Source organism: Podarcis liolepis (genome assembly GCF_965112155.1).
Source record: "Podarcis liolepis genome assembly, chromosome: 3".
Taxonomy (NCBI): domain Eukaryota; kingdom Metazoa; phylum Chordata; class Lepidosauria; order Squamata; family Lacertidae; genus Podarcis; species Podarcis liolepis.
This window is the reverse complement of record NC_139557.1, coordinates 44705474-44963832: the sequence shown is the minus strand read 5'-3', so window position 1 is coordinate 44963832 and position 258359 is coordinate 44705474. Positions and strand designations below refer to the sequence as shown.

At 41.3% G+C, this 258359-nt stretch overlaps 6 protein-coding genes across 16 annotated transcripts; 4 read left to right on the top strand and 2 right to left on the bottom strand.

The window, feature by feature from the left end:
- Positions 1-18649: 18649 nt before the first annotated feature.
- Positions 18650-55388, top strand: GABRR1 (gamma-aminobutyric acid type A receptor subunit rho1). 9 transcript variants are annotated; one of them, XM_083497568.1, is made up of 10 exons: positions 18650-18859; positions 34437-34490; positions 36728-36834; positions 40659-40726; positions 41546-41769; positions 42968-43050; positions 44000-44140; positions 44754-44906; positions 46489-46685; positions 47742-55388. In XM_083497568.1, the coding sequence occupies exons 1-10, from the start codon at positions 18738-18740 to the stop codon at positions 48030-48032; spliced, it is 1440 nt and encodes a 479-aa protein (XP_083353694.1). In that variant the 5' UTR covers positions 18650-18737; the 3' UTR covers positions 48033-55388. The 9 variants fall into 9 exon arrangements, with proteins under 9 accessions (XP_083353694.1, XP_083353695.1, XP_083353699.1 ...); XM_083497569.1 differs by lacking the exons at positions 18650-18859; positions 34437-34490 and adding an exon at positions 35806-35822; XM_083497573.1 differs by lacking the exons at positions 18650-18859; positions 34437-34490 and adding an exon at positions 35883-35981.
- Positions 51407-73685, bottom strand: PM20D2 (peptidase M20 domain containing 2). Its single transcript, XM_083497577.1, has 7 exons — positions 72544-73685; positions 72071-72219; positions 66000-66142; positions 61578-61732; positions 60147-60279; positions 58531-58638; positions 51407-57196 (listed from the first exon to the last, which is right to left on the bottom strand). Exons 1-7 carry the CDS (start codon positions 73069-73071, stop codon positions 56991-56993), a joined length of 1422 nt encoding a protein of 473 aa, XP_083353703.1. The 5' UTR covers positions 73072-73685; the 3' UTR covers positions 51407-56990.
- A 4439-nt stretch (positions 73686-78124) lies between these two features.
- On the top strand, positions 78125-88252 carry SRSF12 (serine and arginine rich splicing factor 12). Of its 2 annotated transcripts, none has more exons than XM_083497591.1 (5): positions 78125-78471; positions 82739-82843; positions 84551-84654; positions 84849-84990; positions 85748-88252. In XM_083497591.1, the coding sequence occupies exons 1-5, from the start codon at positions 78407-78409 to the stop codon at positions 86100-86102; spliced, it is 771 nt and encodes a 256-aa protein (XP_083353717.1). In that variant the 5' UTR covers positions 78125-78406; the 3' UTR covers positions 86103-88252. The 2 variants fall into 2 exon arrangements, with proteins under 2 accessions (XP_083353717.1, XP_083353718.1); XM_083497592.1 differs by having other exon boundaries at positions 78257-78471; positions 85808-88252.
- Positions 88253-97434: 9182 nt separating this feature from the next.
- PNRC1 (proline rich nuclear receptor coactivator 1) lies at positions 97435-100226 on the bottom strand (the record flags this gene model as incomplete). Its single annotated transcript, XM_083496199.1, has 2 exons — positions 97435-98474; positions 99801-100226. 2 exons carry the CDS (start codon positions 100224-100226, stop codon positions 98040-98042), a joined length of 861 nt encoding a protein of 286 aa, XP_083352325.1. The 3' UTR covers positions 97435-98039.
- A 739-nt stretch (positions 100227-100965) lies between these two features.
- LOC310703704 (BLOC-1-related complex subunit 6-like) lies at positions 100966-102184 on the top strand (the record flags this gene model as incomplete). Its single annotated transcript, XM_083496200.1, has 1 exon — positions 100966-102184. One exon carries the CDS (start codon positions 100966-100968, stop codon positions 101467-101469), a length of 504 nt encoding a protein of 167 aa, XP_083352326.1. The 3' UTR covers positions 101470-102184.
- Positions 102185-115513: 13329 nt separating this feature from the next.
- RNGTT (RNA guanylyltransferase and 5'-phosphatase) lies at positions 115514-232727 on the top strand. 2 transcript variants are annotated; one of them, XM_083497560.1, is made up of 16 exons: positions 115514-115782; positions 116560-116669; positions 118277-118380; positions 118460-118548; positions 125705-125780; positions 131653-131905; positions 136821-136930; positions 137630-137731; positions 154102-154237; positions 157343-157414; positions 168504-168668; positions 189764-189832; positions 212202-212302; positions 218932-218998; positions 228205-228328; positions 230997-232727. In XM_083497560.1, the coding sequence occupies exons 1-16, from the start codon at positions 115719-115721 to the stop codon at positions 231152-231154; spliced, it is 1800 nt and encodes a 599-aa protein (XP_083353686.1). In that variant the 5' UTR covers positions 115514-115718; the 3' UTR covers positions 231155-232727. The 2 variants fall into 2 exon arrangements, with proteins under 2 accessions (XP_083353686.1, XP_083353685.1); XM_083497559.1 differs by lacking the exon at positions 189764-189832 and having other exon boundaries at positions 115559-115782.
- Positions 232728-258359: the final 25632 nt, after the last annotated feature.

Here is a 258359-nt window from a genome sequence, read left to right as displayed (position 1 = left end):
TGCCACTACCCATGTCAAAACACTGTCCTAAAGGAGCACAAAAGGTGTCCATGCCTCTGAAATTTATCATACTTTTCTGTTCTAAAAACCAGAAGACTTTCTGTGTTCAAAGAAAAGATGCAAGAACCACAGAGAACATACAGGACTGGATGATTTTTCTTGTGGACGCCACATATAAACCTAGAAAACGTAGCATCACAATTCAGCACCCTCAGCCTCAAAGAGGCATGAGAGACTTGAGTTCAAATCTTGCCTCAGTCAAGGATTCACCTTGACACCTAAGCAGAGTTCACTGACTTTCTGGTCAGTAAAATAAGGGTAAAATATGAGGATGAGGAAATGTCATTTGTGTCTTCATGCTTTCACCTTGAACTTATCCTGCAAAAAGAAGCACACTATTGCATTGTTGATCAAATTGAGCGGTTCCATTTATTATTCTGCAGTGTCTCTGAAACGGAAGTGTCTGGTCCAGGAAAACGGCAGGCACAGCAGTCCTACTGAACAGCTTGTGACATCTCCTGCTAATCTGCTTGCACTTCGCACTCATATGCCCGTCTCACGTGACTCAGCTATAAGCTGACAATCACAAGGGCAGAGCTGCGACCCTGCTGAGGCCACATTACTATCCACGAAAGTAAGTCAAAGATGACTTTGCTCCTGCTCTGTGCACAACAGACCCCGCCATGTCATTGAGAGTCATAGCAGCCTTAAGCTGCCTGTTTCCTTTGGAAGAGTCTTTCTCTCTTTTTTTGAGAAAGATAGATATAACCAATGAGAAAGAGCCTACAGAAATACTATTAAGGCATGTTAAAAGCAGCATAAGGTTGGACATTATCACTGAATTCGTTGTTTCAAAACAGGTTTGTGGGGGGAAATGGGTATTCTTGTAACGTTTCGGAATTTATTATATTTCCATCCCAGTTTCCAATCAGCAATCAGCTCCTAATGTAGCTCATAATTAAAATCCAGTACAGTGGTACCTCGGGTTACAAACACTACGGGTTACAAACACTTCGGGTTACAGACTCTTCTAACCCGGAAGTAGTACCTCGGGTTAAGAACTTTACCTCAGGATGAGAACAGAAATCGCGCAGCGGCACCATGGCGGCAGCGGGAGGCCCCATTAGCTAAAGTGGTACCTCAGATTAAGAATGGTTTCAGGTTAAGAACGGACCTTCAAAATGAATTAAGTTCGTAGTCAGAAGTACCACTGTATAAAATGTAGCTAAAGACCTTGATCCACACTCCTCTGAAAATATCCAGCTCTTGATAGCTCTCTTCCATTCAAAACACTCAAGAAATGTCCAGCTATTTCCTGCCTGTTGGAGAAGAGGTCACCCTGACCATTCTGGGCCATTAGCCAATAGTCTGCTTAACAAAAGGCATGACCAGGCAAGCATCCATTGCAATGCAATGAAAGACAGAATAAAACACTGTTTTGTAGCATAACCTTAAAAAGTTATGCTTGTTACTTTTTATTTTAAAGAAATCACTTTTTGATACAATAAACAGCTTGGTTTTTATCTACACATCCAAAAGAATGAGATAGTAGAATCCTGAGGTGGTAGAGCAGACTGTAATACTTCAGACTACTGGTGGGGTGTGTGACTTTTTTTAAAAAAATACTAATCTATGTTCAAGCTTTCTGCAAGTTAAAAAAAAAGCCCCTCACAGAAAGAGTCTGTATCCAAACTCACTCCTTGCTGTTGCTAGTTTTCTAATTTCAGATTTATTTACTTTTTTTAAAAAAACAACCTTATAGGGGCACTGAAAAATGTGACACACACATACACCCTACACACAGTCTGAAATGATAAAGTGCATTCTATCATGTATGGACCCTTTCTTTCCATTACCTCCTCTTCTACTGCATGTGTAGACCAGACCGTTGTGGGATTACGTTAACAAGACTGGGGAATGGCATAATTCTTGTGCACACAGAAACTCATCTAAACTGAAGTTGAAACATTTCTAGGATGCATCCACAAAAGCCATTTAGTGTGGAACTGTCACACTTTGTTCACTCAACTTTTTCTTCTACGTGATGTCATAATCAATCAATCAATCAATCAATCAATCAATCAATATTTATTGTGGTCCAAAGACCCACAAAACAATTCCAAAACTAGATACAGTTAAAACGACCAGACAGACAGATGGAATAAACCAAGGCAGTCATTTATTTATTTTTTACCTAGGGCATAATGATCTTTGTTTCTTATAACCTCCAAAAGAAACTTTGCCATGGCCAGTGTAATATCATTTGACCTGTCTTCCAAAAGATATTTAATATGGGAGGCTTCGGATTTTCCCAGCAAATTTGCCAGTAAGGGTTTGATCAGTTGATGTCATAATCTGAATGTTGCCCTCCTGTATTTTCTCTGCTGTTCTTCTGTCTTTTCCCAGAGCACTGAGCATTCTATTTTTGTCTGTATGGAAATACAGTGGTACCTCAGTTTAAGAACAGCCCTGTTTACAAACTATTCAGTTTACGAACTCTGCAAAACTGGAAGTAGTCTCCCAGTTTGCAAATTTTACCTCGGTCTAAGAACGGAAGCCAAACAGTGCAAGGGCACCGACAGCGGGAGGCCTCATTAGGGAAAGCGCACCTTGGTTTAAGAACGGTTTTGGTTTAAGAACGGACTTCCAGAATGAATTAAGTTTGTAAACTGAGGTACCACTGTAGGTCATCACAGATGCAGATGCTTTTTGGTATGTAGACAGTGAGACAGAAAAAGAAAGCAGGCCTAGATAGCAACATCAACTTATTTCCAGATAGTTAGCAAAATACACTCATAAAATGGTACATTTGTGGGCATCCATGATGGATAGCTGATTTTAAAATATGTAGGTATGTGTGTTTCTACTTTTCATATCTAGCTCAATAGATAAATTAAGTATGTCCTGTTGCCTTGTTAAGGGAAGGCAATAAACTGTCATCACCAACTGACAGTTGGTTAGTACAGATTAATTCCTAATGAAGACAAAAACTCTTTATGTAATGTAATGCTTTTGGCTGTGGATCAAGGGTTGCAATCATTCACCACTGCAAACCTTTAAATCCGGCTTTGTTCCACGGGGGGGGGGGAGCCCCCTAAAATATCTTCCCATATCTAAAGTTACTCTTCAACCAAGAAGAGTGGGAGATTCAAATTTGACCTGTAAATAAATAGGCTACATTTTGCCAGAGAAGTGATGCTATTTTATACTCAGAGATATTTGGAGTAATCAAGTGAGGTAGACAATGGTGCAATTAGGTTACTTCAGACTCTGCACTTAATAGTCTTATGGGGTCTTTAAATGGTGATGTGTTATCATTTCACTTCAAAATGTTGTAATGCAACCTGGCTGCATTTGGGGACCCTCCTGCTTATTCTGCTAAGAATCATAGAATTGTGGAGTTGGAAGGTATCCCAAGGGTCATCGAGTCTTGCCCTGCAATGCCAGAATCTCAACTATATCATACATGACAGATGGCCATTCAACCTCTGCTTAAAAATATCCAAAGAAGGCACATCTACCCCCTCTCATGGGAGTCTGTTCCACTGTCAAACACCTCTTACTGTCAGAAAGCTCTTCCTGATATTTAGTGATAATCTCATTTCTTGTAACTTGAATTCATTGGTTCAGGTCTTAGCCTCTGGAGCAGGAGCAAACAAGCAAGCTCTATCTGCCATGTGACAATCCTTTAGATATTTGAAGATGGCTATCCTATTTCCTCTCAGTCTAAACATACCCAATTCCCTCAACCGTTCCTCATAAGGCTTGGTTTCCAGACCCTTTATCATGTTGGTTGCCTTCATCTGCACACCTCCCAACTCTTTACAGAGAAAAATGCCAATTCTTTTAACAACTACAGTAGTTCACCGATAACGCCAGAGAGCAAACAAATATCCACCCCCCAAAATGCTGAAACTCGACAGGAGAGAACCAAATCACTTACTAAAAGACACTGCCTTTCCCCATATACATTCCCATTAAGTGATGCCTGTGGGATGGCAGGTTTGCACTAAGTGAAAACTGATGAACAGGTTTCCTTGTAAAATAATCGTCCTAGCTGGCCGGGCTAAGTTCTAACATCAGCATCTTAAAGGGTGAACCATGTTGCCAAAGTGACAACTAAGTAACAGTTCTTTCCAGGAAGGGGTAGGAATTTCCACACCAACTTACCTGACTGAGAAGACGTCATCTTGTAAGTTAGAAGAACAATAGCCATAGTCTGTGTGTGAGTTGGGTGATGCTAGGAGCTCAAGAGACACAGAGAGGGCTGCCCTGCCCTGTGCTGAATTCAAAACCACTGCTAAGATTCCCTTAAGAACCTAATGGGGAAACAAGACCTGTTGTGGTTGTGAGGCCTTCCACTTCCTATGCTCAGGTTGTATATATGTGTAAATAAACCATATATCCTAAAGACATCACAGTCTCAACTGACCTTTCCAAGTAAACTGAACTCTGGGTAAGCATTGGAACCTCTGGAGTTTGTAGCCACTCAGAGACTGGGATGTGTGCAACATCATTCTCCTCAGGCTTGGACACAGAGGGTTGTAATACATAGTAATACAGGGAACCAGGCAGAGGGCCTTCTCAGTAGTGGCACCCGCCCTGTGGAACCCCCTCCCACCAGATGTCAAAGAGAACAACAACTACCAGACTTTTAGAAGACATCTGAAGACAGCCCTGTTTAGGGAAGCTTTTAATGTTTGGTGCATTACTGTATTTTAATATTTTGTTAGAGGCCGCCCAGAGTGGCGGGGTATAAATAAATTATTATTATTATTATTATTATTATTATTATTATTATTATTATTATGAACAGCAAAAATCAGGTGTCTTAAGTAAGAAGTAGTATTTCTGCTGGCACAAAACCATTATTGGGCACGAGCATTGTTTATTGGACCATTTAATAATATGAACTGTTTTCAAATAATGAGCAGCGTGTCAGCCTGACAAAAATGATCAAGAGTTTGAAGATAAGCACTGACAATCTCTTCTTATGGTACAAGATGAGAACTGTTGCAAATTCTTAAGGTGTCACTGAGGAAAAGAAACTGAAATACACACACACAAAGGAAATGAAACAAAATGAATAAAAGGGCATATAGGATGTGCTGGAGGGGTTGCGCCCCATTTGCATGCATTTACAATTAGAAACTATAGGAGCTTCAGATCAGCGAAAGAAAGAGGAGTAGAGCTTATCCCTTGCATTTTTAGAGTAAGGACAAAGGCCATAAAACACATGTGGAACAGAACTGATGGTGGCTAATCACCTAACAGTTAAGAACCGGACGTTAGCACAAACTCTGAATACCAAACGTGATACATTTTAAAATGTGGGGAGTACACTGGAAAAATCAGATAAGAGCAGCCCAGTTTATATCAAAATCAATTACAAAAGCATTGTGCTTTACCACTGAGGGAAGAGGGCATGTACTTGCTTTTATTGACATTAGCAGCAAGGATACTAGTGGCAAAGCAAAATGTATTCACTTTGAAAACCTTGTATTGGAACAATAAACACTAGGGCAGTGAATGTACCCCCTGATCTGGTTTTGGGCCTTATTTGGCACCTCAGATTAGGCCCAGGATGACAAAGCCCAGGTCTGATTTGGGCCATAAACTGAATCAGGCTCCTATACCACACAGGACAGAATAATAAAGAACAATATTTGTAATTTTTTAAAAAGTTGCCAAGTTTGAAAGGATCTTAATTTCTGCTATGGGCAAAATAGCCTGGCCAGCAGCAACATGAACTGTGTGGCACACTTTAAAATAGACTGTATGAAGGCAACCTATAATGTACAAGCCCACTGGTCTTAGGAAATGTGTTTGTGTGTGGAGGGAATATAAGTCTTGGAACAGCAGTGTCCGTTTGAAGGAGCAGCAGGAACTCAATGATAAGAGCAGCCTTCAGAATATGTAAACAAAGCAGATCAACCTTCAGAATATGTAAACAAAGCAGCATTCCCAGGCACATCCCCACTATGCAAATGCAAGGAGCACAAGGCACGGCCACCATTTTTTTGTTAAGCCTGCGGCAATCTCTGTCCAAGGCTATCTCACTATGTCTACAAAAATGGGAAAGGAGAACTGGATCAAATCCAAAACACAATTCACATTGCAATTATAAGAAACAGAATGACCTAATTCTCTGTGTTGCAGCAAATTAATTTGTAACAAGGGAGAATGACCTAGCCCATGGAGGCAGGGCAGGGGTGCTTCCATGGTTCAGCATAAGGCCTCCACACAAGTTACAACTGTCCTGATTTATCAAGCACGACCCTAATTTTTCACGCTTGACCCTGGTAAATCGCCATTTGTATTTTTGCCTTTTGGGGAAGGCTTGCTGACATTTTTGTTAGTGTTAATTGCTAGCAATGGCATTCTTCAAGACTACGCTCCCTCACCAAAATCTCAGAATGAGACAACAAGAATCTCTGGTGTAAAAGCATGTCTGAATGTGTTTCAAATGTGCATACATGAAAATTCATGAACATAAATGATAAAGCTTGACATTTCTTTCTCTCTCTCTCTCTCTCTCTCTCTCTCTCTCACACACACACACACACACACACACACACACACACACACACACACTGCAGCTGCTGTGGTATGTTTGATAATATGTGGTATATTTGACAATCAAATGTGGGTCAAATATATTTAGCCTGAAGAACAAACACCCACAAGGCGTCAAGACAAGTTACTGCACAGCACAAGTCAGCGTCAGACAAGTTACTGCAGAGAAAATTAATAGAGCATATAGAAGGAAGCCCTGTCAATGCCCTCTATCCCATCTATCATCTCCTACTAATCCCCACTTCCTTATTTTGCTTAACTCTCCCCAATTCCTTCATTTTTGGGCTCATCTTTTTTTCTTCCAAACTCACAACAGCTTCCCTGCCTACTTGTTCTCCCCAGTAAACAGCCTCTATCTTTCTTATGGCCACAATCCCCTCTCTCTCTTTTTGACAAGGAAATATGAGGCATAAAGAAAGGAAAACTGTGTGTGCAAATATAATGTGTTAGATCTTCTAGACTAAGAGAGCAATCCTATGGACCAGAAGCTGGCATAAAACAAGCTCCTGCAATTTAAGCTGGCACAAAGTTATACCAGATCCAAACTCTGTTTAACTGTGGCAAACCATTAAAATAGCATTTTATGTTGGGTTGCCAGGTTACGTGACCAAACTGCCAGAGTTTAGGATCCCCCTCTTTGGTTCTGCTCCAGCCATGTCCCCAGAGCACCCACTTTGGGGGATTTACATCGGCCTTGGCTCAGCAAGTCCTGGTTGAATCAGGATGAGTAAGTTATGGAAGTGTATCTTTGACTGAGCAGGGGTTGGGGACTTAAAACTAGTTGAGCCTGACTGAATTAGAGATCTAGTGTATCCCATGCATTTCATCCCAGGAGACTTTGCCATAGAATTCCCCTCTGTGAAGGAATCCTATGGCACTGCTGTATAGGGATGGAGGGATTTGGTTCAGCTCACATTTAAAGGTGAATTCACTCTTTCTAAAATAAGATGTGCACCAAACCATAGCCATCCTTCAAAATCTGCAAATGTGCATTAAAAAAAATCTATGTTTTAGTGAAGACATCTGAAGGTATCTGAAGAAGTGTGCATGCACACGAAAGCTCATACCAAGAACTAACTTAGTTGGTCTTTAAGGTGCTACTGGAAGGAATTTTTTTATTAGTGAAGACAGCGTGCCAAAACGCATTATATATGGGGAAACTCCTTTGCAAAGATGTATGTATGTTAAGGGAAGTTGCACTAAAATGCTGGTGCATTTTCATGAGGGTTATTTAAAAAATGATGTGGAAATGTTGAAAACCAAATTTAAGATTAGAAAAATGAGAAACAGATAAAAACTGAAATGGGCAAATTCACTCATTCGTATGCCTCACTAGAAATGTATAGGATTGTGTCATTAATAAAACTTAGGTCCCATTGAAATCAAAGGGACTTTGGGGATGGCTTAAATTTCAGTGAGTGCAATGGTAATTAGGAGCAGCCAGCTAAGTTTGAATCTAGCCCAATGTCTCTAAAAATAATTATTAATCTGCTTTATGTTTCCCCTCCCCTCCCTCAAGTTTAAATCATTTTTGCATGCCACTGTCACAGCACAGGAATATTTTAAAATAATTTAGGGGATAGAATTTGCAGTTTTACATTTGCTCCACCAGGGGGGAATAAATACACACACATTTTTTCACCAGACTAAACAGCCCACTTCTGTTGGATATGCATTTAATATCTTCTAGCAAGGCTCAAGAGTTCATTTCTCCCCCCACCTTTCATAACTCTGCATAGTTGGGGGGGGGAGTAAGCGATTCAAAAGATTTTCCCTACCCCAGTCTGAATTTTTAAAACTAAAATCCGATATGGCCTCTGGGAGGGCATCTCCGGGGGCATAGGACAGACCAAATCTGCCTCTCCACAGCTGGAGCTATAGGTTTTAGGCGTTTAGTTCTAAACCACTGGAGACTATTGATTACTTTCAATAGTTATTGTCACAGTACAGCATCATTTTATAGGTTCATCTTTTCCATAAGCAGTTGCTTGCCAACATTTTCAGCTACTGATGAAATAGAACACGGTCAAAGCAGTATTTCCTCTTCGATCTTCTCTTTAATTCCTGGCTTGTATGTATCCCCTGCCTCTGCAGTTAGCATTCTGCCCTGCTCATCACTACAGAAGCAATTGCCTTGGGCTGCCCCGGGGTCCTCCTAGTTCATCTCCAAGATGGAATTAACAACTTGCATTGGGGATTCCATGGAGCATGAAATTAACAATTCCCCCTAGCAAAGGCTGCAATGCAAGGCACACCACTGGTCTGAAAGATGGCCAGCTGCTCAGGTCTGCTGCTTCTTCAGGCAGCTTTGCCTGAAGGCCATGTTTCTTCTATTCCCAGGGTTTATTGGCAGTTTATTAGAATTTCCTCAGAGAGGTCAGGTTATGTTAAAACCACTGCCTTCGTGGGCTGTTGGCTATCCCAGCAACCTACTTTTCCCCTCTTCTTATTTCCTGACTATTCTGACACAGACACAGACACACACACAGAAACACACACAGAACACATTTTTCCATAAGAAAATTAAGCTATCATTCCGAATTATCTCTGCTAGCAAAATCTGATCATTGTACAATGAACCCAAGCAGGTTCACAGATCCTCAGCCTGACCTTCTTTGGCAGGAGAAAATAAGAACAGATGAAATCATGCAGAATATGAATGCTGCCTTTCCTATAGCACGAATCACCTCCCATGTTACAGTTGTGCAGCAGCAATCCCTTTCTTATCGACATCTGGCAGTTGCATTCCCCTTTCTGATCTTTCTATTTTTAATATCGTCTCTCTCTCCCTCCACCTCCTCTCCCTCCGAAGATTAAAAAATCTCTCAGACATTGCTGAGTTGTCCACCTTCTGCTGAATCATCAGTTCATGAAAGCACTGCTCTGCCTCACGCATCGTAGGAGACCATGTCTGCTCTGCAAGCAATATGGAGTATAATGGTGAATCTTTACAGACTAAACTTAGAAGTCAAGGATCAAGCAGAAAGATTCTTCAACCTGCTTGAAAACAAGCTTGATCAGCAGACTCTCATAGGGGTTGGAAAAGGCTCCTTTCCTAGATGCTAAAGGAGACCTCCCTCCCAGTGCTTGTGGCAGATTTTCATTGGCACCATGGCATGAAAGGGTTAAACTCTCCCTCCTCAGCTTCTCAGGTCCAGGAAGCTGTCTCCTACATCACTCAACTGCTATTTACATTAAAAAAAAAACAACCACATGCATGTTAATTCAATCAGTGACATACTTAATTTTAAAAGAAGAAGGTTACTCCAAGCAACAAGTAGTCCATGCTTTATGGGTGCATTCAGACATGGGGACTATTGTGTTAGAGCTTCTGCCTCATTTTCTAATATTCCCAGTACCTCTATAGAACTGTGGCTTTTTGACCAATATGTCAGCATGTCATGCTAAATTTCATTCACAAGGCAACCAACATCATTGAGGCAACATTACTCCCCTGAGCTTTCTGGTTCTGCTCCCCCATGAAAACAGCTGGAAAGAATTGTATGCCAGTATACCTCCCCAAATTCCGTCAATTTACTATCATGGTTTTCCAGGTGAAGGGGGCTGCAAAAGCATTTTTCTGGAATCAAATAACTTGGAAATAAGTGCTAAACATGCATTACATTGCATTAATTCTCTGGGAGTGGTTTTTATGTTACCTTTATGTGGAAGGTCAAATATAATGCGAAAATTAACAGTCAGTGAAATGTCAGGGATATGTGACCATATGGAGGCTGCTCAGAAAGCAAATTCTCCTGTGTGCAGCCATGCTACTACAAAGCTTGGACCTCACTCAGGCTGTACACACACTTCTGTTTACTCTGTGTCCAGTGCACTCCCACTGTTGGTTTGGGAAGCAGTGTACACACATTATCTGCAACAATCCATCTCTCTCCTATCATTTCTTATGAAATACTGTGTTTTGAAATTGTTTCCCCTGCAAACCAGCTTTGATCCAAAACGAACAACCTTGCTGTGTAATGTGTACACAACCATAGTTGCTTGTCACTGAAACTCACCTTTCTTTTGCATTCATCAGTCTGCAGTGTAGCTGTGGCTCTTACTTCTCCAGCTAGAGACAGACAGTGCTTTTTTTTTCTTGAACTCTATGTGCCATTTAGAATATAGGATACTGGCTCAATACTGTCTTCAGTTATGGCAGAGGTTCACTTTATGCATTTTAATTAATTAATTTTAAAATAGTCCATTTTCCACCATGTATGTCTCAAAGTGGCTTACAACAGTAAAACATACAACGCACAACATTCAAAGTTCAAGAATTTAAAATTGCAAAAAAGAAATGAGAATGAGAGATGGGGGGAACACACCTGAGAAGCATATACCAAGATTGCAATTTCCACTCACTTCTTCATTCACCTGGGACATGTGTAGGGAGAAAAAGTCTGGAAAACCTAATCAAGGGAAGAGTTTTCAAATGCACATCAAGTAGCCACACCCACCTCTGTGGATGGCAGGATCTAGAACCAATCTAGATTAACAGAAACATGTTGAGGATGAGCAGGAATTATGTAGCCTACAATATCTGTACACTTGCTTATGGTTTCAAGCCTTCTCTCAGAAACTGGCTAACCCCGTTATATTATTTAAAGTAATCAAATATTCTAAGTTCAGCAGCAGAAGATTCAGACAAGGAATGCTGAAAATCAGTGAAGCTGAAAGATAATTTTGGCTGTGAGTGAATATTTATAGAGTGTCTAAGGTGAGGTGATGCAGAAACTCCCAGATCCATCCCCTGGCAGCTTCTAGTAGGGCTGGGAATGTTCCCTCTCTGAAACCCTAGAGGACCCTGGAGTGCAGAATGAAGCAACTAGACTGGTGATGGGTACAGACTACCATCATCAACACATGACACTGGTGTTTAAAGACCTGCACTGGTTTCCCATCTGCTCCCAGGCCAAGTTCAAGGTTCATATACTACTGTACATAGCCTTGACTAACTTAGGCCCAGGACATCTTAAGGACCACCCTACCCAGTAAACTCAAGTCGGTCACTGAGATCATTAGGGGAAGGCCTATTGGTGGCTCTATATGGGCCAGAAGGACAATGCAAGCCAACAAGGGTGGGCCAAACTCTATGGAACTCCCTTCCACAAGAAGTTAGGCAGGCACTGTCCCTGCTGAGTTTCAGGTGCCTGGTCAAAGTGTATCCTATATCAAGAGGGTTAAGTACAGTAGCTTGTTTTACCTGAGTTTTTTTTAAATCAGTTTTTAGTAAAAAAAATTATTGTGTTACAAAACAACAAAACAAACAAATAAACAAGGAAAAGTACATATAGTGTCTCCACTTTCAATTCATAGAGTCTTACAGTTTGTTTACATTTGGTATGAGACACTATTGTCATAGACATTGTGCAAATGGGGGGAAAGTGAGAGGGGAGAGAGAGAGGAAGGGAGGGAGAGAGAGAGGGAGGTGAATATAATAATATTTTGTTCTATTGCATAGCGTTTAATTACCCTGTCCGCTTTCCACACAGAAACCGTTAAGTTGTGGGTGAACATATCAGACGACACAGCGATTCTTCAAACAGCTCTTGTTTATTCACAGGCCAGAACAGAACTGAACTGAAGGGTTCAGCTAGCCTGCTTATATAGAGCTCCACTACAATGCAACAGTAACCATTTTCTGTAACTATCCAATCACTGAACGTCACTTTCAATCCCTTATTTGCATATGTGGACCTGTGTGAAAACTATCTACAGTATCCCCCTGCTGGCCCAGGGTGAAAATTTCAGTACATAACAGAAACAGTACTGTCAGTATTCAGTGACTATGACTTTAACTTTGCAGTAAAGGGCATACCCACACTTAACTTTCCTCTGCTCTTTCCAAGCATATCCTGCGATTTAAAGTTATGTGTCCTTCTCTTTTTGCTCTGGAGCTTTCCCCATGAAAATTTGCACTTTAATGACAATCTGCAGAAAACTTGAATTAATGTTTGCTCCAATTCAGCTTTAGATTGGACACAGAACATTTAAGCATGGACCTCTGCATGGAAAGAGCAGACAATAGGCAAGTGTGGATAAGCCCAAATTTATTAAAAGTACCATATTGTATCACTGGCCTGTTATCTTAAATCTTAATCTTAAATTTACCATTCTCCCGCGTGAATGATCAGAGGAAGCACTTTCTGAGGCTGAAGTTGAGAACTTAGACTCATGAAGGAAAATTTATTCAGAGAAGAACTCAAAAGCGGGGTGGGGGACTTCCAAACGCTCAGATTTGACGGCACTCTTGATGCCAGCCTTAGGTATCACATATAATACCTTGAACACATCTCCCAACACAGCAAGGACTTGTATTAGCCAGTACGGTTACCGTACATTCACTTGCCAGGTTCCTTCAGAGAGTAATTCCTGGACTCTATTGCCCAAGTGGAGAGTTCCTAGCACAGTCTGATAGAAGACGGAGAAACTGAAGAACTGACAGATGGCATGAAAAGGAAAGCTGCTGGTGAGAAAGAGCAGCCTGGAGCTGAGAGATTTAGAAAGGGAGTGAGAATGAGAGAGCTGGTAAGAGACAGAAGGAATGCAGCATGATAGAGACAGCATCTTAAGGGGGAGATGGGGCATTCTGGAAGGGGTGGTCCTTACTGGCGGGAGAGCATGAATGAAACAGGGCTGAAGAGAAAAGGGAGTTTGGGTATTGAGGTGCAGAACAGGGTCTGTGGGAGTTGAGAGACAAAAGTGAAATTGAGAGGGAAAGGAGGAAGGGAGGGGAGTGTGAGGGAGGAACATAAGGGAGAAAACAGAGGGCCTGCTGTTGTTTGTGAGGGTGCAAATAAAGCCAGCTAAATATTTGTGAGGGTGCAGAAGGTTACAGTGACAAAAGCAAGATGGGCAACAGCTGCAGTGCAAGGGCAATGTTGTCGGTGTTTTGTGTGGAGATGTAAATGAAGTACGTATCTTGGTTTGAATTCTGTTGTTCTTTTAAACAGAGCAGATCTGAGAAACATCCGGCCGCATTAGCTCATGTTGGCATGTGGCCAATTTTCAGGAGCAGCATTTGAGATTTCTGCTTCTTGACTGCATTCTGCCTTGCTTATTCCCCTTTCTTTATACAGTATACAATCCATTTAGGGATTTACACAGGCTTAGATGCACATGAACTATATTCTGCCTGTGTTTTTATTTTTGCTCTGGTTTCAGGAGACCTGGGGTCATGAGTGTTGTGGCATTTTATTTTCTCCTATAATAACTGCTAGGAGAATTATAAGAGAAGATAAACTGCTCCAACCACTCATATATTGAGAGATTCCCCTGGTTTCACTCTATTTTAATGTAGCCTCTGACTATCCCCATTTACCATTGGAAAGACCCTCAAACACCCAACAATGGTTTTGAATCTGCTTGCAGCTGTGCAGATACCATTATGGCATCCCTCACCCAATAACGGGGGGGGGGGGGCTTTAAATGAAGGTCAGGATACAGGTGTCAGCAGTAAAAAAACAAACAAACCAAAATCATGACCACACAAATCTGGTAAAACTGTATCAGACAGGCTGGGGATGTGGAAGGTACAGTGGTGCCTCGCAAGACATTCTTCTTGCAGGGCACCACTGTATTTCCATGTGGGACAACAAATGAATCAGCTCTGTTATAGCATCCCTCATTTCAAGCGCTTTGATTGTTCCTGACCTTGTAAGCTTTTGTCCCTATAATATTATTCTGTCCAGGGCTGGGAGCTAAGGTTGAGTACAGAACGAGACAATACCACAGCATTTTCAAAATGATAGCTTGCATCATATTCTTATCCTAGGTTAAGACTCTCAGCCATTTTCTTTCTACAAAAATGCCATCTGCTGGTTGTTTTACTGAATTTATTTATTTCTAGGGCTATAAAATATGTATCGCTTTTCACCTGAGCATCCCATGGCATTTCACTCAAGATGTGGAGCCAATAATGCCGTTTTTCTCCTTCAGCAACTTAGATTAATTAGAACCAGGTAGCTGAAGTGATGTGAAATATAACAGGAAAGAGTTTTATCACTGTACTACTGTATCAAACAAACAAACAAACAAACAAACAAACAAACAAACAAACAAACAAGCTGCACTACTGTACAGTATTATTACAGGGATATATGGAAGTCCTAGCACAGAGGTGGGGAATCTGTGGCCCTCTGGAGGTTGTTGGACTCCAGCTTCCATCCACCCCAGCTAGCATGGCCAGTGCATCAGGGATGATGCAAACAGGTGTCCAAAAGCAACCTGTGAAGTGTAGGAGATTCCCCATCCCTGACATAGGTAGTAAGGCACAAATAGAATGAATCTAGAGACTGCTGATTCCAATTAAATTTTCCTGGAGCCTAGAAATGGAAGAATAGTAACTTATGTAAAATGTGGACTATTTCAACAGTGACATGTTAAAATATATTGTCCATTTCAGGGAAAGGAGATAGAGCCTTATGAGGGGGGTTTTCCCAGGAGGTACCCAGCTTGGGGACTTAATACTGTGGGGCTGAAATAGATGTTCAGGTAGTAGAAGCATTTTCATTGTGAAATTTATAACAATCTGGTTGTGATTCTTATGGTATAAGAAGTACTTGACATTGGATTTCCTTCCTCTTCTGTTATGGCTTGTCTGTATGGAAGTTCTTGCCTTTATGTATAAAATAAAGGCAGGAGGGGAGAGGAATATTTCATGCCAAGTACACATCAGCCATGCATGCCTTTAAGATTACGAGACTCAATGTACTGTAATTCCCTCGTAGGAGGGCTTACTACTGGGCTTCTCTCTCACTTGCAGCTTGTTCAGAAGGCTGCTTTTCAGTAAATCCAGGCCCCAATGGGGTTCAACTGCACATCTGCCAATGCCCACAGAATACCCCTCTCTCTTCCTGCCTGCATGAGGTCTGTCTCGAGACCTTAATTACGGTAGTTCTTTTATAACTAAACTGCTCTTCAAATTGCTAACATGTGGGGGACAGAGCAATATAGTACATGTCTAAAGAACCGGAGGGAATTAACAATCTATGCAAGAAAGAAAACAAGGGAGTGACTCATAGAATTGTCGAGTTGGAAGGGACCATGAGGGTCCTTTCTTCCAATCCCCTGCAATATGGGAATCTTTTTGCACAACGTGGGGATCGAGCCCACGACCCTGAGTCTCATGCTCTGCTGAGTGAGTCAGCTTGTCATGAGAACATAAGAAGAGCCCTGCTGGATCAGACCATAGGCCCATCTAGTCCAGCATCCCATTGGTCAACCAGATGCCTATGGGAAGCCTGCAAACAGGACCTGAGCACAACAGCACTCTCTCCATCTGTAATTCACAGAGACTGGTATTCAGAGGTATACTGCCTCCAACAGTGGAGTGTTAAGAAGTGTGCAGTTTGCACACAAGCCTGCAATTCTCACAGGCTAACCTGACACTCGGCATGAAACCTGGAAGCACTCCAGAGTTCATGTGAGAATTGCAGGCTACACACTTTATAACATGAGATAGAACAATGTCATCATAACTAGCAGTCTTTCCCTTCATGAATTTGTATAAGTCCCTTTAAAAACCATTCAAGTCCCATTATTTCTTTTTGGAGCAAATTCGATTGTTTAAATATGAACTTTGTGAAAAAGTGTTTTCTTTTATCTGTACTGAATCTCCCATTCAGCTTCACCATATGTCCATAAGTTTTAGTATTATGTCAAGAGTGGGAGAAAATCTCTCTTTCTCTTTACCTACATCATGTATAATCTTATTCATTTCTGTCATTTTTTTTTAAATTTCATTTATGAATCACTTTCCACGAGCCATTTGAAACATCACATGCACATATATACACACACACAAGGCTCCAGTTAAGGTTGAACACTTGAGCATCCCCGGGGCTGTGGACCTGCTCCTTACAGGGAAGTGCAAGCCCACCCAGGGCAGGACATTTCCTCACTTCTTGGACTCAATAACTTGGGACCCATGACACCTCTGTCTTTTCAGGATTCAGCTTCAATTTATTGTCCCACATCCAGTCCATCAGTGCCTCTGGGTACCAGCCTATCACCTCAATTGCCTCTCCTGGTCCAGATGGAACAGAGAGAGAGTTGGGTGTCATCTGCATATTGGTGCAACAATCATCAGATGCAGCAGCAGTACCTGGAAATTCAATATCACCAATTGAAACTATGGTACCAAAGCCAAGGTGAAAGACTGGCAGTGATATCAGTAATCAGATGGTTGTGTTCATTCAGAAACCACCATGAAAATGGATGACTGATCCACTGAACTGTTGCACAAATACATAGATTTAAAAAATAATAATAATAAATATCAGAAATAAATAGATGAAACGTCGTCTTCCTCTAGGGTAACTGCCACCTGTTATCTGATGGTAGGGCTAAACACTCCATATCTTATTATATTGTGTCGAGGTGCAATGCAATTGTTCTTCTTAACAATCTGATCTGGAAGACCAGGGTTCAAATCCCCACTCAACTATGAAGCTCATTAGGTAACCTTGGGCCAGTCACTGGCTCTCAGCTGAACCTACCTTCCAGGTTGTTGTGGGGATTAAATGAAGAAGGAATAATCGTGTATGGCACCTTGGGTTTCTTGGAGGAAAGGGTAGGATATAAATGCAAGCAACAACAACAAAAGAGGGGGGAAGGTGTGTAATGAAGTCAAATTACATTGCTGCATAGTTGTTTGTATTTGTAAGACCATGCAAACTGTGATGTTTGAGGCTCAGTTTCTCTAATAACACAATGTGTCAGCCTTTGCAATACTAATATGATATTGTTGGCCCTTTAAAGTCTTTCCAAAATCTGGCACCTTGAAGGCAAGCTGCTACTGACCTGGGCCCTTCAACTGCGACAGTCTGGAGTTGCTGCAAACACCCTTTTCCACCATGGCAAATGCAACCAGTAAGGTTTGGGATGCTGATCTCCGCTCCACTGCGTATTCCATCTCCGGGGTTTGGAATTTTCTGTGACTTATTGGGAAGGGAACAACGGGTTCAGCTATCTTGGGGTTAGCATCAGAGGTCAGCATTGTTGGGCATGGGCCAAGGTTCACACCCCAGGAGGAGGCCCATTCCCAACCCCTGGATCCCACTGCCTCTGCTGATGCTCCTCCTTACTGTTATTGTCTGTTCACCTGTCCCCTTTAACAAAGTGAGCAGCAGCAGGAACAAGGAAATGCAGCAGCACCATCTTCTTGCCATGCCTGTTTCCTCTGGACAGTGCATGAACTGGGCTCAAATGGAGAGGGGCAAGTGAATGGGCAGCACTGACAGCAGGGAGGGAATCCCCACCCAAATAGTGCTGAGTTTTCTAAATCCTTTGTTAGCATCCATACCCTTTTCATGAACTGCCAAATACTGGCAACAATACTACCCGAGCCTGTGAAAACTCTTTATCACTTTCTTTTCCTATTAGATTTCCTACTTTGTTGAGATGAGAATAATAAGCTACGATTAGCTTATAAATATCCAGCTCTGGAGATGATTTGAAATTCACTCTGTGCAGACCTTTTATCACCTTATAATTGGATGCTTCCTATATCCAGGCACCCTGGCACACAGTCAGCAATAACGCATAAGCCACAAGCCCTGCACGTTCCTTGAAGCACATCAATAATGGCATCTCCATACACAACAAGGACGGAGTGCTACCAGAGCAAAATAGTATATTTCATGCATACAGTAAAGCAGCGAAAATGAAGTGCTGGTATATGATGCACCCCAGAATGGCTGCTAGTTAAAATCAGTACACAAAGACATCTCAACAGGTGCTCCTGTTACCCTCCCTTCTGTTTAAACTGCTATGCTAGACAGCCTCTGAACAGCCGGACAATCCTGGCTTTCCAAGAGGGGAATGACAAATATCATTTTCTAAAATACCTGAAATGCTTCACTTTAAACCAATTTGTACAATAGCCTGTTTCAAGCGAAAAAGAATAATTGTTCTGTGCAGATCCATGAATTCTACACTGTTTGAAAATCCCTGCCATCTGACGTAGAGGGATTTATAGGTTTAGTGGAAATTGCTTTCCCCACTGTCCAGATTAAATACTGTGGGATGATTTTTCGTATGAGTAAACATCCTTTCAATAATGAACAGACTGATAATGTCTTAAAAAGAGAAAAAGGATCTTCATTTTGGTTTTCTTCTTTTGTGGACTATTTCCGGACATAAGACCAGAGGATATCATGTTGACTGTTCATAAAATGCAGTTTAGCATTTTCTTGCTGTTTTGGGCATGGGTTTTGTCCACAGAATGCAGAGCTCACTGGCAAGGGAAAGAAATTCATGAAGTCTACAAGAAAGGCAGGTGAGTTGAATTGTCAATCTTCAGGGTGAGAGATGATGCAGTATTTCAGATGAACAAAGCGGCCTTAATGGGTCAAACTAGCTGCCTCACATTTGTACAAGAGATCTTCTGTTCTTTGCTTTTAATGCTTTGTGTTGCTCCCTTTTCATTTAGTGTTGTGCATTTTTACAACTCAACATACCAGATGAACAAATGAAAATTCAATTTACTATGGCTTTCTAGCTTTATGGAGGAGAAGCAGGAGGAGTTTAACTGGCATTTATTAATCAATATTTTAATCAACGTATTGATGCTACTGAAGGACTGTGACTAGATATATAGATATTTTACAAGATATTACAGACAGATTCTAATGTTTTTCAGTTTCAAATTTTGAATACATACCCAACACATAAAGAGGTATGTTGTTTAAAACTGCCATGATAATCTTCTTTGAGTGTCATGCATTCAACTTTATATGTATATGCCCATTATAATTATTAATATTTACTTATATTGTATTAGTGTTTTGAAGGGGAAATCAGTCAAATCAGATGGCAAACTGTTGTGGAAAAATAGGGAAAGTTATAAAATTCCCTCTAGATTCCTGATCTGCTTATTTCTACAATGAAGATGCGTTATTTTTCTTGGGCTGATATAATAAGTAGAAAACATACAATTGTTGGAAATCGGAAGGGATACTGATGGTCCATATATTTTTATCTGTTCAGTATTTCTAATATTAACTGCCAGTTGCCCAGTTCAACATTTTACTGTGGGCGAGCAGGGTAAGTGCTTGTGCAGATTAGATCAGAGACTGTGACATTGTAGTTTTCATTACAAAAACTGTTATCTAAGACATATGCTAAGTAAGATAGCCATAAGTCTCTTAATTTTAAAAACCAGTTTTACATATTATTTCAGCATAAGCTGTGAAAATGATTGTAATTAATAGAGTTGAGCGTGTTGTTGGTGGGGAGAATCTAACATTTTTAAAGCAATGTAACCCCACTGATTTAGGAAGGCCAAGAGGTTCAGTTTCAAAACTATTACTGCAGTATCAGTATTTGTGTTAATAGTTTATATCCTAAGATAAGTTAATTTAAGGAAGTTTGTGGAAGGAAAGTCCCCTCTGCATCCCATGGAAAGCCTCTCCAGAAGGCCAGGGGGGCACAACCTGAACAGTGTGGGGTGGGCTAGAGGGTTTTGTGGTAGAGGGAATTGACCTATATGAAGAACTCTGCCTGATGTCAGGGTCAATAGCCCCCTCCCGTAGCAACCTCTTGAACATGTGATCACACAAGAAGAGCCTGCTGTTTCAGGCCAATGGGCCATCTAGTCCAGCATCCTGTTGTCACAATGGCCAGCCAGATGCCTGTGGAAAACTGGCAAGCAAGGTCTGAGCAGGAGAGCATTCTCACCTCCTGTGGCTTCTAGCAACTGGTATTCAGAAGCAGTAACACCTCTGGCTTTGGGGACAGGCCATAGCCATCATCTCGCAGTGGAAGGACCCCTGACACTCCGAAGAGGCTTTTCAGGGGCCTACACAGCGGAATAACTTTTCTTCTATTAACTCCCATAAATTATATTCAGATCCAAGCCTATGAAATGCTTTCAGGGCTGGTATCTAAATAGGTAAAGGAGATACCATTCGCAGCTGAATGATTAAATTGATAAATTGCCACAGATACTAAAGAAAAGTGACATTTGCTAATTTTTACTGCCAAATAGATTAATACAGTGTAAGCGAGTGGAGCAAAGCCTTCAGAAACGTGTGTGGCAAAGACACTTAGGGTGCAGTTCTAATGCTGCTTACCTGGAAGTAGCCTCATTGAATTCAACAGGACTTACTTCTGGGTAGGCAGGTTTAATATTGCACTGTCAGGCAGTGATCTATGATGTCAAAAGGGTGTGTATTATAATTTAGTGATTATTTGCTTAATATTTGCTTTTCAAACACATACACCACAACCACCTGGCCTAGGACAGGCCTTCAAGGACATAAATCGCTGTCCTTATGTTCTCTTCTGAAATGTTGGAAGATATATTGATGCTTAAATTGCCTGATCCGGTTCATGCTTTCCAATAATCATACTTTTGTGTATGCTTCAGCTGACATCGATCTCAATCACGCTAATTTCCATTTCAAATTGTTTTCCATGGCATGTGGGAGCACAGAAAAGAAATGGAAAGCTACAGAAGTCTGTGAAAGAAAGCAGTAATTGTTGGCCCAACAGCCAATTGGCAAGACATAAAGGACTCATCAGGTGCCCTGTGTTTATTCCAGGAGTTCTGAAAGATTCTATTAACTGGTTGCATATTGGAATGACATGCACCTGATATAGTCTGGGCAGAGAAACTAGACACAGGAGGGGACAGCTTGTACTTTCTCCCATGCTCTGCAGGAGGCTGGGCAAACTGGACCTAAGAGCACATCAAAAATTACAGATAGGTTGTCTAGTAACAGTCCAGAGCAAGAAAACAAATAAAAACAGAGAGATGAGAATCTTATATATTCCACAGAATAAAGTACTGGTTAAAACAATTCTAGCAGACTTGTTTCACACCCACACCCATACCTCATGTATGGGACTTGCTAAATATGCCTGGCCCGTCAAAAGAAAATTAGGAAGCTTACATTTGTAAATCATCAACCAAATATGTACATCGTAATATGATGCATGAAGACTAAGGGTAGATCAGGATTTGGCTTCCAGCGGGGAGGCTGTTTTTACTGATAAGAAGAAGCATTCCTTCATGAAATGGGAATGTTTTGTTGGAGTGGGCGGGGGGTGGGCAAGACCCAATGTGGTGCTGATACTGATGTATTGAAATCAGGACATTGCTTTTGGAAAGTTCTCGCAGACCCTGGAAAAGGGATTGTTCACACTGGATCAGGTAATGGGTGGAGACAGGGTACCTACTTTCCAATTCCTAATATAATAAAGCTACTTTTATTTTCTTAGGGCAGGGATGGGAAACCTGTGGCCCTCCAAGTGTTGTTGGCGCAAGCCTGTCCCGCCCTTCCCCTTTTCTGGTGCCAAACACTGTGCGCACATGCACAATTGTAGATACATTGAACGTGCACAAAATGGGAGCTGCCTGTACAATACTTCCTAATTTTGCTTTTGGTTTCCTTTCAATATTGAGTTTGAAACAAATTATACTGACAACAATGTATCATGACTGTGGCCTTGCCTTTTTCTTTCCTGATAGTGACATATTAAAAAACATCACCACCCAACACAATTTTGCCCTGAAAGATTTTTATTTTGCAGCTGTTTTCAACTTTGTCTCTGGTTTCTAGAAAAACCATGAGTTCCATGGATGGCCCCACCATAAGGATGCTTTTCTTCAGTTAATTCTAATTTGATGTACTTAAATTGTCCCATTCCAGCTAGTGTTCCCATGAGAAGACGCCAAAACTATTCAACTATTATTTACAGCTTTTGCCAACCTGGTACCCTCTAGATGTTTCAGCCCATTCCAGCAAAAAACAACAACATGGAAAATCCAGCATAGAGATAACAACTAAAACCAATATAAAGCCATCAGTGGGATAAGGTTGGCCTTTAAGTAGGGGTAGGGAAGCACCTCAGCAACAGGCTGTCTCTGACTTATGGCTATTTGTTTCAACATCTGAAACAAGTGTATGCCTACAAGTGTAAATGAGTAGGAAGCTCACCGTGCAGTAAGGAAACATGCAAAGGCAAGGTTCCTGAGTGCGCAGAGGTGCCTGCCATCATCATCTAGATGGCCAGCACCAACGTGGACACTGATTTTGAGGGGGGATAAATCAGGAGGGTCAGAAGAGGCAGTAGCACAACCCACAGGTGCTAGACCAAGTCCAGTAAGCAGAGACCTTCAGAATCAGACATGCTTGGACTGGAGACCCCTGAGCTAGGACCACCAGTCACTGCAGCTTCCAAGCTGGACCCCATCATGAAGCCAGAACCATTGCCTTTAAGGGCCTCAAATGCCACTGAGAATGTTCACCACAAAAGGTAGTGTGCTCAATTAAAAGGAATGGAGAGACGGCAGTGTATCAGACTCCAGGACAGAGGGCTGAACCTGTAGGAGTCCTGGGAAAGGTAGTCAGGGCCAATAGAACAGCTCAGTTCCTACACAGCACATGTTGGAGTTGTCTTATCTCAGGGTCCTGTCCAGGGTCCTGAAATATATATATCTCTGGTCACCATTACTTCCTGATTACTATTATTGACCTTTTGAATTACACTGCCTTTGCTTGTCAGTCTCTTGCTCTTGATACTTGCTCAGGATTACTGCTAGACCTGCTTCTTCCAGACTCCACTGTGGGCTCAGTCTTGAAGTTGATCCTTCTGCCTGTGCTCCTATGGGAATCTAATCTGCCCTGTCCCAGTTTTGTTGGAGTTTGTATGTTCCCAGCACTGAGAAATAAGGCAATACATATTTCTAGGGCCTTAAATATCTTATTTTCCTTGTGTGTGCACTGCCTTCTCAGAAGCAATTCCCCCTTCCCCCAAGTTCAATGGGACATACTCCTAGGTATAAGATTTTTTTGGCCTTGGATAACGTTGGTACGAATGGTACAGATGTGGTGAAATAACTAAACAATGTTACTACAAAGGCTAATGACCCTTGGCTTAAGTAAACCCCCCCCCTCACTTAAATCGCAGTATTGTCTCTCAAGTAGGTTCAGTATCATTATCCATGCCTGGCTGATGGAAAAGTGACATCAGAAGACAGGTTGTGTTGGGGCACAAAGTGGTTCAGCACCCTCTGCCCAAACACCTCTTCTGCTCTGTAAATCGTGTCCCACACACCACTGTCTGTCTCAGGAGGGGGGAACCTCTACCCTTCCAGTTCTTGTTGGACTCCAATACCCACCAACCCCAGACATCACAGCCAATGAGAGATCAATTTTTTCCCTGATCCTTAGTTCCTCCAGATGACATGTTTATTGAGCTTGCATAGCCTGATCTGCTTGCACAAAGCTTACATGGAAGTTATACCATGTACAGTCTTTATCGAGCATTTGTTCTGATTTGTGGGGAGGCTATATGCCAATGAGCATTCGTTCTGATTTTCTTGCCACTATGGTTATATGGCTCCCTGTTGATCAGTCTTCTATCCCACACTTTGCATTTCCTTGTCACTTGCTTAACTGCAAAAAGTCCTTTAAATAAAGGTGGATTTGATGTGCCAGAACACTCTGATCCACTTTATTTGCTCAAATCTAACCTTGTGGTATACAGTTGAATTCCTCCTTTTTGCAATTTGAATTGCAAAAAGTACTGATGGTCCGGAGGCAACCCAGTTATTTTTCTAATAGAGCTTCCTTAATTTCCAAAAAGGAGCAGAGTCTCCTTTTGACTGAGTTTTCTTCTTTTACTGCACCCACAAGTGGACATCTTATATAAATGACTGGGTGAGGCAGAACAGTTAATGGGTGACAACTAAGGTGTAACTGGAACAGAGCCTGCTTTGCAGTGATCATGAAAATTTTCCACCATTGCAACTTCCTGTGTACAATCTTGGCTCAAGCTAGGACAGGGATAAGGATGGGGATTTGCCTTAAAGAAGGACTAGAAGGGTTCTGAAATGAATTCTTTTACATGCACAGGCTGGAAAGACTGCCAAAGGGGAGGAAGGTGAAGTGGGGGGGAGGGGGGACTCCCACTGCCACAGAGCAGCCCCACTTCGTTCCTGTGCTGCCACTAGAATCCCACTGTGACCCAGATTTAATCTATTTTTACCTCTCTTGTTTTATCGTCTTCCTTTTTTCTGCTCTGCATTTTCCTACTGCATCATTTCTAACAGCAGTCACACCTACTAATCTTCCCTGTCCTTAGCTCTTTGCTCTACTGCTGATAGTTATTATTTCCCTTATGAGTTGGTTCTCATAGAATTACCCCAAAGCAATTCAACAGTAAAAATATGTAAAAAACAGTAAAAAAGAATTTCAAGTCTAACACAGATACAGACTGGGATTTTTATTTTTTATTTTAAGTGATCTTCACTTAAAAGTATTGTTGGGAAAGGAAGGTCTTCAACAGGTGCCAAGAAGATAATAGAAAAATACACTACGAAAGACTGGAGAAGTGATACCCATTTCCTTTTACTTTTTGTAGGTTGAGTTTATTATTAACTCCTTCTTCCCCTTGTGATTTTTTCTCTGTGATGGCACTTGGTAAACTACTTGTTCCTCCAGCCCAGAAAAGGAAACCTGCAGCCTTCAACACATTATTGTTGGACTTGAACTCCCACCAGCCCCACTCAGAATGGCAAATGGTTAGGAATGATGGAAGCTGCAGCCCAATAACAACTGAAGGGCACAGCTTTGCCATCCTTGCTCTAGCCTATGTACCACATTTTCTACTTGGTGACATTCCTGCTGAGATACAACAAGCTACCACCACCCACTTCCTGCACTTTCTGTAAACAAGTGAAGACATTTTTGTTCCAACAGGCTTTCACAGCTGGACAAGTGGGTCTTTACCATGAGTGTCCTCTTGTTAGGGTTTCAGTCTTTTTCTAAATGTACCTGTTTTGTGTTTTTAACTATCATCTATGTAAACTGCCCTGAGAAATCAAAGATGCTGATGATAATTTATTCTTTCTACCACTTGCACAACCTAAGCATCTTTCCACTGTCACCATCTTCCCGCTTCTTGAATTCACCCTAATGCATCTCTCCATCTCTACTGAGAGGACCTGTCCATCTGTCTTTCCTCCCGCCAACATTCTTTCTCTCTCTCTCTCTCTCTCTCTCTCTCTCTCTCTCTGATTGGATTTTTTTATCAACTTTTATCAGAACTGGGATGGGTGGGGGAGGAAAGTTTTATGTCATTCAGAAAGATAGTTGTCAATATTGTGTTGCTTCCAGAGATTATGAAAAAATGAAATCGATAAGATTATATGATTTGGCTTACTTTTTGCCTTCCTCTGCTGTACATCTTGCAATGCTTGACTGAGCTATTTGAAGTTATTCGCTCATCAAGCACCTTTTGCAACACCCTTTCATTGTGGTGTGCAAAACTGAAAGTTAGGCTCACAGGATAGGATCCAGAAGAAAGAAGCTTGGCAGCAGTACTGGAGTCACTGTAAAGAACTTGCAAGAGATTGTGCAGTTCCTTGTGCAAAATTGAAGCACACCTCAGAATTTCAGTTCCCTTTTCATGTGCAGCTATCCTTTGCTAATTCAGAAAAGGCCTCAAGAGCAACCCAAATATTATTTCTGATTAACAGTGGGAAAATTATTCAATAACTTCTTTTAAGGTAGTGATTTAATTAAAGTAAAATAATACCTTCACGTTCTATTTGTACCATAGTTACACTTTCGGAAGACTGAAAAAATATGTTCTCCCTGATAGGGAAGTGATGATTGCACCAGGATTTAAGAACGATTGTTTCTTAAAGTGCTTGTAACTTCCACTTTATTAAGTAACTATCACTTGTAACACAGAATCCTGGAGTTGTGGACATTTCTTTTCCTTCTCATCACCTCTTTAGACCTTTTCAGTCCTAGTATTGCCAGTGCTTAAAACCAAAAATTCTCAAAGTCGAATGCGCCCTGAGGCCAGGGTTTATGTTACAGGGGGACAAGCCTTATGTTGGGAGGAGGGCACAACTAAGCTGTCCACAATGCGACTGGTCAGTTATTTAAGTATTTTTATTTACTTTATTTTATTTACTTGGTTATGCCCATGCCCAGCATTGGGCAGAACGCAAATGAAATTTGGGGAGAGGGAATCCAACAGTTTTTGGTGGGTTGGGTTTTGGGGAGGATAACCTAATGTGGAAGTGTTTTTCCCCCACATGTATGAACAAAGCCCAGCAGTAAAGCTGTCTATTCACTTGTAAAAAAAAACCAACAAAAAAACACCTGATCCCCTTTACCTTTCCTGCAACTGGACCATGAACAAAAACCCAAGTTTTTCTTTGATTGGTTGAAATACCTACGATTGAGGGTGCTTCCAGATCATAGCTGTCAACTTACAGATTTGAAAATAAGGGACCAGCAGCCTTGAAAATAAGGGACCTGCAGCCTAACTTGTTCCAGGCACTCCAGTCTTCCTGTCCTCCTGCAGTCTGGTCAAACTCATGCTGGGTAGCTTCGAGAACACTGTCCAACCAACTTTGTAACCAGAGGTTCAACTGAATAGAATCTGAATCACATGCACCACAAGGCCTATGCAGCCTCAACTTAAGATGGCTCCCCGGCCTGGCTTTGCACTGCAAAGTTTGCAGCAGCACATGCAACAAAATGGCATCCAGCATTCAAAAACCCCCTCAGCTTGCATTAACTAGCCACACACAAGGCATGCAAGCTCCACCCCCCAGTCGTTCTTAGACTTCTTATTGGGTGAGCAACACGGCCAAGCGACACAGCTGGAGCCTCCCTCCTCCCTGGCCAGCAGGGAGGGAGAGAGAGGAGCTGCTTCCTTTGAAATTTAAGGGACATCATTTAAGGGACATTTAAGGGACATCCATCAATAAGGGACAGCAGCGGGACATGGCACTGGAATAAGGGACTGTCCCTTCAAATAAGGGACACTTGACAGCTATGTCCCAGATGGGTGTTTATTGTGGGGTAGGCACACCTCGCACATGCATATATTTTTTTACAGCATCTACATGACGTTTCTGGCATCAAAATGGCTCCCATATCTCTCCCCCCCCAACCCTTATCAGATTTGCCCACTCCAGGAAAACCCCAAAACTGAAGAAAGAAAGAAAGAAAGAAAGAAAGAAAGAAAGAAAGAAAGAAAGAAAGAAATGTTACCAACTAGCAGTTTGCAATAGCAGAACTATCCTTTTACAATAGTAACCTTGCCCCATCTAGAAGTCCCCTCAGGTTCCCCATGTTGGAACATGCAATATGATGCCACTTGTTTCAATATTGCAATGGTCCTGTTTCATAAGCAATGTATTGAGCAACTGCTCAACATAGTGGTGTTCTGCCAAGTGCATGGGGGCAGACTGTTGCTTCATAATGGCTCTAGAGAACAAACCAAAGGCTGGGCACAGCAACTGACCCCTCAGTACTTGGTGGGATAGCTGTACATGCAAATACGGTACATTGTACAAATCTGGTTTGCCTTTTGCTTCTGGCATGTCAACCTTTTCCATGTCATCTGCAATAGCTCAAGATTAATGGATAGATCTGGCCTTACTTCTCCCAGACACCAGGTCTAATGCTCCCGCACATCTTACCAGATAGACCTGGCCTCGCAGCCATTGGGCACAAGTACTGCATCACTACAACTTAAGTTGATCCCTAGACTTGAGATGCTAAACTAGTATCCTATTTACTTCTATTCACTTTCTTTGGCTGCTTCCAGGCAACTTGTTCATTAAGCATTCATCTTGATTACTTTGCACAAAGTTTGCAGGGATGTTATACACACCAACATTCATTCTGGAATGAATTCATTCAGCATTCATTCTGATTAATTTGCAAAGACGCTATTATATGATGTCACATCAATGAATTGTTATCCTACAGTCTCCAGTGCACCCTCCTGTCACTTTCCTTACAAAAAGAGAGAGTCCAATTTCTTAACTGTGCAACCTGATTTTACTGTTATGTGAGGAGAAATCAAGAACAGTTAAGAAATGCTTCTTTCAGTACATCCCTTCTCTAGGCTCCACTAATCCTTGATGAGTTCACATGGTCAGTCTTTGTTTAAATAAGTCACAATCTACCCTCTTGTCAGATGAGCAAAATACAAGATGCAAACCCCATAATAACTAAAAAGCTAGCTCACAACATTATGTCATACTCTATGCCTGAACTGTGCATATAAACACAAGTAGCCCCTGCCCCCAATGTTCCTGTCTGCTCCCCCACCCCTGACCTTCCCATATTGAACAGGGGTCCTAACTACACAGAGACTTCAAAGCATGTTCACGTGAACACGCATGAAAAATACCCTTCATACCTTTACACGCAACATGCATGGGGGAAGCATGTTGGGGACAGGGCTAGTATGTGCACCCCCCCTGCCATGCCCCATACTTGTGTTTGCATTCCCCTTTCAGGCATAACAGAGCAAGGCTTACAATGTCTAAGAAACTCAGGGAGGGTTTTTATGCTACTGCTTTCTGCAGAGCACACTATTGTGCCTCCCGAAGAACGAGTATGAAAGCTATATTAGATAGGACATGGGAGTTTCATGGCTGGAACTCCTGACCACCTGTTTCTTTGGACACCCAGACTCTGATCCAGATTTCCTTTTCTGGGAATAATTTATATTAGTGGCTGAGTGGAAAACAGACACAAATTTAATTTGCTAGTCAGGATGAGTGAGGAGTGGGAATAGACTCGGATAAGAGATGGGAGCACTAACCCTCCAACACCACTCAGACATGGCGGGTGCAGAGCTATTATAATAGCAGGGATACTGGGATGTGCAGGGGAGGGGAGGGGAAGCCCGTGAAAGGTAGTTTTTAAGGCACCTGGCAGGCCAAAATCTGACTGCAGAATTGCATTCAGCTTGGTCACAGGTTCTACAGGCACCATTGGCAGGTGTTAAGCTGCTGCTAAGCCCCTCTTTGACACTTTTTCTAAAGCTAATTGGCCGCCCAACCTCCTGCACACTGGGGCTGGGGCAGGGGGAGGAATTCTAAACAGGATCATAGCTTCGTAGGAACTGGTTACAACTCCCCTCTCTGTGCACTACAACCCTGATGAAAACTAGGAACTTCTTCACTTTGTAACAAATTCCCTGGGTGGACTAACAATCCAATCCTATTTCCAGGGAACTCTTGTAGCTCTGTGAGGGTCTCCTATCAACTCTCAACACCCTTAACAAACTACACACCCCAGGATTCTTTGGGGGAAGCAGTGACTTCCATATTTAATGTGGCATGATACTGCTTTAAATGGATAGTGCAGGTGTCACATCGAGGCGCAGGATTTCTGTGTGCAATGACAATTTTATTTTAATTTGTTTATCTGGAGAAGTGTTAAGTATGTAAGCCTCCATCTCCAATCTGAAGTGAAACATCTTGCACACAGACTTCTGACCATTGAGGCATTGTCTTTGTGTTTTTGTTTTCTCCTTCAGTTTTGTTCCTGGGAATTGTCTGATTACATTTTATGATCTAAGAAATGTAGAATGATCAAAGAATTCAGTTTCTTTCTAGTGCAGAGAATAGCAGGGAGAGCTAAATGAAGGGAAAACGTATGAGGAAGCAGTTTAGAGTTACATTTTAACATGACTGCACTGGTCCCTTCCCCTCACATTGTAAACAACCACGTAGTAAAATTTTTAATTCCTCTACAAATGTAAGAACAGAGTATTTAGATACTATGACAGCTCACTAGGTGCATAGCTTTGCTTGTCTGCTCTGAGTTGCTACATTTGCACTCAGTTGCTACATTTGCACTCAGGGTTTTGTTCCAGGGGATCTGTTGTTTGACCATTTATCATGATTTGTTCCCACAACTTTTCAGAGAGATTAGATGTTGCCTGTGTATTGAGCATTCATTCCGATTTGTTTGCATGAAGCAACTGTTCTACCACACTTTCCAGCACATTTTCCTGTCACTTTCCTTATTGCAAAAAATATCTGCTGAGGGGCAGGTTGTTGCACAAGAGTGCAACCTAAGTTTGCCGATCTGTGATTGAATCCCACCCAATTATGGTATCAATATGGACAATCCAGGATCAGTTCCAGGTTTGGGAACTCTTAGGAAAGTGCTTTCTATGAAACCCCTCCTACATGGGTCCCCCACCTCCTCCAGCCACAAGCTGACCTGCTGGTGGCAATGGCAGTCAACTGTGAGTCAAGGTTTTAAATGTCCCACAATGCCCAAAAGCAACCAATGTAGCATTTGCTCCTGGGCATTGTGGGGAATTTAAAAGACAGCTTGTTGTTGCATGCTGTCCAGGACATTTTTTGCTGCCAGTGGGCTGTCCAAGTGGGTACCCTGTCCAAGGGTATCAGGAGTCAAGAGGCAATGCTTGTTTTGGTTTATCTTACTGCTGCATTTGGAAGGTTTTCAGTTCCCCTGCAGCTTAGTTCACTTGCTTGAGTCATCTATATTTGTTCTACTGACCTCCCTTCACCTCCAAGGCATCGGTTGGCACATTACACTTTGAACCTTTTTGCTTTCTTTTTATGGTACACTATTAATCTGGATTAGATGGGTTGAACAGTTACAAATGTTTGGCAATGAAGAGCCTGGTTCAGTAAAGGAATCGGCATTGAATGATGCTTGGCTTTCAGAGCCTTACAATCCTATAGGCCAGTGGCGGCCAAACTTGGCCCTCTAGCTGTTTTGGGACTACAATTCCCATCAACCTTGACCACTGGTCCTGTTAGCTAGGGATGATGGGAGTTGTAGTTCAAAAACAGCTGAAGGACCAAATTTGGCCACCACTGCTATAGGCTCTACAGCGTAGAGAGATGTGTGCAGACATAGTTTGTGTGTATGTGTGAATTTTTTATTAAGAGATTTCTATATCACCCTCCACCAAAAATAGTCATGGGATGGTTTACAAAAATGAGATGATATAAAAACATGTCACAGAACTTAAAGCAGAAATAGTAAAACAATTCTCATAAGTTGCAGAAATAGCATGTTGTAAGCATGTTTCAGTATGTGTTTCTTGATGAGGGATAATAATGCTTCGTTAGTTTCCATAACAAAGTGACTTTAACATTTTAAAAATCTTGTTTTGTGGTTATTATAACATTCTGCACAGTTAATTCGGGGGGGGGGATGGATGTTAAAAGTTCATGTCCCAACACCTGTCTGCTTTCTGAGTCCATTTTGCTAGCCAAATTTCACGCATTAGCTCATCAAATTCCCTAAGAAAAGAATATAGACTAGCCTTCTCCTACATTTTCCAATGCTTTTAGTTGCTTTCTGTTATTACCAAAAGCTATTTTGATAATGAATTTCCTTTGTTAGTGTGTATGTGTGCTTACATAAGACAATGCAAAGTGCACCTGAATTGACAGAGACAAGAGGAGAGATTATCAAATGAGTCTGCTAACATGATGCATCATTTTTCATTCATTAAGCCTGGATTTTACATGTTTAAAAGCTTACTTTGCTTGCTTTGCCCCTCACAAGTGTGCTAATTTAGAAGATCCTCTTTTAGTAGGGGCCCAACCTGACAGTGGCGTAGCGTGGGGGGTGCAGGGGGGGGCGGGCCGCACCGGGCGCAACATCTGGGGGTTAGGGTTAGGGGGCGCAAATCCACGGGTTAGGGGGCGCAAATTACTTGCCTTGCCCCGGGTGCTGACAACCCACGCTACGCCACTGCAACCTGAAAGAAGTCGGCAACTGTCAGAGTACATCAAGTGACCTGAAGTCTCTCTCTGGGTCATATATTTCCCCAGAATGCACTGTGCATCTTTGACTCCAGGGAGTCCCTTGAATTCACTAGATTTTGATGGCAGCACCTGGCTCGACAGAGCCTACCTCAGCCACTGTGGCACAAATAGGTTGGTTTAGTGTTGTCAGGGTAATGTATTCTGAGCCTGGATGGGATGTTGCACCACTCTGAATACGCCACTTTCAACAACTCCGAGTGTGTAGACACACACAGCCATAAAGTGCATTCATTGTCTTCTGCAGACACATTTTTTTGGTCAGTGCACCCACACCGTCATCTTCATATTGTTGGTACATTGTTCTTTGGGTGTTTTGAAAGTGCCTTTCAGTAGAACAGTTAAAAGCTGTATTGCATTTTGTGACACATTCTGAAATGCATTTGCTTGTGTGGAAACAGAGAACACCTCCTATTGGGCAGGGTCTTATGACATTGTTAGTCCGCACCTGAACCATGGAGATTAACCTGAGAAAAACCTGAGCCACTTGGTGTTCTAGTCTACCTGGAAGATGAAGAAGAAGAAGAAGAGTTTGGATTTGATATCCCGCCTTTCACTCCCCTTCAGGAGTCTCAAAGCGGCTAACATTCTCCTTTCCCTTCCTCCCCCACAACAAACACTCTGTGAGGTGAGTGGGGCTGAGAGACTTCAAAGAAGTGTGACTGGCCCAAGGTCACCCAGCAGCTGCATGTGGAGGAGCGGAGACACGAACCCGGTTTCCCAGATTACGTGACTACCGCTCTTAACCACTACACCACACTGGCTCAAATTGTTTTAAAATGTGGCTTAAAATGTCTGAACAATTATTTTGTGCACTGCTGTTGTTGTTGCTACTAAAGTGTTAATATCAGTTCACTCACAATGTTATTGTCTCATGTTCTGCAGAGCTCAAATTATGGGGAGAAAGGCAGGGGGCTCTTAATAAGACCCTTTATTTAAGACCCTTATTAAAATCCATCCATTTTAGCCAGAAAAAAAATGCTCCTGTAGCCTTCTAAAAAGAGTGACTGGGGTGGAGGGAATTAGAAAACGATAGCTTCACCTGTTCTCCTTTCCCCGCAGGATTGAGTAAAGGCTATGAGAACTTGACTCTATACAGCAGATGTTTATCCTTTGTCCCATGAGCATTACCCAGGGGTTCTGTGTAATTTTACAACCTCCTGCCTCTACTTCACTCTCCCGCTTCTGCAGACCAATCATCTAAGTTTCACACTGCAAATTAAAAACTTTTTTTGGAGTGAGATTCCCCCTCAAAAAAGATTAAATAGAACATACCCCAATGTTAGTAGCTTATGCTGGAGGTGTCAGTTTAATCAAATTTTCCATATTCTCTGGTCATCTTCATAGAGCAGATCATATTGGCACCAAATATTAATGGAAATAAGTGAAACTGTGGAATATGAACTGCATCAAGATCTCTAATATAGTAATATTGTTTGGATACATCAAGGAAGTTGCATTACAGGAAGATGAATAAATTATCCTTCACCTTCTTATGTCACCCTGGCTTTAAAGCACATGATTTTCCCCCATCTCACAGGAGTACAATCCCCAGAATCCTTAACAAATTGCAGTTTCTATGTTTCTTTGGGCGAAGTTATGTGCTGTGGGATGTGCATTAAATGTAAGGTGTGGATAATGCCTATATGTCAAGCATGTGGAGTGGGGCAAGAATAAGATCCTCCAGAAAAAGAAAATTGGCTAACCAAGTTCTGAGATATGGTTCAAGTGCTCAAACTTACAAATATAATAAGGATTAGGGAAGGCCGACAGCAAGATGATTCATTGAAATGTGAGGCTTGTTTATATCATACTGTATTGGAATGTAAGGATGCAGGAGGAAACAAATGCATATAGTTTATTGAAGCAGACATAGATTTAAATATATTTGAAGTCTAGTTGCACATTAAATATGGCTGGTTAAAGTAATCTCATTTTAGAACTATGATTATTTTATAAATTAAAATAAAACATTGGGTTGTCTTATATTGAAAAATGTTGAATGTCTTTGTACAGTATGTATCCAATATTTATATAACATTTCCGTATTTGTAGACAAATTAATTTAATAATGGATTTTTGTCTTTAGTGCTTATGATAATAAAATTTATATTCATAAAAAGGAAAAAAGGAAAAGTTAATCTCAAGTGTCAATATAGTGTGTCAAGGATGAAATATGTGATTTGCACTAAGAAGATATCAATGTAACTTTCTAGAAGATTGTGAACATACGCAACCTATCATTTATTTTTTTTTTTGTTCATAGTCGGCCTCAAAGACAGAGAAGAGAAACACATGGAGAATCACACAAGCAAGGCAGGTATGCTACTAAAAACGGAACAGGCCAATGTCCTTTCCTATGCCTTCTCTCCTTTGTAACCACCCCTACCCTCAGCAGAAGTCAGTACTGATAAAGTTTTCAGATCACACCCATGCCAGTGTAACTAGAAGAGTAACACAGCAGAGCTTCAAGATCTTGGTTCTTTTCTATTGTCAGCTATTTCAGACTTGACAGTGAGGAAAACTCTTTGCCACAGAGTTACAGATAGGTAGCCGTGTTGGTCTGCCATAGTCAAAATAAAAAAATTCCTTCCAGTAGCACCTTAAAGACCAACTAAGTTAGTTCTTGGTATGAGCTTTCGTGTGCATGCACACTTCTTCAGATACCACACAGTCTTTGCCACACAGTTCAACGTGAAGTGTTTTAGAGCCTCAAGTCACAAGACAATTATTCACACTATATACATGAAGTTAGAAGATGCTGGTGCATCATAAACTATGCACTACTAATAACTAAGTATAATAACCTGGGCTTAGGAGGTTGTAGTAAACATGGCACAAGAGACTCAAAAAGGGGAGAGATTCACACAAAGCTGCTGGATGCTGCTAGCTTTACATCAGCCAACACACATACACACAGGGGAGGCAGGGAGAGAGAGACTTCTCCTTTGGGCAGGAAGTCATGCCAGAAGCCTGTCACTTTGAGCTGTTTTCAGGAGGCATGATTGTTGTCTGGGACCAATAGCAGGTGGTAGAGCACCTGCTTTGCACGCACGAAGTTCCTAGCATCTTCAGAAAGGGCTGGCATGGAGCCCTGTCTGAAACTGGAGAGCTGCTGCCAGTTAGAAGATATTAAGTTAGGTGGACCAGTGATCTGATTCAGTACAAAGCAGCTTCCTATACAAAATTAAATCCAGGGGTATGAAAGGCAACGGAAGATGCTACCTCTCCCTCCCATTCTGCTGGGTGATACTGGTAATGGTGAAAACAAGCAGCCGGCTAGCAGAGCTCTTGGTCTCAAGTCTATTTGCAATGGTTACAGTGGAGCAAAAGTATTTAGGCTCGAGTACCACTACCAAGTCACTGTCAACATATCAAGTAACCAGCGTGTTGCAAACTTGAAATCGAAGCTGTGGGCCTGAGCAGCAAATTACCTCAGCCCTGCTTTCGAGATAAACCAGGCACACATCCAGCTCAGACCGCCTAGACTGTGCAACCAAATTTGCTTCCCAAGCAGAACTAGCACAACTTTATACTCATCCAGCTAAATGCAGCCTGCACATCAGCCCTGTATGAGGCCTGTCGCATGCATGGCAGCTTCCCGATTTGACAAGCCCAGACAGACAGGAAGAACTGCTTTGCCGCATCTCCAGTGAGCTTCCCTACAATGCTGATGGGCTACATTTGGCTTCTGGGGTGTGTGTGTGGAGGTGGGCCTAAGCTGAGGTGACTGTTCTGAAGTAACTGCTTCTGTGTTTTCGCCCTCCCCTCTTTAAGGCTCTCTTTGCTTTTCCTAAGATACCTGGAGCAGGTATGGAAGAAGCCTTTTCTCTGCAAACGTGCGTCCGGCCTGGCTGGGTTCCCAACTTGCCACATTTGCACTTGGGCTGCAGCCAGTTGGCTTTTCAGCATTGTTTCTTTAATGCCTGTCACAAAACTATCTTAGACTTGCTTACAATTCACTTCTCAGTGCTTCCTGGCCCTGCCCCTATTCCTGTTTACTTAGCAATTACGGTAAAGATACATTAGATAGCGTGCTACACGCTGCACAATGTTGTGTTTGTTCAATAGGGACTGAAGAAACTGAAACGTGCTTTAGCACTCCTATCACACTAGCTGTCTAAAAATACACCAGATCATATGGGGTTGTTTTTCAAAGGTTTTGCATAGCTCCCCTACTAGTCCGTGGTTGTTGGTGGGTCCAGTTACTTTAGCAGAGCTGGAGGAGATGAAGTCAGTGACATGTCAAATGTCATTTCATCTCCTCAGTCTATAATCTTATATGCTCTTTTCTGAGAGGAGGTTCCACTGAACACCACAGAACTTACTTCTGAGAAAACAGGCATAGGATTGAACGGCCAATGAACTCGGCGAGGTTATCCACCACTCTAGGAAATATTGGGGCTGGACTATTTTTTAGGCATTTAACCAATACAATTACTTGATTTGTGTCTCCACACACCAGATTAGTGTTCTGTGAGCCCCCTGGAGAACCCACATTAAGGAATAGTGCAGTAGTACAGTTGTGTAATTGTGCTTTTCTCTTTTTCCACATAGTCCAATATTGAAACGAAGTCCTGATATCACCAAATCACCACTTACAAAGTCAGAGCAACTTCTGAGAATAGATGACCATGACTTCAGCATGCGGCCAGGTTTTGGAGGTATGACATGTAAACTTCTGTTGATAATCTCTTTTCCTCTCTGTGTTTTCTTAAAAACACATCTTAGTGATTTTCTTAAATAAAAGAAGTCTATAGGAATAGTCAATATCTACAGGTAAAGGTATTCCCTTGCTTTAACCCTGAGGTTTAGCTTTCATGCACTCCCCTCAGGAGTGGCTCGTCCTACTTTGCCGCCTGAGGCAAAACAGGAAGGTGTCATTCCGCATCACCAAAGCCTCCCTTACCTGGGTCATGTGGCAACAGCAGTGATGGCGGGTTCTGGCAAGATCACATGGAGTGCACAGGATCTTGTGAGATCTCCCTGGAAGCCAGTGCCCCTGCCTCTTCTCTGCCAGCGGTGGAGAAAGCAGGATGGGCATTCTGCCACCTGAGGTGCTGCCTCAGCCAACCTCATGAGTAGGTCGGCCCTGACTACCCTCACAGAATCACTGTGCATTTAGTTAACGCCAGGGCAGGCGGAAATATACGGTAATAAGTGCAGCTTCCTCTATTGCTGCATCCTGATGCTGAGAAGAGCTGTGTACATTGAATTCCTGCCTGCCATTAAGCTGTTAAAGCCGGGGTGGAGAACCTGTGGCTGTCCATATGTTGTCAGGTTACAGTTCCCATCACTCCCTGCTTCATTGACCATACTAGTTGGGGATGACGGGAATTGGAGTCCAATAGCACCTGGAGTACCACAGGCTCCTCCCCCTTGTGTTAAGGATGAAACCAGGTGGTCGCAGAGGCTGGGGGGGGGGGGAATGTGACAAGCAGCTGATGTGGCTTGTTTGCTTGAGTGAAGTGGTTATATTTTGATAAAACTCAAGTAATATATTTTTTTAGGAGAGTGAATCAGTGCCCTCCCCCGCTAACCCCAGATGTGGGAGGAAAAGGGTATTTTGAGGGCAATAGGGAAGAGTATTTTCTGTGGCACTTTTTCTTATTTCCGTATTGAAGGGCTCAGCTCTGGTTTTTAAAACGGGTTCAGATGCCTGACTGAAATTAAGACACAAATATGTCTGTGACCTTATTTAGCTCAGTAAACGCTCCTGTTGTGCTAAAGTGCCTTCAGTTTGGCTCTATCATATTCCTCATATAAGAACATAAGAACTGCCCTTTGCTTGAGGGTTATTACGGATGGTGGTTTAAATGTGACGTTTGTTTGGCTTTGCTTGCTAGTTCGTCTCTCTTAACTGATGGGCAGCTGCCTTTTTGAAAAGCTTAGGAACAATGAGCTTTTGTTTGTTTCTGCAGCGTATCTCTTGCAAGCTTATTGGCCTATCTGAATTGCCAGAGAATATTTTTTTAAGTACAATGTTATGTGCAGATAAGTACAGTTCCCTCATAAACTTAAATTATAAATGGAAGCCTTAGAACCCCTCCAGACTGGAATTTTATTGTGGATTTATTCTGTGGCACATGTTGGATTAAATCCACTTTCTTTGTGCTTTCTTTCCCCAATGCTATTATATTATCGCTGTCTGAAAGAGCCACAGTGCAGCAGAAACAGGACAACCCTCTACCCCACAATAACATTTGTTACACGAACACCAGGAAGCTGCAGGATAAGCATTTATTTGAAATGAAGACCAGAAACGTGACTGGCAAAATACACTTTGACTGGAGGAGTGTTTGAGGAATAGAGCAGAGTATATTGAGTATACAAAAACAGAATCCTGAGAATACAAAAAATTAGGCATGCCTGTTCTAAAAATGGACATGCCTTTGATTAAAAATAAATTTCATGGCATTAAGCTGAATCTTACTGCCTGGCTGGGTCATATTTCTCTGCAGATGGCAGTGAAATCCCAAGGCTTTATTTCACAGCGACTGTGTGTGTACGTGCACATTCGTTTATTTTAGAGGTGAGGAACCTCAGGCCTTGGGGCCAAGTGCAGCCCTGTAAGCCTTACCTATCTGGCCTTTGGGAGTTGCCTGAGGCCCCACTCCCTCCTCAGGCCCCACCTCTCACCAGCCCGGTTTTTGCCTGGCTGGAATGTGCCTTTGAAGACTGATAATGCCTCTTAGCTGCCCGGATGGAGAACTCAGAGGGACATGTGGGTGTTTGCAGAAACTAGCCTACTGTAGAAGAGTAAAATTTACATTTCTTGCTCCACCCACTTTTGTCTCCAGCCCTGTCTGCTCACCACCACCATGTGGCCCCTTGAATGCTGCCTAGAAGGGAATAAAACCATCAAATTGAAAATGGTTCCCCAGTCCTAATATATATAATATGTCATCAACTAATGCACCATTTTGCTGACCTAGCATTTTCACTACAGAAAGAATATTTTAGATTGCTCCAGGTTAATGTTTTACTTCCAGCATTGTGGTTGCGTGCTATACAAAATCCAAGCTTTTAGGACAGAGGATTAGGAAAACATGCTTTCTTATGCCCCACCAGATTAAAGAATGTTGTAATTTATCTACCCTTTCCTGGCTGACAGATGGTCATTCAAATCCAAACTACCGGTACTATTTTACCCCTTGATGAGGGAAGCTTATTGTTACTACATGCGCAATATGCACAATACAAGTTCAATTAGTTGTAAAAGGTTGAGGGTTTTTTGTTGTTGTTTTTTTTGTCCAGCACTGTTCATGGACCTTTATGCTTTTAGCAAATCTCATGTTCTGTAATTGCATTATTAACTTGTGTAGAATTTGTGTATGCATTTTACTAAGTTAATCTTTGCTGAAATAGAAATTATAATATTTATCTCCTAAGTATAAAAAGTGGAAAGTGGTACACCTATTTGGCTGAGTTCAAACAAGTGTGTCTGCAACATCATGACTGTACAAAGTGTCAAATGTCTCAAACCATGTTTTCGTATTCTCCTTGCTTCTCCTTGAACATGGAACTTATTGATGGAGGCAGACAGGTGGTTATAGCACTTGGGGAAGGACTGTAGCTCAATGGTAGAGCATCTGCTTAGGATGCAGAAGGTTCCATGTGCAATCTCCGCCATCTCCAGGTAGAGCTGGGAGATATTTTTTTGTCTAACATCCTGGAGAGCCATAGCTATGTAGACAATACTAAGCTAGATGGACCATCGGTCTGACTTGGTATAAGGCAGCTTCCTATGTTCCTAATTGAGAGCTAAGTAATGAACCTGCATGTGTGAATCGGCCATAAGTGTTTTGCGTATATATCAATATCATTTTCATTTTTGATGTCCTGGCTTTTTAGATATTGGTTTGCCCAAAGGGACCCCCCGTGCTTCTTACTTTGTGAGTAGGGGTGGCACATTCAATCTTCATCCTCTCTTGCTGGAGGAGTAAATGATAAGCCTCCTGTGTGTTGCTTTCACTGCGAGCATCAGGATCTCTGTAATTAGTTAAGGGAAAACACAATGCATGGTTTACCTGCTCCATATTAAACCAGCCTTTGCCAACCTGGTACTCTTCCGATGTTTTTGACTATGTATCCCATCAGCACCAGCCAGCATTGCAGTGTAGTCTAAAACATCTGAAGTCCTCTGGTCTGTGAAGGCCTCTAGTTTGCCTGGGAACCAGCCCAGAGGTGCAAATGGCCTGTGATCTCACCTGGCAACTGTGTGCTTCTCTTTAATGTTAATGTTTCGTTGTTAGAAGGTTCAGCTCACCCCTAAGTTAATTCTTGGCAGCTAATGACAAATAACCCAGGTATGATTTGGAGTCCTTTGCTGTGCGGTAACTGCCTGTGTCCTTAGACATGGCAGCCAGCAAACCATTTTGCATGCTTCCCTTCTTTGTGAGAGCCCTACTGCAAAATACTTCTTCATATGTTCTCTTTTAAAAACATATAAACAATTCTGATGCGTTGCATGCTGTGTTTTTTATAGGCCCTGCCATTCCTGTCGGAGTAGATGTACAAGTTGAAAGCCTGGACAGTATTTCAGAGGTTGACATGGTAAGTGTCATGCCCATGTTTGGATGGTTGTTCTTTCTGAACAAGAGGTTTTATGGAATGGGCTGCTCTGAAAAACAGACATCATGTTAGGAGTAGGAAAAGAGATTACTGAGTGGAAAACACGTAGGCTGCATTCACACCACACACTTTAACCACATTGTTTCCTCCAAAGAATCCTGGTAACTGACCTACAATTCCCAGCACACTTAACGAACTATAGTTCCCATGATTCTTGGGCGAGGGAGCACCATGTCTATTAGATTGGTTTAAGAATGTTTTAAATGTATGGTTTGGGTGTGGCCTAAGACATGGATTTGTCATTAGTTTCAAATCCAGTCCAATATTCTAATGGCAAAATGCTGTATTTATTACAGCACATCTTTAACTATGGAACGGGGGCAGCCGAACACTTGTAGGATGTCTTTGCCATTCTACCTGAATCTTACAATTGCAGTGTAAAACTTATTTCCTTTATTACATTGGTCTAAGAAATATTTATGGATTAAAAAATAGTAATGTGAATTAATCCTGCCAACCTAGCAGTTTGAAAGCACATCAAAGTGCAAGTAGATAAATAGGTACCACTTCGGTGGGAAGGTAAATGGCGTTTCCGTGCACTGCCCTGGTTTGCCAGAAGCAGCTTTGTCATGCTGGCCACATGCCCCGGAAGCTATACGCCGGCTCCCTCGGACAGTAAAGCGAGATGAGCGCCGCAACCCCAGAGTCATCCACGACTGGACCTAACTGTCAGGTGTCCTTTTCGTTTACCTTTTTAATGTGAATTAATTTTTCCCTGTCTCAATTTCTGGCTTATGCTAGGACTTCACCATGACACTTTACCTTAGACACTACTGGAAAGATGAAAGGCTATCGTTTCCAAGTACCAACAACCAAAGCATGACCTTTGATGGCAGACTAGTGAAAAAGATCTGGGTGCCGGATATGTTCTTTGTGCATTCCAAACGATCCTTTATCCACGACACCACCACAGATAACGTCATGCTCCGGGTCCAGCCAGATGGGAAGGTGCTTTACAGCTTGAGGTAAGGAGAAATCCACAAAAATGCTTGGTTGAGCTTCTGGAAGCATGCCGACCTCATCTCTTGTATGGCTGTGTGCATGAATTCTCAGTGGGTGTAACCCAGATCAAGACGTATCACAAGTTTGTGCCACTAACATTATCCAAGTTCAGAATAACAGATGACTTAGTCTATATGGAGAGTCATCTGGTGGACGGAGCCATTGTCAGCTTCAGATTTGGAGGGGCCCTTGAGAACGATGCTCTCAGTGGACCCTCTCCTTTGCCATAGCCATCACTGCTCATTCCCTTGGGTCTCTCTGTGGGCCCACTCTTCACACTGCCCAGAATGAGGTGCTGCTGTTCCTTCTCTTTTGCATTTGTCACTGTTTGCAGACTTAGCAATAGCAACAGCAAGGAGAAGCTGGGCAAGGGTGCTCCAGAGCTCAGCAGTGGACCTTATGCTGGAATGTCAGGGGTTAGATTCACTAGAGATAAGTAAGCATAATATTTGTTATCAGTCAATTTCACAACTTGTAACAAAAGTCAAGAATGGCAAAGGTCTCCTGACAGTGTTGTCCTGCTTTGGGGATTCACGTGTGCCAAGTTTGGTTTGTATAAGACAACCCTTTTTTGCTCCTAAGTCAGCATGGTACCTCCCACCACAAATCTGGTTCACTTCTTTTCAGCGCAAGCCAGAGCTGTTAATTCAGAAGTAAGACCCCCATGAGTGATTTCTTCCCTAATCAGTGCAGTCAACACAGCCTACCCTGTGCATGTTGAATGAGACGTACTTCCATTGGATCATTGGGACATCTAGGCAGAAGCACCAGCTTCTCCAGATGATTGAGGGGGCCCGACGCAACGTCTTGATGTCACACACATCGTACAATGTCCTGACGTCGTGCATAGGGCCCTTTGAATATTGAGGGGCCCCCACCCTCTTAAAAAAAAGATAGGGGTCCCCATAGTGCCTTGGTCCCAAGGAGCCGGCGCCCCTGCTCCTAGGTATGTGTGCAGAGGACTACAGCCTTAGGGAGTGAGCCTAGTTGAATGCAAAGGAATTACTTCTCCATATATAAAGAATTGTACTGCCTTGAAACATGTGAAAGTGTTACAAACTAGGCATGCATCCAACGTGCATTATTCCTGCTTTGTGTTTTCTTTTTAAAATATGTCGCTTTTTAAGGAAGACATTTTAAATATGCTTATTCTGTTTCTAGGGTTACTGTAACAGCTATGTGTAACATGGATTTTAGTCGCTTTCCCCTTGACACGCAAACGTGTTCACTGGAAATTGAAAGCTGTAAGTAAACGGGATCTCTGAAGAAGGCCCAATGCTGATGCCTCACATTTTGTTTCAAAATAGGGGTTGTGTGCTTTTATTCTGGAAGGGTGTTCCTGTGCTTTCCATAGCTGTGTGCTGGAGAAATTATGCCACCTCAGCATGAGTGCTGTGCGCACATAATTGGTACTGCTGCCCTAAGAAGAGTGAGCACAGCTCACAATGAATTGTCCCACAATTCTTGTTTTCTTTTTTTCTCACAAAGATATAGGAACAAACACCCTGCTTCTTCTCTGTGGCTACTTTAATTTCAGTTAAAGCCCTCTTGCAAAAGGCGACCGAGTACAAACTCCCTCCTCTACTGCCCCTGCAAGTCATGGCCCTTGCAGGTCTGTGACTAGATTGGATGACGAGGAGCCTAAAATAATAATTATGTGGTTTTTTAAAAAAATAAATGTTGCGGAATAGCCTACAGCTTATACTCCAGCAAACAATCTACAGACAGTACAGTGCCCCTTGTTTTCTTATCTCTTGTTGTGGCTAATTACTGGGATCATAAAGCATTGTGCAAAAAAAAGGAGTAAGTAAAATTATTAATGTAAAAATTTATAAATTAACAGCTGCCCACCTTTTGCTTCCACTTGATTAAAAAAGAAATGGATGATATTTTCAGAGGTGAAACTGGGAATTGCGAAGAAGCAGAGGCAATACATGTCCTCCACCCCCCAACATTGATGTTGAAGACTCTGCTCTCAGGTCCTTTCCTTATTCTCATATATGTCAACAGCAGCTATTCACTTAAATGAGAGAAAAGTAAATAAGAGCTCATATTAAATAGAAAATAAAATCCTGTCACTGGACTATATGGTGTATATCTGTTGACAGTAAGATAGCATTCGGTACGCGACTTAGGCCACAGTGCCAACTGGCTTCATTACAATAAATGAGTTAATATTTCCTCCCTTTCTAGATGCTTACACTGAAGATGATCTCATGCTGTACTGGAAGAATGGCAACGACTCCCTGAAAACAGATGAGAGGATATCGCTATCCCAGTTCCTCATACAAGAGTTTCACACTACCACCAAACTTGCCTTTTATAGCAGCACAGGCGAGTGAATTTTGACAATAAAGGCTGGACAAGGCTCAATTATTGTCGATTTTTATGGAAATAGGTTTGATCTCTACTTGGAGAAACTGTCTTTGGACTTGCCAGAGAGGCTGCTGTGGCATCATGTCACACTTTGTCTTCAAAGGGCTTCAAAGGGCTCAGCAGCCGATGCCAGATTGTGCTCCTGAACCCCAAATTTGGGTTTGTGCACAATGCTGTAACCCAGTATGTTTGGTACTGGGTTCATTCAGAGAGCTTATTATTAACAGGGTGATAATCTCATCCTGTAGCAACTGCGTTTTGAAAAGGCTATTTAGAAAGGAGTTGCTATGCAGTAAAAACTTCAAAGTTCTATGACCACCACCATGCAAACAACATGGTAGTCATCTTTGGGGACTGCTGTTTTGAAGTCTCTATTATTCAGGAGTACATCTAAGGTGTGCAAAACGTTTGGATAGTTGTAGTTATATGAGGTCAGCACCCTTCATAAACTACAGTTCCCAGGATTTTTTGGGAGAATGCAATGACTGTTAAAGTGGTACAGGATCACTTTAAATGTTTGGTGTGGATGTGGGCTTTTGTGATTGACTTCTACCTTCTTTGTCTCCTGTAGGCTGGTACAACCGCCTCTACATCAACTTCACTTTACGCCGGCATATCTTCTTCTTCTTACTCCAGACCTATTTCCCTGCCACTCTGATGGTCATGCTGTCCTGGGTGTCCTTTTGGATAGACCGCAGAGCTGTGCCTGCAAGAGTTCCCTTAGGTAAACAAACCAAACCTTGCTGTGTCTGACCTGCTCTTTTTATAGCATTGCCAATCCAGGAGGGTCTGTCTGAACAGCAGGTGACGTTGCAATGTCTGAGACTTTTTCTCACTCCCTTCTCCTATTTGTTGGGGGAGTATTAGCTGGCCATTGGGGGGGGGGGGGTCTGTGGCAGGTGGAGGCCTGGATGCATCCACATTCAGGGATGGCACTGTAGAAATAGGCTAAGCGTTGCTTATTTATTAGTCACTTTTCTGAGCTAAATACTCAGAAAGCAACATAAAATAGAGAAATAATATTAGTAATACATTTTGCAGAGTATGAAGCATCAAGTAGGAAATTATATTTTAACATTTCAGTGGTTCCATCAGTAGGCATAGCTGTGATTATCTTCTCTGGATTATTATTTATTAAATTTGTATTTGGATCTCCTAGTTCTCTCTTCCCTTCCCAATTCATTGCTTCTGATGTTACAGTTGTACTCTTCTCTAGCCTATGCAGAGTCCAATGAATTCATGCCTGTTAGGAAATAGGCAGGGGTTTATGGTGTAGTATCTTGAGAGAGTTTGAGTAGTGTATATTTGCAGCACTGCATGTGACATCATAGACTTCAAAGGAGACGGTATCAGCTCCTGAACCTTTTGCTCTTTCTCTCACAAGTCTTTAGTCAACGGCATAGGGCCAGTGCAAAGCAGGATTCTGTCAAAGCCCAAGCAGGGAAATCTTTTTTTGCTGATGTAAATGATGAGAGAAAAGTCTTCACTCACAGGGATAGGATATAAAGTGGTCACTGCGCTCACACTTTCAGCAGTGATTAAACTGCATATGCAAACCTATTTGGTTCTGACCAATATTAATTGATTGGTAACGAATACAGGGTTGTGGCCCCTTGCTAAGGGGTAATTATGCACTACTGTGACTTCAGATTGTCACATTTTGTGGTCATCTGCCTATTTACCTTCTTGTTGTGCATCATTGCTATTTCGATCCGTAACTTAAATATGTAGGAATGTCCTGTCCTTTAGATAATTATTTATACTTTTCAAATGGAATGTGGAAGTGGCACAGAACGTAATCATAGCTTAGATTTAAAATGTGTGAAACAAACTGGAAACAGTCAGATTTATCCATCCTTCCTTGAGAGACTGAATAGTTTACAGCACAATCTGCAGAGAACTGAGTCTAAGTTGAATGAGGCCTCTAGGTAATTGTGCTTTGGATTCCTGGTTTGCACTGCAATCCAACCCAGAAGTAAACCTCAGTGTTTTCAGTACAGCTTACTCCCTAGTGAATATGTTTAGGACTGCAGCCTTGGTCTAAATCTGTGTCCAAGGGCTATAACACCAGCCCACAGGTCATCCATGCATCAGCTCATGCAATCCAGCACACAATTTGCACCAGGCCACAACCAGAGAAAGGTGACACAATGGAAGATGATAGCACACTATTCAAAGAAGGTAGAGCAGCCCACCTCAAGCTAGCATTTCATTTCTTAATGAAACACTTGGCCCTCTGTTTAGGGTAAACAAAGCCAACTTGTCACCAAAATGACATCTCCAAACGGATTATTGTATGTCTCCAGGGATCACGACGGTGCTGACCATGTCTACCATCATCACGGGCGTCAATGCCTCCATGCCTCGGGTTTCCTACATCAAAGCTGTGGACATTTACCTCTGGGTCAGTTTTGTATTCGTCTTTCTTTCGGTGTTAGAGTACGCAGCAGTAAACTACTTGACCACAGTGCAAGAGCGAAAGGAACGGAAGCTGCGAGACAAGGTAAATGTAACGTCATTTGGTGCCGTGCAGATAAAATGGTTGTGTACGGTGCTTTTTTCCCTAGAAAAATAGGTGCTGGTACTCACCATGAAGTTATCACAGTAAGTGCCACACTTTTTAACAACAAAAAAGAGGTGTCTGTACTGTGTACCCTTGAGTACCCCCTGCTAGATCAAGTTAATAGCCAGCATCCTGTTATCACAGCAGCTGAGATGCCTATGGAAAGCCCCAAAACAGAGCCTGACTGCAACAGCACTCTCCCACTAGTGATTACCAGCAGCTGGCATTCAGAGGCATGTTGCCTCTGACAGTGGAGGTGGAACATAGCCATCGTGGCTGGTAGCTGTTTATAGAATTTGTCTAATCTTTTTTAAAACTCATTCAATTTGGTGGGCTCCCACTAGTTTTCAATTCATTTCCTAGCATGGAAATCACATTTTTCACAGCTGTCTTGGCACAGCGATGGAACACTGCACTCACTATAGGAAGGATGGTCTGGAAAAACCATCAGTTTCTTCACATGAATTTTAATGCTCATGCTATACAGCCTACACAAGCACACCGACTATCTCATATTGGACAAAATGAGCCTGAATGTGGCTTGGTGCCCTCTATTAACAGAAAAGCACTTGCAAAAGTGGGGAGGTGCTCCACTTTCCACCCTTTTCTCGGCTGCATTAGAGTATAGGGTGGTATATAAATTATTATAACAACAACAACAACAACAACAGAGGGTCCTATTCTGCGAGCATATATCTGCTCACCATTTGGAAGAGCAACTCAAACTCCTGTATTGTGTATTTTCACAAATTTACCTTTATATCAGCTATCCTGGCTGATAATGCAGGAAATCATAGCCAGATAAGAGAAACTGTGCTTAGATGAGATGAGTCCTCGCCTATGGATCTGTGACAGAAGAAAGAGCTTAAGCCTGCATTATTGCTACACTCCAATATGTCAACTGCCAGTTTTTCCCCTTCTTCAGACCTTCTACCCTATGCAGCCAGGCATCAAGATTATTCCTGAGTACAACTATCTTCCTTCTTTCCTCTACAGCTTCCTTGCACTTGTACACTACCTCAGTCAAGGCAACTGATGGGGATGGATGGCAGCTATAGTGACGGGGAGGTGAATGAACTGGGACAGTATGTGTCTGAAAATGGAGATAAACAAGACCGAATGATGGTTCAGCTGGCACTTGGCTCAGAAAGGAATTCAAGCAGGAGGAAAAACCAGAGATACAGCAGCATGAGGATTGATACACACGCCATTGACAAGTATTCCAGAATAATATTTCCAGGCGCATACATTTTATTTAATCTGATATACTGGTCCATTTTTTCATAGTTATTTCTTTAGCCAGTTTCCATGTGGGTGGGACATGTGTTAACTGTATGAAATTAATGTCCATCAAGAAAATGTGACAATAGAGACTGTTTGATACTCCCATTACATGAAATTCACACAATGTACTCTCCAATTTATTATACTGAGACCTAAGTGGAAATCTCTGCTGAACTGCCAGTTTCACCAGGCCTCAAAATGGCCATCATGGTCAATCAAAACAATAAAAAGTGGGGAGAGGGAGGAATGAAAATTTGCAAAGCGACAAATGCTTTTATTTCAAAAGACAATATGTGATAGGCATTTTTAAAGTACAGAATATTCTAACAGTGTCGCTATGATGGGAAGAGGAATTTCAGAGCACATCTGCGTTCCAATTACAGAAACGATGGACCATGTTAATATTTTTGTTTCAGTTTGTAAATATATACAATATTGTAAAATTATCTATTTAAGTGTAAATTGCAAATCTAAACAGTGTACTGTACACTTTTACCACCAAGACTCCTCTCAAGTAAAACATCTACTTTTTTGGCTTACAGGCATGTGTATGTGTTATTGCTAATCAGTCACTTGTTGATGTCACCCTCTAAGGAAAGTCAGGGACCTACAAGGTTCTTATACCATTTTCCTTATCAGGATGCCCAATGTTGGTTATATTAGGAGTAACATTGATTAAACTCACTCACTTACTGAACATTTACCCAAGCTGAATATCCTGGGTGAGACCCAAGGTTAATCTGATTAGATGCAGTGAAACCAATGGATTAACTAAATTAAAGCTGTTGGTTTCAATCGGTCTACTCAGAGTATGACTGCCATTGGATATCATGCCCTACAAGAGGTTCCACAGGAATTTTCACAGAGAGCTACCAGGGATGTTGCCTGTGCCTCTCTCATATTGAGGTATATTGACATGGAAAACAATTTCTAAAGCAGGAATGCAATTTAAACCATTGTGTTTAAAAAGTAACATTTGATGATACTCTATTAAGCAATCGAAATTAGTCTGCTAAGAGAGATCATATGCAGCATCACAGCTTAACAAGCAGGATCACAGAGGTCTTTTTAAAATTTCCCTGGCCTATGGAATTCTTCCAGTTTAAGTATATAGTCTAACAGATTTTAGTTCAGAAATGTTAGAAAACTTTACTGTGTCTCCAAGAAAGGGTTATCTAGGCACCTTTATACAATTTTTATAAAAACTATGTTAAGAGAACATAGTACAGTGTTTCTGCACATCTCAGGTGCTCAAGAGGTCCACTGTTATAAACAAACCGAGTCGTGTGTTCAAGACTGAAAATGATTTTAATACATTACAAGCTCTTGGTGGTTTTTGCTGGAATGAACATCTCACTATAAAAGCACAAGGCAAGATTGAAAATGGTTGGCGACACATCTCAAGTGGTCAATACATTGCAGAACTCAGGACTGAGCAGGTAAGATTTTCAGTTTGACCTTTAAACTTCATCTGTCAAAATGACTAAGGCAGATAAGCTTGAAGGCATCACTACACAAGAGGAAAGCTTAACTTCTTCAAGCTCATCTAGGCAACTAAGAAGCACCAGAATTTCTCTGTTACATTTAAAGGTTGAAAAAGAAGCATGCATTTATTAGTTTAGCAACATACCCAGAAAGCTTCACTGAGCTAAATTAATGGAAACACATAATTGCTAGCATCATCATCATCATCACATACATCATTGCCCTTGGAAAATGAATGCACCGTAGTTGCAGAAGAAGCCCAAGCAGAGGGTGGCAGTGGCGATTGCAGCAACAGCAGTGGGACCAGCGGCATCTCTGCTGCCGCCTCAGCTCCTTCAGGCATACCACTATCCCCTGTGGTTGGCTCACTTTGCTAAGGGTGGAACCGGGAGGGTGCATGAAGCAAACTTTGCCAGCGGCCCTTTAGCCTAACTTCCAGCTTGTACACACTCAACGTTGAACCCTGTCTTTTGCCTTTCTAAGTACCCATTTGTTATCTGGCACAGAGCTACTTCCTTTGTTACTTTGATGGCCCATACGTAGAAGGCCATAACATCACCAGGAAGGTTGAATCCATGCTGGATCCAGGAATTAGAAGGGTTTCAGGCAAGCTGTCACCCTACCTGGTTTGTGGGTCACCTGATTCTGGTGCACGTCAAATAAATGCGCTCCCACCTCCCTCGGTCTTTCAGATTCAGGTGGGTGGCTAGGGCAGCTCAGAAGGGCCCTCGCACAAACGTCTGTGTGTGCAACAGTAGAGGCCTGGCTGGAAAGCTTAAAGCCTGCTCCTGCAGCTACACAAAGGATGGATTGAAGAAATATGAATTGACCCTGCCCCGTAAGCTTGACCAATTGCGGCTGAGCTACGTGCACGGATCTAAAAAAAGTGTAGACTCACACATGCTGGCCAGCTTCCATTTTAACCTGAAATGTTTGTTTTGCACTTCTCAGAAGTGGGTAAAGGCAAGAAGCAGGCAGCACACAATGGCACCCACCTGAGAGGTGCCAGAACTGCCCTCTTGCGCATTCTGGCTACAAAAAAACACTGAGTATGTTGAGCTGCTCAGTTGAAAAATTTGTACTGTAGGCCTTACAGGATTTAGTGAAGGATGATCAGCCAAGTAGGGGTGTGTTGCTGCATTTCTAGAGATTTATACGCAGTTATTTGGCAGTTTCCAGCCTGTTTCATAATAGAGCATACCATTTATGCTTTTAAATTATTTTAAACTTTCACCCAGAGAAGTTAAATGACAAATAAATGAATGGAATAGCCTTAATGTAAGGCATAATGTGCTTCCTCAACAGAGATTTAGAAAGCTCTGGAAGTCCTCTTTTTGCAAGTTTCTGTAAACCGCTGGGAGCCTTATCTGATGTGACATCTAAATCATCACGTGGTGCTACTTCGTAGATAGACATTTACTGTTAGTTTTGTTGACAATCGCTATTCTGATGGTCTGTTTTATAAGTTCCCTTGTAAGTGGCCTCTAGCAATTATTAAGAGGGGATAAATATTCAACATTTTAAAAAGATACAGCTGCATAAATCTTCTTGCCTTTATGGGTTATTCAGCTGACAGCAGGTAACCTTTGACAATGTGGAATGCTGCTGAGTATTTAATAAATTATTGCAAATTCCTTTCTTTGGCAAGCTGCCCTGCCTGATTAAATGATGCTCTCAAACCAACATCACAGGCATAATCCCCAAAGAGTGTTATTTTATCTTACTTTTTCCGTTTTGTCCCTTAAAGTTCCTGTAGTTTTGCATTCTCTGGGACTCAATTTCTCAGCTTCAGCCAAACTATCACAATGAGCAGTCTTCGTCAACTTTAACCAGACTCTTCCTATGTTTAAGTAGTGTATTTGTTTATTAAGATATACCTGAGAAACACAATATAATGTGCAAGTCAATTTTATTCTTACAATCCAGAATGTACTTACAGACAGCATACCAAGAAAGCTGAATGTACAAAACCAAGTGATAGCATCAACAGTGGCTCACTAGAAAATCATAAAACACATTTAGCAAAAGTACTTTTATAGCAATAAGTTTATAGTGTAGCTCAAGTTTTTATTCAAACAAAACATTCTGTGTACAGATGGCACAGGAAGCTGCTTCAGCCCCTGAATGTATCTTTTCCTCAAATACCTGAATTCACTGCAAAACATTACACTTGCAAAGATAACCCTTAGAAGGTATAAAAAAAAGGAAAACCACCAACTCTTGAAATATACTTGTGTATGTTTGCTGTTACATTTGTTCAAGTAAATTCACCATCCAAGCTACATATACATTTTTACCAACCTGCTGTTGCAGGCTCTTCATTCTTCAAAACTGAGTATATAGATTCAACAGCATACAAGATTTGGTGCAGCAGCAATAGCCAAGACACTAAAAAGCAAATATGCCTTTACAACAGCTTGCAGCCTAAAAGTAATGTTGACTAAAACCTTTGTCTGGTGTCCTTGTCCTACTTAAGATCCAAGAATAACTGTTGTCTACTGTAAAGTTGCATTCTATTTAAGGAAGCAGTGAAAAAGTTGCTTTTTCTTGTTAATTCAGGTTACAGCGAAAGTGCAAAACCCTAGGATTTAGCAGTGCATTGTGTAAGAGGCCACAAATGGCACTAGTGATGAAGCGCACACTATCTAGTTTGGTACATTAGACGAAAAGCCACCTCCTAGTAAGGGGGAGCCATATACGTCCTGTGGAATATACAAAAATGGCACTCACACTTCAGACTTTACTTATGGCTTACTTGGCAAAAAGTCTGTCCAACCTGGCATACAGAATCACTGCATAACTGCTAGACAAGAATCAGAACTGTAAAGAAAGCCTCAGCGTTATTAACAGAAATAAGCAATGGCGTACTAACAAAACTAACGTTACTGGACAAGGCGTTCTGAAATTATAAACCAATGGGACTTACTGCCTTAGCAACTCACCCGCACACAAAAGAAATCAAACACCAACCCGTCTGATCTTACAAAGAAAAGACATAAAGTTCAACCATCTCAGATACAGTCTCTAACCCACAATTTCAACATGCCACATGGTCACATGGAAATCGTGTATCCCTACAGGTGCTCCATGCAGCAATGATCCGTGCAAGAGGCCTATGCAAAGCACTTCCTCTCTGATCATTGGTTGCTGGCATGGCATGGCATGCTAATGCTGTGCATGGATAGCCTCACATTCAAGAAGACCCTTTTAATATGAGTGTGCGGCTGCATAAATGGTTCCAGGTAGCCTTATGTTTATTTTATTATTGTTATTATTTTCCAGATTATTACAAATCAAACCAAATACTATAATTTAATACAATTGCATAAATCTTCTCCTTCCCCTGCCTGAACTTCCTCGCAGCCCCCGGAGGGCTATGAAGAACAACTGTCAATGATCATGGGCCTGGCCGGAAACCCAGGTAGCCTTATGCTTAGACTAGATCTTTTCCTGACACTTGAGCTTTAAAGCAACTGCTGCGCAATCCATGTGGTCTACAGCTTGATTGTTTTTTCTCACTGGATTGTGCTTTGTAAACAGAAAAAAGGTAAATTGTACTCTCCCATGATAGTAGTAAGATTCCAGCTGTTTGATCTGTCAAATAACATTTATGCATATATTTAAAAAAATAACAAATTAAAACTGTGATATTAAAAACCATGCAAGAAACACAGGAATTCACAATAAATCAATTTCCCTCTTTTCTTTCATGTTCAGATAAGGAATACAGTATGGTTGGGATGGCTTCTACCACTAAAAGTCTCAGCCAAAATCTCCTTGCAAAGTAGGCCTCTGCTAAGGAATCAAGTTTGGAATAGTAAGCAAAATATTGAAATAATGCCCATGACACTGTTTAGCGGTTGCCACCTAAGCAAGTTTTCATTACAGAACACACTCAGAGCAACAATCCAAGACCAATGGGTCCATAACAACATTAACCATGCTGTCTTGCAACCTTTGGGTTAGTTCCAGTCTGTTCATGTCAAGTGGCACGCCTGGATCCAACCTTTTTGAGTTTGCAATTTTAGCAAGTTGTGAAGCTATAACAGGAGTCTTTGCCAGGTTTTTAAAAGACTATCAGAAATATGCAGCATTCTCCAGTCAATGTATCTTGCTCACATCCTGCTTAGGCAGCAACTTGCACAGCTATATGGTTGGAGCAGAAATAACCCTGAGCTCAATAAAATATCGAGTTCACCTTTGGTACTAATGTTTTCAGAAGCAAAGCTTACACAGTTGAATGAGGAGACATAACAAGAATCTTAAGAGACACTGATCCTTTTAGTGCAAGTACTGATCAGTTCCAAATCCCACTGAGGACGACTTGCCCTTGCTTACTAGAGGGAAAAACAACCTTCCAGAGCCTCTCTCCCTCTTCTGAAAAGGTGAAGAGTTATTGCAAAAACTGTGTTTAACTGGATGAAAGAAGCTGAAATACTAAATACAGCATGGTAAGATTAAAATTTTCTTCTGATGTTGACCGAACTCTTAACAGGATCAAAGTATTGAAGCATAAGTTTGATACAGTTATGCATATTAAAATTTGCTATGCCTACTAACTAGCCCATGATTCAGCTGTGTATGATTTCTGTTCCCTAGCAAGTTAGGACAGTGCAACATTTGGGGAAACAGCTGTATGCTGGTAAAAAGAAAACCGCTTCTCTTCTTACAGCACTGGTGGTGGTGGGGAAAAATAAGTGCTGTGGTTAATAATTTCCTAACATGGTCTTCCAGTGCTTGCTAATGGATGTTAATTTGCTGCAAAACATTCCAACATTCAAATGTGCAGCTCAAAAAATTGTCTTCAGAACAGTTTCTACAGGTGATGTACAAAATATACATCTCTGTTTCTCCCTAGATTTGTGCATTTGAGCATGTGTGCGCTTCAGTCAGAAATGCATATACCTTAAGCTCTGCTAAACTTGCTGCAATTCTTTCTGTTTATGAATAAAAATAATGTCATATATTCATTTAAACCAGTAGAGCTTTTGTAACTGACTCAGCAAAATGTGAATAGCCTTTTTTACTGAACCAACTGACAGGTAAAAATTGAGAAGAAAGGCAAGACAAAAAGAATAAATAATAACATAATAATGGAAGTATTTGACCCTCAAACAGAATATTGTTTAGGCAAACAAGCGGGCATAAAGACAGCATTTATATTGTTCTAGAATACAAAATTCTGTGCAGAGTTTGCTCCCTACAACACTTACAAAGGAAATTTCACATTATGCTTAAGAGGACAGGAAATTAGTGTTTTCTTTCAGCATAAGATATGTTTATCTACTATTAGTTTAAGTAACAGGCAGTGGTGCGCTATGATACCACTAATGCAGCTTAGGCAGTGGTGTGTTACATAATTATGGTTACAATCCTGCAGCATTTTCCTGGGAGTAAACCCCATTAAACTGAATGGGAGTCACTTCTGCATAGACATGCAAAGGATTGTACTTCAAGTCAATTTTGGTGTGTAGATTAATATATGCCAAATACAAAGACCAGCTTGATTAGAAGACAGCTGATCTTAGCATAGGCAAAGAATAATCTAGACAGCCTAGTTAGAAGAAGAGGAGGAGTTTGGATTTGATATCTCGCTTTATCACTACCCGAAGGAGACTCAAAGCGGCTAACATTCTCCTTTCCCTTCCTCCCCCACAACAAACACTCTGTGAGGTGAGTGGGGCTGAGAGACTTCAGAGAAGTGTGACTGGCCCAAGGTCACTCAGCAGCTGCATGTGGAGGAGCGAAGACACGAACCCGGTTCACCAGATTATGAGTCTACTGCTCTTAACCACTACACCACACAAGTTAGTACTTATGAGTTGTCTAAAATGCCTCTGAATTTGTCAGGTCCAGCTACTCCAGTAGGAGTAGGAGTAGAACAAAGAACAATGGAAAATCCCTTCCAAGAGTTCCTGCCACTTCTCTTTTGCCATACCTTGGGCAGCTGACTGATGATCTGCAGTGGAGTTGGCAGGAAATGGAGATAGGAGATTGTCCCTGCCCCAGGTATATTCTCTAAAAAAGTTTTACTTCCTGCCAGTGGAGAGAGGGGCAGAGACAACCCATACAGAATCACATTCCTCCCCTACAGGAGAAGTACCTTTTACCTGCCAAAGGCCCCAAGAATTCACATTCTCACCATCTTTTGCTTGTTCCGCAGAAGAAAAAAGCCCATCTATTTTCTCTGCCTCGAAATACAACAATTTGAGCCCCCAAATAGTCCACTACTGCTGACGCAACTCACAATGGCAACATTTAGCCTTTGCAAATGCATTTGAGGCTCACCCAAAATACTTGGGTATCAACTTGAACATCCATAGGATTCATCACCCCTTTCCTCAACTCATCTCTGTCATCAATATACACATCTTGGGTCCTGGGGAGTAACTGGTGGCGAAACTGACAAAATTATAGACAATTCTATTTCAGAAAGGAAAATGAATGTGAAACATAACAAGTTCTACCAATCTACTTTGTTCAGCAGCTACATTAATGGACTGGAGCCATTCATTTTCAAAATGCACTATGCATAAATAAAACAGTAAAGCAGGGTTCATGTACCAGGTTTGCACAAGTATTTCTTTGATTCTGTACAGTACCCTTAAAAACAAACCAACCGCCTACCTACTGTTTTAACTTCTCCTTCAATGTGATTGCTTAATTTGTGTCAAATAGAAAGACTTTTCACAAGAAACTCAGTTTTGGGTTTCATTTTAAAACTTATTCCTGGACACTCATTTTCATACAAGTTATTTTCTTCTGGTGTATCTGTATGCTGTATAATTCTATACTATGCACAAAACTACTAAAGGATACACAGCGTTTGGAAATTGTGCAGAACAAGAGGTCAGGAGCCCACCTATAAACATCAAGTGATTACAAGGATAGTCCTTCTAGAAAAATTTAGATGGCCAAAAGAGGAAAGTGTGGTATGTTCAAGTGTTGAGATACCAAAGACCGTGAGATACTGAGTGAAAAACCATTCTAATGTGAAAGTCTAGGCACATCTTGAACAACCACCACCTAACCTTTGGTATCTTCAGTTCAAATACATATAGATTTATGAAGCATATTAAGCCTGTCCTGGTGGATTGCATTTGGTTCTGCATACAATAAGCTAAACATGCAACACCTCTCACTATTCCTTGGCAAGAGAACAGCTGCTATGAAGACAACCCAACATTCCTTTCCAACCAGAGTAAATAGCATTTAAAAAGTTTTTCCAAAAGTATGCAAAGCTGCAATATTCAGCACATTTTCAATCACTGCAGAGAAATCACTCATTTTGTCTGCCAAATTAAGACCACTACATGATATCAGACAATAGCAATATTTTAAAAGTACTCTGAGGTCGCTTAGTTGCACCACTTAAAATATCAAGCATCTTTCCAGCTATTAAACATTTCCTAGAATTCCAAGGGAAAAAAATCTTGACGTTCTTTCGTGTTTAGATTTGTAATATGCTGTACTATTTCAACGTGATGCACATGCTGCTCCGATACCAAGACCAGAGACCTTTCCATTTTCAGGGATATTCAAGTAACCTTCCTCTTTGAGTTTCACCAGTCTGAAGTCTTCCCTGACTTTTTCCAGCAGATCTGGCTTGAAAATAACATCCAAAGCAGTCATTGCCAAAGCTTTCGCCGTTCGCAAGGCATAGAACTGAGCTTCTTCCGACCCTAGGAAGAATTAAATCCACAAATGAGAAAATAAGGGATCAATAAAGAAAGAGGTGGTGGTAGGGGGCTGCATTGGGAGGGAGGGACTGGCAAAACCAATTCCCTCCTCATTCTGAACAGAAGCGCCTGCTGGATCAAAGAGAAACAACCCACCATTTTTGAAGTTAACTTAAGCTGGTCTGCTGCCTTCAGAAAGGGCCACAGGAGCAGGTCTTACCAAGAGCTAGGCAGCACATTCAAGACTGAAGGGATTTACTGTATAGCTATACCATAACTGAAGGGATTTGTAAAGGCCATTTCCCCTTCCAAAACAATTCAATTTGAATTACCCTGGGAATAAAAAGATACTGTCTTCTCCTAAGTAGCTTTATGTTTTCTTTTCCTGCATTAAAATGCACATCTTTCAATTTCAGTGCATCTAGCATATATATGTGTTTCATAGAAGGAATTCAGGCTCATTGTAAGCCTGAAGTTATTGCTTCTTGTGAATAAATCAAAGTCCCAAATGTGGACATTTATAGAGTTTCTTCACTACCCTCTCATAATTTCTGCCACAAACATACTTCTCATAGTAGGAGTATCACTGGATCTTAAGATGCATATCTGCATAAGAGATTTCAACGTTATCCGCACCTGACCACCAGGAGTTTAGGTTAGCTTATTAAAAAACAACAACAACAAAAACCCTATAAAGATTGATTTAAGTCAGCAGCACATTGAGAGACCTGTGCTTGCTCTTGCTAGTGTTAGTCAGCTAGCAAGGCATCAAGATTTCCAGTTGCTTCAGCTGCAATAAAAAAAGCCAAGACTTTTGGAATAGTGTAGCACAGACTTCAAGAGAAGTGTGAGCAAACAACCTCTGAAAATTTGACTGATTTTAACCACTGAAGTGCTGGCTAGAACAGTTTTATTTGTCATTGCAATTTTATCTTATTATATTATATTATATTATATTATATTATATTATATTATATTATATTATATTATATTATATTATATTATATTATATTATATTATATTATTATAACCCACTCAGGGACCATATGGTAAAGGACAACTTAGAATTTTTGCAAATAAGCAAATATTTATTACTGACTATTCCTAGGAACACAGTACATGGATGTCCAAGACCTAGTAAGAATAACCACAGAAACATAGGTAAGACACATTAATTCCAGTCCAGAACAATTTAATGTTCCATTCAGCTGCACTAAGCATAGGCCAGCTGGGAAAAACCTTTAACTCAATGTAATTTCCATCTTAGTGTTCTTGTATATTTTTTGGTGGGGGGGGGGCAGGAGGAATACACACACACACAAATAAAACTCACTAACCTGCAGCTGTTGTGTACTGCTCGGTATGGTTTAGTGCATCAGACCCAATATAAAAATAAGGATGAATCCCAGGAACCACAAAGGTAACATTCCCAAAATCAGTAGAACCTAGGAAAAGGTAGTTTTAAATGTATCAGATCAGGCTACCAAAAGGAATATATGTAAGTACTGCTCAGCTCTGCATGCTCTGCAGCAATATAATAATTCAGATCTCATACAAAGAAAGCCGCTTACAATTGGAACAGTGCAACTAGGCACATTTGTTCACTTTGCATTATTATACTGTTCCAAATGTCAGGATCACAAAGTTATTTATTTATTGACTGCAAAACTGTAGAATTGGACAAAGACAGTGATATGGAGGTAACCAGAGGCACTGGAAACGCAGTGAAATGAAAAAAATCTGTGCAGGAGACTCAGCTCCTGTCCCACGGCATGAGAAAGTATGGCAGAGAAAAGAGCACATAACACAGACAAAGGCAACAGGTTGTGGGGGTTTTTTAGGTGTAAAATAAATATTTTGGGATTAGCAATGAAAGTTGATAAATGATAAGATGCAGAATCAGGCCAATTTCACAATGCATTTTTCAAGTACATTAGGTAGCTCCCAAACATAAATGTTTCACTTTGCCAAGGTAAAATAAACAGAATGCAGAAATGATTCCAACAGCAGAGTGGAGGTTTTGGTTGAGAGAATTTAGTTTTCTTAAATAACAGTTCAACAATTCCTCACATAAATGGAAAAAGGCATCACTCTTAAAGGAGGGGGGAAAGACAGTTCTGGAGAAAAAGTGATATACGTAAATAGCATGCACATAAACTGGGTTTTTCCTTTCTGCAGTATCAAGATCAAGCAGTCCTGAAATAATACCATAGATTCCGGCGTACAAGGCAGCTTTTGAACCCCAGAAAATCTTCTCCAAAGTCGGGGGTCGCCTTATACACCGGGTATGGGCGGCGCGGAGCTGAGCCCGCCCCCTGTTGCTGCCCAACGTATTAGGCGACTGGGCTTATAAGACAAATCGCCAAATTGCAGCTGCCCATCTACGGTAGTTTAACTTAGAGACTACCAATCCTATCCCTTGCATGTTGATGGACAGTAGGGTATCCACTGCCTTTCAATTCTACATCCTATGTTGGTTTATGATGAAAAACAGATACCATGGAATGGCAAAACCACAGCAGCACTGTTTACTGCCCATTTAACTCAACGTGTCCTTACTTCATAGAAGTTGAACAAAATGCTAAGAGTATTACAAGAAAATAAGTATATGGTAAAAAGGTAGACATTTTTAGCAGGTTCTTCTGAACATGTGGTTACCATGCTTTAAAGAAGATGAATTTAAGTGTGTGATTGAAGTTTCAGAACAGCCCCATTACATTTTCCCTTACCAAATTCAAATTCCCTTCAAATTTGTTTCTGCATTCACCTAGCGATACATGTTCCGATACTCTAAAATATAAAAACTGATCAGACTTCCCAATTGTTGGGAAATTCTTAAAAGATTTATAAATGTATTTTCTAGTGAAACTAACCAACCAACCAGAAATGCATAGAAAAGGAGTAAAAGCCAACCTGATGAATGTAAACACGTGGATGTTTTATTATTTATTACCTGACAGCCCAGTCAAGTTATCTTCTGGGATGAACTCCATGCCAAGTTTCTTCCCATTCTCAATGTAAGCTTTTTCCAGGCTCTTGTTAGGGAGTACGTTGTAGTAATCATTTGCACCACCTTTTAATTCCATCTAGAGAAGAAAAATATTCATTTGCTTTGATACAAAAATACCAGATAAAGTCTAAACCAAAGGGCCTCCAACTCAATCCTATTTGTCTTACTCAGAGGTCAGCCCCACTGAACTCAAAGGGGCTTACTCTCAAAAATGCATAGGACTTAGTGTTAGGCTGAAATCTGAAACATACTTACCTGAGAACAAGCTGCAATTCACAGTGTGACTGACTTCAAAGTAAACATGCAAAGGATTACACTTTTAGGAACTAATTAGCTTTCTTCGGCATTTCACATCCTATTTATACGAAGCATGAATGTGGCATTATCTCCTAGAACAAGCAAGCAATTTTCTGCTTCCTGCCCTTAGACAACTGCAAGCTTCTTGCAAAACAGGATAAATTAGAAATGTGGAATGTCAGCTCCAAAGATGCCAAATGGAAAAAAACAGAGCCAAGATTGTGTAAATTCTTGGAAGGGAGTTCCAACTGAATATGGAAGTGAGCTCCAGTTGGAAATTACTTTGAAGTAGAACCTTTAGAAGCAGGGTTAATCCCCTCTGGCTCCTCACTACTTTTATGATTTAAAGAAAATACCAAAGAAGGAAAAGTACTTAGAAATTGTTCAGTGAGAAAGGAAGCTTTTTTTAAAAAAGAAAGAAAAGAAAAACAGCCCAATGCTGAGTCCTTGTGTATTTAAAAGCATGTGAAAGGTCGCTCTTACTTGGGTATGTTTGCACTTTTGAGAACCAAGACTTGACAAAGTTGAGTCCAAAATATCAGCTATGCTGAGATGTTAGTTCAATGGGATCTGGGTTTTAGTTCAGAGATGGATAAACCTTTTCAGCCTGAGGGTTGAGGCCAATCCTCTGAGGGCCACATGCCAGTTGTGGTCATGGCCAAGCACACCCTGCTCTCACCACACACAGACCACCACTTACATACAAACACATACATACATATGGAAACACATTCATTCCCATTGCAGCACTAAGCTGAAACTTTTTCTCCAAGCACTGTAATGAGAGAAAGACAGAGGTGACCAGACCATTTCAAACATCTTGACAGGCCTAATCACCCCAATCTAGCCTGCTTGGAGCCACAACTATAGGGGGAAACTGTCAGAGGGTAGGCTGACATGTAGATGTTATGCTTCTTTCAACTAAAATCACTCAACAGGTCCTGGGTGGTTTGGCCAAGAAGTCATCCAGAGTGGCTGAGGCAACAGTCAGACAGGTGGGGAACAAATAATAATATTATCATTATTAGTCAGCTCACATTGTCACTTAAAAGCAAAATAAATCTTTATGAACCTTACTTCACACCCTGTGGCCAGGGCTGCAGATTTAAAGCAGTTCTCTGCTTTTTCTGTCAGGATGGAGAGTTCTTTTAACGAAGGAGCACGCAAGTAAAATTCTAATTCAGCATAAGAAGGGATGATATTAGGTTTCACACCTCCATTCTTTATTATACCTAAAAGAAGGAAGAACTGTGTTACTGAAATCAGAACTTTGAATAGTAGGTTTCTGAGGCTTCTGGCTAAAACAGGAAAGCCACACTAGTTTCTGCACCTGAGCCAACTCTCCAGCAGATGTGGGAACAAAAACAGATTTTCTTGCTTTCTTTAAGGGGAAAAAACCTTTTGTCTTGAAATTTTATTTGATTTCAATAAAAAACCCACAAAGATTTGCATTCACGTTCTTCTCAGTTATTCATCTGTTGTCTTTCAGGATGAAATAAAACTAGATGGCATTGGAACAAGGGGGATTAAGGGAGCAGTAACATAGAGGCTGAATATATTTACTAGACCAGAAGTCAAGGCATAAAAACATCCCTTTCATATTCTAACCTCTGGAGAAAAGACTAAAGTATAAATTAAAGCTGAACAATTTAACATGTTTTTGTGGCATAATTCAACTTTGCTTAACCAAGTTAGGCATCAGTTTTGAACAGTATACCTCCTAACATCTTTTTTCTGCCTTTTTTCTTCCACATAGTGCATGGTGGAAGAATACTTAAGTAGTGGGTTATACATCACCAGCTGCCCATGAGCTGACCAAGAGAAAGGAATAAAAAATGAAAATATTTCAAACTCTTAAACAGTATCCATTTTAAGGAGCTTTTTTTGTGCAAGCATTTGAAATAGGTAAGGGGGACAAAATTCCAGAACACCATCTTTTCCACCCTGGATAATATAAACAGTGTCACCCTTTGTCTGCCCATATATGCACTTTCCTTCTTCAAATTTTGTTACAAAGCGACTAGAGCGCTATCAAGGTGCAGCGTCATCAAATGGTAGAAACAGGTTTTAGATCAGAGAAGAGAAGGTTCTGTATCAAAAGCAAGTGTGTCATTTGTTTGCTTTCCTGTTGGCCCAGATCTAACACACAATAGGCTGACATTCATCATACTCAATAGACCCATTGAAATCCATTGATTTCAATCAGTCTACTCCAAGTATAATAATTATCACTCAACAGCTCAAGTAAAGTTCCAGTTGAAACCACTTTGAATAAAGTAACTCTTGATCTGATATATATGCATGTATGAAATTTTGCCCAGCCAAATGAATCTACTGTCAATTGGGAATTTCAAACAAGAATAAAGGGGTATGATACATTTCCATCTTAAAAGTCTTGCATGAATAGAATCTTGTTTGACTGAGTTCTGAATGACTCCAGCAAGAACAGGCTCTTTGTTTTAAGACAGTTTGAATTGCTACAATATTGTTATAACTCGGTGGTGCCCAGACCTAATGCGCTTGCAATCTATGGCAATTTTTAGGCAGTAAGTTGTTTTTAGGTTTCTTCAATATACCTGGAATAGTTGCTTACCTGAATAGTTCTTTAGTTGTCTTGGGCTATTCAAAAAACTTGCCAGAATCCATCTGCTACACTACAGTAACTGAACATCGGCAGCAAAACTGAAAGCTGCATCTAATATTTATTAACCATCTAAATTTTATTAGGCCATGTACATAAAACTGGCAAGCCTCCCTGCTCCAAGAATCACTTTTACATTATGCAACAGCTATATGAAGCAAATCAAAGTGAGTGTACAGAAACAGAAAGGTTTAACTTTAAGCAAAAACTGGCTGGCTCACAGGTGAGAGGCAATACTCAAGAGAGCTCCTGAGAATGCCATCCATGTATAGCAAAACTACTTGTTGTCTTTGCTTCCACTAAGATTCAACAAAGTTCCTACAAGCACAGGTTATCCCAAAATGTATTATTCTAAGTATTATTCTAAAGAGCAAGCCCATGCTTGCACCATGCTGTGGCATCAATATGCACACTTTGACTAAGCTTCAATATGTACAAGACTTTTGAGATGCTATCTTTATATATGGTTGATAAACAGGCTATAGAAAAACAAAGTGGTACACTGCTGGTATAATCCCATTCTCATGTGTTTCTGCACAAACTAGCTAGGAAGATGTAGACAGGGCAGTGCAGTGTTTTTCTGATACTGGTGGTATAATCCAATTTGGCTTCAATAAGGTACCAATGCTCACAAGAGCAAGAAGCCCATCATACAAAAATGTGTAAGATTTAAACCATGCACATGCTAAGAGTATTTTAATGGAAAATTGTCACTTGAAAAGCAGCAAATCACTTGCCGTGCGGCCTGGGCCACAAATGCTTTAAATAATTTAATGGTTTTGTGCAAAGAAAACTAATTACTATTAGCTTTCATGACCACATAAAAAAATAAATGTTGACCAGCAAGGTAACCTTGCCTATGGGGGGGAAAAGTTAAAAAGCAGTAGAGCTACTCCAACCAGTTTAACCAGCAACTATGTGCTATGAAGGGAACATCACAAAAAAACAAAAACAAATCGGGAATGCAAGACATACCATTCCTTTCTTATCATCACTAAGAGATGAACTTTGCCTCACTCTTTTCAATTTGCTATTCTTATTTGATAGCTCTAGTACAGATAAACATTAACAAGGGCAGAAATTTGATGGGAGGAAACAAAGACGAGAAAAAGTAACAAGTCAGAAAGACCATGTTACTTTAAATTGAAAGTATTATGTATGACAAGTTGCTCAAAACCTGTTACATTTTAGTTTATATGAGGTGAGGGGGAATCTTCCACTGAGAATATTTTTTTATGCAGTATTCAGAAGTACTACAACAGTGACCCACAATTCTATCTGGAAGGTATTAACGCCATTGCTTTGGAAATCAAACAGCAACATAAATCATATGGGTGCTTCTGGATGAGAGCTTATCCAATAGGGTGGAGAGGTATCCAATGGGGAACTCCTGAGAGAAGCTGATCAAAGCTGATTGTTGGGGCTATGCTTTGAAGGCCTGATAATCAGATGACAGTCAGGGTTTCAAAGTGTCAGCCCAACACACATCAGCAGTGCCTCCAATCTCCTCTGTGGCCCAGGTGCAACTTTACCTGCCTCACACCTGACCTCATGGGTAGGACCAGAGGTGTAGGATAGGTAGCTGTGGATTGGTCAAAACTGCCTGATGGGCCTATTGGGCTTTTAGAACAATAGTTACTTTACCATGCAGATGCAAACCAAACCTTTTCACTATTAACTAACTTCAGTCAAGTTAATGAATTGCAAGTGTTTATGGCTAATTTGATCCCTTTGGTTAGCTGTCTAGATTAGTTGCCACATATCTTTAAACGACGTTGTATAAACTAGAAATCCTTCTACAGTTAGACCCATATTATTATGGTCAGGTATAGACAAACAGTAGACTACATGCTAAAACTCAAGTGTGGACCATAGCACTTCAGCCTTGCAGCTTACAAAACTGTGCCTTGTCCTCACAATAATCCCTATATATCGTTAACTAGCACTTAATAGAAAAGCTAAACTAGAACACTATTTGAGAATTCAATTATATAACCATCACCTCTTCCAGGACTCCACTAATAAATGTATCAGTTGCATGAACTGCAGAGCTTGTGTTACAGACACTTATGAGTACGTAACTCGTATGCTTTACACATCTGGATGACACAAGCCTAGCACAGCATGTGTTCTAACCTCTGACTAAGGGTGAGGGGCAGATCCTATAAGCATCCCCAAAGCATAAAAAAGATGGAAGGAAATAGAGAGCTGCACCAACTGCCAGGGTATGATAACCCACATTTGGGGGGAAACAAATGTGTGAAGACTCGCTGTTACAATACACATTATTGCAGGTGTTAGCCATCATAATACTCAACCTTAACACCAATCACCATCTGATAAACGTTCATTAACCTTGGCTAATTAAACCATACATGGATCCTGACTGCTCTCACCACCCCTGGTATGAGCAGATAAAATCAGCGTAGAACAACATCCAAACTTGGGTTCATGGTTTGTTCTCCCTAACAAGCGAGAATTTGCCAACAACAAACTAAGTAAACATAGCTTGTTAGGGTGAAACAAATCACAATCCAAACTTCAGACATCTTGCTATATGGGTTCAATTACCTATGGGCTGCATACACCAGCATGCAGCTCACACAATATGGTTTCTTAAGCAAACAACCCTGACATATTGTTTTGGGAAAACATGACCAAAGTCTATTAAGTGAACATATCCGTACCAAAGTTGTATAGCTCTTAAAGAACTTTCAACTTTGCCAACAGATTGAACATTTATCAGAAAACTAAACACATGAACAGCCATTTTCATTTTAATGTTAACATGCCAGATACATTATAAAACAGTGCCTGAAGTATTACTTGCTGGACATAAGATTTAATGAACATCTCACCATGAACTCTCCATGTTGGTTTCATTTGCTGTCTTAAAACTGACAGATTGTTGTATGCAAGAACAGCAGCATCTAATGCATTTACTCCTTCCCAAGGGTAAGCAGCAGCATGAGAAGCTTTTCCATAGTATTTCACAGTCACACTAGGAAATAAAAGCCATCACTGGTTTTTAAACACTTTTTGAAAGGAAAAATATCCCTTTGGATTCATTCAACGAGCTTAAGTTCTAATGAGATAAAGGTCTATGCTATAATATAGGGGTTTGATTTTTTTAAAAACCTCAATCCTCTATAAAGATAATTGCTGGAAAAACAGACCAACATGTTTTGAGAGTAGGAGGTATTCAATACAGAGCTTTGATACTCAAAACTGATCTTTGTCATCACAAAACCAAGTCTGACATTTATATGGACCACTTGTACTGAAATAGGTACATACAAGACAAGAACTAATTTCTGTGGAAATAAAGAATATTAGTATATTAGACAGAAATAAATTGTGTCTGGTAGAGAAATATCTTAACAAATCAACTAAGAAAACAGACATTTTCAAAAGGCGTGGAGCAAATAACAAACTACAATCAACTGGTGTGAGATTTCCTGACAACTCAGTTCACCACCTCCCCTCAATTACAATACCCAACACAGTTGTCCTCATCCAGAGATCCTTTCCAAATGGAGAACAATTCAAGCATTTCATGAGAAGGAAGTACACATAAATGTTTATACATGGTTCATCCACTGAATGGGGGGAACCATTCTCAATGGAGGAGCTCCATGCATTCTGAGCTGCCTTAGCCAGAACCATTTGGTTTGTCAGGATGAAAGAATTTACAGAACACAACAGATGCTTTACTATTAGCAATAATATTGAATAACTGCTGCAGTATTTTCTACCTTTAAAGCAAACAAACAAACAAACAAACAAACAAACAAACAAACACCACTGCATTTTCTAAATTTAAAAAGATCAGATGATGGCCAGCTCTGCCACTGAACTGCATTATACAGATTGCAGTATCCCTGACACATTTAAAAACCTTGCCTTGTTTATTTTCATGAAAAAGAACTGTCTTCAAATCAACATAATCCTAAATTAAAATTTAATCACAACTATGTAAGATCTGAATTTTGAAAAGCAATGTTAAAAAATTAGCATGAAAAATTTAGAGTTCAAGTAACTAGCACCGTTATAACTTTGGCCTATAAAACCTGCTGGGATCAAAAGATTAGTAAGTGTCCTCTTGTATTTATTTATGTATGTATTTACCACATTTATATCCCACCTGTCCTCCAATGAGCTCAAAGGGATGTAGGCGTTTCTCTCTCCAGATGACCCTCACAACAACCCTGAGTGATAGGTTATGCTGAGTTGGTGAGCTTCACAGCCAAGTGAAGATTTGGCACTCTAACCACAATACCACACTGGTTATCTATCATATTCTGGCATATATCATATTCTTCCTAAGATCTTAAGAGATCTATAAAGATATGAAACCAGCTGCAACAAATTGCAACTACTCAAGAGTCTAAATATATACATCTGATGACTTTATTCTGACCTTGGGAAACTTGAGTTACACTTAGCTAAGATGACTACCTGAGGCTTAGTAATAAAAATCATTAATTAGAAATAGGTATTAAGCACACTATGAACTGTGAGCAAACAATCCCAAACGTCCCGCATTACACAGGACCCTTGCATAGGCTTTTGCTTACATGGCTTCATTTTCAAAGCGTGATTTATCATCTAGAGTGTGTGTGTGATTCTGTTGCAAACCTATTCTTCTTTGGCTGCAGCCAAGTTTGGAGACTGTGCAGACTTTGTTCAAAAATACAGTGATACGTGTTTAAATAAAACTTGACAGAAATTATAACGAAAAGGTTAGGACAAACACAAAAGCCAAAGGTAAAGACAGCAGTTTGCAATGTCTTGTGTGAAGACAAACTTGACACATTTCCCAACCAAAAACTATGAAGAATTCAGCAAACAGTTTTCCAGAGTGCAGAATACTTGTTGCCGAGGTTTTCCTAGAATCAAGTGTTATAAAAACATTGTTAAATAAATGTGGATATGCTGTGTATCAGCACTATCCACTTCCAACTTGACCCAAACATAACCCCAGCAATACATGCTAGGTGCAACCTATAAAGCTATATCCGAAGACAGCCCAGCCTTTTAGGGTCATGCCAGGCTATGGAGTTCAGCAGCATAAGTTATATAAAGTAGGATAGAGAAGCAGCATAAATGCTATAAATAAGAGAAACAAGAGAATCATACTTCTGTCCCAACTGAATCATAGGGAATACTGTTGTTAAGCTCAGAATGCCAGTGCTCTTCCATCCCTGTGCATATATATAGTTAAAAGGTCTATACTATCAGTCTACTGAGAGCTGCTGGAAATGTTGATTTAACACTGCTGTTGAACATAGAAATGCTAATCATGAAATCCTACAGCTCCTCTCACCGAGGTATGATGTACTGGCAAAAATTGGTAGCAGAGTTTGCTTGTTTTCCTCTTCCCTCCCTATGCCTCCTCTTTTCCCTTCTGTGCTGTGAGTGATATCCAACTAAACCATACTTAAACCAGACCCATTAAAACGGGCTAAAATCCATTGCTGCCAGTGGGTCTACAGCATATTATATCACTGAATATCACTGTCTTTCAGACTGCATCCCTGTGAGCAGGTCATCTTGTTACTGATCTTATGTCATCTGCTCTGGAAGCCTTTTCAACAGAAAACTGGGTAAAAATACTTAAGGTGGCCTGGCTCAAGAACTAGGATAGAATCCATCCTAGTTCTTAGTTTTAGAATCCATTTGTCAAAGGCTTCTCTCTCTGCGTCCTGAAGTTAGGTGAGTGACTAGTGGGAGAAGTGCCTTTTCAGTGCTGTAACTCTCAACTGTTCCTTCATCATTACAATTTAGGCAAATCTCTTCTGTCTGCTTGGAATGCTAATGGCATTTGGTGGCCTGTTATGATACACACCACCCTTTTAATTGGATCACTGCTTTAAGTGTTATTTTCTGACTCAATTTTATTTGCTGCTACGTTTTAAAAATTGTGTTAGCCACTTTGAGATGGATGCGAAAGGTGGGGTATAAATTCCTAAAGTGAGTAGCATTCAAAAACTTGCTCTGTACAGTTCTCTCTTGTAAATCTCAAATGAGCTCTGAACTTCTAAGCAAGAATTCAGTACTGTACTGTAAGTTCAATACTGCCCCATGTATCAAAAATATTACTACAAGGCAATTTTGAGAAGTAAATGCGTAAAACTTTCCTACTAGTTGTTTTGGTATGTGGAGGGATATGGAAGCTAAGAATACAAAAAGCATCTGAAAGTACACATTTTCAAACAGAGCTCTGTTTTCAGTTAGTTTTCATATACTGTTGTCCACCACCTCCCTTCCCGCTAATCCTGCTATTACTGTGCAGGAGTAGAGGATCAAGCATCAGGTGTACTGTATCAAGGGAGGGAAAAAAAGATTATGTTCTGCAAATGGAGACAATTCAAAGGGCTGTGTTTTTACTTGATGAATCACCTGCAGAAGAAGACGTGAAAACATTAGAATTAGTACTGATCTAAAGTAATCTGTTACATGAGACCACGATTAATTATAAAGTTCATAGCTTCTGGCATTAGATTTTGTGCCCATTCTGTTCAATATGAAGAACAAAGGAAGATTAAGTCAAGACAAAACTGAAGAAACTGTACTAAATTTCTATGAAGGGATAACATCCCTACCACACATATTTGGGGTCGAGGGGGGAAGGAATCTCATCTTATAGTCTCTATAAAGATGTTGTGTGGTTTTCAAAAGAAGTGAGGAAGTGTTCTTCTGCCTCTAGTCACAAGAAATCATCTGTGCTGGTCAGCTCGCTTCAAAAATGGAAAGCCATCTCTAACAATGATGAGGAAAGGCACTTGAAGCTTCTAATATTTACTACTGAACCAATGAGAGCTAGGTGGTGAAATGAAGCCACACCTTTTATTTATTTAAAGCATTTTTATCCTGCTCTTCAGTCACAAAAGGTGCCCTGAGTGGCTTAAGATGAGCCTTTCTATTAAAAAAAAACCCAATTTGGGGTGAAACGACTTTTGCAAAGGATTTTTTTTTTTTACAAATATAACTTGTTTGTCATTGCAATATCTGCAACTGCTTTCCTGATACGGAAGGCTACTGAGATGTCAACATAGCCATCATATACCCTGGGTGTGAACTTCACTATGGCAGAAAGGCAGTCAAAAAACAGAATACCAAGAGGAATGGGGCACTCTGCATTTCTGGGTTGGTGTGTTAACTGCCAGAAACTTTTAAGAAAAGTACAATGTACAGTAACACCTCTGGTTACAAACCGTCCTCCTTGCGAATGCTTTGGGTTACAAGCTCTGCTATCTTGGAAGTAGGTGCTCCTGGTTGCAAACCTTGCCCCGGGATGTGAGCAGAAATCACGCTCCAGAGGCGCGCAGGAGGCCCCATTAGTGAAAGCGCACCTCAGGTTAAGAACAGTTTCAAGTTGAGAGCGGACCTCCGGAAAGAATTAAGTTCATAACCAGATGTACCACTGTATTCAAATCTATATACAATCTAAATTGTATACAGCCGAACATCAGTTCTACTTGTTCTTAATATGCCTATGTGTGGTCATCTTTGCAGAAATGTGAAAGGAAATATAAAAGTTTTTAACACTCAACTGTACAGCTTTGAGTCACAAGACATTTAGGTCTACATTGCAGGCAAACACCAGATCTAATTTCTGGAGATGTTCGGTAATGAGATCAGCTGAAACAAACTCCTTTAATAATCACATGAAGCAAGACTGTATAACCAGAATTGCTTCCAACTAAACAGAATGACTTCAAAAACACCCAGCACCCTCTCTAGTCCGAATAATGGTTCTGTCCAAATATATTAACAAATGTGTATAAACAATAAAACAAATTGTGGGTGGAAGGGTGTTTGTTAAACTGCAGCATCTCCTATTCCAATAAAGTTGGCAGTTTCATGAACGCTATCACATATCAGGAAATGAAATTTATACCTTGAACTAAATTAAAAAATCATTGTTAGGGTTACCTAGCTACCGGTCCAACTGATTTAAAAACAAAACAAAACAGAAGCTCATTAGGCAACTTGAATAAGATGATGTTGAATAAAGAAGATATGTTTCAAATAAGTAAAAGTCCCTGAAAATGAAGCCCTGCTGTAATTCACTACAAAGTGACATAATTTTGCAGGCAGTACTTTACTCGGAATGTGCATATAATTGTAAATATACAGAATAAGGTCAATAACTGAAGATCTTAGGACCAAATCTAGATAGAGGCTCTATCTGCCCGCTCCTCCCAGCAACCAGGGGAGTAAAAAACATGTAGAGAGTAGCAGTTCTGGAACTAAAACTTGCTGGCAGATCACTGGGTAGGAAATAGCTTAAGGAGGATGGGAAGTAACTCAGTGGCACAGCATCTGCTTTGCATTCAGGAAGTTGCAGGTTCAATCCCCTGCATCTTCAGGTAGTGCAAGACGAGCTAGCTAGACCAATGGACCTGTGTTCTGTGCATGGACTCCATCACCCATACCGAAGGACTGGTTACTGGGAGCAGGTTGGCTTTGGAGGTCCTCATGTCTTCCTCACGCATCACCCCAACTTTCCCCAGTGAACAGCTAAGAGGGAAAGTACGTAGGAGAATTGTGGGTGAGCTTTTTCTGGACAGCATAGTGAGAAAGAATGGGACCCTTGGCACAAGAGGCCTTGGCAGCTGTTTCATAATGCTACCCAGCCTTCCTTTCTTACTGGGGCCCTTTAGGATAATGAATTAACAGTTATGGTATAAAAACTCAAACCTCACGTAATACAAGTTAATTGAAGTAGAAACTTGTTTCACTTGGCAGCACCACACAAGCACCACGTGCTCATTAGCGGTTTATTAGAAACAGCAGCAGAATGTTACATAAATTGTTCCAAGTGCCCTTTGGAAAGCCAAACGAGTAACTCAAAAGTGGATGAAAAGTGAAAGGCTTGTTACAATGGCCAAGTAAACAATGCCTCCCATTCCAGTTTACTCACTCATGTTCTGCTACGTCGGGCAAATACGCTGCATCTTCTTGGGATGGGTGGGCCATGAAAACAACGTCCAGACCATCGAAAGCTCCGGCTTTGATCAAGTCGATTTTGCCTCCTCCATCTTCTTCAGCAGGGGTGCCCAACACGGTGACCTGAAAGCAAAGGTGACATGTGGGTCAGGAAGTGGCAGCAAAAACCAAAGCATCCCGGGATGCGGGATGTGGCACTCTCTTTACGGGAGGGTCTTTCTTTCTTTACCCATAAGTTTACAAGTTGCATATACACCTCCAGAGATCTTTCTAGGGCACTTTGCGAAAACAAGACGCAAAGAAGGGGCATGGTGAGAACTACAGCAGCGTCCCAGCCAGCCCACCCCCCCAAAAAAAGCAAAGAAAAAGAGGGGGCTCGGAAAGGTTGTGGGCTGAAGGCAGGATATGCGGGGCGCAGCTTCTCTCCCTCTCCCACCCACCCTGCACCTTGACGGCGGGGACGTGGCGGGACAGTCCGTCGGCGGCTCCGCTCGGGCAGAGGCTCTCCAGGGCGCTCTTCAGGCCCAGCGCGGCGGCGGCGCCCACTTCGGCGATGAGGTTGTGACCGCAGGCGTGGCCGATGCCCGGCAGGGCGTCGTACTCGCACAAGAAGCCCAGCCGGAGGGGCGCCTTCTGCCCGTCCTCGACGGCGGCGGCGGCGGCAGGAGCAGCCCCCGCGGCGTCTCCCTCGCCGCCCCACTGCCAGTCCGCCCGCAAGGCCGTCTCCAGCTTGTAGCTGCGCTGCACCAGCCAAGCGCCGGCCGGCGAGGACCCCGAGGCCAGGCCGGCGAAGAAGCGGGCAAGGGCGTCGTGAGCCTGGCGCTCCTCGTAAGCCAGCTCCGGCCGGCTCCAGATCTCGCGGCTCAGCTCGGCCAGCCGCTCCGACGACGCCTCGATGCACTCGGCCGCCCGACGCTTCAGCTCCTCCAGGCGCGCCGCCAAAGCGGGCGCCTCGGACGCCTCGTTCGGCCTCATCGGAAAGGAGCTCGTTCTAAGGGAGAATAAACGGGAACAACAAGGGCGCGCTGCAGCGTCAGGAAAAGAGCCACCGCCGGCTTCGCAACCACGACAGCCACCGGCAAATGTCTGAAACCCGCGCCGCCCGAAGGGCTTATATAGCCTCGGTTAGCAGCCCAGGCCGGGACTTTCTTCCGCAGAGCTTGCTGGGAAAAGTAGTCGCTTTTCTTTAACACTCCGCGAATAGTTAGTTCTAAAAGGAAAAACAGCTCCCGCCTCCGCCGCCGCGTGCTGCTTAAGCTACCGAAGTGTTGTTGCTCAGGTGTATATATAGGGTTTAACCTGAGCCGAGGATCAACACCGAAACCTAATCCTACCTCTTTCCCTAGAAGTAACTCGATACAGGGCATTGTTCAACCACCAGGGACAGAGGTTAAAAAAAGGTTATTTCTGGACTAGGCTATTGGGTCAATGTTATGTTTACTGTTGTGGTACCCGAATGAAGATAGATAAGAGACAGATAGAGTGGTTTGTGAAAATTTATGTATATCTGTGTTTATATGCAATTTTCACATCTCTCTATTCAGGTACCACAACATTAAACATAACACAAACACAGAAAAGAATCAACATTGAAAGATACCGGTGAGAATCTGTATTGTTTCAGGACTTTGAAGAAACGCTGGCAAGTGTACACTTAAGTCTGATCAGGTTTGTCTTCCAGGAGTCAAGTGTATTTTTATCAAGAGTATTGCATCAAATAAACATCTGTATGTTTATGCTGGTGGGTGTATGAAGCTCTGCAACTTTCCATTGGTCTACCAGAACCACCATCTGTTGGGGTCATAAGGGCCGGGAGATCAAGTTTAATGCAGCCCTCACAAGTCTCATTAAGTATTTAGCTGTGCATGGCTTAATCTGTTCATAGCAAAAAGCTTTTGGTGTGTGTCTGTTTAAAATAGAAGTGCCTGCTTCTGTCCCCAAGGATGTCTTGAGCCTGCTGAAGTCAAACGAAGAGTGGCTGAAATACAATTGATTGCTGATTGAAACCAACCAGTAGCAGTTTAGATCACATGTAAATACCCGTAAGAGTTTTATACCAAGGATTTGACTGATTGTGTCAAATTAATATTCATATCCCCCTCACCTCTCAGTTCTTCCTAGCCTACCTTTTGTCACATGTTCCCTTGTTGAGACCACCACCCTATTCATCCTGTTGTCTTTACAGTCTGTATGAGCTGTGGTCCCCTAGTTTCTCACTGTTCCCAGAACTTCCTGCCTACTTAACCTCACAAGTTTTGACAGTTTATGAACATTCCCTATCATCAGACAAGTTTGGTTATTAGCCAGCTACAGAAGCTATCCCAGACCAAACGTCAGCCACTGTTATCCCAGAAGTGTCATCTATCTCCCCCCCCCAGCATGTTTTGCATCTAATTTGAAAGACTATTAACATACTGGCACATTCATGCAGAAGTTGAATTTCCAGAAGGGTGTTGATGGGTTGCAGAATTCAGGTTTTTAAGGCCTAAAATGATCCTCCAGAGCCTCTGCAATGTTAGAAAGGCAGTGGCAGCCAGAGGGGACATTGGTCCTCTGCCAGCACAGACCTACTTGGACATCAGAACAGATATACCTTCAATATAAAAAGCGATAGGGCAAGCAAGCAAAGGGGACAATGGCCGAGGAAGTATCGCTGGGGCAGCGGAAGCAGAGTGTAGGGCATTTTGACATGGCAACAAATATTTTTTAGCTGCCAATGTTGTATCGTATTTATAAACATCTTATTTAGCAGAGCTCTTCTGGTAGCAAATCACCTACTAAGGCTAAACTGTTTCCACCAGGAATCAGTCAAGTTCTTACAGGCTTAATATATTTTGCCATTCATCATTCAAACAAACGAAATCAATCCTTTCTAAATCCCCATTCTAGCACGATGCTTCTTTATTGCTCAGTTTATTGCAACATGCGTTCATGACAGTGAATTTTAATGGGCTGATTGACTCACTTTAAGAAATATATATTGGCTAAAATGCGCCTATCCTGGCAATAATGGGAAGTAATAATTCTAAACATGCTTGGATTGCAGCTGTACATGTTCAGCTTTCTTTTGGCTTAAATACCAATAATATAAAACATCCTCCAAACCACAAATTAATATATATTCAGGCTCTAATTGATATCATAGACTACAATTAAGAGATTATGCTAAGATACATTTAGTATCTCAACAGTTTCCTGCTGTATCTTCTGATAGCTGGCTTACTATTTTTAACAACTGCAGCACGTGTATCACATTATTTTAATAAGAGAGAGTGCTGGAATATTCTGTTTGAAATGTTGATATATTTAAGTACGTTAGAGAAATAATTATAATGGGTCTCAAATCCAAGTAAACGTGATAAAAACTGAGCTGTTTGCTTCAGAGGTTGAACAGTGACTATACATTAACCAAAATTTATGGTATAAAAGCCGTATGAAAAGGAGAGAAAGGATTAAGTTAAGCACTGCATTGTTTACCCTGAATTTTGTGCACTCACAGCTGAATAACCTGCCTAGTTAGGATTAATGGAAAGATGAAAAGAACAGCAGAATACAGGGATGCATGCAAGTTTCAGCAATGATTTAAAAAAATTATATATATATTTAATTAAGGCGGAGCCAAGACATATAAAATAATTTAAAAGAAAACAAACATTTAGCATACCTAATTGCATCTATTTATTATTAAAATTATCCCCCTCCTTTCATCCAAGGAGCTCAACATGTCATACACAGTTCTCCCCCCTAACTCCATTTTACTTCACCACAACCCTGTGAGGCTGAGAGAGCAGAATGACTGGCAAAAGGTCACCCTGTGAGGTTCATGGCTGAGCAGGGATTTGAGCCTGAATCTCCCCAGTCCTCACCCAACATTCTAACCAATATGCAACATTTATGTTATAAATATAATCTTTATGATAATTATTAAAGCAGTAAAACCTCACTCACTAAAGCTGCAATCATACCCACATTTACTTGAGAATAAGTTCCACTAAACACAGTGGGACTGACTTCTGAATAAACATATGTAGGAGTGGGCTGGGTGTCCCTGTCCCATGTCTCAACAAGCAAAACCAGGTCCTCCCTAGGATTATATACAACTAGAATAGACATGAAAACGTGCTTCCCCTCCATTATTCAGTGAGGTTAACACTGAAGGATATGTTGATGTGCAGTTCACAGTCTCTCTGGTTTCTCCCTCCCTTTGCCAAATTTGATGAAAATTATATTTAAATCTGGCTGCTCCTTCCTGTTTGTATTCAAAGCTAGCAGGTATTTGGCATTTAAGCCTTTCTTCCCTTCTCTGGGGCTACTTAAAGACCTATGTGCCTAAGGGAAGGCAGAAGAGTATCCCAGGCCAGGAAGTCTGTAATAATTGGCTCCTGAAGGAACCATCAGTGGGCAAATGCTGAGGGCACTGTTGGAGCAGGCCCTCTTTTCCTTTGTTGTTGTTTAGTTATGTCCAACTCTTCGTGACCCCATGGACCAGAGCACGCCAGGCATTCCTGTCTTCCACTCCTTTCCTTGTTGTGGTTGTTTAGTCGTGTCCAACTCTTCGTGACCCCATGGACCAGAGCATGCCAGGCACTCCTGTCTGCCACCCCTTTCCTTGTTATTTAGGCGTTTAGTCATGTCCAACACTTCGTGTTCCCATGGACCAGAGAACGCCAGGCACTTCTGTCTGCCACTCCTTTCCTTGTTGTTTAGTCGTGTCCGACTCTTTGTGACCCCATGGACCAGAGCACGCCAGGCACTCCTTTCCAAGAGCTACCTAAAGACTTGTATGCCCTGAGGGAAGGCAGAAACCCAGACTAGACAGCTGATGCTATCAGCTCCTGAAGGGACCACTAGTTGGTCTGATGTTATTGTTCTATATTTTATACCCTTTTTTGAAGGTTAAGATTGGAAATCACCTTGAGTGCCTTGGCAGAATGTGGTAAATAAATGCAATGGATAAATAAATTTCCATTAAGCCTTGTGGTTTTCCTGCTGGCAATAATAATAATAAACAGGCTAAAGCAGTTGAGGCCAACAATGCACAGTTGGCATGATGTTCGTATGTACTTTAAATCTGGTCCTTCCACAATCAGGGCCATCTCTACCATGGCCCTGGGACCTTAGGGTGAAGGGGTGCGCAATAAATAAATAAGACTATGAAGCAGAGTGAAGCGGCCACCTTGGGCTTATGAGGTGTGTCTTTAAAGGGCAAGCAGGCTATTTCTACAACTTCTACTGCTGTCACTTCATCATTGGCTAACGCGCTCCATCCTATTTATGAGATATGAATTAATGGAAGCTATTATGGCGAATATAATGTTCTATATCTCAGATAGCCCCAAATGATGCAAAGGTATTAAAGATGGCTTGGCATTAATATTACAATGCAGTGGCATTTAAGAACGTAAGAATAGTCCTGCCTGTGGGAAGCCTTGCAAGTTGGACCTAAGCACCACAGCACCCTCCCCTCCTGCAGTTCCCAGCAATTCAGAAGCATATGTCTTTCTTAACACTTGTGTTATTGACAGTTCCCCATGCCTCTGCTCTGATACATGGTTCAAAACCAGAAGCAAAGCCGTAACTTATCTCCCGTGCATTACTAAGGTGCTCCCATCTTGGCACGGCGCTGAGCCGCATCTCGATTCCCCTACAAAGCCCAAGCTTGAGTGTGGACATAAATAAAGCTTAGGCAGAGACTCTTCAGCTCCTGAGCCCATTTCTCCAAACGCTAGAATTATTGCACTAGCTCCTTCCGTGGGTTATTGAAATGTGAGACCTGTCACTTCTCTCAGCTCAGCTGCCTTTCCTGGAAGCGTAAGCGCGTCGATTGTGTGCAGTTCTACATTTCCAGGCAGCGGAACTGGAGCGCCTCAGCAGCCCTCGCCTTTTTCCAAAAGGAAAAAAGAAAGAAAGCGAGAAAGGAGGAGCGGTCCATGATCCCGCTACCTGACACCCCTTGAAAGCAGGGAGTGAACTTGGGGCCTGTTGAAGGCGGCAAACTTTCCCGTGGCGGCGGCGGCGGCGCCCTTCCCTCGGCGAGCTCAGCGAGCCGCCTCCGCCGTGGTCCCTCGTCGAGCAGCCCGCGGGGAGAGCGCTCGCTGCTTCTGCTGCTGCTTCTTCCTCCCCTCCTCCATTGTTCCCGCCCCTTCTGGTCTCCGCCGGCTGCCGCCGTTGCAGCTCCTACCTCCGGCCCCTTCCCCTTCCGCCGCCTCCATCTCAGGCTCTCCGGCGGCTGAGCGCGGAGAGCGCCTCGCCCTGCCCAGCCCCCGTCCCCGTCTCGGTGGGGAGGAGAGTCCCCGGGCCCCCCGGCGCCATGTCCCGGTACACGCGGCCTCCCAACACCTCGCTCTTCGTCAGGAACGTGGCCGACGCCACCAGGTAAGCGGCGGCGACGAGGGAGGCGGCCTGCGCGCACCGAGGGGCGGGCGACGGGGACCTGCCCGGGGCGGAGGCCTCCTGCGAGGATGCTGGGCCTCGAGGGGGGGGGGACAAGGCCTTTCCGCTTTCCCTTTTTGGGAATAAACGCGGTTTTTTGTGTGTAAAATGGCTGAGGCCCAGCGGAGAAACAGGCAGATAAGGGGCTGGGTGTGGGTCCCTGGAAGATAGAAGGGGCGCTTTCTTCTTCGGGGGGGGCTGCGTCTCAGAAAGGTGTGCGGCGAAGATGTGCACAGCGTGGCTCCATGGGCCAAGTAAAACGCCCCCTGCTATATTTTCCTATCGACTTTTTTTCTTTTTTAAAATTAAAATTGTTTCCATTGTTATCCGCCGTCGGTCCCACTTGCCGGAAAGGCGGGTTATAAACGGAAGCAGGCCCCGGGTTGTTTTTTGAAACGTTAGTCACCCTCCTTGTTATGGAAGAAAATGAAAATTGATCTCGTTCCCAGAGGGCAACCTGCCCTGGGAAAACCAGTGCAATGATATTTATAGCAGTATCTCCCCCCCCCCCCACCGCTTGGGTACAGAGTGTCGCTTTCTGGCTAATCTGTGGGCGTGGAGGAGGAGGAGGAGGAGGAATTGGTTCCTAGGCATTTGCTAAGGGATGACATGGACCTCCATACACACTGCCCAGGGTTGTGCCCCAGGGAGGTCACTTTGGTGCTGCTAATGCAGCACTTTGATTTCACCCCCAGAAGGGCACTCCATTGTCAGAAAGGTGCCAACAAGCGATGTGGTCCTACAGGCACCCTGTGGGTTATAGTTACGTGGCTTGAAAGTTTGCCACAGACTATGTTCCATCTAGGCCAGTACAGTGGATGCTTGGGTTGCGAACGTGATCTGTGCGGGATGCACGTTTGCAACCCGCAGTGGCGCGTCTGCACATGCGTGGGTTGCAATTCGGCGCTTATGTGCAAAGCGTGACCCCCGAAACCCAGAAGTAACCCGCTCCAGTACAGTGGTACCTCGCAAGACGAATGCCTCGCAAGACGAAAAACTCGCAAGATGAGAGTTTTTCGTTTTTTGAGTTGCTTCGCAAGACGAATTTCTCTATGGGCTTGCTTCGCAAGACGAAAACGTCTTGCAAGTTTGTTTCCTTTTTCTTAAAACCGTTAATACCCAGGGTGCATTGCTTGAAGAGGTGCTTTGCAAGACGAAAAAACTCTCAGAACAAATTAATTTCGTCTTGGAGAGGCACCACTGTACTTCCAGGTTTCGGCGGGTCCGTAACCAAAAAAACCCAACCTGAAGTGTCTGTAACCCGAGGTAAGACTGTACTGTCCATTCTATCTGTCAGGGACCACAGTAGTATGAGACCTTTGCTACCACTATTCAACTAGACCAGGGGTCTGCAACCTTTAAGACAAAAAGAGCCACTTGGACCCGTTTCCGAAGAAAAAACAACTGGGAGCCGCAAAACTCGTCATTATAAAAATAACTTTTTTGTCACTTTTTTATTATTTCTTTATTTGACCCCTCAGAATTACTCCTCCTCATAGAAATAAACGTTAAATTAACAAGTTACCTTTTTGTGTGTGTGTGTTCTTCACTCCCCTTCAAAACAGTGACCAGCGTACATGCCCCCTTTCAATGCAGTGACCAGCGTACATGCCCCTTACAATGTAGCGGGCGGGCGGGTGGGCAGGTGACATCAGGACGGTGCGTGACTAACGCACCCCCATGTGACATCACAGCCAGTACAGCGCCCGCCAAAGTGGGGAGTGTCGGGGCGCACAATGCGCCTCCTCCCCTTGCTAGTATCCGCCCCGGAGCCGCGGCAAAGGTGTAAAAGAGCCACATGCGGCTCTGGAGCCACGGGTTGCAGACCCTGGAACTAGACATTTAGCCCAGACCTTTTGCATCATAAGCGTTACCCATTTATCCAGGTCTTTGTCATCTTTTGTTATATTAGTAATTATGTAAATTTATTCATGTTGGAAGCTGCCTTAAGAATGTTTTTTTAACTATGGAAAGGTGGCATACAAATAAAATGATCATAGATCATAGAAAGATAGTTGTAAGGGAGCCTGAGAATCCTCTAGTGTCTAGTCCAACCCCCTGCAATGTAGGAATATGCAGCTGTCCCATACAGCAGTGGTTCCCAATTAGCTAATTACTCAGGACACCCTATTTTTCAAAAGCCAAGCCACAGACGCCCCCTACTTTTGAAAATTTTGATAACTCTATGGTAGTTACCTCTGCAAAACAATTTTTTGAACAAAATGTGAGGTGGCCCCAAATAAGCAAAGGATTTTAGGTATACTAAAAAACAAACAGATCATAAAATTTGTGTTATTACAATGCAAAAATAACAAAAAAAATTAGTTGAGGGGGAGGCAAGGAATGGGGCTGCGGACCCCCTGGGTGCGTTCTCCAGACCTCTAATTGGGAACCACTGCCATACAGGGATCAAACCTGCAATCTTGGCATTAACAGCACCATGCTCTAACCAACTGAACTGTATGTATGTATCTATCCTGTCTAGCTATTTTTATCTGAGTACTTAAAAGCATGTTTTCAGTCAATTCTTCCCTGCCACTTTGCAACCCCAGTAATGAAATTAAATGGAACGCCACATAAGGTGACAAGATGTGAATGAAGCAGGGCATTGAATTTTGATAGTTGCAGCTAGCTATTAAAGTTATGGAGCCCTCTCCTCCATTGCATTTGCTTGCCTTATACATTTTTTGTTTTGTCTTGGACAGGCTTCAGTACTTTTGTGGGTTTTAAAAAAAATTGCTAAAAAGTCTTCCCATATACAGCTATGAGATCCCTCTCTTCAGTGTGGAGCACTTTGTAGTGAAAGTTTATTCAGATAGCAGAATACAGCTAGTACTGCAGCGTTTAAACCATTAATTAGTTAGATGAATCACTTTCATAACTCTTTAATTGAATAAAAGTGCCCCAATTAACTGGGCAGCAATATTAAAATATGGCATTCTCTTTAATATATGTACTTATAAATAGAAATGGCAAGCAGCATATTAAAAAGGTATTCCTCCTTTTTTCTCACATTAGGAATGCCTCCTCTAATATCAGACCAGCATCACACAGCAATGCATTATCTAAAAACCAAAAAAAGCAGTACTATTGTTTCCCTTATATGCAAAATTGATATTTGTCTGCTAGCAAAAAATCTTTACCCTGTGCTCCAAGCATAGTAGGGTTTCTTTTGTTCCTTTGTAGGGCGTGGAAGACTCTTTCCCGCATGAGAACCCAATATGCAAAGAATTGCAAATAATTATCCTTTCCCCCTATGATTGAAAGACCAGCCAATGAATAAGGCATATAATTAAAAAGCTAGGTATTATATTGTATAACCTGATGTTATCCATTCTAACAAGTGCCCAATAATTACTGACTTGTGTGGAGTCTTTTGATGTGTATGGAGTGACACCCCTACTTCCCAGTTATTCATTTCACAGAAAGGAGCAAATTTGTGCATGCTTTTCTCTGTGGGTTTGTGTAATCCTCACCACATCTAGTGGCAATGAATTCAGCATAATATTATTCATTGTGTAAAGTTATTTCTTTTGTTTCTCCTGATACTTCTGCCTATGTGAGGATGTTTGTCTTATGTGAGGGAAAATATATCTGAATTCATCTTCTCCATTCTGTGTGCTCTTTCATGATTTCCCCCCCATGTCTGAATCTTTAGTATATTTGTTTTAAACTGAAAACTCATTTTCTGGTGCCCCAGTCCCATGCTGAAAAAATAGTGGCATTATATTCAATCAAGTTGTTGACCTGTTTATCTCAGTACAGTACAGTGTGCTTCAGTACAGTGTGCTTCAGCTGGTGCTTGATCTCCTGAGTGATATTGTAGTCTGACAAAAAAAGCAGGGGTTCCAGAAAGAGAATTGTGCCTTTGGAGAATTTTCAGTTGCAGGATTGTTGGCATTCATTTTTGTGTCTGCCCCATTTCTGCAAATCGCTATTAAAGTAATCACAATGCGAATGATCCAATACCAGGAAAAATACATTTAAGTGAACCCTAAACATACTAATAAGTTCCTAGCTTGTTTTAGTTTCAATAATTATATATGTTCAAAATTTATGGCTATGATTCCCAATACTGATAGAATTATTGAAAGTGTGTCTTTAATAGTCTTAATACACAAGATGAGTCTGCTGCGGCTAGGTATTGCTAAAGCAGGTACAATGATAAAGAAACACTCATTCTTTTTGCCTTATTTCTAAAACACTTCAGGCCTGAGGATTTGCGTCGTGAATTTGGTCGGTATGGCCCTGTAGTAGACGTATACATTCCGCTTGACTTCTACACAAGACGCCCAAGAGGATTTGCTTATATACAATATCCTTTATGTCACTGTATTTTTTATTGAGGTGCATTGTTGTTATTGCGTCCTAACTTAATGTATTTATTTCTTTGTCTCAGAAAATGTAAAGCAGTCCACAGTGGCTGGCAAGCACCCCAAAGTTTGAATGAACCTGGTTAGATAGAGTCCAAGCAGGCAAGCCAAAAGACACCTTAAAGTTCAAGCTTCAAGGAATAAAGAGGGAGGGTGGAAAAAGATAAAAAGAAAACTGGAAGAGGGGAAGTCCTTTTTCAAGGAAAAGACAAAGCCACAACACCAAGTTAAGGCTTCGGCTTTCCGACATTTGCTCAAGTTCCAAAGTCAAAGCCAAGTCTGATTTGGTTGGTTCTCCGGCCCTTGTCAAGTCCATCTAGCAAGCCCTAAAGAGTAAAGGTCAAGATCAAGTGACGTGGAGGTAACTGCCAAAGTTTCCTTTTGTATCTTATCGCTCAAGCTCTTACGTTGCAGTCAAGAATTTGTTTGTTTATAACTGTTTTAGTTTAAAATATTGCTTCCTTAAATTGGTACGAGAGAACTGTATGCAAATATTTGTTCGCTTTTCCATGAGTCATTTTCCTAACAGAACAGATTTCATTGGAATACTGAAATATACTAGTAATTTAGATGATCTGGTGACATATTTTTGTGGCATTTACAGCTATTTGTTTTAAATATTGGGAGTAAAGGAGGAGGAAAAACAAGTCAGCTGTTTATAGATATGAACAATGTCTGCAGTAAATCAGAACAGAAGTAATGAACTGAGGCTGCTTACCTGAGAGTAATCCACATTGACTTCAGTAGGACTTCCTCCTTAGTAGATATGGTTAGGAGTATACATCTAGATAATACTATTTTCCACATCTAGGTAATATTTCCTATTAATGTGTCACGTTTAAGGGCCTTCAAATAAGGTGCACACCTTAAATATTCTTGCTTTAGTTCAGTTATGCATTACAGATGTAGGGACTCCAAAATACACAGCGAGTCCCTTCCTGCCATTCCTTTGCCATTCAGATCTGTAGAGAAACAACTCTGTGTGCCCACAGACATGACATTCAAATGGAGGGGAAACCACTGTGTGTGGGAATTTCATGTGCATTTCAGTGTACACATGAGTTTCTGAATAAGGGCACCTATATTTTAAAGGCATTTATTATTACCTTGTTTCTGCATGTCATTGAGCTGCCTCATACTTTTTGTGGCAATCCAGGTATACTGACTGGTACTTGCTGTGACACACATACAAAGTGTGAAAGAAAGATGCACATCTTGCAGAATTTTGTGGGCCTTGACACTTACTGGGTTCCCTTGGGAAAGATGGAGCTTGCAAAACAAAGCGGGGATGGCAACATGACTAGGGCAGTGGGCCCTGACAGATGCCTGAGCTTGCCATTCTCTGGAGTCAACACTGTTTTGAAATATGCATTGTACCCTGGCCGGGGAGTTGTGGCCAATCCTAGTTTCCCAGCGTGCTTGCGGTTGTGTGTCCTCCTTCCATACATACATATATGTATATACAACCAGACACACTGCTGGAGTTCTGCTGTATTTGAGTGGCAATATAAAGTATGAAGCAGCTCTCAGCTTAAGTGGCATATCAAAATAACTCTTGCTTTTTAAAGTATCTGGAGTAATTTGGTCTATGTTACATGATACAATTTTTTGCTTTGTGCATGTTTAAAGCGTCCTTAACAGACAGTCATGTTTGAAGATGTTCGTGATGCAGAAGATGCTCTTTATAACCTCAATAGAAAGTGGGTATGTGGCCGGCAAATTGAAATACAGTTTGCACAAGGTGATCGCAAAAGTAAGTGAACACCACCTTGTCACTTACTTATTCTGCAAAGCATTTCTTTAAGATAGTTGCCTTTCATATCTCTTAAGATTGGAAAATAAAACAGGCACAAGCTTATAAACTCTAGTTTTTAAAATTGCATGCGTGCTCAGTATGTAAGAAGCTGCAGTTTTCTTGCGATCTTCCAGTTCTGCTTTAAATTCTAGCACCAGGTCAGATGAAATCGAAAGAGCGCCGCCAGTGTTCTCCAATGGACTACAGAAGGTCAAGAAGCCGTAGCCGAAGGAGGACACGTAGCAGAAGTTCTTCATGGGGCTGGAGCAGGAGACATTCAGATAGTTTTAAAGAGTAAGTCTGAGGATCATGAGACAAAAATTCAATTGCATACTAATGACTGTGTGTATTATGTTCCAGGAGAATGTTTGTGAACAACAGTGATGGTAACCAGTGAGGATAAGGTAAACTTGAGCTGGTCCTGCAAAGGTTCAGTCATCCTGGCTCCTTTGTAAATAATTTGAACACTAATACTGTACAGGTAATACTGTACTTGTTTATCTGGTAATAAATCCCATTGAATGCAGTGGGGCTTACATCTGAGTAGAAATGCATAGAATTGTGCTGTGTGGCTGGCTATTCTCAGGCAGGCAGTGAGGTAGTATAGCTTCAAAATTCTGGTACTGCATTTGAAATGTTGGATTAAAATGTAAGTATTAAAATCATCTTGCTGACTGACTCCTAGTGAGCTCATTCTTGTTGCACCAGGTTTGAAAAAATAAAGTTTTGAGACAAAGTAGATTTTGTCTGAGATAGTAACAATACATAGATAATTTTTAATAGCTTGTTATTCCAGTCTGAAAGAATAGAATAGAATAGAATAGAATAGAATAGAATAGAATAGAATAGAAGCATAAACCATGGGAATCCTCAAAACTACTCTTTAAATTTTCCTTTTGAAGTTTTGGGGTACTTTTGGCATACAGTACCGTTAAAAAAACAAACAAACAGTACCTCAAACAAATTAAGCAAACTGTTTGGGTTACAATGCTCCTTAAAGAGCAGGAGAAGATCAAATATCGCTTCTAATGGAGCTTTGGATGATTTTCAGGTCAAGGCGTAGACGACATTCTTACAGCCAATCTAAGTCTCGCTCAAAATCTCTTCCAAGGCATTCCAGCTCGCCCAGACGATCCATCACCCCGCAGAGAAATTCTAGTTCTAGGGGAAGGTCACGATCCAAGTCACCCCACAGAAGTTCCAAATATGTTGAAAAGTCACCATCCAGTTCCCATCGAAGACGTTCCGGTTCGAGAACAAAGTCACGATCACATCCAAAACGTTCCGGCTCAGCTACCAGATCCCTGTCGAAATCCCCTCGGAAACATACTAATTCCAGTTCTCGCTCACACTCTCGGAGCTTCTATCAGAGAAACAGCAACCAGTCAGTATCTGAAGAAGATTAATGCCTCTATTTCTTTAACACCGTTTTTTATGAGCACAAAATAAGGAGAACAGAAATTGTCCAAAGCTTATATGATATGTAAGGTAACTGATAAATGAGAGATCTTGCTATGTGCCCTTTCAGTCCCTGCTTCAGTGTGCAGAACTCCTTTTAAGATTTTATTTTTAATTTTTAAAGAAACATTTACCTAGTCTAGATTTTATTTCCCTGGACTTGTAACCCAATAGTAGGCAATCCTGTGCCCAAGTTAAGCTCCCTGCATCCATGCAAGCTGTCGTTAGTCCTGGCAGTGATGTAACTTCAGCTGCTGAAAGACCAATCAGCTTTCCTTATCAGAACTGTAATTGCCTTTTGCTCCATGTTCTTTCAGTTGGCAGAACCTAATGTCAGTTTAAAATTGTGCTGGATAGAAGCTGTATGAGAGGTTTCCTCCTGTTTAACGTGGGGATAGAGGCAGAGCCATTCAGCCATGCCCTCCTTAGCTCTCGCATAATGCTTTTGTAGATATTGTAGTGCAAGCAAGGCTTGTACTGCATATCTACACCTGGAAAAGGGCAGAGCTGCTCAACAAGTAGCCTTTTGCTATTCGTTTTAACGTGACATGAATTAGATGAAGCTACAGGTTGTTTTACTTCATTTTGCTGTTTTCTTTGGCGTTATTTTTCTGCCTGCTTTATTGTCATACCAAGAATAACCAGTTCAAATCTGAGTCTACTGTTCTTGTATGTTCTTTGGGTAATTACGGTCTTTTGTTGAGGGTGGGGGTGCTGAGGGAGGCATTATAATGTGTGTGTTGAGTTTGAAATGCCATTTCGAATTCAGGTGGTCTAATTGTTTCAGATTAGAGAAGTACATTAGCAGGCTAGTATGGGAAATTTTGTATAACATAGGGTAGTTGGAATCTCACATCCTTCCGAGTTTATGTTTTTAAAAATATAATTTATATTTAAAAGCCTAGCAATTTATTTCCATTTGGGGGCTCCATTTTGAAAGAGAAGTGCTAACCGATCTTAATTATTGAAATCCCAATCTATAGATCTGCAAGCACATTAAAGCTTTTTGAACTCAATTTTCTTGTCAAATAGATGATGGGCAAGAGGGAGAAGGAGTACCCAGATATCCTTTTCTTTCCTTCACTAACGTACAGGCTGTGCATGCAGATTTGGCAGTGTGTTGGGATGGGGTGCATTCCAGTCTGGTCTGAATATGCAGCAGAATGAAGTATAAGTAAAGGGCTGGATTAGACTGTACTGCTTCATATGGGCAATACCACTTTTGAATGCTCTCTCTGTTTTTTTAATTCCCAAAGGCAATGAAAATAGAAAGTCTTATCAGGCAAATAGTTTGGCTACAATCTACTCCCTGTTGTACTTACCTTCTATTGGTAGGGAGTGTTTAACATAAGGGAACATTCAAAATGTGATTTATCTACAAACCGGAATTGGTACAGTTCACTCTATGAAAACATTCTGCTGTATGTGTAAGATACAGCCTTTGATCCTGTACAGTGGTCTCTCAGCATTTGGAAAGTGGATGATTATCACATTGTCAGTCACTGGATTGTGACCAATGCTTAGTAGAAAGCAGTCTAATAATATGTAATGGAAATTTAAAAAGTGATAATTGGTTATATAAAGTCATTTTGTAATACTGTAATATAAGTTGTTAAGCACATGCTTTTCATGTGTAGTCAAAACATTTTTGTGAAATCCTTAAAACAGTAATATTTGTAGTGTAAGAATCTTGCTACATTATATATTTTCGAACTGTCATTGTATTATGAGATTAATGTAGAAGACACCTTCTTCAAACATTTTAAAGTTCTGAGCCCCTGAAACTATTGAACTATTGAGTATAAAATAATTATTGGCTTGTCTAACCCAAGTAACAGAAGGTATTCTGAAAATATTTTGTATTTTATAATATGTTTCATTTGCATTGTGTAGTAATGTTTGGGAACCTATAATTTGTGTTTAAGTGTATAGTACTAGCTGTGATGTCTGTTACATGGTACAAGCATTGTATTAAGTAACTGTGGTGGCAGTAAAACCACGTTTTACTTCATGAGCAATTATACAATTTTGTGTTGGAAATAGCATTATTGTTATTTCATAACTTAAGATATTATTTTCAATAAAACACATGAAGTTCCTTGTCATTCCCTTTTTCAAACAAACAAACAAACAAACACTTCATAACAACTGTGCACACCAGCATAGCAGAGTGTTTCGCATAGGGGAAGAGTGACTTGCCCAAAGCAACAAAATTTATCTAGGATTGGGTACTTAATTTTGTTCCACACTGCAGGAACTTGCTTCCACACTGCTGCTCCTCACAGTGCCAGGTTGGATGAGAAGTTCAGAACCATACAGGAGGGCTCATTTGGCAATACTGCCCCCTGTGACATTAGCACAATGTTTGAGGGTTGAGGCTATTGTGGGGAAGAGTTGCAGCATGGACTTCTCCTCCTGTATGATCCCAGGCATGTCACACCACTGAGAAGACATGAGATCCCGGTTTTATTGTAGATCGGCACATAGGGAATAAGATAGTAAGATGCTGGGCTACTGCTGCAGTTCAGACTGTAGAGTGGATTTATTTATTTCCTTTCCCCCATTTTTTGTAAAATGCACACATTCATCCTTGCATGCAGTGGTCAGAACGCACAGAAGAAAGATTAAGTGTAGCTTTCTCTGTTTTCAGTTTACTATTGTCAGGGGTTCAGGGACAGAGGCACAGGGGTGGCAGGAGATGGAGAGCGATGGGGATGAATCGCAGGACAGCGAGGAAGAGGATGACAATGACTCAAGGCATTCCATGAGTCTTTCCAGCGAATCAGAGGATTCCCAGAAGGGGGCGCCGGTGGTCAAGGCAAGGGGAGCCCCAGGGGAGACGTGTCAGGAGCAGGGGGCCAGTGGGGGATCCCAAAGTGGCAGCTGGGCGTCTGGACCAGCCTCCCCGCCAGAGTGCAGCGAAGGGGGTGGAGGTTCCAGTGTATCAGGAGAGGCAGCTCCGGCAGCAGAAAGGGAAGGGGGGTCGGAGCAAGCCACCCTCCCGGAAGGGGAGGGGAGTAGTGAAGGGAGTAGTATAACTGTCAAAAGGAAGGTTAGAGGTTGGGCGCGCGCGCCAAGTTCAAATGTGGAGGCGCGCGGAAGAACAGGGAGCCCGGAGGAGGAGCCAAGTCCCAAAGCCCGCAGGAGGGAGGGAGAGCAGTCTGGGGGTTCCACGGCAGGGGAATCCAGGAGGGGCGAAACCCCAGCGGGCAGGAAGACCCTGCGGAAAAGGAAAGAAAGGAAGAGGTGGAGCAGCGTAAGCCTCTTAAATTGGTGCAGGGGAGGGACTGATTCAGAGGGGACTTCAACGGTCTAAGCGTAACAGACGTGGGGCTGCGCGCCTTGGTTGTGAAGCAAACAATGAACTGCAATAAACATCTTTGTATATAAGGAGAACTCGGCGTTGGTCTTTTGTGAGCTGAGACCTGAGGCAGCCTTGACAACTATATATGTAGATCTTTTATTGTTTGGAGCATTAAAAAAAGAATCTGCAAGAAACAAGAGGGAATAGCAACATAGTCTGGGAAATGCTAAGATTTGTGGATGTATTAAATAAGATTTGGGTGGGAGACTAAGAGAGGACCCCTCAAAAAAACACACAGTGAGGACTGAGCACAGTTAGTAACCACAGAATGTGTGAGAGGTGTTGGATCAATCCATCAACCTCTGATGGATGATTTAGAAGGATTGGGTCCAGCATCACTTTTGCTGTGTGTGTATCCATACTTGGCAGTTACATCTCAACGCAACTCCTTCCTTGGAAGCATCTTCAGGTTTGAAGGTACACAAGTAGGCAATAAGCACTCATGGATGTCATAAAGATTCAGTCAAGTGCAGAGGTTTACTTGACAGGCATAAAAGCATACTGGTAGCAAATATATACAGACGTTTACCACTGCTGTGGTCAAGGCATGCTTAGAGTTCAACAAGAGTCCAAGACTCACTCACTGCTTTCACCACCAGGCTCAAGCAAGAGACTGAACAAGTTACAAGAAGTTTCACTGAACCATTGTTATCATTTCTTCCTGTGCGTGTCCTTACATAGACAAAACAATCTCAGCCTTCTGCTGCTGCTTGAAACTTTTCTGTTTCTGGAACAAATTATTCTCTCACACAGAATATCCAACAAGGGGAAGAATGGAAAACTAGGAGAGAAGGAATGGAAGGAAGAATACATTGCTAACTGGCAAGAGCCAGAACAGGAGCACTCTACCCAGCAACCTTCTGTTGCAGGTACAGCTTGTTCTGTAAAGTTTGTAGATAAGTTATTAATTAGCAAAAACTAGTTCTTAGAGTCTTGGTAGAAAGTTAAGCTCACTTAAGTATACAGTAGGAAAAATGGTAAGTTCAGTGTTAAGAACTTTTTGAAAGAGATTGAACAGCAAATACCTGTTCAGCACCGAAATGACCTCCCCAGGGTGTATATACCGTACTTTTCTCTCTATAACACGCAGATTTTTCCCCCCTAAAAAGTAAGGGGAAATGTCTGTGCGTGTTATTGAGCGAATGTGTGGTCCCTGGAGCCGACTGGCCGGAGTGCAGGGGCAAAAATCTGGCAAAAATCCAATCGAGCGCGTCAGGGAGGAGGGAGCTCCGTGAGAGAGGAAACTTGCTTTCCTGCATTCTGCCTCAGGGTTTTACTGCCCACCCTGTTCTGTTTCGGTTCCTGTTTGCTCAAACGGAACAAAGAGCAGGCAAATCCCCTCCCCTCCAGGCAAGCAGAGGGGAAAGGAAAGGATCACGTCCTTCCTGCTAATTCCTCTCCGTGCTCCGGTGCTGCTGTGTCCAGGGAAGCATTTTAGGGACTCGCAGGCAACAGGAAAACATGCAGGTGGGAGAGGGGGGGCTGACTTGGGTGTGTGTGGGGGGGACTTTTGCCTTCCTTTCCTCCCTCCCGTTAAACCCCTCTCCTGCATTCTTAGCCAGCTGTTTCTCTGCACACCCCTCGTGCTCCTTGTCCCTTCTGTGTTTTTCCTTCCCTCCCCACTTAAAACGTGGTTACAAAGCATGGATCCACATGGATCCTCAGGATCTTTGCATTGGGTCACCCCAAATTCACCATCAGATCACATAGCATGTCCATGGCTACAGCCTGCACCAAAAAAAATCACGCACCCACTGTTGCCTGGGGCCGCAATGGTGCAAAAACGTGGTTACAAAGCATGGATCCACATGGATCCTCAGGATCTTTGCATTGGGTCACCCCAAATTCACCATCAGATCACATAGCATGTCCATGGCTACAGCCTGCACCAAAAAAATCACGCACCCACTGTTGCCTGGGGCTGCAATGGTGCAAAAACGTGGTTACAAAGCATGGATCCACATGGATCCTCAGGATCTTTGCACTGGGTCACCCCAAATTCATCATCAGATCACATAGCATGTCCATGGCTGCAGCCTGCACCAAAAAAATCACGCACCCACTGTTGCCTAGGGCCACAATGGTGCAAAAACGTGGTTACAAAGCACAGATCCACATGGATTCTCAGGATTTTTGCATTGGGCTACCCCAAACTCACCATCAGATCACATGTCTGTGGCCACAGCATGAGGCACAAAAATGATACACCCACTGTTTCATTCAGAATTTCCCCCCCTTGTTTTCCTCCTCTAAAAACGATTTGCGTGTTATGGTCAGGTGCGTGTTATAGAGTGAAAAATACGGTAATCTTAGCGCCATTACAGTGGTACCTCGGAAGTCGAACGGAATCCGTTCCAGAAGTCCATTCAACTTCCAAAACATTCAGAAACCAAGGTGCGGCTTCCAATTGGCTTCAGGAAGGTCCTGCAGCCAATCAGAAGCTGCGGAAGCCCTGTCAGTTGTTCAGGTTCCAAAGGGTGTTCGTGGAACACTCCCGGGTTTGCGGTATTTGGGAGCCAAAACGGACAAGTACCAAGGCATTTGGGATCCAAAGTACGACTATATACATCCATTACATGCTGACATTTGGAATATTGTGCAGTTCTGGCTTTCCTACCTCACTCAAAAGAGCCATCCTAAACCTGGAAAAGAAATAAAGCAAGACGTAAATGTCTATAACTTACTGAATTACATAACAGAAGATGTATTACAAATGAACATGTCAAGCTTCCTTAAGCTAGGGAGCCCATTGGACAATCTAGTTCAGTCTGTATGTCACCAAGTTTCCAAGGTCTTGGAGGACATCTTTCATAGGTCTGTTCCCCAAGATTCTTCAGCCTAGAGATGTACAGTAACCTGGAAGCTTTTGCACGCAAAATACCTTTTCTACCATTGAGCCATGAACGCTATGCCACTACTGATGGATACTAGCTCAGAAAGCTTTAAAGAGATAAATTAATGGAGGACTGTGCTATCGATACCTATGGCAGCTGAACAGAATCTTGCACATATTCCTCTGAGAAGATACCTGTTGCTTTCATACCCTTTTTGTGAATTTCAAGGGATAGCTGTGTGTTGCTTTTGGAAAAGGGTGGTCCCTTGTAGAAGTCTCGTGCTGCATCTCATTTCTTGATGGGAGGTGTGCCCGTAAGTGCCCTCTGCCATCCCTTCCCATTACTTACCGCAAGAGCTGCCAACTGAAATACATCTCAGCTAGTTTTACGAGCTTATGGATGGCTTATAAACTCTCACAAATGACTTATGTTGTACAGAAGAAAGTGGAAATGTTCTGAATGTTCTTAATAAGATCTTATGTTGTATGGCAGAAAATGGAAATTTTTGATATTGGAAATTTATGAATGTTCTTCATAAGATGTTTTCCCCTTTGGCTCTTACATGCTACATAATTTCATAGCTTTCAGCGCTAGCATAAATGACTTCATACCTTTCCCTCTTGTTTTTGTATCCAGTTTGAACTGTAAGTATCATTCTTTTTCTCAGTTTTTTCTCTTATGCTGGCCACCTTCAGGCATTTTTTCTTCTCCATTTACCAATTCTGCATAGAAGATACCAGGAAGATGGTCCGGTATATAGCAACAGCTCGTAAGTGAACTTTCTGTCCGGCATTTTTATTTACATTAATCTCTGGGACTTTGAATAAGAGCAATACATTTTTTAAATAAAAAAATATGGGATATATGTTATGCTTTTTTCAAACAAAAATAATTTACCATCATGGTTTTTCAGTTTAGATATATGTCAAAGTTGCTTATAACATCTATTGACAGCTAATGTAGCTTTGCATTGAGCAGTCCAACAATGATAAGAAAAGTGCCAGGCAAAGCACCTTCCACTTTAATTTCCTGAGAATGCCGCTGAGCCATACACTGGCCCAGTCTACACCCCCCCCAAAGGGATTCTGGCATCAGATCCAGGGGGCACTCTGGTCTATCATTTACTTCTCTATGGATTGGATCCAGAGACACACTTGTGGAAGAAATTATTGCACTGATGCCATTCCATTAACAGTGGTAAATGAGCTAGTGGAAGACTGACTTTCTACAGGAGATTGTGCAAGACTGTGTGTAAATGAAAGAATAGCTATCTCTAGATTTCAGATCTCTTGCATAAGGATCTTGAGCTAAGTCAGAAAGAAATCCTGCTTGCAGAAGTCAGGACGCCTATGGATCTAGTTTCTATGCCAGTCCTAAAATCCTAATTACAATGGTTCTGGTATATGTTTGTGTTAAGGGACGCGGGTGGCGCTGTGGTCTAAACCACAGAGCCTAGGGCTTGCTGATCAGAAGGTCGGCGGTTCAAATCCCTGCGACAGGGTGAGCTCCCGTTGTTCAGTCCCAGCTCCTGCCAACCTAGCAGTTTGAAAGCAAGTCAAAGTGCAAGTTAGATAAATAGGTACTGCACCAGCAGGAAGGTAAACGGTGTTTCTGTGTGCTGCTCTGGTTCGCCAGAAGTGGCTTAGTCATGCTGGCCACATGACCCGTAAAAACTGTCTGTAGACAAACGCCAGCTCCCTCAGCCAGTAAAGTGAGAAGAGCGCCGCAACCCCAGAGTCATTCGCGACTGGACTTAACTGTCAGGGATCCTTTACCTTTTTTTTTAGGATGAAGATACACTCAACAAAGTAGAATTTACCTCTGTAGAAATATGCATAATATGCAGCAAACTATCTTACCTTTTCTTCGGTGACCAAAACACACTTTTGAGTAAACATGGTATATACCCTGTTAAGACAAAGAAGAGACAATTTTTAACCTTAAAAAATTACAACCTAAAAATTATGTACTGGAGCATATGGTTCAGTGTCTGCTCTTTTAACTTGTCATGCCCTATGCGACTAATTCATGCAAGTCAAATCACTTTGCAGAAGCATGGATTGAAATTGATTGTTACGGTATGCAGTTTAACTGGGACATAGAACAGAATGCTAATCTTATCATTTGCAGTTGTTCTTGTTTAAAGATTGTTCTGAGACTTGGAATTTTGCCTGCATAATTGTTTTGAATAAAGCTGAATTTAAAAGAGATTGTTGCTGATCCCTATTTGTTAAAGCTAAGAGTTGTCTGCCAAAACAAAGTCTTTTGATCTGAAGCTTATTGTAGTACAGTATAGCTGGCAAAGGCAACAAAAATCCACTAGAGGGTGCTCCAAACTTTTTGTACATCTCAGCAGGAGACTTACTATGAACATGTCTCCCTCTTATTTACATTCCTTTTTGTTTTGAAGACACGCTAGGAACGGCAAACAAGCAGAGAAGGGCATACAGTTAGAAATGCAATGGAATATTTGCTGTATGCCAACTGGAAAAAGAATAATGTGGAGATGGGATACAGTAGACAAGAAGCATAGGAGGCAATAAGCTGCTCCTGAAATGGCAGCAGTTCCTCTTGGGAGATCTTTCTTCCCGTGCAAATTCAGCTCTATAAAATTATTTGTCTCCACACTGCTGCAAGCTGCTTCTGTAGACACTGGAATGTCTGTATTTAACATCTTTTGTTATTTTTACAAAGAATTCAAAAGTTGTCAGCCAGCAGCATTCCAGTGCTCTTTTTTTAGACCCAGTTTCTGGCAATGCATGTTTGTGTGCGTGTTTTTCTTATGTATCCACAGTACTAGTCCAATGTAGATTGACAAGAACTAGTGTTGTTGTTTTTAAGCACGGGGTAGGGTGGGGGTTGGGCAAAAAGGAAGCTACTAAATAAGGAACAATTGAAGGCTGAAGTAAAACATATTTTGTAAAGAAACATGAGCTCTCGCCTAAGGGACGGGCATTGTTAGGTTTTTGATGTGGGGAATGAAGCTGTATATTTAAGTGCCTTGTGGGAATACCATTGTGGAAAGGCAGTGCCTCGGTAGTGCTAAGGGACTGTAACATGGAAGCACCCAATGTTTAGTAGAAGGGGCTGTGGTAAACTGTAATTTATTCTTTTGTACGAAAATCAGTGGGGAAAACCCCGCCATTAGAGAGCTCTGGAATCTGGTTGGAGACTCTGAAGATAACCCAGCCTAAAAGCCAGGAGATTGGGGATTTGTACTTTGAGAAGACAACCATCTGACCATAAAAAGCACTGTCCCTACAACATTCCCAATTAGAACTGTATCTGAACTTGATGAAAAACATTGTTTACAGTATGTGCTACATGCGTTCGTCATGTGTTTTTCATAAGCCCTTAGATGTCATAGAAGAGACAGGCCAAAAGAACCAGCCTTTTGGTGTGTACATTAACATTCCCCAAAACAGCAGATTTTGGCAACCTTCAAGATTTATCTTGAGCAGACAGCTGGTTGTGTAGTATGGTATTAATGTTGCTGTCTATCATGGGTTCCATTTCAGTACTGGATACTACTTTGGACAACTTAAGATACTGGAAGACGTGTGAGCTGTTTTTCTCTCAACAGTCGTTTCACTGTGATTTCACTTGTTTCCTTAGCTTAGGCATTCCTTGGAACTATAATACAACACAGTAATAAGAAAATGTAAATACTATATTGGTTGGTCTCCCAATACAAATGTACAGGGCTGTATCATATGGTGATATGATCTCAGCTTTATCTCAGCTGATAAAGGCTTCCATCAGCAGAACTGTAATAAAAAGACCCGACTGCTGTATCCACAGGTGAGAACATAGTTTTCACCTGAAGACCTGGAAGACAGTGATTTTACAGATGAACCAAGGTACAAACTAAATAAATACAAGGTGGCACTGTTTCTAGTGTTAATATGTTATAGCTATGCTCTTACTGTGAAGGGAAACTTTGAACTGTGATACATTATTGCTGAAGGTCAGGATGTTAGGATATTTCCGTTCCACCTTAAAAGGGAGCAGGATGTTTGTGTCACAGCCTGCGTATTTCCTGTTCACAGGATGTTTATGTTTTGCTATTGCTTTCGTTTTCTCTCTCGGTCGGAGACACTGACTCAGAACGGTCATGTCTTTCTTTGTTCTGATCAACGCCAAATAAAGTCTGTAAATATGCTCTCCTGTTGTGCATCTTCTGCTGTGTGCATTATCTGCTGATAAAGAGTGTGCACGAGCCCTGGAATGTGGCAAGGTATTTCCAGGAAACTCGTGTCGCTAGAAGCTGTGTGACTACAGGGATCGATGGATCGTCCGGCAGCCGGCTTGGGGCCATGATGGACTATATCTCCCTGGCAGTATCCCAACACAGAATGCCACAGGGCAAAGTGAAGTATGCTTTGCTATGATTGAAATATGCCACAAAAGCTTTATTTGGGGCATTTAATAAATTAATCAACTTTTGAAAATATTCGAATTGTCTTTTGTACAAGGACCAAAGATGGTTTAATTTCAAATGTTTCCTTTCTGGTGATAGTATTTCATCTGGAATAGGGCTTATGTCATGCCCCCCAAAATGGGCTAATCCCGAGTCACAATAAGTAATGCCCCATTCTTTGCATATATTTAACGAAAGCCACTGTTCTACCTCCATTCTTGGGTACTGCAGTCCACTTCCTACTGAAATCAGTGGGCAGATCTGTTTGCTTCAGGGTCGCGAGTAGCATTTTGTGTTTTGCTTCTTTATAGTTTTTTAATGTACTTGTATACACCTAGCAATATGGAATCTCAGCAATGAATACTTCATAGTAGTCTGCAGAAGACTTCTTAAAACTGTTATGAAATTTTAGAGTTGCCTACCTATGTTTCCTAAAACTGAAAATAATTACCACATATTTTCCAAGGCAAATGCAAGTATCACTGGGAAGGATTGTGGAGAACTTTGTGTTGGTGCTTAAGTAATTGCAAAACCAGGGTGTAAGGAAGATCTTAAGCTAGAATAAAAAAAGGATGTCCTACCACTAACAAATCACAGCAACATTTAGTACGTGCTGCAGCTTTACTGTTTAGACAGAGCAACTCAAAAGAATGACAACCAAGTAAGGGGAGGCCAAATTGTTTTATTTAAGTTCTTTTTTAAAAATAGCCAATTATTTCTGGCAGTTTGCTCTGCTATTCTCTATTAAGAGAATCAACAGAGCTATGTTTCTGGGCTAATTAATCTAATCAAAAATTTATATTTCCAATGAGAAATTGAACTCCATATACTGTTTCAAGCTCATGATTTTATGAGCGCTTCTTATCCAATGAAGCATTGTGCCAAATTGTAAAACTTTTCAGTAGTGCATTAGCAATGTTTTCACATTTCCATCTGAACATTGAGATGAGTTCTTCTTCTTTCAGAATCTCAGCACCTTGTGCAAACGTTTTCAGGTCTTTCCATGTGTCAAGCACACATTAGAAGGTGTCCGTTATTATATACAAAAACCACTTACCACGTGGGCAGTGTAAAATTCATCCTTTCATAACAAAACTAAAATGTACTTCAAAATATGAATATACACATTACATGATATACACTATTTACACAACCATAAAAAATAGAGTAAAAGTTTGCGAATTTAAGATTTGACAGTCTTTCGCACTTCATGTTGCAACAAGGCAGGTTTCAAATTCCTGGTATGCTCTCTGTAAATACCCATAAGCTACGCTTGAACTTTTAAGAGAGTTTTTAGATGGACTGCCATCATCTTCCTGTTTTGGTCAGAATATTCAACAGGGCTTCCTACCCAATGACTGGGAGGCTTTGGAAGGACACTGGGTGAAGGAGGGTCACTAAATTTTGCCCCAGCATAGTTTTCTTTTTGGTTAGCTTCAGTCAGAAAAACAGGTTTCTTTGATTTCACATTTTCTGCATTTTTCAGAGGCTTTTTCTCCTGCTTTTTAATGAGTTCAGGTGACACGGATTGTTGCCAAAAGTTATTTTCACTTTTTTTTGAAGGTGGAATCTTGTTTAGTGGTATATTACATTTGTTCCTTGGTCTGTTAATCTTTGATTGGTCACAAAGGTGTATACTGTGAATAGGTTGACTGTAAGGAATGGTAACCTTCTCGGACTTTCCCATCCTGTTTCTGAACAACTGCAAAGATAAAAGATAATTTCATAAATATATTTAACTACATTCACAGTTATTGTTTCAAAGTTAGTTGTCCTTCACATTCACTCTTTATTGTGTTAAATGATTCTGTGATGTCGAAATACCAGACATAGAAACATGCAGATGCAACGAACATGCAATTCTTCCAGATGCCCCGTTTACTTAGCATTCATTCTGATCTGTCTGCTGAGAGATTACGATGAGCACTGTTCTGAAATCATATTGAGTTGCTAGTGCAGTGGTTATACATCTTCCCATTAATCATGTACACTTTTCAGTGCATTTCCCTACTGCTATATCCCAAACACAAAAATCAGCTTGTGGATGTGTTGCACCAGTGTGACAGATCTAATTAACCGGTTTAATTGTGCAAACCTAAATTTCTGGTATGCGTTCAAATCCCTTCCACAAACTACGGATAATCTGGAGGCAATCTAACTAGGGAGTGATTCCAATTGAAGGCACCAGGAGTTAAGTATGCACAGGATTGTAATATTTTCTATGGGGCTGTATAATTCAAATTTCAGTAAGCAACAGACAATCAGCAGAATTTTTAATTTTTTAAAAAGTTTTGAGCTCCATTAATATGGAGCAATGCTGCTTAAATTCAAAGGGATTTGGGGGAGTTTGCTCCAGAAAAAGCGACTCTTTGATCCCATAACTATACTTCAAAGTTCTCCCACAAAATGAAAAACTATCCCGATTAGGTAACTTCTATAAATCTAAAGAAGACGGAAATATTTTTTTTTAAACCCTCTCAATCTTGGTTATGCAGGAAGAACTACCAGTCAACTTGACGTCAACACTGGCTCCTCGCCCAGTACGGCTGCGCACAAAGCGTAGGCCTTCCAGGCGAATGCGGCTCCTGCTCCTCCCCCCAACTCAGTTCACTGAGAAGGCGAGTCTTAAAGAGAACCCGCATCCTCTTCCACGATGCAAACCCCGCCCCGCCCCAGCCCCTTCCCCTTCGTCCATTGGGCACGGCGTCGTCGTCACGCCTCCCCCCCCCGCGTCAACAGCCACGGACAACGGGCTAAATCGGGCTGTTGCTGGGGCGCAGCCGCCAATCCCATTGGTGGATTCCTTCAACCTATCAGCCCCGGAGGAATCTCACTTCGCCCTCTCCCACTAAAGACAACAGACGTAACGGAAACTTCCTCACACTCCCCCCCCCCCCGCGACCGTCAAATGGAAACTGCGCAGGCGCGTCCCTCTCGAGATGAGAGAAGCAGCTGGCTTCTTTTTTTCGCCTACCAGCAATAGCCCCCATCGCCCCGCCCCCCACCAGCCGCGCTTAATATTATTTACCTCTTTCCTGAGGGGTTTACTGATACTGACGGGGGCTGTTCTCGGCGAAGGTGCCGGCGGTTCTGCGCTCGGAACCGTTTCTAGCCCTGGCTCTGAGGAGGGGACGGGGACTTCGTAGGGGTTACACGTCCCCTGCGCGGTGTTCCTTCGCGTCAAGCCGGCACGGTGTTGCTGGTAGTGCTGGTAGCGGCTCTGCAGGAGGCCGGAGGGAGCGGACCGTATCTTGGCTCTTCGCCGCCGCACTCTCTTCAGCGCCGGCCGCGCGCTGCCTCCTGGTCCCACCGGGCAGCAGTTGGGCTGGTGGCTTTCCCCGCTGCAGTCTGCCCGCATGAGGCGCTGGAACAGGGATGCAGGGAACCGCCGGGGGTCCTCGGTGCCGGCCGAGATCCGGGCTAGAAACGGTGGAGGTGCCGTAGTAGTCACCATGGTCGAAAGGAGTAGGATTTCGCGCAGCAGCGCGGAGGTGGTTAAAAAAAAAAAGTTGAGTTGGTGGACAAGGGGGGGAAAAGAGCTGGGGCGCAAGGGGTGCGAGTGCGGAGCGTCCGCTCGGGGTTTTAAGTACCTGCGCTGGTTAGGCGATCAGCTCCGCTGCTAGGAGAACATGGCGGGGGAGTGAAGAGAAGTCGCCACAACGCCCCACTGTTGTTACTCGAGAAGACCGCACCCCCTTCCCGCTGCCTGCCTATCAGAACGGAAAGCTTGTATGGGAGCCCGCCTTTCCGTCGCCGTTGCCCAATCAGCCCCGAGCATGTCCTGTGAGGGCCTCCCTACTTCCCCCAATGAAGACGGACACAAATACTGTGCAGGAGGTCACGCCCCCTTTCTAGAACGAGCCGCTGTTTTCTCAGCTTCTCGCTTAGCGATGAGCGAAATGAGGAGAGGGTGCTTCACTTCCCCACTGCCAGCCCTCTTAGGAGTGCAGACCACCCACCCTTCATTTGAGAATAAGCCCCATTGAAGTCAGTGGGATTCACTTCTGAGTAAACAAGCGCAGGGTTGCGCTGTTAGGCGGCAGCCGCCAATCAAGTGCGACAAATCGCGGGAGCCACGCCTCCCCCGCCTGCGCGCCGGCTAATCCGAAGCGCGTATGGAGGCCAAGGCCCGCCTCCTTTCTGAGAGAGGGGGCGGTTGATACCTCCGGCAGTTCCGAGTAGCGCGCCGGGCAATGGCTGAGGCGGCGGCGGCGGGAGTTTCCCCGCGGGGCGGCGGCGCGGGTAGCCTGTCGGAGGAGCTGCCGAGCGGCCTGGAGCGCGAGGGCCCCGTGCGCTGGGACGGGCGCCTCACGCACTTCGTGGCCCGCGACTTCGAGCAGCAGATGCGGCGCAGCGCCCCGCCGGGCTCCGGCTGCCTCATCCCCGCCGTGGACCCCGCGGCGCTGCAGGACCTGGCGGCTCTGGCCGTGCAGGCGGCGTCGCAGGTGGACGAGCTGCTGCGCAGCGTGCACGGCGCCCTGCAGGCCCTGACGGCGCTCAGCGTGGGCTGCATCCAGACGTACCGCGACGGCGTGGAGAGCCTGGGCGAGGCGGTGGACACCAGCATCCGCTCCATGTACACCCTGATGGCGCGCTGCGAGGAGCTGGACAAGGCGATGCAGCCGGTGCCCGCCTTGGCCCGGCGCATCCGGGACATGAAGGGGGCGCTGGAGAAACTCGAGGGGCTCTGCAAATAGGCCTCGCCGGGCTCGCTTGGTGCCCGGCGCTGAAACGATGTAAGCTGGTTTCCGGACAGCAGCTCTCTCCTCGGCGCTGGTGGCTTCCCTGTCAAAACCCGCTCTGGCCTTTTACTCCGTTGATCTCAGGACAATTGCTTTCTCTTAACCAAGCTTTTTGTTCGAAACTGTGCAAAATCAATTGTGCCACGTAATAAATACTTTCTTCTCCTCTTGCAACAAACTGACACATATCGCCTTTCCAATACATGCTTATGTGGCTTTGTTGAACAGATTTTCTTAGTTTCCCTTATATTGCTATAAAAAGCCATAGAATGGACTCTTACCGATTGATCCTCTATATAATTACTCAGGAGTACGTCCTTCCTAAGTAAGGGATTCCTAAGCTTTCTGCCTGAGGCTGCAATCCTGAAGATGCTTACTAGGTAGAAAGTCCCATTTTGAATTTTCCAAATAAAACATGCAAAACACTTTGTCTACTGTACAGTATCTTAAATTTTATGTCTGCAATTGCTTATGCGGATACAGTTAAATTAAATGGAATGTAGTCATAGTTCTGGAAGGACAAGGTGGCTAATACATTCACTGGCTGAGAGACATTGTTGTGCTGCGTAAGACAGACGTTTATTACAACAAATATTCACTATCTTGCACTTAACTTGAGTATAATTCACAAACTTGTGCTTCTTCTATTTAATAAAATACTCAAAATAGATTATTAGCAGTATTGGTTTTTATAACAAACTAGAGATTAACATTCAGCTTCTAACTTGAGGTGGCAATTTCCAGCCACTTACTCTGACAGACAGTAAGCCCAAAACTTGTGTACATTTAACTTGTGTGCATTCAGGTTTAAGCATATGGCAAAACTTAAAAAAAATTAAAAGGGGGCGGGGCTCTGGGAAAATTACTTTGTCAATCTCACCCACTATTGACTCTGCATATGTAACCCCTGCATAAGTTGTAGGCCTGCTGTAATTTTATCTGTTTCATAGAGGTTTTTTGGCTCAAGTTTTAACTCTGAGCCAACCAAGCTTCTTGGATTTAAAGCTACTGAGGGAAATACGGTAATGTGAAACCAAGAGCTATTGTGCTGCAGTGAACTTGGAATTCCCAGGCTCAAACCTGGCCTCGCCCATAAAATGATTTGGCAAGGCCACATTCCCAGGGCAAGGAATGAGGGCACATGATGCAGGAAATGTGCTGAAGATAAGCAAGTCTGGATCTGCTCAGAGCTTAGATTATATATACAGTACTTAGAGTTCCATGGAAGAAGAGTAGGATGTAAACGTCATAAAATGTCCCTGACCATACTTGTAATTACCCTGACACAGTGTCATTATATGGTAACTTCAAATATTCACAAGTAATGGCACCGGTTAATGAACCCTGGCAGGGGTTTCCCCCGATTAACATCTGCCCTCTAGTAGGGGTATTTCCCAAGCCTTCTATCTGATAGGCTTTTCAATGGGAATGTCAATGGTAGAAACTGGGACCTTACATACAAGGTGTATGCTCTTACAGAGCTTTGGCTTCTCGCCACATCAAGCACATTTGAAGCCATACACTCAGAATTTCCTATTCTGGATCATATTTTTAAAACAACATAATAATGCTCTAATAACTGAAACCTGTAAATTCTGACTTCTGTAGCACAACCTTACCAACTGTATTGCCAACTATAGAAAGTGATACGGTTTTTATGGACATATACCTATGCACTTTTATGACACGAGCTATAATGTAAACTCATTAAAGCGAGAAACAATGACTTACTATTGCCTGCAAAACAATACCAATGGAGCAAATAACAATTCTGTGTTGCTCATCACTGACACTTGTTAAAGCTCCCTGGTGCTACTCACAAATAGATAAGATTTGGGCTGCACTCTTGGTATCATTAATCCCACTCTGTTGGGTTTGGGTTTTTAAAAGGCTTGAAATAATACATGTTACAATGGAATGCAACTACAAGAATAATAACTATTTGGTTTTAATCACCACTGGAGTTGCTGAAATTAAAATAACTTGAATGCAACATAGACTGAGGCAGTTCTGCCTATAATAATAAAAAGACCTGTTTAATATTAGGATGATTTTGTATAACTTTGCAATTCTGAAGAGTTAAATATCAAAGTCCTTGTTGGTTGGTATAATAAGATGTACAGTAACATTTTCTTTCAGCACCAGCACTGGGGGGAAAATGTTTGCAATTCCAGGTTGTAGTTATGCAAATGTTTCATATTTGAAAGTGCTAGCATTAGATTTCTAGTGCATATAAGCAAAAATGACATGAATTTTTTTCCAGCCCTAAGAGGAGCACTGTAGTAACAATGATAATAATATAATACAATACAACACTTTGGACTGCAATCCTAGAAGCTGGCAATATGCAATTTTTATCCTTTATTCTATAGCATATTTATAGTTTTATTTATTTAATTTGTATACCACCCTTCATCCAAAGAACACAGGGTGGATAGTGTATTTTAGGGATAGCATTTTCATTTTATGACAAGTTGCTTTTTCTCAGTTAATTCTCACAGCAAATAATTAAGTGGATTTTAAAACAAATTTAAAGTGTCATATGAGTGAGAGAGTAGTTACCCTTAAGGCCTTTTCAGGAGTGTTTAATTAAGTCAACAACTTGGTAGCAATTACTTTAATCCAGTAGACTAAAAAGTGTGCTTTTTCTTGATTTATTTGAATCTCTTTGCTGCCAGTCAGTGAGTTATGAACCGAAGGCTCTCTTGTACTTAGATTTATGAATATTATTCTCACTGGTTTAAGGTATATTAAAGACTGGGTTGTATCCAGTGCCCTTGTGAGAATATCCTCTCATTTCCCTGCATACCTCCAAATCTGCTCAAGAAGATCCCCAAACCAGAGTAAATTTTGGAAGTAATCGGGGAGAGCGAAGGGCAAATTCCATTATTTGAGCAGAAGGATGTCATTGGGTACGATCTATTGCCTCTAATACATACCTTTTTAAAAATTATTGTGATAATGAAGTATGTAACACTGTAAAGGTGAGGAAGCCCTCAGTGACTTTTGAGGCAACGATTTGTGTATCCATATCAGCTCTCAGCTTATTTTCATTTCAGATCTGGCATAAATATATATTCTTTTTCCTGTACCTGCAGGGTTTTTGTTGTTGTTTTTGCTTACTGATTTTGAAAAAAACAGCTTCCTTTTGAGACTTTCTTATTTGAAAGGGGAATATCATATTGTATGACTCCAAGATCACTTTGTTTTGTTTTGTTATAATGGATTGCACCCTAATCCTCTTTCTTTCTTTTCTTGGAGCTCTGCAAGGTGCTATTGTTGTAAATAAAAATATGCCCTTTTCCCTTATGGGGTATCCAAGAGCCCATATAGAGTCCTTACATAGGTTCCCTATTGGTAGGAGAAAATAACAGAGGCCAACCAGAGAATATTGAGAAGCAAAGCAGCTAGTAAGCCTGATCTTTACTGATCTGTTGCAACAGGGTGCTCCCCTCACACGCAGGAGAGGAAGAGGACCCCCCAAAATGCCGTGCAAGGGCTTATAAAGACTTTTGAAATTCCCATTCTCTAGATCAAGACCACCCCCAGAAACATCACAGAAGGGGTGTAACCTAAGACCACCCCTCAGATACATCCCACCTACATCACAGAAATTTAAATGTTGTTTTTCTCCTGTCACAGTTTATCTCCTGTCTGGCAAGTTACTTGATTGGATTGCCTGGGGAGCCTGGCCATTCTTTTGTAGTGGTAAAATACTTATTTCCTGGGCCAGGTCACAGGCTCACACCTTATTCATATCTTTGAGACAGGATTTGTGAGGAAAGAGACAATGGGGAGGCTTTTCCAGTTTAACCTTGCAGAGGAAGGATTTGGTCAGTTTAGGAATCAAAATGGCTCCAGGTTGGTCTTCCTGTGTTGATCTATGTATGTGCAGTTATGAACATTACCATATATCTAAGACCATAAAATTCCTATCACACTATAGAAGCCCCTTCAGTATGTGCTCCCGCCCCCCAAGACATCAAAAGCATTTACACCCCAATTGCATTTCTTGCCTCATTTCTCTTTGACATAATGCTTTCAGAATTATGCTGGTTTGGGTCAGTAGACAGAACGCTGGACTTCAACTAAGGAGACTTTGGTTCAAATCCCCCCACCTCACTCTTACTACAAAATTTGCTGGGTGATGATTCTGCAGTCACTCTTTCACATGGTGAATATAAGGAAAAAATAAGGTAAGCCTGTGTGTAGTTGGAGGTCCACAGAGGAAAAACAGAATTCAAGTATTATTCCTTGTTGTTTAGATGACTTCATTGGCTTTTCATAGGGTCCCCCCCCCCGCTACTATAAAATATCTTAATCTCTGATTTTACATTACAGTATTTCCTTAAAACGGTTCCAGTAATTATCTCATTCACATTCTCTCCCTTGTCCTTCCCCTCCTTGTTGCTGTTTGCATGGAATGCTTTTGACGCTAGAATTGTCTGTTTCTCTGAACCTTTAATTTGGGGGACAGATTTTACAAGCTGAAGTCCTTGATATATACAGCTGTAATTTTGCCAAGTGCTAAATATGACTGCATCCTTTAACAGAATATATTTTTTTTCCTTGTTACATGAAGTAATAAGAGACTCTGATGCAATTTAAATATTTGACAATCAGAAACATGTTGCAACCCTAAATTACATATGTTGAGCACTTCGAAAGTATACCGATAAGGGGGTTGTCTGCTATAAATTAAAGGCTGTTAGAAGAAAATTAAACAGCTGCTGCCTAGGCTTGCTCTTGAGGATTATATGCAAGAACACTAAATGACTCAGCCTCAGGTGATATGGAGAAAGGGGTGATGTAATTGGTATGAAATACACATGACATCCTAGGGGAACCCCCGCCCCGCAAAACTGCCTGGTTAAAGCTACTTCTATTATTCTGTGCTGATAATTTGGCTCTTGTTTTTTCCCAAGTAACAACAAAGGAAGGAAGGATTAGGTTGATAGTACAAAGTTGATTCTTCTAAGTATATATGAATGCGAAAAAACAGAGTTTGTATATCAAAAAAGATGGAGATTCATTTTAGATGGCATGGTGGGTTAAAAAAAAGAGTTACCTGGCATTCAACCATAGCCTGTTTATTTTTCGCAGCATCCCCTGGTGCAACCTGAAACCGACAAGACTCCCTTATTAATAGTGCCTCATTTAAATGTCTGCTGTCTCTTTCCCTCATTTCATCTTAAGGCTGCAGGCCTCATCCATGGCTGCAGCAACAGCCAGTGTTTCCCCCCCTGCTCTGTTTTGTTTACTATCCACCCAGCCTGAAGGTGGATGGAGAATGGAAAGCCTGCATGCTATTTTGTAGCCTTTTGTTTGGTTTAACAATGCTGGTTTTGGAATCGTATTTATAAGTGTTTGTTTGAAATGAGAGATTAGCAAAATGAGAATTTCTGGAGTAGAAAAACACTTTTTGCTCTGGAAGCTTTCAAAAATTATTGTCAACTCGCCTGTTATTACCACTGTTACAGGAATTCTAAGGTCTCATATATACTGTATAAATCATATGTTAATAGGAAGGAAATGGGAAAACCCTCCCCATTGTCTCTTTGTTCACATATTCTGTCTTAAGGGCGTATCTGCGTATGAATAGTGTGAGCCTGTGACCTGGATTCAGGAACTAAGTGTTTACCATCACAAAAGAATGGCCAGGATGCCCAGGTAAAAGCAATCAGTGACCATTATCAGGTATCTTGGCAGACAGGTTTTCTGCTGTAGACTGCCCCTTCAGTGATGTATGTATGATGTTTTGAGGAGTGGTCTTGAGCTACAGGGGAGGCAATTTTCAAATGTCTATATAAGAGCTTGCACACCATTCTGCTAGGTTCCTCTCCTTCCTCCCTGCGTGGGGTGAGCGGGGGACCCTGTTGCAACAGTTTAATAAATATCATGCTTACTAGCTGCTTAGCTTCTCAATATTCTCTGGTTGGCTTCTGTTATTTTCTCCTACCGATAGAGAACCTACTTAAGGACTCTATATGGGCTCTTAGATACCCCATAAGGGAAAGGGAGCAGTATTTTTCTTATAACACCACGTTGTGATACAGATATTCCCTCCCTAGAGGAAAGTATGGACATTATTTTATTACCTTCAGGATCTTTCTTGAAGCTCAAAGTTAGAAACAATTTAGGATTTCTTTTTTAAATAATGCCAAGCTGAAATCTTAACCGTAGCAAATGTAGATTTTTATGGGAGGTTGCCTTAGTAAATTGCATTTCATTGGAAAAGTATTTCCGTGTAGATATTTATCGGAACCTTAAACTGAGCAAGATGGGACAGAATATCCAAGTATGCTCAAGGGCTGGGTTTTCCTCTTTGTGTTCAGACAGAAGTGAAACTGCAAAGCTTGTGGATTATTGCTGGCATTTACGTAGTACTGGGAAAAGTCCCGATTGCAACATTCATGCGTCAGCCGAAGAGAGAAGCTCTATTGGCCTCACAGAATATATGCGATAGAGCAGCAGAAAATGGATTATCTGGAAACCAGCTTTGCTGGGGGGTACATCCTGCTGGTTTTTTTCATTAGGAAATATGCAGCGGGGGGGGGGAGGGGGGGAAAAAGGAAATATTTGACCCAGTTTCAGTTTTGAATGGAAGCTACATCATGCAAACGCTCCAGGAGCCTTAATTTGCTTCTGTTTTGGAAATTCCTGATTTGGAAATGAGTGAGACAGTGGCACATATTTAGTTAGGACATTTAACTATTCAGTGTACATTTATGAGATAGTTTATTTTGAGTCCTAAGATCAGACAAAATTAAGCAGTATGGAAAGACATGTTGTAAGTTTGCTCCCTTCTCATGGGCAATTTTCCTCACACACTCCCCCAGCTAGAAACTATTTACTTCCTTATTCTTTTATGCACTGATACGGAAGGGGGGGCATGTCTTCTTCACCTCCTTCTTCGCTACATTTATATCCATTTATTTCCAATTGTCAATGTCAAAAGGGACTAAAATCTATAAAATTCATAGAAAATCAAAGTGCCAATTTGCTCAATTTCTCTAGGACTCCATGACACCTCCCCTGTCCTCCATAATCCCTCAAGCAAGGTGTCAAGACCCTAATCCTGTCAAACCACTCTGCCAAGCCTTTCCTCCGGGCAAGGCCAGGTGGCAGACCATGCATACATGGACCATTGTCTTCTCATCAGGTACTCAGGATGTGCTTATCTGCGCATATCTCCAGCTCTGCATATTCCCCCCTCCCTCCTCCATATGTAATCTGTGTAACCCAACCTCTTCTTAATGTATTCATGATGTAACTGGGATGTATTTTGCACTGTATTCTGGGACATGGAGGGAAATTTCAAAAGTTCATGTCACCCCTTTCTCGCTGTTCAATCTTGTCTTGAACCTGTTGCGCAATAAACTTGGATCTTCTGCAGTTTGCTCCTGTCTCCGGCTGAGCTCATTTTCTTCCGCAGGGACCCGCGGACTTAGTCCGACGAGCTGGGTGGCAGAGTAGCCTCGCACCCAGATTTTACCGTAACATGCACTATTGTAGCAGAGTTTTTCTTTCATTTTCTTGTAATGTTTGTACATTATGCTATCAAAAGCAGTGTAATCCCATTAGTACTTCTACATGGATTGTGACAAATAGGAAAAAAGCAAGGGAAATAAACAATACAGTAAGCCCACAATTTACACAGGGATTACGTCCTGGGGATCGCACCTAAAGCCAAAATTGTGTATAACCAAAACACATCGGATGCAATGGCGGGTGGAATTGCCAAAGTCTCTTTTTTCTCGACGCCCATCTCCTTATATTTAAATTTTTAACCAAGTGTGTAAAGCTGAATGTGTGCAAGTTAAACGTGCATAAAGTTGCAGGTTTAATGTACATTGAAAGAAAATTTGATCTTAAGTACAGAATGCTGAAGCAGACATCTTGAATGTTTTTCTCACCTTGAGACAATTGGGACCACAATTCAGTTCCAATAGTCTGTACAGTCCTCAAACTAGTAAGGTGATACATGATAGACTGGGGAAGCTCCATTTGTCCACTTAAATTGTTCGTCAGCACACTTCCCTCTCACTTTCTTGAGCTGGGCCCAGGGATTTAGAGAGGAGTTGGGGATTTTCACTTGATCCTTTCTTGCCAGAGTGTATACTCCTCCACAAATTTCTCCTTTTAGTGTGGCGGCTGTAGTCTTGTTCTCACAGCTGCCTCTTAATTTTCCTAACCTTGCCTCGAAGCGTTTATTCCTGTCTTCTGTTTGCACAGTGGAAAAACTGCTGAAGACATCTGCCCCTTTATTTTGTATGTCTCAAAAGCACCTGGTATAAATGGCATCCACTCAAGATTTCTTAAAGAACTGAAATGTGAAATAGCTGATCTTCTGACAAAAATATGTAACTTATCCCTAAGATCTGCTTTTGTGCCTGAGGACTGGAAAGCGGATAATGTAACATCTGTAAGGAAAGGGATCTAGAGCAGGATCTGGGAAATTACAGGCAGGTTAGCTTCTGTTTTGAGAAAACTGATAGAAAGAGTTATTAAAGATAACATGATCAAGCATGGTTCTTTAAGAACAAAGCCAGAAGAACCAGCATGGTTTCTGTAACAGTAAGTCTGATAACCCTTTAGAGATATTCAAGAGTATCAATAAGTACGTAAATAGGGTAGTGCGGTAATCACAGTGTACTTGGACTTCCAAAAAACTTTTCATACAGTCATATTTCCAAACACTTCTGAGTAAGTTTAGTGGTCATGGATAAGGGGACAGGTCATCTTACGGATCAGTTACTGATTAAAGAACAGGAAACAGAGAGTAAGGCTAAATTGACAGTTCTCACAATGGAGAGATGAAAGAAGTAGGTTTTCCCAAAGATCTGTACTGGGACTTGTAGTTTTTAACATGTTCTTAAATGATGTAGAGTTAGGATGAGAAGTGAGGTGGCCAATTTGCTAATGACACTGAATTGTTCGGGGTAATTAAAACAAGGTTACAACATTTGGGGGCTTTTTAGTCTGGAAAATTGTGAGGGACAGGGGCATTGACAAGTATAGAAGATTGTGTATGGTGAGGAGAAAGTGGATTGGTCCTTTCTCATAGTATTAGAACATTGTTAAAGCCGAATGTGCATAAGTTAAATCCTCATAAGTTGCTAGATGCCTGTGCCTTCTAAGCAATTTCTGCAAAATGAGAGTGGTGAGGATACCTTGTGTATTTCCCCTGTTATTAGACAGCAACAGCATCTGTCTATATGTCTGCATGTGTGTGATTTCTATTATCAGGACCAGCAGGACATAGCGGACTTTCCATGGTAAGCATAAGGTTGTGGGGGTGGGATGGTGGTTTCTCTAATTTTGTTGTCTGCCATGCTTCTCCACTAGTCTGAAAAGCTTGGTGACTCCTGGGTTAGATAAATTTATGGAGGACAAGGCTATCGGTAGCTACTAGTCATGGTGGTGGTGTAAGAACTATCTCCAATATTATAGGCATCTGAATATAAGTTTCTCTGGGATACAAGGGAGCAGAATACAGTTCTGCTCATGTCCTGCTTGTGAGCTTCCCATAGGCCTCTAGTTGGCCAGTGTGAAAACAGAATGCTGGACAAAATGGACCTCTGTCAGATACAGGAGAACTGTTCTCACGGTAAAGGGAAGTGGCAGGCATTGTCCTCAATTGTTTACAGGCACACTGAGTCCACTGCAGACCCATAATGAAGTCACAATTGGTTTAGTTCTAATTCAGTCTCTGTGGATCCCTTATCTGTTAAAAGTGAAGAAACCAAGCTGATTCCCTTCTCTCTTATTGCAGGGCCGCTAATATTGGTGTTCCAACTCTTCTAACCGCCTCTCTTCTGTACAGTCATATCTCGGGTTAAAAACGCTGCGAGTTGCGCATTTTCGGGTTGCGGACTGTGCCAAACCCGGAAGTACTCACACTCACACATGCACTCACACATGCACAGAAGCACAAAATGACACCATGTGCATGTGCAGACACGGCGCTTCAGGCTACAAACACTGCGGGTTGTGAATATGCCTCCTGCACGGATCACGTTCGCAACCAGAGGTATGACTATTTCCCCCAGTTCCACACTAATCAGGCTCTCCAGAGACAGGAGAACTACTACTTTGCATATAACCTTTTTGCCTTCCTGTTTCTTTTACTTTCTGCACAGCAAATCTGGATCTTTAAAGACTTTGTCTCATGGTTCCTTATTAGGCAATTTGCTACTTTTAGTCTCGCTTCTCTATCACCACAATAACAATTAAGTAAATGGTCCAGGCAAGGCGTGGGTGAGCTTGCCTGTGTTTGGAATATTAAACCCATCCTTTTCTGTGTTTTTCTGCAGCTGCTAATGAATTATTTTAGATTTGCATACTGTCACCTTTAAGCATTTATTTATGAATAATTATTATAACTGCAGCTAAGGTGTGTTCATTACTGGCACTGGGACGTGGGTGGCGCTGTGGTCTAAACGACTGAGCCTCTTGGGCTTGCTGATCAGAAGGTCAGCAGTTTGAATTCCCATGACAGGATGAGCTCTTGTTGCTCTGTCCCAGCTCCTGCCAACCTAGCAGTTTGAAAGCATGCCAGTGCAAGTAGATAAATAGGTATCGCTGCGGCGGGTAAACAGTGTTTCCATGCGCTCTGGCTTCCATCACGGTGTTCCATTGTGCCAGAAGCAGTTTAGTCATGCTGGACACATGACCCGGAAGGCTGTCTGTAGACAAACACCGGCTTCCTCGGCCTTTGAGATGAGTGCCGCAACCCCATAGTCACCTTTGACTGGACTTAACCATCCAGGGGTCCTTTACCTTACCTCTGGCGCAAGGAAGCTAAGATTGGTCTGCATCAAACCCCTAAATTAAGCAAAGTTATCAAAGTCATTGAAATTCTGTCTGTCTACAATCGTTTCCAGTAAAGATCCCAAGAACAGTATTGCTAATTCCTCAAAATTAGACTTTTGGACCAAACACTTGTAGGACGTGCATACATGTGTGCAGTGGTGCACTAGCAAATCTGGTAATAACACACTCCTTTGCTCTAAAATCAGATCTCTGCCTACCCTACCATTGGTCACAACGTATTGTCTCAGGGAATGGGATTGGAGGCACAGTGCAATGAGCAATGAGCTCCTCCTGTCCTGCTAGAATGACTGTACCATGACAGCTGTGCAAGCCCTCAGGCTCACACTGCTGGGCTGCGAAACATGTATTTCAAACAAAAGAGAAAGCAAGAAGTGCAAGATGCCTGGCAGGCACTCCATAGCTGTCAAGAATCCAGAGAGATTGGATAGCAACTGGGGCACCATATGAAGCAGCAGCCAGCCATAGAGTATAAAGGCCTCTCCCAATTATAACCTGGCTAAGTCTTTGCCACAGGCTTGGCAAAGCTTTGGAAGACTTGGGGTGGCTTCTTTGAGGAACCTGAGGTAAATAGCTGTTGCTAGCAGGGTGAAACATCAGCATCTGGCAGCAAAATAGCTTGGGCCAGTCCTGAATGTATTCCTAAGGAATGGAGACGTGGATTGAAATATAGGTAGGGGTGTGTGTGTGTCACATTGTGCTGCCCTCCCTCAGTATTCGTACGTGAGGCCTTCTGTATTCCCACATAGCAGTCACATTTACTTTGGGCTGGCAACTAATGCAGCTGAGCACATTATGTTCAGAACAGAACCACTGGGATCATAGGCCTCAGCCGTAATTTCCAGAATAGACATGCTTTACACTTAGTTCCTTGGACAGCTGAACTGTGTTTAGGGAAGCAATGGCTGGGCCCGTTGCCAATGCCAACTGTTTCAAGGTCAGGCAGCTATCGTCTAGTGTCAGCAAGGTCTGGAAAGTAGGTCACATTTCAGAAAGCAATAGTTCCATTGTTTACCTTCTTGAAGGCTGAGTTTTAGTACAAACACAATGTTTGCTTTCAGTAACCTCCTCTAGAGCATTTTTTTTTGTATAGCTTAATATTAATAGTTAAAGTCCTTTTAAAATTATTATTAAACCCCCACAGAATGCTAATACTTATTTTAACTTTTCCTGTTGCTTTATAAGTCTGATGTTCAGGGAATTTTCCCTTAAGGCTTCAGTTCAAATCATGTTTCTTCTTACATGATGGAGATACAGTTGTCCCCCTCGTTGCTGACTTTTTGTTGCTATCTAAAGACATTTCTTTACACAGGCATTTGGTGTTGAAGGCTGAAACCTGATACAGCGTTTTGAAATCTGCTGATGAATCATTTGACAATTGTTTCTTTCCTTCCTGTTTTTGATATATTATGTGTTTATGGATTGTGCTTTATTCATACACCAATGAGATGAAGCTTTGCAATTAATGTTGTGTGAGTATGTGAAATCTTTGCGCCACCTACTGACTGAAGGCTGCATTTAAATCAAACATGAAGAACAATAGTATTTTTGTTTTGTTTTGTGTGCACGTAGACTTGACTCCAAAACAATGTGAACCCTGATCCAGCTAATGAACTATATTGGCAGTAGTTAAAATTAAAGACACACTTACTGTTTTAAATTCCTATCCTGCCCTTCCTCCCAAAGGAGCCCAGGGTAGCAAACATAAAAAGTTAAAACTAAACAGTTATGAAGACACAAGAGACACCCGCTTTGGCCCCTCGCCCCTGAGATTATGCTTAATTTTTAGTGGTTCCATGATTTTATAAAGCTTACTTATGATTGGAGGATGATGGCTAATTTGAAGTTGAAGTATCAGTGTGGAATAGGGACGTTGTGTCTGAATTTCCGTGGGGTTGTTTTTGTTTTTTATGTATTCATAATGGATAATTGGTAGTTTTTTCAAAGTGGCATCGGTTTCAGCCCATGTGCCTTACAATGCCTGTTCTCTCCCGCAAAATAGCATTGAGTTTGGGTGGCTGCCATTCAGCTGGTGGAAGCCACCCCCACCCCCGCACTTAGGACTAACCCACATAGGAGTGGCATCCCAGTGTCACCATCCTGACCATGGTGTGGTCACTGTTTACCTGAATGGTGCATAAGGCTGCATAAGCACATGGGTGAGAGTGCTGGATGGGCTCTACAGGTGCATCCCTGACCTCACCACCACCTTGTCTCGCCACTGCACCGCCCAGGCAAGTGGCAGTAAATGCCAGTCCTTGGAAGATGGCTTTGAGGTACTGCCCCAGCACCTGCTCCTGAGCAGATCCCACCGACAGCACTTTGCTAAGCACATAAATGCAATTTGTCTCAAATTGTCTGAAAACGAGGATGTGTCTTAGAAAAAGGGGACACATGGTAACCCTGTTTTTATTTATTTTTTAGCCTGGCCGTTTCTTGGTCTTCAGAAGGGGTTTCCCCAATGCTTTTGATGGCTCAAAAGTAATTTGAATCTCTTGCAAAAGCCTAGACTGTTTCTCTGCCCTCCAGGCTTGCTAAAACAGTAAAAGTGAAAGCTGCACACAGGAGACAACGGAAAAGTCTACCATTGACTTTCAAACTCAGGTCTTCTTTGTGGGCTTTATTTATTATTTTTTAAAACGCAACTTGCATCTTAAACGTGTCCTGTTAACACAATTGCATTGCCACAAGAAGCAGTCTAATATTGGATAGGGCGCCCATTTTTGGTGCGAGGAGCGAGATGATGTTAAGACGCACCGCCTTCCAGCAAAGCTGGACGGGATCCAGTAGTTGCGTGCAAATTTAACTTAGTCTATTAAAATGACATATGGCGCGACGGGACCTCCCTTTTTCTGCCGCCTCCCCAATCCTCTCTGCGGGGTTTGGGTGAGCTACGTTAAATCCTACTCTATATGTATTTTACAGTACAGTACAGTATAAACTTTATTAAATTAAAACCCCTTGCTTGCAGAAACCATATTTTACTTGAAAACCCACCGCATTACAGTAATAGAGTTAATAATGACTTCCCGCTCCTTCAAGCCTGAGGTATTCCTCTACATGTTTCGTACTTCTATGGGGAGAAGGGCGGTGTCTCCGCTTTGACAACCGCGCTGCCACAGAGAGGACGGGACACCGCCTCCTTTCTTCCTAGAGTGGCCAGAGCAAGCGGCAAGTTCGATGGATCCCGGAAGCGGAACCGGCCGCTCTCGGCCGCGGTGCATTGTGGTCTGGCGGCTTCCGTGCGAAGTGCCTGGGACTGCTGCCGCTGCCGCCGCCGCTGCTACTGGCGCGGGAGGGGGAGCTGTCAGGGAGTCCTGCCTCCCCGAGAAGCGAGGCGGCTGCGTGAGTCTTCCGGCCTCGGGGCCGCCATGTCTTTCAACAAGATCCCGCCGCGGTGGCTGAGCTGCCCGAGGCGCGGGCAGCCCGTGGCAGGTGAGCGGTGAGCGGGGTGGCCGGTGAGGTGACGGCAGGGCGGGACAGGCGTCGCTTTCGCGCGCGGCAGCCGTGCCTCTCCCGGCCCCGGGACACTTGCGCCTGTGCCTCCTGGCGCGCCGGTGCGATCGGTGGGTTGCAGGCGGGTAGAGGAGGACTTGTGCACCCCTTGGTGCCTTGTTATCCTTGCCATGAGAGACTCGGCCTTCGCGGAGACAGGTCCTCGGGTTTATTCACTCATAGTCTCTCCTGGACAAAATAAAAAAAATCCTTCCAGTAGCACCTTAAAGACCAACTAAGTTAGTTCTTGGTATGAGCTTTCGTGTGCATGCACACTTCTTCAGATACACACGAAAGCTCATACCAAGAACTAACTTAGTTGGTCTTTAAGGTGCTACTGGAAGGAATTTTTTTATTTTGACTATGGCAGACCAACACGGCTACCTATCTGTCTCCTGGACAGACGCAGGTGCGCAGGTTACACTGGCTCCCCGTCCAGACACAGATCAGGTTCACGCAGCTTCCCCGTTTACGTAGGACTTGGGAGTCCCACAGGTGTATGAAAGCATTTACTCATCATTCTGGATATGGCGGTGCTGCCAGGGTTTCAATTTGGTTTGTTTTGGTTAGTTTTAAACCGAAACGAAATCTTGCAAACTCCGCTACAGTTCTCATGAAAGCATTTTAACAAAGATTCAGGCCGACAGTCACACATGTTTATATGACTCCATAGGTGTGCTGTAAGACATAAGATTTTTTGATTTTGTTGCCACACAGGGAAGTTTTTGCCCCTGAAGACAATGTTGGGACCAAAATATGATGATCAAGTTGCTGAAGAGTATCGTTTCCACCCCAGTATGTTATCAAACTACTTGAAAAGTCTTAAGGTAAAGAATAAAACCAAAGAAGTGTTTCTTTCACTGCATTAATATTTGATTCCCCCTCCCCGTTGATAAGTATAATAATAGAAGATTGTACATAATGGCTGTTTGGGACAGTGGTACATAATGGCTGTTTGGGGACAGTGATAGTGGGAAATCACAATTGCGGAGGGAAGATGTACAGATAGAAATAAGCCACTTTCTCTACAGAATCACTATCCTTTTGCACTGGTGAAACATACATTAACTGTATAAACTCTGTAAGCATATGTGCAACAGCACATCAGAGGAAAAGTGCCCAGCGTGCTTCCATAGCATATGTTGTTGTTGTTTAGTCGTGTCCGACTCTTTGTGACCCCGTGGACCAGAGCATGCCAGGCATATATGTAGCCTCAAATTCACATTTAGATTTGGCTATGCAATTGTTTCTTGGTACTCTCCTTTTTATTATTATTGTTGCCTGGTAGCCTGGGGCTATAAATCCACTTTACTACTTTCTACACAGTGGCCACAGTGATCCATGCGACGGTCACCTCCAGGCTTGACTACTATAATTCGCTCTACACGGGGCTGCCCTTGAAGCTGTCCCAGAAACTCCAGCGGGTGCAGAATGCTGCAGCGAGGCTCCTCACGGGGTCTCTGCCATGGGAGCATATTCACCCAGTGCTTTTCAAGCTGCACTGGCTCCCAGTGGAGTACAGGGTCAGAGTTAAGGTGCTGCTTTTGACCTTTAAAGCCCTTCACGGCCTAGGACCCTTGTACTTATGGGACCGCCTCTCCCGGTATGCCCCACGGAGAGCCTCAAGGTCCATAAATAGCAACACCCTAGTGGTCCCGGGCCCTAAGGAAGTTAGATTAGCTTCAACTAGAGCCAGGGCCTTTTCAACTCTGGCCCTGGCCTGGTGGAACACTCTGCCTCATGAGACCAGGGCCCTGCAGGATCTGATTTCTTTCCGCAGGGCCTGTAAGACAGAGTTGTTCTGCCTGGCCTTTGGCTTGGAGCCAATTTGATTCCCTCCCTCCCTCTCTTTCTTTTTTCTTTTCCTTCTCCTCCTGCGATGAGGCTACATTTTAATATTTTAATGTTTCATTATTTTAATATTGTATTTTAAGTTTGTTTTTAAGTTGTAATCATTCAGCTTGTTTTTATTATTGCTTGTAAGCCACCCTGAGCCCGACCTTGGCTGGGGAGGGCGGGGTATAAATAAAAATTATTATTATTATTATTACACTCAAAGTAGATGTCTACATTTTTTAATCAAAATAATTACTAGTTTGAGAGGAGTGAGGCAAGGTATGTTAGATGTGCAGAGGATATGCATGCTGAAGATAACAAACAGAAGGTAAATATACTAACTTTTGAGGCAAAAGTAAAAAAAATAACAATATGCACACAAACTTAGGATACTGTTTTTGGGATGAGCTTCTCTATCACACAATTTGCTGTGGTGGTGGAGACTGCTAAAAGCACTTTTATCAACAGCAGCATTAAGGAGTTGGAGAAGGGTTGAGACAGTGTGGAGTGGTTGATAAGTTCTTTTTTGGCAGGGGGGGGGGCAGTTAGTCCTGGGAAGAACTGTGTGTGCCTTAAACACTGGTTTTGTTATTTCCAGGTTAAGATGGGTCTGCTGATAGACTTGACAAACACTACTAGGTTCTATGACAGGAGTGATATAGAGAAGGATGGGATCACATATATAAAACTTCAGTGTAAAGGGTAAGTTGATTGTATTCACGAGTATTTGCTTTTACACAAGAGGAGTGTTTCTATAACTTTGACTGTTTTGTTTTGCCAGGCATGGTGAATGCCCCACAGCTGATAACACAGAAACATTCATTCGTATATGTGAACATTTTAGTAATAAGAACCCAACAGAACTTATAGGTACGTGTTTAATATTTCTGTTTTTGCCATTTTTCTGCCTTGTTTATCTCTCTCTTCACACAACACCCTTCCAATCCTTTCCCCACCATATACCAGTTTTATTTGGGAGTGAGCATTTCCCGTAGTAGTAGTGTGGTCAGTAGTACTTATGGGGGGGAGTTATTTAGTACACCTATGTTATGTTCCAGGTAAAAGAACCATCTTCCTTTAAAGGCAGTAAATTAATTTGGCCAGCATCACACAACTGGGACAGAATAAAATAGGTGTTAGTCAACTAAGTTTTACTCAGAGTAAACCCATTGAAATTAATGGGCCTAACAATCATGCTCATTAATTTCAGTGGGTTTGCTCTGAGTAAAACTTGGGTGAATCCCACAATTTGAGAAAAATATAGTTGTTATTACTGGTAATGTATGTATAGGCCTGAATGTATAGTTGGGTATATCTAGTCTTGAAATTTACCTAATGAATTTCTACAGTGTAGTATTAGCCCTCTTGGCTACATTACTTGGTAGTAACTATAAATCATAGGCATTGTATAAAGCAGTGGTTCCTAATTGGTGGTTGTCTGTGGAACCCACCCAGGGGGTTCATGGCACCATTCACATAATAAAAAACGACCATAGTGATATCAACATTTTCAAAAGCAGGGGATCTATGGCTTGGTGTTGCGACCTGCGGAGCCGGAGAGCTCACAGGCATTCGGATTTTGCAGAAGAACCAAGGAAGAAGCCTAAAACGCCAGAGTGTTCAGTTCTAGTGTTTTATTAAAGAGAAAGGAATAGACTTGGCAACAGCAACCTGCCACTTCCCCTTGCCCCAGCTCAAAGTCTTCTGTGGGACTCCACAGCAAGGAGATGGCGTGTCCGATGTTGGACTGTCCACACCCAAGCAAACGTGCATACATTCCTTATACAACAGAGCAGCATACATCACATGGAAACAGGTGGCTGATACCCCAAACATTACAGATGTTTCCTCTTTCTGGGCTCTGGGCCCAACCTCCCAAGCCCACAAATAAGAGTACCGTAGATTCCGGCGTATTAGGCGACTGGGCGTATTAGACAACCCCCAACTTTTCCTGTTAAAATATAGAGTTTGGGATATACTTGCCGTATAAGACTAACCCCGCCTGTAGCCAACTAGCAGCAGCCCAAGGCAAGGCGAGCGAGCGAGCCCCGATCGGCCATCCAGCAAAGCGGCAGGCTGCGCTTACCGGCTGGTAGTTCTGGCAGTTCTGGGGATGCCCAGTTCCTTGGAGCCCCGGCCAAAGCCATGTACCACCTCGCCGCAGGAAGTGGAGGCTGCAGTTGCTGCTGCTTCGGGATAGCTGCCTGCTATTTGGTGGTCCCCATGGTGAGTGGACGAGCGAGCGAGCGGGCAAGGGCTTGAGGGTGGGTGGGAAGAGTCACTGCACGGGTTAACTCTCTCCAGCCCGCAGCCGCTGCCTGGCTGCCTCCCGCGCAGCCGTCGCCGCTCGGGTTAACTCTCCAGCTCACAGCCGCTGCCTCCTGCGCAGCCGTCACTACCTGCCACAACCATACCGGGCGTATAAGGCAACCCCCAACTTTGGAGAAGATTTTCTGGGGTTCAAAAGTCGCCTTATATGCCGGAATCTACGGTACTATATCCAGGCAGGCCAATTAATGAGCTGTGTATGAGCTCAGTGCTACAGCTACTAACAATCAAGGATGGGGTCACCTTGACTATCAATATGACATAAGCAGGGCTTTCGGAGCACTTCACCTTTGGTTCAACACCAAGTCCGCAGTACTTAGCTAGTTGGGAACCACTGGCATAAAGCATAGGCTCATTTTTTAAACCCCCCTCCCCATTGCCAGTTTCAGAGGCGTGAGTAAAATTAATGAAATACATTATTTGTTACATAGTATTCCAAGTTCTCCACAGGAAAATGTAAGTGTATACAGTCTCAGTGGGTAGGGGCGTAAATTGTAGGAGGGCACATTTCAACTGAGCATTAGGAGAAACATATCAACAACAAAATCAGTCGAGCAGTGGAACCAATTTCCTAGAGGTAGGAGCTTTAAGGGGAGGATGAACAGCCATCTGTTGCAGATGCTCTAGTTCTGGCTTTTCTGTACTGAGCAGGAGGTTGGATTAGACAGCTTACAAGTGCCCATCCACTTCTGTAAGTCTTTCCACTTGAGACAGCAGCACTGAATTGATCAGAAGTGGAAAGAGAATGTCCCTATCTCCTCTCTGTTGTGGCATCTGTGGGTGGTATTCGGCTAAGTTTTACTCAGAGTAGACCTATTGAAAATGCAGTCTCAGACAGTGGAGGTAGAACACAACACTTGTGGCTAGTAGCCTTATCCTTAAACACCTTTTAAAGGCATCCAAATTGGTGGCTGTCACTGTTCCTTGAGGGAGCAAATTACATACTTTAACTATGCTTTGTTTGAAGAAGTACTTTCTTTTGTCTGTCCTGAAACATTAAGCATTTGGCTTCATTGAATGTTCCTGTGTTCTTAATCTTATGCGAGAGGGAGAACAATTTTCTCTGCCTACTTTTCCCCACCCCATGCATGCTTTTCTACATCTCTGCCATGTCTCCTCTTACTTGCCTTTCCTTGAACTAAAAAGCCCCTCCTGATGTAATCTTTCCTCACCCCCTTGATCATTTTGGCTGCCTTTCCAGCTCCACAATATGCTTTTTGTAGGTGAGGTGAGTACAACTGTATGCAGTAATCCAAGTGTGGCTGCACCGTAGATTTGTATAATGGCATTATGAAATTAGCACCAAGGACCTTTGTGTTAAGGCACTGTAGAACTGCTGATTGTCAGATAAGTTGGTACTGAGCAAGTGGACAGATAATTCTGACCTGGTACAAGGCAGCCTTCTTGTGTTTAAATGATTAGTGGTTTCTTAATGATATAAAATGGGGAGAGGGCATGTGTGTAGCCTCTGTGGCATGGTTCTGTTTTAAACACAGAACTGGGGTATAGTGTGTGTACATTTTCCTCTGTTAGAAGGAGAAGTTTGATACCCAAATGCCTGTTCGAGGTAGTTGTTACTCTCCCCAGATGAGCAGACAAGTGATACTTTGCATAGTTCTCTTACAGAGGTTAAGTTGGGGTTGATAGGAACATCATTTCTTGGGGGAAGAAAAGCAGTTTTCTTAGAAGCTTTCTGTGCGTTCAGGAGGGTGTGTTTGTTTGTTTTATTGGTGTATGTCTGAACAGTGCACATGTGTTAAATTTATACAGAACAAATCAGCTTGTCTTGCAATAAGGTAGGTTTTTTAAAAAGGGTTATTTGATTTTTATGAGCAGTTAAAGCACTATTGCTTGGATCACAAAGGGCTCTTTACAGAGGGAACTGGGATTGAGCAGAGGCTTGTCTGGAGTACAGAAGAGGCCTTTTTTTTTACCCGTCTTCCTTTCCCCCTCCTACTACCTCTCATGCCTCTTCGGAGGGTTCCTTCACCCTTTGGATCAGATTTTCAAGGGGATGAAGGAGGTAAGGGGAGATCAGCAAAATATGCTACCTCACTTCCAGAGGAAGGAGAGTCCTTTGAGCCTTTATCTTTTGACCTCGGATAACATGTTCACAGCAATTGTAAATTGTGGTATAGAATCATGTTGTGATGAATGGTACACAACTTTTCTCTTTGTGAATACCTTTAGCATTTTAAAAAAGGTTTCTGTTAGTATATAACAAAACAAAAAACACAAAAAACAAATTCAGAAATATATAGCAAGCATGTTTTTAAAATTACCCATAGAGCAAAGTACTTTAGTGGGCTCATATCTATTATGCTTTCATGGGTATGGTTGGGATATTGCACTGTTATTTCTGCAGCACACAGTGGCTAAAACTGCACATTCAGTTATAGTGCAGAAAGGACTTGCCACTGGATAAGCAATTTGCAGTGAAACTGGGTATTGTTACCTGGTTCTAAAACAGTTCATAACAGATACTTGTTTTAAATGTAATTTTCAGTGATGGGCTGTAAACCTTTGATGTTAGGATACAGCGAACATATAGTGCTTCACATTGTTTATTTTATACTGCATAAATCAAAACATTTTTGAGATGGTTCACAAGGCTGACATTAAGTTTCATCTTGCATTAATATTTTTACCTCTTTTTCTTGAATATTAGCATATTAAAAACTTCACATCTGGTAGGTTTTCTGCAAACATTGCTAAGGGAAAATAGGTGATACTTCTGCAGGTAGAGTCAAGTATAATTGAGAAGTGCTGGAGAATTGTAAATAACATCATGACACTATTCCATTTGTTCTATGCATTGGACCTTATTTTATTATACCCCGCCTTTTCCACTGATGGACCAAAGGACCAACAGTGAAATAATTAAGTCTCTAAAAATGTTTTCAGCAGATGACCAAACATCACTGTAGGTGCCTGTCTAGTTGAAATAGGAACATTGTTAAAAAGTACTTGCTGAAACCATAGACTCTAGTTCTTTCCTTCTGAGGTGAATTTACTAAACTAGTTGAGTTTTTGCTTGCCTTTATAGAGAGACTTCGTGGAAGTGGGGGAATCTGAAGAGCTGGATTAATGTATTTACAATAAAGGAAATGCAATTGGATAAGTAAATGTCAGACCATATGGGTCCTGAGTAAAATGAAGCAAAAAACGGAAATAAGCCAGCAAATCTTTCACTTCTGAAATACTGAGAATTAAGTAGGAACTGTAAAGGACAGAACTATTTGCTTTAATTAGTTATTGTCTTGAATAACAAAACCAATGCAAACAAAGACATCTAAATCTGACAGTTGTATTTTAATTTAGACTCAAGATTAAAAAAACCAAGCTGGCTATAATCAATAACTTTGTAGTTTTAATATATTTTAAAATTGGCCACTAGATGGAGATATTGCCACAGGAATAATATTCTTAAGCGGTTTTGTATTAAAAAAAACATACTGCAGATATAATAACTTAAGTCATAAATCTAATACTTCAGGAATTTTCTTGTAGCTGATTGATGATCTTTGACCTTTGTTTTAATAACAAAGTGCAATGTGGTCATAAAATGCAAGCTATTGTTGAAGGTTCCCTAAAACATAGGGAGAGCCCTGTTGGATCAGACCAAGGGCTCCCCTCGTTCAGCATCTCATACCTATGAGAAGCCTTCAAATGGGACATGAAGCCTTTCTCCCAGTCACTGGTATTCAGAGGTGTATTGTCTCTGAACCACGAGGTTCTGTTTAACTTCTCATAGCTAGTATCTTTTGACCCCATCTGTACTCTATGAATTTTCCTGATGCCCACTTAAAGCCATCTAAGCCGGTGACTGAAATTACATCTTGTGAATCCCCTAAGATAATCATGTGTTGATTGAATATGTTACTTCTTTGCCTACCCTGATATTCTAGTCAGTAACACTAAGTGAAGAATCTTTGTCTGTTTGTTTGATAGCAAGTAAGGGACGTGGGTGGCGCTGTGGGTTAAACCACAGAGCCTAAGACTTGCCAATCAGAAGGTCGGCGGTTCGAATCCCCGCGACGGGGTGAGCTCCTGTTGCTCGGTCCCTGCTCCTGCCAACCTAGCAGTTTGAAAGCATGTCAAAGTGCAAGTAGATAAATAGGTACCGCTCTGGCGGGAAGGTAAACTGCGTTTCCGTGCGCTGCTCTGGTTTGCCAGAAGCGGCTTAGTCATGCCGGCCACATGACCCAGAAGCTGTACGCCAGCTCCCTTGGCCAATAAAGTGAGATGAGCGCCGCAACCCCAGAGTCGGTCACGACTGGACCTAATGGTCAGGGGTCCCTTTATCTTTTAAAGAGATGTAATCTCCCTTACCCTCCCCACACCTCCAGGTTTTGGATTGCTAAATTCTTTATTGTCCTTTCTTTGGTTCCTACAAATACTTGTGTCGGAGAAATGGAATACTTGCACCTGTTAATCAGTACAGTAATTGATGTTAAGCTGCTTCCGTGTAGGCTACTGATATGGGTGTGTATTAGTAATGAGATTTTATCAGAATTCATGTTATAAGAATGGGAATCTTTTGATGGAAGTAATTCACAGGAAGACCAAAAAACTGACATTCTGTAATGTGCAAAAGCAGTCTTCCTTTTAGCTCAGGCACATTTATTTGCCTAATATTTTGAAACAGAAGAATAATGTTGGATTCTGGAAAAACTGTGGTTAGAAATATTGCTTAAAATGTGCCCAGTTACAGAACAGAGCACTACTGTAGGTGCTTGTTCTCTTTGCACATTACAGTGTGCCCCGCAAGACGAATGCCTCACAAGACGAAAAACCCGCTAGACGAAAGGGTTTTCTGTTTTTTGATGCGCTTCGCAAGACGAATTTCCCTATGGGCCTGCTTCGCAAGAGGAAAACGTCTTGCAAGTCTTGCGATTTTTTTCGCTCCCCCCCTTTTTCTAAGCCGCTAAGCTGCTAATAGCCTTTTAGCCGCTAAGCCTTTAATAGCCGCTAAACCGCTAATAGCGCTAATCCGCTAAGCCGCTAATAGGGTTGCTTCGCAAGACGAAAAAACCGTTAGACGAAGAGACTCGTGGAACGGATTATTTTAGTCTTGCGAGGCACCACTGTATAGTGGAACAGGGAGGAGAATGGCAAAGGACAAAGAAAGATGTAGCTGGATATAGCTGCTGTGGCCAGGGTAATTTGAGGAAGTTTGAGTAAAACAGTTTGGAAGACCTAATGGGTTGGGATTGGGCACTGTGACCTTGGCAAGTGCCTTGTACCAAATGAGAGCAGAGTTCAAAGTTCTCTCTCTCACTTTTCCTGAAAAATGAAAGATCGACATCTTTGGTGGGAAGGAAAGAAAAGCATCTTCAGAATAATGTAGGGCCTGGTGCTTGCATCAAGGAAGCTCAAAGCCATCCTTCTTGGGAGAACTACATTCAGGAGTAATAGGTTGCACTTCTGCCTTCAGCCCCTGGCTGAAAGTAGAACGGAAAAAAAATGAAATGCTTGTTTACTCATGGAAGCATTTATAGCCTACCTAATCCAGCTTCCGCTCTGATTTCTTCCAGCACAGAGTTGCTGTTCCAAATATGTGCCAGGGGGAGAGAAATGTAGCAGTCAACTGACCCCACCCTGAAGGGAGAACCTATTTGAGGGCTGACTGTGTCAGAAAAGGAATATTGGTGCTTTAAAATAGTCTCTGTAACTGCAATTAATTTTTGTTTTATAGGTGTTCATTGTACACATGGTTTCAATCGTACTGGTTTTCTTATCTGTGCCTTTCTGGTTGAGAAGTTGGACTGGAGGTAACTTTATACTTTTTTAAAATTTAAAAATGGATTGTCTGTAAACATTGCATTGTTTTATGGGTGTGCTGGTTGCTGTAATTTGTAGCTTAATCTACTATAGCACCCTTATCTTTTAGTATACAAGATTCAGGAATGCTGATGATAATATTAGATGATCTTTTCCAATATCTCTTTCATTAATGTGGCAAATGTGGAATAGTAGTTGATAGATCGTAGTATTGCCAGGGAGGAGTTAGTTGACTGCAACTTAAGAAGAAGGAAGTTTTTAATGTTTGAAGTTTTATTCTGTTTTAGTGTTCTGTTTAGAGTGTCTGGGGAAACCCAGCCAGATGGGCATGGTATAAATAATAAAATTATTATTATTATTATTATTACTACTACTACCTCCACCCTATCCACCCTCCCCCTGCCTCCACCTCCAGGAAAATGTGTCTTGAAATTAGGAGCTGATATGATTACAAAGTCCCCGCTGATAATAAGTTGGATGTTACAGGTTAACTAAGTAAGTGTCAGATTTTGGCCCTTTTATGTCATAAATCTGTCAGCAGCTTTCGACATGGTCGATCACAAACCTCTGGACCACCGCCTTACCGACGTGGGGATCCAGGGCACAGTCCTTCAATGGCTGCGCTCGTTTCTCTCTGGTCAGGGACAGAGGGTGGCGCTTGGGGGGGAATTGTCATCGCGCCACTCCTTGGTGTGTGGAGTACCTCAGGGTGCGATACTCTCCCCAATGCTTTTCAACATCTTTATGCGCCCCCTCGCCCAGCTTGTCCAGAGTTTTGGGCTGGGTTGCCATCAGTATGCCGATGACACCCAACTCTATCTGTTGATGGATGGCCATCCTGACTCGGCCCCAGACACACTGACCAGATGTTTGGAAGCTGTGGCTGGATGGTTACATGGGAGCCGGTTGAAGCTAAATCCTTTGAAGACAGAGGTCCTGTGGCTGGGACGGGGTGATATGGGATTGGGGGGGCAACTCCCATCCCTTGCGGGGGCGCAATTACTGCCAGCACCATCCGTTAAGAGTTTGGGTGTAATCTTCAACACCTCCCTTTCCATGGAGGCGCAGATTGCAGCTATAACAAAGGTGGCATTTTTCCATCTCCACCAAGCTAAGCAGTTGGCTCCTCACCTCTCTTGCCCTGACCTAGCCACTGTGATCCACACGACGGTCACCTCCAGACTGGATTATTGTAACTCGCTCTACGTGGGGCTGCCCTTGAGACAGGCCCAGAAACTCCAGCGGGTGCAGAATGCTGCAGCGAGACTCCTTACGAGGTCTTCGCTGCGAGATCACATTCACCCGGTGCTATACCAGCTGCACTGGCTCCCGGTGGAGTACAGGATCAGGTTTAAGGTGCTGGTTTTAACCTTTAAAGCCCTATACGGCTTAGGACCCTCGTACCTACTGGACCGCCTCTCCTGGTATGCCCCACAGAGAAACTTACGGTCTTCAAATAAAAACATCTTGAAGGTCCCAGGCCACAGAGAAGTTAGGCTGGCCTCAACTAGAGCCAGGGCATTTTCGGCTGTGGCTCCGATCTGGTGGAACACTCTGTCACAAGAGACCAGGGCCCTGCGGGACTTGACATCTTTCCGCAGGGCCTGCAAGACAGAGCTGTTCCACCAGGCCTTTGGCTAGGGCACAGCCTGACTCCCTCCCTCGGCAATCTTCGCGGAGCTCTGGCCCAATGGTTGCCAGTGGCTTGAATTAATTAATTTTATAATGAATGATTTTAGAGTGTTGTTTATGCTGTACTTTTGTACTGTTTTATTGTTGTTAGCCGCCCTGAGCCCGGCTTCGGCTGGGGAGGGCGGGATATAAATAAAATTTATTATTATTATTATTATTATTATTAAAGCAATACCAGCAGATGCGAGAGTGCTGCTACTGGCATTCAGTAGGTACCTAGCAAGACTCCTGGAGGAATCCTTGTGAGTTGAGTGTGTGTAACTTTAACAACCAGTTTGGTCTGGTTTGGTTACATGATAATGATACATGGGAATATTACCTACAACTTATGTGCATTTCAATCTAGTATTATGATTTCTGAGGACTTTTTGTATCATAACAAGAAACATACTTACCTTTTTTTATTTAATTGTTTAAGATTTATATTGATACCCCCTTTTTTCTGCAATGAAATGCTCCAATCAAGGTGGATAGTTTTCAGAGCTGCTCTACTGTGCTCCCCTCCAAGAATGCAGGCAGCTGGGTTTTATGCACCTCTGGCTGCTCCTCCTTTTGTGTTCCCTGCTTGGCCCTCTTTCCAGTTGGATCGAAACACATACAAACAAGTTTTTTCTCACCCACAAAGGTGTAGTTTTAGCAGAAAGAAGAACTGTCTGGTGGCTTATGACAAACTGCCAGCCATATTAATTAAATTGGAAACAAACAATTCATTCTCTATCTCTTCCCCTTGCCTGAAGGTGGAAAACTGATACAATTGCCCCTTGAGGCAAGCTACAGGCAGTTTCAGGATTGCATCCAACGTTTCTTTTTTTGCTCATGCAACAGACTGGGGGTTGGGGACCCTTTGGAGCAAATTTAGGGGGCACATGGGGAGAAGAGAGGAAGGAAAAGTGCCACTGTGTGTGTGTGCAGAATGCTGCTCACATGGTATTGGATACAACCCTTAGTTTTTAAACATTTTGATCCTGTGAACAGCATGGCGTCCTCTAGCTCCTCTTTGAATCGTGATCTTTCATATACACATCTTGTTGAACTGGATTGTATCTTCTCTTAAGATACTCTGTTCTGATTCTTAAGGGCTTAAAGTTACCTAGTCTGCTGTTGATTTGCTTTGATGAAAAGTTTCAGTGGATTTTATGTATACCATGTTTCTAGTTTTAATTTTCTAGCTTTATCTTTTAGCCCTTGGGTATGTTTGTTTTGCAGCTGCGAAAAGATTCTTCTGTTTATCAGAAAATTGTTTTTCTGTGGCTGTCCTCATAAGTTGTCCTAGTATTATTTGTGCACTGACAGGTTTTTAAGGTCTCACATTAATAATAGTGCCTTTAAACCAGAAACATAAAAAAGCTAAACAATACCAGGTCTTTTGCACTTGGCAACAACATCCTTCCCCCCTAAAAACATGCATACAAATACCTTTATTTTAACACAGGAGCTTTTAGCCCAAGGTCTTGCTGAAAAGAGAGGTCTTTCACTAGAATATTAAGAGCAGGAATAATTTCACTCGTCCAAAATCATGTAAATGTTCTCATGCATTTAATTGCTAAAAAGCATGTATGTATCCTTTCCAAGCTTTTACAGGATACTTTACAGTTCTGAATAGGGCATAAGTTTGACAAAGAATATTAGTGTTTACAAACTTTGCCAACAAATCCAGTGACAGCAGACTTCATACGCCATCTGACTGTGCAATTGTTATTCCTAAATTGATTTGGCAAGTCTACATACCACAATGTGTCACTTATTGAAGGATTAGCAATAATGTATGTTACAGACTTTGCATTTTTGTAGCTATCCTTGGAGCTGCATGTTGGGAAATTCAGGGCAGATAAAAGAAAAGATACTTCTTTACTCAGTGCATAGTTAAAACTGTGGAACTCTCTGCCACAGGAGGCAGTGATAGCCCCAAACTGGGATGGCTTTAAAAAAGGATTAGACAAATTCATGGAGGAGAGGGCTATTAAAGGCTACTAGCCATGATGGCTGTGGTCTCCCTCCACTGTTGGAGGCAGCAATGCTTCTGAATACCAGTTGCTGGAAACACAGGAGTGGGCACAAATCCTGCTTGCTGGTTTCCCATAGGCATCTGATCCGCCATTATGAGAACAGGATGCTGGATTAGAGGGGCCATTGGCCTGATCCAGCAGGCTCCTCTTCTTCCTTTCTGTTACTTCATGAATGCTGAAGGTGGTTGTGACCCACTGCTTTTTGCCTGCCCACTGTCCTTTTTCATTATTGACTTTGTTGCCAAATGGCTTGCTCTGAAGGTTAAAAGGATGATGTTTGTCTTGACCCTTGCTGTGGGATTTTGTGTGTTGAAAGCATCTTTAAGCACATACTCTTTTTAGATGTAATAGATGCAAGCAGTGGTGCCCTACCTTCAATAGCTAACAAAACAGATAAAATGGAAGCATTTGAATCAGGAGGTCTGATTATTTAAAATGGCTGTTTAAAATGAATTGGAATAAATAGATATGTTTACTCAGATATAAATATATATAGAAATGTAAGTAATATAATTAGAACCAGTTAATTAATGTTTTGTGAACTCCCTAGGTGTTTTTTCTTGAAATGAAATGCTTTATATACTTTTAATCACAATACTGTATTAAATGTACTTTGAGAAACAATAACCAGAAAAATAATTTAGCTTTTCAAAATAGTAAAGGTGAGCCATATATTTCTGGAATAAGTGCTGAGAAAAACCCAAACAGCATTATTCCACCAGCAGGTTGATATTATCAGCAGCACATTGAGTTGTATTCCCAACGAAGTTATACTCTTTGAAATCTCTAGACATAAGTCAATACTAACTTAAATCCATTCATTTTATTGGGTCTACTCATTGTGTCTTTGCTGGATACAACTCATTATGGACACACATTATCCCAGGAATGTGTGTGTGTGTGTGTGTGTGTGTGTGTGTGTGTGTGTTTGAGGAAAGGTCTTAGCACATCATGTTAGATAGCTTTCCTCTGGCAAATAGTTAACTAGTAATTACACTTGTTCATCTTGCCAAAGGCAAACCATTGTGGGCTAATGCAGCAGATTTAAAATACAGTTTACTAAAAAGGGGGAGCAGGGAGAGACTATTAGGAGAATTTCCTTAATGTGACAATTATATAGAGTGGGTTCATTACCATTAGAAAAGTCCCCTTTGCTGCATTGTTCTTTAAGCTAGCAGACATTATTTACTGGTGGAAAAAATGTGTTCCTTGTAGAATAGTCCATCCACATCATCCCTTTAGCATATGAAGTAGAAATGCTGTAGATACATGGTGACTTCTGAAATGAGTTTTAGAGCTAGTTTATGGAAAGGTTGTCCAGATGGAGAACTCTCCAGTTAATCAGTGGAAGCCTACTTCAGACTCTCCCTTAGCAATCAGCTTGATCTCTCCCATGGCAGTTTTACTCCATGAAAGTACCAGGCTGTTTCTTAATATATGATAGGGCTGCCAAATGCCTATTATTTGTCATTTCCTGCATTTGCAGGGGGAAAGTGCAGTATTGAGGAAAACTGGGTATTTCGCCTAAGATGCAGACGTTGAAAGTAGCTAGTATCCACTGTTCCTCTTGCCAGTTTTTTGCTCTCTTGGCGTATCAGTAAGATACTGAAATATGCACTTTCGCTAGGTGCTGTTCTATGGGGAATGTCCTCTGAATTGCCTTGATCTTCAGTGAATATATGTCTGTGGAGTCTCATAAGCTCAGTAAGGTATTGCCAGGACTCCAGGGTTTGGCCACAAGAACTCCTGCTCAGCCTTACAATAACTTGTATGCCCTGTGGACCATAGAGTGTTCTGAGTTACAGTCCTGTAGGCTGAGGCTTGTCATAGGTTTGGAGACTTTCTGAATCTACCCTGCAGAAATGGGTGGGCTGCACTGAGCCTTGCTTATGGCATTTCAGTCAGGCATTGTTGGGAAGATTCCTTGCATTCTTTCTTCATTTTGCAGCAGGGCTGTCATTTTGTCATCATAAGGAATGCACTCTTGTGTTTGAGAATCTTTCTGAATACTTAATTATATGCTTACTCAACCTGAGCAGAATATTGATTAAATTTGATGGTGAACTATGGTGATACCTTGTTGGGGACCATAATGATTGGGGTTGCAGAAATGAAGCATTTAACGTGCTGAAATAATTCCTTGACAATTTCTGCTTTGTTGCAGCATTGAAGCAGCTGTGGCTATTTTTGCCCAAGCCAGACCACCTGGTATTTATAAAGGTGATTATTTGAAAGAACTCTTCCGTCGATATGGCGATGGAGTGGAGGCGCCAACCCCTCCCCCTTTGCCAGAGTGGTGCTTTGAGGAAGATGAAGAAGAGGATGAGGATGATAACTGCAAACCAAGAACCCCCGAATCAGAAGCTGGGTCATCAACTTCATTTTCAGGCAAAAGGAGAAAAGAACACTTAAAGCTGGTAATGTTGTCCCAAGAGACCTTAGCTGTATTTGAAGTTAGCTAAAACAAAGTTTAGGAAGTACAGAGATTTAGGAAACTGTTTTCGTGTTATTTGCTATACTAGGACAACAGAGTTGCTCCTGAAATGTAAAAAGTAGAAGACTCTGCATAGAGTGCAAATAGAATGGGCTGGGAAAATGGACAAACAAGATTTTTGGGTTGCAGACACCAGTGTTTTGGATTTAGCCACACAGTCTTCTTTTAGGCAACTTCTAAAATGCATGGGGATGGTGGTGGGATGAGTTCTAATGTTGACAGAAGGAAAGTTAAGTACCTCTGGGCGCATGCAATACTTTCAGGTCCCAGCATGTCAGGGGTCGGGAGGAGTGAAGGCAGCAAGTGTGATAAAATTCTGGAAAGCAGGCAAAAGGGCTTTGAAATTGTTCCTTTTCTGCTTTGCTTGGTAGTCCTGTGTTCCATCCTACTGTTCAATGCTTTCTTTTCACTTCCTTTTCACCAACCACCAGAACTTCATTCAAAAGGCCCTGAATTCCGCAATAAACCAATACAAGCATTGATAGCTATTTGTATCTTGTACCCTATGCAATTTCCTTAGGGTAGAAGTAGTTGCTTAATTTTGAAATGCTCTGGAATCTAAAAATTTTGCTACAGAATTAGCACTCTATTTTTGTGTTGGATAACTCTGGGGTGTAAGGGAAGAATAGTTCCAGTACAAGGAACCTGGATACAGAAGATAATGGAAACCCTTTTTGTTTTCTAAATTTGGGGTATAAAAGTTTAGAATTGTGTTTCTCTAGGGAGTTAGAGTCATGTAAATTCATAACTGGTAACTTAATGGCTTTTCTGTGAATAGTTTTTCTTTCAAAGATTAGAGCCATGGGACTTTTAATTAATGGATGGAAATTCACAACTGTGATGCTTTTCAGCTAGCCGCGAAATTGAAATTCTGAATGCTTAAATTAGTAAACAGATTGTACATAACCTTATCTATTTTAGTTGACATGGCAATCAGTTATGTGAACTTTTAAAAATAGATTTCTGTGACTAATGGTTTAGCTGAAGACAAACTTTCTTTCCTTGATGTGATTGCAGCAAATGGACTGTGTTTTGGTATTTGATTGGATAGGGTTTCACATTCTATATATTTTATCTGCTTGTTTTGCCATTCTTGGCATATTGGAAAATAATAGTGAGGCTTATAATCTTAAACATCTGACTTTTGGCCAGCTGGTGAAGCAGCAGGTGCAGATGATGCTGAGGACTGTGTGCCTCTTGGCTCCCTTGCTGCTCTCCTTTTCCTGACTGCAGGGCCTTCGGTTCTGAATGGCTACTAAGAGGCGGGGCTTAGCAGTGGTTCATACTCAGTGGAAGGAGTTTTTTAACACCCAGAATTTTGAAAGTGATGCTATACTACAGATGTGTGCATTAATTTTTTTAAAAAGTAAAAGTTTCTCTGGCATAGGGCAAACCTCCATAAGCATAGATAGAATGGTTGTGGCAATGGTAGTTTCCCTCCATTATCCCTTCTTCGGGAACGTGTGATCTGCCATCAACACATTAGGCTGTATCCTCTTTTATTCAAACTAAATTCTCATCTGTTAATTCAAAACCACAGTAGAGAAAGAGATGCAGCTCCATGACTGTCCCTCGTTTTATCACCTAGTCATTTGAAAAAAACCATAAAGCTAAATTGTGCGAATAAGCATATTAATAATTGAAGCAGAATTCAAAGATGAAGCGATTCGAGGGAGTAGAATAGTTTGGTTAATATGCATATTCATATAATTCAGTTTTACATGTTTGGATGCGCTCTCTTTGTCAAGGAGTGTAGGGAAGAAGAGTTCTATTGAAAGCTTTAGCTTTGCCAGTAGCTGAATAGAGGAGGAGGAGGCAGCCCTGTATCTGACTGAACTATAGGAATGCAGAACTATGAGGAGAAGAGCTTGTCAGGTATCCTTTAGCATTTTGCTTGTTGAGGTCACTAAAAAGCTACCATTAGCCGAATGTAAGAGTGGGGAACCTTTTTCTTGCTAAGGGGCCGCATTCCCTCAAGTGTAATGTTTTTGGCACTGCGTGCCAGTGGTGGGCAGAGCCACAGTTGGCAGTGGGCAAGGCCAGAGCCATTCAGCACTCTTCATCACTCATATCTCTTCCACATACATGCCTCACCCCATCTGTTTGTCTGTTCACACACATATACAGTTTATCCTTATTTCCATTCACAGACACTTATTCAATCCAAACATCTGTTCACACACCCATCCCCTGCTTAATTGAAAGCAGGCAGGTGACTGGGGGAGCAATAGAGCCATCTCTCGGAAAATGACAAACAGCCGAGAAGAAGGTGGCTGGCCAGTTGGAAATGTGCTATGGGCAGCATTTAAAATTTGCCAGGCACATTTTACACCTGGCTAGGGACACCGGTGGCGCTGTGGGTTAAACCACAGAGCCTAGGGCTTGCTGATCAGAAGGTCGGCGGTTCAAATCCCTGTGACGGGGTGAGCTCCCGTTGCTCGGTCCCTGCTCCGTTCAAAAGCACGTCAAAGTGCAAGTAGATAAATAGGTACTGCTCCAGCGGGAAGGTAAACGGCGTTTCCGTGTGCTGCTCTGGTTCGGCAGAAGCGGCTTAGTCATGCTGGCCACATGACCCGGAAGCTATAAAGCTATACGCCGGCTCCCTCGGCCAATAAATCGAGATGAGCACCGCAACCCCAGAGTCGGCCACAACTGGACCTAATGTGGTCAGGGGTCCCTTTACCTTTACTGGCCACTTAGGACCAAGTGAAGATGCCTGGGTGCCAGGATAGCACCTGATATCTCCGCTATCTGGAGGTGCATGCCTTGAGATCATTGGACCTTGCCTGTTTTCATGCACTAGCAACACATTCTGTAGAAATCTGTCAGTTATATTTTACCTGCACAATCAGAATGAATTTCAGGAACCAAAAAGTCATATTAAAAACATGACTTTCAAGCTGTCTGGCCCCCAAGTGTCAACTGTTTTGGTGACTGTAACCCTGGGTTAAGGAGCCATTTGGCGCCTAACTTATGTATCTGAGTTTCTAAGACTGGTAATGGGTCAGGTTTGACCCAAAGTAAGAAGGAGGTTCAATAGTTCCCCACACATAGCCTAAAGATTAAGGGCTGTCTAAACAAATTAATAGTCTGATAAATTTTGAACTTCACAAGATGTACAGAGAAAATATTTATTGGAAACATTCCAGGATGTAATACCTTGCATATCATTTCCTGTATCTAGCAGCCAGCTACAGGGAAGCTTTTCCATTGCTTCCCTAGACTTTCAGCACTGTTGGGTTCGTCAGTTCATGATAACGAAACCGTAGCAGCTTCACTGGCTGATGTTTGAATTCTGTAAGGGCAAAATAGTTGAATTCTGATTATAAAACACACTTCTGTGTGCTAGTTGATAACAGACAAATTAGGCTTAGAATACATTTTTCGCAGTTCAATCCCTATGAAAGCAAAAACTGAGAAGCATGTTTGTCTAATGTGAAATCTTGTGTGTTTTGAAGCTTAACTGTGCATAGCGTAGCTGAGCTTGCAGATGTAGAGATAAGAGAAGATAGCATGGCTTTTGGAGTGTGCAAAATATGGGTATCTTTGGTTGAAAAGGTCTTTTCCTGTTCTGAACTTCCTTTGTACAAACAGCTTTATAAGATAGGCATGGCAGAATAAATAGTATACATTTGTTCAGAAAGGTCACATGAAGCATGATGTGGTTTCTGAGCAGCGTCAGAAAGAAAATCAATTTTAGATATTGCCCGGGTCCTGTGCTTGTTTTCCTGGTATGGATTTATTGTGCTTTTTTTTTTTAGGAGATGCAGGGTGGGTGAAAGCCTTGCAGATAGGTGCTTGTGAGATGCTCCAGCCCACTCACAATGGTACACTTGGTGATGCCCTGCTTGGATCAGGGACACCTGGGTCCATATGATCTGCACAGCCATGGAGCTCAGTGGGTGACCTTGAGTAAATTGCTGTTGGGCCACAGCGTTGGTGTTTTGTGAAAAAAACACCAAGGTGCACCCTATGGTACACCTTGAGCTGCCTTGAGGAAAGGCACAGTAAAAATGATACAAACACACACACACACACACACACACACACACACACACACACACGGCACTGCATCAAGGGAACCTGGTTGGTTTGTTATCCTTGTTTGTTATCCTTGTTAAATAGAGCATAATATGAAGATATATTGATTTTGCTATTAATCAGTTGGCACATTTAAATCAATAATGCAGCATCTACATCCAGAAGTTACCGTATTTTTCCGTGTATAACACACACCCGGGTATAAGACGCCCCCTATTTTGGGGGGCAAAATTAACTCACCCGCCTGACCAACACTTCCTATTGCACTCGACAAAGAAGCTACCAATTGTCTCACTGCTTGCAGACGGCAGCTGCAAATCACCCTCCATATCGCTGCAGCAGCGGCTAGTCGACAAAAACTACCGTCACTGAAAGTCTCCTGCTCACGGCAGCAACCAATCCCTAGTCCCAACTCAACACTATCCATGTATAAGACGACCTCAATTTTAAAACATTATTTTAACGTAAAAGCCCCCTCATCTTATACATGGAAAACTACGGTACTTGGGAATATTTGGTAGAGATCAGAGGTTGAATCTAAGACAAACTTAGAGCAGACACATTGAAATCAATGGACAAGACTAACTTTGGATTACATCATCCATGTAAAATTTAAAATTGCATCAGCAGAAATGTGGTGCTGGACAAAAAATGGCAATGTAATCTAATTTCTTAAATCTTACTTCAAATGTGAATTTGATCCCACTTAATGCTGAAATCTGGATAGCCCTATCACCAGAATTTCAGGCTGTTGTTTGTTGTATTCTAACTGCTTTGTTCTGTGTGTTTATTTTTAGGGTGCTGTGTTCTTGGAAGGAATATCAGTTAAGCATGTAACCCAAGTAACAACTCAACCAAAGTTAGGAGAGATACAACGCAAATGCCAGCAGTTTTGTGGCTGGAAAGGGTATGGAAACACATATTTGAAAAAAATAGTTTATATACTGTAAACAAGAAATAGGTATGTCTGCTATGCCTCTAACAATACTAGGTTTCTTAAAAAGATAAAAGTGAAATATTTCAGTACATGGCATCTTTAGATAATTGTTATCTCCTTTTTGAAGTGCTTAATTAAAAAATGCTGATTGCAAGATATGGAAATAGAAATCTTCACCTGAACTTTCACTGAATTGAAATGGTATCAGAAGTTGCATGGAAAAAAACTACCAGATACCAATTGGGAACCACTGTTAGTCATACTCAGAGTAGAACCATTGAAATCAATGGACTGGTGGGTGTACACTAAGTTTGACATAGTTGGGTATCGCCTTTTGAATGTATACCAATTTTACTACCTGATTAATATTTTTGAATTTGCTTTGGAAACTCACAAGACCCTTTCAAAAGCTGTTGTCCCAGATGGGGGAGCCCAGTATCCAATTGCTCTGAAAGATTTAATGGGTGGATATTAGCTACAGCTAGTATACTAAAATCCTAAAGCAGCCATTTTGGTCACAAGACGGAAACATTTTGCAAGCACTTCCATCTTCCCCAAAAAGTGATTCCTGTTTGAAAGCCACTATTGCAGGAAAGCTGATTGCCAAGAAAGGCTGATTGTAGAGTGATGCTGCAAGATATTAATAAGGATTCTTTCCCCAAACTTTAGAACTGGATTCCCCGGGGCACAACCTGTTTCTATGGATGAGCAAAATATTAAACTCTTAGAGCAGAAGCCATACAAAGTAAGCTGGAAAGCAGATGGAACTCGGTAAGTTGAAATTTCTTTATAAATTAGTGTTCCAAACACAAATTATGAATTGTTCTGACATGCCACCTTTTTGATATGTGTGATGCATGTCCTTGCGTGTGATTTTTTTCTTTAAATGGGGTGTGCTTTTTTTGCTGCACAGCCTTACATCTTAGTGAATTAGAAAGCATTATTAATAATACTGCTGCTAAAACTTTACTAGGATGACTTTCAGCTTGCTCATTCTGCAGGAGACCCAACCCAACTGATCTTTCCATAGTTTTAATTCATTGTTTTAACTGATTTTGCAATGCTTTGCAGTATATGTATTCATCATACATATTATGTAATACCACTCATAGTACAAAAGTGTTTATAACTGATTGAACAAACGCCTACCAAATGAGAAGCAGAAAGAAATATTAGCAAACTTGGAATTAAAAAAGCTATTTTAATTTATATGCTTTGGCTTTTGTTGGGATTCTTTAATGGTACTTATAGTTTATGCAAGGAGACAGTATACTGTTGCTTAGACTTGCTTCTACAGGGTGAGTCTTTTAAAAGAGGCTCTGTGGAACAAGTGTACTCTGTATGCACGGGGCCTCTTTTAAAGGACTCACCCTGTACATTAAAAAGATTTGTGCATACCTCCCCCGCCCCTGGCTCTCAGTTCTATTCTTGTGCTGACCTTGGGTGTTAACTACTTAAATCTTTACAATACTGTAATGAATTACTGTATTTTTCGCTCTATAAGACGCACCAGACCACAAGACGCACCTAGTTTTTGGAGGAGGAAAACAAGAAAAAAAATATTCTGAATCTCAGAAGCCAGAACAGCAAGCGGGATCGCTGCGCAGTGAAAGCAGCAATCCCTCTTGCTGTTCTGGCTTCTGGGATAGCTGCGTAGCCTGCATTCACTCCATAAGACGCACACACATTTCCCCTTACTTTTTAGGAGGGAGAAAGTGAGTCTTATGGAGCAAAAAATACGGTATGTGTTTCTTCCGCTCTCCTGCTGTGTTATGCTGAGGAAGACGTGGTCTTCTTCAAAACTCTGTTGCCTTGTTTTTACCTGCTGCATTTGCCATATGTCCCTGTCATTTGCTATTGCTTACTCTGTATACCCAAAGTTTGCTCTTTCAGACAGTCCTAGGCAGTCCTAGGCAGTCCTAGGTTGGGTTTCCTTTGACTTTGGGTACAATCTAATGTACATTTTTTCTATTAGAAAGGTTAAGAAATGTGTGTACGTACTCTAGTTTATTTGAGAGTTTCTAGAGTATGAAAATACATAGACATGCAACATCAAAACAAGTGTGCTCTCTCTTTTTGCCACTCTTAAGCTATAAATAGACTTGCTGGACCACTTGGTAGTCATGTGAGCTTTCTCTGAATTTGTTCTGAGTAAATAATGATTTTTAACTAGGGGCTAGGATCTTGTTGGCTGGAGTTGTTGGTTATTGGGTGATAGTTAAGTCACCTTTGGTTACTGTGCTCTCCTACCAAGACTTTCATCCATGTTCCCTAAAACTAGAAGCTTTGCATATGCTGGGTGATGGGGGAAAACTGAGACTGCATTTTCTGACAAGGTGAATTGATTGCGGCCATGCAGATTTCCTGTTTACCACTGAATATGGTTATTGGCACACAATATTTTTGGTAGTCTTAAAGACCACATCATTGTGCAGAGAAAACAAAGGACCAGTTTTTCTGGCCAGCTCATGTTAATGCCACTTACTAGCATAGTCAGAGAAGAACCAAGTACACCAGGACTTAAAGATTCTATACTTTTGTATTCACAACTACGCTAGAAAACAGTGCACACCATCCATCTCCCCATTATTCCTCATGGTCATATGGAGAACTGGAAAGCGAAATGCAGTAGCACACATTGACATCCTGCATTATTTTTGGGTATGCAGTATCTACTTAGGCTAGCTCCTGGAGTTACTAGGTTTTGTCTTCTCTGTTACTGGGGAAAACTTACCTGGCTTTGATGATCAGCTTTCATTTCTGCTATACCTGTCTCAAAACACCATGCACAACTTTTCACCTTGAGCAAAGATGCTGAACTTTGGAATCCCTTCTTAGTAATTCTATAGGCTGTGTGGCTGCTTCGTTTACACATTTCTAATAATAATGATGATGATGATGATGACAAAAAGCCCAGCACACCAAAGCACACACAGATTAGTACTTTGACTTACAGATCTGTTTCCTTCCCTACTGGGTGTGAACTTCCTGACAGTAAGAGCTGTTTGACAGTGGAATTTGCTGCCAAGGAGTGTGGTGGAGTCTCCTTCTTTGGAGGTCTTTAAGCAGAGGCTTGACAACCATATGTCAGGAGTGCTCTGATGGTGTTTCCTGCTTGGCAGGGGGTTGGACTCGATGGCCCTTGTGGTCTATTCCAACTCTATGATTCTATTCTAAGATTTGCAGTAGTAGTCACAAACGTTAATCTAGAAACATCGTCCTGAAATCCAAATAAGATTAAAGGTGGTACACAAATGTTTTAAATAAATAAATAACAGGGATGTGGGACTTGTGCTTTCACACATACTGGAAATCTTTGAGTTGGAGAAGGCAATTCCTTTAGAACTATGAATATATTCATTCTTGCAGAATACATGCTGCACTTAACTAAAATATACAAACATGCTTTAATCACACTGTGCTTACATATTTATGTTTAATTCATCTGCGTATATCCTCTTGTTTTCTGGCACGGAGCTCAGGGGAAAATAACTTACTCTGATACAATTTCAATGTCTGAACAATTTAGGTTTTAAAACTTTGCCTCTAAACGTTCCATGAAATGAATTGTATAATGAATTTACTGAAATAGATTTTTATTAAGCTGCTGCTGTCTCTGAAATGTTTTTATGCTAATATATTCATGAGAAAGAGATCTAAAAGGCAAACTATTTTTTTTTCTATTACACAAATTATTCTTGTGGTCCTGATATGGGGTATAATATTATAGGTTAGGAGTAGCTAAGGGAAGTATGGTTTTACAAATGTACCCAATTTGGAAGGATGAGGTTATTGAAATTGAAATTGTATGAATAAGATAATTATCACAATATGGTGAGGCGGGTTCTATACTTGCTGCTGCGATTGGCTTTTGTAATGAAAAGTATAATTAGGCCAGGTGGTTAATGGTTCGCTTCAATCCCTAGATACGTATCTCATTAATAATGTTTGTAGCAGATGTTTGTTCTAATGAGTGGAGGTGAATGCTCAGACTGGAATAGTGTGGGGAGGTAATGAGACACCCATCTTTGGGAGACTCAAACAACTACTGAGAATATTACAAAAGGGTTTGGGTTGTTTATGAAATAGATAGCAATAGTGAAAAAGGCAGTTCTAAATTTTATGATTAGAAAATTTGTTAGCCAACAAAAACTGTTAACTGATGGGGTTGTTTTGGCAAATACGATAATTTTGTTTTTGAGATAACACATGTAATTTTTTGAAATGATTCTGAGAGATAGACAGATGAGTATTCTTCAGGTTGAGGGAATTGTTTTCGATAAAACATTCAACATAAACTGTTATGGGAAGGCTATTATATTTTAATGACCAGTGCATGCTAGCTGCCATGTAAAAAACAGAATTATTCAAAAATTGTTCTGAATGTGACTAGGCAACCTCAGTCTGTCTTTCCTTACAAGCCACAGTTTGAAACCAATTGTTCAAATCAAATCTTTGCAACTTTTGTGTATTCATTTTGTATATAAACACTTAAATAGGAAATCACATTGCTTGCACAGTTTTGCCAAGCACATAGAATTTTCATAGATTAGTAAACTCAGTGAATAAGGTAGTATTTGTTTCTTGGAATAAAATGAATACTGGAGCACGTTAAGTAAGAGAAGTCTTTTCTTATCCATGCGGTTGATGAAATTTTGGTTTCATATTGTAACTGCATCCCTGAGGGTGCAGTGCTTCTGTGTGGCTTGGAAGGTAACCGGTTATAATATTTTAACGAAGGTAGTGATTGCAAGGTAGCACAAAGCAGATTGGTAATAGGGTACGGCAGATCAGGCAGAACTGGAGAAATACCAGGCAGTTCCTATTTCTGGCATCCCTGACAATACTGTCTGTGCATGTTAGACTGTGTGTGTGTGTGTGTTTAGTAATAAATCCCCTAAAAATCCCCTTAAAAATCTTAAGTCCCTTACAGAGAAGGAAAGATAAGGCAAACTCACAGTCTTACGGACACAATACAAAACTTGGAAAGGCATGGGGAGGGAAGAGGAAAGCAAGCAGATTTAAGCAAGACTTTTTGAGATTATGCAATCCGAGTGGTATCATCTCATCTGAACCAGTGAGCTTTTAAGTACACTTTTAAGTACACTTACAGGACTCTTTGACATAACTGGCATTAGATAGTTAACCAGTGGATGCGTTGGCTTAAGACCATCCAAGGGCAACTGGGCAGCCTTCTAATTTCCCTTGCTTTCACATTAGAGTAAGCAGGTTCATTTTAGAACTAAAATGATCCTGACCTTTCTTGACTTTGAAATAGTTTCTTATTCAGATATTTTTGATGTATTCTACTACCCCTATTTAGTTTAAATGTGCAGTTTACTCAGGCATACCTTCCAGGGACCCATGCCAAAAGTGGACAGGGTCAAGATTTTGATTTTCATCAAAATGAAAAATTAATAATGAGTATACTAAACTTGTGGTTTAGTATAGGGACGCGGGTGGCACTGTGGGTAAAACCTCAGTGCCTAGGACTTGCCGATCGTCAGGTCGGCGGTTCGAATCCCCGCGGCGGGGTGCGCTCCCGCTGCTCGGTCCCAGCACCTGCCGACCTAGCAGTTTGGAAGCACCCCCGGGTGCAAGTAGATAAATAGGGACCGCTTACTAGCAGGAAGGTAAACGGCGTTTCTGTGCGCAGCGCTGGCTCGCCAGATGCAGCTTGTCACGCTGGCTATGTGACCTGGAAGTGTCTGCGGACAGCGCTGGCCCCCGGCCTCTTAAGTGAGATGGGTGCACAACCCTAGAGTCTGTCAAGACTGGCCCGTACGGGCAGGGGTACCTTACTAAACTTGTGGTATGGAAGGTAATCTCTCTCCCCCCCCCCCCCAGCATTTAGATATGACTAGTTTTATACGTTCAGAAGTTGTTTTTAAATTGCTTGAGTTGTGGCATTAGCAAGACTATGCAGCTCACCATGATTAAATGATACTTTTTAAATGTACGAATCATCATAAATCAAACCCCCTCATACTTTTAGATGGGACTGACAGTCATAAGAAATCCTACGCAGCTCACCAAGATTTAATGATTATTATTATTTAAGTGACATTGGTGAAGTTGCTTAAATTTATCTCCAATTTATTAAGTCGCTTTCATGTTCTGACTAGCAACTTTGGAAGCAAGAGGTGGGCAGAGCACCGATTTTGATGGTGTCCAAACACTCCATAAAACAACTCTCATCTCCAGTGAAGGTTTCCAAGAGCAATGGAAATTGTTGACCAGAAAAGGCAGGAAACCCAAGTGGCACAGAACACTGATGAGTGGTTGTTTTGTGTTTCTCTTTACTTCTTCACTGCTGAAAGCTCTCACCATCATCAGGCCTTGGAGTGCTTGACCAGTGCTCAGGAAACATTGGACACTTCCAAAGCTTGTGGATCTCCTCTGATGTTTCTTGTTATATCCAGTGCTTCCTGATCTCTTCCAGTTTGTTTATTTATTATTCTGTTTATGAATTGCTTCCCATAAAATATATTGATTCCAGTGCCCTGCCTACTTTCAGGCCAACAAATATTGGACAAGCATTGGAGGAAATCAGGAAGCATCTCTGATGTATGTTTAGTGCTGTTTGAAGACACATTCCTGGGCCTGTTTGAACACCATCAAAAAAAGGCAGTGGAGATCCCTGAGGAGGGCCAGAACTTGAGCACTGATGGGACAGTCCAAAAAGTTTCATGGGTTTGATCCAGATTCTTTGCCTCTGGCTTAAATGTTCATATCTGATGGGTTTTGGAGATCCGTGGGTAGGAACCAAGCTTTTAGATCACTTGAATAGATGTTTCAGTTGCAAAAGTTAGTTTTGTAAAGTCTGTTCATAATTATATAGTGCTTTTTACACTTAGTACTTAAAACAAACCAATACTTTCCTTTCCCCTGGGGGGTCTTTATTCCCATAACTGAAGGAGAAAGGAAGTTTGAAGTTTGGATTGCATTTATGCGTAGCCTTTATTTTATGTGCTGCATTTCATGTAAGCTGCCCAGATGGTTACTGCTGATTCCAAGTTCATTTGAGTATCCTGCTGTGGAGTAAATGCTTAGTTATAAAGAACAAACATTTACTAAAAAAATAATCATTCTTGATTTTGTCCCACATGAAGTGGTACATATTTTTTGGAATTGGATGGAATTGAATTATTACCTTTTTATGGATTGTTGTAAAAGTTCCTTGAGGCTTATGAGCAGCACTGTTAATCAGCCAGTCTGAAAATGGAATAACCAATACAATAATGTGCTTTACATGCTCATTCGATTATTTACAAAGATACAGTACATCAAAATGCTAATTATCTTGTTTGTGTTGTGAATAATAATCTTGTAGTCCTTTTGTCTTAGAGTACTCTAATTAGATCAAGATAAATGGGATTCTTGTTTGTACGCAATGTTCAAGTTGCATAAGTGTAGACGACTATTTAATTTCATATTGTAGAACATTGAGAAAGGGATACTAAGCTTAGTATTCAAGAACCATCCAACCCTTAAGTGGAAGAGAAGCCAAGTGAAAGCCTAGATCAGTGCTTCGCAAACTTGGGTCTCCAGCTGTTTTTGGACTACAGCTCCCATCATTCCTAAGCTAGCAAGACAAGTGGTCAGGGATGATTGGAATTGTATTCCGAAAACAGCTGGCGACCCAAGTTTGGGAAACAATGTCCTCGACTAAGAAACATAAAAGTACCACAATGTTTATGGTGAGCCAGTGTGGTGTAGTGGTTAAGAGCAGTAGACTTGTAATCTGGGGAACCGGGTTCGCGTCTCTGCTCCTCCACATGCAGCTGCTGGGTGACCTTGGGCCAGTCACACTTCTCTGAAGCCTCTCAGCCTCACTCACCTCACAGAGTGTTTGTTGTGGGGGAGGAAGGGAAAGGAGATTGTTAGCCGCTTTGAGACTCCTTAGGGTAGTGATAAAGCGGGATATAAAATCCAAACTCTTCTTCTTCTTGTATGTACCATAGCTTGTGATTTTTGGGGAATTAGCTCCCTTTACTACCTGGGGGCCATCAGGTACATCATCATTAAATTTATATACTGCCCTTCATCTGAAAATCACAGGGAGGTTCACAACATAAAAAAGCAAAATTAGAACACAAAATACATTTAAAAAAAACCCAAAACCTGCACCTACAAACATATTTAAAAGGACATAGTGCTTGTATTTGGGCCTGGAAACTAATTTTCATCCAGTGCAGTTGGACCAGAATCAGTGTAATATGCTCAAATTGCCTTGCCCTGGTGAGCAACCTGGTTGCCAAATTCTGCACCAAACGATCTTCAGAGGCTGCCCAAAGTATTACGTATTGCATTAATGTAACCTAGAGGTTACTAGAGCATAGATGACAGAAGTTAGTCTATCCCTGTGATGACAGAAGTTAGGCTAACACTGTCCTGATAGGGGTGCAGCTGGGCCATCATCTGAAGCTGATGGATCCTTACTAACTGAAACTCATCCAACACAACAGGACTCAACAGTGCTCTGGACACCCCTTGAGATTCATCTGCTGTAACAGTGGAGTCAAGATCCCAGTGGAAGCAAGCGGCTTTATCTTCCAAATGCTCTGCTAACAAGTCACAGTGAGCTACTGTCAGTTCTGCCACCTCCTTCAGGCCATGATGTACGAGGCCCCACACTATCCAGAAAAGCTCTGCTAGACAGCACAGTGAGGATGCAATAGAGGCAGCAAGTATGCCTTCTCTGCTGCCTTCACTGCCACTAGGTAGGCTTGATTATGAGCCTTCACAAGTGTTTGAAAGCATTTGACCAGAGTTTTCCTCCACTCACATTTGAGTTGTCTCCCAGCTTGTTTCTTTGCCATAAGATCCGAAGTATACTAGGGAGCCAAGCAGGCTCCACAAAGTGGGAGAAGGGTGCTCTGGGATGATTGTTTCAATGGCCCATGCCATTTGGACGTGCCAGAGGTCAGCTAGATCTTTGACAGTCGTATCAGCCGGAAAGCCCATTTGAAAGCTCATTGGATCCATCAGCCTCTGAGGGTGAACCAGCCCTGATGCTGCACTGACTACCCAGTTTGAGGGAGAACAGAGGGAATAGAATCCTCCCCAACCCAAAAAAGGACATTCTGTTGACAAATAGAACTTATAGTTGTAAGTAGTTGTAAGTATTTTGCTATATTTCATTATCTTTTTTTAAAAAAATGGCATTGTTTTTTGAACTTTTTTGGCAGTAGGTATACATCACCTGAATGTTAAGCTTTATTTTAATAGCATCAGTAGATGGCAGTAAATCATGACTGATTTTTATCCTTCCAAGATGACAGATTTATTTCCAGGGATCCTACCACCTAATGACAAATTCAGCTAGCTTGACTGTTTATTAGAAACCAAAGAACTATTTTGGGCTTGCCAAAGGGCTTTGATATACCCAGGGGAATATTTGACTTTTCTTTTGTTGTGCCACTTCACAAACTGCTTTTGAAAGTCTTCATTGCAGGCATGGAGGGTTTGCTGTTTGAGGAACATGAGCCCAATGTTCTTTGTGATATGCAAAACAAGTAACACACTTTTTTGGATTCTGTCCTTGATTAAATACCGTATTTTTCGCTCTATAAGATGCACCAGACCACAAGACGCACCTAGTTTTTGGAGGAGGAAAACAAGAAAAAAAAATTCTGAATCTCAGAAGCCAGAACAGCAAGAGGGATCGCTGTGCAGTGAAAGCAGCGGTCCCTCTTGCTGTTCTGGCTTCTGTGATAGCTGCACAACCTGCATTTGCTCCATAAGACGCACACACATTTCCCCTTACTTTTTAGGAGGGAAAAAGTGAGTCTTATAGAGCACAAAATACGGTAATTTCTTTCCCCAAAGATGAAAGAGATTGGGCTTGCTCTTTCTGGGGATTTAAAAATAGCAATACACTTGTTTTCTGTTTACATTCATCTGACTTGGAGGGTGGGTTGAAGAAGGTGTGTTCAGTGCCTGACCTAGGGCAAAGTGAAGTTACCATTTCCTAAATCCTTATGTTTACAGTAACCAAAAAGTCTTCTTCTTTGGTGATTACTTGTAGCCGAGTAAGATTGTCTTCCATAAACACGGTTTTAACAATGAGTCCGTAAGTGACTGTGGAGGCCAATTCTGGATCTACACGTCCTTCCACAGTGGGGACATTGGTTTCTAGGTGGGAGTTGATCACAGTGTGGATTTGCCAAGCGTGCCTTCCTCTTAGCATGTTTCTCCCTTGCGTTCTGAGTTTGAATGTCTTCAAAGCCCATGAAACCTTTGGTAAAGGCTGTTCTCTAATTGGAGCGCTCGCAGGCAAGTGTTTCCCAATTGTTGGTGTTTATGCTACATTTTTTAAGCTTTGCCTTGAGACAGTCTTTAAGCCTCTTTTGTTGACTACCAGCATTACGCTTTCCATTGTTAAGTTCAGAATAGAGTAGTTGCTTTGGAAGACGATAATCAGGCATCTGCACAACATGACTAGTCCAACAAAGTTGATGTTGAAGAATCATTGCTTCAACACTGGTGATCTTTGCTTCTTCCAGCACACTGGTATTAGTTCACCTGTCTTCCCAAGTGATGTGTAAAATTTTTCGGAGACACCGTTGATGGAATCTTTCGAGGAGTTGGAGATGGCGTTTAAAGTGGTCCATGTTTCACAAGCATACAGTAAGGTTGGTAGTACAATAGCTTTGTAAACAAACATTTTGGTTTCCCTGCGAATGTGCTGGTCCTCAAACACTCTGCACTTCAATCGTGAGAAAGCCGCACCCGAGGAGCTCAGGCAATGCTGGATTTCGGCATTCATGTCAGCCCTTGTGGAAAGGTAACTGCCCAGGTAGAAGAAGTGATAGAAATTTTCCAACGTTACACCATTGAGTTGGATTTGTGGTGCTGCAGAGGGGTTATTTTGTACTTGTTGGTGCAGCACTTCGGGTTTTTGTATGTTGAGTGATAGGCCAAGCTTCTCATAAGCTTCTGTGAAGATATTTAGGATGGTTTGGAGGTCATCCTGTGCCTGACCTAGGGCAATTTGAAGTTACCATTTCCTAAATCCTCATGTTTACAGTAACCCGAAAGTAGAGATGCAATAAATGAACCAAGCACATAGGATACCTGTAATGCACAGGGACAGATGCTGGTGACATCATTTAGGAAGTAAAACTTTACTGGAAGCTGGATGCATTTTATATATTTTAAAAATGGTTTCTAGAGTTATGTGCCTTTTGTAATTTTGTGCTATTGGTGCCATTGGGGATGCCTAACAGATTAGATTTGGGGATCGGAGTAGGAAGACATGCAGTGGTGCAAAAGTGGAATGACCTTCTACTCGTGCAGTCCTCCTTCTCCTCTTCTTCCCCGCAGTTCCCTCGATGTGCTGGGAATTTGCTCTGGAAGGCTAGGGGACCTGCAATTTTAAATATTAATATGGCAGTATTGTTAAAGTGTATTAAAGTTGTTTAAACACCTGGGACGCACTGAAATACTTGAGTCTCTAACTGTATAATTGAATTCCTTCCCAAAAGTTGTTTCAGATCACAGCTGAAAGCTAATTGCATTTGCGACTTAAGCTATGTGATCTCATAGACTAAATCATAGTTGCATTGTTCATTTGGCTTAAACTGCAGGAGAGACACAGGATCAATAAACCAGCAACATGATATTTTTTAAAATAAAGTATCCTGGGGAAAGTATTTCAGAGGTGAATGGCGTTCTGAGTATTTCAGCTGCTTAAGGGCCTTCAGATCATTGTCATAGAGCCAAGGCTATGTTGCTTTACCTACCAAGTTGTGGGCGGCATGTGTGGATATGTGGCCATAACAATGACCTACATTTAACTTTGTTGGCAAGTCCTAATTTTGCTTTCCCTTCCAAGTTCCTGCTGTCTCCTCCACCTCCTCCATATTTTAAAGTACACAAAGTTTTCTAAGTGCTGTACAGAGGCGAAACAGTACATTCCCTTCCCGCAGGCTTATAAACTAATAGGTGCATAACCACCACCACCACCAATTTCAACAGTTGGAAGTACGATTACTTACATCTTAAAATGAAATCTGTATATAAAGGTCTCATTGTTAATATCGGATATATTTGGAGACAAGTGGCAGATGAAATTTTAACTCCTAAAGAAGCTTGTTACCTGACCTTTCAAAGTGTCTCTGTACTCAGACGGAAGAACGTTCAATCTCAGGCATGTGCCTGGGAATAAGCAGGATGGATCATCACATAATTGCCTTGTGTTTGAAAGACTAGTGTAGAATGATGGAATACTGATCTAGCTGTGGGTATTTAGCAGAGGTATCACCGACTTTCTACATTCACATCTATCAGAAGGTGGTAAACAAGTGACAGTGCACCCACCAGTGCAGCAATTTTACAACCATTTCCCCACGCATTCCATTAGTAGCACTTACGTGTGAACTGATAATTAGCTCTTCTATTTGTCCATCTAGCCTAGTATGGTCTAACATGACTGGAAGCAGCTCTCCAGCATGTTAAGCAGAGATCTTTCCCATCACCTCCTACTTGATCTTTCTGACAGCAGATACTGGGATTGAATTTAGGTCCTTCTGCATATTTTAAAAAATGTGCTATTGTGCCAGTACTAAGGCATGGTCTCTTCCATAAATGGAATTGGTATGTAAAAGAGAGAAACATACAGGAAAAGGTTGGCAAGGAGTTCCTCTGCAGACATTACATTAAAAATCGCTGGACCCTTTATGATGATATTACAGGCACCCCCCCCCTTACACGCATCTTACTTACGTGTGATCACGTTTATGTGGGTTAAATAAATAAACAGATTAGCCTTCCTTTTATTGGGGCTTCTGCAATTTCACTTTTGCTTACAAGGCCCTGGAACATAACCAATGTGTTAGTGGGGGGTCACCTGCACTGAATGGGAATGTCCTTAGCAGTCAGTCAAGGCAGCAATGGGATTATACCCTATCAATGGCTTATAATTAAATATTTTTAGGGCAGAGCACAATGCAGGAAACACATTTAAAGCTGTAATTACAATAGTTTATAACATATTTTTCATAGTACAGCTTATCTTGGGATCTCTCAGTATGTTGGGCTTTTCCCAAATGAGTAAGAACCTCCACTTTCCTCTTAGAGGAGTCAGAAAAGCTGATAATTCTTTGACTGGTCTCAGATATAACTAATGTTCTCTCTTGAACAGAGCATTACTGTAGTATTTGAAGATGTAGTTTGCAATGATAGGTTTCGCTGAAGAAGCCAAAAAACGGAAAGAAATTATGTGTCCTGACTGTTGTATTTTCTGTCACTGGAGTTTTCTTTCAAGTGACATAGACAAATGTTTCTGTACTGTATAGACCTGTGCTATCATTGAAAGAACTACATGGGATATTGTATATTTACTGTAGTTACCATGTTTCCCCCCATTCTTGAATTCTGCTTATGCTCCTTAGTTCCCAAAATACTGGGAGCAGATTGTTGGGACTTATTTCGGGAAATGTTTTTGTGTGTTTCCTTCATAAATTCTGCTGCAGATGCAGAGCTCTCAGATTACACCTGTCTGGACAATTTTTGGTTTCGTTTGGATGTTATGTAGATCTGCTTTGTTAATAATCCAAACAAAATATGACATACACCGAACAGCATATGTAAAATTTTGCCTGCACCTGTGTGTTACACTGAAGAATAATGGCGTACACGGGAGCATAGCATAAAATGAAATAGGCGAGTGTTCATTTCATGCATAAAGTGGTTTGAATATATTTTACCCTCAGTAACAATAGTAGCTTATTTGACTTGGTTGCACAAAGGGATTTGGGAATATGAATATATGCTCAATTTTTTCCCCTAGAGGCAAATAAGCTTCCGGCTAGTACTTCATTACCCCTGGTAGAATCCTAATCATAAGTGCTGAACAGCCAGTAAGTTTCTTTCTTGACATGTTAGGAATGTAAGATTTAGATACTATGTGTAGCCATACTCTCCCTGGGGAGAGATGGGGGAAGAGACACATTAACTTTGAAAATTTAAGTTTAAGAAGCACCAAATACTTGTAGTTTATTGAGAATAACTGTATGGACTCAAAGTATGAGCAGTGTTGATCCCATAAAGGGTGGGTGCCATGTTTTATTGGACTGACCAGGAATTAAATATTTTTCCTAAGGTTTTGAACTTTGCAAAGGTTGACTTCAAGCAATGTGAGGAATAGAGGAAAGGTTGGGCATACCCAGTGAGGTTTTGCACAAAGGGTGCATGTGGCTGGTTCATTAGATTTCTCCTGACTGCATTGGTGAGCTGGTCTTTATTGTTTCGATATTTTTACTTTTTGGTTATGTGGCAAAGGTGTGTCTAATAAGAAAACAAAGTACCTTCATCGTTAAATGAAGCTGTTAAATATTTGTGTTAACTTAGTGAATGCCATAACGGTAGGAGATGAATAAAACTGGGAGACGTCAATGCTTTTGGCTTAAGCTGTATTTTGGAAGCATACCAGGTAAAATTAGCAATTAGCTAAGAACTAAATACGACATCTAGGAAAGCAAATACGGCAGCATTTGCCAATCTGATCTCTCCAGATGTTTGGACTGCAACTTCCCTATATTAGTGAAGGCTGAAATAGGAGGTGATCAAATATGTGATGGCAAAAATGACTTTGTTGTTGCTGCTGCTTAATTTGTAGTTCCACCAGAGAGCTGTGAAGGCTCCAAATTAGAACAGTACAGTGGTACCTCTAGATACGCACACCTCTAGTTGCGTATCTTTCAGGATGCGAATGTGGCAAACCCGGAAGTATTTTTCCAAGTTTCGCTGCATGCACAGATGCGCTAAACTGTGTCATACGCATGTGTGGAAGCGCTAAACTATACCATGCACATGCACAGAAGCAGCAGCCTCTGGTTGCGAATTCCTGGGGATGTGGCCAGACCTCAAGAACAGATTCTGTTCGCAGCTGGAGGTAACACTGTATTTGGAGCAAATCTGAGATTTTACTCCCTAAGGACAACCTTACTTCCTGGAGACAGAATTGGGGGTGTCTAGGCAGCGACCGTCTAGTCTGGAGGTTATGTTCCTGACCCTCGTGCATCGGCGAAGCACGCATAAACCCCTTCTGACCCCGTCCCCTCTTCATCCCACTCCACTTCTGGGTTGCAGTGATGCATGTGTGGTGGCACCATACTTTCTTCTGCTGAGACTTGAAAGGGACCTCCTGTCAAGCGTTGTAGCACCATAAGTGGGCACACGATGTAGCTTTGACTGAGCCATCCAGAGTGGGCTCTGCTGAGGTAATTGGTACTGAGATATGTGGCCATCCTGGTGATGAGAATAGTCTGTTCTAGATTGTTCAAGGAACAGGCCTGCAACAAAGCTCTCGGGCGGGGATAAGGAGTTTCCAGGAGACAGTTTCAGTAGCTCGCCTTCTCTGCTAGTGATCGGAGAAAGTTTACCTGAGCTTCATTGTGTTACCCAGTGAGTAGAGGACATCTTCTATGCACATAATGTCCCAGATTCAGTTCCTAATACTTTCTGTTAAAAAGATCTCAAGTAACAGGATTGAAAACACTTGGGTCTGAGACCTTGCATTGCTGCCTCCAGTCAAAGGGAACATTATTAGGGTCAGTGGACCGGCAAAATAAGTCAACTTTTTGTGTACTCAGCGTTATTGACCAAGAAAGTTGAATGAGATGGTAAATTTTGCAACTTCTATTTAGATATTGGACACAAAGGAGTGCCTTCCAACCAGCAGGGCAGAATTTGTATGCATCAAGAAGATTTGTTCAACATGAGGTTGTGAAAAATCTTTTGATATGTCTTGTATCTTGGAACTCTAAACAAGCTCTGTCTGCTAAACAAATGCATCAAGATGCCTGAATATTTTACCTTTGCTGCATTTCAGCTTATGCTATTCTATTGTGCCCATAAAAGAAGTAAAAGGAAGAGACAGTGGAAATTAAACGGTTTGATTTTAAAATATTTTCTTTTTAGAAAGGTACAAGCCAGATATGGATTCACTGACATAGAGGGATCAATTGTACATCATCCAGATTTTTGGAGCCTGGTCACTAAAATAACCATATTCATCTTTTATCTTTGTTTCCAGATGTCCTAGCTCTTTGAACCAAAATAAAAGTTTATCTTCAAAAGAACATTATAACAAAGGACTTCACTTTATGAAAGACTTGTTCTGTCAGGGAAAAAATATATAAAAGCTGAATGCACATGTGGATGTGGGTTGTTAACTTCAGAATTTTAGCACACGTGTTGGTATCACCCCTGTATTTTTTCCTTCCTTCCTTCCGTAAAATTTAAATGCCTCATTTCTGCTGATTTGTATTTTGCCCTATACTTATTTGCTTTTTAAGATTGCATTTTACAATAGTTACTAATTGCATGAGAATTATACTATTCATTGGACTCAAAGTAACTGAAATGTACACGAGTAATTGGACAAATCTGCTTTGAAATATATAGAAGATTTTTTTGTTTGCTGTGTTACACAAACATTTTCTTCCTTCCTAGAATGTTGTGTATGGAATATGAAAAACAGCTGTATGGAATTCCAATTATTCATCTAATATGGATAGATGGAATTTTGCAGCACCTCATAGGCAGTTCAGTTTGTAGCATAAAGATTTATGATGTGGATCTCAGTGCATACTGGCTTTCATAAAGAGATAGTGTCATCAGTAAGAGCTGTTCGACAGTGGAATTTGCTGCCAAGGAGTGTGGTGGAGTCTCCTTCTTTGGAGGTCTTTAAGCAGAGGCTTGACAACCATATGTCAGGAGTGCTCTGATGGTGTTTCCTGCTTGGCAGGGGGTTGGACTCGATGGCCCTTGTGGTCTCTTCCAACTCTATGATTCTATGATTCTATGATCATACACTTTGAGGCCTGTTTTGCTACAGTGGTATGTGTTCTGTACAGTTGTGTCAAATGCAGGACGAGGACTTTGTTCCTTGCCGACCTAGAACAACTAATTTAAAGCCTTTTGGGGCTTTAACCAGCATGAGTTATTACTTGGATCCTGGCCTCTTTTTTCTGAAATAATGCTGCTTATATGACTTCAAACAAACATGTCACAAGGTGCAGCTTGTCTGTAGTAATTGTACTCTTTTAGATTTAAAGGATGTGAAGTTAATAAAAACTGCTGCTGGCTTTGGGGTAAGTAGTGCTTTGATTGTCTTTAATTTTTCTTTGCAGGTATATGATGTTGATTGATGGCAAGAATGAAGTGTATATGATTGACAGAGATAACTCAGTGTTTCAGGTATCAAATCTGGAGTTTCCATTTCGTAAAGATCCACGTGTACACTTAGAAAATACTCTGATGGATGGGGTAAGAGGCTCTGTCTTTCTGTACCATATGCATGCTGTTTTCATTTCAGTAGTTTAAGATAGTGTGGCAGCAGTGAGGGAAGCCTAGTGTCCAATTATTTCTAGAATTTGCCCATTCTATGTTTTCAGAAGAAAATTACAGCTGGGGCTCTGTGAAGGTAGCCACCGGATTGCCAGTAGTGACAGTCCATATTGTTCAAGTCACTTTGGGCTGACTTTGCAGAAGGCAGAAGCTCTCTGAGCAGCTCTGCACAAAGTAAAATGATACTCCACTCTTCCGCTGAGTCCTTTGGCATTTGGAGAAGAATAAGGAGGGCAGGATCTTTTATTTCTGCAACAAGACTTTGGGGGAAGCTGCACTGCAGTCTTCCTCACCACTTTTTCTTTCTCAGTACATGTGTAGAAGACATGTAGGAGGGGAGGGGTCAGTGACAACGACACATAATAGCTTTCTGTGCTGCCATTGGTGATCCTGCTGCATACAACAGTTTCACCCCAAAAGAGAGATTTATCACTGTCTCCAAAATGGTCACAGTGTAAATAAAATTAGCTGTGAGGAGCTAAAGGAAGATAGGTTCAAATTTGGTCCACAAGACACTCCCCCCCCCATAAACCATGCCTGCCTGCCTGCCTCACAGGTAGAGTGGGAGCCATAGAGTGAGCTCCTGATTTTGCAGTGGGCAAGAAAAGCACCCAATGGGTGGGAGCTCCAAAGACTGCTGGATTGGCTGTGAGAGAAAGTTCCCTGTAGGGAACTTGTTCATACAGACAATGCCTGCAAAAAGCAAGGCAAACTCGGCCGCAGGAGTGAGACATGAGCCTTGTATGCACTTTCCATCACTATTCTTCAAACTCTTCACTGAATGTAGAACGTGACTTCTGTACTGGGAAAGTCCAGACTTTATTTGAAACTGGAATTCCCCTGAACTTAACAGGATAAAACCTACTTAGTGGCCCTGGTTGTTTTAATGTCACAAAAATAATTTTATGGAAAGCTTAAAATTTGCGGCAAGTGCTTTCCAGTGTGGCTGTGCTTCTAGCATGTACTTTTCCTTTGGAAATATTATACAGTCATACCTCATGTTGCGTCCGCTTCATGTTACGTTCTTTCAGGTTACGTCCCATGGCGTCCCGGAAGTACCGGAAAGGGTTACTTCCGGGTTTCGCCGCATGCACAGAAGCGCAAAATGACATCATGTGCAGACGTGGCGAATCGCAACCCGCGCGTGCGCAGATGCGCTGCTGCGGGTTGCGTTCTTTTCATGTTGTTAATGGGCCTCCAGAATGGATCCCGTTCATAACCAGGGGTACCACTGTCATTGGCCCTGGTCCTTTGGTTCCGTTGATTTAAATCTGAGGCTGCTGTTCAGTTTAGTTAAATGAGTATGTATATACTGTTTTATATCCATAATAACCTCCATCACTTAGAGCAGTTACATATTTAGGGTGATGGAAAAATGATGAGGAATGCCTTTTTGGATTTTTAACCCAGTTTGTGCCCTTTGTGCTATAGCTGTCATTCCAGTAGATCCTGAATATATCTTCCTTCAGGTGAACTGCTTAGTCTTTCCAGGAACCATTTAAATACAATGTGAGGTGGATTTCTTTCAAAAGTCAAGTGTTTTCTTTCCATCTTGCAAGGCTAGGGAGCAAAGGATTTAGAATGTGACGTAAAATACAAACATAAAATTCATAGCCATGTGAATAGCAATTGAAATCTATAATTAATATTGTAGCAGTGATGTGAAAGACTCAACAGCACCCTTGGACTTGGCGTCCTTTCTTCTCGTGGTTGTTTTTACTCTTTTAATATTGGCCTGAGCAATGATTTTTGACCGTATTAAATGTAAAACAAATGTCTTCAAAGTAAATTTGGTACAAAACACACACTTTATTAGAGATGCTGTCTTCACTTTACAACAAAAGCTATTACTTGTTGTGAACATTACACCAGATAATCAAACTCCTCACAGCAACTCTAGCATCCATTGTGAATATACTCATTTTTAGTTTCCATGGCAACACAACTGTATAACAGAAACCCCCAAAGATGCATTTCTGGTCTCAAATGTTGCCCCAGAGCTCAATAATGCTCCTGGTGTTGTGCTTGCTTATTGATTTCATGTTAGTGTAAAAGCTGCAAGGAGAAAAGTACTACTCAGACTTGAATGCTGAGGGAGAAGAATATGAATTTCCAGCAACAGCTTTCCTTCAAGATGGCAATGTCCTGTTACAATCTTTGCAAGCTCTCAGCTAGAGCTATCTCTCTTTCTGCCACAAGCTTTCCTTGAAGGGCTAGCCCACACCAATATCTCAAGGAAAGAACATCAGAATTTCAGAACAAAGACAAGAAGCTAATATCCCTAGCACTAGAACTCAATGCTGAAAAAAGAGAGCTTATGCACTGCTACACCCCAGTACATGCCCTACAAGAGATTTACCATTTTTCTAGGGTGGTTTCGTTGATGACCAAACAGTGTCTACCGTCAGATATTTTTTTTAAAAAAGCAAAAGTTCCATTTCTTCATTCACAGAAAATATTTCTGCAACTTGGAACATGTCATCTACTAATTTCTGGAACAATATGGAGCAGCCCTGAAGTGTATTCAGACTTTGATTGGATGCACACATCTCCTCTTTGAACGATCAGTCCCAAACCCTAAACATCTGTTTTGTTTGCATGAGTTTGTTATCTATATGCTAATAGGAATATTCTGGATTTCATAGTAGTAAGAGCTTTATCATTACGTTGGTGCCGCAAACAAAAGTGAACCATATAAAAGCAGCAATCTGGTGTTCATATTATTGTAAGAGCCTGGTGGTGTCATGCATTATCCAGGTTTTGCTGATGCACTGCCATGCATACAGCATGCATTTAATTTACCTGTCTGTCCTGCTCAGCTCCAACCATCACGACCCATCAGCTGCCACATGGCTTTTGGCTTTTATGCAGTGTCAACCCCATTCCCAGCAAGAAAATTTCATGAAAAATGAATCCATGCTGGAAAACTGAGGGAGGGATCCTAATGGTAAATCAAAGCTAGTTAAAGGAATGCTTGCAAGTTCTGCAAAAATATTAAGATGTCATTTTGCTTCTTTTTTTCAGGAAATGATTATTGACAAGGTAAACGGCCAGGTTGTTCCTCGGTACTTGATATATGACATAATTAAATTCAGTGTAAGTATATCATGCTTTGAAACATTTAGTTAGGGTAAGAAAGAGCCAGTTCTAATAACCATTTGTATAAATGTATAAACTACTTCTTTAAACCAAATAAAAACCTCTATATGGTGAAGAACAGTAGTATTTTTAGACAGCAATGAATACTTAAAGTCAATTACTATCACACCTGTCAAGTGAAACCGAAATGTGTAATGGGCAGCTGTATTGTTCAGCATGGAGACTATACTGAATACATTTGTGGATTTTTCGTGTGTGACTTGGTAAGAGTGTGCTCCCTGGAGTCTTCTTCACTCAGTTTTTCTGAGCTTTTCTTACAGGATTCTGGGGGGCATCTTTTAGTAAAATCCCCCCTTCTCAGGGAGCAGAAAGGGGCAACCACTGGAATACCCCCCCTTCCCATTTCATAGAAGTAGTCTAGGAGGATACCATGATCAATGGTGTTGAGAACCACAGAGAGACAGAAATAGGAATAAAGTCATACTCCCTTTGATCTCTGTAAATCTCATTCGCCAGGGTGACCAAGGTCAACTCAGTCAAGACAGCTACCCCACTACAACTCTCTGCACCACCTTACTCAATAAGGATATATTTGTGACTGTTTGGAAGCTTTTCCAGTCCGAGGGTCCAAGGTTTTCCAGTCCGAGGGTAAAGGTATCCTAGAGGATGCAATGCAATCTGTGAAATGAGCTTTCTCTGCAGTCCACACTGTCACTTGGTAGGGTATCTTATGTGCCCCATGGTTAATTAACCATAGTTTGTTCTTGGAAACAAGAATTACTAGGTTTGAAACAAACAGGATCTGAAACCAACTTCATATGAAACAGTTGTGTGTGTTTGCCGGTGGATTTGATATTGCTTCTACAAAAGGATTTCCTTTCCCCCTCCTCTTCCTTGTAACTTTCCATGTACCCCCCAAATATGCTCCAGACAGTTGGCGAACCATCAAGCAGATTTGGAGCTGGGTGGAAGGCTGCATGGGGGAAGGAGAGGAAGGAGAAGCCACTTATCTCTGTTATTTTAAGATGTTTACAATGGTTTTTAATACTGTGTATTAAATTTTAATGGTTGTAACCTGTCCTGGGACCTTTGGGTGAAGGGTGGGTTGAAACAAACAAAAACCAACCAACCAACCAAAACGAAACAATAAATGTGGGGAGTCAAAATCCAATGACTCAGGTTTTCAGTTCCTGTTTTTACCTCCATAGCTGTAACTATGGGTTTCCAGTTTGGATGCAAAGAGAAATGATGGTTAATTAAATTGGGAAACATTTAATTGGGGTCTGCCAAGAAGGCAGGAGGGAAGACGTGCTTCAAAAATGGAGTGTGTGGGCACAAGCATTTGTGCGCAAATCATAGCTTAAGAAACTGAACTGGACCCAATGTATTGGCCTGCATTCTGTTCCTCTGATTTAGTTAACATGACTGTTCTGGGTCAACAAATTAATTTTTAAATTAATGAGTTGTTTATTTCTGTACTGAAAGGCAGTTTCTTTAGCAGCACACATACATCAAAGTAGACTATTCTAGAAGTTGGTGTGCTTATTTTAGGAGGAAAGGAACACCTATGCTGGTAGGGTAGATTTCAGCCATCAGGAACTATATTAACCCTGGTTGAGATTAGTAATGCTTGAAAGTCAAAATACTTTAGGTTGCTTAGAATATAGTGGGAATCTGAAAAGGGAATTTAATAAGCAGCATTGTGCTTCCAGTTCAAGGACAGTTCCAGACAATGTGTTATCAGCAGGAGCAGAAGTAAGGCTTTATCTTCAAAAGGCCATTAACAGTAGCCAAGCTGTAAAGATGAAAAAAGCTAACAAACTGTCTTTATGCTAATTATAGAAGCCTAATTACAAAAATAGTTTAGCTGGAATGTTTGACTTGGCAAGAAGAAGCATAGTTTTTTCAGAGTTATTAGGTACTGAACAATGAAAATCAATCGGACGCGATGACTTGTCGCAGGGGAAAAGTGCTATTTGTTGCTTATTTATTTATTTTTTAAAATTCTGCTCCACCAAATGTTTGAAAGAGGCCCAATGGGTCATTACAAAAATGGTATAAAAACAGATTGCCACTCCCAATTTAGACCCAAATACAAAATCAGAATATAAACATTAACACTAATTTGTGCTGCATTGAATTATGTGCAGTCAATAGTAAGAGAAATGTACCGCTTCCAGATCCTTATAAAAGTAGAGTTTATAACAGTTGCTTTAAAAGTTTTGTTTTATTTATACATTATATATTCATGCCATTTTTAAAAATAGTCTTTCAAACTGGCTCATATAAAAAAGCGCACAATATCCTGTTTCGTGCACAAACTAAACCTTAATTTAGCACTATATGCACAAGCAGTGATGAGTCTTATGTGCATGAGCCTTGTATCCAATTGTGGGCATGAGGAAGAAGTCGGAAGAATCTGCTTCTGTTTTTAATCTAATTTATATACCTTAATGTCTGAAACTTGGGGAAAATCTGGTTCGTGTAATCTATAATTTGTTCAAACAAGCCATAATCGTTGATTTAGAAATCGGAGAAACCCTGGAGAGAGCCACTGCCCATCAGTGTAGACAACAGTGAACTGGATGGACCAACTATCAGCTTTCAGATAAGGCAGCTTTCCTATGTTCCTAGTTTTGTGTGAAATGAACCATTGTTGCTGATGGGAACTGTACGTAAATGAAAATAAGACACCGGACAATGTTTACTAATGAAGCAATGAGACATTGAAGGCACGGGGTGTGTGGAAGGGAAGACTCACAAGGGACTTTGCAAAGCCAGAACGAAGAGGTAAAGTTTTAATAGGCAGTAGTTTCCAATTCAGGTCAGTTACTGCTGTGCTGTACTTGAGGTGTTCCATAGGTCTTTAATCTTGTAGTTGATGATGGGCTAGAATGTCTCTGAGAGGGAAGGGGGAAGTAAACTCACTAGAGATGCTCACTTTGATGTCCCCCAACGGGGTCAAGCTAATCTTCCGCTTGTGACAAATAGTGTTCTTGGGAGGTAAGAGCTACAGCTTCCCAGTGGCCCTTGGTTCCCTGGCTGTTGACAGAAGCCAATGTGACCTTCTGTTTGCTGCTGCACAGATAATGCAATTAAAAGTTTTAAATATTCTTCTTTGGGAGAGTCTTTCCTATCAGTGTGCTATTTTGTTCTAGGTAAAGAATGGAGGGAACATGTAAAAGCTTAGGGGAGGAAAAAAGAACAGCAACTGCTGCTACTACTACTTTGTGTGAGTTTGTAAATGCATCAAGAGAGAAAGTAAAGGGCAATGGTCAGATTGATCACATATATTTTTCTCAGACAACTTCTGGTCAAATGCAAATTGGATGGGCTACATATTAAATAATGGGGGGGAAATGTAATTCTTTGTGCTTTACAGGAGGTCAGACAAGTTAATCTGGTGTATTCTGGCTTTTAGAATCAAAGTCTGACTTGATAATGTAGTCCATATGTGGTGAATTAATTTACCAAGTTCCCATCCATAATCATTTCTACAATACGCTTTTTAAAATATTGCTTCAGTCTCAAAAAGACCTTCAGAATCTGAAATCGAAGCACCTAGATAGAAATGTGGTTTAAAAAAGAATATTGTGTGAAATAGAATTAAGGATTGACTTCATAATTGAGTTAAACATTGATGGAATTAATAAGTAGTTTAGGCCACAATAAGAGTCCTGTTGTACCTTAGAGACATTCTGACCCATTACTTTGAATCCTTCCTTTTAAAATGTCCAGCAGTTTCGCTTCCACTATGTGGGATTCTTGTGTATACAAGGTCAGGTTCTAGCATTAATGTGTCCAGAATGACACTTTTTCACTTGCTGCCTTACTGATAGTGAATGAAAACTTGCTTCAGGTGAATAGCCCTCTCAGGTGCTGTTCCTCCTCAGTGGTGTTTTTGTGGACATATCAGCTTTTCTTGCATTGCACATGGCGTGCAGGGTTGAGGGAGCAAGTGCAGGGGCTACTTATCTGCTGGGTTGAATTAGTAGATAAAAAAACACTCGATAATCAAAACATCACTGGAATCATTGTAATTTCAAATAAAATTACAGCCTTCCTTAGTAAATTGCCTCTGTAACTTGAGGCAGCTTTTTATGAGCAAATAACTTCCCGGCCTTATGATTCATCCACACATTTGGTAGAAGGTATTTGCAGCTGAGGGACAACGTATCTGAATGCACTTCCACATCAGAAACTGGTGGTAAGCTAGCACTTAAGGACAATAAGTTCTTTTTTTAAACAACAATATTTTTTATTAAAACATTTCGATTGTTTTAACAGCCAATACTATACCATCAAAATAAGACAGATAAACCTCAAAACAATTAAATAAAGGAAACCCAAGCAAACAGGCTTCAATGGCCAGCTGCTCCTCCTCTCTCGTTTTCAGGGGGAGCCAGCTACCGAAACTGCTCTGCGCTTGGTCTCCTCCACCCCCTCAACATTGAGAGGCCCCTGTCCCCTCCCAACAATTATTGGGGGGCACAGACACCTGGACACCTTTTTGGATGCATCAGACTAGTTGCAGGCTCCTTGGATTCCAAGTGATAGAACACTTCAGTCCAAACTAGTGGAAAGGCTCATTCTAACCTGCCCAGGCTTTCAGTGGAGTACCAGAGCCATGAGAACATTAAGTAGTCTGCATTAATTTATACAGAATAAAAGGATGAGATGTTGGATAGATGCTGTCAGTTATTACCAAATCACAGTGAGCACATGGCTGCTGCAGAATGAACTGCATGCATTCTGTTTTTATTCCACTGTGAATATTGACATTGTTCTGTGGAAATCTCTGCTGTCCTGAATGGCTTAATTGGCAGAAAATGTTTTTTTTTTATAAAAAAAAATGTTCTTGGCATTGGTTCAATTGTCCCTAGATTCCCATTATACATATATGTCATTCATCTACTATTGTCTGTCTTCAAACTGCACTCTGCTTGTGGGAATAATAAATTAAAGATCTTTGACTGAAAGAGTTTTTCCAAGCACTTTGTGAGTAGGCAAGCTAAAACGATTGTTTTATGCCTTCCTTTGGAATGGGGCAGGAGAGGGAGCAACTGAGCCAGACACCTGCTTTCCCTGTCTCCCCGAGGAGGGAAAAGCAGTATATAAAAATGCAAGTTAAAAGGGTAGCTTGAGATCACCTGAGTTTTTATAGAGAGGAACAGAGCCTTTTACTTGCTCTTCCAGATTTCCTTGTGGGAGATGCTTGGGTTGCCTATATGGTCCTCTCTAATTATTGTTGGGCCAACCCTGCCCATTGGCCATCTATGTGGGGTTGATGTCCAGCAACATCTGAAGGGCACCACATTCCTGCTTCAGTCCGTGGTGGCCTCTGTTGCCATCTATGCCTACAATCTTCACAGCAGAGGCACCTACGGATTTGTTAGCTACCACTGAAATTATGTTAGCTAGACCCTGGAAGATCTATCTTCTATCTTGGCATGGTTAACTAAAATGCAAAATAAAATGGGGAGGGGGGAATGATGTGAATTAGGAGATGGCATGTGCATAATGCTAGGTTTTGTTGGTACATGGTCATAGCTTGCAATGATTGGAATCAATATGGTAAATATACCAAAGCCCAGCTGTTATCAGAATGCATAGACTCCTCACAAGAATCTACACATTGTGGAAACAATTTGCATTTGTAATGTAACAGTAATAAAATTTAGGATTAACAAACACACACTCCAGCGTGTTAGCAAGGACTCGAGCCTTTCCTATTTGTTGCTTGCATGTATTATAAAGAGAAAGTAGTAATCTATAAGGCATTCTTTTCTGAAGTCCAAAGCATTTGGGAAGTGGCCTTCCTATAACTTTGTCATATGAGTACTCCATGGCAGACGACACTGTGCTATCCAGGTTCTTGAAGTTTTTTAAGAGGTTGTGATATCCATTGTGCAGTACATAGAATCTTCCACTTCAAAGACATAGGATTATAATGCAATTTTGTTTCTCATTTCCCTGAAAGTTGCTATTTAATGTAGCAAGTTGACTAAGAGCAAATAGTTATTTTGCTGTCTCATGCATTATTTATAAAGTGACTGTGGTTTTGTGTCAAGTTTAAGGATGCTCTTAATAGGATTCTAATAATTTTTAAAGTAGGTTAAATTGAGCTTAAATAGGAAATGTGCATAATTGCTATTTGGATTGAGTACTTGGTTTTGTATTTTTAAAATCTTTTAAAATTTGTGTTTAAAGAAACACATTTTATTTCTTTACAATATTTATGAATTTCACAAATTAGTCGTTATAGGAATTAATCAGATGTAGTCTATAATATTAGAGGCTTTATGTATTGATTTTAAATCAATTCATAGTATAAGGTTTGTCCTCTTACTGGTTCTCTAATTCGGTCAGCTTGCAGACTTCATGTACATGGACTTTCCTTTTTATATTAGTTTTTGAAATATATCCTTTTAAAATGGAAAAAACTATAATCCATGATAATTATTTGTTCTCTCCTTACATACTAAATAGATTTTCCATTGCAACTTTTTTTTTGTTAAACTAGCTTTTAAAAATATAAAAGCTACTCAATGGTTTTGAGCATTTTTTTATATACAAATGATACTTGGAATATTAAAAATATGTGTTTTTGAGATTTAGCAGAGAATTACCTCCGAAGGTCTTTGAATGCTTAAGGACATTTTTGGGATTCCGTAATAGTGATTTTAAGGGATGCGGGTGGCGCTGTGGTTTAAACCACAGAGCCTAGGACTTGCCGAACATAAGGTTGGCGGTTTGAATCCCAGAGATGGGGTGAGCTCCCATTGCCTGGTCCCTGCTCCTGCCAACCTAGCAGTTTGAAAGCACGTCAAAGTGCAAGTAGATAAATAGGTACTGCTCTGGCGGGAAGGTAAACGGCGTTTCCGTGTGCTGCTCTGGTTCGCCAGAAGTGGCTTAGTCATGCTGGTCACATGACCCAGAAGCTGTACGCCGGCTCCCTCGGCCTATAAAGCAAGATGAGCACCGCAACCCCAGAGTGAGCCACGACTGGACCTAATGGTCAGGGGTCCCTTTACCTTTAATAGTGATTGTACAGAAGTGTCATAAAGCCTCAAGTCCAACTTCTGGTAAGACTGAAGGGCAGCATTCAATCTTAACAACAACCTCAAAGCTGCGCTTGTTGCAAGTCTGGCAGCAGCATTCTGTAATAAGCAGCTATCTTAAACAAGCCTTTGCTCTGGCATTGTAGAACCTTGATCATCTGTTGGTTATGCTGGACTGTGAGCTAGACTCCATTTCAGAGAAAAGATGGATAATTCCAAAGGCGTTACCATGCTACTTCCATTCCAAGACAGATTTCATCTTCTTTAAGGATGTTTAGATTTATTATGACACTTGAAAATGCAGATGTTAGCCATGCATGCTTTATCATTAGTAATGCTGCCAAAAGCTGATATTTTAGCCTGTTGTTTTACAATTTGGTTTCAGAATAATAAAACTTGTTAAGAAAGTTGTGGCATATGCTCTGCTTAAGCTAAGTAAATTAAGACAAGGACATGCCTTATGTGCCTAACTTGTGTCGGTGTATACTCTGCCTAGTTATTCACGTTATTCAAGGTATAACACTTGAGGGGCAAAAAGTGACTCTGTTTAGGAAGCAGCTTGCCCATTTTGAAATTTCTCATTTCAAACATAGTAACATATTTAGCTGTGTATGAACAATCCAATGCAATGTAATGGGTCTTCTTGCAAACATGGAAGCTTCATACTAGCTGAAAGTGCTTCCACGCAAGGTGATGCACCTGATTTTGGCATATCCCCAGGGTGGGAAACCTTCATTAGATGGAGAGCTGGATCCACAATTGGCCCACCTTCCGTGGGCCATTTTTGATAGGTGGGTTAGGCCATTCACCTGACAAATCATATGGTTGATTGAAATGTCAACTTAGGAGTCAGCACAGACTTATCTCTGATCTTAGAGCTGTGGAACCAGGAGGCAGAGGCTTACATCTGATCTAAGTGTTGTACAATATTTTACCATCCAAGTGTAATCAGCCTCTCATATTGTTCCAGGGGCTCCTCAACCCTCAGAAGCTCTCTGCGTGTGGGGAGAAACATGGACTGCAGTTGGTTGGAGGGATTAGTGAAAATCATGTGCAGTACCTTAAACTCTATTAGTATAAAGCCACCATTAGACACAATCTGTAGCTTTTGGGGTTGAATGACTGGTATCACGTGTTGAAAGAGTGGTGTGTTTGGTTATGTTGCAAGGAGGGATGAGAAGAATACTAAGGGTGAATTTTTGAAAAAGGTCCACCGATCTTTCTGCATTTACTCTCCTACTGCTACCAGCAAAGCTTTGACATTTTCTGCCCGTGTGATTAGGTGTTGTTGCATGATACCATGTGGATTATGTAGACAGTATCAGTAGTGTGGTGCGGGAGCAACCGTGGAGAAGGTAATAGCTGTGCTGTTCCAGGAAGTCTGTAAAGAAGGTATTATTACTTACAGGTTGGTTTTGTCACTTAATCCTATGTGTGAATATATGTACACACTGTTTTCTCCAGCAGCTATACTATATCTCAAATATGAATGTGTTAACTCTATTCCTTCCCATTCCACACAGTGCAAAATTTTGATATGTGAAGTAGGCTTTTGCAATCTGGCAAATATACAAGGGGTCAAGAGTGGTTTTTGATGCTACCATGCCTAAAGGTGCCTCTTTAGCACAAAGTTGCTGGGGAAGGAAGGACTAGAAGCGAGTATGAGACATTCTTAATTTTTGTGTCAATTCAATTTCGAATAAATAAACTTGATCTTTTGAAAACCATCATACTAGCAACACATAAATATGTGTGATGGATTGAAAAATTCAGTACCTTCAAAATACATAAAGTTCTAGGGACCAAATATAGCACTTGCTATATTTGGCACATATACTTGTATCTTAATTCCGGTTAAATCTTATTTCAAAAAGCTAGGAGAACGTTAAACCAAACCTATTCCAGGCAAGGTAGCAATCCCAATACTATGATTGCTGCAACAATACCTTGATGAAAAGTGCTAGAAAGGTGATGAATGTTTTTCAGGAAGTTGCGAATGTTATTACTGTTTGAAATGTCAACACCCTTTCAATGAAAATGCTGAGTATGTAGAATTTAGATTGTTTTCACTTGAATCAAAAAAATGTCTCAACATGAAAAATTGTGAAATTGCTTTTCATACTTGGATATTAACAGGACTTACAAAAGAGATTCTAGATCTGAAATACTTAGATGGTACTTGAACATAATACGAAACACTTTGGGGTACCCTGTTCCAAGCAGATTAACTCCCATACATGAGGCAATCAAAGAGACTGGCAATCATCTGCCTTAAAGAGCTGATATCACTGTCTTAGGCTCAAGAAGGGGCTGAGAGAATCATGACATTTCTTTCTGTGAAGCCTCAGAAGGAGCTGTAAGCAGTGACAGTAGTCAGCAAGGGGGGGGGGTGTGTCTATGGTAAGGCTGCAGGGAGCTCAGCCAGGGTGAAGATTGCAAGAGAAGCTCCATAGAAACTCCTTGTGTTTCCAGGAGGCAAGTGACATCCAGGAAATCCTCAGTATTCAAATCCGCTGGGAGGAGTGGCTCAGGATAATTGGCAGTTCAGCTGAAGCAGTTACAGTGGAACTGTCATTTAGAGGAACAGAACCCTGGTTAATGTAAACACTTAATGTATTTTAGTAACCTTTTGAAAATGCACATTTTTCTTCTTATAGTTATTTTATAATGAAGTATAACTATTGGTTAACTGCTATTGAGTCTGACCTGCCTGGTGTCACGCCTAACTCTCACAGCTGTTTGTGTGTAAAAACAAGGTGTTGCCATTAGCAGATCATTTAGATATATGGTGGCCGTGGGCAAAAAGGTTTAAAACATACCTGGTAGGTATAGGTAGAAGTGTGTGAGTGGGAATAAACGGGATCCCTTTTACACATTTAGAGAATCAACAGTGTGAGTAGAAACTGTTTTCTCCATGGTAGCCATTGTGCTTTTTCTACCTCTGTCTCTCGAGACAGACTACTGCCGGCCAACCATAAGAACCATCTAAGGCCCACAGAAATGGTGGGAAGGAATGAACACTGTTTTTATCAATACAACTGCACTTTTTTCTGATTCAGAAGTGTGTGGTGGAGTTGGCTTAATTTCTTCAGTCTGTTGTAGCCACCCAGCCATGCTGCCCACCCACCTGTGTGTCATACTCCGGCAGTTTCTAAATTCCTGGGAGAGTGAAAGCCTTGTCAGCTATTGCTGTCACACACAGCATTGATAGGGATCAGAATCAGCCAAAAACAAAAAAGACTTAAAGAAGGAAAAGGGAGGTAACTGGTGGGGTGTGTGTGTGTAAACCTGTGTAGGAGGAAAAGATATAAAGGTGGGTAATATTGCATTAAAATCTGCAGTGGCGCAAAGAGGCGAGTGCTATGGGATGGAGAGAGAGAGAGAGAGAGAAATGAGCAATATGGAATGCATAGGGTGGATCAAACTGACTCATTCTGTCAGCACAAGGATTTCCTCTCATGCAATGGAACCCCTTGCCCTGTACCCTCCCCAAGTCTTAGGTAGGTTGGGAGGACCCCCAGAACAGATTCAAGGGAACATAGGGGGAGAGGGGGGGGAAAGTTCTGTTGCACATGTGGAAATTCTTGCACTGATGGAACAAGTTAGTTGGCTATTGCTCATAGATACCTGTGGAGGGATAGCAGAAAGATGGGAGTCTAGTGAGTCCTATAGATGAGGAAACAGAAAAAGAGGGGATAACCAAGAGGTGGTGCTGTATGGTGCAGAAATAAAAAGCAGGATTTGCAGAGAATGGGTAACAGTTTAGCTTAGTGGTTTCTTTGGAATATTTTTCTGCAGCTGACTGTGTGATATAGCCCTCTTGAATTGATAAAATTGTAAAGTCACTCTGCTGATTTGAGTAAAAGGGTTGTGACATGGCATACCTCCCTGTTATTTCTTTGCTTATCATTTTATTACTAAAATTGTTTAGTTGTAGATCATTGTTGGGTGATATTTTAGTGCATGCCACTTAGATTTTTATAAATGTGCAAACATTTAACAAATTGTGTATTTTCTTTTGGCAGGCACAACCAGTTGGAGAGTGTGATTTTAACATTCGTCTGGCATGTATTGAAAAAGAGATTATATTCCCACGACATGAAAAAATGAAGACTGGACAAATCGACAAAGCACAAGAACCTTTTAGTGTTCGTAACAAACCATTTTTTGACATCCACGTTTCAAAAAAGGTAAACATGTTTTTGATTATTTAACTCTATGTCCTTTGAGTAGTCATTCTCTTTGTATATGGTTTTTAATCTCTTTCAAGATATCCTTGCATTTTAAAATATACCTTCAAACATAAGTTATTTTTGTTTTATATCCATTGTTTTGTTTTGTTTTGTTTTGTTTTATTTTATTTTATTTTATTTTTATTGATACTGTAGAATGTGCATTTTAGGGGAGGTTTTAAAAAAATTACTTAGAGAAAGGTGATGAACAAGAAAAAGGGTTGTCTCTGTGCTTACAATGTAGTGGTGCAAGTACTGTCGTTGCTTTATTGGGAAGTCTAGAGCCATCTATATGTGTGTTTGAAATGAGGATCATTCATAGGAGGAGAATATATTGTCTTCTTCATTCTAGTTAATTATTGGGGTGAATTTTTCATTAAAACATTTTGTGGTTTGTTTCTTCTGCTGGCCTTGGGTGTTTGAATGGGGCAGCCTGTTATGTTTTTCTGCTGTAGACAAAATACCGTCCCCGCTCTGATCCGGGCCTTCTCCCTATCCCCGATGTTGTGCCCGTCTTGCTGCCTGCCTTGCTGCCGCAGCTGCACTCTCACCTGCAGCTGCACCTGCATTCCCACCATGATGCAATAACAGCAACAGGGGTACAATATTAGCAGTGAGGGCAAGGGTGCTGTGTTAAGGTCAGATCTCCAGCCTACGGCAAATTGCTTCACCTCACCTCATTGAAGTGTCAGCCTTGGTGTTGAAACTATGTAGAATATTATTCTACTTGAAATGATTAGTTGCATGGGAATTCTGTACTGCTTTGGGGGCATGTTGGTGTCAGGATTTCCCTTAAAACAAGTGACAATCCTTAATGGCAGTGATTCTGGAGAAGCCTTAGAAGTAGACCACTCTTAACTACATTCCCTCCCCTTCTGCTTGACTGCCAAAGTAACTGAGAGACAGAGATGGGATCTGAAGGTAATTATGTCACAGTCTGTTAAGTCTCTGAATGAAAAACCGCTTGGGAATCTAGTGCATGGTACTTTAAGTTCTCTGAAGTGTTAGAGGGATATAAAAATAAATAATACGATTTCGTGATTACCTACTCTTTTTGAAAATCAGTCTCTCACAATTGTCTATTGCTTCCCCCTCATCTTTTAATATAGGTTTGATTTAATGTCACGATATAGCATCTATAACCACACACTGTATGAAAACAAAATTTATTTTAAAAATTGGCAGAACAATTCTGTAATCTTCCTCTGCCACTTCAAGAAAAGTCACTTCAAAAACTCTTAAATTGCTGCCTCCCCCCCCCCCCCCAGTTTACCATGAGTTTGGGGAAGCAAAACATGACTGGTTAGGTAGGAATGTCCTTCACCTGATCAGTTCCTGTCAAACTGAAGAGAATAATAATAATAATAATAATAATAATAATAATAATAATAATAATAATTAATTTATACCCCGCCCATCTGGCTGAGTTTCCCCAGCCACTCTGGGCCGCTCCCAATCAAGTGTTAAAAACAATACAGCATTAAATATTAAAAACTTCCCTGAACAGGGCTGCCTTCAGATGTCTTTTAAAGGTAGGATAGCCGCTTATTTCCTTCACATCTGAAGGGAGGGTGTTCCACAGGGTGGGCGCCACTACCGAGAAGGCCCTCTGTCTGGTTCCCTGTAACCTCACTTCTCCCAATGAGGGAACTGCCACAAGGCCCTCGGCGCTGGATCTCAGTGTCCGGGCTGAATGATGGGAGTGGAGACGCTCCTTCAGGTATACAGGACCGAGGCCGTTTAGGGCTTTAAAGGTCAACACCAACACTTTGAAGAAGCATTTGGCCTACCAGCTTTTCCTTGATACTATGGAATATGCTACTAGAAAAACAGAGAAAGAGGGAAAGGGAGTTCTTCCGTAGGAACTGCATGCTTGTAATGTGAAACTGGATTTCAACCTGAAGGTTTAAGATGAATGTGGACTGGCCGCTCTCCTTGCATTTAAAGGAGAGACAACTTTCTCTTCCTATTCCTATAAAGTCCTATTGCTGTGGATTCTATACTCCATAGATTCTCATCCACTGAAAGGGAGGAATAACTAGAAGGGTATTTATTGAATGCAGGTGCTAGTTTTAGCCCTAGTACTGTTATGTGTCAGGGATGTACTTTTGAGATATTGATAAATAGGAGGCCTCAAGTGTGTCAAGAATTTGTAAAATATTTTGAAATAACATCAGTACACTGAAGGCAGGATGTAAATAGCATGTAGCATATATTGTTTGCCAAGTAGTCTTTCATTGTAGAGGCAGATGAGACACATGTTGGCTTTTGACAGAACAACAGATAGTGGCTGTGAGATTCCTACCCTTTCCTCTTCTCTTCCTTTCTTCTTCTATATCCAATTCATATGGTCATGATTATTTCCCCCTTTTCTAACCAGATGGTCTGCAACTCCCAGGTAGCAAAGAATGGTAGCAATATCACATTCCTGCAGAGAATGGGCTCTGGCTATATGCTTGAAGGTGATTTAGAGGACAGCTTCTCCCTCCCTCCCTTCCTCTTTCAGTGAATGTGAGACTTACATTCTCACTAAAATTTCCCCAATTCTAAAGCTAGAAGTAAAGAGAGGCAGTGATGGTTTGGGGAATGGTTAGCTCTGGACTCTGTCCAGACATATGGACATTTCTCCAAAGCTAAAAATGAGCAAAATTTATCCTACGGGGAATGTCCTTATATATGTTTCCCTGGTAGAGAATATGGTGCTTTGGCAGAGTCTACTACATTATTTTACAGTGCAAGCACCCTGTTCTGCAGGGACTTGAGGTTTGCAGAGAAGTAGTCTCAGTCCAGCTGAGTTTCTTCTGGGCAGGTGAAGTCAGTCAGTGTGAACTTCAGGGGTGGGGAACCTTTGGCCACGGGCTAAACCTGGTCTGCAACGCATCCTCATCTAGCATATGGAGCCTTATTTGGGAAGGCACATTCATGCGCCCTACTCCTGATGTCATAGACATGTGGGGTGGATCAGGGCAGTTCTTCAAAGGAATAATTGGGAGTTTAAAGCGGGCTTCCAATTGTTCCTTTGTTGGAGCAAGAAATACTCTCAACTGCTAATCAGCTGATGGGTTGTAGGAACATGCCTTGCTCAAGGAGGAGGAAGTGTTTCCATTACCGTATTTTTCGCTCTATAACACGCAACAGACCATAACACGCACATAGTTTTTAGAGGAGGAAAACAAGAAAAAAAAATATTCTAAACGAAATAGTGGATATATGATTTTTGTGGTTCATGCTGTGGCCACAGACATGTAATCTGACGGTGAGTTTGGAGTAGCCCAATGCAAAAATCCTGAGGATCCATGTGGATCCATGCTTTGTAACCACGGAGGAGGGAAGGAAGGGGAACCATGGATCCTCTGCTCACGACTGCAGCAGATCCCCCCCGCTACTCGCAGGCATTCGCTCCATAACACGCACAGACATTTCCCCTTACTTTCTAGGAGGAAAAAAGTGAGTGTTATGGTGCAAAAAATACGGTAAGTGGAAACTGTTTCTCCAGTTCAGCACTGCTCTTTGAAGCCACTTCATGCTACTTCTTTCAACCTCTGAAAGAGGAAGTTGAAAAGATAAGTGAGAAGCAGTTTGCAAAGCATAGGTCTGGCAATGCATTTTGAACTGTGGTTCCCAAGCTTGGGAACCTTATGCAAGGGATTTTGATAGGTGGGAGGGAGAACATACCTGTCAATCGTGTATCATCAGAATGACATAATGTTATTGGCTGGTGGGTTGCCCATCTCACCTGTTGAAGTTGGCCTGTTGGCAGGATCAGATAGAGACCTGGCCATTGGAGCAAAAAAGGTCCCTCCCCCCCGACCCTGCAGTAAGGTAAAGTCATGAAAGGTCCAGTCCTGTTAAGTCATTCAGGTAAAATCAAGGGATAAAACAGAACCCTGGACAGCTCCAGTGAGCCCTGTTGCAAAGATCATTGCCTTAACAGGGAACTGAAACCACCATGGAAGGGAAAACTGCTTCCCAATAGGGCATACTCTCTTGAAAGAGATGGCTGTGTTTCTTAAAGGGCCTTGCCTGATTCTGTATCCTTTGGCTCTTGAATGGATCTAAGATATGGACTTCTGGGGACCTATCCTGTGAGTTCAAAGTTGATGGAGGGAACAGATGGAGATAGTAAAGGCTGTCCAGGTATAGTAGACTGAACCACCATCTTATCCAAGTCTTCCTCAGAGCACTGTGAGACTCCAGGGTCAGGGGCCACGGCAATCAACTTTTGGATTTAGAAAGTACCGTTCAAGTGGACGGTTTTTGTTTTTGTTTTCAAAGGAGATGCAAGAGTGATTTTCTCACCCTGGGAACTCTTGGCAATTGAAGGTGTGCAGTGTAAATCAAATCAATCAATTAAAGGGCAAGCCAAAGTCTTGGTAGATTGTGGCCTGCCATTTGTAATGGTTGCTTAAATTGTGCTTTCATTAGAGAGCATTTCCTCTTGGGTCCTGTGCTGCTTGTGAGAAGCAGATAATAAGAATTCACCAGTTAGGCCTGCTTGAGAACCTGTTAATCAGAAGTGACAGACACATGTGGGGCTGCTTCTGGTTTTACATTGTGTCCAAGTAGAAACCATAGAGAAAACTATGCTTTGCCAGGGGAGGGGAGTAAGGTGTATGTTTTGGCTATTTCTGGCTGGAAAATGAGTTACGGTTAGCAGATAATTTCATTTATGGAACTTTTTCCTTCCTAGTTTTCCATTGAAAAAGCAATGCCCAAGATAATAACCAAATCATAAAACATAAGGAGAAACAAAGCTGAGAAACAGCAGGTCAGCTCTGCTTTGTAAATTAAGTTGCATATTAGGGGACAAGGGAGGACCTAGTTCTGAAAAACAGACTTGTATGAAGAATATGTTTGATGCTATTACTGACTTTAATGAGTTCACAGGGTATGAATAGCATGTTTACTGTAGGTAAAACCAATAAGTGGTTAAAACAGTGTTTGCCAGTGATTGTAGTAATCCGTGTTTGATTTGCCATACATTTCAGCACATCAAGTTAAGCCAGTGATGAACATAATTTAATTAGATTTGTAGTTGACCATTTCAGATAGCATTTACTGCAAGGGTGGGTATTGACTTCCTTCCTCACAGACACAGCCTTCCCATTCACCACATAAATACCCACCCACCTTTCCTATGTGGCCTGTCTCCCATCACTCTGTGCTGAAATGCTGAGATCCAGTTGTATCCCTTGTCTCAGCCAAGCTGATTAGTGCATGGAACAGCTGAAGAATGCTCCAATCTGAGCTCTCCTCAGCGCTAATCAGCTGGGCAGTGAGAGACTGTGGACCACACCAAAGTTGGCTGAGGGCTGTGTGATTTCTAATGTACAAATACCAACAATAATTTTCAAAAAAATAGAACAAGCTTGTCCATCCAATTAGTCAACCGATTTCCCCTCCAAAATCCAATTTGTTCTTTTATATTTTTACAACTGTTTAAATGGACAGTGGCATTATTATTATTAATCAAATTTGTATACTTCCCTTCATCTGAAGATTTCAGGGTGGTTCACAACATAAAAATACAAAAGAGAACACAAAATACATAATAAAACAAAAACAAACCAAAGGGCAGTGACATTAATTTTAGTTTCTGAAGGACATTAGATTAGTATTTTGGGGTGATATGCTAATGCACCAAAAGTCTAGATATCCAGCAACCATTTCACTGCTGTCAACAGGCTTTCAGTTTTTAAGGTCAGAATAAATGCCTTTCTGGAATAAATATTTTTATTTATCTGCAGTTTTGAATTTAACTGAATCAAGGGTCAGCTACATGTGCCCATTTATGTGGCCTGCCATCCATTAGACTGGCATATCCCCAAGATTCTCTTTTTAATGACCTTTTTAAAATATGGAAATAGTTGGGTAAAGAAAATATGTAGGAGGCACTGTAATACAGATATGCCGTTCCACTGGGTTGGATGCACTGGCCCTCAACAAACAGCAGAAATTTTGGAGGCTTTTTGCTATTTTTACTGATTCAGGCCTCTGAATCAGATCCCCCGAACCTCAGGAGCTGCTTTTCAGGTTGTAGAGAAGGCTACCAGTTTTACATTTAACTCTGAGGTATAACAACAACAACAACAACTACTACTACTACTACTACTACTACAACTAATAATAATAATAAATGTATTTATACCCAGCCCAGCTGACTGGGTTTCCCCAGCCACTCTGGGCAGCTCCCAACCGAATATTAAAAACATAATACAGCATTAAACATTAAAAACTTCCCTAAACAGGGCTGCATTCAGATGTTTTTTAAAAGTAAGATAGTTGCTTATTTCCTTGACATCTGATGGGAGGGCGTTCCATAGGGCAGGCGCCACTACCAAGAAGGCCCTTTGCCTGGTTCCCTGTAACCTCACTCCTGAGGTTAGTGAGGGAACCACCATAAGGCCCTTGGCGCTTGGACCCTCAGTGTTGGAATAGAATATACAAATGATTCTATCCTATTCATCCTTCACATCATGTATTTCAATCTTGATTTGTTTTGTTTTCAACATCAAGTTCCAGATTCAATGTATTAATTTAGAACGGGTATCTTATTAACAAGCAAGCACCCATATAGGTACAGCCATCAACTGAACAATCTGACTGACAGGCTTGTTCTTAAGATTCTGTTCATCTCAAAGATAAAGCAACATACATCGTCATGGGGCATGTGTGCAAAGTGGGCTGTTAAATAGGAAAGAGGAGGAGACATGGAAATGGCAGGTAGTCCGTGTGAAGTGAGAGCTGAAAAAAGGAGGAGGGAAAGGGGGTGGTGGGAATAATGGGATGTGTGCCAGTAAAGTGGGATTGTGGAACAGAAGAAAGAAGTGGCTTCAGAAATAGAGTTGGGAAGGTGGAAAATGGAGCTTAGCCATTCATTGTAGGGAAAGGGAAAGCTCCTAGGGGGTTAAGCTGAAGGAGTGGTGGGGTTTGGCGAGTGCAGCAAGCTGGGGCTCAGGCTCTAGTTACCGCATTTTGGGGATGTGACATGTTGTTGGTAAATTGGTGAACTTATGGGGATGTAGACCATGTGGGTGTACTGTAATGTCCACTCTTAACCTAAAAAGCAAAACAGAAAGCTTTTGGAATACTTGGTGATTTGTTTCTGTCCTTGGTGATTGCAGTAGTATACTTTTTTATTATTTAAATGTCTTTTCTGTTGACACTTGTAAGTTCATGTATAAAACATAACATACTATTATGTCCTCAACTAAAATGTCACTCGGCAAAGCTCATCAACCCCGGCGTACGATTCTGCTCTACCATTCCAACTGGTAAATGCCTGAGTGAACAGAAGAGCTTTGCAGCATGCCACAAAGGTCATCAGACAAGGAATAAATCTTCACATTTATGGAAGCATGAACTCTTGCTGCATTTGAATGCTGCATATACTTTTAACTGAAATAATCAGATATTCTTCCATTCTTACTTTTTTAGTCTTTTGTTTTTCCTCCTAAGTTACAGTGGTGAATATTGTTTACATCTACCTCAAGATGTCAATATGGAAATTGCTTCTCAGTGGCCATTAGACTTTCAAATACACTTGAAGTGTAACCCTGTTCTTATAATGGACTATATTAGATCATGTTATCAATCTGTGCTCTTTGTGTAGTCGGTCATATCAGTGACTATAGCAACAAATGATTTTCTTCCATTAAATACATTCAAATGAGACCCAGAAAAAGTTAAAAGTGTGGAGCGTTATTGTTCATTGTTCCAACCAGTCATGCCCCTCTTTTGAAGGATACTCCCATTTCTCCTCCTCCTGATTTCCTGCCCCTGCACCAACAGTAAGTATTCCATAGACACTGAGCATACTCAGAACTTACCGGGTTGTCTTTCAGTTCCCCTCTTGGGTTCCCGCCTACAAAGGTTTATTGTACTGCTGCTAACCTTGGAGATCCTCAAGCTTGCTGATGCCTCCCTCTTGCATGTAGACGGTACCATTTCGTATACATAAGGACCATCACTCACCTTTGAGCATTGGAAAGGACAAGGGACAAGTGAATGTCTACAACAAAACGTTGCAGTGTAGAATGCTTCTTCTCAACATTCCAGTCATTCCATTCAACTTCCCCAACAGTCAGTTGAGTTTGTGCTCAGTTCTCATTGGGCTTTAGAGTGTGGAAGGACATACTTGATGCCCCATCCAGTTACTTTAAATTAATGGATTTCTCCATTGATTTCTGTGGGCTGCTCTGCAATCTTGAGGGTTTCCTCAAGGATACCTCTCCCTTGTGGCCTGGAGCCATTTTGGGGACTGCAGTCAGAGAATTGAATCCCAAGAATGATTATAAGAACAACAGAGTAAGTAAAGGTAAAGGTAAAGGGACCCCTGACCAGTAGGTCCAGTCGTGGCCGACTCTGGGGTTGCGGTGCTCATCTCACTTTATTGGCCGAGGGAGCTGGTGTACAGCTTCCGGGTCATGTGGCTGGCATGACTAAGCCACTTCTGGCGAACCAGAGCAGCGCACGGAAACACTGTTTACCTTCCTGCCGGAGCGGTACCTATTTATCTACTTGCACTTTGACGTGCTTTCGAACTGCTAGGTTGGCAGAAGCAGGGACCGAGCAATCGGAGCTCACCCCATCGTCGGGATTTGAACCGCCGACCTTCTGATCGGCAAGTCCTAGGCTCTGTGGTTTAACCCATAGCGTAACTGTCATTCTAATAGGCATTTTAATCTTGCTTAATCAGGGTACATTGTACCAACAGATCTTTTGCCTTTCCACCAAAATGATACTTGATCACCAGCCATAAAGTGTAAACATCTTGAATTCCCCCCCTCGGCTTAAAGGAATGTGGCTTCATATCATGTTTTTGTTTAATGAGTATAAGTTTCTTGGGGAGAGGCCATCGCTCAGTTGTAGCCTTGCAACCAAAAAGGCTCCGGTTCAATCCACATCATCTTTTTGTAGGGTTGGGAGAGACTCCTGCCTGAAATCCTAGAGAGCCACTTCCAATCAGTGTAGACAATACTGAAATCCTAGAGAGCTACTTGCAATCAGTGTAGACAATACTGAAATCTTAGAGAGCCACTTCCAATCAGTGTAGACGATACTGAGCTAGCTGGACCAATGGTCTGACTCAGTATGAGTCAGCTTGCTTACTATTTATTATTACAGCTTCAGATTACTGTGCTATTACTATATGCTTACTATGTACTCCCTTTAAGAGGATTTATAAAGTGTTCATCAGTGAATGGGTTCCCATGAGTGAATTTGCTTAAAGAAACCATTTAACTCATAGGGAAGTCAGCAAAATATTTTCTTTTCTTTAAATAAAGAAAAACTACATTATGTTATGTGTCTGTCGTCAACAAGTTCTCATAGACCCAGGATGGGGAGAGCTGGAATTGATCTGAAATTCAGTTCTGCCTAGCCTGTATTTTTAAGAATTAGAAGAGGAGGGAGGGAGGTGTTTGTGACATGTTAGAACTCAAAGAGGGGAGAATGACCCGTCCTTCCAGAATGAAAGGAAAAGAGTTGGATTGAATTCCTACTTGTGTTCTTCCTGATAACAGTGACCAGAGAGGCCAGTCAAGTGACATAGATAAAGGAAGAAGGGAGGAATGTTTGCAACTCCTGCCACTCAAAAGTTTCTTTCTTTCAAAATCAGATATTTCTTCATACAGTGGCTGAAAGATGATATAAGTTTGGGCATGTCACAGCTGGTTATTGTATAAGAACAAAAGGGCTGTGGAAAGCACCCACCTACTCATTTTGGATCGAATAATTAGTCCATTTTATTTTGAGGTTTATATTTGTCCTTAATATATGAAATAAATTCAGGGGGCACTTGAGATATGAGATCATTTTATGAAACAAAGGGGGAACGTGTGCTTAACAATAATAAAGTAATTTAATAATGTGTAATTATTTATTGCTTCTGATATTACTACTGGAATAATTTAAGCTACAATGTAATTAATTTCTTCAAATGAAAACTTTGCATAAAGCTCACCTATGTGATTCTCATAGAAAAGCAATTTGCCATTTGCCTTTCATTTTATCCAAAATATTACATACCTCTCTGGTGGTCAGGAGTTACTTTAGCAATGGGTGACCAGGGTGGGTGAGAAACACAGGTGCTTCTTTTTGTTTTTTTAAATAATTTTTATTAAATTTTCCATTTTAACAATCCAATCAAATCACATTAAGTATTCCAGATTATACAAATACATATCATGTAGTCCAAATATTCTGCCAAATTATAAATTTTTGTTTGGGCTTCCCATGCTTCAAGTTCAGTGGGTTCCAATCACCTTATGTTTATACTGCCTTGAGTTTCCAATAGTTCCTCCTTTAAATCTTCCTGTTGTTATCCTTCCTTCGACAGGTGCTTCTTTTTGACTATGGTAACTAATTTGTGAAGCTTTCTCTAAAAGTCTAAAATATTAATACTTGAAAATGGATACATTTATGGATAAAGTAATCCTAAGAAATGCCAGCGGTAGCCACTATTGCTAAGTTGAGTTGCACGCAAACATTGGGGGTCACAAATATCACTTAAATTGTATTAAATTGCAGAAGTTTTAGACTTGTTAGGGCCTAATCTTCAAAAACCCTGCCTCATCACATCTTCTCTAACACTTCCATTTTTTGCACCCCAAGTCCCTCATCAAATGACATTCCTGTACCCTCCCATTCTTACTCCCCTAGTCATACACTTCTCCTTGTACATTTTCCAGTGTGTAATCTTCTCTAGCTAAAAAATCTGGGCTTCCTGGACACTTGTATGCATAGTATAAGTATTTTAGCAGCCCCGAAAGGGGGAGAAAACTTGTCATTTGGCTACTCCCATTATATGAAATGAAGCTCTATCTTTATTTAATTATTTCAAGAGTTTATATACAACTTAACAATGAGGTTTCCAAGCAGTGTACAGTAAGATTAAAAAATGGATAAAATTAATAAGGAAAACAAAAACAATGCCTATGGAAATATAAAGGTCTTTGTCAAGCATCTGATCTCAGTTGGGAGGGAGTTATTTAGATTCTGTCTTTGTAGGTAAAGGCTTGCTTGAAACCTTGAAATTTTCAGAAAGCTTAAGAGTTGCCAATCACAGATGGTGTATGGCCTTGCTCTTTCATGATCTTTCAGTGTTGTTTTGCCATGGATCCAGATAGTTGAATCCAGATGATAGGGTGGGGAGGTGCACCGCACTTTTGCTATTGGGTGCTGCAGGGCACCATTTTGTCTCCAATGCTACTTAACATCTGTATGAAGCATTTGGGAACTGTCATTAGATGATCTGGCTCTGCTCAGTTCTGGTATTCAAAATCAATTTACTGGGCTCAGAATTCTTTAATTATGATGATATTGCCAGGTTTAGCAAAATAATACAAAGTAAATCCTGCAAGCTTAAAACATGCCTACCCTGGATGTAGGTTGCTGTTCTTATATATTGTAAGCGAGATAACTGAAAACTAGTTCACAAGGGCACCTTTATGACATGAGGATTGCAGCATGATTTGGTAACCTGCATGTGTGAGTGAACTTTCACATAGCAAGGCACGGCAGATGGAACTTAATATTTCCTTAAATTTTATGTTTTCCGTAGGAATCTGTTCACATATTCAGCTGCCAAATCATGTGATGTTCATACATGTGTGAGCCATTGTTGACGTGCATGAGTAGACTTAAGGTTCACATTTTTTGTATACATTTTTATAGCATTATTAAGCCAGTATTATGGGACGCGGGTGGCACTGTGGATTAAACCACAGAGCCTAGGACCTGCTGATCAGAAGGTCGGCAGTTCGAATCCCCACAATGGGGTGAGCTCCCATTGCTCGGTCCCTGCTCCTGCCAACCTAGCAATTCGAAAGCATGTCAAAAGTGCAAGTAGATAAATAGGTACCACTCCAGCGGGAAGGTAAACGGCGTTTCCGTGTGCTGCTCTGGTTCGCCAGAAGCCGCTTAGTCATGCTGGCCACATGATCCGGAAGCTGTACTCCAGCTCCCTTGGCCAGTAAAGCTAGATGAGCACCACAACCCCAGAGTCGGTCATGACTGGACCTTAATGGTCAGGGGTCCCTTTACCCTTTAAGCAAGTATTATCCTTGAGAAAGAGTATTATTGACATTTCCTCTCTGTCATGATGATATAAAAAACTGTAAAGACTTATTAAGACTTTCTAGTATAGGCACATGATGGTTTGTCTCCTTGTGCACCCTACAGGGGTATGATCCCATGGAGGATTACTGTAGATCACAGTGAGCAAAAGAGTAGTGCAGAAAGTTAAATAATGACATTTAAGTCAACCTATGCAACTTTTTTCAAATTCCACAATACAGTATAGCAATGATGTGTTGTTTCTAAGAATATTTTGTGTTTAAAACATGACAGCTGGCCCTAGCACGAGACAAATGGAAGTGAGTAAACTCTGTCTCTAAGAGTAAACCATAAAACAGCATGGTACTTTCTTCAAACCCTGAGGCAAGTATACGTTCTGAAACTGTACACCTCCTGTTTTTCCCCTGGTTTGTTTAATGTTTGCACGGATGTCATTTTCTGAAGTCTTTGTTGTCTTTAGATAGTACCATATTTAATAATGTTCTGTCCTCTAGCTCTTAACAGTGTAGGGAGAGGTTTAAAATGATGAAATTCCAGTTTCATACATTTTGAATTAACTGTAATTAATATAAGTTGGAAGGCTACTTTGGGGGACTCCAATCCATCAGTGTAAAGTGAAAAATGCAGCAGATAGGGAATAGAAGTAAAATTACATGAGAAGAGATGTGGAGAAATGTGCGTATTTGCTGGATGCTTCCAAGCTCCATATTTAGGTGGAGAAACAATTGACACCATCTGGTGATGTATTTTTTTTGCCAAAACTGTGACCCCTTTTCTTTGTTTGATTTTCAGTTTTGTTTTCATTTTCCATGCCTTCAGGAAGGACTGAATCACCTCACCTATCAGCCCTCTGTTTCCTGCCAGAATTGGCATTATTATTCTCCCTGCCCTTCTTCCAGCTCCATCTGTTCCTTCTTGTTTTTTGCCCTATTTGTCATCTTCTCCTGTTTTCTCTCCTCTCTCTGCCTTCCACTTTTCAATATTTCTGCTTTTCTCACTCCTTTATTTTGTCCAGTTGCTCTCAAGAAAACTAGAAGATATGCACCTAGGATTAAAATCAATACTGTTCTGCTATGCTATTAAGTCTTTCCATTGCTCTATCCTTTAATGCATCCTTTCACTACCCTTTTGCATAGTTCCTGCTTTATTGAAAATCATGTTTTGATTTCAAGTTTTTGTTGAAAAAATGGCTTTGATCGGATCATGATTAACATCACCAACAGCAATCTTTCCAAGCCTAAATAAACTACGCCAGAGCAGGGATGTTTTCAAGTTGGCAAGCCACGCATGGTTGTCTTGTATCACAGAGAACTGCCCCCACTTCTGTTGTTTCTTCCTAGTTGTGTTCTAATGGCTGCTCCCCCCCACCCCCCTGTTTGCTCTTCTGTTCCCTGTTCTAACAGCTGTCCACACTCCTGGTTCATTCTTCCTTTGAACAGTGCACACTATGCATCTTCCATCCTCTGGTGCTTCCCCCGGCAGCCTGGCCAACTGTCCTCTGGCCTTTCTGTCTTCTGTGGATAGGGTTGCTGTGACCTAGAGTTCTTTCTCTTTCTAAGTTCCCTTGATGCTAGCCTAGGCTGGAATTAGATTCCTATATTTTTATTTAAGGTTCATTAATGAGTAATATAAGCAAAACAGACACACATCGTAGTTACCTGATAAAAGGAAAGGGAAGCAGGGTTGTCTGTAGGAGGAAAAGGCATGATTGGGTATTCCAGACAAGTATATGTCTTCACCAACCCCATATTGTCAAGCCAACATACTTTTTATGCTTTTATGTATTGAGTCAAATTATCAATTATTATGCAAAGTAACTAATTATCTGCTTGGTATAAAATAAGGATTTAGTTATCTCTCTTGTGTAATAAACTTGGAACTTGGACTTCCCTCTTTATCCAGACTTCTGGCCTTTAATTTGAAGTGTTTTGGGTATCTGTGGCCTCTTTTAATGGGCTGGAATCTGTAAGACCTGTATTTTATCTGAATAGACTTTTTAAAGGCTTTTGTTGGTCATATTTCTTTTACTTGGTTACTAAGTACCTGAGTCTGTTAGACAGGAATACCCAGAAGAAGCTCCTGGACCACTAGAGCCTGCAGGGCCAGATTCTGGACCCCGTGGGTGCGTGAGGAACCAGACGCCTCCCATTGCAGTTCACTAGTCCAGCAGCGTAGCGGAGCATACCATGAGGGAGGCTGTGGAACAAAGGAGGGCTGCTAGAGGATTGTCCCTTGAAGGTGCTGAAGTTCTCCACAAGGGCATGGAGCCTGAAGGAAGTGGTCTAGAAACAGAAACTTAAAATGCACCAGTCTGCACTCCATCTTCATTGGAGCAAGTTGCTAACTTGGGAGCTATCTGTGGTCCTGAAATTTCTGATCAGCCTTACATTGTCAGCAGCCTTGTCTCTTCCATAGTATCCAGCGATGGACCAAAACATGACAACTACAGGCAATCAGGAATATCATCCCATTTGGTGATTAGCACATCTAATTGCCAAACTCTGCCACTTTGCATTTTGCACATTTTCTTTGGAGAGAAAATGTATCCACTGACCATGGTACTTGTATGGCTCCACAGCATGCCAACGCCATGGGGCTGACTTAGATCAATGCTTCTCACCTCCAGCCTCTAAAAGCGTTTCCTCTGCTAAAGATATACAGTGGTACCTTGGGTTAAGTACTTAATTCGTTCCGGAGGTCCGTACTTAACCTGAAACTGTTCTTAACCTGAAGCACCACTTTAGCTAATGGGGCCTCCTGCTGCTGCCGCGCCGCTGGAGCATGATTTCTGTTCTCATCCTGAAGCAAAGTTCTTAGCCTGAAGCACTATTTCTGGGTTAGCAGAGTCTGTAACCTGAAGCGTATGTAACCCGAGGTACCACTGTATTGATGACTTCTTTATCATCTGTGCATATGGACAGGAGATATTTGAGAAGTTCCACCAGGATTTTGATAAGTTTCACCCCACCACCGCCAGCTAGACCAGAAGTCTCAGACTTCGGGGCAGAATGCAGCCCTCTAGGCATCTCTGTCTGGCTTCTCCCCATACCACATCCCTCACTGGCCCTGCTTTGCACTCTCCTCAAGTGCTTTTGCCTGGCTAAAATGTGCCCTTGAACTTTGATAATGTTTCTTGTTTCCTTGGCTGGAGGAAGGGAGGACTATGCAAGTAAATTAGCATTTCTTGCTCACCTTTGCTTCTGGCCTTGCCCACCACTGGCCTGCCACCCCTGGTAGGTTGCCTAGAAGCTCAGGCTGAAAAGGTTTCCCAATCTCTGAACTATTTCATTTAGTGGACATTACTGTGCAACTACATAATGGACAGACAAGCACCACCTGAAAATGGAAACCTCGTTGAGCACTACACATGCCTACATGCTTCCAGCTTCTACCCAGCGCATATCACAAAAGCCATTGTTTGCATCCAGTCCTTACGACGGCATTTGTATTTGCTCAGAGACATTGGACAGAAACGCAAACTTGAGAATTCACACCATGTATTCCTCAGAGTACAATACTCCTATTCAGCTAATGAAGTGAAAAAGCAGATCAGCAAAGCCGGACTCGTACCACGGAATAGTACAGGATAGGCGATGAACAGAGCTATTATTATTATTATTATTATTATTATTATTATTATTATTATTAATAATAATAATATTGCATTCTTACTCCAAACCAGCATGTTCACCACCTCCAGACTGCCAAAATGCACCTTTTCTTGTTGCTTTTAAACAGTATATGAAATTGGTGGGTTATTTTCAAAACTTGCTTTGAATTTTGGCATTACTGGTAGAGTCATAATGGCACAAAGAAACCAGGCTATACGAACCACACCACAAGTATTTGGCAGCTTACCACTTTTGTCCCTACTGCAGCAGAGGAGTCTCCCATGACTCACTCCGAACTTATTCTGCCAGCTACTGATGCAAGCAACAATCAAACATGAGTAAACCCACAGGAGAATTCCTCCAGCAATATAGTAAGGTCTGTAAGGCCCAGCATAAACTGGGACATCTTTGCTGGTTCCAGCCAAGCCATAATTTAACCACAGTTTATCTGGGTCCGGATGTCATGAAAAGGTGCATTTAATATGAAGCAGAAGTGAAGTTTCTAGCCTCTTCCTTGCAGCTGTGCTAGAGTAGGAGGGAAGAGTGCAAGAGCCTGATGTTCACTGTTGTTTGTCCTTGTAATGTGAATGGGCAAAAGCAGCCATTGTCTGATTCTGATTGATACATTTGGAATACACAGTAATGAAATTCCGAAAAATATTTTCTTTGAAATGGTGCTTTATGCCTTAAGTATCTCACTTCCTTTTGAAGTGTTCTCCAACATCTTACAGCAAAATCATCTCAAAACATGTTTGGTTTTCTTATTTGAGTAGCACTTGAAACCATCTTGGGGAAATTAATGGAAGAATTTTACCTTTTAAAAGAATAACACACCAAGGCACTGAATTATCTCTCTGAATTTAATAATGTGATTGCGCACTCAGTTTAAACTTTAATATATTCTCATTACATGTATGGGGGATAATTTCTTGGAGGCGTTAAATATAACAAGGTACCCATATTCTTAATCCCTTTTGCTCTCAGGTTCAATGTAACATGTGATTTCTGTTGCCTGGGTTTCAACTGATGTGCCATTTAAAGAATAGGTGATAAAAAGGTGTCCATTCTCTTTAGGCTGCAATTGTTTTGGCTACAATTCTGTATATAACCAACTGAAAGGACACTCTATTGTAAAATTGGTGGGACTTCCTCATGAGGAGATAAATTTAGGATTGCTCTGTTAGATAATTACTGGGACGCGGGTGGCGCTGTGGGTAAAACCTCAGTGCCTAGGACTTGCCGATCGTGTGGTCGGCGGTTCGAATCCTCGCGGCGGGGTGAGCTCCCGTCGTTCGGTCCCAGCTCCTGCCCACCTAGCAGTTTGAAAGCACCCTTAAGTGCAAGTAGATAAATAGGTACCGCTTTATAGCGGGAAGGTAAACGGCGTTTCCGTGTGTTGCGCTGGTGCCGGCTCGCCAGAGCAGCTTCGTCACGCTGGCCACGTGACCCGGAAGTGTCTTCGGACAGCGCTGGCTCCCGGCCTCTTAAGCGAGATGAGCACGCAACCCCAGAGTCGGTCACGACTGGCCCGTACGGGCAGGGGTACCTTTACCTTTACCTTTACTGTTAGATAATTACTTTGAAAGTTTCCGAAGAACAGTTGAGCAGTTGATAACTCCCCCCTTTATAAGATCAAGGAGGAGAGAGAACCTTTTTTGAGATGTAAATATAGAGGCTGCAGGGTCCATCTGGGAGGGGTGCATTTGGGCAGAGACCATTTTGCCTCAGGGCACTGACTAAAGAGACTGTGGGGAATGCTCCTAGATTTGCAGTTTCATCATTCTGGAAATCCAGGTCTACAGTTTAGGATTATTTGTTGATTATGAAAACCAGATCTGTATATTGAACACTGCTCTGATACAATGTTTTATAATTGCTTGGAACATGTTGAGTGTGATTCATCTATAGTTAGTAATAATAATAACATAGGCTTCTAAGATCAGGCATGTTTCATTTTGCATGATTGTTATATAAAATCACATGCAATTTATATGAAAGAAGATGCAGTAGTAGGAATAGCCTTTAAAGCAAGCAAACATATGTCAGACATGCTTTCTAATGCTGTCAAATGTTATTAGTTTAAGTGTCCTGGACAACTTTGAAAGCATACATTAGTGACTAGCAGTAAGTCAGAGTTACCGGTGTTCTGACTTATTTCTACATGTAACAGATGGTGCTCGCTGTGAAAGACTGACAAGCTGTGGGATAGCAAAGCATTACTAATAAACCCCGTCATATGTTAAACTTGACCTGACATTAATCAGGTTTGGAATGCTTCTAATGAATCATGGATAGTAATTAGTGAGCTGATGCTATTAGTGAGCAGCAGTTTCATACTGTTTTCCTTTTTTTCAGGAAAAAACCACACAATTATGTTGCAATTTATAGTTAGTGATAATAACATTGTGCTATCTTTAGAGTTTTGTACAGTGAACTTTCCTTCTCTCCAACAGCCATCCTGACCTAGTATGTTGAAAAAACTGGCCAGACACAGTAATTACATTGCAAGTTGGGGCTGTGGACCGGCAAGGCACTAGTTGAAATTTTACCTCAGCAAGGAGCTCTCTGGGGGCAGCGTGGGGTAGGGGCTTCAGTTTTGTCGTCGAAATAGGAGTACTATCTCGCTTTTCCTCCTCTCAAGAAAAAAGACAAAAAGTAGCGGAGAACGCAGCCGTTTTTCACTCTGATTTGTTGCAAAGGCTGGAAATGCTGCAGTTGCTTCGTTCTATGTCTGTCTTAACTGGAGAAATACAACAGGGTTTTCTTTTTTAAAATTGCTGCTGCTGTTCTTTGTTTATTTTGTTTGAAGTTAGATTTTTATCCTGCTCTTAAGGTATGAAAAACTCTTACTTGTATTTGATTGTGCTTGGTGTTTTCATCTACCTGTATTCGAGCCGTTCTATCTCTGCTGCTCAGAACTCACTGGTAAATTAAGGAACTGAAGATGAGAGAGAGACAACACACATAAGGAAAATGGTGTCTAATGCTCAGGCCATCTCTGAATACCAAAGAGTTACCTGTAACAAAATTGGAAACTTGGCTGGGATAGCTGAAGTTGGTCCACCTGACATCATGGTGATGTCAGGAGATGTTCATGTGGGTGGACCCAGCCACCTGTCAAAATGGTCTGTTGGGGTGGGGAAGCTGACCAAAACCTATGGCTCACCCCAGATGTCCCAATAATCATTGCTTGGTTTATTTTTGTCTTATATTTATTTATTTATTTATTTATTTAATCTAAAATAAAGGTAAAGGTACCCCTGCCCGTACCAGCCAGTCGTGTCCGACTCTAGGGTTGTGTGCCCATCTCACTTAAGAGGCCGGGGGCCAGCGCTGTCCGGAGACACTTCCGGGTCACGTGGCCAGCGTGACGAAGCTGCTCTGGTGAGCCAGCACCAGCTGTTTACCTTCCCGCTATAAAGCGGTACCTATTTATCTACTTGCACTTAGGGGTGCTTTCGAACTACTAGGTGGGCAGGAGCTGGGACCGAAAGACGGGAGCTCACCCCGCCGTGGGGATTCGAACCGCCGACCATGCGATCGGCAAGTCCTAGGCAATGAGGTTTTACCCACAGCGCCACCCGCGTCCCTTTTTAATCTAAAATACCATACCATAATCACTGGAACAAAAAATTGTATCATATTTATGTATCTTTGCAAGGATTATTTTATTATCTATTGCCAGATGCCAGATTAGTTTTGCCTCCCATCTTCAAGTGCACTGAAAAGCATCCTCATCCTCTTCAATCTACCATCCTTAAAGTTTTAGAAAATGTGTATATCCCCTATAAAACTTTCAGAATTCAGATAGGTGGAGACAGAGTGTATATTTAAGCCCTGCTCATTTGAGCTCAGTGGTTGAAACTGACATATTCCTTAGTGTGAATTATATTTCATTCAGCAAGTATTTGTAGTATATGTGTGCTTTAAATCAGCAAGCTACTGAATCAATTATGCTTTGTGAGGCCATTTTAGTACAGTGGTGCCCCGCAAGACGAATGCCTCGCAAGACAAAAAACTCGCTAGACGAAAGGTTTTTCCGTTCGCGATTTGCCTCGCAAGACGAATTTTTCGTATGGGCTTGCTTCGCAAGACGAAAACGTCTCGCGACTTTTTTTTCTTTGACTAAAAACAAAGACATGTTTTGTTTATAAAGTTAATTTATTTTCCCTTAAATTTTTTAACTGCTCTTTACAATATGTGTGACTTTAAAGAGCAGTTAATAAACTGTTGTTGTACCAAATTTGGCTTTGTTTGGACTTTTTTTGACCATAGGAACGCATTAATTGATTTTCAATGCATTCCTATGGGATTTCGTGCTTCGCAAGACGAAAAATTTGCTAGACAACAAAAATTGCGGAACGAATTAATTTCGTCTTGCGGGGCACCACTGTATTTTTTCAAAATCTTTGAGGAAAGTAAGTTAGTTTTTAGTGTATTTTTTACCATTGCCATGGGTGTTCACCTTTCATATTTTGCAGAATAAGATCAGTAGTCTATGGTGCTTTTTTAAAAAAATGGAAATATTCTTCAGTTCAGATGAGGGCTAGGTTTTAAGAGTTCTGTTCAACCCACAGATTGCTGCGAAGTAACTTTTGTCTCCAGGGACTTGTTTTGAGGACATCATATAAAACTGCTAATAACAAAATGTTCACCTCAACAGACTTCTATCTCAAAATATTTGTGGGTTTCATAATAAAATCTTCACAAATAAAAGCTTCCAAGTTCCACAAGCTAACAGGAATAAAAAAATATGTGGTGTTGGGAAGGATATTCAAAAGCAAGATGACTTATAAAAAAGGAGAACACATTGGCCACATTAGTGTGCTATGAGTGGCATGGCTGGGAGAAGTTACTAATAGTAAATCATTGTTTACTATTATGTCTGGACACAGCAATCATTCACATGAAGTCGGGGGGAAATAATGCAACCCGTATAGGGACAGTTAATATGTAAAATGGTTCCTATGCATTTTCCTTGGAATCATCCAGGTCTACTGGCGGTTGCCTCTCATGGAGGCGAGGTCAGAGCACTTGGTTGCAAGGCTTGTACAATGTCTAATAAGATGTGCTTTATCTATGGAGGATTGTTGAGTGTGAATTGGCTGTATGACTTCTTGCAGTGCAATCGTCAGCGTGCAAACTTTAGAAAAAAAGGAATTAGTTCATGGCTTTCATTGTTCTGCTTATCTTCTAAACTTACCTGTTTGTTTTATTTAATGAGAAGTGAGTAGTAGATGCTGGAAACCAGTGTTTTCCAGTAAATGCCTTATTGCATTGATGTAGATGTCTATGTCTTATTTTTTGGCATGGCTACTATTATTATTATTGTAAAACCAAATAACTCTTTGATGTTTTTTACAGCTTCTTGAGGGAAATTTTGCTAGAGAAGTCAGTCATGAAGTGGACGGACTAATTTTTCAGCCTGTAGGAGTAAGTTGCCATGATTTTGACTTTTAAAATCACTGTATAATGCTTTCGCTATGGGGTGGGGGGTTTCATCAACTTGTGCTCTTGAGAATTTCATCATTCACTGCCAGAAAAATATTTAAGCAAATATTTATTTATTTGACCCTAAAATCCATTCTTTTTGGCTTTCTGAAGAATTCGTTGGCTGAGATATGCAGTATCCTGTGTCTATCTTGAAACCTTCACAAAAATTTATCAAATTATTAGTTTTCCGCAAGCACTTCTTAATACAAAGACCATGAATATTTGAGCACATTGCTTGTACTTTTCTATCTTTATCAATATTTGATTGAATGTGTTTGAGTAAATTATCTTAAAGGATAAAATAAAAGCTGGCACTGAATGAAAATGTACAAATCTTGCTTACTATTTTATTTCTGAATTGTGGAAATTCTCCTGCAAAAAGACATTCTTGTTAATGGGAGAAAGAATGGCATACGTATTGACTTGGCAGTTAAATGTACAGAAAAGCAACAGAAAGGGTAATTATATGGAACAAATATGAAAAGGAAGTAGTAGTAATACTACTTTCCTTTCCTCAAATTGTGGTGACTTTGAATAGGCTAAATACAGGACATATTTATCACCCATAAACCTGTGAGGAACATGAATAAAAAAATTGACATTTATGTCATTAGCTTTGGTGTTAAACCCCAGTTTCCGTACAAGTTAATAGTAAGTAGTTTCTTTTATCTCAGGGACTTTGCTGCAAAGAACATTTGTAAGAGAAAAATGTTAATTCTCTGTTGTAGTAGACACTGTACAGTAGACAGTAGCATGGAGCTGTCCTGCTTCATTTTTTTAATGTGTTACCTATAGCTAGAATAATAATAGAGAGTATTTTAACTATATGACACCTTGAGTTAGCCTAGTCTGGATTTATGATAACTGTACAGCCTTTTGTAGTGTTGGAGCACCGTTGGCAATCAGTCTGACCTCTGTATCCCAAAGATAGAAGCCAGATCTCTCATATTATTTTCCATAAGTTGTAACACATAGTGAACCCATATTAGGTCACTGTGTTTATATAACCAATGAAAAATTAGTCTTTTGGAAAGCCACCCATCCCACATATATATTTCAAGATGCTGCATCTGTCTTTGATTTTCAGTGACAGCTTTGAAACATCTTGTCCATCTTTTTATATCAATATGTATTAGTGATTGCAAATGCTAATCATGTGATGTTTAAAACTTTAGAAGACACAAGGCTCTTAGTGTATCTTTTTCATCCTGTTTGTAGATATTCTTGTAGGTATAAATGTTGTTTTTCAAGTGTACACATCTTTAAGACTTTGGAAATACACCATAGAAAATTGGATAATTTTGTGCTGTTGTATTATTCTCTGGTCTATATCCTTTCCTATGTACAAGAGCCCACATTGCCAACATGATCTTGTGAACTATAGATTACCACTGTGGCCAAAGTTTCAGACCTTTTGAGCCACAGATGCCAACCATCAAAAGTTTGAGAGCCACGAGATATGCACAACCTTTACACAGTAGTTAAAAATTAATTCATTTTTAGATTGATATACAATATTATCAGCTGATTTCAGTTTGCCCAGCTCCTCTGATGAATGCAGAAAGTCAGGTTTGTTGACTGCTTAATTTTAACGTGGTTAGATTATTTCTCCTTAACTGTGATCCAGGAAGGTATTCAGATAAAACTTTTTTTTATTTGATCATAGTGGGCCTTCAAGTTGATTCCTTTATTGTGATGATACATTTCATAGGGCTATGCCTCCTTTAACATTGAATACAATATCTTCCATTCTGGCTTAAATTTAGATTTTCTTCCTCATACTTGCTTTTTTTTTTTACATCCTGATAATATTATGCTTTAGGCTACTTTATGTATATAAATGGCATTTCCCAAGACTCTTGCATGAATAGAAGGGAGGATAAGATGCCACTGCAAACTCCACCATCAAATTAGAAAATGTTACTGCAGGGTGGTGAGGTCGGTCCAGCTCATTTCCTGCAGAAATAGTTACACAAGATCCTTTTTAAATGCTACAAATAAAGATTAAGGTTTTTTTTTAACTTGGAAGGAGGGAGACAAACGCCTCCTTAATGCTATGGGTGGAAAGGAAAGTTCTAGGGTAGGTGCAGATTAATTCTCTCCTGTAGGTTTTAATGCCTTTTGAAAAGCCCTTGTAGAGAGCAGAGTAATAATCCCCCTTTCTAGGTGTGGCCTGCAGATCATGGGTGGTGGATGAATTGGGGAAGGCCCCATAAACTGGTGACGTTCTGCTCCTTTCCACATCTTTAGGCAGCTGCTTCTCTCCCCCACCCCATGCTGCTTCAGCATTCTCGTCCCTCTCCACTGTATAGTAATCCCCCCCCCCACCGCCTGCCTCTTAAATTACCTCTTCTGTCTGCTGAATTCCTGAGACGTCCCCTGTACCCGCAGTGGCACCTGCAGCCCAAGTGGTTGCAGAGCGCAGGGGATGCCTTGTGTGCCAGGGAGGATGCCAGGAACTCCAAAATGCATAGACAACCTTGTTGGCTCAAGAGCTACAGTTAGATTGGTCAAAGAACCACATGTGACCCCTGAACTACAGTTTGACCATCCCAGTACTGTTATTTTATATACAGTGGTACCTCGGGTTACAGACTCCGCTAACCCGGAAGTAGTTACCTCGGGTTGTGAACTTTGCCCCAGGATGAGAATGGAAATTGTGCGGCAGCGGGAGGCCCCATTACTGAAAGTGCACCTCAAGTTAAGAACGGTTTCAGGTTAAGAACGGACCTCCGGAACGAATTAAGTTTGTAACCAGAGGTACCACTGTATAGCCTTATCAGAGTACAGAGATATTTCTGATAGCATTTAAAATACGCCAAGTGCCTTGATTATAGCAGAGGGAAGTGCTTAAAGATGTCCTGCCTGCAATGTGCACATAGTTTGACATTAATACGCACTGTGGGGACAGAAAATGAGATGTTACTTCCTTTCTATTTCTTCTTCTATTTTCTTTTTCAGACCCTTTGCTTTTATTCTGCTCATCTCTTTTCTCTGCTCTGCCACTTGTTTGGAGAGAGTAGATATTTAAAATGCCTATGTCTGCAATGAGAATGCAAACTTATTTATAAATCTACAATCTTTCTTATAGGGAAAATTGTACCAATTTCGTGATAGTTTTTACTTTTGGAGCATTTTTCAGTCTAAGCAATACTGCAGATTTATAAATTCACATTCACATGCCCCTTTTTCAAGTGTTATCCTTTTTTTGTTCAAACCGATACTTCAGAAATCTTTGCTTCTTTTTAAATGGTACTGGTCAGAGAAACTCAAAATGCTTACTCTTAAGGAAAATTATTTAAGCTAGCTGCTTTGGAAATTACAGCCTTCTGTGGGATGTCTTTTTGGGCTTTTGAGGCCACTTGATATTTAAGTAAGCAGTCTCTGCAAAATTGATTTACCTACTGCATAGAAGCATTATTGACTTCCTCTGAAAAGGGAAGACAGCTTATTTTCATTTATAAAGCTTTGCTAAAGTGATTTCTGACTCCATATAGAGAAAGATGAATTAGAAATGTGCATTCTGTAAGGAAATTTTTGTTGTTGTTGTTAATCGGGAACGAGTTTCAAAATACATTTTTTGACCTTTGGTTATTTTAGGGTTTCAGTATCTAGGATTTCTTTTAAATACATTAAAAGCCCACACTTTAAAATGGTGCATTTTCCTAATTTTTCTTTTTAACCAACATCTCATTAAATTAAACTAGCTGTATTATCCAGAAATAAGCAAGTAAATTTCAATATGCCTTCAAATTCTTTGTACTTTTGAGTAGAAAATCTTTCACAGCACTTTTAAATACATTTAAAGGAGTAAAGTTAGCTTTAGCCACAAATATTTTATAATACTCTTTAACAGTCTCAGCTAGCTGGAATCCATAATGACCTATTAGTTATTTACATCATACCAAATGAAGCAGGGCAAATTCATCAGTGTGCCACATTGTAAAAGTGCACTTCAGATTGCACCGGTTAATAATCTATTATATGGCTCCAAAAGGTTATGTTTTGTGCTACACCACAGAAGCAATTTCCCCTAAACCACCTCCTAGGGTATAATTGGTGCTCTATGTTTCTTAGTTCTTTATGATTTTTAAGAAAACTATTATGTGAGCTGGCAAGAGATTTTTCAATAATGTTAATTAGAAACTGTGCATGCAAAGCTAAGATTTGGCTTTACTTACCATTATTAGAAGTAGATGTCCTTGCATTATTATTATTTAATATTGATATCACTGTAATACCCACTGCCTGCAATCAGTGTCAATTGATTAATGTCCTATGCAGATATGTATGACCCCTTTATATGAAGAGCTGTTTGAAGAAAAAATGAAGACAGGCAAACACAATATAAATGGGAGGATTTTTTTTATTGGTTGGGAGTAAGGGTACCTTATACATTGCACTGGGATATTATAAATGTTCCCAATACACATACAAATGTGCTACCAGTCAATCTTATACTCAGTTCCTGTGGAGTGGGGACTCCCCTAGAATCTAGGGTCTCACAGTGGTTTTTGTATCAAACCTAAATTGAAGTCCTGCCAATAACTCTTTTCTAAAAATGTATTTTAAAAATAAAGAGAAAACATTCAAGCTTATATTTCTCACCATATACTGAATATTAGCACCCATGGTACATATTTGTACCATAACTTGAGACATTTTAGACATACAACTTTAGTAGATATTTTCTGCTGTTATAATAAGGTTCTCAGTGGTATTGTAAACTTGAACATCATTAGCATTTTTAACATTGTTCAGGAAATAGCATGTCTACAGATGGCATTAGTTTCCCAGAAATGTGCTATTTTATGTTTTGTTGCTGCCACTGATATACTTTTTGAGTTTTCTGTGCTATAGTGCTTCTAGTGATAAGAACATCCCACAATAAAGGAAAGAGGTCAAGTGGAATTGGGGTGCTGGGGAGTTTATCAGAGAATTACAGAATTGTAGAATTGGAAGGGACCCAGCCCCCTGCAATGCAAGAATCTCAACTAAAGCATCCATGACAGATGGTCATCCAGCCTCTGATTAAAAACCTCCAAGGAAGGAGAGTCCATCACCTTTCAAGGAAGCAAGTTCCACTATCAAACAGCTCTTCCTGTTAGAAAGTTCCTCCTGATGTTTAGTTGGAATCTCCTTTCTTGTAAATTCAAGCCATCGGTTTGAGTCCTACCGTCCAGAGCAGGATCTGAACAGATGTGATTATATTGTAGCACTTGGGTGTAGACAACGGTTTTGTCTTTCTGGGTGGAAGCTAGAAGAAGCAGGTAAACATGGGTCAATGGGTTCCCTATATAAGTTGGTTCGTACTTGTCTATTCTGTAGCAGCACAGTAATTTGCAGAAAGTGATCCTTGTGTGTGGACTGGTTAAGGCTTTGATTGATGGTGGGTTTCTAAAATGTGCATGGAGCCTCTAGAAGTGCAGGAAGAACCCCACTTGAGAAGATTGCCCTGCAACTTGTGGGCATTATGCACAGAATGGAAGCAGGGGGCAGAGCTAGCTTGTTTATTCCCACACCTCCCCATCATGTGTTCCCCAAACATGATTAGAGTATACCTGAAGAGTGGCTTACATGTGTGTGCATGAGCACCTAGTTACAGACCAGAATCGATACAGTGCAGTTCGGTTGCTTTGTCATGTAAAGCACAAGAGACTTGGCTTTTTAAAACCTGCCATCATTTCAGAACTAAAATATTCATAGACATTTCAGAACATGTTTGGGCAGACTGATCAGGTTGTGAATATTCTGCAAATGAAAGGGAGCTAAACTTGTCATAAATTATTTATAGTAAATCATTAGCCGAGCTCTAATCTTCATATTGAGCTAGTTCATCTATATGGATTTCTTGTGCAAGCTGCCTTGAGGTTTTATTATTGTTATTTTTATTATTACCGAAGAAGGAAGGATAATAAACATATTGAACAAATGTTCTCTGTAGTTTCAAAAGCCCTGAAAGGTAAGAGTTTATTAAGTTGTGGATGACAACGTGCAAGTTTCTAGCAAGTCATCATCCTCGTGATATTTATAACTTTGGAACAATCGCTTTGCTAGATCCATGCGTATAAAGAAATCGAAATGATGTCCCGCGGCAACCCCAAGTCTCAAAATGTGAATTCTGTCACATGTAGACATTATGTAAACTAAAAATAATTGAGTGGTTGAATGCTGCAAATAAAGATTAGGTTTTTTTAACCTGGAAGGAAGTTGTTGGTTGCAAAATAATAATAATTTTGCAGAACTCTGGCTTTCCTGGTCATGGTGACAAGGACAAGAATGCCGGAGATCTCCACCCCACCCACTCACCCACCACCTCAAGCCAACCTCTGAATATCTTATTGAATCATATCTCTGATTTTTGAGATTTTAGCAAGCTTTGTTCATATACTTTCAAGCATACCTTTAAAAGCTATGGCAGCTAGAAACTGGCTTTTAAAAAGTGGGGGAGGGTTTGGGGCTTAGAGTCCCAGGAGTGAATTTTGTGCCCAATGCCATATTCCATACCCCTCTGTAGTATTGCACCACAGAGAGAGCCCTGGTATACTTTATGAGTCAAGCTGAAACATGTACCGAAGCTTTGATACTTTAAGGACCAAGGATAAATAACTTTTGTCAACACCTTGTTTTCTTCACGCTTGTCTTTTATAACAGCTCATCAGCTTCCTCTTGTGTATATTCAACTTCAGACTGAAACTGGCGTATTTGAAATTTAATGGATTAAATTTGTACAGTTGTCAGGCACGTTGAATATTGTGAGTAGTTTGAAGAATAAAAAAAACATGTTATGCTCCGGGACAAGGTCACAGTATGTTCGATGTTGTTGTGGCTAGGTGCTGTTCCAGGGATGATGTTACCATGGAGAGAGCTTTCGTTTCCATGACATTTGCTTGCAAATGTTGATAGGCCTTCAACCTGCAAAGGGTTTTGTCCTCTGACATGCATAGTGGGTGGTGGAATATTTCTTCTCAAACCTTTTTGTGTGTTTTGCACTGCAAAATTAATACAGTGGAATATTACAGAATTCTTCTGACACCCAGGCATTGTACTTTTGTTTTTCCTTTAAAATTAAATTGTGCTTTTTGCTTCTTCAGTATTAACTTAAGGAAAAAACAACAGGTAGATAGACATGCAACTGAAATCTTTGCTTTATTGCAAAGTTGTGAGTTAGAGAAAAGAAAGCCTTTAAACTGAGTTGCCAGACAATGTTTTGCGAAGTAAGCAATAAATTGATGTAAAAGACTATAAAATCTTAATTTTCTCTGTCTTTTTTTAAAACGGCACCTTGAGGTGAAGTAGTTAGGTACATTTATATGGGTGCCACTTTATATGGTAACAGTTTTCCTAGAAAGGTAATTATGACAAATGTGATAGGAATCTGCTGGCAGCTCTTGTAATTCTTATATGTAGAAATTATTCTAATTGCTGTCATAAGTGCATCCTCTATATTGTAAATAATGCTTTCATATTGGTTATTGATGCTGGCACGTAAAGATTTTCTTTCCTCCTTCCTATTAACAGTTTTCTTTCCTCTCTAGAAACAAAAAAGTCACAAACTTGCAATTACGTTGCTTCTTTTCAGCATTTCTGTATTGTAGAAGGAATAGAGAAGAAAAGGACAAGATGATAACATTTCAGATTAGGGATCAGCAACATTAAATTACTGGTTGTTGTTTTTTAAAAATGTGAATGCAATAATATTACCCCTTTTTGCTTCACCACTACCTTTAGGATTAATTTAATTTAATTTCAGCCATCCCACAGTGTTCATTATCCTTTATTAGGTTATTTGGTCCAATTATTTGAAATGTTCTGTGGGTCCTACAGTTTGTCCCATAATGACTTTTATGAAGGTCCTAATGGTAAGCTTTTCGCTAAAACACAGTATTGTCCTAGAGAGATCATGAAAACTCTTACATCCAAATTTCGCTTGTGAACATCCAAAATATCAGCATCACAAACCAGACATTGTCCTGACCCTGTACACTTGTAGAACTATTGTGGCGTGACTGGTAAACAACTCTAGTAGCTGCTGCTTTCCAATCCCTTCATTTCTTCCAAACCTGTTGATGTTCATGAAGATCCACAATCAGTTTTTTGACATGAACATGTAGCAATTATTGTAGCTCTTCAGGTAGGTTTCCATAACTTCCCCTTTGCATTATATCAAAATAATTCCGTTTGAATACCTATTAGGGTTTTGTCTGGGCAGACATTTTAATAACCCAGAAAAAAATAGATTAATTGGTGGAAATATAACCATTATGTTTTTATATATGCTGGAAGCTGCCCAGAGTGGCTGGGGTACAAATAATAAATTATTGTTACTATTAACCTAGATTCAGGTGTAGCAAAAGAAAAGTAAGACTTTTTAACTAATCCAATTTCTTTTGTGTATGAAAACAGATAACAAAGGGGGGGGGTTCCTATCTTATATAGGCATGTAGATCATTTTCAAATAGCTGTTTTGCTCACAGTTTGCTCACAGTGATTGTTAGCAGGGTTTCTGTCAAGTGGTCATTTGAGCATTAACAAAAATGTAAACTTTTACTGTCATGAGTCACGCTGGAGATGCCTTTTTTCTTGGTTTGGAATTACTTCTCATCCCCTTATGTTTAAAAGCTTCCAGCTGCATTTTAAGTTTTATGTAAGTGTACATTATTAGAACGTCAGTACAGAGGTTGTCCTGGGAAAAGGTAATTACATTTTACAGATCTTGTTAGCATAATTATCCCATATTGCACACTCACTGGAGTCTGACAGGGTTGCTCAGAGCAAGGGGAAGGCAAAAGGAAATTAAACTTGAAAATCATTTGGTATACATCAAAGAGGGAGGGCAGAATAATTTGGAATACAGACAATAGCCAACATTTTAATTCACAGAATAGGCCCATTTTGACCCAGCCATCCACCTTACACAGCAGTTTTAATTCAACTTCACATACAGCAATTGATCTTTTTATAGCATGGCAGGTGCTGATTATTCTGCTACTTGGTAAAAGTTACATTTAAAGCAGCCCTCAGAGGAACACACATTAAAAGGAAAGAAACAGAAGAAAAGCATCCATAGAATGTCTTAGAGAGGTTCTCAAACTGTGGTCTGTGAACTCCATTCAGGTAGTTCATGAAAAGGTTATAGAACACTTTCATCACAGAAGCAGGCATGTCTGGTGCTCTAGAAAGGCAAGACTGTGGTTGTGAAATATAGTATGATCTCATCTTACATTTAACTTGCACAATTTCAACCATACAAGGTTGAAAACAGTCTGGTTAAAATTGCACAAGTTAAATCCAAACAATGAGGAGAGCTCAAAAGCCCTTTTTGCATCAGGTGCGATCAGGATTCACTTTGCTTGCAGGGCAAGGCCTGCTCAGTATGCCAGCTCTGGGCATACAAATCAGCCTTAGGATTCTAGAGCTGATGTGCCAAGAGAGCCTTGCCTAGCAAGCAAAGCAGGAGCTTAAAATCTCTTTTTTGTGTCAGGTCCACTTGGGTTACCCAAGGCAAGAAAGAGCTTTTAACCCAGGCATAGGCAAACTTGGCCCTCCAGATGTTTGGGGACTACAGCTCCCATGATCCCTAGCTAACAGGACCAGTGGTCAGGGATGATGGGAACTGTAGTCCCCAAACATCTGGAGGGCCGAGTTTGCCTATGCCTGTTTTAACCTCTCTGTCTTGCTTGCTTGGAGTACTAGGACTTCTCTCTCCCTTTTACTCTCTAGCCACAGGGTGGCTCCAAGAATTAGTTTATACAGTCATACCTCGGGTTGAAGTGGCTTCGGGTTAAGCATTTTCAGGTTGCGCATTACTTCCGGGTTTCGCCGCTCACGCATGCACAGACACTCAAAATGACGTCAGTTGCTTGCGCGGAAGCGGTGAATCGCGACCCGCGCACGCTGGTTGCATTGGCTTCAGGATGCGGACAGGGCTCTGGAACGGATCCCGTTTGCATCCAGAGGTACCACTGTACATGATTTTCGTATCTGAAACCCACGCATAGGAAATGATTCTACTGTATTAGTAAGGCATGTGCTTTGAATCATAAAACAAAAATCATTAAGTGATCTACGAAGACCCCCAGCCATTCTCAAATGATCCGTGATGTGTGGGAAGAGGGAAGCTTGAGAACTGCTTTGTTAGATTTTTGTTGTCATAGAGGTAGACCTTGAGATGGAATCATGAAACAGCTGGTTTGAGCTTCAGTTCTCTTTGTCAGATGCTGCTGGACAATTTAATCTGGTATGCTGAATATAAAGCTATATTTGAGGCCTTTGCTCAGTCAGCTCTCCTGCCCTCAGCTGCTCCATATCTTATTTCTTAAACAATTCTACCAATTCTCTTTTTTTGGTCCTTTACCCCAAAGCTTCCTCCTGTGTATTATGTCCCCCATTCCTTTTTTTTTTTAAAAAAAACAAGCCTTTACTGCAAAGCCATTGAAATGAAACTTAATTACATTGAACTGCATTTCCTCTCATCCTTCCCTTATTACCCTTCCCCTCACACCTTTTTCTGTCTTCACTTCACTTTAAAATTTAGACTGCAAACCCTTAAATAGCAGTGATATTTTTGTTGTTGCTTGTATTACCCTAAAATTGTGTGAATGGCACTAAACGAAGATGAGCTTTTTTTGATCTGAGGCTCCAATCACTGAACTATAGTAGATAGTAGATAGATCCCCCCGGTTTATAGAGAAATATTGCTGCCGTATCTTCCTGAATGTAATGATTTATCAGTGTAAGTGAGATGTTACATGTGTTCCCCTCTATATTAACTCTTTGCCTGTTGAAGACCAATTTATTCCTGTGGAATTAACCAAGGTTAAATTTATCCTTTGCAATTTTAATCTAGAACTCAGCATATGAATTTAATGTAATTAAAACTCATCATTGCATAATTATACACCAGAATATGCTTTTTGAAAGGATGATTTTGTTTCCCCTGTGAGATTATTTGAATTTAAGTTGTACAGTGCTTTAACAATATGAAGCTATCAGGGGACAAGGTCCTCTGGTGATTAAAACAGCTTGTCCTTTTCTGCAAATCTAACCTTAATTTGGGCTCTTTGTAAGAGAGCAGCACACAGAGCTTAATTATCATTGTTTACGTAGGTCTTGTTTTTATTAATATATTTATAATATATAAATTAGGTAGTCCTGTAAAGAGTCTGATGCTTTTGTACTCAAATTAGGAATGGACTGCAGTGACTAAAAGACGATCTTATTACTTGAGTAAAAGTAATTAAAGGTGGGGAGCCTTTTATTCTTTACCTGAAGGTGATGTCTTGCCATTTTTGTCTGTGGCATCACTCTGCCAGTACTATACAGTGTTAGACTACTGACTAACTTTAGTTACTGACTAACTAACTAACTAACTAACTAAAGAAGATTGGCACAAGGATGACATACATTGAGGAGGAAAGCCAGACGATTCACATGAGTATTTTGGAGGACCTGCAACCAATCCATCACTTAATTCTCCTTTCCATAAATTGTTGTTCAAAGTGGAGGTGCAGAAGGAATGGTAGATATAATAACACCTCCTGTGATTTGGGTGAGAATAGTGCAACCAAAAGGACAAAGTATACAGATTTAATAGCTTGCCCTTTTCTGAACCAGGGACACATGCTGGAAATACAGTGGTTTCTAATTGGTGGGCTGTGGCTCTGATCTCTGCATCAAAGCAATTGTCAGTTGAGTCGTTGTTTTGTATTTTGTATGCTTTCAGATCACTTGAGATGGTCCTAGAGCGGTTTTGTGTTTAATGGGGCTGGAATGACTAATTTGTATTTCACGACTGTACTCAGATGCTGCTGTTGAAACACATACATGGTTAGAGTTTTAATACAGTAAAGAAGTAAAATATCAGTCAAATGATACTGGCTTGAAAAAGTCACTTTTAAGGCAAAGTGGGAAACCAATGCACAGAGCCATTTTCTTAAGGCTTTCTTAATGCTGAAGGTGGTGAACCTGAAAATACTTATTACTCATTTTTACAATGAGATAAAGTGGCAGCATTTATAGCTGTAGCTATACAACCGAGCACACAGTCAGCCGTGCAGGATAGTCTACAGCTACTGCCAGAGCCCTGCATATGTGTGCAGGCTCATATTTCAGAAAGGTAAAGAATATGTCGATGACTGAATTCACACTCGGTGGTGGCAGCAGATCGTGGTTTTAGCTACTAGGGGTCTTTAACCAACTAGGGGTACTTTAACCAACTCTATAACCAAAACATAACTTCTTAACTCTATCTCCCCACCTCATCTATTGCAATTAATGACCAAATTGGGAAGCATTGCACAGGAATGTAGGATCTTAACTTTATTCATAACTCAGGGAAAGAGTGCTTGGCAAACTGGCAAATCAAAATAGAATGGAGTTTAATTACTCAGTTTTTAATGATACTAACACATTTACCCTACCTGCTGGTTATTTCATTTATCTCAAAGCAGCAGGACTATCATACTAGCCATTGGAATTAAGGTGGCACTCATCTTGTTTTCTAGCCTTTCTCTTACTGAACAGTTTCTTCCTGTTCCTACTGCCATTTGTCTTAATGATCATATTGGATAGAGGACCACTGGCTAAACCATGAAGCTTAAGAAAATGAACACTGATAATTTTTGTAGCTGCTTTAAGTCTGAAGGTTTTCAGCTGTGAACTCTCCTTTTTATATACTTATATAATTTTATTTGTTTAATTGAAATAAACAAAAGAAACATTCTTCATCATCCATTAATACAAAAATATCAAACAAATCAACCAAAAGAAAGAATTTTTTTTATCTAACATAATAGAATAAAGAATATCTTCTTACTTTACATACAACTTCCCATCCACCCCATATTTCACATATTCCTTATTAACTTATTGCCAAAACTTGTCAGATTGTTATCAAAGCCAGAAGTATAAATAAATATTTAATTATCTGTGGTCTCGATTCTTACTACCAACTAGTACAGATGTTATTCGAATGCTACAACAGAGTTTAGACTGCAACAATTAAACCAAAAAACCCTCTCCTATCATATCAAATAAATAATGGGATTAATTATAATATTTAAATGAAGGTAGCTATGGAGAAAAATTTGTCATGTTTTTGTCATGCTCAGTGGAATATCAAGAAAAGCTATTAGTAGGCTTTTGAAATGAGATGTTTAATGAGGCCTGAGCTCTGAGTTTAAATTATGGCACGTAAGAAGCAGACATTTAACCGCTGTAATTACAAATATAATGTACAATAAAAATGTGTTGATCACATGCTTTTTGCCTGAAGACTAAGGAACAATTGAAATATCTCAAAGTATTGACAAGTCTAGTATATACGTGAATAGTGCACTCAGTTCTCTGTGTGTCTCTACTTCTTACGTAGCCGGTCAGCGCCATCAACACAGAGGAGGCTGATATCAGCAGGTTGGGGAGGGGACCTCTAGGTTTTGCAGAAGTACAGAAGATATTTAGACACATAACCTTGAAGGTAGTGGTGGGGAGCCCAAAAAAGCTTATGGAGGACTAGGTGGGCTCAAGGGGCATGGAATGCTGACTGACCATTGCAGGCACTGTAATGGAGTGGTTGGAAGTCTGAACAGAAGCACTGTAGACGACAATATTACGTTGCAAGTCCAAGCTGTAATAGCTACTGTAATTTTCTAAATATTATTTGCTTGCCATTGTTGTTTGGAGTCCCTGCAAACCCAATAAAACCTTTTACATAAAGGTGCATAATCCTCTCTAACTGATAAAATTCAGTCATGCTTTGTGCAATTACTGGAACAATAGACATTATTTTAAAATCAGACGTGTTCATTTTTCTCTGTCTGACATTCTAAACGGTACAGACTCGATCTACCGTGAGGATTACAATGCGTAAGTCTCTAGACCAGGCATGGCCAAACTTGGCTCTCTTTTTGAACTACAGTTCCCATCATCCCTGACCACTGGTCCTGTTAGCTAGGGGTGATGGAAGTTGTAGTCCAAAAACAGCTGGAGGGCCGAGTTTGGCCACGCCTGCTCTAGACCCACTAGCTTCCCTATATGCCACAAGCAGAAGCATTTTTTCACAGAGAGATACATTCAAATGTGTCACTTCACATTTCTGTGACACATAGTAAACTTCCTAAAAGATCCCAGTAAATAATGCGTACCTCCTTCCTTCATATGAGGAAGAGAGATGCAAAATGCACATTCATATATTTGTGATCCCTTTAATTAAGAACTACAAAACTAAATTGAAATTTTTTAGACCTTGTATCTCTGAAATGTATATATATAAAATTGTGTGCACCCTAATCTTTGAGCAGTGTAAGAGATTTCAGGGGGTGCCACTACATATGTAATTTTTCATTTTCTTACACTGAAGATCACTTCAGATCCTTCTATCTTCATGCTATATGATTTTATTTATACACATATAAAGGCTTAGCATAGGATGGAAGGTCTTTGGCTTTAACATTCTAACAGATCTTGCTCCCCATTAATTTTATAGGACCCCACTTCCAAGCCATAGCTTTGGATTCAGCTCAGAAAGCATGTCAAGCCTCTACTGTCTCTTCCCTGCCCAGTTCAGAATTTCTTGCTGCTTTATACAGCTTCAACACTCTGAATGGTATAACCTCCAGCTAGGGAAAGGCCTCCCTCCCTCAACCCACTTTCTTGAAAGAGCTCCAGCTCTTTATTTTCTATGGTCACACAAGTCCAGTTCCTTAGCTATGCAAAAAGATACTTAACAGACATGACTAGAGCCATTAACTTAACAACAGTCTAAAAAATGTTTAGGGGTACTCTCATTTTCCTACTCATATTGAAATACTGCCCCTCAGTGAGGCCAAACTTAGATTCACAAAATGTTTAGGAGTATGCGTACCCCTGCGTCCCCCCAGAAAAAAAGCACTGCTTAACAAAGAGACTGTTTCAACAGCTTTAGCATTATCTTTTTCTACAGAATCCCATCTCACATATATAATCACAGGCTTGTGGAGAGATCCCAAAGATGGCCTCCAGATTAACCCTCCTAACCTGTAATGTGCTGGTGTGTCTGTGCGGCCAGAGAAGTGTGTATGCACACGGAAGCTTATTCCAGAACAAACTTAGTTGCTCTATAAGGTGCTACTAGACATTTATTATTATTATTATTATTTTATTTTATTTCGACTGCGTCAGACCAACACGGCTACCTACCAGAAGCCAGAGGGAAAGGTACGGGAGGGCAATAGAAGTTATTGACTTGACCGTTTCATTTTAAGATAAGTACCTGGATGTTGTTCTTTCAGTTATATTCTAAATGAATGTTTTAAAAAGATAAAGGTAAAGGACCCCTGACAGTTAAGTCCAGTCACAGAGGACTCTGGGGTTGCAGTACTCATCTCGCTTTACAGGCCGAGGGAGCCGGTGTTTGTCTGCAGACGGTTTTTCCGGGTCATGTGGCCAGCCTGACTAAGCCACTTCTGGCGAACCAGAGCAGCGCACAGAAATGCCATTTACCTTCCTGCCGGAGTGGTACCTACCTATTAATCTACTTGCACTTTTTGGCATGCTTTTGAACTGATAGTTTGGCAGGAGCTGGGACCGAGCAACGGGAGCTCACCCCATCACGGGGATTCGAACCACCGACCTCCAAGGTCATCAGAGCTGAAAGATAATTTACAGTGCAATCCTGTGTGTGTCTATTTGGAAGCAAGTCTTACTGGGTTCAATAGGACTTATTACTACATAAGTGTGTGGAAGATGGCAATCCCTTGCAAAGTAACATTATCCTGCACCACCATTTAACTATGTTTCTTGCAATCAAAACAATCAAGGAAGGGAAATAAACCATAGTCTCCTATGCTAAATTTACAGGTTGTGATGATCCAAGTGCATAAGTGTGGGGACTTACTTCACCCTGTGTTTAGAAGCATGGAGTTAGGGAATGGATGGAATGCATAACAGTAGGCAGCACTATTGTTAAATTGTGAGAATTTCTTTCATTTGTGGTATCTGCAGCTGAATGCCTAAGTACATTTAATGTAGATGGAGATAATTCTGGGGATCTTCACCCTCCAGAGGCTGTTTGCCAAAGGGACTTGACCAAGTGAAACTAATGAATGGAAGGTTTGGCTTTTGTCTTTCTGGAAGGTTGGGCAAATTAGGTAATCATGGTAATGGCTCAGCCTTTGAGAGGAAGTAATTTATCTTGTGTGTGATTTCCCTCTCTCCTCTCATGGACTGTTAAGGGTAAGGACAATGGCAATCCAAGGCAGATTGCTACTGATTAAGACTAGCTGTCATAAGTGTAGGTGTATGGGCAAATTTTTGTTTAGATAATAAAGCATAGGAAATGCTTGTCCAAAACATTTTTCAGCCTAAATGATTTGATTAATCTCCTGGATTACCAAATCCCAGGAGTGCTATTCTAGTTGTGGAATTCTTCTTCCAATCTAAAAAAATATTTCCAGAGGTATAAAGCTTTAATATGCTTTATCTTAGATGGAGATATATGGAAACGCATTGCAGAAGTCAGCAGGGTTCTAACATCATTGGAGGTAAGTGGTTACCACCAAATCAATGCCTCTTTGGGCCTTTATTTGGAAGAAGAAGAAAGTGTGGGGCCCATATTTGGCTGGTTTCTTTTGCCCAGACTTCTAGAACCAAATCTAAAGCTAGTTTTAAGGCTGGCCTTGATTGCTGGTGCAATGGAGAGTTCTCAGTTGAAGAAAACATCATTTAACATGTTGTTTTTCCATCATAATAACTCTGTTTATGTAATAAAACATTGGCTATTTTAGGATAAATTCCAGGGAAGCTTGTGATGAGGAAAAGTAAACACGCAATTTTCTTTAGAAGCCTTGGGTCAAGGGAATGATCCACAAAGGATCTAAAATTTTGGGGCAAAAAGCTTATATTAAGGTAAAACTAAAGCAGAAGAGGATCTCTAGGGAAGGATCCCCAGCAATCTCATAGGCACTGGGCCTTTTGGCAGCAGACATTGTTTGTGCTCTCTTGATAAAGCCTGTAGTCATTCAATGTGGTGTCAATGTGGTGATCTCCGGGTGTGGTTGGGTGACAACGCCCATCACCCCCTGTCCAAATGGTTATCGGTCAGGGATTATGGGCACAGTAGTCCCAAGAACCTCTGGAGGACACTATGCTGGCTGACCCTGCCATAGCATATTGTAGGGCTTACAACACAATTTTACCTTCACCAGGGATACTTTTATATCAGTAACATTCACATTGATGTGTAGTGTGTGAGATTTTTTTTTTTAAGCAGGACATTGATATCATAGACATGGATAAGCCAAAAAAGAACCTGCAGGTAGCTATGAGACTGACATGAAGTTATGTCTGGCAGTGCAGTTGCTAGCATGGGAAAAGTATATAGGAGGATTGGGGAACTGAAATGGTGTGGATGGCTTTTTAACAGTAAATTTTAGGTATGGAGGGAAAGTGTGATTCCGTCCCCTAGGAAATAGCAGTCTCAGGGTCCCAGACTGGGATAAGTAGAGGGGCTTTAACCCTTACCTTATTGTGGTCCCAATCTAAAAACCCCTACCCACCTACTAATTACCTTAGGGGAAAGTGCCCATTCCTCCATTCTGACAATTTGCATGAATGGCCATTTAAAAATAATTTAAAACAACGTGAATGGTCTAGTTTGGCCCTAAGATAGGCAGGTACAGATTGAGCTGCAAACACTCATCCCTTCATAGCAGAGGTGAAGTCTTGTCTTCGTTAGCCATGATTATTTCTGTTCGGATGTGCTTACTCTGACTTAAAATGTGAACATTTTAAAGATTGGCATTGTCTGGACAACAGTTTTCAGCTACTGCTATGTCTACAATAATACAGTTTTTAGAATTTAAAACATAACATTTAATTATTAGCAATTATGAAGGGGGAATGGAGAGACTGCAGTTCTTGGCAGAAATTGTGTCATTGAAGTGTCTTTTATCTAAAAAGGTCAGAATGAATCTTCATATTCTATAATGTATTTTATCACTCAGGTATCAGCTTTGGGTGGTTTTGTTTGTTTTAAAAGCAAATGGGCCTGTTAAATTAGTGGTTTCAAACTTTGCTTTGAGGAATCCTGGGGGTTCTTGGAAACTTATTAAGAGCTCCTCAGCAGAAAGCTCAAGAAAGTGGAAGACAGCTTATCCATCACTTGTAATGCAGAACCACAAAGAAGCAATAAGTGAATTTTCATTCAGGAATGGTGATAGCATATCCTGGCAGCCTTACCCAGAGTTCTGTATAAGCTCCTGTAAAATGCCTCAGAATTCTTCCACTGAGGTAGCATACCTCCAGTATAAGAACTTTCACTCTCTCCCAGTCAAGTTGAACACTTCTTCTTTTTTATCTGAAATCCTGCATGGACTATATAAGTTGAATAACTGTGTTTAATTTTTAAGGTTAGAAATTTCAGGCATACAAGTTAACTAATGTAATGTTACAGTAATAATGTTCAAGCAACAGTTTTAATTACTTGATGTCATGTTGCATGTAAAATCTCCTAACAGCTGTTTAAATAGGACTCAGAGGAATATGGTAGTTCAGGTGGCAAAAATGCAGACTTAACTACTGCATGTAAATGAGTTTGGGTAGGCTTTTGCCAGAAAATTGGGTAGTGCCTGTTAGGATACATTCTTAATAATGACTTTGAATATTGTGACTGGCAATATTTGTTGTTGCTGCTGTTTAGTCGTGTCCAACTCTTCGTGACTCCATGGTGCCTCCCACAGTTTGGTCAAACTTAAGTTGGTAGCTTCGAGAATACTGTCCAACCATCTTGTCCTCTGTCGTCCCCTTCTTGTGCCCTTAATCTTCCCCAACATCAGGGTCTTTTCCATGGAGTCTTCTCTTTTCATGAGGTGGCCAAAGTATTGGAACCTCAGCTTCAGGATCTGTCCTTCCAGTGAGCACTCAGGGCTGATTTCCTTAAGAATGGATACGTTTGATCTTCTTGCAGTCCATGGGACTCTCAAGAGTCTCCTCCAGCACCATAATTCAAAAGCATCAATTCTTCAGTGATCAGCCTTCTTTATGGTCCAGCTCTCACTTCCATACATCACTACTGGGAAAACCATAGCTTTAAATATACGGACCTTTGTTGGTGGCAGTATTTAGTAGATGGAAATAAAGGACTATGCTCAAACAAGTTAAATTCAGGAAGAAGAAAGACTGTTGGAGTCCGGTGAAGAACATTACAATGTGTTGGCTGTTAGTTTGCTGGGGGAACAAATGACTGCGTCAGATACATATTTTGGAAAGTTGGTTGTCTCTCCGTCTCTTCTCTATGCATTTGGACACCTAGTAAGATATCACAGCCAAATTTACATGGTGGTTCTGAGATCAAGGAGCAGGTTTTGTCTATGTTTGGTTATGTTTGGCACCATTTTGAATCAAGATGATGGACTGAACCTTTCACAGCAACACTGACTTTAACCTCTGATTTCAAAACTGCACTATATTTTTTGTTTCCTAGAATTCCCAAACAACACCAGTCACTTTTTGTTAGTTGGCTAGAGAGACCAGTAGGAAAGAAATGACACTCTCTCTGCTTTTCCATAAAGTCATACATTGGATCGTACTAGGTTGTAGCTAGTGGTGACCCTCCACTAACATAAGGTACTATGATTCAAGAGAGACTTATGTCAGTTAGATGGGGAGGGAAGTGACTGTTGTAGATCCAGCAGACCCCTGCACCACCTTCTGTGCTGTTCCAAAGGACCCCCCAACTCTGGTGCAGACTGGAATTGCGTGGAATTGCCAAAGTAGCCTCATTGTCTGTCCTGCTGATTGAAGCTTCCACAGCATTGAAGAGCCTTCCATCCTTGGAAGGACATAATTGGATATAACGCATGTTAGTAAACTGCATAATTGTCGAACATCTTGGCTGGAGGTGGGGCATGTTGCAGCAGGCTAAAGCACTGATGTACTGAGGGCTATAAAGAATTAGGAGCGTGAGCATGTTCCATGCATAGCATACTATATTAACCTGTTAATTGATTGTTTTTTTAATGGAAAAGTGGCAGGGAGGTTCATAGGCTTTTTCCCAATGCAAGAAAAACCTGTGGCTATTTCAGCCCCTCACCAAGAACATGCCCATAATGACAGCTGCAGTCAAATCTCTATAAACGTGCTCTGCCAAATACTGCTTCAAGATTCTACCTACAGATTTCCATATTTTGTACGGAGAGGAAGTATAAGTAGCAGCTTGCATAACATTTACTTTGAGAGCCATGCAGACCTTGAGATTGCAGCCAATGGGATTTGCTTATAAAAACTCTGGTTCACTTCCTTAGTTTCTTCTGTTGCGTGGGAGAAATGAGTCTGAATATGATGAGAGAGGAAGATAAGTTTCTTTATCTGTTTCCCACTTCTATAATCATGCAATCATGATATATCATGATTTCCCCTCTCCCAATTCCAGCCATCTTTTTTCTAAATAAATTTTTCGTTGTAAGGTAGACATTCGTTTGAGTTCCTTGTTTTTCATACCTTTTCCAGATACTCTTTTTTAGATGGGACATAAAGCTTGATACATAAAAAGTTAAGAAATTGAGTAACTGAAACCACTTCATTAACCTTCTTCACATAACTAGCTCACAGTTAAACTAGGAAGCTCACTTCTATAAGATGACATAATGACCACCAAGTTGGATGGCTTTAAAATGGTTTTAGACAAATTTATAATTGTTATTATTATTTATTGAATATATATACCACCCTATGCCCACTGGTCTCAGGGCAGTTCACAGAACAAAATCAAAATATAAAACCACAAAATACATAATCAAAATATAAACAACCTAATAACCCCCCTAAAAAACCCACATTTTAAAAGGGCATAGGGTGTCAATCAAATCAGCCAAAGACCTAGTTACAAAGGAACCTTTTTGCCTGGCACCTAAAGGTATATAATGAAGGCGCCAGGTGAACTTCCCTGGGGAGAGCATTCCACATACAGGGAGCCACTGCAGAGAAGGCCCATTCTCGTGTTGCTACCCTCTAGACCTCTAGGAGAAGGCAGACAAAGAAGGGCCTCAGATGATGGTCTGAAGATCCAGGGAGGTTCATATGGAAAGAGGTGGTCCTTGAGGTATTGCAGTCCTGAGCTATTTAAGCACTTTGAATTGGGTTTGAATTTATGGAGAATGGCTATCAGTGGCTGCTAGTCATGGTAGCTGTGGACAATTCCAGGACTGGAGGCAATATGTCACTGAATACCAGTTGCTGGGGAGCACAAATGAGGAAGAGTATTGTTGTGCATATTTCCTGCTTTCAGGATTCCCATATGCATATAGATTGCCACTAGGAGAACAGGAGTCTGGGCTAGGTAGACCTTTTGTCTTCTTTAGCAGGGCTCTTTTTGTGTTCACATGTGGCTCCTCCAAGAGTATTCTGTTCCATTAACCTACATTTTGGTGTGTTTGGTTATAGGTGTATTCATGTTCCCATGCAGGAAGGTGGTGGTTGTTGTCAAAACTGCTGTGGGTGTTACTGAGGAAGCTGTTGCTAGAGCCAGAGCTGTTGAAACACTGACTTGTGGCTTCCTACAGTAATTCACATTGTGTCCTATGAAATCGTAATTGAGTTTTAACTTTATGCATACACTGCTTAGTATTCCAGTCACTGCTTAGTATTCCAGTCACTTTCATGACTCCTCCCTGAAACGGCAAAAATGCTTGCAAAATTATTCTCCCCACCCAATTTCAGCTTGCCTTATGACATGAATGTTTTTTTTCTAGACTTGGTTGAATTTCAAACTTCCATCCCTATTTTGACACACTTCTGCAAGAGTTTGAAATAATCACAATGTTATGAAAGCTGATTCTTATCTTTAGAAGATATAATTTGTGTGTTTTATTATCCTGTTACCTTTCTGAATTGCATATTGTGTTACATTTATAACAAACCAGCTTTGGGATAAAGGTACAAACATCCATCGTTAGCCATACCAGGTTTGCTTAGTAACTTAATGGGTTTGGCAAGGCGAGGGCAACTCAGCCATTTCATTAATTCATTTAGTACATCTGATCATTTGGACCACATGACAACTGTGTGCACTGATCCCCAAATATCCTCCTTGGCAGATTAAAAAGAATCATAGGGGCAACATATAATTTACAGAAGAGGCTTGTAAAATCCCATATAGCATGGTGCCATCTTCTAGTAGGTCTGATTACTTCCTGCTTCATGTTAAAGCACCAGTCATGAATTTTGGGATGTTACAGTACAGACATGGCCATTCTGAAATATCTGACAAGCTATCAAATGCTGGCTTAAAAACAAAACAACGTTCCTTTAATTTTTATTCTTTTTTTTTTTAAAGAAATACAAGCCGGGACGATGTGATGACATTTTGAAATGGAAGCCACCCAGTCTGAATTCGGTGGATTTTCGTCTAAAAATAACAAGAGTTGGTGGAGAAGGGTATGTAAGCTCTTCCCATTCATCTTATTTTTAGCCTCATTTTTATATATAAGTGGACTGTGTACTATTAGGTGTGTTGCAGGCAAGTGGGCTGCGAATGAGGAAGCTGGGTGAGACCAGAGTTATTTCAAGATTCCTCTTTAGCAATTCTTCAGACTCTTTGTAGGTTCCAAATAATTTCTAGCCTTGAGGAAGCATATGCTTAATTCCAAGCAGCAATGCAATTTTATGTGTTGCTGTAGCAGTCCCCCACCCCATCCGCAAGTTTTCTCTTACAAAGCTTTCCCTTGTGCCAGGTTAACAGACCCAAATTTAGAAAGCGACTTTTGAGTAGCTGCATCATCAATGCCAGCAAATACAGCAAGGCTCACAAAGGGAAAGCTACCATAGCTCTTACACTGGAAAAAACCAAGCCTATCTGGAGGATAAAGGTAAAGGGACCCCTGACCATTAGGTCCAGTCATGACCGACTCTGGGGTTGCGGTGCTCACCTCGCTTTATTGGCCGAGGGAGCCGGCGTACAGCTTCCGGGTCATGTGGCCAGCATGACTAAGCCGCTTCTGGCGAACCAGAGCAGAGCACGGAAATGCCATTTAGCTTCCCACCGGAGCGGTACCTATTTATCTACTTGCACTTTGACCTGCTTTCGAACTGTTAGGTTGGCAGGCGCTGGGACCGAGCAACGGGAGCTCACCCCGTCAGGGGGATTTGAACCGCCGACCTTCTGATCGGCAAGTCCTAGGCTCTGTGGTTTAACCCACGACAGCTTAAAGAAGAGGTAGAGGCACACACAGCAAACACAGAAGCTTACAGAGAAAAGGGGAAAGTCACAAACTTTGCCCTGCCCGCTTTTGTCATGCCACAAGGTCAGCCACAAGGGAGTGTGACCCCCAGGTTGAAAAAGGTTCCTCACTACTTCTTCAGGATGAGGGTAGAGAGGCAATCATGGAATAGTGATTTATTTATTTAGTTCTGATATTGCATTAGGCTCTGTGGATTTCTTTTCAAGCCCTGCCAGTGGCTTTAAGTTGGACTTCCCAAGGCACAAGGAAGGATTGGGAAAGGGTGGATAGATGCACTCGGCTTCAATGGATGGGCACAAAGAAGCATTCTGTAATAATTATGGGAAGGTGCTTTGAAAGTGTGAGTAGAGGGGCTCATCATTTTAACATTTGATATGCTAGAGCTGCAAAGAATCTGCTCATTCTGTTCTAGAGCTATGCAAAAAATGCTCTTATTTAATAAACTTTTGGGAGAGGTCGTGTATAGGGATCACAGATTCTTAAGTTTGCTAAAATTGCAATATCCCGAGTAGCTTTTTTTGCTTGTCTTAAAATTAGAAAAGTTGTATTCTGGTCTGCCAAAATCAGGTGTGTACATTGACGTGATGAAAAGGCAGAGTTATGTGGTAGATATTTCATTCAAATTAGGGAAAGGAAGAAAGAAACTGTCAGTTTCTTTAAAATAATGGCAGTGGTAGGAATAAGCCAGCCTAATAACTGCAAGTTTGTCATAGAAGGATACAGATGATCTTGCATAGTGGTTCTTATGAGTGTTAAAAATCATATGCTTGTCTTTGTTAGAGCTAAACTACATATGTGTATGTAATATAGGAACTGGAATAACTTCACTTTTTAATGTGAATGTTTAACGTTGTAACCAGCTAGTTTTAATTATTTGAAACAATTTTCTTTTACAAAACTTATCAAACAGTAATTGTTGATAAATAATCATTTATTGCTGCAGAATTTCTGCTTCTGTTCAAGCACTGCAAACCTTTATATTTTGCAAAATATTACAGAATTATCAGGAACCAGTTTTCCCACGATAAAGGCATAATAATATGGTTCTGTGCCTACACATAGTAGTGTTTGGAACTCAACCCCGGGATCTGGCATCTAAGGCTCCAATTGTGGACTTCTCACTCAAAGAAGAAAAACAACTTCTTCCTTGCAAGTGATGATCTTTGAGTGGTCATTCCGTGCAGTCTTACATCCTGTAGGAACTGAGCAGAAAGGTTCATGTTGTCTGTCTCTTGAGGCATGTATAAAAGGAGAACTCTCTCCCCTCAAGAGAAGGGCAGAAGTACTACCTCATAGATGACTACTGAACTTGCATCAGTAAACAACCTGTTAGCATTTTTGTTCACTACTGCAATGTATAATCAAGCAGAAGAGACAGTGAAGAATGCAACCAAATCAGTCTTGAGTATGTGGAATTTCCAGACATACTGGAAAAATGTTGGATAGTTTTGGGAGAATGATTCTCCCCCCACCCCCTAGTATGGAAGGTATGCTTCACCTTCTTTGATGGAGGTGCCAACAATTTAAGTATCTTTAACATTTTTTTAAAGTGCCTTTCCTTTATTCTCACTCAGATGGGGAAAAGGTTTATTTTATACTTAGCAATTAGGATTTTAACATCTGATGCCAATTGGGCTTATAAAAACACATTTTTCTTTCTTATCTTATAGTTTTAAACAAGTTCCTACAAAGTATCAGATTTACTTATAGCCTGTACATTTCTGAAAGTGCATGTTTTTATTGACTAGCCACTCAATAACGCTTTTTTTTTCTTTTTCATTGTCCTTTTAAAGAAAACAACTTTTTGTTAATGTAGAGGTGTGGGCTGTGCCGTGGATTTAAATGGGTTTCCATCTGTATTGCTCATGCTATAATTTAACCATTCAGTGATAGATAGATTATAGATCAAATAGAATAAAAATGTACATTTTCACAATGGATTAGGGTATGACTTTTTACTGCCTGTGTATTTTAATGCTTATTTTCTAAATGCATTATTTCATTAATTGAGCTGAGTTTGCCATTTCCCAAAGTTTTTTCTTTCTTTTTTTTGGCATGCCAACATTATTAATACACGGGCCACAAATTACTGCTTTTATAGCATCCCAGAGCAGAGCAAATGACCTGGTTGGACCAGCATTTAGCTGGAAAGGGGAATTAATGCCATCTTGGAGTCTTTCTGCAATGAGGAATGTAAATTGTTTTGCTCCCGTGGTGTGAAACAAATTGGAATGCACAATACTGTGAATACCCTAAAGGTTGATTACTTATGATACTCACTGATAATATTGAGAAGGGAATCTTAATTGGCCAAATGAAATATGAATTATTATCTCATTGACCAGTTTTTAAGCAAAAAATAAAGATGGAAAATGTTTATTATCATCCAGTGTGAGTTAGATCTTTGGGGTGATGTCTGAGGTAGACAAGGCAATTTCTTTGTAGTACGGTTTGATCATGAATAATTTAAATTAAGTAGAAATCCTCAATCAAGTGAATGAGGTCATTATGGTACCAAACTGAACAATCAGTTATCAGGCACCATCTGATAGGTGCATTTTATTTGTTTACACACGTTTGGAGAAATGATTTTGCATGCATCTCACAGTGTAATTCTGTACTTGTCTACTTGGAAAGAGATCCATTGAGTTCAGTGGGCCTTTCTTCCTGGTTAGTGAATGTAGGATTTCAGTTTTAATTGTTCACTTTTGTTCCTTACCTAATTGAAATCATAATGGTTAAGCATAGTAAACTTAGAAGTATATCTGTTATAATGCGAATATAGCAGTTTATTCCATATTTTTCCAACTGAATTGAAAGAGATAGGTTTCCTAGATGCTTTAAGCACCCCTAAATTCAAAGTGATCATCCTTGTCATTGCATGTGCAACAAAATAAGTTTATAAAAAGCTGCTTAGTCCAAGTTTTGAAAACTCAAGTAAGCCTTATTAAGACAGGAAATGGGAAGGGGGTGTCACAATCCTATACCATTCTCCCAGCTGCACAGCCCATCCCACCACCAGCACCAGTGCCGATTTCAGGCAGGATTTCGCTAGTTCTTGTGTGATTTTGGCAAGATTTTGCCCAGCAAGGTTTTGCCCAGCAGCAGCCTCACATAACCCATTGGGAGTAGATTTGGGGGGAGGGGGCATGGGGAGATGAGAGGGAGGGGAAGTTTGGTTGCACAACTGGAAGGCCTTGCGTGAGTGGCATGACAACCCTAATATAAATACTCTATTTGCTTTAATAGGATTTTCACCTCCACTAGCTTCTCAATTTTTGTGTTTCTTTTTCTCAATCCCTGCGCTGGAATACCATCCTCTTACCTAAGAATCTGTTCCAAAATGACACATATTACATCATAACACTTTCTGTAAATTTGGAGCAGCACAGGCTAGTGGAGAAAGCAGACCAGAGTTTGGATAACAAAAATAGCATTCTTCCAATAGGGACAGCAACAGCAAGTTAAAACAAGGCCTTAAAAACAAACGATTCACATGGCAATTGTTAAATGCACTGAGTGTGCTGCCAAGTGGATATATACAAGACTGGTGTTTGGTAAGGTAGCATTTGAAGAAGTTGTGCAGAGGATCTTGTTGCAACAATACTTTACTTACACAAAAGGCAGAGCTACAGATAGCAAAACGACTTATTTCAATACTGCAGCCAAAGCCTACAGCTTTTTTGGACTGCATATGCACAAATACATTTATCTTGATACATTTGCACTGAGGAGGGAAAAAGGTCTGGATTAGAATAATATAAACTATGAGGACGTAGCCATTAGGATGAATAAAATATTGAGTCATGGGAGACAGGAGAAAGGGACGATATTAGAATATACTTCTAAAATATACAAGGATACGGAAATGCTGTTTTTCAAAAGCATTTTTTATTATCTCATTCATAAACTAGAGAGGAGGCAAAGGAATTGAAATGTGTCAGTCCAAAGTCACTTTTAAATACTGTGGAAACCCCATGAATAGTTTACATATCTCCAATCCCCAACTGGATAAAAACAACTTTACAAAGAGATGAAATGGAGAGAGAGAATTGAGAGTTCACTGGGGGGCGAGGGGAATCTAACAGCAGTGGCGATTAGACCGCGCAATCATATCCCAAAGGAATAAGAGAAGATCAATTATTTGAATAATTTATAAATAGGCGGAACAAAATGCTCAACACACGATAGGAAATCTGTCAATTGCGGGTAAGGACATGCTACAGGATTATCTAGGCCTCCTTTTTCACATATTTCACAAACTTTAATAAAAATGAAACAATAACTTTGACCAAAAGGTTGACCAACTGGCATATATTTATAGAAAATGTTCAAATGACTGCAAATGGCAATACTAAACCATTTAAAAAAGGGCTGCAGAAAACATCTGGGCAATATCCACCCTAATTAAGACACATACTCGTTTGCTTCCTGTTAACAACCTGCGACTCCCTGGGGTGCATCTAAATAAATAACAACGAACACCTGTCCTATGTTTATCAATAATAAATAATGATATTGCAATTTCCCTTAAACTTGAACTGTTATCAACCTCAAGTGTTCATGCTCATCTCCTGTGAACATTGCCCTAAACTGAAGAGGCAACCATAGTAACTGAAAAGTAAACCTTGTGTTTACTTTTTATTAAAAAACTATTTAATATTATGCTTTGCATTGCTGAATAAAACACTCCTACAAAACATGCTCAGCAAAAATGCGCCCTTTCAGGAAAATACTGCCCTCTGCAGAAGTCCATCAAACCTTAAGTTATCTTGAAATGTTGATCATTAGAACATCGACTGCTGACTTGATGCACTTTACAGTATTAAATTTGTGAAGTAATTTGAAATAATAGATCTTTAAATAGCACTTAAATGATGCCTGGTGCTTGTTTTGCCAAAAAAATACAACTTCTTACATTAGGACAGTTTAGAATATTTTCTTTCTTACTGTTTGGGAAAATATTCTAAACTGTCCTAATGACTGTATTACTATGAGAGTGACTAAACAAATAAAGCACCCAAAGTTTTAGAGATGAGTTATTGCTAAAATGGTACTTCTGCAATCTACAGAGGCAAGCTTATTCTAACTAGACAATAAATAAATAAATGTTGATATGGACATTTTATGGTTTTTTGCCTTGGCAAATACATTTCTGTTTGTAGCTAGAAACTGGATAAAGAATTAATGCTTTCAGGCTAAGTAGCTAATATTGATTTGGTTATAATAAACCTATAATACTGTATCTATGTCAATGTTAGCATTGTAATTGTACTGCATGTTTACAGATACAGGTGAGAAACTCAAATGTTACTAATGATGCAGATAAAGTTATACAATTTCAGACATTTGCTGCACTGGTCTATAGTATTAATTTTTAGATGACTTGTGAGCCTTCATGAGGCAGGAATATTCACCAAAATAAGAGAGAACATCTTGTGTATTCTGAATCAGCATATGGGCTGATGACAGTGGACAACACCTGCCTTGTGCAACAGGACTTCTCTTCCTCCCCTGTGGCCCCTCAGTTGTATTCCAGAGGGTTCCTCAACCCCCCAGAACAGTTTGGGCAGGGGAGAAGGGGGGAAAATGTATTCATTTTTCCAATGTGTTGATAGTGTGCGTGTGCGTGCATGCGTCATTATTTTGAGGTTCTTGTTGCTAAGACATTTTATTGATTTACTGTTGCATTACTTGCTTTCAGCAACAGGAGTACTGTATTATTAAGAAACCAGATTTTCTTACGCGTATTTAGTCATTTCTACTGCTCTTAGCAAGGCATGTGACTCTGAATAGACATTTCTTAAAATGCATTTTCTTTTCTAGGCTTCTTCCGCAGAATGTTGGACTGCTTTATGTTGGAAGTTTAGACACTCCTTTTGCACAAATTAAGGTAAGAGAACTGAACCATCTCTCTGTGTGTGTTGGTAAAACTCTTTCAGTGCAATTCTTTTGCCATCGATAACATATTCCGAAGCAGTGAACACTGTATTGTTGCCTTAGTTGCAATAATATTCACTACTAATTGTTTTGTTTCTGTTTCACTTCATCTTGTGATTGCTTAGTTGTATCTCTAACAAAGTTGGAAAAAATATTTGCCAAACTTTCTCAGCCATGGAATATATTAGCAATGTAACATTTGTAAAACATTTTAGGATGTATATATTCTTCAGTACTTCAGAAGGTGGATGTTTTCAAACATTCATGAGCTTTATTGCTTTCTTGGAATGTTGCGGTTCTTGCTGATTTGTAGAGCTGCAAACTTGCATTTGGGGGCTGATACAGGTTTCTATGGGAGGCATTTTAGCTTATGCCTCAGTCTCAAAATGCTATATAAAAGTCACCTTCAAATATAATATTAGGTACTACATATGCTATATAAAATCCATTTGGTCCATTGTAGCGACCAAGTTTACAGATGACACCAAATCATTTAGGCTGGTTTTTTAAAAAAGCAAAAATGTGTGTGCAGGGAGATATTGTGAAGTGTTCCAAATGAATTTCTCCAAACTGGGTGACTAGGCAACAAAATAGCAAATGCAGTTCCATGCTAGTGCAAAGTAAAGCATATTGCGACAAAAAATCCTAACTCCACATACAGTGGTGCCTCGCAAGACGAAAAGAATCCGTTCTGTGATTCTCTTCGTCTAGCGGTTTTTTCGTCTTGCGAAGCAAGCCCATTGACGGATTAGCGGATTAGCACTATTAGCGGCTTTTAGCGGCTTATCTGCTGATCGGATCAGCTGATAAGCGGCTTAGAAAAAGGGGGGAGGGAAAAAAACCCGCAGGAACTCGCAAAGCATTGTCGTCTTGCGAAGCAAGCCCATAGGAAATTCGTTTTGCGAAGCACCTCCAAAACGGAAAACCCTTTCGTCTAGCGGGTTTTCCGTCTTACGAAGCATTCGTCTTGTGGGGCACCACTGTATATATTGGTCTGTGCACACAACTCTAAACCATGGTTAACATTAAACATAGTTTAAGCTGAGATCTCTGGCAGATGATTGTTTAAACCTTGGTTTATTAGGTCACCAAATAGTTAAAAACACCCAGGTGCATGTATTAGCATGTAAATTAAGGACTTAAAAGTACACACCAATAATAATAATAATAATAATAATAATAATAATAATAATAATAATAATAATATCGTCATTAAAATTTCTATACCACCCTTCATCTGAGGATCACAGGATGGTTTACAGTATAAAAACACAAAAATACAAAACATAATAACAAACAAAAAAATACCCCCAGTTTAAAAGGCTATAGATTGTTTAATTAGCCATTTAGCCAGGTTTAATGGTGTTCAATCTTATGCCGCTTTCAGTTGTTGTAATGCCATTAGCATTTGTAAATGGGTGCCTTCATTTACATTACTGTACCTTATTTGTTAGAATCTATGATTTTGCTGTTTTAATGATTTAAATAAAAAAGGTTGTTGTTTTTTTTAAAAAAAGAATCACATATGTTGTCCCACCCACTTTGGGCTTCTGGCCCCACCCTTCAGAGGCAATCCCTATTATCTAGCGCCCATCTCCCAAAAAATATAACTGCACATATTTTGTCCATTTTTTGCCTCTTGAGGAAAATATTGGGAAGTCTATTAGAATTAAATCTGCGCAGTAAGATGCACTCAGTTGTTTTTTTTCCCATCTCCAAGAACTACCGTGTAGCTAAAGTCCATGGCTGTGCAGGGAGGGATGGAGAACAGGTGGCCCCACAGACCCTGTCAGAATCCAACTCCCCTCAACCCCAGCCAGCGTGGCCAGTGGCCGGGGATGATGGGAGCTGCAGTCCAGCAACACCTGGAGGGCTACAGGTTTCCCACCCTGCTGTGAAGCATTTGCTGCTTCAAGTTGCTAGTCCCCAGGTGCAGGCAGTGCATTTGTGTTTCTGGCCACGGAGCCACAGAGAATAAGTCTTTTCTGCAGGAATCAGGTGAGCCGAAATTTGGAGTTCATGGTGTCCAACATCTTTGTGGCTGCTCTGGTGCAATATGTGGCAGAAGCTTTCCCTCACCACCCAAGGCAGTGTTGTTTCTTCTCTTCCTTGTTTTATCCCATTGCCCCATTGCCTGTGTGGAGCTATGTAGGTGGCTAGCTTGCTAGTAAACCGAAAGGGCTTCTTATGGCGAGTCTCCTTGTGGTGAATGAGGCTTGAACTGCTGTGGAACCGTGGCCTGCAGTCGTTGCACCCGTAGGGTTTTTCTCTTGGGAAAGCTCAGGCCCTCCCTGTGCCTGAATGACAACTGGCACTTGAAACACTCATAAGGCTTCCTGCCTGTGTGGATCCTCTGATGTAAGAGCAGCTTTGCTTTTCATATTCTAGTTTGAAGAGCATAATATAGGAAAACTTTCTCAGAATGATGGGGGGAAATGCCATGGCTTCATGAGCAAGCCAAAGGCAAAAATGGCAAAACATTTTAAAATACAAGAGTGAAGTGGAAATTCAGCTCATAAAATATAATTTGCATCTTGGCTGAATGAAATATATGCCTTCAGATGGTATCATTTTGAAATAATAAGCCTGCAGTTGTTCCTGATCTGTTTCCTAGTAACGTTTATGTGACTAGGTATTTAATAAAGTACATATTTCTCAGTTGCCAACATTGGCTATTGGAAATATACCATAATTAGCCTTTTGAGATCACATTTGTTCTTTTAGTGTGCCGCAACCCAGATGAGAGAATATAAAGGAAACTGAAAATATGTGATTAAATCTTCCTCTTTTTATTGAAGAATGTTCCTATATAGGGAATATTGTGCTATGGGGAAAGCAGAGCTCCTATCGCACAAATCTGGGGCTTTGTTAGGCATAGAAGTCGCCCCATGCATATTATTACACGCAATTATCATAAAATTATGGACTAGAAATTGAAGAGTCATGCTGTTGCATTTTAGACAGCATATTTGTAATAAGCTGTAATAAAGTAAACATTTTGAATGGATATAAGAATAGGCCTTACTTGCAATCACAAATGTGTGCTCAATTGAAATGCTTTTGAAGCTCAATTTAACAAAGCAAACACATTTTCTGGCAGTATTAGCATAATTGTTCCCAGTGTTAAATTCTCATTTGAATTTTTTAGAACTTGGATAAAGCTAGCTGTTTAGAAGCTAGGCAGAGTGGAAAAGTACTATTTCAGATACCTAGCATTTCACTGTTTTATGGTATGTTAGTAAGTTAAGAATAAGTGCCAAACTACTCGTGTTAATTATTCCCTGCTTCAGCCTATGATTCATATCATTTGCTGATGTGTGATGACTGACTTTTTAAAGATATATAGTTATTCTACAAACTTTACAAAGGGAATTTCACCTATTCTACAGTGCAAACATCAAGCATACTCATAAGGAAACTGAAACCTGTCCATCTTCCTTGACAAATTCTGAATATAATGCATGAGTTGGACATGTTAATTGGTAATGTGTTCATGTGTACCCTTAAAAAATAATTAATGAAGTTGCCGTTAGGCTAAGACCTCAGTAAATCACAAAGACGAATGAGTAGAAGCAGCAATTTAGCTGACTAAAATGATCTTGTATAAGAGTAAAGGGCAGATGTTTTGCAGGTGAAGAGATTCATTAGTGAATATTATTATTATTTATTGAATTTATATACCACCCTATACCCAGTAGATTGCAGACATATCATATAGTAGTTTACCTGTTCCTGTGTTAGTGGGAGAGATTTAATTTCTTTTTAAAATATGTCTTTGAACTATAATTTCATGGAAGAAATCAACACTAATTCTTCTGCTTATTCCTTCTGTTTGTGGATGATTTTTTCTTGAAAAGGATAGAAATCCATCCTGTTTACTACTGGGTTGATACATTAAAGCTGCAACCCTAAAGCCACAATCTTGATTTCCTATTTCAAATTTTTCTAATTAAATGATATATCTTTTTAAATTACAAATGCTCATGGTTAGTTAGAAGAGAGCATAACCTTGAGTGCTAGTCGGGAAACCAGGCTAAGCTAAACCATGGCCTAACCATGGTAGAATTATTTCACTTTTATAATATTAATTTTTGTTCCCCTAAACTGAAATATATTGCATAAGCTAGTTTAGATCCCTTTTTGTATAAAAGGTATGGTAAGAGATGCATTGCTTTTGTAGGAAATAGTGTGGACAGTTAACTAGGTGAAGTTCTCTACACATGAAGAAAACTGCTAAACTTTGGGTGAATTGCAGCCATTCTAATAACAACACACATTTACATTTCCTCTATGGAGCAGAATGTGGCATATAGCATCTCCCCCTCCCTATCTTATCCTCCTCACGAAAACATTATGAGGTAGATAAGTTTGAGAAACAGTAACTGAAGCAAGGTCATCCGGTGAGCCTTATGGTTGAGTGGAGATAGGAACCCTGGTCTTCCAGGCCACAGTCCAACACTCTAACCACTATACCACACTGGCTCTGATTCTTCACAGAACCTGAGGTAATTTTTACTAAAATTGATGGTAGTTTTGCTTATGGTAGTCCTTGCTTCAAAGAAAATCCTCATCATAATTTTTGTAGCCATGTAGTCTTATGGTCAGTATTGAACAATTGTAATTTTTAGGCCAGGGGCAATTTGAAGAACAATTTTAGGATATTTTAGGACAACATTCTAATTGATTGTCATTAGCTATTACCTTAAGCCTGTTAGGCAGCTAAAGGGTTGTATGTCTGTTTAGTTATTCCTGCCAAGTATGTGTTTCATTAGTTACTAGGAGCTCTGACATTATTGAGATTATTGTTGTGTGAACCTAGTCCTCCTCAACATTGTGTGAGGTACTTTTCAGTGGATGGGAGCATGTCAATTCAGTACTACTAAGGAGGATTTGTGAGGCGAATCCTCCCAGTTTTAGTATGGTAATGCTATCCCAGAAATGCAGGTTTGCTAGCCTTACCAGTTCTACCATTAGATGTGTATCACCACTGCAGGACCAGCAGTAGCTCATACAGTGATCGTTCTGCTCTCATCGAATAGATAAATGCAGGATGAAGTAAATGGAAATCCAATTATTTGAAAATAAATTCACAGAATTGCTCAGATTTCTTTTGCAGCTGAAAGAACCCTTAGCAAAATGGAAGACCCAATCTGCTTCATTTTTTTTGGAGGAAATATAGCAGTGTAGTAGCACACAGTTTGAATGTGTCCTGTTATACAGGTAGATTTTAATCACTAGAACTTAGACATGTGGGAATGGTCTAATTGTCCTCCCTGTGCAAAAGGGCAGGTTGAAGTGGTTCTGAACATGTACAAATGACCATTCATCACTTTGTCTTCCCACTAGGTTTATCATGCAGTAGTCGCTTCAATCCTATACCTGCTTACTAGGTACTAGTAAGCCAGTTGAATTCAACTGAGACTTTCTTTAGACTGGCATGTATAGAATTATACCGTTAACCTATTATTATCACCTTGCTTGCTTTTACCGCTTGCAAAATAAGTGAGTGATATGGTAGATAGCAGTCACTTAAAATGATACAGGGTATAATTAGCCCAGTGTTTATTCTTGCCCTCCCCACCCCTCCTTCCATGTTCAGAGTAATTATGGGAACTTTTTATTGTTTTAAACTGATCAGCAGTTTCTGTTGGGAAAATGGATTTAGGCCATTGCACTGGCAGATGTTAGCATTTTCTGGGAAGATTTGTCTTCCAGATTGCTAATGAATGGCCAAGCAAGTTAGTACATAAGATAGTTAATACTGCTTAATTGTCACAGTCAAATAGAGCAACCACATAATTTTCTGCTATTCTCATCCTGTGAACACTGCAAGAATGATCAACAACGAAGCCTTACAGAGAGTTCTAGTTTGTGAAAGTCTTTGGCTGCTGCAGAATATCTTCCCTCACCCCCTTCTTTCTCCATCAAGCAGGTGGTTCACTAACAACCTTTTCCTTCTCCAACAGGAAAAAATGTATATAAATACCAAATTTATTTGGCAGCCACTACCAGTTAATATTCATTTCCAAGTCATTACACAGCCTCAAGTTTCTTCCTGTGTTTAAACATATTCACTGTGGATTAGAAAAGGATGTTGTATTTTCCTGAGTGTGACTTTTATGCTAGCTGAGTCCATGGTTGCGAAACATCTGTTTGAAAAATGCTTTCCTCACACATAGAGGAATGTGTAATGTTCTGTACAAAGGAGGATTACTGAGAAGGAAAGATAGACACACCAGGGAGTTAATCAAGGAAGCAAGATGAGAATGATTCTACAAAACTGGGTTTGTAGTAACTTCATGGCTGTGTAAAAGCCAAACGCTTCTCATGGTATCACCTTTCCTAGAAAATAAAGTTCCACAGTTTCCTTTTTCAGAAATCAATTTAGCCATCCTAATACCTGCTGAGTAAATTACTGTTTTGGTTCTTTGGGGTGGAGGAAACTTGGCCAGCAGAACTAAGGGAAGAAAAATAACATTTTATACTAGACTCTCAATTGTGCATCATGTACAATTTTGGTCAGAAATGAAGTTGATAATAAGCTATACCCCACAAAAAATGATGTGGAAGTTTGTAACACACTTTCAGAACAAAATAATGCTCACATTATTCAGCGGCAAAATCCTCTGTTTACTTGATAGCTAATACAGATCAAAACGAATGCTAGTGAAATTGAAATATTCATTGTTGTTTGTTGGTGAGGAAAAATACCTCTGAAATACACTGTTCAGTCTAGACTCTTCCTTTCTCAAACTGCAGCACAGCAAATATTTCATCAAGTGGCGATGGACCCAATCATAACAAAGTTCTTGTTAAGAAAAATGAAATGTTCTCAACAAGTGGAGTTGCCATAGTTACTCAGAAATTTTGCAGTGGCTAATAACATGCATAGAGTATGGTGCGCAAAACAAAAAGGAAGTTAGTGAGCTTAAGCGATTCTCTGAATCATTTAATAGTAAAATATTTTTTGGGAATATATCTGTCTCTGGTTGGCAAGTAATGAATGATTTTTTTTTAAAGCCTGTGGAGTACTCCAGACATTTGATATGTAAAGATACCAGGGGAATTTTCAGAGCAGAAAGAAAGTAGGGGGGGGGGATGGTAGAATGGTACAAGGTAGGAAGTATAATGCATTGAGGCTTTGAAACCAGGGGCATGCTGACACTGCTAAGGTTCAGTGCCAGGTTGATCCACTTATCTCATAGCTAGTCTGCAGTATTTATAGCTTAAAACAGTTAGCGTTGTATCCAACACTGAAGTTCAGTTCACACCACTGAGTTCCATGTGTGCAACAGAACTTCCCCTTCCTCTCCCGCTCCTGCTGCCTGTAGCCCCCCGTGTGCCTTCATTATAACCCCTTGCAGTTATTGTTGGCACAATTCATGACCACTGCAACTACAGCTTTAAAACTTTGGAGCCAATCAAACAGTGATTAGAATTCAAAACAACAACCATTACATAGCGATGATGGAAGCAGAAAAAGGTCCACATACATACTGAAGTAGTCACCCAGCAGAGCTATTTGAATGGTTTAAAAGTTGGTGCTACCTGCCCCAGTCAGTCGGGCACTGGAACCAGCCTACTGTGATAAGTTCACTAGGCATCGAGGGTAAAATTGTTCACCAGCATAGTGATATTGATGTCAGGAGCTCGTCCTGCACTCGTGTAGGGCCCTGGTAGAGACACATGCTCAACTGGCATGTTCTCTCCCTCTTGGTCGTTTGTTTGGGAGCTTCAAAAGCTTTCTTCAGCCCAAACATGACAGCGACCGATGCCAACAGACACCGGCACACTCAGGAATCTGCAGAGTTTGCGCAGTTCGCGTAACAGAACTCAGTATCTCAGCATTTTGCTAATCTACGTTTATTTATGTACATTACACATGGAGCATTCTGACTTAGCTCTTTCCTCTTTCTCATCAGATAGCAAAGAGAAAGGACAATAGTCCCACTTCAAGGAACACAGTAACATAAACATCCTGTCTCCGTCACTTCCCACTCTGTGGAGTCAAAACATACACCGTCATGTGATAGACAATAATCCCATGACTGCAGTCACGGAGCAGGAATCTTAACAATTGATGCCTAGTGAACTTATCACAGTAGACCGAGTTTGGCATAAAATCAGCCCTGACCACCCTGGCAAATGAACTCCTTTGAGGGAGAGATGGGGGAGTGCAACCCTGCTGCTGCTGCTGCTGCTGCTGCTGCTGCTGCTGGATATCTCAGTGGCTTTTGATACCATGGACCATGGCATCCTCCTGGACTGTCTTCATGGGTTTGGAAGTTGGAGGTACTCTTTTATGGTGGCTCCACTCCTACCTGCATGACGGTTACCAGAGAATAGCATTGGGAAGGCTGCATGTCTACATTTTGGCAGCGTAAGCTGCAGGGTACCACAGGGCACAATTCTGTCCCCAGTGCTATTTAACATCCATATAAAGCTGTTGGAAGCAACCATCAGGGCACAAGGCATCAGTATGCTGATGATGCTGAGATCTACTTTTCTATTAAATCTATTCAGGAGATGATCTCTCATATGCCCTACTGTCTCATCTTCTGGTGCAACAACAGAAATTTGGTGATTTGGGTGGCAAATAATGGTCAGTCTCTTCCCTGTGCTCTGAATGTTCCTGAGACTTTTGGAGGGCCTGTGGTTGATGCAGAGATACATGTGCCCACTCAGGAATCCAGGAGTTTTCCATTTTCTCAGGGCAGAGCTCACTTTGCAGCAGATGAACTCTTATATGCCCCTACCACATAACCTGGTGCAGTTCTTAACGATTTCAACAGCATTGCAGGGGGTGGAATAGGTGGTCGATGGGGGCCCTTCCAACTTTGCGATTCTATGAGATGTGGTGGGGAGTTGATGTCCAGTCTTTTCCTTGTTATTTGGATAGTACTACTGTTTCTACCCTTATGTGTATTTGCTAGCAGGAACCAAAAATAGCTACTTCGTGGTCTTGTCTAAAACTCCTTCATCTTTTGCAGGCAGTGGGACGGGGCAATGTCCATAGTATGTTGTACAAGTTGGAAAAAAGTTTCATAACTATGTGAAATGTGCATTAGTAGTTTTGAGTATCCTCACTTAAGAAAGAAATGTTTGACTTCCCCATCTTTGACAAATGTAAAACTTTTATTTATTTGTTTAATAAAACAGGTAACAAAAGACTTGAAACAATATGACAATAAGATTATAGAATGCAAGTTTGAAAACAATAGCTGGGTCTTCATGAGACAACGGATAGACAAAAGCTTTCCAAATGCCTACAACACTGCAATGGGTGAGTGCAATAATTGGTCCAATATCTCAGCATTTTATGTCTGCCCTGCTTCAGTAAGGACATCTTTTCAAGGACTTTATACTCAGCTAAATTTCTTTAATAGCATCAATGTTTTAATGACACTGGTTATAATTTGAGTTCACAACTTGAGTCTGAATTGTGACTGCTTTAAAATAACAATTTTTGTCTAGCGTGGACTGGCAAAGCATATTCACAATGTTGTGTTGTGTTCCACTGATATACAGAGAAAAGGTAGCTTGGCACATGAATGTACTATATAAGCTGAACTTGTGGAACAAAAATCCTTGATAATTTCAGTTCTATTCAAAATGGCGCAATCATTGTTCACCAGATGGAAGAAGACTAAATTAGGAGGAGAAATTGTAATTTTCAGATCCCAAAATAGTATGCAAACAATAGGGAATAAAACAAATGAAGGCTGCAGGAGTGGGGGGGGGAGTATGTCCTTTATGAGACTGTGACATACTCTAATTCTCCTTCAGATAATAGAAGGACATTATGAAAAGTGCAAGGCAGCCGCTTTCATTCACAAGGCAAATATAAGAATTTTAAAATTAATGCAAGTTTGTGTGATATAGGTATTTTAACGATTATTCTTTGTGTCGGACAAACTCCTAGACACAAATTTATTAACTCCTCAGTAACGGATTTCAGCTCTGCACATTTCAGATACTGTTTAAACTACTGAAAAATTCCTGTGGGGTAGCCATGTTAGTCTGTTGTAGCCAAAACAGCAAGTGTCTTCTGGCATCAAAAAAGGCTATCAATTCCATTGTGACATAAGCCTTTGCAGGCTAGAGCCCACTGGTATTTACTCACATATACAGTGTCACATATACAGTGATACCTCTAGTTTTGGACTCGGTCTGTTTTGGGGTGCTGTTCACATCCTGAAAAGTCTGTAACTAGAGCGCCGCTTCTGCGCATGCGTGAAGCGCGATAGAGCGCTTCTGCAGATGTGCGAAGCACACAGAACGCTTCTGCACATGCACACGTGGCGAAACCCAGAAGTACACACTTCCAGATTTGCCGTGTTCGCAGGCTGAAAAGACGCGACATGAACCTAACACAACACGAGGTATGATTGTACAAACAGGTGAGAGAGTTGGTAATTGCTGGGGCCAAAAGCCATAAGAATGGCACAACTCATTCATAACAGCAGTTGCACTCTTTTTCTTGCTATGCCAATTTCACACCTGAAGAGATGCCATTTCTTTAATGAGAAGGATACTTCCAATTAATTAATACTGACCTAAAATTTTCATTCAGGTCACTGATTTGGGAATTCTTATGACCCCTACTCTCGAGGTAATTTCAGGAGGCACAAGGGGGAAAGGGGAAAGTCCTATTGCACAATCAGAAGCCCTTGTTTGTTAGCCCTTGTGAATTATATCCTTTGTGTTTACATTTTCCTAAAGCAGATACAGAGTTCAACCGTAAGTCCTCATCTCGCCTTTTTGTGGTTTACCATAGCAAATCATACTGCAGGGCCAGGAAACTAGAATGATGGGCAGATCATACCTGTCTGACGATAGGGAGGTATGGAGCAGAGTGGAAGATCCTCTCCCACATCTGAGGCCCTGCCATCCAGGGTAGAAGTGGGGGGGCGAGTAGGCTTTTGTGCCTTTTTTGCTGTTATTGCTCCTGGTAGAGGTGGATCAGCAGATTGAAAAGCCTCCAATGCACCAAAATGTTTTCTACTGGCGATTGATTGTGGCAGAACCACTGGTGGTAGTTTACTGGCTGCCGTGCTGGAACCAGTGGGGCTCCTCTCTACCAGTGTCACCTGACAGAACAACATGGTGGGGGAGCAAAATAAGGGCTCAGGGAGGGCATTGCCTGCTGCTACTGGAATGAAGAATTTGGCCTTCCTCAGGGGACCAGCATTGCATTATTTGTCCATTTCTCAAAGTTCTGTTCTTTTTGCCAGCCTGGAATTTGAATTACAGATACTGTGATATATGTAGTAATCAGTCTTATGGATCATATCCAACAAAGTTGTCCTGTTCATGCAAAGACTTCACTTTATGCAATGGAACGTCAGTGTCTTCCCTTCCTTTGTGCAGCCTCCAGATTTGTTCTGGGGGTCTTTCAACCCTCCAGAGCAGATTTGGGAGACTCATGGTCTGGAGTTATGTTGTGTAAGTGGGATGACTTCATTGGATACAACCCTGTGTAATTGACAACTTTGTGACATTTCTGTTCATCATGAAATATTTGGATCAACATTGCTTTTAGGGTACTTCTGTACTGTACATGTAATGTTTATAATTTACTACAGAGGTTATTTGCAAAACAAGCCAGCTTCAAAATATGGGTTATAAAGCTGGCCTGTTTCTTTTAAACAATAGTTCCTGATTTGTGTATAATGACCAGAATCAGAAAACAGGAAACCAAATTTTGGTTTGTACAGTCTTTTGGCTGAGAGGGGAACAGGAGTGCTACTCTTGGACTCCCTGAGGCTTGTTTAAATCACATGATATCCTGGCTTAGTATTTATTATGTGCGGACCGTGCCAATGGCTTACTGCTTATGAGGGATGCCCTAAATTGACTAGCTATATTCGACTTAGGAAAAGTTGACTTTATCCCATGTGTTATTATCACATAGTTATTTGACTGTGTTTCTCTCCCCGTACCGCTGACAGCTGTGTGTAATAGCATACGACATCCAGTGACAAAGGAAATCCTTTTCGACTTCATTGAAAAATGTACAGCAGCAGCTCCAGGACAGACCCGCAAGCATCAGCTGGATCCTGACACTGAACTCATGCCACCGCCACCTCCTAAAAGACCACGGCCATGATTTAAAGACTGAGAGAATACCGTGTTGTTTACAGTTCTACAAAATGATGTGTGTGGGACATTTGCAAAAAGTTATTGTAAACATCCTGTAAATACTTATGTGCATTTTTTTTGGAATGCCACATCATGGACTCAGATTTGTTTTGTACTTGACAAGTTGAATATTGCTTTGTGGAAACTGAGAACAGATTTAATCCAAAGGGTTAGATGAAAAAAAAAAAAGTGTAGAATCAATGGAAAGCCACCTTGTTTGATAGGTACCTTTCAAATCTAACGTTTTATACTAGTAAACTGGAACTGTGAAGCCATGACAAAGCGGCCCTTTTCTTTTTCCAAGTGGTGTTGCAAAGAGTGTGATGTTGCTTCTAACCAGTTAAGATTTGTTGCTTTGTTTTATTTAGCATAGTTCTCTTATGTTTCTTAGGCTCATGTTTAAAGACAAACGGCAGCAAATGTTCATGCAGTGTACTCTTTAAAATAAAAGTTTATCAGGTTTCATTAATTTTTTTTTAGAAAAAAAACCATTTTTATATTAAAGAAGTAACACAAGTTGTGTTAATCCTTTTGGATAGGTATTGGGTTTTGTTTTTTGTTTAGTCTGAAGAACCACATTCATCTGTTAACACTCTTTTTAATATCACATTTTAGGTTTTATGCTTTGGTAGGCACAATCAATCCTCCATATGAAAAAGCAAAGCTTAATTTCTGTACAGCAGCTGTAAATGGATTATGTCAAAAGATGTTCATCATGTTGATGTGTACGCTAACCATGTTAATGACACTGCAATAATTCTGTGGAGAAAATGTTGGGGGAAATTCCAGGAGATACTTGAGGTGATGAATAGAAGTGAAGTGTGGTTTCCCTTCCAGGGAAATGGCCTCTTAGAAACTTTAATAGAAAAGGGTAAAGTTTTGTTGCTGAAAGTAGCATTAGGAACCCCCACACATCTTATTTTTAAAGCAAGAGCCATGTTAGGTACCAAACAAGAGCAGTCTTCTTCCCTAGGCTAGTGGCCTTCAGTGGTTTTGACTTCAGCCCCCCCCCCAGCCCCCAGCTAGTCTCACATATATGGGGGGCACTAGGTTGGCAAATGCTGGTCATGAGTATTCTCATCCAGTGATTGTAGCTAAAAAATATGAATTAAACAGTTTTCCTAGTTTTTGCTGATGTATAGCAAATTTATTAGTTATTCCATCACTACAGAGGAGCCACATTATTTAGACCTTGAGCAATTATTACATGTTTAAGATCTAGGAACAAATGTAATAGCATTTCACAAGCTGACTGTAAAATAAGCCATTTAGTATTTTGATTGTTTATACTTATTGATATGTATAAGTCACTTAGGCATTCAGCTAGCTACTGATCTGCGAAAACTTTATTTGTTATGTAATGATAACCAAATGGTGTTTATATTAGGAAATATTTAAAAGTTTTAATATTCCCCCCCCCCTGTTTTTATACATGAAAATGCATTTTATGCTTTGTTCAGTAGCCATTTTCAAACCTGTCTATTAAAATGTTACATTTATCTTTCTGGGCACTGAACAGATAAAATAAGTTTATTCTTCTTGAGAAGTTGAAATTTGACCAAAAATTATTTTACTTACATATATTCCTGTTCACCTATAGAAGATAGCTGCCACTTAAGCAGTAGTTTCCCATCAGCCTTATAAATAGATGTGAAAAGCTATGCAATCACTTTGCACTCATGGATAAAATGTAAGTTTCTAAATGGATAAAATTGTTTTGCCCTAGATTTAAAGCTCTGTCATGCAGGTACAGCATAACATGATTTCTAGTTCCATTTGGACACTTATGGTAATAGCAACCTTTCAGCTATGTTGCAAATAATACGTGTAAATTTTAAATATCTATTACTAATATTTATCCTGTCTTTCAGTATTCTAGCATGCTGTAACAGCTGGTTATGACTTAAATGCTTCTAGATCCATAGCTTCGTACCAGTATTTATTATTTTCATAAATTATGCCCATTGCTTGTGTCCTCATTCACATTATTAATGGTTATATTGAATTAATGAGATTTCCATTTCACTTGTACAAATGCATTTTTGCCTTTTAAATTTGCTCTCACCCTTGCATTTGTGGGTTGGGGGAGCTGAATAGATGCTTCACATTTTATTTCCAAAGGGTGAAAGCCTTGACTTAGCTATGAAAGAACAAGAGGCTTCCATGAGAAACAAATGAAAGAATAATCCTAAACACAATTTCAGTTGGACCAGCTCACCTTAATCAGTGCAAGGCCTCCATCTGTCTGAGACCAAAGTCATCAGCAGCAGAAAAGTTGACTGGATCACATAAAAGGAAGCTTGAGTGGGCTGGTTTTTTAAAAATAAAGTAATGCAGAACATTTGCATTCAATGACATTCCAGGAAAATGTCATTACATTCTGCTGCAAAATATATTTTAAATATTTGAGGGAAGTCAGTTATCTAAAATAATGGTAGTTCAGTTTAAGGGGGAAAATAGGTCTCATTTACAAATGGGGGCACTTTTTTTTGTTAAGCTTCACTGCTTGGTGGGGTCAAGAAGGGGATGCCAGAGCCCAAGGCATTGTGGGCTGCAGGTTATACACCCCTGATTTATACTATGTTCCATCTTAAGGCAGAGCTTTCTTTGAAATGAAGTTATTACTTAATTTATTCCAATCATTTCAAGCCTGCTGATTTGTGTACATGTACAACATAATCTAGAAAAACTGAACAGCAAGCAGTAAGATGAAATAATTCAATTCTCTGCAAGAATAATGGTAGAAATAATGGCTGCTTAAATGGATAAAATGAACCAAGCAAATCTGTAGCCACAGACTATATTCCAAAAAGGAATTTGCATTGGCAGAGCTCATTTTCAGATACGATTGCAGAAAAGAGGCTGAAGAGAGCTGACAGATCCCTGCTGATAAAATTGCCTTCTGCTAGACAAAAATGAGGAATAAATTAAGTTGCCTGATTAAAGGAAAAGATAAACAAAAACAAAAACAGGCCCATTCTTAGTGATGACCGGTCATCAGTGTCATGTATAGAGGTTGGCAGGATGGCAATGAAACTTTTCAGTTAGCTTTTCTTTGACTACTGGAGAGAGAAATGGTAGTTATATTGAGAAATCCTACGAAGGATAGGAAGAGCCAGATGCATCTGTAAAGGCTCTTGGAAGGAAAGGGAAGAAGGCTGGGAAGAAACTCAAAGGCAGAGTCTCTTCATTAGGGTTCTCACCTCATTTGTGCCCCAGGAGATTATTTTATTTTGTAATGAGAGCAGCCACCCTGTCTATACATTTTTTATACTGGTTTGGCTCCTACGCTGAAAAGCAAGCCTGGCATGTTGACTCCATTGTGAGTGCTGTACCCAGTCAAATCTGCATGTTTGAATCGGCCACGAGCCAACCACACTGAAGTGGGAGCGATTTCATTCAGAACAGACAACTAAATAAGCTGAAAATAAGCTATAGTTCCCAAAGAGGCTTCTGGATTTATTTGCCTGTTTCACAACCAAGCAGTGGTGTCTGGTAAGATGTTGACTTGGTAGGGCTGCAATTTTTATCCTTTCTGTTTTCATCACAATAGCATTTATTTAGGAAAGTGTGCCATTACCAGGGCTTTTTTGAACCAGAAATTGCCAGAACTGAGTTCTGGCAATTCTCAGGTGGGCACCATTGCCATTGTAAGAGAACAATGGAGGTGTTCATTGTAAGTTCCAGCACCTCTTTTCTGGAAAAATAGCGCAGGCCATTCCACATGCACAGAGTACCACTGTCTCCTCTAAAACACCATCAACATCACTAAAAAAACAAATATCAAATTCTTCTCTGCATATCTAAGGACAGGAAAGAGCTTCCATGTAAGAGGGCTCAATCATGATTTTCAGACAAGAATGACTCCGTACCTCTTATTTAGAAATTATGGTAAGGCATACCAAATGATGTGTATGTTTTGGAATTCATTTATTGTTTACACATCTGTTGCAAAAAGCTAAACATAAATGTTTAAAATGTGATGGAAATGTGCTTCCAGTTGCATGCAGTTTTCCTCACCCCCTCCCAAATCAATCCAGCTTTTCATTATCCAAAATATCCCCCCCCCTAAATTAAAAAGATTATGCAGTCCCAAACAACAGACCAAAAACGATTGTTTCATTTGAGCCAGGGCACATCAGAACACAGCAGAACATATTTGCAATGCATGGCTCAGTCCTGAAAATATGAAGTGATAATGTCTGCTTATGTGCAGACTTCATCACATCAGACTAATCACAATCAACCTCTATTATGTCTGATATTTGGGAGAATATCTTCCAGGTTTGGAAAAGGATGTGTAGTCATATCCAGAGAGGCACAGAGCTGAAGTGCTGTTTTAGAGCAAGGTAGAGATAGAGTTGCCATTAGCCTGGATGTGTCCTCTTTTTCAAAGATAAAATCACCCAGGTGGATTTTTTATATTTTGCAAAACGTCTGGGTTTTTATTTTTGGTACTATTTGTACCAGGGTCGCTCTAGGACTCAGTGGTGAGGCTTCGTGTGGCCTTCCGGGGCTCACTTAGACATTGAATTGTTTCTGGTGGCCGCCAGGCCTCACACAGTCTTCCTGGGGTCGCTCTAGCCTTTGTGTTGTGTCTAGCGGCTGCCAGGCCTGGTGCAACTTTCCTGGGGCCACTTAGCCTCACATCTTCTGGAGACACACCATCTTGTGAGCAGGAGGCCGAAGACAGCAAAGGTAAGAGAGGGGAGGGAAGGAGGGAGCAAGGAAGGGGTTAGCAGCAGGGAGGAGGCGACCCATGGAGATGTGAGATGGGGGGGGGGAAGGTGCTCTGAATTTTTCTCACAAAATGTTGGGAGGGTATGTCATTTCCATTTTTAGTTCCCATTATTAAATATTTCAATACACCTGCACACACACTATTACTACTATTTTTCTTCCTCCCCACCCCTTCCTGCCCCACCTACAAATGTGTGTCCTCTTTTTAGCTCTTTGGAATATGGCAACCCTAGGGAGAAATAATTGTGTAACGGCATTTTGCTCCGTTCCTATGCATTCGATATAAATTTCCTGCTAGGGGAGGGGCTTGCTGGAAGCAGATCCACACACCCTTTCTGGAAATATTGTGGAACTGCATGTGACTCAGATCTACCTTACATGCTCTATTCCACCCAGCAGCTACAGCAGCTTTTAATAAGTTAATACAGTGGTACCTCAGGTTACATACGCTTCAGGTTACATACCCTTCAGGTTACAGACTCCACTAACGCAGAAATATTACCTCAGGTTAAGAACTTTGCTTCAGGACGAGAACAGAAATTGTGCTCCGGCAGCGCAGTGGCAGCAGGAGGCCCCATTAACTAAAGTGGTGCTTCAGGTTAAGAACAGTTTCAGGTTAAGAACAGACCTCCGGAACGAATTAAGTTCTTAACCCGAGGTACCACTGTATAGGGAAATGGCTAATACAGAGTTTGTTGCAACACACACACACAGGCCATCTCTCTCAATTGCTGTTTGCTTAAAACTCAGACACTGGGCTTTAAAAGTGTGGACTGTGCCTGGAAAGTGTGGAAGAAACTATGGATGGGACTTGGGCTACCTTTCTAACAGCCTGATCACCTGGTTTTTCTTGCTATATTTGTACTTTTTGGCTTAGGAGTGGTAGATAGAGCTGAATGGCCAGAGGACAATAAGATGGACAGAAATGCCTCTGTAAGTTCATGGAAGTATACAGTGGGGGGGGGGGGAGGCAGGAGAGGTGGTGCAACTGTGAGATTTGAGGAGAATATTTCATTTTCAGTAGGGGGTGGCATTCCCCAGTAATTCCATTAGACCAGCCTCCACTGCATATGAGGTAGATGAAGTACCATTTATGAAGGCAAGGCTTCAAACCCCTCCCCCCAGCCGGAACTCTCCAGAACACAGTTCTGGCACCTCAGGTGGGCACCATTTCCATTCTAAGAGAAACAAGGGAGGTGTTACATGGTGAGTTCCTGCACCTCTTTTTCTAGAAAAATAGCACTTCTGGAGGCAGGTATGAAAGTTAACATTTCCCCAAATGGAACATGACATAAGGAGATCAACTCAGAACAACAAAACACAGAAATGGGATTTAGGATGGCATCCTGGGCACCTATAATAGGAGTTGTTTTTTTCTTTTTTTTTTGTCCTACAGGGCTGCTTCATTTTAGCTCAACTTTAGTCGTAGGCAGTGGCTGTGAAAAACTGGCTTGTGTTAAAAAGAAGCAAGGGGACCCATGGACATGAGAATAGTGAAGGAAACTTCACTATTCCTTCAAGAGAATAGTGAAGGAAACTAATAGCTCTGATTAGCTGACATCACCACCCATTTGGGTGGCAAAGTGAATCCTAGAGAGGGAGAATTATAGCCACTGAAAATATGTCAAGTGCTGTAGAAAAGGGAATCTTAAAAATATGGGATACAGAATTTTTCTATATGAATGTGGGGTATAGATTCCCCCCCTAATATATAAATATATAAACACACAGAGAAAAATAAATCTACATTAAAATTATGAGAAACAGAGTTCATTTTGGGATATTTTATTTGAAGTTGGTAATATATTCTGAGTGTGTAGATGGTAAAATTAAAAAGACAGAATTGCCAGAAATGTTGAAGGCTCAAAAATAAAAATGGGCTTGTTCCAAAATGTCTATAGATACAAAAGAAATTCATATTTATAGAAACTATTCAGCAATTAGCATATTTAGATTATTTAATTTCTCCCAGACACATTTTTCAGGTGTGCCTACGTGAGGGGAGGCTATGCTATGAAATCTGCTTTATAAATGTGGCAGATCTATTAAAAATGACAATTGTAGCGTAGAGGGAAGTTCTGTTTCTAATTGCATGTTCAGTTACAGGAAATGTGAAGAGAGCATTATCCATATGTTGTCTTCAGGAAAATTCAAGATATCTCTAGATACAGTGGTGCCTCGCAAGACGAAAAGAATCCGTTCTGTGATTCTCTTCGTCTAGCGTTTTTTTCGTCTTGTGAAGCAAGCCCATTGACAGATTAGTGGATTAGCGCTATTAGCGGCTTTTAGCGGCTTTTAGCGGCTTATCTGCTGATCGGATCAGCTGATAAGCGGCTTAGCGGCTTAGAAAAAGGGGGGGAGGGAAAAAAACCAGCAGGAACTCGCAAGACATTGTCGTCTTGCCAAGCAAGCCCATAGGAAATTCATTTTGCGAAGCACCTCCAAAACGGAAAACTCTTTCGTCTAGTGAGTTTTCCGTCTTGCGAGGCATTCGTCTTGCGGGGCACCACTGTACCTATTTATTTTATCTATCCTGTATGCCTATTCAAGTGGATAACCCTATGGCAATTTCAATTATGTTAGACAGTCTTAACACAATCTCTCTCTCTCTCTCTCTCTCTCTCTCTCTCTCTCTCTCTCTCTCTCTGTGTGTGTATGTGTGTAAGTAGAAAATGTTAAATTATGTTTCAGCATAGAAAGCAAAAGCTTGAAATGAAGAGATGTCTAGATAACTGTTGAGGACTACTAAAAGATTGGAATATCTGTGGGCTATATGAGCGGAATTTTGAAGTATTGGGTCTCTGAAGTCAAGTATCTTTTGGAAAATGATAGCCTGGGGAAATTGTAGCATTGCTTCAGATTCATATGCTTTCATTCCCAATGAGATTTGGAAACAATATTTTTCTTTGTCTCTACCGTGCGCTGCAAACCTAGGAACTATAGCAGTATTTTTGCATATAGATCTTTAGATTTTGCTTAATCAAAATGGCTGCTGGGTTCTTTAGGGTATGCTAATATTAAATTCCACATAGTCCCTGGGATAGATCATATACACATGATGGATAAGCTGCATTTTCTACCTTAATTGTTACCTCATGCTACTGGGTGCTTCCAGATGGGTACCGTATTTTTCATTCCATAAGATGCACCTAGTTTTTAAAGGAGGAAAACAAGAAAAATATACATTCTGAATCAGAGTCTCCTCGGGAGGAGAGCAATCCCAACAGAGGCTTGGGAGGGAAGTTGCACACCCGCCAGCCATATGGTTGGTGGGGGCACAGCTTCCATCCTAAGCCTCTGCAGGGATGGCTCTCCTGTGGAGGCTTGGGAGGCTTTCCTTCTCCCCACTTTTTTCTCCCCCTCCCCAAGCAGCACAGGCCCCTTTTCCAGCCTCCTCCTCTCCGTCCCTTTCACCCAAACTCCTCAGGTGACGTCTGCAATTTCTCCCCTTCGCTGCTGCCTCTCCTTTGCCCTCTACCATGACTCTCCACTCGCGACAACCTACCTCTCCCTTCGCCCCGCTTCTCGGTCCCCCTCCTCTCCGTCCTCTTCCTCCCCTCTTTCGGTAGCTGCCTCTTCTCGCCATCCTCCAGCCAACATTCCCAGAGCCATCAGGGGAAAGGGGAGGCCGTTGGCAAAGCCTCTCTCAAAGAGAGCAGCTCGGGAGCGTGAGGTAATGTCGCACAGCCTGCCCACCACTCCCAAACCTTTCAGGGGAAAGGGGAGGCCACCGCCAAACCAGGAGGGCAGGACAACGGCGGGCGTCGCACTTGGGCAATTCGACTCCAGGAACCACACATTCTCTCCATAAGACACACAGACATTTCCCCTTACTTTTATTCTGGGATCGCTACTCCTCTCAAACATGGAAGTTTTTTGCAGCAGCCACACAACATCATTGACCTAAAAATGCCACCCTAAATTTCCTCCTGTTTAATCTCAATTTACCTTTCTGGAGATAATCCAATACATTCTGTTTAAAAAAACTAAAGCATGTTGCCAATGATCTATTTGTAATATCCCCCATTCCTTACTTCACAGTTCCCATTTCAGATTGGTGCCCCCATAATTGCTTTTTATAAATGAGCCATAACCATTCACAAATATGACTCAGAAATGTTCCTAAAGTTGCCTATACTTTATGTAAATAGATGGATATATCTTACTGGTAAAGCAAAAGTCTGGTTTCAAAAAATGACATTGGTAAAACTGCCCTATTCCTATGTTAAGTACAGAGAGTGTGTAATCCATAGACATTAACTAATATGCGCTGGTTGTTGTTGTTTTTTTAAAAAAATAAGGATTTATTGGGCAGAGTATACTTAACAATTTGAGTCTTTTTCAATTTGGGGAAATGGATTAGCTTAAATGTACTCACATTTGTATATCGAATCCCAGCAACATGTTTGGATTCAACTCCTTCTTACATTCCTGTAGCTCTGTCTAGATTAGTAGCACAGTAAGGTTTTGAGTAAGGTCCAAGTAAAGTAAGCCAATAACTGGACAATAACCTATACATGTTTACTCAGAAGGAAGCCAAACTTAAGTTGAATGGGGCTTACTCCAAGGAAATTGTCCATAGGATTATGGAGTTTTCTCCTCATTCTTCTTTGATGTTCTTCCTACTGTTTCAACTAGTCCCATCTTTCAGGTAGCATTGTGAATGCTCATCAGGTACTGTGATCATAGGATAATTTGAAAAGGGAGTTAATGGGAAGAATACAGAATCTGTCTTTTTCTTATGCCTTGGTTTTCACCCTAGGTTGATAACTGACCTGTGAAATGCCTGTATGTCAAGCAGCACACAAGAAGAAACATTTCTGGCCTCTGAATTAATGGGGAGGAGGGCAAGGTGCATAGTTCCAAAGCCATTAAGCTCCACAGCCATGTAAAAAAGGATAATGACTCAGGACTCTTCATTCCGGCTTCACCTGAGCTTTGTATAGAGAGATGCTTGTCTTTTATTTAATAAACTATTGTACTTTCATGACACAGAGGCTGTCTGCAAATACCCAAATGTGGTAATAATATTCATAGCTGACTGTTAGATAAGATCAGCCATCACATGGACTTAAAATACCTTCTCGTTAATTTCGTACAAGATGCAAAGTTCAGTGTTAAGAATATCCTTTAACGATTTGCCCCTTTGACAGCTTCCTGTACCTTGAATGTCTTGATTTTTTTTCTATGCTGCCTTTGATTTCTTTCTTGGAGAATTGCATTTACTGGGCAAAGCCTAGCTCATGGGTAAGGAACCAGTGTAACCCTCCAGAGACCAGATGTTGTTGGAATCCCATCATCCCTGAACATTGACCATGCTGGTTTATGAATATATCCTTCTGATGGGAGCTGAAGACCAAAACATAGAGAGGGCTACACTTTCCCCATCTCTGGTCTAGGTGATTGGACATTGGTTCAGCTTGGCGTGTAAACAGCAGTAAGCACTACAGGGTTTAAACATAGTTTCTTGACAAATCTGCCTTCTGCAGTGGCAATATTTATATTTATTTTTGGCAGTGTTCTTTGTGATGTATCTACTACAAATTTATAGGCCAGTAGATTGTGAAGAAGCTACCTTGGGAAAGGTGACAGGGAAAGGAATGGAGACAGCAGTGGGTGTTCCCACAGATGTGTGGAGTTCCCACCCCCTGTTGAGGTGGGATGTAACTAATCCTAAGATCCCCAGTGAGAGAAAGATGCTCTGTACAACTACATCTGTGGAACCACCTGCCACAACTACCCTGCTGTCTTCCCCAAGGTAACTTTTTTGCCTAGGAGGTAGTAGTAGGAGGAGGCAGTAGCAGATGCTCAAGGGGCTCAAAAACCCAACATAACTATCCCATTTTGGAATAGGGAGGTAATCACTCCTCCCTATTTCCAGTGAAATTACACCGAGTTTTCTAGACACAGAGTCTAGTGGTTAGTTTGACTATTGTGCATAATTAAAACCTCAACCCCTATCTTTCCTAATGATGAGTATATTCATAATAGCCCTCACTAAAATGATCTGCCACTGTGATAAAATGCAATTTACTGTGAGACAGTGGGATGCTTCTATCATTGGCAGTGATGCGCATGAGGATTCAACTGTTTAGAGCAGGTGGGAGAGCAGGTGGCACTGCCTCCCACACCGGATGTGCCTGCCTGCTGTCCACACATTAGATGTGATGGAAGAGGAGCTATAGTGCAATGGAAGTTGGGTCTGCACTGACCCTAAATCACTGTTACCTCCAACATGTGACACCATCTTTCTCTCCCACCACACCTTTGCAGCCTTGCATGAGCAAGTTATAACCATCTCACAATGCCCTACTGGGCTAATTTGATCATATTCTGAAGAGTCAATGTTTTAAGTTTCTGTTTAATTCCAACATGGGTGAGTTGCTTCACATCATTTGGCATTGTATTAATGTTAATGCCTTGCTTAGCATTCATTTTAAACGATTGCGCAGTAGAAATTTGCCATCTTCACAGCAAGCGGAAGCTTTCTGCTCCTTTAATTACCCGTGCATGATTCCTCATGCTACGCATTGGACAAGTGTGTCAGCTGCTGTGAAGGATAGGTGCTTAATCAATTATGGATTACAGAACTTCACAAGAAGACTTAATCGCAAGGGACTTGGCATTGCTTTGAAATGCTCTAACCAGCTTTTGTTTTAACCGAGTAAATTTTCCAGATTTTCAATTTGCCCTCTTAGAAATATTAAGCGATTGGGGGGTGGGGAAAGCTTCAGTTGTATAGATTCCATGTGTCTGTTTCAGTGTACAGACAAATCTGGCATATAGGTCCACTCTTCTGCCACTGACAGCCATCCATCTCCAATGTTGTGGTGAAGCGGCAGCATTCCATATCATGCTATCTCCATATGGTCTAAATAATGCATTTGCTAATGGTGTGGCCTTTAGCTGCAATTTCCTGACATTTTGGAGTGTCTGTGAACATCGAAAGCCCTTAACACAGCATGCAAAGCAGAAAGCTTTTTTTATTAATTGAACCATCAGTGTACCCAAGACTACTGGGGAAAGGGCTTCAGAGGCAGCACTCAGATTATGGAATGCCCTACCAGAGAGGCAGATTTTTTGTCTTCTTTTTGGTACCATATGAATACCTTTTTATTTATGCAGGCTTTTAAATGGTGAACTTTTTGAATCCATCCAATTTTAGGTCCGCTGTATAATTTTCATGATGCTTTTTTACCCCCTGCTGATGTTTGGTGTTTTTTTTTTTAATGCCAAGTGTTTAAGCTATAATTTGTTTACTTCTTTTATTGTTCCATTTTTTTATTTATAATAATAATAATAATAATAATTTATTATTTATATCCCGCCCATCTGGCTGGGCCTCCCCCGCCACTCTGGGCGGCTTCCATAAAAACCAAAAATACAATAAAATATCACATGTTAAAAACTTCCCTGAACAGGGCTGCCTTAAGATGTCTCCTGAATGTCAGGTAGTTGTTTATCGCCTTGACATCTGCTGGAAGGGTGTTCCACAGGGCGGGCGCCACTACCGAGAAGGCCCTCTGCCTGGTTCCCTGTAGCTTTGCTTCTCGCAATGAGGGAACCGCCAGAAGGCCCTCGGCGCTGGACCTCAGCGTCCGGGCAGAATGATGGGGGTGGAGACGCTCCTTCAGGTATACTGGACCGAGGCCGTTTAGGGCTTTAAAGGTCAGCACCAACACTTTGAATTGTGCTCGGAAACGTACTGGGAGCCAATGCAGGTCTTTCAAGACCGGTGTTATATGGTCTCGGCGGCCGCTCCCAGTCACCAGTCTAGCTGCCGCATTCTGGATTAGTTGTAGTTTCCGAGTCACCTTCAAAGGTAGCCCCACGTAGAGTGCATTGCAGTAGTCCAAGCGGGAGATAACCAGAGCATGCACCACTCTGGCGAGACAGTCCGCAGGCAGATAGGGTCTCAGCCTACGTACCAGATGGAGCTGGTAAACAGCTGCCCTGGACACAGATTTGACCTGTGCCTCCATGGACAGCTGTGAGTCCAAAATGACTCCCAGGCTGCGCACCTGGTCCTTCAGGGGCACAGTTACCCCATTCAGGACCAGGGAATCCTCCACACCTGCCCGCCTTCTGTCCCCCAAGAACAGTACTTCTGTCTTGTCAGGATTCAACCTCAATCTGTTAGCCGCCATCCATCCTCCAACCGCCTCCAGACACTCACACAGGACCTTCACCGCCTTCACTGGTTCTGATTTAAAAGAGAGGTAGAGCTGGGTATCATCCGCATACTGATGAACACCCAGCCCAAACCTCCTGATGATCTCTCCCAGCGGCCGCATGTAGATGTTGAAAAGCATGGGGGAGAGGACAGAACCCTGAGGCACCCCACAAGTGAGAGCCCAGGGGTCTGAACACTCATCCCCCACCACCACTTTCTGAACACGGCCCAGGAGGAAGGAGCGGAACCACTGTATAACAGTGCCCCCAGCTCCCAGCCCCTCAAGACGGTCCAGAAGGATGCTATGGTCGATGGTATCGAACGCCGCTGAGAGATCCAGCAGAACTAGGAAACAGCTCTCACCTTTGTCCCTAGCCCGCCGGAGATCATCAACCAGTGCGACCAAGGCAGTTTCAGTCCCATGATGAGGCCTGAATCCCGACTGGAAGGGATCCAAATGGTCCGCTTCTTCCAGGCGTGCCTGGAGTTGTTCGGCAACCGCTCGCTCAATCACCTTGCCCAGGAATGGAAGATTTGAGACTGGGCGATAGTTGGCCATCGTGGCCGCATCTAAAGATGGTTTTTTAAGAAGCGGTTTAATAACCGCCTCTTTCAGCGGGTGTGGGAAGGCTCCCTCACGGAGGGAAGCATTCACCACCCCACGAAGCCCATCGCCCAGCCCTTCCCGGCTTGCTTTTATTAGCCAGGATGGGCAAGGATCCAGGAGACAGGTGGTTGGTTTCACTCGTCCAAGCAGCCTGTCCACATCCTCGGAGGTAACAGATTGGAATTGATCCCACTCAACTTGACCAGACAGAACTCTTGCACTCTCCCGCCCCGGCCCTGCTCCCACGGTGGAGTCTACTTCTTCCCGAATCTGAGCGATTTTATCTGCAAAAAACTTTGCAAAATCATTGCAGGAGAACATGTGGCCCGTACTGGGCCCCGATGTTGCAGGTGGTTCCGCTAAATTGTGAACCACCTGAAAAAGTCTCCTGCTGCTGTTTTCTGCAGATGCAATAGAGGCGGTGAAGAAATTCTTCTTCGCCGTCGCTATCGCCACTTGGTAGGCTCGACGTTGAGCTCTAACCTGTGTCCGGTCAGATTCGGAATGAGTTCTCCGCCACCGGCGCTCTAGCCGTCTCAACGATTGTTTCATTGCCCTCAGATCCGTGGAAAACCACGGGGCTGTCCGGGCTCCATGCAATCGGAGAGGGCGCTTCGGAGCCAAACAGTCAATAGCCCTGGTTAACTCCACATTCCAGCGGGCCACCAGGGAATCAGCTGAAAGGCCATCAACATGGGATAAAGCATCCCCTACCACTCTCTGGAAACCATTTGGATCCATTAAGTGGCGGGGGCGGACCATCCGAATTGGTCCCACCTCCCTGCAGAGGGGATGGGTCGCAGAGAAGTCCAGTTGCACCAGGAAGTGATCTGACCATGGCACTTCTTTCGTTTCGCTTTTACTTAGTGTCAGATCACCAACATCCATAGAGGTAAACACCAGGTCCAAGGCATGTCCACGGCTATGGGTTGGGCCAGACTTATTCAGGGACAGCCCCATGGAGGCCATGCTTTCCACGAAGTCCCGAGCGGCCCCTTGTAGGGTCGTGTCGGCATGGATGTTAAAATCCCCTAGGACGACCAAGCTAGGTGTCTCCAGGAGAACATCCGCCACGACCTGAAGCAGCTCGGGCAGGGAATCCTTGGCGCAGCGGGGAGGTCGGTACACCAAAAGGAATCCTGTACTGCCCCTATTGCCCAACTTCCAGAACATGCACTCAGAAAACTGGGTCTTCCCAATAGGACGCCTGGTGCAAACTAATGACTTCCTAAAAATCACTGCAACCCCCCCTCCCCGCCCACATGACCTGGGTTGCTGTGCGTAAGAGAAACCTGGTGGACAAGCAGCGGCAAGAACAGGCCCATCTGCTTCATCCAACCAAGTCTCTGTTACACAAGCCAGGTCAAATCCTCCATCCATGATCAAGTCATGGATGGCAGTGGTCTTCTGAATCATTGACCTGGCATTGCACAGCAGCACCTTCAGGCCATGTGGGTATCCCTTGCTGATTCTAGTATCCGTCCGGACAGGACCAGACCCGGAGGCAGGGATAGTCCTCAGACAACGACTAAACCTGCCTCCTCTGTAATGACATGGTCTGGTCTTAGCGTAACTCCTCCTCCTACCCGTGATCACTGAGATCGGTTGTCCCAGTGCATCCCCCCCTGTGGAACATGCCCCAGCCATTTTGTGGGCTGGGGCCCACTCCTCGGCAGCCCTGACCCCTCCCCCTAAAAACAAAATAACACCTTAAACAAACAAACAAAACCAATACAACAATACAAGCAAAAAATATAAAAATTACAAAAACATCAAAATAAAAAATAATAATTCCCCAAGCCCAACCAAACATCAATCCCACCCCCCAAATACAAAAAATCCAGAAAAAAAATTTTTTCAAACATTTTAAAAACACTCTGTGCCTCTCCGGCAGTAACAACTGTCCTAGTGAGGCCTGTCAGGCCCCGCCCTGGGCCAGGTGGTAAGTGGCAGGGAGGAGCAGGTCCCTCAGGCACTCACTCAGGGAGTCTTCCTGGGCAGCAGGCCGCAAGCAGCACACAGTCCTTATGAGGCCAAAGGCCCCGCCCCAAGCCAGATGGTAAGTGGCAAGAGCAGGGCCCTCAAGCACTCACTCAGGGGAGTCCTCCTGGGCAGCAGGCAGCAAGCAGCAGGCAGTCCTTATGAGGCCCCAGGCCCCGCCCCAAGCCAGATGGTAAGTGGCAAGAGCAGGGCCCTCAAGCACTCACTCAGGGGAGTCCTCCTGGGCAGCAGGCAGCAAGCAGCAGGCAGTCCTTATGAGGCCCCAGGCCCCGCCCCAAGCCAGATGGTAAGTGGCAAGAGCAGGGCCTTATTGTATGCTTTATTATTTCCAGAGAACACTGTTTGGGGACAGCACATAAATGGCTGTTAATACAAAAATAAACAGTATTTGATTTATGGGCCCTAATGTGGAGATCCTAATGTACAGCATCATCGTAATTTACACATTGTTGCTTACAGGGATTTCTTGCCTGCTAATTAATTAAGTGATTGATGCTGGCAATTCAGATGGCAGCTGATGCAGAGGAGATGGGCCTACCTGAGTTAAATGTCTCCCATGCTCAACCAGAGCTCCTTGGTGCACCTCCGGCCCAAAGGCTATGCACATGCATTGCCCCACTTTCTGCTATTCTTCAGGGGGTAGGAATCCAAAAAGAGCAATCTAGCTCCTATTTCTGCATGTGGATTGTCTTTGCCTTGTTGGTCCTCTGGTCTTCAAATCTGTGAATCTAATAAATTTTCACTCACAAGAAAATAAATACATGACAATAAAATAGCCATTAAATAAGATAAATGTGGGGAGGGGAGGGGAGGGGAGGAGGCCATTCAAACAGAAGACAATTGAGGAATTGAGTCTTTTTATTTTTTTAAGTCAACTTACACTTTGCTTTCTGCTCCACAGAAAATGTATTCCTTAAAAAAAGATTTAATGCGTTGCTGGTGTAGAGAAATCAATTCTTTCAAATCAATGGTAATTTTGTAGGCAGTTAGTACTTATTCACATGAATGAGTGTGCCTCTGCTGGTGTTCTGCAAAAATAATCAGTGGCAGAACAATATTAAACTTTGGAGCTTAATTTGCAAGTACGTAAAATAGCATCTATTGATGCTCATGCCTCTTTTATGTCTTTATTGAAATGTATGATCTCACCCTTTTCTACAAGCGCAGGACAATGGACAGCACTCAGATGTATCTCTCTCTCTGTAGGTAATGAACCCCCTTCATTCTTTGCCTGGGTAGTTTAGCCTGGGGGTGCTGCCTGGGAGGTTTAGGGTGCGCAAGGTGCTGTAATAATTAGTAGGGTGTAAATTCTTTGGAAAATCATACAGTTGACCCAAAAACTAGTACCATACCATTGCTTAAAATGTTGGAATAATTTTGAAACGCAACAAGCCCCATAAGTATGCAGCACAACATGTGTTAAGTCAAAGGTGTTCAGCTGGTGACTGGAAGAAGGTTAGGGCACCACCATCACAGTTTTTAAATGTTCTTGCTCCTTTTGGTATCGTTGCCTTTCCTTTCAGCCAAGACCATGCAAACTTGGTACATCATGAAAGGAAGAGGAGAAATGTATTTTGATCCAGTATGATGTCCACCATCAAAGGAAGTGGGGGGCCAAGCAAGATGTAGCCCAGTAGGCCTGCGGTTGTGTAACAGAGGAAGATAAAAGAAGGCGAGGAACTTGGACAGGGACCAAAATATTGGTTCAGGACCATGGTTAATAGTCCTGCAGAACATGTTGCCTGAGAAGCAGTTGGCAGAGCTTTATAATCTAAGTCGAGATGAAAGCCCCACCTTGTGAAAGGGCTGGTATATTTTCCTGCAGCTGGTGGCTTCTTTTAGGCAGTGGTCTGCACAAGAAAAGTGAGCGAGAGAGATGTGCAGATACCGAAATAGGGAGGGCAGAGGAAGATGGAGCCCATCTGAGACTGGCTGGGGGCAGCTAATCTCAGTGTAGGTTCCCCGACACTGGGCACCAGGCCAAGGGGGTGCAAAATGTTGATCACCACCACCACCTATATTTATACAAGTACCTACTGAGAGATTCATTTAAAAAGCAATTTTTGTCCTTGCTTAGGACATCACCAAAGTCCACCCCTGCCAGGACCTGGGTCCCCACCCTCACATGTTGGGGGAAAGACTGCTGTCGTAGTCAAGGGTGATTGAAGTTCTATAATTTATTTACTTAGATCCATGGAGGAAGCCATTAGGACAACACATTATTTGGATGGGTACTCAGAACTTTGAGACTTGGTCTCCATGGCATAGTGGCAGTTTGAAAAGACTTTTTTAAAAAAAAACTAAAGAAAAAATTGATTTAATTCAAGGGAGATTTCAGTGGCGATCCTGGTGTGTGCTTTCATAAGTGTAATTTCCCCCCCATTGCTGCTGGTTTCTTATCTGTCAGAAGCACACACATCTTCATTCCAAATTGGGCAGAAAGTGGCTAAAATATTCATTTGCAAAGGCCTCCAACTGTAAGCAGGCTAGCGTTGTAGCATGGCTGATATGAATAAATGTTTGCCAATAACATTATTAATTTTCTAAACTTGCTGAAAATGAAAGAGAATACCAGACTAAGCTCAATGTGATTAAATTTATCTGCTTTGATGTTTCTTAAACAAATCTTTGGCAGAAGGTTATATTCCAGCCTTGCCTGTGTGTCCTGTATAATTTAATATCTTGACAGCCTCAATGGCTGCAAATTTCAGTGTTATCTAGTTGGCCTTATATTTTTGCTCTCTTGGTTCTTTAGGAAAAAGAAAACCCCAAAGCAATAATCCCTCTTTCACTGTACTCTGAGCTGCTAGTTATCCATGGCTCCCAAATCTCCTTGTCTGCCACCCATTTCTATTCATGTTCATATTCTTTTCTTTTCTTTTGATACACTTAAAAAGCTCTTAATTCAGATGTTGATTCTTCCATCAGACTTTCCATTGCAAAATATTTTCATTTGCCATTGATTCAGCCTGTATTCGTAAGTTGCTGTTTGCAGATGAGACCATCAAGCCAGCCTCTGGGTGACTGGAAACATTTTGCTTGTGTTTGCATAGAGAGATAGCAACAGCATCTGAGACCATGGAGCAAACTGAGTTCTTGGTAGGGCAGATTTCTTACAGCTCTTTTGATCAGAAAGAAGGAGTCCAAAAATATTGTAGGGTGAAGATCAAAAGGGAATATTCTTTTCATGCTTTAAGCTGTGCAGCATCCTGCAGGCATTTCTCCTGCACAAGCCCCATTGCAATGCTTGGGAACTGCTCAAGCTGTGTTTTTGTACAGTTCCCATTCATGTCAGTGGGGCTTGGAGCAGAAAGAGATTATTTCCTTCTAAGGGAGGCACTTTAGGGTTGCCATATTTTGGAGAGCAAAAAAGAGGACACGTTCGCTGGCTTCTACTTTTAACTATGGATCGCTATGACAACTCTACCCATGGAAAAGAAGGATGTGTCCTGGAAAAAGAGAAGGTATGGCAATCCTAACGGTTTGGGGAATCTATGGCCCCCCAGATGCTGGGCTCCAACTTCTATCAAATCTGACTATTGGACATGCCAGCTAGGGCTGATGGGAGTTTGAGTCCAACGACATGAGGAGGTCCCCAGAACAGCTCCATTCCTGCCCTAAAGCTTGTAGTGCTTTCTTTTATTGAACCCGATGCAGAAAATTCTGACTCAAGCCACAATGCTTCTCAAGAAGGTGGGAGATTTTGCCAGGTCAACTTTATCTTAAGAGAGGGCTTAAAGAAAGAAGCTGCTTAATGAAACCCATAAACTGTGGTTTTTTAAAGGGTTCACAGTACCGGCACTTCTTTTTTTGTTGTTAAAAAGTATGGCACTTACTGTAACAACCTGAGGGTGAGTACTGGCACTTATTTTTCTAGGAAAAAAGCACTGCCCACGAGGCTTATTTTTTGACACTCCCCAGCAGGACTGGTGAACAATGTGCTTGGGGCAGAAGGGTGATGGCCTGGAGAGCATCCCAAAGCCCATAGAGAGAGGCCTGGAGGGCTGCATTTGACTCTTAAGCCTGATCTTTCCCACCCCTGCTCTAAATGGGAAACAGTACAGTTTGGCTTTTCCTTTATCATATTCCTATGCAGATGAATGCCCTTCATTGTATGGGAGAGATGAAGAACAAGGACAAGTTGTGTTCTAGGCTGACAGGGCACAAAGTCCTGCATCTTAATTGATCCCAGGAGAAGTCTCCCATTTCCTGGTGGCCTCTGGGCTCCTTCGGGGTGGGGCTTAAGAACCTGGTGAATTCTCAGTTGATCCTGTGTTCATTGTCCTAAGGGTCCCCTCACTACTGGGATCCATCACAGAGCTCTAGCAAAGGGGGTGAGCTAGCGCCGCCTCTTTCCTACCTTCATAATGATGGACAGCTTGTATATTGGCAAGTGATGTAAGGCAAGTGACGGCTAAAGAGCAGACCTTTTCAGGCTATGGAACAGCCTTGCCAGAAAGGCTCAGCAAGCACTGTGTCTCTGGTCTTTTCAGTGCCCGGAGAAAATGTATTTGTTTGCTCATATATTTTTAATTTTGTTTCAAATCTGGACTGTGAACTGTTTATACTGCCTCTGCTGCAAGGGAAGATGTTAGCTGTTTCTTTCTGACTTTTAATAATTCTAAAAATAACCTTCTTTCTGATTTTAATAATTCTATATTATATTTTTAGTATTATCTTAGTAAGCTGACCATGGAATCATGATTGATGGGTGGCAATATAAAGTGAATGAGTGCTGATAATTGATATGACATGATTATTTGAATTGATAGGAGAATATTATGGGGATGGTGCTGGTCATGTATATTTTCTATTGCAACTGTCATGGAATACGCGGCTTAGAAATTTAAGAAATATACTCAGCCCCTGTCCTGCACTTGTGCCTCTTTACCTATGAGGGACAACAGGATGGACAGAGAGGAACTCCTTATTGAATTGGAACTTGAGCTCTTGTTCTTTCATTCAAAACCATGCCTGAAAATTGTAAGTGGCACCTGTGTTAGAGCTCATTCACACTTCTGACACTCATCATAACAACTTGTCCTTTTATATATATATACAGAGATCACTGTAGTACCTGGACTGAATATATATATGAAAGTTGAAAGAAAGGAAGACTCATTTCTTTGGTACATTTTTGCATTTTCATGCTCCAAAGGCTGATGACATTAGCATTTCACTTGCTGTGCACCGACAAGACCTTAACCACCTGACTTGCATCATATTTTCTTTTTACATAGAAATGTTATACTTGGGGCAGAGAAGTGCTGCTGCTATATATGTAGAATGGCCGCCCTATAGAATACGTGTTCAGGGTGGAAGGCAAGGTGGGGTATTCTGAAGGCAGCCCTGTATCGGGAAGTTTTTAAATATCTGACGTTTTATTATGTTTTTATATGTACTGTAAGCTGCCCAGAGTGGCTGGGGAAACCCAGCCAGATGGGTGGGGTATAATAATAATAATAGTAATAATAATAATAATAATAATAATAATAGGAAAACACATACAACCAACATTTCCCCTATGAAGAAAGGCTTTGGGGCTTTTTAGCCTTATAGTTTAGAGAAAAGGTTACTAATATAGGACATGATAGCGATGTATAAAATTAGGCAGGGTAAGGAGAAAGAAGGCAGAGAGAATATTTTCTCCCTCATAATACTAGCACTCCAATGAAGCTGAATCTTTGGGAGATTCAGTTCAGACAAAAGAAACTACCTATTCACACAGTGCAAAGTTAAGTGGACTATCTCTCCTATCTTCTTTGATCATTGATCATGCTGGCTAGGGCTAATGGAAGTTGGAGACCATCAAGATCTGGAAGGCACCAATTGACTTCTCCACTATATATTTCTTAAATCTCTCCATAGTTCAGAAAAATGTGGTGTTCCATGGGTGTTTCAGGACATTTGCCAAATACTGAAGCCCCTCAGATATAGGATTGGACCCTATTTTTTTATATATATAGATATGTCTCTGAAAGCCAAAGACGTTCTTGCTCTGTGCCTGAGTGCCTATGTGGTTTAGTGGTTAGTATTGGACTAAGACCTGGGAGACCAGGGTTCAAATTCCCACTCAGCTGTGAAGCTCACTGGATGACCTGGGGCAGTCATTGCCTCTAAGCCTAACCTACATTATAGGGTTGATGTAGGAATTAAATGAGGAGGAGAACAGTGTATGCCGCCTTCAGCTGCTTGGAGAAAAATGGTGGCATAGACATTCAATAAATAGTAATAATAAATATTCATTGTGGATTAAAAAAAAAAAAGAAAGGGAAAAAATGAGTCCCAATCCTTTGTGGCATTAATAGTGGGCAAATTGTTCTACAAAACTAGTGAGTTGCTCTTGCGCCCCATTTCTCTTAAATTATTCTTGAGTAGATAAAAATGATGTGAATAATTACCTTCCGAACGTCTAGCTATTGTGCTGTAAGAGGGAATGTTAGATATATGGCTCATAAACTGAGCAGAGCAACTTAATAAAAGAGTTTGATTTATTAATTTTTCTAAGCTGTATAACATCTGACATTGTGGTTTCCTGTGATAACAGGCGGTTTTGATGGATGTGAAATCCTTTTTTTCCCTGGCTCGGTGTGGTCTCTAATTAAATGATACACTAGGGCTCAATAGGCTCAGATGCCTTTTTAGCTCTTCCAGATTTTTTATTTTAATAGATCCAGAACCTCTGGGGGAAAAAAAGTTTGATATTGTGTCTATGTGCTGTAATGGATCTTTGACTGATTCATGTCTGCTAATGCCAGGGTAAAGAGGTTCCATTGTTCGGCCCATTTTTACCATGATTTGGTTCTTGAAAGCATCTTTTTTTGAGAGGGAGAGAGCCATTAGCTCAAAACTGTCCTTTCTCAAATAGCACATTTTGCAAGCAATTCTCTCAGCTGTTCACTCCAAAAAGGCTTTGTTCTTCCAACCAGACTTTTTTTTTGTGTGTGTGTGTGTGTGTGTGTGTGTGTGTTAGAGAGAAAAAGAGAGAGAGAGAGAGAGAGAGAAAGCGCATGAGCAGGGGGAGAGAATGATTTAAAAGTAATCACAGGATCAAAACACACCTAAATGCAGATAGTCCCAGGTATAGCGCTGCCAATTGGATCAGGGCTTGTGTGAAAAGCCACCAGAGCAGCAGAACCTTCAGAACTGGCAGCCAGCTGGAGTTAATATGGAGGCAGAACATCTGATATAAACTGCAGCGCTTTTGTATGGAAGAATGTTTTGTCCGTCAGCTTCACAGAGAAACGCTTGCTTACCCCTCTTGGAGAGGGAATAAAAGCTCTAGGGTGGGGTGTGGTGGAGAGGAAGAAAGGGTGAGGGAAGGGATTGCAGGTGGATTAAGGTCCACTGACAAATTAGCCAGGTAAGTATGTCTGTGTCCTCATTGGCACTATTCATTTAAAGCACGATTACATTCATAGCTTCCCTCAAAGTATCCTGGTGTCAAGGGCTCCGAGAGTTGCTAGGAGACCCCTATTTCACTCATGGAGCTGCAATTCCCAGAGTTCCCTGGGAAGAGGGCCTGAGTGTTAGTTCTGTGAGGGGAATGGTGTGTGTGTGTTTCCTAACATCTACAGCTCCCAGGATTCTTTGTGGGGAGCCAAGACAGTTAAAGTGATAGGACCGTGCTTTAAATGCATGGTGCAGGTGTGCTCCGTGTGTTTCCCTGCCTGCTTTCAATAATGTGTTCACTTGCTTTGTTTATTTGGAAGGCTTTGACGCAGCCTGAAGTTGAATGGCTCCTCCATGAGCTGTTGCTGAGAGAACGCAGCCCTTATAGCACTCGGTGACAGCTGGATCACTTAGCACTTTAATCAGAATCCAAGTGGTTGCCGTAACGACTATTTGACCTTCTGTATCATAAAAACAAAACAAAAACCCACTTGGGTTTTTCTTTTCTTTTCTTCATTGGTGCATTATTATATAAGTCCACCTTGGAAGTCAGGACAATTCAGGCCCTTCTTCATGTTCTCCCTCTCTCCCCCCGCCCCCGCCTGGTGTTGTTCTTCTGGCATACACATTTTGGTGTGCGCAGCTCATCAGCGATATCTGATCTTGCAGTAGGGAACGCTCAGTCGCAAAAGTATGTGCTCAGTCTGAAATTAAAGCTCAATTTAGTTTAATTGTCCTTGATTTTATCAAGTGCATCAAACGACTCATTCCATATGCAAAAATAAATGCAGAGGAAAAACAACTAAAAATGCCTCCATCTTAAGAATAAACTGCACTATCAAGTGTCACCATCAGCCCTGTGTTATTTTGGTTGCTGCTCTGAAATCCAGTCATATGGCAGCTGTTGTTGTTTTTTTCTGTTGGGGGTGGGGGGGAGGACTGTCTTCAATTCACGACCATTCAACAAGGAAAAGATCAATCGTAAGAAATCCTCATACTGGCCTCAGGTGACCTGTGAATAGGGGTAGACAAGTCTGTCAAATTCAGTTTCTCTCAGTGTCTGGTTTTGCCAGTCTCAGGCCCTCTGCATTTCCACATCAGTATTCATTTAAAAAATAAATACCCAAATACAGAGCTCCTCATGAAAATTCACCGTCATTTAGAGTGAATGTCTCCTATTATACACATTCTACATATGTATTTTTATGCATACTTCAAGCTAGCATATGCGTTTTTGTACATATTGCTTCGCTTTTGAGCTGGATGACCAATGGCCTGGCTCAGTGCAAGGAAGCTGCCTATGTTCCAGAGAGAAGCAGCTCCGCAAAATCCCAAATGCTCTCCATTTGCTCCCCTTCAAGTTCTGAATGCCCTCTGAAATTTGTTAAATTGCCACCAGGGTGGAGCATATTGCCCCAGTTGAGAATCATTGGTCTAGGTAGACAATGCTCACCTAGACAAACCAATGGTCTGGCTTTGCATAAGGCGACTCCCTGTGTTACTACTAGCAATTTCCACAGTGAGACAATTGGTTACCTAGACCTGCCAGTTACACAGACATAAAGAACTCACTGAAATAGCAGAGGTCGTGAGAATAGCAGGTTGTAGGATTTCAGCCAAAATTCATCATACTCTTAACAAGTTTGTTCCCCGACACCACAGACCCATCTTGTATGACTTGTGAGCAGCCTTCCTTCACGGGTTTCTTGCGGTATAAACTTTATTGTCATTTTTCCTTGTTTGCTTTTTGACTGGCAGGTTGCCTTATTGCACAATGGCCCCCAACGTGCTTGTTTCCCATCGGATGGTAACTGAGGCCTTCCGGCAAAGGGTCGCCTGCTTTTGTTCGCATGAGTAGCAAATTAAATTTTTCCCTCCTGCCATGTAGCACAGAGCTGAATGCCAGTCCAATGAGTCATCAAACTTCACCTACTGTCAAGTATGCCACCGAATCTTGTTGATGGCAGAAGCTGAGCTAGAGTCTGTCAGAGCAGAAGCGCAGTTGAGAAATGACTTCCTTTACTTTTCATTTTCAAAACCCCTGTCCATACATAGAGATTTCCACAAAGCATGAAACCACTGCTAAACTGTTTTTGTCTCTTGGTCGAGCAGAATAATTTAGCCCACTTCCTTTTTATCACACCTGCATCCCTTGAAATGTGCCATGTGAGCCCTCCCTCCCTCTCTGCTGCTCAGTGGCTCGGGAGATTGAGAGCTTTCCCGTTCTTTGGACTATCAAATACACTTGATTTGCCCGAGAGCATCTTGGCAAGGAAGTCAAACAAAGGCGGTCATGCTGAAAATGAAGTCTCTGAAACAGTGAATATGGATTAATTTAATGTTGAGGCCACCGTCGCTCACCCTTTTGAAATCTTGGACCCTACGCCGCCCAGGAAGGCATGGGAGGGAAAACTTTGTGCAGCTATTCCCTTCATAACATTGCACTGAGAAACAAAACACTCTGTACTTTTCTGCTTCGTCTAGCTCTGTAACTGATTCTGAATGATGGCCGGAGCATATTCTGGGTAGGGCAGGAACATATTCTGTATACAGTGGTACCTCAGGTTACATACGCTTCAGGTTACAGACTCCGCTAACCCAGAAATATTACCTCGGGTTAAGAACTTTGCTTCAGGATGAGAACAGAAATCGTGCAGCAGCGGCACAGCGGCAGCAGGAGGCTCCATTAGCTAAAGTGGTGCTTCAGGTTAAGAACAGTTTCAGGTTAAGAACAGACCTCCAGAATGAATTAAGTACTTAACCCGAGGTACCACTGTATAAGCAGATGCAGGGCTTTATTCACCGCACAGATCTATGCTCACGGTCTCATCTTGGGCATGGTCCACGGGCACATGACACCAGCTGGCCTGCTGAAACTAAGCAGGTCTGGGTCTGGCCCAATGCATGGATGGGAGACCATGTGGGAATGTCCTGTATGCCATCTTCCATAAGAGAAGAAAGGGGGGGATATAAAGGTACCAAAATAAATAGATAATGTGATTTATAAAAGTATGCTTAACTGTTATATTCAGTATGCTCCAGACAAGGGGTTCTGATCTAGTGCAATTATACAATTGTGTTTCTGTTTCACTGGTTTCCCAACTAATAGGTTGTAAAACACTGTGGAGTGGTGGAAGCCTCTTTTGTGTGTTGTTGAATTCTCATCCATGGCTGCTTGAAGCAGAAAGATTTGTGTATGTGTATGTGTTGTGTTGCATTGTGTTGTGTTGTGTTGCATTGCATGTGTGCAAGATCTTCCTAGTACAGGATTTTGGAACTGAACTTGCTGCTTATGATAGCTTTCTTAAATCTCTCCATAGCTCCTTTTTAACTCCATTTCCAGCTGATTATGGAAAGGCAGTGCCTCAGCAGTGCTAAAATGTTCTGGTTCAAGCTAGTCCTCCCTACATGACTATAGCAACCTGAGACTATAGGTAAGACAGGATTGGGTATATAGGTTTGATAAGGCAAGACCCTGAGCTGTACTTCAGCACTGAGTTCCTCCCATTACTATTTCCTGTCCTTCTGGGAAGGATACCATAGTACTGGACAGACCCATCTGTATCTCAAGTTGCTGTTAAAGCTCTAAATATTGTTTTGTGTCCCATTCAGTGTGGTTTATTCATGCAACCACAGCCATGGCAAATGTGTCCATGGTCTTGATAGGGCCAGTCCTCTTGCACTAGGTCTTTCCATCTCTCTCTTTCCCACTCTCTCAGTAGTCTTCATCATACAAGCTCTGAACCCTCTAGATGGTTGAGCTGTTTTACAGAAAACAAAATGCCTTTCCAGAGCCAGTGCCACTCTTTGCTGAGGCCTGTGGAAGAGCAATGAAGCTCTCGTCTGTCAGCCTCAGATATGAATTTAAATTAAATCTCATTGAGCTAGGCTCTCCCTTTTGATTTATTGGCAGATGCCTCTTGGTGTTGAAGCCTTGTTAAATTTTGAGCAAACGCTTCACTGACCAGCTGTTCCTATTAAGCCAAAAGTGGGCTGTAGCACAGGGTCAATTTCTCCTCACGTTTGACGATTCCGGCGTGTCATCTTGTGTGGCACTTTTGCAGTTAGGGCATTATCTGCCGAGCACCCTGGGAGTGGGCTGGTTAATATGAATAAAGTATAAGCCTCCAGTCCCTTTCCACTTCTTGTGTTTTTGTATGCTACAAATCAACACAAGCTCTAATAAGCTTCCTGTTGAGAGATGAAGCAGCATCATTTTCTAATTTAAGCATTTCGGTGACTTATTAAATGCTGTTGACT

Bases quoted from the DNA above. Each gene is read 5' to 3' on its own strand.
- RNGTT (XM_083497560.1), top strand. From the start codon at position 115,719: ATGTCTTTCAACAAGATCCCGCCGCGGTGGCTGAGCTGCCCGAGGCGC. The intron at 218,999-228,204 runs GTAAGAGAACTG...TTAATAAAACAG, and splicing joins CTCCTTTTGCACAAATTAAG to GTAACAAAAGACTTGAAACA. The intron at 228,329-230,996 runs GTGAGTGCAATA...TACCGCTGACAG, and splicing joins TGCCTACAACACTGCAATGG to CTGTGTGTAATAGCATACGA.
- SRSF12 (XM_083497591.1), top strand. From the start codon at position 78,407: ATGTCCCGGTACACGCGGCCTCCCAACACCTCGCTCTTCGTCAGGAAC. The intron at 82,844-84,550 runs ATATCCTTTATG...ACAGACAGTCAT, and splicing joins AGAGGATTTGCTTATATACA to GTTTGAAGATGTTCGTGATG. The intron at 84,991-85,747 runs GTAAGTCTGAGG...GATGATTTTCAG, and splicing joins CATTCAGATAGTTTTAAAGA to GTCAAGGCGTAGACGACATT.
- PM20D2 (XM_083497577.1), bottom strand. From the start codon at position 73,071: ATGAGGCCGAACGAGGCGTCCGAGGCGCCCGCTTTGGCGGCGCGCCTG. The intron at 72,220-72,543 runs GTGCAGGGTGGG...CTTTGCTTTCAG, and splicing joins GCCACGTCCCCGCCGTCAAG to GTCACCGTGTTGGGCACCCC. The intron at 58,639-60,146 runs GTAATAAATAAT...ACCTTTTCCTAG, and splicing joins TAACTTGACTGGGCTGTCAG to GTTCTACTGATTTTGGGAAT.
- GABRR1 (XM_083497568.1), top strand. From the start codon at position 18,738: ATGTTGACTGTTCATAAAATGCAGTTTAGCATTTTCTTGCTGTTTTGG. The intron at 18,860-34,436 runs GTGAGTTGAATT...TTTTGTTCATAG, and splicing joins GAAGTCTACAAGAAAGGCAG to TCGGCCTCAAAGACAGAGAA. The intron at 46,686-47,741 runs GTAAATGTAACG...TTTCCTCTACAG, and splicing joins AACGGAAGCTGCGAGACAAG to CTTCCTTGCACTTGTACACT.